Source organism: Plectrocnemia conspersa, unplaced genomic scaffold (genome assembly GCF_051122295.1).
Source record: "Plectrocnemia conspersa isolate PC_06_02 unplaced genomic scaffold, ASM5112229v1 ptg000012l, whole genome shotgun sequence".
In the NCBI taxonomy this organism is placed as follows: domain Eukaryota; kingdom Metazoa; phylum Arthropoda; class Insecta; order Trichoptera; family Polycentropodidae; genus Plectrocnemia; species Plectrocnemia conspersa.
Window position 1 is genome coordinate 15,333,914 of NW_028277176.1, and position 288,358 is coordinate 15,622,271.

The 288,358-nt window shown below is 30.5% G+C and overlaps 11 protein-coding genes across 21 annotated transcripts in view; 4 read left to right on the forward strand and 7 right to left on the reverse strand.

Annotated features, from left to right (window-relative positions):
• The first annotated feature begins 13,991 nt into the window (after positions 1 to 13,991).
• LOC148228361 (larval cuticle protein 65Ag1-like) lies at positions 13,992 to 170,362 on the forward strand. The gene is made up of 2 exons (XM_088200283.1): positions 13,992 to 14,060; positions 170,039 to 170,362. The coding sequence occupies exons 1-2, from the start codon at positions 14,040 to 14,042 to the stop codon at positions 170,360 to 170,362; spliced, it is 345 nt and encodes a 114-aa protein (XP_088056409.1). The 5' UTR covers positions 13,992 to 14,039.
• On the reverse strand, positions 36,622 to 96,694 carry LOC148228362 (uncharacterized). Of its 5 annotated transcripts, none has more exons than XM_088200230.1 (8): positions 96,499 to 96,694; positions 80,398 to 80,566; positions 78,539 to 78,795; positions 67,378 to 67,583; positions 67,154 to 67,289; positions 47,260 to 47,393; positions 39,649 to 40,087; positions 36,622 to 37,055 (listed from the first exon to the last, which is right to left on the reverse strand). In XM_088200230.1, exons 3-8 carry the CDS (start codon positions 78,600 to 78,602, stop codon positions 36,970 to 36,972), a joined length of 1,065 nt encoding a protein of 354 aa, XP_088056356.1. In that variant the 5' UTR covers positions 78,603 to 78,795; positions 80,398 to 80,566; positions 96,499 to 96,694; the 3' UTR covers positions 36,622 to 36,969. The 5 variants fall into 5 exon arrangements, with proteins under 5 accessions (XP_088056356.1, XP_088056357.1, XP_088056355.1 ...); XM_088200231.1 differs by having other exon boundaries at positions 96,490 to 96,694; XM_088200229.1 differs by lacking the exon at positions 80,398 to 80,566.
• LOC148228363 (leucyl-cystinyl aminopeptidase-like) lies at positions 127,991 to 132,580 on the forward strand. Its single transcript, XM_088200154.1, has 7 exons — positions 127,991 to 128,010; positions 128,468 to 128,594; positions 128,670 to 128,947; positions 129,016 to 129,175; positions 129,453 to 129,665; positions 129,733 to 129,946; positions 132,468 to 132,580. The coding sequence occupies exons 1-7, from the start codon at positions 127,991 to 127,993 to the stop codon at positions 132,578 to 132,580; spliced, it is 1,125 nt and encodes a 374-aa protein (XP_088056280.1).
• A 23,762-nt stretch (positions 170,363 to 194,124) lies between the features above and the next one.
• On the forward strand, positions 194,125 to 197,865 carry shams (glucoside xylosyltransferase 1 shams). The gene is made up of 4 exons (XM_088200416.1): positions 194,125 to 194,405; positions 194,474 to 194,780; positions 195,428 to 195,620; positions 195,688 to 197,865. Exons 1-4 carry the CDS (start codon positions 194,230 to 194,232, stop codon positions 196,155 to 196,157), a joined length of 1,146 nt encoding a protein of 381 aa, XP_088056542.1. The 5' UTR covers positions 194,125 to 194,229; the 3' UTR covers positions 196,158 to 197,865.
• On the reverse strand, positions 197,813 to 226,275 carry jumu (Forkhead box protein N4 jumeau). 2 transcript variants are annotated; one of them, XM_088200414.1, is made up of 7 exons: positions 222,230 to 222,388; positions 204,242 to 204,358; positions 203,260 to 204,173; positions 202,939 to 203,063; positions 202,583 to 202,866; positions 202,432 to 202,507; positions 197,813 to 200,689 (listed from the first exon to the last, which is right to left on the reverse strand). In XM_088200414.1, exons 1-7 carry the CDS (start codon positions 222,287 to 222,289, stop codon positions 200,583 to 200,585), a joined length of 1,683 nt encoding a protein of 560 aa, XP_088056540.1. In that variant the 5' UTR covers positions 222,290 to 222,388; the 3' UTR covers positions 197,813 to 200,582. The 2 variants fall into 2 exon arrangements, with proteins under 2 accessions (XP_088056540.1, XP_088056541.1); XM_088200415.1 differs by lacking the exon at positions 222,230 to 222,388 and adding an exon at positions 226,137 to 226,275 and having other exon boundaries at positions 200,559 to 200,689.
• A 408-nt stretch (positions 226,276 to 226,683) lies between these two features.
• Positions 226,684 to 238,797, reverse strand: sle (slender lobes). 2 transcript variants are annotated; one of them, XM_088200412.1, is made up of 7 exons: positions 238,671 to 238,797; positions 231,915 to 232,022; positions 231,396 to 231,662; positions 231,252 to 231,335; positions 227,888 to 231,034; positions 227,734 to 227,807; positions 226,684 to 227,643 (listed from the first exon to the last, which is right to left on the reverse strand). In XM_088200412.1, exons 1-7 carry the CDS (start codon positions 238,693 to 238,695, stop codon positions 227,245 to 227,247), a joined length of 4,104 nt encoding a protein of 1,367 aa, XP_088056538.1. In that variant the 5' UTR covers positions 238,696 to 238,797; the 3' UTR covers positions 226,684 to 227,244. The 2 variants fall into 2 exon arrangements, with proteins under 2 accessions (XP_088056538.1, XP_088056539.1); XM_088200413.1 differs by lacking the exon at positions 231,915 to 232,022.
• Positions 238,798 to 241,466: 2,669 nt separating this feature from the next.
• On the reverse strand, positions 241,467 to 253,196 carry LOC148228367 (folliculin-interacting protein 1). 4 transcript variants are annotated; one of them, XM_088200420.1, is made up of 15 exons: positions 253,000 to 253,196; positions 249,261 to 249,486; positions 248,963 to 249,191; positions 248,603 to 248,715; positions 248,308 to 248,534; positions 246,250 to 246,363; positions 246,037 to 246,182; positions 245,853 to 245,974; positions 245,638 to 245,781; positions 245,414 to 245,566; positions 243,913 to 245,346; positions 243,740 to 243,840; positions 243,403 to 243,514; positions 242,611 to 242,722; positions 241,467 to 242,538 (listed from the first exon to the last, which is right to left on the reverse strand). In XM_088200420.1, exons 2-15 carry the CDS (start codon positions 249,287 to 249,289, stop codon positions 242,332 to 242,334), a joined length of 3,243 nt encoding a protein of 1,080 aa, XP_088056546.1. In that variant the 5' UTR covers positions 249,290 to 249,486; positions 253,000 to 253,196; the 3' UTR covers positions 241,467 to 242,331. The 4 variants fall into 4 exon arrangements, 3 of the variants coding, with proteins under 3 accessions (XP_088056546.1, XP_088056544.1, XP_088056545.1); XR_015811701.1 differs by lacking the exon at positions 249,261 to 249,486 and having other exon boundaries at positions 245,414 to 245,558; positions 253,120 to 253,196; XM_088200418.1 differs by lacking the exon at positions 249,261 to 249,486 and having other exon boundaries at positions 253,120 to 253,196.
• Positions 253,197 to 254,876: 1,680 nt separating this feature from the next.
• On the reverse strand, positions 254,877 to 258,443 carry LOC148228368 (uncharacterized). Its single transcript, XM_088200421.1, has 8 exons — positions 258,359 to 258,443; positions 257,798 to 257,856; positions 257,243 to 257,288; positions 256,428 to 256,489; positions 256,298 to 256,358; positions 255,982 to 256,058; positions 255,866 to 255,926; positions 254,877 to 255,798 (listed from the first exon to the last, which is right to left on the reverse strand). Exons 1-8 carry the CDS (start codon positions 258,384 to 258,386, stop codon positions 254,960 to 254,962), a joined length of 1,233 nt encoding a protein of 410 aa, XP_088056547.1. The 5' UTR covers positions 258,387 to 258,443; the 3' UTR covers positions 254,877 to 254,959.
• Positions 258,444 to 259,331: 888 nt separating this feature from the next.
• Positions 259,332 to 262,122, forward strand: Atac2 (Ada2a-containing complex component 2). The gene is made up of 10 exons (XM_088199683.1): positions 259,332 to 259,665; positions 259,731 to 259,868; positions 259,940 to 260,088; positions 260,148 to 260,255; positions 260,318 to 260,453; positions 260,520 to 260,661; positions 260,727 to 261,203; positions 261,265 to 261,565; positions 261,635 to 261,897; positions 261,967 to 262,122. The coding sequence occupies exons 1-10, from the start codon at positions 259,457 to 259,459 to the stop codon at positions 262,060 to 262,062; spliced, it is 2,019 nt and encodes a 672-aa protein (XP_088055809.1). The 5' UTR covers positions 259,332 to 259,456; the 3' UTR covers positions 262,063 to 262,122.
• Positions 262,074 to 267,257, reverse strand: LOC148228370 (isovaleryl-CoA dehydrogenase, mitochondrial). The gene is made up of 8 exons (XM_088199684.1): positions 266,688 to 267,257; positions 266,383 to 266,509; positions 263,857 to 263,935; positions 263,688 to 263,793; positions 263,316 to 263,630; positions 263,059 to 263,250; positions 262,825 to 262,993; positions 262,074 to 262,266 (listed from the first exon to the last, which is right to left on the reverse strand). Exons 1-8 carry the CDS (start codon positions 266,817 to 266,819, stop codon positions 262,133 to 262,135), a joined length of 1,254 nt encoding a protein of 417 aa, XP_088055810.1. The 5' UTR covers positions 266,820 to 267,257; the 3' UTR covers positions 262,074 to 262,132.
• Positions 267,258 to 270,330: 3,073 nt separating this feature from the next.
• The window catches only part of Papss (3'-phosphoadenosine 5'-phosphosulfate synthase), a 24,882-nt gene continuing 6,854 nt past the window's right edge, over positions 270,331 to 288,358 (reverse strand). Inside the window, exons 1-15 of one of the 2 annotated variants that reach the window (XM_088199800.1) lie at positions 287,559 to 287,721; positions 285,986 to 286,105; positions 278,238 to 278,415; positions 277,997 to 278,169; positions 276,858 to 276,995; positions 276,669 to 276,788; positions 276,454 to 276,594; positions 276,268 to 276,330; positions 272,657 to 272,896; positions 272,440 to 272,595; positions 272,263 to 272,368; positions 271,282 to 271,424; positions 271,049 to 271,210; positions 270,877 to 270,985; positions 270,331 to 270,791 (exon numbers count right to left, since the gene is read on the reverse strand). In XM_088199800.1, coding sequence (XP_088055926.1) covers positions 270,685 to 270,791; positions 270,877 to 270,985; positions 271,049 to 271,210; positions 271,282 to 271,424; positions 272,263 to 272,368; positions 272,440 to 272,595; positions 272,657 to 272,896; positions 276,268 to 276,330; positions 276,454 to 276,594; positions 276,669 to 276,788; positions 276,858 to 276,995; positions 277,997 to 278,169; positions 278,238 to 278,415; positions 285,986 to 286,066 — 1,917 coding nt within the window. In that variant the 5' untranslated portion in view covers positions 286,067 to 286,105; positions 287,559 to 287,721 and the 3' untranslated portion in view covers positions 270,331 to 270,684. Of the gene's footprint in view, positions 270,792 to 270,876; positions 270,986 to 271,048; positions 271,211 to 271,281; positions 271,425 to 272,262; positions 272,369 to 272,439; positions 272,596 to 272,656; positions 272,897 to 276,267; positions 276,331 to 276,453; positions 276,595 to 276,668; positions 276,789 to 276,857; positions 276,996 to 277,996; positions 278,170 to 278,237; positions 278,416 to 285,985; positions 286,106 to 287,558; positions 287,722 to 288,358 lie in introns of those variants that run through there. The other variant, XM_088199801.1, reaches the window with a different exon arrangement.

Here is a 288,358-nt window from a genome sequence, read left to right on the forward strand (position 1 = left end):
TGAGTTCATTATCTGATCTCAAATGTTGGCAATAATTCTTGCTACATTATTCTTGCTAAATACTATCCAAAATAAGGAGGCAGTGCTCTTTATATATGTACCACTATCAGAGGTTCGTTAGGCAATATTTTTTTTTAAAAGGCTTCCTTTATTCTCTGAACCTCGTTTTTGATAAATATGTAAAAAAAATAGTATTTTCCGGAATAATATGAATATAACAAGAAAAAGGTTAGAGTTTTTTTTATATTGTTTGTGTTAATATTTTATTATTGCTTGTCCGTGACACCCCTCTACATGTTTTAGTTTCTTTACTCGTCTGATTTTTCTGAACGTTTTTAGATGCGTGATCTTACTCAGTATAGAAGAACAGAGTCATATATTTTGGTAAATTCTCTCTAGTGTGTGCCACCGTGACAGTTCCAAACATAGGGTCCATGAGACCTGTGGCGACCGTTCATAAAATGAAATAACGCCGTTTCTCAAAACCACATTAATATGGCTTTTCAAGAAAGAAAGCATTGGCTTATCAAAATAAATTTTGTAAATTATATGTTTTAAGAGATTTTAGTTTTAAGAAACATCTGGGCCAAGCTTTAGGAATATCAATGATTTTGAGCTACGTTCTAAAACAATAAATCTTGAGCCATTGACTAGAGTAGACGGCATACTTTTTTAAGACAAGGATCTTGACTGTTAGGCTCTCGTTATTTGAGACTCAATCGCCAGGTTTCGACTTTGCCCGGTCCAGTGCATATTTAAGGCATCCTCTGGATAGGCTGCAGTCTTTCGAATTTCATCCACGAAGCCTTCCTTAGAGAGCCAGTCAGATCGTTATCCTTAGACAATGACGCCATAACACACCTCGCTTAACACAACCCGCAGATGGCGCGTCGCCGAGGGTCTGCGCCCCAAATACAATGTTCGTAAATCGTGTTCCTGAAGCGTAAATCATAATGTTTTATTTAATTATGATTTTTAAAAATGGATTTTATTTTTATCTTTAAATACATAAAGTGTCTGTTTGAAATATAAACAAATCTTTAATTGCGTTTGATCTATCAACATCCTAAGATCCCGCATTAAAGATTCGTATAAAAATTTCAGGTTATCAACTCCATCTAGTTTTCTAAATTGTCATATTTAAAAAAAATATAAATAGGTGTTTATCTAGTACATAAAGTATGCTGGCTTATAAAATATTAAGTTCTTGTTAAAAATAAAAATGGTGCCTAACTTTGTTTGGATGAAAATAAAAATTTGAAAAAAAATTTAATCTATATGTTGGCTTATTTGCCAGATATTTTCTATTCTATGAATGAGATAAATCTCATTATCATTTTTATGCATAGAACATTGTTCGCAATCCAGCAACGCTTTGATAAATTATTTTCGAGTTGTTGTTAAAAATCGTAGGAGATAAAATATAAACATATTACACTCCTATCTATCTTTCGATATCCTATGATCTTTGTTTACTTACTTTTAACTCTTTATTGCTAGTGTAAATTTATACTTATTCAAAGTTCCTTATTGTATATTCCTGAAGCTTTTATTATGTACAGCATTCTCTAAGCTTGAACTTTGTCAAATGGATTTTTAAAGTCGATGATGCAAAAGTAAATATTTACGATAATGTTTTACTTATATCTTAATAATTTAGAATCGACTAAAACTGCTATGTCAAAACCAAAAATGAACCTAATATTATATTTGAGTTTTGACCAAAGCAAGATCACTGTAAAAACGATTCACAACAAAATAATTTAATTTATCAAATATTATTATACATGAGCTTAATTTTGCTAATTAGTACACATTATTTAAAAGGCTTTAATTTTGTCTAATTAAGGTTTACCAGAAAGCACCACATGCGTCACACATATTTACATGACTTCAGCTAAATATAAATTTTAGGGAGGCGTATAAACCTCCCTTGATACAAATAACAAAATATAACCTGAGAGGTTAATGGTCCTATATTCAAATTTCCCGAGAATATATTATAGCACAATTTTATATCTAATCAAAGGATAAACACGTAATATTTTAAGTAAAAAGTACAATTTTAATTTTTTTACATAAAAAAAATACCATATTTTTATTAGTCTACTGAATACACCACTGACTGGGTCAAATGCTTATGTTATTGCCAAACGGACTTTTTCTTTCAGATGCTATGGAATGTGAGTTATCGCCCACTCCTTTTTTACCCCTCATCTCGTTCGGATATCCATCTGTCATTTTGACAGGCGCAAGAAATCTCAGATCTAAGTTAATTTAATTAAGATAAATCACGTATTTCTCCAGCATATTGCAAAAAAATCGTATCAATCGGATCACTTTTAGTTTTTTAGACCAATTATAACGATTGCGTTTCATATTGAATGTAATATGATATACTGAAATTAGCGGGTGAATTGAAAACAAGGTAGCCACAGGTGGATTAGACAAAGCCGCTCTTGCGCCAAAGCCTTTGGCTGAAAGCATGATTTAGATAAATGATGGATTGGAATGAACAAACACCATCCATCATGATTATTGTGCGCTGGCTAATACGTTATTCTGCTATTTGGCGAACAATGGATTCTAGAATGTTATGTCCGACAGATAAGCGCAATATAAAACGCAAGATTTGTACTAGATTATATTATGTATGTGACTTGACATATCGCTTGGATATAAACTTGCTGTAACGGAAGTTTGACTAGAGGACTTATTAAGTTCATAAATTAATAGAGAACCGAATGCTGATAAAGTTATCGTTTTCATAACCACAGTTTGACATATAATAGTGTACATATATGTGTAATAGCATGTACAGTCTAACTAAAAATAAGTTTACATTAAAAATAAAATTTTATTGACATAAATATTTATGAAATTAAAGAATAATTTTAACAAACGGTTTTTATTACATAAACAAGCGACTTACCTAACAAATATATTTTTTTACATACATTTTACAAATATTATGTCAATAAAATAATTTTAAAAAACTTTTTAATAAATCACCCTATACATAATATCATATGTTTTGAATATACAAGAGCATGTTAAGAGTTCAAGTAATAAATTATTATAATAATTTATGTGGTCATAAAAGTCTATTGACTTAAATTATTTTGAATTGGTAAACGTGCATGGTTTTTATGATAATAGTATTGTATATGATATTATGTACATATTTTAGACGAGTTGAACATAAAATGAGAGGTAATAAACTTAAAGTTTACGTTCGACTTGACAATTAAGTAAACGGAAGCTGCAATAATACTTCATATTGAGTTTTCGAATCACATTCAATCACATTACTTAAAGCATCTCTTAGGAAAGTTAACAAAGGAGACTTAATATATACGTTCCTGCTGTATATTTGGTTTTTAGTTAATTAAAACGATACGCTCAACATAAACCTTTGTGTCTATCGCTAAAATAACTATACTTTGATCTGAAAAGCTTTTGAAAATCGTTAAAAATAAATAATCTTCTTAATATGTATTTCTAACAATTTCTTTTGGAATTAATCGAGGATAACCGGTTTTTAATATTTTTTCAATGTAACCAAATACATAAAAATAAGGGCGAAATACGAAATTTTAATATTTTTTCAATAAATAAAATATGTTATTACAGATACAGCTTGTACATTTTTGCCTTTATTCTTGGAATCTCTGAATATTTGATGTAAATACATAATATTATTCCTTTATGACTATATCTGTTATTAAAAGTCAGTTTGACGTATTTTTTTCATATAGCTAGATTGTTGATTATGCCTTAATTTTTTAAGGTCTATTAGATTTTAAAATACCGGAAAAAAAATAAATAATTAAAGCTGTAGATCCAACTACATATATATCAAAACGTTTTTTAATTTTTATTCTTATTTTAATGCATTGATTTATGTGACTAATATATTTATTCTAATTAAGCGAAACATGTCTTATAAGTTACGTACAATTAATAGCTGTTTTCCATACAATAACGTGCACAAAGCGATCATTTTAAATGTGTATAGGTCCTTAAGTTTTTATATAAATAGTAGCACTAAAGAATAAATCAAAACATATGTACATATATTGTTTTTTGTAAGTTTTCCATCAACAAACAAAACTAGAACTCTTACTAATGAATACATTTTTGTTTCTTTGATAAACTGTAACATTTTCTGTGGCTCTCTCTAAGGAATACTCCATTTCCATTCTAGAGGTTCCTAATTATGGCCCAAAAGAAAAAAAAAGTGTTTTTCCAAACGCATAACACGAGATAAATTGCCATTTTGAAACACACGAGATTTTAAAGACTGACTTAACTAACAATAACAATACAGACGTTAGTTTACTACTTATCTACATTTTTATTTGTGTATGATATTAAAAACACACTCTTGGAAAAATACACACTGTCTAGACTCTAGAGCACCGAATTGTATTAGTATACATAGCTTATTGTCATTTTTAAAATCGACCATAATGGTTTTACTTATAAAGAGTCACCCAGAAGAAATTATTTTGCTTCATTAGACGAGTTGTACGTTGTACATAGGGTTTGTAGAGGAGGTTTAACAATTTGGTCATTGATTTAAACCATCCTTTTCTCTAATTTGTTCAAGTCGAGTCCAAGGAAATCTATAAAATATTTGCTTAGCAAAATTTCAGCACAAAGTTATTAATTATTTATATTTTTATGTGACTTTTAAATATATCAATTTAATTTTAACGGTTTTATTAATTATTATCATTTAATGTTTAATTATTTAAAGTATAAGTCTTATTAAACAAAATTAACCACATGCACAATTTATTTAGAAGTCACTCTAACCACCATTTAAATAAACGAAAAGAGAGATCAATCCGTCTCGAAAATCGGGGTATTAAGTAGTATATTGACAATAATTAAAAAAAGATCTCGTGGCTAAATACCTGCGTTTTTAATTAGAAATTTCCTACATACAATCTGAAACATTAATACTCATTGTTTGGAATGGACGCGCGTTAGACAAAATATTTCACTCTGCTCACTATTGTTCTTTGATTCTTTAGTTACCGATTGCCTGTATGGCCATCTGGACCGTTTACATTTTGTGAATGTGTCAAAAAACGATGAAATTGTCCCACAAGTCACACCCAAAAGTATAAAATTTATATTTACATTTTTAAATGTAAGCATACAGATTTATACTTTCGGTTTTTTATGTGTTTTTTATATGTTTTTTATTTCGCTATAAAAAAACATAATTTGAATCATAGTACTGTGAGGTCTTATTCTTAAAACTTGCGTTAATGTACTGTGACCAAAAAATAAACAAGACAATAGCGTAATGGATGGGATCACACAAAAGCCCTCGTTACGACCTGAACTAAAGCGTTCTTTTGAAGCAATTTTAGCAAGTTCAGTATACTCTGCATCGACATGTATCCAAAAAGAAGCTGATAATGTCGTGATTTTTTTAATTATTTGTGAGCATCTTCAATCTAACATCTTACCTTGTATTTATTTTGAGAAGCACTGTCTAAGAGAGTGAGGAGAGTGATTACTCCTAGCCGGCGCCATGAGCCGACCAAATAGCATTTCGAGAGCCACTAACAAGGACTTCTCTACATTATTTTGATGATATATTTTAAGTCGCGGAAATGTTATTTCCAATAAATCTTATGTTATGCTTTTAGTTAACGTAGATAAATTGCTAGTTCAGTTTTTAAATTGAGCAAAATACCAGTATACTGAAATTTAAACTTATAGCTCTTCTGTGTGCTTACTATGACTTTACATTAAACGAAAGCTATTGTGCTCTAGTATAACCACCAATAGTTAAAATAATAATACAAGAGAACATGTTATGTGTTAGATGTTGTAGTATTCAATCATTTACAGACAATCTCGTGTATGTCGCTGTCATCACAACGACAATACTCCACACTTTTAACATTCTCAAAACGTTGAATGCCCCGTTAACTACGGCTTATTCAACACAGCAAAGCCCCGCTATGGCAAATACGTTTAGCTTCGCATTTAGTGGATGCCATGAACCGCTTCGATTACAATGACGATGTTGATGAGGATGCAAGTTAACGAGTCCCATAGTCCGCCGGTCGAGTGCCCACTCGAACAGTCACGAGTCGGAGTTTAGCAAAATTTAAGCTTCGCCATGGGTACAAGGGTCCGTAAGTCGGGGGCAAAGTGCACGTTGCCATTGTGAGTTTATCCCAGGGTTGGCCGGAGCCAAGAATCCTCAGTCACAGCCACCCCTCACCCCATCGGCCGTTACGCAGTGGAAAAACGAAGATTTATGTACCACTCAGGGTTGCAAAAAAAAGAAGAAAAACGTCGCCCGTACCCGTATTAAGGTTGCTTTTTCATTGTGAAGCTCCGCTGTTAAAAATACCTATATAAATATCGCCATTCTCCACACGTAACGTTCCGCCGAGAATTTCGTCCCGAAACTTACCAAAAAGATCGTTCCGTCTTTATTACAGCACTTGAGCATGCGAATATATTGTACGGAGCGAGCAACGAGTGAACCGCGCCCGTTACAATCATGGGAGATAATTTTGCGAGAGAAATTACACTCTGTACATACACATATAATTGCTCGTATTGCGCTCTCTACGTTCCAGATAAAAAAGTGTCGTAAAAGTATACTGTGGGTGGTTGAAACCGAATCTACAGGTTGAAACCTAGGTAGCTTCAATATGACTACGTAAAATTTATCAACTTTAGAAAATAGTATGAAATAGTACAAAAAATTGATACCGTACCGGTATGTTTTTTTTTATATAAATTATAATTAAAATAAAAAAATCTTAATTTAAAATATTAATAGGGAACATAAATTATTAGTTACAACTAAATTTGTATGAACAATTTTTAATTATAACACATACTGTAAATTAAAAACTTATTTAAAAAAACTTTAATTAAATGTATGACTTTGAATGAGCTTAACATTTTAGATAAATTTCTATATGTAGCAGGCGCGTACGATGAGATACATTCCCTTTCACTCGTTCGCGTGCTAAGTGACGAGAGCGAGTGAGATAAGGGCGTGTATTACATGTGTTCTGCACGCCCACTTCTTCTCTCTCACTCTCGTCACTTAACACGCGAGCGAGCGAAAGGGAATGTATCTCGCCGTACACTCATTTAAAGTATTTATTACTAAGTAGCGGACCCGGCAAATCTTCGCTATTCCTAAATTTGAATATATGTGTGTATGAATTAAATAAATACAATTGAAGTTCGATATCCATTAATTTATTTAATTAAAATAACACGAGTTGAATTGTGCGAAATGTTTTATTTTTTTCTGTTTCATTGCTGTTTTGTTTTTAATAATGTTTTTCTTCTTCTTCAGCTTTAGTGCCATCCGGATATTTTATGAAAACAGTAAAATGTTCAATATAAATTTTATTTTAATTAAATAAATTTAAATTAATGAATCACTTACCTTTAAAAATGCTCTGGGATATAGGATGTTTTTGGTGATTCTATTTGATGCATATACAAATAAATCGCTTGGTTTGACTACACGGGAGGCTTCATAAGATTCTCATGTCATCTGGACGAAGTACCGTTACACGAAATTGCATGCTTTATCTCTTTCTTCGTTGCATGTGAAACCACTCCCACTTTTATTTCTAGGGGATCGGCGTCAGTCCTGGATTGTTAAATGAATAAATTTGATTAACCTACAATACCACTAACTCATTCCATAATTTTGCTATTTATGTATCTGATTTTTTTAATTTTGCGCACAATTTTAACGATCTCTTAAATAAATATAATTATTATAGTCATTATTAAATGTGTTCCTACTATTGTTGTTTCCAAAATCAAATAAATATTTATATTTATTATAAGAAAAGAGCATTTGTATATAATAAAAATGAAATGGTAAATATTTCTTTAGAAGCGCAGGGCTACACCCCCACAGTGTATGGCTGAGAGGCAAATAGTAGTGGATTCTATTTAGAATGTAACGGTAAACCGTCGAGCTCGATAGGGAATTTTATGATGCACACGGGAGCATGCAACATATAATTAGCAATGAGAAAAACATGGATTCTGTAAATTCAATTCACATACTTGCAACAATTAACCTTGTGATTTGTTTATCGTGATTACAAAAACCAGTTTTAAACTTAAAAAAGAAACAATGTATTTCTTTAAAAAAGTTTTGAACAAAAAAATAAGAAAGAATTTATTTCTTTAGTATTAGTGATATAAATAATACATATATGTACTGATATAAATATTTTTTTAGATATTTCAGTTTTAAAAAAACATACATATTTTTACATAATTGTGGTAAATTAAAATAAATACAAAAGCAGTAACAAGTAAAATATTTTTTTTATTTAGAAAAAAATAGCAATTAATTATCATCATATTCCAAAATTATGATTTCGGTACCTTTACCCTCGCCCTCTATTTCTAGTTCAGTTTTAGTTAAAATAATACAGTATTATACTTTTATTGGACGAAATTTTTTTTCTGACGAAATCCAATTTATTTAATCACATAAAATAGGCTTCTTATTCATTATTTATATATTATTTATTTAGGGCATACCTTTTACTCGTTTCAGATGTTGGGACCACTACCTGAAAAAAATACCTAAGAGTGCAATGACAAAAGGACGAATGTTTCGCTAGATCCATGTAAATAGTATTTAGTTAATTGTTTTTTTTTTGTCCTTTCATGCAAATATTTTGAAATTGTTATTTGTTCATTTATATGTTAAAACTTCTCTTTTGCTTGTGTTAGACCTACACTCTATTTGCTTTAACACAGTCAGTTCGAGAGCTGTGTGCTGCTAGAGTCCGATTTATTTTCTGTAGCGGAGTATTGACTTTTATTCACAAAGTTTTTTTCGTCGAGAAACTGAAACTTCTCGGCAAATCGCATTAGTTTAATATATATAATAACGTCGATGCATATTGCTTTGTAGTTAAAAGATTTTGACGCGGTCTTTGAGCGTCATAAAAAGTTTCATAATCCAGTATTTCAAATGCGTTGTTATTATATGAGCTATGCGTCAAAGTTTTAGTTATCCTTGTTGTAAAATTTAATGCTTTAATATAAAAATAAATCTAGCTTATGTAATGCGCATTCTTGCAGTATTACTACATTTAGCTATGTATGTACACTGGTTCCGAAAGCGGCGGCTAATTAAAAGGCGCACCCGGGGGACGCTGCAACAGTGCAAAAACAACAACCTCACACTCATAAAGGTATGTACCAAAGTACCGTGTTGGTATGGTACACGTCCGCGGCAGACAATTATCCTTTGGGCCCCGGGCAAACGAAATAGAATTCAATATGGCCGCGGGTCGGCTGGCCAATTTTGACGGGCGCGCAGGTTTATGGCGCGCTCTCTGCCCGCGGGCCCGCGATTTACGACCACTGACGAATGGGATCATTTTTGCATTCGCCACTCGGGGGAAATATGAAGCGCGTAAAAATATTTATCGCGGTAATTGCCCGACCCCAGGGAACAAGTAGCGCGCACGTGAGTTTGACGCGGCCGACGCCAATTTTTGACCAATTTGCGCCAAATTTACATTCGCTACAGCTGATAAAGTTAAAACGTATTTTTGAATGTGCGTTTTATAAAATCAAGAACGTCAACGTCAATCACTGGCATTGTCAGTGGAGAGAGACACAAAAATCAATTCAGAAAAACAACTCATTTTAGAATAGCGTTTTTGTTTGAGTGATCAAATTAAATTAAAAAATATAAATTTTAATATAATGTAATTGTAAATAGTTACTACAATAAACTATAATACAACATTTAAATATGTGCCTACTATTTGGAATATCTTATAGCGTAGAATCCATTCGATCTTTTTATTACGGAAAAACGAATCAAAGTTCAATTATTATGGGAAAACACTATTGTGCGACATATAATATTGAAATATAACTCAACAGTAAATTGGCCTTTATGCTTCTGACAATTAAATAAAATACAGTAAAATGTTTACCTTGTCTTTTTGTATTAAAAAATTAATAACAACAACCAGTCGTAGGTCATAAATATTGTGAAATCTCGAAGCGTAGCGTTAAAAAGTACTGCCACATATTTTGAATGGATATGAGGTGAGAGTAAAAGGAAAAGGGTTTCATAGCCGCCGGAATTTAATAACTTGAAATCTGTAAGGTCCATTTTCCACATCCAAACGGAGCAAAATGGAATATGTGACCATCCAGAACGTGTTCCTATTACAAACGGGGAACATTTTCCGTTTGCCACTAATACGATTTTTCCAACAAAAATAAAGTATAAATATTAAAAAATGTTTTATACAAGGTATTGATATAAACTAAATATTCAAACAATTATATTATATATAAAATATACTTCAAAGTCTTGATAATTGTTCAATTTTCCCCATAGTTAGCATAAGTTGGTTGCTTATCCAAGAACACATACATTAAACTCGTGCCTCAGCAAAGATATTCAGAACGTGAAACGTTCGACCGGATTCAAACTGTGGCCATTTTCCGACGTTGGAATTTTTGTTATAAATCGTAAGGATTATTTCGAGACCGTTATCCTCACTCGTGTCTTCCCTAATGTCCCATTCGGACGAGCGAAAGGTTACCATAATTCTTCCGGACTCGATCGCGCTCACCTTCTGTAAAATGTGAGCTTTTTTATTTTATAAAAAAATATAGAGCGAACTATTTCTACCATTATTTTAATAAAAAAATATCTTAATTATTAAAAATAAATAATGCGAAATGAAAACCTGAAAGACAAGGTTTATTTAACAATAAATATTTATTATTTAATAATTGTAAATATCTTGTCGTAATATAACATGGTAAACGCAATCAACAACTACTAAGTAAGTTGTGAGACACCAGACTGAAGTCAAAGTTTGTTAAACAGTGACATAATTGTATAATAATTACAGCTTACAATCAATATATATAGCACTATATTCATTCATGAGATTAAGATAATTTATAAAAACTTAATTTGTGATAATCGTTCGAAATATTAGCATGTTTTGTTAGAACAACAGCAAGGGTTTCGTCTAGGGCATCCAAATACCCGGTTCTAGGATATTTCTTCTTAAATTAACCAGGTACATGGTTCTCTTTTATGTATTGATACAGAGTTATAATTTATATTATAAACTAAAATATTTGATTTTCGTATTTTGTTCAAATAATATTTAATTATAAAAATTTAAGAATATATTTAAATATAAATTTAAAAAAATTGTTAATATTTTATTAAATCGAAATATTGATTTTTCAGCTATTTCCAGGGGGATGGGGGAGAGCAAAATTTGGCCAGTCAGTGGTCATTTTTGTAATATTTCCATTTTATCAGAATTCATACTATTTCATTAAACGACGTGCATTTCCCCCTATTTACGTCACAGACTAGTAACTCAGAGGTTGCAGGCTCGAACCCGCAACCTCAGAATTATTAGTCTGAGACGTTACAGACTACGCTATTCCGCATTATATATATTACTTAGTTCAAATCAAATAATTTTACTATTACGTTTGGTCGTTTTTTATTATTTCGATTTAAATAACATAGTATTTTATTGAATGGCATGCATTTTTCTTGTCAAATTCGAGGGGGGTGGAAAACCCCCTCCCCTTCCTCTAGAAAATAACGCCCCTGTACAAACATATTGTTCACATAAACAATAGATAATGATAGTTTATAAAACAAGAACATTATACATTTATATTTTTAAGACTTTATATATTTTTTTAAATTTCAAAATAAAATTCATTAAAATGTTAAGTTATCATTGCTGTTATTTTATTATAAAAAATAATATTTTAAAAATAGCAATGTATCTAGTGGTTTATATTTTATAGAACTTTGATATTTGCTACAAAATTGTTAGCTACAAAAACATTATAATTAAATTTAATATATAATGAATAATAATTACCTAATCAGATAGCTATTTTTGTGTAATGTTAACAACGGGAACGTCACAAATGAGCGCGGACAAATGGGCGTGCGTCAAAAGAGCGCTGCATTATAAGCGCTGCGTCATAAGAGCGTTTACCAAAGTAGCGCTGTAACAAAATAGCGTGCGTCAAATGCGCAGACAGCCATATGAGCGTTTGCCAAAGAGAGCACGTCATAAAAGCGCAAAAATACTTTGAGAAAATCAAGTAATGAATATTTTAGGAATTAGGTATACAAAATATATTTAAATTGTGAGAAATTTCAAAAAATAAGAATTCACGGGATATAGGTGGTAAAATTAGTATTTTGTGTGCCAGAGCGTAATGACGATTAAAATAATTAGTCAATGAAAACATTATTATTTATTAATTATTACATACATACGAAAGTATGGCTCCCCATCCCCATACGTACGATATACATATATTTTTACTAAAATGAAACGCTGATTTTGAATTTATCATTACATTTCGAGTGGCGTAATCGAGTGGCCCTCCGCATCGCAAGAGGAGGTGGTGTCTACGAACACAATGTCATTAGTCAAAGGCAGAGAATGAGCTCTTTTTATCATTGGCATTACAATAACAAAAGCAAACGGTGATTCATAATATTTAATTAAATGTCCTGTATATTGGTATCTTCTCATTTGTTTCTATGAATAATAATGCAATTGATAAATGCATTATTATTCATAGAAACAACATTGCAAACATATTCATCTTCAATATAAATTACCTGGAGACCGTCGTTACGTGGACCTAAAGTATAATCTCTCCATTTTTCCCTTAATGAAGAACAGTATGCATTTTTGGGTTAATTGATGTATCTGCCATTTTTATGCTACAATTATCATATTGTAATGTAATAGCAGATGAACTTCGTGATATCTCATAGCCTCGCCAACCTTTAATCCCATATCAAAATAGTCATAGAACTTATTTTTGATATGTTCAGATGGAGGCAAACAAGATAACGTCTCTGCGTTTATTATAGGGTGACTATGTTTGATATCCGTCCTTAAAATTTAAACAGAATTATTGTACATATTGAAATTACCTTCATATATTTATCACGCCTCATTGTGTCACAAGTCACCATTTTTACAAGAACGTCTATTTCAGCTTTGCAATACAAATTTTTTTGATTTACCATGCGTTCTTTTCGAAGGGTCAAGTTATATACAATAATTATTTATAATATTATTAGTTTAATTAGAGTACTTACTGTGAAATATATCGTGTGGGTTTTTTTTTCATACTCTTGCAATTCCAACTTGTTCTGGATTACGCACTGTATTATTTTATCCAGTGCTCCGCTTCCTCGTTCGTCTTTGTATTACATCGAAAAGTTTCAGTGTTAACCTCGACGTAGTTAAAAGATATAGGAAAATGTTTATCAAGCAAATGACGCCCACGCGTAAACGACCGTTACAAGCAAACGACAATGCACTCGATTGACACTTGGGGGCAGCACCGTCGCCGCGCCGAGCCGTACGCACGCATACAACTACACTCAAAATTTGCATTTAAAAAATCGTAGGTAATAATAATATTTTTCATATAAATAAAGTTGAAATCATCGACATTATACTTTAAGTAGGTCAACAACAACAGCAAAGGTGACCTTCGTGTCACTCTCGCATTAAAATAAACAAACAACTTGCATTAAAATAATTCGAATTAGAGATAAATATTTTAAAAATAGACAAAGAGGTGAATGACATTTGCTATTTTTAATGAAGCATAACCTTGAATTGTCTGGATGCATCTAGAAATATTTAAAAAAAATACCAGTAACTATGCGACAGCGGTCGTAAACGGTCGAATAAATTGTTTTGTTACATTTTTCTCGAATAAGTGTTCTCGATATTTTTAATTAGCAGTGCATTATAAAGTGATAGTGTAATTTAGTGTATGTGTTGGAATTAAGCAGTGTATAGTTCAAATTAGTGTTTATAGTTAAATTTTGTGTATGCAAGACCGTTGCACCACGTGTTTTTCCACGGCGTCCCTTCTAGCGCGGGCCTCGCGGGGGGCGGGGGGTGTGACGCCGCGCTGTGGCCCGTCAGGATATTTACAATTCTATGCATCGTCCGCTTGAAAAGGTAAAGTCTTTCTAATTTTCTGTGTCCTTCGAATATAGTTAGCCCTTTGTGCTAGAAAGTCGACAATTGGTCGACATCGAATTCCAACCGTTGCACTCATACGTCGACGAAACTTTCAATGCATTTATTGGCTTTGTGTTGGAGCTAATTTTGCCAATTTAAATTTATTAATAGTAAAAACACTTGTGGTAAACACATTTTAGTAATATTCAATTTTTAACTTATGCGAATCACTCAATAATAAGTTTATTGTAAAATATTTCATCGTAACATGGCCGTTTCGCGTGGTGTTAAGACCAATAATTGACACCGATAATTTACGGTGTCAATTAAACTCATTTTTTCCTTCGAAGGGTATCTATATTTTTATCATATGGGATTATATGCTTTAATTGTGTATAATTCTTACTTAATATTGTGTGTCTGTTATCAAATAAAAACGATTAGAAAAAAGAGCGAGATGCAAGCAGAGCTCGCTATTTCGCTCGCATTATTCAAATCAGCGATTGACAACTATCGACATTTTTAGCGGCAACTCAAATAATAACATTAGTCTTTTCGAGCTAGTAAATTACTAACAATTAGTAACCTGTGTTTTAATTATTTATAAATACATATATTGATTTATTTTTAAAAATTATACATATAATTTCGAATGACGATTTAATAATGGATGTTTAAGAAAGTGACGATCAATTTGATATTAACCGTGTTATTACTACTGTGACAGTAATAGTAGTAGGAATGATATCTAACCACTTAAAAGAAGATGGATTATGCCAATATTTGATGCAAATAATGAATACGAATCTTATTATAATCTTAAATGTCGTATGGTGCGCCAAGTAAAAATTGTTAATCTAATATAATACCTCTGCACCAAGGGATCCATTTACTGTCCAGATACCCAGAGACCCGAAACTATAGAATAATATATCAATTTATAAAAACACTAATCAATTTACTAAGAGAGATTAGCATAATAGTTTATTATTATTATTTTTAACCTTATAAAAATATTGTTTCTGAAATAAGTTTAAATTTATATGGTCCCCTTTTAAAATTGTAAATTCTACAATTTTTTTTATATAATTTTCATTTTAATTTTTAATTTCATTTATTTTATACACTTTCTGGATTGACAGTGCAGCAAGAGCATTTAGTATGATAAGACTATTTCTACCAATTTTAAATCTTATACAAGTTTCAAGTTTTAGAATAATCTTTAAATGTAATCATTTTTTATGATAAATTTAATTATTTTTTTAAAAACTGTTTTATTAAATTCCTAAATATTTTGGTATGTCCAAATATGGTTTTAATTTGAAATATCATTAGGGAATAACAGTATTTTCATATTTCCAAGGTATCGGGTTTTGTAATAAGAAATTACATTTTTTTCTTCCACTGAAATTAATGTATAATTGTCAATTGGAGTTTGGTAAGTCTTTTTAGGAGATTTGATCTTTTCATTGAGCATTGTTTCAAAATGTTGTAGTGCTTGTTTTGCAAAAAAATTAATTATTCGATTTTAGTGATTATTTTTAATATTTTTTCTTAAAAACCACAAGATTTTATGTCTATTTTTATCTTCCAAATTATAATATCTAAAAATATTGGGGCGATATTCAAAGCTAGTTATGGATAAAAAGGGTATTTTGTCAAATATTGTAAATATTACAGTATTATTTATAGTAATCCTAATCTCCCTGATGTATATCATATGTATGGAGATGGGGAGCCATACTTTCGTATGTACGTAATGATTAATAAATAATAATGTTTTCATTTACTAATCATTTTAATCGTCATTATGCTCTGGCACATAAAATACTAATTTTACCGCCTATATTTCGTGAATTTTAATTCTTTGTAAATTTCCCACAATTTACTTATATTTTATATTTCTAATTCCTAAAATATTCATTACTTGATATTCTCTAAGTATTTTTGCGCTCTTATGACGTGCTCTCTTTTTTAAGCGCTCATATATCTCTGCGCATTTGACGCACGCTATTTTGTTACAACGCTACTTTGGTAAACGCTCTTATGACGCAGCGCTTATATGACCGCGCTCATTTGACGCACGCTCTTTTGACCGGCTGCCGTTAACAACAATGTATGTATTTATATATTTTATATACACACATGATTTATTCATAACAACATTAATGTATACATTCTATGAAATTGAATAATGGCTGTCGACACTGAAAATTTTATTAATATGATTTTATGATTTAAGTTAAACTCTACTAAATATTTTTTCTTTAAATAATAGATTTTGAAGCTTAAAAAAGTATTTAAATATATATTTAAACCTAAAAAAGTATATTACATTAAAAAATATGTATAATTATGAATTTTGTTTTTCGCATTTGGAAAACAAAAAGCGGAGCTTCAATAAAAAAATATAAGTAAGAAGAGGGGCAAGGGTCCCTAAACTTTAACCGTGGGATTAAAATTTTGATTAAAATTAGTACTTCAATATTAATTATTGTCTGTTACAAAACTATTATGGTTGATGCAATTATCTGTTTTAAAATATTTGTACAATATCGGATAAATAATTTAAGATTATTATAAGTTAGGATTATTTTTTTACATAAGATAGAAAAAATGGCGAAGAAATATTTCAGAACCACTTTTGTTTTGCCTTTTGTTAGTGAGCGTGGGACAATTTTAATATATAAATTAGCTTATCGTAAAAACACGTAAAACGAATCACCCGTTCCAATATATTGTTGATAACAAGATTGTGTTTCTACTATGAGTCAAAGGATTAACAAACTCAAACCATTGGCAACTCTCGCGGATTAAAAACTTCATTCTTCTCAGCTCATTAATTACCTAATTAAATAATTTATTCTGTGTAATTGGTATCAAAGTTGCATTGGAGTATTTAAAAAATCTGTACACATCTCTTGCTAGAGACCCAACCATTAACCGATGGATAATCATAAACCATTGACGGTAATTAATAACAATAGACTTAAATGCTGTTTTTTGGTATACGACTGTGTGTATTTTAGCAAATACTCCCATTTTATTTTTTATTAAATGGCAAATGTTTCTGTCTCTATTCAGGATGCCGAAACGAAATGTGTCATAAAATCTTACTGACTGTTAAATAGGGATTTCTTGTCCCTTTTCGAATCACCGCTCTCACTACTAACTAACCTTTTCTCTTTTACTAAAACTATGGTTAAATTCTTTCAATACGGGAATTCAAATAGACATAGTATTATTTTCAGACACGATATACATTGAAAAACATTAAGGTTCACACAAGATTCAAACCCATGTCTTTGGGTATTAGTCAACATTTATACTACTTGTATATCGTGTAAGTACATAAAACAAATTAACTATTGGAAAGAGTGGCGTTTGTGAGTCTGTTTCTATTTTGTTTTAAACCAATTTCTTAGTGGAAAACAAAACTCGCATAACAACATGGGATTTATCCCAGACAATTATTGAATTCGAAACATCTAGTAAACTAATCGCCATCAAATTATTATTTATTAATTAATTATTATTCAAGTGACACAAATTAAAAGATATAGACGGCAACAATAATTATGGCATAAAATTTTCTTACAGCACTCGGCAAATCTTCCGATCAGGCCCGAACCCGTCAGGATCGCAAGGAAATGAAACGTTCTGTTTGCTCTTCCGTTTAATATCGTCTCTGTCGGCAGGATTAAGAGGGCGAAACCCCAACAGGACGAAAATCGAACGTTCCAATATGCCGATAACGTCAATACCCAAGTATTTGTGTCTAAGTTATTCTAATGGGATTCCGCATCAGGGGGGTGTTTAGATTGGGGAGATGTTAATTGGTTAAAGCTCGGTATTTAAATCTAATTCTCAAATCCCATTTGTGTGCATAGTCTTTGTGCAAATTTGCATTGGAATTCCTTTTAATCGCGCTATTGCGCCGGATGCTGCTTCGACGATTCCAAATTGTATTTCATCATACCAATTGAGAAATATGTATTTAAAAATGGCATTTTTAAAGTTTAATTAATATATTTTGACAGTCATTGAAGTCAGCTTTATCACACTGAACGATTGAGCATCCCATAACCTTTAAATCATGGGTCAGTAAAAATTTTTATGCATTACTCAAAATATACATAAATAATATTTTTTTCTCTTGTAATATTCGATTTCAGTCGCTAAAGATCAGAATATTAAATAGTTCCAAGTATTCTTCCTAGTCCTTTGATACACAAAACACTTTTTCAGCTGTCATCCCAGTTCATAAGTGTATGTTTCGCAACTAAAACATCTTGTTTCTTCAGATCTATTTTTTTCTTCTATTATTGAGGTATAAAGAAGCTCATATTTTACATCTTGTTTCTCTGATCGATAATTAAAAGAAATTCTCGATCGTGTTCAATCATGAAAATACTTTTAGCTTTCGCCTATAAAACCACAGTTCAAAAGCTTTCAGTCTATTAATTGTAATAAATTGTAAAATATATATCACGTATCCATACAATAGCACTGACCAGACATAGCATTTAACGAATCTAATTTTTGCCTAAAGATGTAAGTGCTTGTTTGTGAGACTAACCCTAAATTGTAAAAACTAGCTTTTGGCAATATCGATACTGCACCTAAACATGTTATTGTTATTACTTGCCAAATGCTTTCTCCTAATCTATAAGCAGATGTATACAGGTTTACGAAAGAGTGCTTTTCGTGTATCTTTCCTGAATACAAATTGTTTCCTGCTAATAATTTATTCGCAACGTATATGATTTTTTAACAAAATTTTCAGTTGTGACTTATTTAGCTGATAAGTCTCAAGTTGTTACAGATTCAAAATATTATTTGTGTTTGTGTTTTATATTACTGTTTTTTTGGTTTCCAGAAACCAAGCGCGCGTTGAGTGCCGATAAAGAAAGCAAGCAACGTAGCTATATAACGTAGAAAGCAAAAAACTTGTTTTAAGTATCACTAAATGTGCTCTAAATGTAATATAAGCAAATCATAGAAGTGAATTCTTCAAACATATTTTTTAGACGTTGTATCTATACTTTCTTTTTCCTCGTAGATACCAAAATATATTTCCTGTTTATTAGCTTTATCTTAGGTTTCTGTAAATATATCAACGGCTACTAGTAAAATTAATGCGTGAAATTGTAACACGAGTCTAAGATTTATTACACGATTAATAGACGCTGTCCTTGATCGCGTTGGCGTCGGAAAATCAATGCGAATTCGCGACGGAGGGAAATCCATCAAGTCGGTTGTATCGCGCGACGAAGTTTTCCGCCGGGAGTGCCATTAATCACATCGGAATTGCCAGTCGTTAAAACATGGGGAATTTCCCGGGCACTTTGTTCCGAGACAAAAGAATGCAATGAACATTCGCAAGACACATTGTTGTTTGGGCACAAGCGATTTTCCTCGGCTTTTCCTAGTCGGTACATAGTTTTCCAGCTGTCTGGCCCGCTCTTTCTCTCCCTCTCTCTCGCTGTGTATCGACTCGCCGGTGACAAATTGTTTTTAATTCAATTTAAAGCGGCCGGATTGCTGCAGGGGGTGCAACCCCTTCCGAACACCAGCTACCCCATCCGCGTCTAAGGCTGTTTAGGCGGATGAAAGCCTGATATATGTATGCGATTGCTGCCCGACCGGAACGCTTTTTACTACTTTCGGCACCGATACTGTGCTCAAACAGCGAAACCTATACGGTACGTGTTGACCTAAAGCAATTTACTCGATTCATGGATGGGTGATGAAATTTAAGGGGAAATATTAGAATAAAGAAAACGTTTATTTAACCCTCACTCTTCTTATGGTGTCATGTCCGATTCCAAATGTTCGCCTCCACCTCGTCAATAACGGTATTCATTGTGTTTGCTTCCACATCTTGCACTGCACAAAATAGGTCATCAGCTATATATACTAGCAAATATTGTATGATCCTGATTTCTCCTAATAATTTTTTTAAGATCGTATTATACATTTTAGATTTTGTATCTCAAATATTTAAGTATCTTATGATTATTTATTAAAAAAGATTTAGACTATTTATCATCGTGTGCTATTTTTGCATACTAATTATTAAATTTAATCGCTAATACTATTTTGTGTTTAAATGATAATTTCACTAGCAATAATCAGTTTTTAAATAGCATTATTCTTTTGACACATATAAAGTAAAAATGATTGCCTAAGTCAAAAATAAAATAATTGGGTAATTGTATTCAAAGTTAATTTAACTATTTTATGCGTATGAAATAATAAATAAAATATCAAATGAAATCATAATATTGATAGATAATTTAAAAATCGAATATAAAAAGCGTTAACCTTAAGAACAAATGAAAGTTAAAAAATATTATTCTACTGTTACGACCATGGTAAATGGAAGGAGATTACTAACCTCAATAAAGAAACCCAGATTACGATACGAAGAAGCTTTTGCTTGAATAACGCTATCAGTAATAATCTAGTCTGGGTAGATAAACCAAAAACCAAAATCATCAGTAATTGTCACATTAGTTATATGAAAATTACTACAAGAATAATTCTAGACTGAGTCAAAAAAATTTAATTTTAATTAATAAAAATATGAAAGATTCTCACATATGTGCTACTATTGTATGATATATAAAAAACGAAAAAATACTTCAATAAATTCTTAAATTAAAATATTACCTGAGTGTTATATTATTTTATGTACAACAAAGTTTATTTGTAGACTTAAATCTGTCTGATGAATCAAATCGTTTCTGAAGATTGGGTTTAACTCTAGATTTCTCTAGAAAAGGGAATCGGCTGCTTTCTCGTTCCACTCCGTCTCTGTCTTAGGTCGGCGTAACTCCATTTAATTAATGAGAGTTCTGGTGATCTTTCTCGTGTCTCAAATTGAGGTTGTGTATGTTTATGATTAAGTGCTGAAGCAATTCCGAATGCAAGTGGCAGTATATGGGATATATATACGCTTTTATACGCTTGGTCAGTCTAGAAGGAGGTATTTTGATCGCCCACTTTAGCCGCAATGACCAATTCTGAATATTTAAGGATGAGTGAAGATTTGACAGTCTTACACTTCAATATAGGACATTTTTGTGATCTGACGTTTAACGATGCTTTTAGTTAATCTCTCTACTGCCACATATGGTATGCGCTGGTAGCTGTATATAGTAAGTTTTTTTTATCTTAAAACTTAAAACCCAGGGTTCAAAATTAATGAAAAGTCACATACTTTTCATTAATTAAAGAAAAAAACGCCGTCACAGTGGGAACGTTTGGTAACGAGCGTTCCCAATGCGACGGCGACGGCACGATTTTATTGCTTTTGACGTGGATTTATGACTTCTGAGAAGTGATGATTGTTTTTTGCGCTTTTCTATTGATTCAAATTTTTGTTTGTAGTGCTATATTCGATTCTCACTCGTAATATTGTAATAAAAAGTCTTAACATAAATTTTTAGGGGGCGTAGCCTTAGGTGTGGTTGACCTCGCGGCCAATGAGACTCTTCGGTTAATCCTATTAGATTGTTTTTTAAGTTATAATTACAATTTTGACTATGGACGATTACGGCGTGACGTTTCTCGCGATGAAAGTGTGCAGGTGATGATGTCTCAGGGCTTTGAGGATGCGCGCGGAGAGTGTTAGGTGTGATCTTAGGGCACTTGGCTGGTTCTTCCGGATGGCTGCTGGTAGATCTTGGCTCTCTGGTCGTCTGCGTTGCTGGCTCTGCTGTCTAGTGATGTCTCTTGTCTCGTGCCTCAGCCGTCTCTTGTAGTGCCGTGGACCGTCTGCCCTCTCCTCGTCGGAGTCCGGGCTTATATCCTTTAGGTAGATGCACGCTAGCTGGCCAATCACGATTGTGCATCAACCTCCTAGCCAATCGCTGCAGTGCCTTCTTAGAATTCGAGAAATCGGATGTGTATTTCGAAAGCCAGTTTTTTGTTTGGCTCCAGACTTTCAAATTCTAAGGAAAAGGTTTGCATTGTGTTGATTGATTGCGTCCGTACCGTTTTTTCACAAAAGATATTCTCTTAACGACCCGTGTTGAGTGGTCAAAAGAAGTCCCTCTTGTGCCATGATGTTTGTCTCATTGTTAATGAATGAACGTTTTTGGTCACGGTCATTAAATTTAAATGTGCCTAAATGTGTGGTCGCCACAAATTTATTGATAATTGACGTTTTCACCGCGGTGGCACGATTTTATTGCTTTTGATCTGGACTAGAAATTCACTATATGGCAACACTAAGCAGCAAAGAAAACACGACTACTTATCAAGTTAATATTATGTGTAAATATTTTCAATAATTTTTAATGCCTAATTAAAATATTTCGCATAAAATATAATTTTAGAAAATAAGTCGCAACGGTGGCCAAGTCTTATATTTATTTATAGCATAGGATGGATTAAATCGAACCTATTATTATTTATTCAAGAAATTATATTACTATGTTAAAAATTATATAAAATGCCATTTTTGTCATCAGGACCAGGACCCAGATTCGCTCTCGGCGGCCCTGGTCTTTTTACATTTTCGCGTTTTTGTTAAAAAATTATATCCTTACTTCATCTATTTCCCTACACCCATTGCCATAGCTTCGAGACAATTATTAAAAGTATCGAAAATCTCTATTTTAGTCATTTTTTAGAGATATTAATCGTGTATAGCTTTTCGGGACCCTTTATTGGCACTCTTATCAAAATCACTTGCATCAGTTTTTTGCTTACGAATCCCAAGATTTTTTTTAAAAAGGAATCCTTTTATTTGGATAAAAATGAAACATACATAATTTATTTCTGAAAACACAAATAAATGATTTTTTAAAGACTAAAAATATTTCAACGGTGTATACATGTATTATTTTTTAATACATAAATGTTAATTAATATAACATGTTCTAGATAGACATTACAATTATTATATATTTATATACCTAGTTGAAATGAATTATGTAACCACTCGTAGGTGTGAGCCAAAACACGTATTCCTGTCAGAGTCATCACTGTTTATAAAGATTTCGGTCATGTGTGTGGTGGTAGCTTTTTGTCCCAGTGGCCCACATGTGCGACTGCCATGTGTCAGCGGCCCACCCTCAGCAACCAGCCACCCACCCACCCCAGCCGCGTGCACAAATGGATTGGGTTTTTTAATTTCTAGCTTTATCTGTGTGAGTGTGTGTTGGGGAATTTGCGCCATTAGCCGGTCGCCGGAAGTGGCCCGCTGATTTACGGCTTACCCCAGAAATACACGGGACCTTTTGTCCGGCGATAGTGTGTGACTTTTTGTTCCGGCACTTCCGCCGGAACCGACGAGCACTTCCCGCCATCGCCATCGGTGAGAAAATATATCCCAAAACACCGCCAAAAACTTCTTGCGGCGACCTTTGCTCGCTATGACGATTACTGTGCGAATTCGTCTATAATTTTTGATTTATCACATTTTAAAAGATATATAGAATCGCATGTAAAAGCTCATATTGATAATTTATAATTAAACTTTTCAATCCAATCTTAGGATCCTGTAAATGCCGATATTAGTCCAAATAATATTGAGATTAAAACGCGCTCTATTTAAATAATTTATTTTTAAAACAACAGCTGTTTTTGTTTTAATGATTATATAACCTTTATAAACTAATTCAATGGAAAGCATGTTTTCACAGTTTTAGAAATACCACTGTGTGACGTGAGAGAGTATATTATGATAGTTTATTAGTAAAATTATTATGTCCATTCCTAACCCCGTCAAAGGATCGGAATAGAATAGTCCGCAAGGTCTCAAATTGGTTTCCCAAAAACCGGCCCCAGCTTTAAAGTGACATCTATTAATTATACATATTAATTCATAATTAACTATACATATTAATTCATAATTAACTTTCTGTCTGGTAGTTAATATTTCTATTTATTTTATATATTTATTTATTTATTTGTCTGATTGTCTAAACCAGTTGGTACAGATCTACCTTGTTGTAACGCATTGGGTTTACGCCTGTCAGATTATATTGGAAGGTTTGGTAATCCGTTTTTTCTATGCAAAAGAAGAAAATGCTGTAGAGCTTTGTTTCGTTTGTAATTATATCGTGCTTAAAAATATTATATGTTGTCACTAGATTTTGACTATACGTAATTTTCAATATTAAAATATTAAATGGTAAATGATAAAGTTACAAATATTTATATAAAAAAAAATAATTGTTAAAAGACTTTTTCATAAACACTATTGCATTAAATGTATAGATTTTTTCTCATAATTCGAATTAGAGTTTGAGTCACTTCTTATGTGGAATTTTTTCATTGAATGTTTGGCATATAGGTTTTATTATAATTGATATATTTAATCTTAGCATATAAATATATCGATTAGAAAAAAAATAAAAAATAAATATTATTTTAAACACAAAAATGTCTAGTGGCGTTAATTGCATCATCACAAAAAATGCATCATAACATCATAAGATTTCGAAACTGAACCTTACGGTCATATAGAAAGCACTTAAGAGACGTGGGCCAAGCTAATGGCTTTTAACGACAAAGGATATACCTCTCTAAAATACTAGTGCAAATTTTGCATAACCACAAGATGCATCACAGAGATAAAAAACCCAGATATATACAGTACCTGGCCATATTATTAGACCCAAACGAAATACATAGTGTTTTATGTAAAGCAGCTCAATTGTGTTTCAATTGGATATTTATTATCTATGATTTTGTTGTTTATTTTTACTAAGAAGTTTGCATACTTGCAGTCCTACTACATATGTCATTTGCTGTCCTTTTTCAGGTGTTGAATTTTTCGGAAAAAAATTATCATTAATTTTTTTTGGACTCTTTATAATACGCATATTATTTTTTAACTTTTTTCTCTCTATTTGTTAAATATTTAATAAATTATCTTCAAACTACTTCAATTATACCTATAATCTCTAATTTCTTCAACATTATTTTTCTCTGTATTGTTTCGTAAGCTCTCTTGAAAAATCTTGAGTTTCGAAATACAATTTTTATTGCTATAGAGGTCAATCGAATAAGCACAAAAAAAAATTGTTCTGTATATTCGTTTGAGCGATGCTCGTATGAGCAATCGTATTATGAGCAGTTGCCTTGTGATCAATGATCACCAAATCATAACGATTAAATTTTTTAGAAAACTTGAATTTTTGGATAAAAAATGTAGGTCAAAAATTTGCCAAAATTTGAGCTTTCGACTAAAAATAACGGGAAAAAATAAAAAAATATTTTAGATGGAAAATAACGGATAAAAAAATTATTTTGGAAAGAATAACGGGCAATGTAATCTGATTTTTTTACAAAAAAAAACAGTCAAAATCTTAATGTCAACAAAAAATGTTTTTATTAGGTGGACCAAAAAGTAAAACATTTATTTACAAGATTATATTAAATACTAATTTTAAAAAAAATCCATCATTATTAATGACCTTTTGACAACGTGTAGGCAAATTTTCAATTCCCTTTTTGGAGTAAAACTTCTAACTCAACCTCCCTTATTTTTTCTTGAGTCAATTTTGCAGCATGAGGCCTCGCGTTGTCGTTATGCAAAATTCTTGGCTAATTATTGACCAAAACAGAGTGTTTCTTTTAAATGTCATGTTTCAATCGTTCGATTTGTTTACAATACACAATCGCTGTAACGGTTTCTCCAGGTCGAAGCAACTCATAGTGTATCACTCCAGAGAAATTCCATCATACACAAAAAAATACTTTCTTTATTGTTAGGGGTGCTCGAGGGGTTTGGAACAGGTACTTTCTCGGAAGAAAGCCATTGTTTTTTCATACAGGATTATTGTATAGCACCCACTTCTCATCTCCAGTTACAAATACGTAGTTAAAATGGGTCAACTTCAAAACGGGATAAGGAATGCACAGATGCACACACATGCGGGACCCAAATTCCTTGTTTATGATCCTTTCTCAAACGGCGTAGATGATCCTGGACTGTAGACATTCTTTGTCGATAACTCTTTTATGGTCTGACGAGGATCTGACTCCACCATTGATTTCAGGACATCATCGTCTAATTTTGAGGTCGTCCTTTTCGAGCAATGTCCTTGAGGTCCTTATTTCCATTTTTATTTTATTTTTAATAATGATGACACTTGTTAAGTTTTAAAACATCACCATAAGTATTTTTGTTAACTTCTGCTGCTTCGTTAGCCTTCTTTCATTGATCGAACAAAAACAGTATATAATGGCGCAAATGCATCTCATCAATTATTGGCCTCGACATCCCTCTACCTAAGGGTAAAATTTTTTTCCAAAGAAACCATAAATTTACGGTTTTTACTACAATGATAAAAACTTATGTGATTACTAGACCAGATTTGAAAAAAATGTTTAAAAAAATTTTGATTACTTTTCGGTCCTCTTATATTTTATTATTATTCTATTTATTTTTATGTTTTTCTTTATTTTGAGTTGGTGTCCGTTGATTTTATTTATCTGGCAAAGAGAAAAGTTAAAAATAAAAATAAACATCCACAAATTAACCAGGATCAACGAACAAGAACGTGCTACGATTTATTCAGAATCAGCTTCTATTGTCAGATATCTTAAAATAAATATGGTATTGATTTTTCCTTCACGATATTTATATAATAAACTGTGTTTTTCCTTCAGATTATATGGCATTAAAAATGTCTTTAGTCACACTATTTTCGTCATCTCTACTATTTTATTAAAATAGTTCATTATTATTATGCAGCAATCAAATCTGATTAAATTGATTAAAGGATCTCCCACATTTTTAAAATAAGAAACATTGCTAATTATATATTATACATCAAATTCAGTCGAATTTACAAACAACACAAAATTAAAGGAGATGAAGATCATCAATCTTTAAAGAGATTTGCGCAGTTTATTTGCAATTTATCTTTACTGCAACGAATGATTTTGATAGAAAAAATTTGGTAATAAAAAAATAGACAAAATACTGAAATATCGGTACATCTATTCAAGCAATACTTAACAAGATTATTACGCGTTAAAATCGTTTCTGAAAAGATTGAGTTTAATTATAAATGAAATTCAGCTATGCAGTGATTTGTGGTTTTATAATAAAGAACTACAAAGAGCATGAAATCGAGACGTTTGCAAAATTTACAAGAAAATAAGTGTTTACTATTTTAAAATGAATTTGTAAAATGATAATTCTAACTTATTTGATTAAATAGCTGCGAATTGGTTTGTGAAGTTGCAAAAGCGAAACTTTTTATTACTTGAGCATCTTTTATGGATGTTGGTATTTGTTTATATATATATATATGTATATATATATATATATATATATATATTACTTTATTTCAAATAACAAGAGATACATTGTTGAAGCATCGCCGTTTATAACAATAGACGATCGGAAGAGGTAAAACTCGAGCGTGCGAGCACACAGCAAAACAAATAGTTAAAGCATAACAAGTTTACCATAATACATCCATAATAATTGTAGATAAAGCGAATTATTCCGTGGTAAATTCTCAGTTGTTCCGGCAAGTTTGTAACATCGCCCGAGGAGAATTTCCACGCCGGCATTATCCTGCAGCTCCAGGGTGGGATTTAGGCGACGAGAATTCCTTGCAACGGCTCTGCACAATCCCAACTTTGTTGCGAGCGCTCAACCAGACGCGTATTGAATTCTAATCGTGACGTCATGGAGACACTCGACGTCATGAGGCGAGACAACGCAATGCAGGACCGAAACTACCGTATTAACAACGCCCAGGGCGGTTTTGTTGAGTGTCTGGATAAACGTAGGTATATCGGCACTACATAGGATGACATAAATAATTTTTTACAAGTGAATTTTTGTCAAAAAATGAAACTAATGAGCAAATACTTGATTTAAAACAATGTCTACATTTACCTTCTTGTGATATCAAATAACAAATTATAATATCGATTTTTGTATTCAATTTATAAAATATAATATATTTTATAATTTAAGAATATTTAATTGTCCTTAAAATGGTATGGGTTAAATGTAACAATTAATTAAAAATATCATGTTTCGAAAGGATTTTAAGCGTTGATAAAGTGTAAATATAACAATAAATTTTATATAGTATATAGAATGTTTTTATCAGGCTGCTGCGTTGACGTCGTTATAATTTGATATCCCTTCCACGAAAAGTCCCTTTATCGGTCGTTTTATTTTTCAAAGCATGATAAAAATCGAAGGAACTCTTTGACCATTCACGGGTCCAATTCAGTTAAATGAACTTCAGTCAATTCGGACGAGCAAGATAGCGGGAACAATGGACACCGGGCGAGAAATGACCGGGTAACGGGAGAAAGAAATAAAAGGTGGAATGGCCGCCATTGTTACACTTATTTTGAGATCTTCCGGATAAAATTTACGACCATCGTGAAAACTGCCGAAATTGATTCGAAAATAAGAAAAAAAATCGTAAAATTAAATCTCAGCACATTATGACCGCTGTTAACCGAATGAGCAAAGATTTAAAGGTTGTACAAAACAAGCATATAAACACTTCTATAAAAAAAATAGTAAAGTTTTTGAAAATAAAGCATTAATACATTGAAAAACTCTGGATTTGATATATTTTACCAATTGTTATTGTAGATAACAATTGGTAAAATAATAAAAGAGTTTTCAATATTTCTTTATAGATATAAAATGTAATGAAAAATGACCAAAATATTGATATAATTTTGCTGTTTATTACATACATTTATTACAATGTAAAAGGGTTTATAATAATATAAAATATGTTTTAATACAGTCAGAACATTGACGGTTATCCTTATAACTAATATATTCTATTTGTTTGTGTTTAAACATACTTTTCAAGTCTTTTAAGTCCTCGGTTATCGACAAAGGGGTTAAAATATAAAGGCAAAACTTGAAATGTACAACGGTAAAGGTTTATTTAATAGGATTGACGTTGAATATTTAACTAGTTATTTCGCTACATTAATAATTTATTTACATATTTTTTTTATAGAATAACACTGGGTTTCAATGACAGTATTATCACTTATACAACCAGTTAGACACCGAAAGATCAGTTTAATAGTTAGATCAGTTGAACGTATCGTTATTAGAAAGGTCCGAAATATAATCTTTTGTATGGTATATTATGCAAAAAATAATAGAAAAAAATCATATAAGCTTTTGATTCGCAAACGATTACCTTCAGCATCCTTTGATGATTTCATAAAAACGTTTTTTTAATTATCCAGCTATTAGATTTAACGTCCACTGCATATAAACCTTTTTAACCTTGTAGTTGTCATTTGAAAAAAATGCATTATACTCAATATGTGCGTTACACATATTTCTTTTGAATTAAAAAGAACGTGCTATATGTGTTGAATACACGATTATTAAATTAACGTTTACAATATACGAGTCGTACATTTTTGTGCATTAATAAATTAATTTATGATTTATTATGTCGTAGCTCTACTAAATTTATAGACCCAAAAATAGTAATAAAATCGTCTTTCAGCACTTTATCCATGTTTGCATTTATTGTAATTTAAATAAAAAACACACTTAGCGTTATCTGGCATTTTTTAGCAAACTGCTTCGTTTTACGTGTAGCACAATTTTAAGTGCGTCATTGTTCTTTATTATATGCCGACATATTATGAGCGCCGTACCATAAAAATCTATTTTAATATAACGGCTTTAATTTGAACTTGCATTTATAGTGTGCTCGAGATCAGTATTTAAAACATCTTACGTTTTTATGCCAATCTGTATTATTTCATCTAAAAAGACATTACGACAGTAATCCATTAATCGATCGCTAAAACCCTGAAATGACATTTTCGAACAAAGCCATTGAACCGAAATCATTAATCAAATTATTTCAAGTAAAATATAAAAATAATAAAAAATAACTCTTGAATATTATCATTTTTTATGAATGAAAATTAGCTCTGATCGCATGATTGAGCGTTCGGTTCCGAAATGAATAATTGATTTCGGTTGACGTGCACGTTTCACTCTTGCAAAATTTATTTCTGATGCCCTCTTAGGTGGATAGGGAAAAAAATGAACAATTGTCAAAGTGAAAAAGAACACGGAGTAATTTTCCCTAACGGAGAAAGAGGCGAAAGCGTGTACGTTTGTTCGCGATCTGTGAGACGTATAGCTTATTTGGAAAAACACGTACCATATTCGCGATCTCTCTATTTCAATATTCAACATTTTCAGCGTGTTTACGCAGGAAGAGCCCAGGTGAAAGATAATAAATAGCTCTCAGCAAAGCAAACGTAAAAATATACCACCGGGGATATATTTTTAGAAGTAAATAAAAACAAAAACATTGTGAAACAGGTTCGTATATTGTTGAATAATAAACAGAAATTTGAATAAATAGTAGAATTAAATGTTTGGATGGCAACCTTCTATGAATTTCGGTCAGATTTAATTACATATTTATTATTTTATCTTCTAGGAATAACTCTTTCACTCTAATACATATTATTTTAGCCGAAATTTTTATTTTATTTATTATTAAAAATGTATTTTAATAAATAATTTGATTTATAAATATATATTCATTTTTTTTCTCCGTTTTATATATTCATTTTGTCTCGTCATTTTTATTTATACTTACTTATTATTTTTAATTGATTAATTGTCATGTCTGTCAGATATTTCAGATAGTATAAATTGTTCAAATCGCCATGTGTCGTCAAATTTACATTCAGGTAGTTCGGTTGCAGTTTGCGGTTCATTTTGTTTGGGTCGATTTTACGTCAGTAAGCATATACCAGGGAGAATCAGCTATCATTCGCAAAACCTTGTTTGGGAATCTCGAGATGATGACGATAGTGCAAGTTTCGGGTGTGGTAGCCCTAAGGGGCGTGTGAGTTTGCAGCCAGTAAGACGCAGGTGGAAACTAGTTAGAGTTTTATTAGATTATATTTACATATGTTGCGATACCCTATTTTGACCGACTACGTTATTCTCCAAGCGGTGGCGGAGAAGCTGGCGGCGGGATGTGTGCGTCCATGATCGTATGGTTTTAAAGCAGAAATTGGCTTTCGATACTACCGATATTTCAAAATATAATATCGGTAATAGTGGTAGATTTGTAGAAATAGTTTTGTTTAATTATGATTTTTTTTATTTAAAATAAATCTTATTGAATAAATAATCTCTGAACATTGCTTACATTTGAAAAAAGGTCAATGATCAGTTAGGGATAGCTCATTGCGATTATTAAAAAAAAATGTTATAAAGACTGTGAATATTGGAAAAAAAACATGTCCCCACAATCAAGAAATATATCACAGTTGCGATTTATAAATATTTAATAGCTATTATTTTAACGTTAAATCTGATTTGTAGAAATCAAATATTGTGAAAATAATATATAATTATTTAGAGCTTCATACAAAAAGTGACATTCAAATTGAATTCATCGAAATCAAATATGGTGCTAAAATAAAAGTATAATAATTTTGGTATTCTGGGTTTTAATTTGTACGTAACATTTTATTGATATGCGTAAGTTTGCAGAAAATATATTATCACAGTAGATTCCAACATTAAAATATAAATGTCACTATTCATAGTTCTCCTGCTGCTGTGTCCCACCCCTGCTGTTGCCATGCAACCCGAGACCATAACGCTTCCGCCATTATATTTGACTTTGGGTACTACGCAATCAGCTAGATATTATTCTCCTACTCCTTGACGCACATGTACCAAACCAATGTACGCAAGAAATTTAAAAAAGTATGATAATTTATAAAAAATATTGCTTAAGAAATTTTTGAATAAATAAAGTTTTTAATATTTTTTTTAAATTAAACAATTTTAATTAAAATTAATTTTAAAGTTAGATCGATCGGATCAAATAATTTTTGCCTAATATTCAGTTATCTAATCTCGATGTTTTTCAGCCCACTCTAACCTTGAAAAACTAGAGATTGATTCATTTGTTTATTTGGATTATTACTACTAATCAAAAATATATTTGAATATTGTGTTGCATCTATCGTAAATTTTGAAAGATTGGTGACAACAAGAAAGCCATATCTAATTAAATAGAATAATTGTATCTCCTATGTGAATAAGAGTCACTTGTACATATTTCCATACATTTAGAATACAAAAAAAAGACTCAGCAAAAATTTTTTCTGGAGCTTCAATTTTATATCATATAACTTGATATTAATTGACTTTATCTACATTTTATATCATGGATTTTCATATATAATTGAAAATCAAGATAATTCGAATATTAGATACAGATTTGAAGTAGCAGGGAATCGTTGGTTTTGTGACTTAAAATCACAGATAATAATGCATTATGAAATATTCTATAGCATTAAAGATCGTCTATCAATGTAGCATCTGTATCATCATCCGTTATTATCATTGATGCATCAATCGCTCTGTGGACTCTTGTCTCTGAGAGGATTAGTTGCGCGAATGTATATGTGTATTTGTGTTAAATTTTGCATGAAACGATTCCGCATAAGCCGAATTCCCAGCTCTGCACATGTTTACCAAACTGTGATTACAGGCATGTCACCTGGACCGGGAAATCCCCCCGCGGGGCTGTTCCGGGAACGTATTTCCGGTATACGACTCGAATAACTTCCGCGACATAATTCTTTATGATGCTACCTTCCGATTTAGAGTGCGCGTTGGGCCTGCTGCTGCGGTAATAACGGTCGTTAAATATTCATGATCGATTTGTTTCACGGTTTTTTCCCTTCGTCCCTTTCGAATGCGTAAATGCGTCGTTTTGGAGGGTAAAAAGTCGGATTGGATCATTACGTTGCGTAAACGCTTTTATGCGCGTGCATGTAAATATAATATAAAAAAGAACGGTGCATTATGATCGTTGTTAAAGATTGGGGTAAATGATCATCGTAAATATTGAATGGAATACTATTCTTTCAAATTTTGGATAAAACATATGTTTTCACATAAAGCACTAGAGATTTGCAATTTCAAATTTTTTTATGGTTTTTTCACAACAAACCTATTAGAGATTCTGATTCTTTGCTGTTTAAATCTAAATAAATGATTCTCTATTTTTATGTATCAATTCTACACTTTATATTTTAAAGTACAATTCATTGCAAAACATATTTGTAATACTTTTCTAATAATTTGTGGCGATTAGCCATAATCTTCGCGTGCAATAAATTTAAAGATTTAAAAAATTAAGTAAATTTTTAAGAGCTTAAACAAGCAAAAAATTGTTGCTAAATTTTGATTACAGACATGCCAGAAAGATAAAAATAATAAGGAAACACCAAGGAAATGACGGATGTACACATTATCATAATGTTTTAGAATTTAGATGAACTCTCTTGAGTTACTCTCTTGATAAGTTTAGAATATAATCCTGCATTTCTGTACTAGATCCACTTTAAACTAATTCAATAAGAAGAGTTTCTGCGTACAATTCTTTTGCAATTTTTTTTTATATCGATATGACATTATTGAACTGTTAATAAAAAGATTGACGTGCAACTTATTGATGAATTTTTGCACTTACATATATATGTATTAAAAAGCCATAGACCTACATAGCGAATTCTCTGTCTCATATAAACCTTTATCAAATTATATACAAGGAAAAAATCAGATGGCCTTCCCTAATGGTGAAGCAACCTTGCGGCTGTTTATCAGCCTAATGGCTACTAACTATTCAGGAGAAAGGTATTTTTCAAGTCTAAAAATGAATTAAAAAGCACAATGTCTCAGGAGAGATTGTCTGCACTAAGAAGTTTGTTTAATTAAAGTGATTAAAGTGTCAAACTGAAACAAACAAATTCTTAGATGATATTGCTTTAAAAAATCTAAAATATTTTTCAGATTTTTTTAATCTACTCTACCTACATTTGACATTTAAAGCTTTATTTATTTCTTAATATGTATTTTTATTGTGTATGACGCAATCTTATTAATAAACCCCAGAAAAATAAATTTGTAATATGTGATTGTTTTAACCCTTTATGTGCCATGGTAACTATCGTAGCACACGATCACAGTGACAGCTATTTTTAGAATAAAAAATAAAATATATGTTAAGTGTTAAACGACTTGTTAATGACACTTATAACCACAAATGAGCTTTTGGGTGCCGTTTCCGGTGTATTTTGACACTATTTGCAGCCGTTACAAATCTATAAACTGATTTCTTTTGTTATATTAGCAAACCAACATTTTTAAGCAACATAAAAATTCTCTAATAATAAGCTACTTTAGTTTATAGAAAATATTTTTGTATTAAAAAAAGAATAAAAATAACTTTTAAAATAGATTTTGTAATAAATAACTTAATTTTTTCACCATTTTTCTTAAAGAACAACGGAGTAAATCTGTTCCTTTTTGGATAGGTCAATTTTACGTTATAAATACCTACAAAGAAGTATTAACCACTCAAAATCGGTAGCATCTACATAATTTATTATGTGAATTTAATTTATTATTAATAAATGTCACTTTGCAACTAGAGATGGTTCTAAATAATAGAGCATTTTTTATAAATACAAATTTGAGGCTGCTGCCGTGGATCGAACCAGCGACCTCTGGGTTACCAGTCTATATCTTACGGATTACGCTACTTATATTAAAATATACTATTATCTATATCATAACATATATTTATCTTTATTATTCTACGGTTGTATTTAAAATGTTATTTTCTTTAAATAAATTATATACCTTTGGCATTTTAACTATAAATAAACGCTTAAGAAAAGTATGTTTACCTGGAAATTTTCTTATCTTAATTGTTTTCTATTTTTTAAATTAAATAATTCTCTGTAATTGTTTTCTGTGTTTATATACAATTTTTTCGACGACTAACATTTAAGGCGCTTTAAATCTATTGTTATTTTGTGCGCTATCATAATTTTACAAATTTTTTCTTTGATTCAATCTGTGTGACAAATACATGAGTCCCTATATTTGTCTTAATAAAATATATATTACTGGCCTTAAACCATTTTTATGTTTATAATTGTGTTAATCAAAAAATAAAACAAAATTTTAAATAAAATTAAAAAAACAAATATTATTTTTTATTAAATTTTATTTTAAGTTTGTTTTTTATTTTTTTCTAATAGCACTCTAAGCAGCTCCCTGACTCTGTAAATGCATCTATGGAAATTTCGGTCACCGGAATTTGAGCCCGACTGGTTAAAGTCGAAAGCTCGGCATCGGGTCACATGCGGGTGGAGTGGTAAATGGAAGCAACAGGCCAAAGACTCCAAAGACTTCAGCGTTGCTGGTTATTGGTTCAAGATCCACTGTATGGGAGCGTTGCTCAAACACATTGATATCTCTATTATTTTTTATTGCAGCTTAAAAAATGCTTTTCTAAGTACATTCGTCGACGCATTGCGAGAAAAGCATATCTCGGGATACTTTTTAGGAATTTTCAAAAAAATATAGTTGAATAATATTTACATTACTCTTTTTTTGCCTTTTTCTATTAAAAGCAACCAAACCAGAGAAGTATACTCTATAATAGTGCACATTTGATGAATATACAAGTCACACAGTGCCCTTGAGAACTTTAATTAAATGACAAATATCAACATTTTGAAGGCTCTATTCCGCTCAACATAGTTCACTCAAATCTTTTAATTACATCTGAACACGTTATAATATATTTCATAAATAAAATTAAGTATATAATATTAATCGGATATGGTAATCTATTATATTAACGGATGACCACGCACAAAGATTTTAAATATTAAATTAAATTTTTCTACAATCCTCAATTTTAATAAATAAATACTTTAAAGCCATCGGCGCAAAGTCATAATTAAAATTATTATTTGCTATATTATTTTTATTAATGTAATAAATAACATCATTATTATTTATTGGTGTATTATCATTACCTGTAATTGCATAAAAAATTAGTACACGTCGAATGTATGTACATATGTATCTTTTACCAAAACAAATATTCAAAAATGTAAGCCATCTTATAAGACTTAATGATCATCGGAATTAACTGACCTAATAATATTAACTGTAGCTTAATTATGCAACCTGCACTGTAATTAATATCTGCATGTTGTAATAATTACCTTGTCAATAAATCAATCACGATTGTCTCGGAATGCGTCCATAAATTACACCAATCAGAGCCATTGCTATTATTACATAATTATTATTTGCAAATCAAACTTAATATTACCATATATAGATAGCTTATATTTAAAAAACATATTCTGTACTTATTTATCTACAGTTAAACACTTATTTGCATATGAATCCGAGTAGGATTTTTACGTATGCGAAACCATGCCATATCCAGTGCAAGTCATTGAAATCGATTTTGGTAAACCGGTATGTAATGTTACGTATGGATATGTGGCAACAAATTTCTAGTGCTGTCACAAGATTTATTTGCCAGTTTTCAACATTGACAGGAATCCCATTGTATCCGAATGTGTGCGCATTTTGTCGGATCGTTTCATATAATTCATCCAATCTTGGTACTATGTAGTGTTCGTTTCGCTTCATGGATAAATGCATTTTGGCAAGTTCACAAAAGTACATACACACATGACGATTTATAAAAACAACTTTATTAATAAAAATACTACAATGTATGTCTGCTATGTCAATATAATATATATATAAATAAAATTCATGTTTTTTGCCATACACATTTAATAATATGTAAAAACAATATCTCCTTACATTTTTTCTACAAAAATCATTCCATACACAATAATATTTATAATATGAATATTACATTATTATATAATATATATTTATTTAATCGTATTTAAAAACAATAACAAATTGATTGATGATCTAAACTTACTAAACATATTATATATATTTTTTTAAATTCATTATTAACTAGCAATATGCATATTTACATAGTATAAAATATTTTTATTTTACATAACAATGTTACCGTAACATTACAATTAATAGGAAAATGTAATTTATTATTTTCACAGCGTTGCTGAAAGTCATATTTCTCGAAGCAGTAGAACCTGTGAAAGACATAATATTTACTATTAAAAAATGATTGTGTAGTTATTAAAACTTTCATATTTTCATACGTTTTCTTCCATGTTAAAGGTAACAATGGTATGAATGTATATAAGAACAGGAATTGGAAAAGTTTCTCAATATAACCCAACAACGCCTTTATAGCATATTCATACATATACAGTACTTTGAAGAGGAACAAAAATCGTGATGTCGCGCTTATAATAAAAAAAGATGAAAATAATTTTAAGAAACAACGGCAAAAAAACCTTTATTGTAATTATAAGGGATTCAGTCTACAAAGTATTATATTATAGTAATAGCTAAAATAGTCTTATATTAATAATGAACAACAAGATTCTTACCACAAAAATGTAATTATTTGATTAATATGTAAAATTAAATTATTATACTTATCATTATCATTACTTTTTATATTAAAAATTATAATAGAATGGTCGTTGTTAAATTTAACGGAGAGTGCGTAAAAGTAGTAAGCACTTATATTTCTTAACACATGAAAAATAATATGTTTGTTCTTAATTGAACTTATAAAATAATAATCTAGATTTAAATATTCAAGAAACTGCTAATAAATATTGTGGATTTTATTAAAACAGCAAATAATATATATTATTATTTATTCTTTATCAGCTGGATTATGCATAGCTCAATTTGAATTAAAATCAATAAAAATCTAATATGTGATAATTAATTATAATTTATTATAATATCACTATTTCTGATCTTACAGATACGATATATATAAAAACACCGAAAGTTTATATGGAATTATGACCTAGGTGTTTCATGTATATTTCACCGGCTAGATGTTAATATTATAATATATAAAAATATGGAAATATATAAGAATCAATGAATTAAAAATAATATTATAATGGAATCAATTTAGTCAACTCATAAACTATTAGGTAAATATTTGTTATTTGTTATATAATTATTAATATTTTTTTGTAAATGGTCTCAAATAATTTTTTTTATATAAACACTTTTGCTTTGATAAAATACCTAAAACTCATTGCAACAAAATTAAGTAAAAAAGTAATAATAATTAACAGCAATATACTTTGTACCCTTTCTATAACTATTTTATTACTTCTTTGTACCATTATAATTTAGCTCTAAATAAAATATAATCTTTTATAAAAATACAGGATTAAAACTTGTATTATTTTCTCTTTGTGGCAAACAAGTATAAAATTGTAGTTCAATGTTATTTATATAATAATCAAAACTGAGTTATTGAATTAGGAATTTTATAATACACATATAATGGGAAGATTAATTTTTTCAATTTTATTTGAGTACTATTTACGTTAAAATATAAAAATATTATATTATACAATATATTTACATTGTTTGCGTTTACAGAAAAAATAATGTAAATATCTTATCAATCCAGATTTGTAATGTATGTCATATAAAAAATCAGAATGAAACAAATTGTACTTTTGTTTTGTAATAACCTCCGCAAATTTCAATAGAAGATTTCATTATGAGTAAGATGTTTTTATCCACTTATATGCTGTATCAATTTAATGAAAAAAAATCAGCAACCATAGCAACCAAAAACATTTGTGCTGTGTATGGTCAAGTTTTACCTGTTCAACAATTTAAAAATGGTTTAAAAGATCTGGAAATATTTTCTTAGAGACAAGCTTAAAAGTGAGACACCAAAAATTATCAATGATGACCAGATAGCTGCAGAAATTAAAATCAATAAAAATATTTTGCTTCATGAGTTAACATGTAAAACAGGATATTCATGGTCTAGCATTCAATGAAGTTTAAAAAATATTTGGAAGGCGTGAAAACAAGGCGTGTGGGTTTCACACGCACTAAGCGACGAGAACAAGGCGACGCGCCTGCCTCATACTGCGAGAATCGCGTAAGAAAATATTATCTGATTATCGTTTATTTTAATATCTACAAAATAATTTAGATATAAAATACTTTTCCTTATACCAAATACGCCTAACTGGATGCATCCCTTGGTTTAGCCCGGGAAAAAACAAATTTCATTCCTTATTTATAAAAAAGAATATTATTAAGTCTGCTAATTCAAAAATATTTTAATACTTGACTATACATTCATAATATTTTTAGTCTATTGTATGTACGCACGTAAACGGTCATCAGCACGTCATTGTTCAATTACTTAAGCAAATTAATTTGAACGTTTTACAGTATAGCACGTAATTGGTCGCCAAAGTTATAAATAGCACAGATGATCATGGCAGTAAGAATGACATGTGCAAATGTCATGTCGCTATAATTCACATTTGTAAGGACTTCTTTAGATAGTCAGACATGCACATGTATTTTATGTTTTATAGTATAGATTATATATTGTGAAAAGTTTATAAGAAAAAACTATTTTTGAATTAAGATGGACGAAAGTATAGAAAGTGCATTGAAATATTAGTAAAGCAAGTCAATATTAAAACTTTGTTAATAGACTAAACAACGTTCAAATCTGTGTGTTAAGAGAGTTGAAAAAATAATAATAAATTCGGTCAAATAGTCATTTTCACGATCCTCATTCCTCATCAATGCTTACCGCTTACAGCTTACCGCTATGGGTGTGCCCAGTGGCCAGCACTAGCACCGATGCCGTTTGCGGCTTCTCAGCCGCCAGCGTTAGTTCTTGATGAGCACTGTACAGGTGATAGAGAGTAGCTTTGCACATTAGCCTCAAAGTGCCCTGCCTGAGGCTCTCCTGCTTCACAACCATCGTCAGTGTCGATACACTCTTCCTCTTGACCTTTGGCTCCTCCTGTCCCAAATCGTTCCAAATAAACTCGTAACTTGAGTCCCCATCCGGATGGGATCCCTGCGCCAGGACTTCAAAACCATCCTTGTTCATATTGTAAACGCCAATTTCGTGCTCTGAACTCATATTAAGGTTGTTAAGGGTAGGTTTCGTCGATGACCCCTCTATCGTTATTTTTGGACCGCTTTTGTGGAACGAACTCTCCGCCGGGAGCACCTCGTGCGTGGTCCCATTGTTGATCTGTAACAAAGTAAAAAAATAATATCAAAGGACAGGTACTTGTATATATAGATGTAGCTATATTTATAAGCGATTTATGATTTTGTGACTAGGTGTATTGTGTTCGAAAACAAAATATGCTTTTTATAACGAAAAATACACACACACAGATAAAAATTTACTTCGATAAATCCTTTAAAATGATATATTTTAGGTTATAAATAATACATATTATAAGTAAAAAATCAAGTTTATCAAAAAAAGAGATAAAACTTTTAATGATAAGATATGAACCATTTATCATTACGTAACTTTGTTGCCAACAACCTTTATTTATTTTCAGAATTTACGACGTTCATTAAAATTTTAAATTTCGTTTATTTATCTGTATTTTTATATTATCTGGTACTTGATATTTTTATTCTGTGTAAATTTAACATATTTATATTAAAATCATAAATATGTATACAATAAATACATTATTTTCAACTATTTATATATAGTTATTATTGTAAAGAAAATATCTGTGCTTTGACGAGAGTGAGTGAGAAGAAATGGGCGAGCAGAACGCATATAACACATGTCCTTATCTCTCACTCACTCTCGTCACTTAACACGTGAGCGAGTGAGAATGTATCTCCCCGTACGCGCCTGGTGTACAATAATATATATTATGTACACGAGTACCATAAATTCTAAATTATATTACAAATTTATTATTAAAAATGAAATGAGTTAGGCTAGGTTGGGGTACATATCACCGTAACCCAAGCCAGCCTAACCCAAGTGTTCATATGAACAACGGATTTTTTCCTACAAATATTCTCATATATAAAATCAAATATTATATATATGTTGGTGTTAATATTCATAAAATTAGATAGACATGTTCTTTTTTTTTAAATGAAAGTGAAAAATGTATATCTAACTAATTTTTATTTTTTGGGACCCCTTTATAACCTACATAGATCCGCTGCATCGTCTTTTTAAATGCGTCTTTATGTACATGAATTTATGAAATTAAATACACGTGTACAATTTATCATTTATATTACATCTTTATTTATATAAATATTAGTTACTTAGACTAAGTTGGTTATCATAAGTTTTTATATGAACACATTCTTGTACATCCAATTATTTTATATATTACATTATTTTTTGGAGAAAATGTGATTATGTAAGCACTTAAGTTAGGGTAAGTTAGACTACGGTATTACGTACCCCAAGTTAGCCTAACTCATAATATTTTATTATTAAATATGTAGCATAATTTACAGTTTTTGGTACACGTCTACTTTTTATATATTCATATACACAAAGGAACGATTACAAGGGTAGTGTAGCGAGGGAAAGGTACCATGGCTTAGGGTTATACTCGTATAAGGAGTCCAAAAAAATGTTAGATTTATATTATTTACACATAATTTCATAATCATAAAACATAACTATTTGATATACCATATTAATTTAAAAAGAAAATTTACACACTTAAATACTTGGGTTATGATAAGATATTAAACACATCAAAAAGATCACCAAAATAAATAAAAATATTTTTTATTAAAAACACATTATTAAGTAGTACGACATATGCACATATAATTTATATTCTTACCACTTACAAACCGTCGGTATAATATAAGGTAATTTTGCCCAAACATCATTTTGTATTGCAAAAAGCATTGAAAAGGTTTAATATTATTTTTAAACGGTATGTATTATTATATAATATATACATATAATTAATCAATTAAAAGCGCTTTAGTGTTTAATTTTGACCGACCTATTTGTCGCTTCTTTTCAAGGGGTATTTTATCTGGCGTGGAGGGAGGCTTTACATATTTTAAAGGTAAAGCTAATTCAAATGTATGTTTTAATTTTTTTTAAACCTTGGACAAGGCCACGTTTTTATATTCCATTATTATTATTTTTAATATGTATATTGTGACCTTTCATTTATATTTTTAAGATGTAGTTTATTTATTAGTTTTTATTTTAGCTACTTTTCACTGTTCTGACACATGTCCTTAATATTATATTCAGACCATAAATATCACTGTGTTAGCTGTCTCAATAACAATATAATAATATTTTAGAAAAAAATATCAGAATTAAAAGTATTATATTTTATGGTAACTTGTACATATAATCTATTTTATATCCGATTTTACTATGTTTTATTATGTTAATATTTGTATTATGTTATTTAATGCAATGTTGTCAATTGATAATCGATCCTAACATTCTAATGCAAGAAAAAATTAAAACGTATTTAAAATCACAACACAACAAATAAATAAATCTTACTAAAAAAAATAATGTTATGAAGATTGTAAAAAAATTTAAAAATAATTATAAATTGACTATAAAAAACACAAAATATATAAATATTAATAATCTAGCAGAAGCTAGTAAAATTAAATGACTTTAACTTTTCTATATGAAGTATTTACATACTATGTATAAATGTTACAATGAATGTGTATTTCATAGTAAAGCTATATTTTCACTAGTGAAGTACAAATACATTTTCACCAAATTTATTTTTAAATATAATGAACGACTTATCTTAACGCGGTAAAAGTAAAAAGATATTTGAAATTTAAAAGCATACATCTACTTTAACATTAAAATATGTCTGATCTGATATAAAATATGTATTGAATAAAAATCAGATACAGCAAATCAATCTTCTCACTCGATACCTTTATTCTTGAAGTCAACCGGTAATGCATGAAGAAGCAAATGAAGAATAATATATCTTAAATAATTATATGTATACATATTATAAAAGATATATGTCGGAATATATTTACATTCGAATTTTTGATACTCCCGTAAAGCTATTAAGCATTAAGAATAAGAGAGAGCAACAAAGCCTCGCATTTCTTATCTAAGACAGCAATTCAAGACACAATGGCAGTCATGGCGAGAGCATGTATATATATAAGATTTTGATCAGCCATTGAGAGAGGGAGACCACCATCGAAATTGCAAATGGCAGCCGGGGCCGTGGTGCAACAATGGCAGCATTGTGAGCTTTTGGTGCATTTCGGCAAATGCGAGGCCACAAGGGTGGGCGTGTAATTGAAAACGATTTCGTTTATGACAACTTATTATTGGGAAGTCCTCGAATAGTACTTCGATAACGAAATACTTATACGGTATTGTCAACTGTAGGGAGACCAGAGACCAGTAAATCTTGCCCTAATAGAGTGGGGTTGACATCGATGGGGTGACTGACAAATTTAGTCCATCGAAAAAATAAAAAGTAAAAAACCATTGATTATAAGTACAATAGTAAAAGCGACATAGACAAACAGTAGTGAATTTACAAGCAAAATCATTAAAAGTTCAGCACTATGTAACTTCTCTTGCACTAAAATGCAAATATTTCGGCGGTTAAAAAATCTTTTGCTGTTGGGGTATATAAAAAAGATCATTTCGGATATTTTTGTTTGTATACCCCATACCTGAGTAAAGAAACAAAATTTTCTGTGATGACCTTTTTTAAGATCATGAATTGGTTTGCGGGCCGCAAAAATAAGTTTGCAGGCCGCCAGTTAGACAGCGCTAGCTTCAATAATACAAATTACTGAAAATTTATAAATTCATCTTACTTATAATTTAACGCGTGTTTTGTGGATATCAATTAAATTTATAAATTTAATAAAGAAGCTATTTTACAAAAAATGATCGCCTTTTTGTTTATAATTACAACTGAATAAAATATTTTTAAAAAACACGTGATTAAGTCATTAAGGGCTTACATATGTAAACATTCATTTCGTTAAAATATATATAAACATACATATATAGGATGTATACTAATTACTGAGGTAATGAGAATATGATTCCATATTTTAATTATCTATTCAGTTTTAGAATTACTTAACGATACTACAACTTATTAGTTAAAGAAGCATATTTTTTCTTATATTCTTGCAAAAAACGGGATTTTGATCTATTGTATATATAAAAAAAACTTTCGACGTAGTGTGATATATCGAATCTATACCTGAGAGGTAGAATAATGATGTTTCTTTAAATAATGCACACTTGATACCCCATTTATTATCATTGAGGCATTTAGTCTTTATTGTATATACCACACATCAAAAAAATAAAAATAATATATACGCTAGCAGCACAGCCATATTAACAATCGCGAATAAATTACTCCATAAAAATGTGGAAAATAAATATAAAGCTAAATGAATCAGTTAATTATGTTTTCTAAACGTACGAAAGTTTTGTTTTATATCCAAGTATATTGTTGGAATTCAGGCGCGTACGGTGAGATACATTCCCTTTCGCTCGCTCGCGTGCTAAGTGGCGAAAGTAAATGAGAGATAAGGGCGTCATTCTCGTCACTTAACACGCGAGCGAGCAAAAGGGAAAGTATTTCACCTTTCACTTTTTTTATGAAAATAAAATTATTATTATATATTATTAATACCAAGCAAATGGATAAAATAAAATAACCGATATTCTAAGCCAACATGTTAAATACGGAACAAATTCGTAAGCGTATTTGTTCCGTCTACGCACGCCGATTAAATAGCATAAAAAATGTTAGAGCTTTGTAAACATCCCTCGTAATACAAATTTACAATCATGTTGACACGAACAAATATATATTCACGTTGCCTCTCCATGTCCTTATCGTCCTCGTATTTCATGCGACGATACGCCATGTTCTAACCACATTGTAGGACATGAGGCGATGCAATAATGGCCGTATTTCGTTGCATTCCAGTAATATGTCGGTAATTGAAAACGATTTCGGCTTATGTCAAGTTATATCATCGGGAAGTCCTGGCAATAGTTGGTCGACAAAGGATGTTCGAGTGTATTAGTTGCTTTTGTCGGCGCTTAATCTATAAAGTTTATAACGACGCTCGCAGTTATGACGAACACTACCCATTCACTACCTGAACCGAGCTCAGTTATTCGAGATTTGCAATTTTCGGGCTTTTCGGGCAACCCAAATGCCCTGGGATTCGGTAATGATGGCCTAGGGGGCGAAAAAGAGTGATGAAAATTGGGAAACGGGAATTATTACCGCTGCCAAGCGGGCCCGGTTTCCCACTTTGCGCTTTTATATTAAAGTTGAGATTTACATATTTGGGCTTTGTTGTGAATTTTTAATAAATATACATTTGCATAAATAATCGCTTTATTTTTTGTATTATAATATGAATTTAAATATTCAAAACCTGCTTTACATCAAACGCTTCTAGCTAAAGCAAAACATAGGTATATTAGTATAAATCAAGTTAAAATCACATTGTTGTAGAAGTTTGCTTTTATAGTGTCGTAGATAGTGTTTTTGCTTGAAATTGTATTTTTGAAAAAAAAAGACACGTGCTTAGCATCTTACATTCAAGAAATAGCTCATTGAAAAAATATATTTAATAAGAAAAGCCGAATATCTTTTTTAAATATATATGAGACGCATTTTTTTATTTGACACAATTTATTTTATGACAAAAAAATAGTATTAATAATATTTTTTTGTCATAAAATCGTTAAAACAAATCTAATAAAATATCCAGGCAATTTGCAGAAACTTATTTAACACCCGAGTTCCAAATATCTAGAAATACCTTTTATATATTTTTAATTTAGTTTTATATAAAAGTAACGGTTTTTCGATTTAATGAAATTGATTAATATACTTTTCTATAAGAAACCACTACAAAAATATATTTATTTGTTGTTATAGTATCTAATCATTTTTGTCATAAATAGTACCACATATTTTGCAAGATAAATTTATTACAAAAAGATTAATTTATATATTTACATACATAATTTTACTTCTCTATTCACGTTATAAGTAGTATAGTTTTGTTGAACTTTCCGTGAGTCAAAAGATGCGTAATTGTCAAGTTGGAGATTGTTATCGGAAAGTTATGGGCGACGCTCTTTTATTGTGTAAATGCGAAGCTATTGTTGAATGCTGTCTAAATATATATTAGGTTAAAATACAGTTCAAATAATACTTTCAAAGCTAATAAATAACTTCTATCTTGTCTTGATGTTAAAAGTTTTGCAAAACATTTGTAATACGCTTATTTTCCTAGCTAAACCTGTCTATCTTATTGTGAATATTTTAAAAACAATACTAAAGAATCTACTATATCTATTATTTTTAATATTCTCAATAAAATTTAATACTATAATATTATATTACACTGCAATCAATAATTAGATCGAAACACATTTGACCTTTGCTTGTAATGTTTTCAAATACAAATCATAAATGTAATATTGATGATATTACATTCATACATATTTTATAAAAAGCAATATTTTTAATGTATATTCATTAATGAGTTTAACATTTTTATTTTAATAATTTTAATGTATTATTGCGTAAACTCTTTCAGAATATAGCTAGAATAAAGAGCTAGTTTATCATGTGGTAATGCATTCCCGCTGTATCCCCACCACGTACGTTTGTAGGAGTCACAAACACGTACGAAATTTTAGTTAGGTTTCAGTGGAACAGAAATAGAAACTTCCACCATAGATTATGTAATAAAAAATTCTGTTCAGTAAACTTTTTATTAAGAATAAATTCCTTTTCCTCCGAACATTCACAAATTCATAAAATTGCATGTTATTTATAATTTCGTATATAATTTTAAACCCGTATTTTATTATTTGACTTCTTTTTAATTTTTCCGTATGAATATTTTTAAGTGAATCTGAATTTTCAATACGATTTCCGGCGGCCAGCAGCCGTCGGGGAAAAACGAGCAAAAGTGCCGAAAAGTTCTCTTGCCGTTAACGTTTGGAAAAACAAATTCGCCGGAGGTCCGCCAGAAGGTTTTTCCGATTTTCTCCGGTCGGTTAGAGAGAAAAATGCGGGATTATTTCCCAAATTAGATCACGACCAGCTTCGCCCCGGCGAAACCCATTATTGCTCCCCTTGATTTAGTATCAACGACAACCGCAAGGGGTACTCCACCACCACCATCGCCACCACCGCCGTTCAAATCAAATAAACAATACGCTATTATTTTTTCGATCCAAATACATAAACGGCCCGGGCGTGATGGGAATAAGGGCACCAAATGGCTGGCCCTTCGGGAGGTCCGCGGCCGTTAAACAACCGTGCTTCCTTTATCATTATTTTATTTTATATCCCGACCGAATATTAAATTTCATGAATGACGTACCAAATTTCCATTCAGGTACCACGTGAGGTTTGTGGGCGGTTGAGAAGGAGGCGATGTGCATTTCGCTGTTAAAGTATCTCCCGCTGCGACTCTAGTTCTTTCTGCTTCAACCACAGGAGAACCCATCGGTAATTCTGTAAAATAAAAAAAAAGTGAAAATTAAAGCATTATTAAAGTATTATTTTTTTTATCAGACCGATTAATGGACATTTTCTGTTTTAATTTTTTTTACTGCTATTTTTATTGCATCAAGCTAAGATCATCCAAAAGAGTATTGAATAAAGAAATACGTGCAATCACATATTTATGAGTACATATAAAGCAAATTAATTTATTAATTAATAATAAAAAAATAAAAAAAGCATTCGAATGAATCTTATATCGATATCAATCATATAATTAAAATGTAGAATAAGGGCCTTAAAAAAGCCACGTCACATTCTATAGATTTATTTTATTTAACGTGTATTCGAATCCTAATAAATACAACTACAAACTCAATTCATATATCAAACAATACAGTGTTTGAAATGTGAATTAAGCCATGTCTGATTTTATACTAAGGATTGGTTTTAATTGAAAGAAAGAGAAAGCAAATTTAATTAGCTAATGGATGAAGTGCTAAAAATAGAAACCTGATAAAACTTCAATAGAAAAAAGTATCACGTAATGTATTAGACAAAAAATTCGATAATTTAACATTTCGTACTTCTTTTGTAATTTCTCCCATTCATACATCTTTCTTTAACCATAAAGAATAGCAGAGGCGCCCGCTAAAACCCGACAAGGATCGCGAGCGTTACACATAAAGAAAACAATATTGTAATTTAATAAATATTTATGTTACGCTGCGCGAGTAATTTGTTTTATATCTTTCGTATCGTTTGTCAGAACGCAAACGAAAAAAAAATACATAATATGAGGGAAAAGCAGTTCCTACACTTGGCATTAGATATTCCGTTGATCTATGAGTTCCGTAACGTTTCGGGACATGCGGATCAAATTTTGACCGTCGGCCTTTTGTTAGCGATAAAATTGATATCCCCTTTGTGTCGGAAGGGATGCTGAAAATTATGCGATAGAAAATTCTGAAACCAGCGCCCTTTGCCATGTTTGAACAATACCTCAAAATTTTGCGTCTGACGCCCAACATTCAAATCTAAATATTATATCGATCGTGTTGTTTCAATATTCAGTGAGATATTTCGAACACTAGTAAATTCATTGTTCATAAATGTGACTAATATTTGTTTAGTGACAATTAAACTCACATTATTTTTAATGCACTTTTTTAGATGGAAAAAATGTAGTAAAATACATAATAGAAAAATATATGAATGCCAAAAAGACGGCAAAATGATTAAAGAGCTGCCGGTGATAGTCATCAGATTAATGACCATCCTATTCAATCTTATTCAACTCGTAATTAGATTAAGCTACCTTTCAACTAAACAGTAAGAGGTTGCTTAAATAATATATGATAGATACTGAAATCAAGAAAAGAACCAGATGATATAGTCTTCTGCAGATCGACAAGTATCTTACCATTATGTTAAAAATATTATAAAAAATACTATAAAAAAATCCTCAAGAGTTTTTCATTATTTATTAAGTGACTGCAACTGTGTTAATGTAAAAGAAACAACTAACGATATTTTTACAGATTAAAAACTGACAAGTAAGCTGCTAAAAGACAATGTTGTAACTATACGTAAATCTAATCGTGTAAATATAGATTTAATTAACATAAACCAACTAACCTATAATAATATACTATAAGTTTATGTTAATAATTTGAAGTAAGCCTCCAGTTATAGAATTATTTATCCTACACATTATTTTTATTTTTCCTTCCCCAAATGCCCAGTTGTTCAGGGAAAGATTTTTAAACTTTAAATAGCCGTTATATTTTCTTTATTGTTTTTTTAATAAACTAATATACATTTAATTTCTGTATGCATCAGAATAACTACAAATTTAATAAAATTAGTTTAAGTATATTAAACATGTATTTCAATATAATAAATAAGATAAGATGCTTTTTACGATTTATTTTAATCCACCTTTCAAAATATTAAAAAATACTTATGCTTTAATTAAGCACTATAAAATATGATTAAATTGATTATTGGTATTTGTTAACCAATATTACTTTTCCTATCGTATTGAAGATCAATTCCGGATTGTTGCGTATATATTTCGTTGTGATTGAGCACTCTAAGCTATTAACAAATTGGTACAGATTCATTGGAATGAAGTGTATTGGAACACTGACCGAATTGGATTTGTGTTTTATTTTAAAGTGATTTTAATAACACGTTTATTTATTATGAGTTTTATATCATATTGAGCTATTATATATTATGTTCATGTAAATGAGATCTTTATAAGCATTTAACATATTAACAGTATTGATAACTTGAGTAGGATCAATAAACCGACATAAAACTTTTCCTCGTTAACGCAGAAGTTAAAGCTTCGTATAAACATTTTAATATACTGAAAGCTTTAAAACGGATAAATATTATACGTTTTGTTCTAAAACCAAAGTCATAATAACATTTCGTTTTTGGATAACTTTTAACGAATTCAACATATAAAATTAACAAAAATATAAGATTTATCATATTATCATGGCATGTACATACATAGCGATAAAATATACATTACTTATGCAGTGCGCATTATCGTTAAACTATTTAGCCATAATATTATTTTATGTTCTTTTAAAATAATTAAATAATTTTATAAATGCTTTTTACATATTTTTGAACTTTTTAAATATATACAATATATTTTGGATTATTTAAAATTAAATGGACACTTTTCTTAATGGTGCAATTGATTTCTATGTTTTACTAAAAATGTTAAAAAAAAATATTTATATAGAAATATTCATATTTATATATAAATAAATTTAAAATTGTTTAAATAACAGAGCTTAATTAAAACATTATAAATCAATGTGAATAAAAGCTGATATCCAGTCACTTTTATTAGAAGCTGATCTCAATATCTAGGAGCTTTCCGCTCGTCGTCTTCAAATATTTTCAAGATGGGTTATTATAATAAAGAAAATTAATTATTAAACGGAACAGACGGCTTTTACGTGTCTTCCCATCTGGTCGAAGGCGTCACGTTTTAGTGTTCGCGTAAAGTTTCATCCGCTCAAAGCACAAGGGCGTAGTTTCACGGCGCGAGCTTTATAAATACTGCATCGTTATGACGCGAAATAATTGATAATAATCACTAAATTTCTCACTTATACATTTTGCTTAAAATATTCATCACTAGTTTGAAATAAGAAAATCAAAAAAAGTATGGTGATGAGTTTTCTTTCGAATTATATTTACAATTTTATGAAGCCTAAATATAAATAAAAAAAGAGCTTATTATATATCATAAAAAAATCATCATAATATTCATCTTTTATAATTTCTATTACTACGTGTAAGCCGTAGATATTTTTATTATTAGTCTGGTATAGATATTTTACGTGTAACCCAGATATTTTAGATGCTACTCACTTACCTAAAGGTATAGGTAAGTGAGTAGCATCTAAAATATCTGGGTTAGCCTATAGTTAGGTATACCTAATATTTTTGTAATAATTTCTGGGAGATCGGGTAATACATAATTTTGATTGGTAATGTTGATTATAAAGATCTGAAGAAAAATATTACTTAAATAGTTTTTCAGAAAAATATGTTAAAACAATACCTTAAAAAAATTAAATTATCGATAACTTATTGTTTTTTATTTGTAAATCTTATCTTTTCACATTTACTTAGATCAATTAAATCAAATTTTATATTTATTTAAGACATATTTTTTTTAAATACATACAATGAATTCTTTATGAGCTAAAGTATCTCATTATTAATGAACTTTTAATATCACATATGTACAAATTAACTAGATTTTAATTAATCATCACGATATTCATTTGTGAGAAAAGAAAAATTTAGCTAAGCCTAATCTGTGATGATGGATCATAATTATCATTATATAATAATCAATAATTCCGATCTCCTTGACACTATAGAAATTAAGTCTTTCAAGTCAATTGTTAGAGATTTATATACTACTCATCTATCGGGATGGTTAATATTATTATAATTAAATATGACGTATTGTTTTACATAAAAAAATAATATCGCTTTTGTTTTTTTTTTAAATAAATCATAATAAAAATCATACTATAATAAATATTTTCTTATTTAATTCCTACTAGTAATGTTGTAATTTAGGGCAAATTGTTTAAAATTTTGCTCCGCCTAGTTTTAAAATTAATCGGACTTTTACTGCAATAATATGCTTAATGTTCTTGAATGAAGATATACCATCTATCTAAGATCACGCTCCGTTAAATCCTTTAAAGGTACGTTTCTCCTGATTTCCTATTTTCTCGGTTGAGTATGATCTTCGATGTAAAAGCTTTTAAACCGCAATGGAGTAATTTTCCCACCGCACTTCTTTATGGCGCAAAATAATTGATAATAATTACAAAATTTCCTACTACGTCTCTGAAAGATTTATCTTACGGACAGGGACGAATCCATCAATTCTACGTGTTTACCGGCGGGGAAAACTTTTTTCCATTGCGGCCCCTACCAGCACCGTTGTCCGCTTAAATTATGTTACACTTTTTCCTCTCCATTATCCGCATTATGTTCCTTTCTTTTCCTGTTTTTTTTTGTTCGTTGTAGAACGAAATTTATTACGCAGAATTCTAATGTGCGTCTATATATCAAGATTAAGTAATTAAACAGCGCTTTGTTTTCGCTGCGTCTCGAGATTTCTCTCGCGTTTGGCGTGATGTAGTATAATTGATTTGAGGATATATGACATTGGAGAAGTTTGCGTGTTTGTGTTTTAATAAAGTTTTCTGCTCTTATTCATATATTAAATTAAGATTGTTTAATATGCGTACCAAGTTAAACTATTTTTTCTCCATTTTCGCGTTGAAATAATAAACAAGCTCAAATAATACTTGTAATTTCTATAATATCTACCATTTATTGACGTCAATGGGTCAGGTTGATAAATAAATCCTTTTGCCAATTTTTCACCTTTCATTCACCAATAATAAATCATAGGGAACATATGATTTATTATTTTGCTATATTGGAACAAGTCTGAAGGTTGTTCGTGGAGCGTGTATATATCGGAAGCTTATAAATTATTGACAAGTTTGAATTATATGATAATAATATTTATAAAGTGAATAAATATTTTAGAAATAGAAATCTAGTCGCAAATGCTATATAATTTGATAATAAATATAATAAAAACCATGAACCCGAAACACAATAGAACTTACAAAATTAACCGTGAGAGAAGAATCTAAATATTTGTTATGGTCTTAAGAATTTTATTAGAAAAATAAAGATACAAGTTATTTTACTTTTAAAAGCAAGTAGCAACAAGCTTATGCTTAAATCTGTATTTAAAATACATTAGTTTTAGTTCAATAATTCAAGATATTCATCCATTGATTAATTTCTTCTTTGGACATAAAATCATAAGAAACTTCTGAAAAAATGTAATACTATTTTGTTTATGGCAATAGGCAAACTGTATAAAGACAGTGTCGTAAATTTATTGCTATAAAATATGACATGTTATTATTATATAAAATAATCAACCGTAATCCTTAATTATTTATAAACTAAAAGAAAAGTTACGATAGCTATTAAACTTTATAAGGAATGTAAAAAAGTTTTTAAAACCAGTTTTAATAAAACGGGTAGTAAAAGAATATTCTGTCTTGAACTCTACGCGCAATGGGTGTCGAAAAAAAAGGAGGTTCATTAAAAATATGTTTTATAAATTTTGTGTAATATTGTGGTTGTGCAAAGAGTTTTAGATTACGAAAATAATGGCAAGGCTTTTAATAATAAAATATAAACCTTGAAAATGACAAAGATTTGGCGTCAATTATGAATACCTAAAACGTGCAGCACATCCAGTATTGCACAATAGCCACTCAAACTTTTAAAAAACATCACCGTACCATAAAAACTAATATCATATATGTTTCGCATTGTGAATCGAGTAGCATTATTGTTATTTTCAGTTAATTAAAAATGGTATTCTTACAAGTTCAGAAATATTTTTGAGGAACATTTATACGGAAAAAATTGCTTATCATCCGTCTTTTTTTTATGAGTGATGGAATATAATTTGCTGAGTTATTGCAAAAAGTTGTATGTCACTAAGCATTTCTTTAAGCTACTGAAGGGTGCTCTCGACAAATAAACTATTCTCAAAGAATTCTGACATTTTAATAAAAATTCTGACCTCAAAATTTGACCCTAAAATTAATAACAGAACTAATCAAACTAGTGAATGTCAATAAAATATCAGGAGAGAAAATATGTAAAATTGATTTTAATCTCATTTATAATTTACCATGTTGAGAATAACGGCAATTTAAAAGTGTAATTTAACCACAGAACAGAGAATATATAGAAGAGGCGTAAAAATTCATATGCGTTTATTTGACGAAATCTGCAAATACAAATTAATAAAAAATAAAAATCAACTATATACCGGATTTATTACCACCTTAAAAATTAATTATATTAAAAATATTGAATCATATCTTTTTTTGCGAATCGCATTTTTTTAAATATTATTGTTTTAATTTAAAATATTCTTAGGATATATAAAAGACTGTCATTGATAGGCCCTTTTGGAACCCTAACGATAGACGCACAATTTTTTTTGAAACATTTTTCATTAGATTTATTTTACACTACTAAAAATGGTTTTCGAAAAATTAAGAAACATGCAGTAACTTTAATTAATTTAACATCGAATAATACAAATAAAGATTTTACATCCTCGGTAATGGGCTTAGATGCTGTTTAAGAACCTTGGGAAATAAGATACCTCAATAAAAAGACGTTTATGCGCGAAAATTAAATATTCACACTCTCTTTCAGAAAATCGGCTTAAAAAGCTCAGATGCCTTCAACATATAAAATATGGAATAAGAAAAATTACTGCGCTTAAAAATCAATAGTTATAATAATATAATGTTAAACTTGCTGTGATAATTTATTTTGTAAAAACAATAGTTACATTCATTTATTTGTATTTTAAAATTATATTAATGACAAAATTCTTATTTAAAATATGTTATACAAAAAAATGTATTTGTATGATGGATACGAGTACGGCCCTTTCGGGTAATAGTTCAGACTTTCGACGCACAATGCAAAGGGCTTCAATGTTTATATTCGTATTTGTACGCAACAATTTATTCATTTAATATGAAAATACAAACCTATGTATTACAATATTTTTAAATTTTGCCAAAAGTGTCTTTCCCTCTTTATCAAAGTATGAATTTGAATTCCGGGAGACTCTTTATAAACGAAACCATTGCGGTCGTAGATTTATAATGACAAACATATTAAAAATGAATTGTGACTGAGCAAACTATTCATATTGTACACACTTATTGCTGATTTAAATAATTTACGTTACGGTAATTATGTAGTTTCTGAGTGTCTTTCGCGATTATAAAAAATTCAAGCATTTTTTGAATTTCTCCGTATTTTAAACGTGTAGCTAAAAATGGCAAATAATACTGGTTTGCCACCCACGAATTTGCTATTTCTGCTCTAAGGCCTAACGTACGGCTCAGTAACGATAATGTACTATAGTTTTTAATCACACTGTACAATGTTTATTATACATATTTCGAATCGCTCGCCATCCGTCGCTTCGCACGGTGCTTACTACGGTCACGTGACGTGACAAGACTTTGCACTTGCGCCGGTAATTGCACGATCGTTTCCGAAAACCGTCTCGCAATATCGGGAAACCGGCACATCTGCCCAATCGCGTTATTGCGTGCCCCACTAATCAGATTGATGTATTAAAATCCCTTTTCCATTATGGAGTCTCAAATCCCAGAGCCGCGGCGGGGGTGTTGATTTAGAAATCCCCGCTCATGAAAAATGCAAGGCTCTAATGCTCCGTCGTCCGGGGTCAGTCCCGATCCGAACAATGACACTTATTAAAGCCGCCACCGCCGTCGGAAAATCCCCAAGAATTTTTATTGCGAATTTCGCCTCTCGCGGTGATGTTGGACGGTCGTAAAACGGTTTCACGGCGTGGGCGATTTTCGCCGGATCGTTACATTGTATCCATTATTGATGGGTATGGTTAACTCGACTACGCCGACTTGTTTATTTTCATCTCGTTCGGGTTTGTGAAGCAAAATTTTTCCAGCTTAAAAAATATAATCAGCTGTAACATTATATAAGACAGCGCGGTGGATTAGGTCAATGCTTCCCAGCGCCACGGAACATCACCAAGGAAATTGTGTAATTTTAAGAAAACGCTGACAGCATTTTCGTTTGCACTATTAAAAAAATATATTTTAAAAGCATATACAATGCGTAAATAGCATGCTACAAAAAGTAATACAGTTTTGTCATCAGCAAAAATAAATGTAAACATATTATTATCTACATAATGATATGTATACATTAATGTATTTATGTGACTTTATTTATATATGTACTAACCTTCCAAATAAGGTAACATTAAACCAGGATTTATTATTTTTAATTTACTCAAAATTATAATAAGGCTTAATAAGCATACAAATAAAATTAAATTATTCGAACTGATTACACTTGAGTGGAATATTTTTTTTAACTTTGCTACAGCAGTATAAGACGCGTTATTATTAGTGAAAAATTGTGGATCTGTATTTTTGTTTGCAAAATCTCTAAAAGCTTTCAAAATTAAATATAAAAAAACGAATAAAATACTGCTGTCGTTTGAAATAAAATATGCTACTTTTATGTACTCTAACACGTTAAAAATGCACCGTTAACTTTAAGGTCATATAAACGACTATTTTCAATATTATGAAAAAGAAATAAGCAACTCGTTTTGACAAAAGGTCCAATAACAACACAAAATATCTTATATGGTACTACATAAAGAATGGGAATATAGGCTTTAGTACCTGTTTAAGTTATATTTGGAAGCCGATTCTATCTTTCGTTCACGGATTTTCTTCAGTAGCTTTAAATACTCAGGATGCCATTAAATTTATGTTTTGCAAGGTTTTCTAATCTTAATATTGAAATTTATTTATTTTTTAATAACGTATACACATTTTAAAAGAAATCATTTGATATTTAAAAAAAAAAAAATAGTTTCTGCGTGATAGTTTATAAGGATGCGCATTTAAATACATAATAACATCATAATTATGATGTGAAACAGACATCTCTTTCTTTTACAAGTAATTCATCTACTTACGCAACTTAAATTGCAAAGAATAATTTTATGAAGACCAAAAATTTCGTTTGTCTATATAATTTAAAAAAGGTGCTTAGATATTTAAATAATTAATAAAACGATTAGGAATTTTAGACGTACTGTTTTATACGCTTAACTTAGGCAATTGCTAACCATTACAAAGTGTTTTCAACAATAGTAACAATGAAAACAAAATAAGGAACTAATTTAAAATACAATAAAAATTGAATCAATGTTATTTTTTAAATTGAATTTTAAAAATAATGTGCAGTTAAAAATACTCATCAATGATTTTTTCATACTTGAAATAATATTTTAATATATCAATGTCTCTTGCGAATCACATTTGCAGATGTGGTAGGCCAATTGCATCGCTTGATTATTCGACCAACGAAATATATTCACGCATTGAATAAGTAAAACCATAAAATGGAACGTTCGAAGTTCGTTAATGCAAGGAGTAGATTACGATAGCGATTTTTACCCTAGATAGACGCATTGTCTTTTGCATTCATTACCTATAAAAGGGTAGTTTTGATGGTGCTTAATGCGTGATTAACGGTCGGACTTGCTAACAGAGTTTATGTTAGCACATTTGTTGCAATTGTGATATTGAGTATTTTCCAATTGTTATTAGGTCTTTTGTCGAAACGCGTAGCTATTTGCTTTTTATAAGTTTGAAATTGACATTTGAATGATTTAAGCGTTAAAAGCTCAGCTGCGTATACCTCTGACAGCTCTAAAAGCTTTGCCCTGTTATTAAATAGAAAAATCGAGCATACTACAAAAAAGTAATATTTTATTAAATTAAAAATTATGTTCAATCAGTAAGGATTAAACATAATAATAATAAAAAAATATTCAAGTCTAATACCTAATTTATCTTAGCCTAGCTAACAATTATTGCTTTCTTTCTATTTTCATTATTTTAATAAAAATAATACATTTAAAACTAGTGTCATCTATTTTTTTAACCGTACGTTTGCCAATATATTTTTTATATTACAATAAACCGATTTTATAAAATATATAATTCATTATATCACTTTTTTTTAGTTATTTTCTAATTTTTTCAGAATTGTAAATAATAATGGTTAGAAACAAATACTGTGTATTTATTAAAGTTACTTATTCAAAATTACTTATTATAGTAAAATTAACATTTTATAGACTAATTATCATATTTTTATTAATCATGCTATATTTATTTACTCGTTCTACTTAAACTACGCTACAATGTATGTATGTAAATGAAACAAGAATGGTTCTTTCTAACTAATTGCAGGTTTATTTGCGTTAAATCTTAATCCCGGGCGCTTTAAGTATGGACCGCTAGTCATTAATAAGAATAAGTTATATTAACGGGCTGAGATTAGGTCTTTGAAGAATCGGCAAAATCCTTGAATATTTTTTTTATTATTAAACTTCTGGAAATTTACCGCTTTATCGTAAAAATATTTAATACAAGTAATCAATTCATGATAATTAGATGTATTTTTTTATAAATCATTATTTATATTGCCAAATGTTCCATATACTTAATATGCTAAAAAAATCTATAAATAATACATCATCGTTTGTACACAATTCAGAAATTTCATCTCACATTTTTTAAATCTCTCCCTAAGATGAATGCGACTGCGAATAAGGGCCCAAAGCAAAATTGTTACTGGAGTCCATTTATTTATACTATTAGATTTATCGAGTTTTCGTTCGACATAACGGTATTTACATCGAAAATGCAACGATATAAATATACGGCGGCCAATTCTCGCACAGAATTGCCTTACGCGCCTCGGCCGGAAAATATGTGCCAAGTTATTCTCATAGTGCTCCTTTCGCTTCATTTAACGCGTTAGGCGGCTTGTTCTTTTCTTTTTTACGGTAGTATATATTTTTTATTTTTTTCCTCCGTGGGACAAAACAAATCTGCAGGTTTTCGGCAATCAGGCGCCAAAAGGCCGCCTTCCCGTGGGACAGGGGTGGTAAAACGAACAGGGGGTGAGATATAGAGACACGTGGGTGGTCTGAGATCCGACTCCGAGAGACTTGAGAGCCTTTTTTGTTGATTAAAATGAGATGTTCTCGCTAAAAAGGACTTTTTTTCTATGACGTCGCTTTCCTATCACAAACGCCACGGTTATATTATTAAATTATTTATACATACACACCTTTGTGTATATGTATCATATATAATACACGTGCAAGTGTTTGTGTTCGTAGCATAATTCTAAATTCCGTACGTGAACGCCGAAAAATGAAAAAACTAATACTCCTTTGATGGTATTATATTGTTAAGAATTCTTTTCTTCTTAACAACTTATAAATAATATTCAAAGTTACTTTAGCTTTTTAGCATTCAAAGCGCTTTTTAGTTAAAAAATTGAATTCTAACAATTAAGCTATCTTATCGTATAGAAAGGTTGATCTCAAAATGGTCTATTAACGTTATTCAGAATTGATTCAAAGTGGTGTGACTTTTGCAGCCAGTAAGGCGCCATAAAATCTAATTACAGTTGATTTTATCAAATATGTACAATACATACAAATGTATGTCAGTAGGGGCGGTGAAGATAAAGTGGGAACTCCAAGTAATTATAAATCCGAGAGTCTGCGCTGTAATTGTCGTTGGTTGCCGGTAATTTTTTGAGTGATTGCGGTTCATCGTGTGCTTGACAAGTGCTAGCCAGTAATTAGTGGTGTTAAGGTGGCCATTTAAGGAAGTTTTAACAAATAGAAAACAATTTAAAACATTATTATTCAAATACAAAGTCAAATGTATTATTTCTAGGCGTGAGAAACATGAAAATTTGTTTTTTTCGTTGTGATAATTTATATTTTTTATTTGTTTTTAAAATTTTAAATAACCTTTGTGCAACTTTTTGCCGATTTTTTAACGCAAAACAACTGTCGTTAACATAAATTATAAATCCCATTGATAATATCTGTGAATTTTATTTATATGCATTACTTTCTACTATTAAATTTATTTCGTAAATTGACCTAACTATTCCTGTTGTATAAACTGTTTGGTATAATTTTATATGACGGTAAAAAATTAGTTTATAGATATATAAATTGTCACTGATTTTCAAAAACCAGTGCTACCTAAAAGTCATGGGTGTAAATACTATACAAAATAATATGTTTTTATAATTAGTAAAATTATTATAATTATAAATCAAAATAATTTATATGTATAAAAAATGGTGGTAATAGGTCAAATTTTCCCTTCATTGATTGGGGCTATCTTAAAACATGGTTACAAAAAAATTTGTATCATTGTGAAGGCTATTCAAAAATAAAATAAAAAATTTAACTTCGTTCAAAAAATCATGCAGAAAAATTATAGGACAGAAATGTTCTATAAAATATTTATTTGTATAGAATATTTAAAAATTCTAATTGTTTTACACCCAATCATTAAAAAATATTCGATCAAAGTATTAAAAAAAAAGTGGAGATTTTAGCTATAAAATGGTCAAGTTTTAGTATACTGAAACTTTTATATAACGCAGCTGGTTTTTAAAGTTTAAAAATCATGTAAATAAAGTAAATCTGGACATTTGGTCAAAAAAATTTTTTTTTTCGAAACATTTAAAAAGCTAATGAAAATAAGGTGTTTTTATTTTATTTTTATTTTTTTAATATCTAATTAGGAAATATCTTCAAAATCAACTTGCGCATCTTTGATCATGAACATTTTTTTATAGATCAGCACTAACTTCACGATAGTTTCGTTTCATTTTCGGTCGTGTAACAACTCACCAATTTAACATTTACACCAATTTAAAAAATAAGTAAGGTAATTACAGCGAATAGAAATATCAATGTTTGTTATCTGGTGAAGGTCCTTTTTGAGCCATAGTTCAGGCAAAAAAACACTTGTTCTCAAAAGTTCATAAAGAAAGATATAATATTAATTATTTTAACTCTATATTTTTAAACTGAAAAAAGTAGAATTTAATAAAAACTACAGTTGCGAATCGTAGCTAGCCAAATAAAACCTCATAATTATTTTTCACCACAATTATACTAAAACATATCACAAAAATATGATTAACACAAATTGAGAGCTAGCAATATAATCTATACATATATTATTTATTTTAAACATAGTAAAATCATTTGTACTGAATAGAAAAACTCAATGCGTTTCAGTTGCAAAAAATGTTTTGATTAAAATATTGAAACTATGTGTATATTTGTGCTTTTGCTTTATTAATAAATTATTCATAAATTCCTAAATATAATATTATGTTTTATTAATCTACGGTACGAATAAATTAAAATTTAATAAATAATCTCACAGCTTCAGTCAGATTAATTAGCCACCGCGACGTTTAACTTTAATATTCACTATTTAATATAAGTGCTAGTGGAAATCTCAAGTTTATCAATATCCGAGAAACTTGGACCGTGTTGATAAAATGTAATAGTGTTTTACATTATTAAATGCGCGGTCGAGATTTATTACTGGACCGACTGCTTCATTAATGAGAGGAGCGACCTAGGGATGCGAACCCCACCCTTGAGAAGTTTCCAAAACTGAAACTTTCCTTTCGAGACCGAGATGAAATATTTCAATCCAATTAACTAATTCAAATGTTTATCTTCGAGCCGTTTTCTGCAATTTAAACTGTATAAAAATATTTAGCGATATTTGTGCGAAAAATTTGCCAAAATCCTATATACAATAAAGCTCCTTTTGAGCGAGGATAACGCAAGGATGTAAACACGATATTATAACATTGTAATACTTTGTTTTTATTCACAGGAAACAAAGGCCCCGAGAGCCCTTGGGGTGAAAGCGCACTGATATAGTATTAGCCATTTTGCCTTAACACAAAATAAAATGTATTCTATGTTCAGACTACGCATAAACAAGGCATAATATTGTTTCGTGCGATTTATTTGAAATTTTACTTGTATAATACCGTTAAAATTTAAAACGGATTATTTATGTTAAAATAAAAAATAATTTGTATGAGATCAAAGAAAGCAACTTTTTTTCCAAGAAATATTATATATAAAAGCAAAGTTAGAGATATTAAATTTAAAAAGGAGTGCACAAAGGAGATGCTTTGTCACCGACTCTGTAAATTTTTGGGGGTGAATAATTATGCAATATAATACCAATAAAAAAATCCACCGTCACTTATAACATAAAAAATATCGAAATATGATAATGCTGCTATAAAAATATCAAATATAAGATAACTTATATACATAGTATAAAATTACAATGTTAAGAACATATATATGCCTAATGTTACATATAAATTAGATCTTTGAATAATAATGAAAATAGATACTTGTCACATGATACATATACCAGTATTAAGTACTTTTACTCAATGATAAATATCTAAAAACCTTGAGCTTTAAATGGACCTTGGTATTTTAAAATTTGTATCGTGTCTGAAGAATCATAGATTTTTTAATTTCGTAATATATAATTAAATTAAAATCGATCTAGGTCATCATTAGTGACTATTGATTGGAAGCTGTATGGCATAAAAGAAGCTACTAATAAATCATCTTTTTTCATGCCATACAAACACGATTATTTGCGATGATAAATTTATTCTCTACTGTATTTACAAGTGAATCATTAGCGAATAATTGATCGTCAACACTTGATTGGGAACCACACACTTCAAAGATCATATGATATTATTCACCAAAGTTTCTCGACTAGAATCTATCTTATGAAAATGAAACATGTAAATAATGCGTTACTTTAAAAACAGCCAGGACTATTTAATCGAGAGAAAGTTTTATTCTGCATGCAAGACACACCTGGGAAAAAGTTTGTGCATTAGGGTGGGAAATCCTACCTCACTCTTCATATTCTCCAACTGACTATTACCTTTTTTGGTGCTAAATAATTACATAAGAAATAAACAATTATAAAATAAAGAATATACTAGTATAATTTTCGTTTGATATTTACCAGAGCTAGTACACTTAAAATAAAAATCAGTTCAAACAGACCGTTCAAAAGACTTGTATGATAGGAGAATAGACTTAGCCTATAATAACGAAGTTCAGAATCAACGGATATGTATATAAGTAAAAATATCAAATTGATTGATTTTTTATTTGATCAAAATTTATATGCATATGTGTTTTGTATATTATTTATTAAATAACAACTATAAAAATTCTGTTCCGTAAATGTAACTAAGCAATCTGTTGGAGTGGCGGAAATGAACGTTCCGAGACAAGGGACGACAGAGGGAATAAGGAAATGGGAAAAGGAAACTTCATAGTGGACATATGCCATGAAAATGAGCAACCGGAGGAAGTCATTAAGTTTAATATCTCAATTATGGCAATTCCACGCTTCCTGCCGAAGCACTTATTATCGCAAAGTCTTGAGTTTACTATCGTATCACATTTTCTCCCGTTGCTTATTTATTATTGTGAAGTTTCCGCAGTCAGAGTTAATTTCGTCGCTCGATAAAATTTAAAACTAACGAAGTTAGTTATTACAGCAGCTGTGTGTGGATGAAAACAACATTTCAACCTACACGTACAAAATAATAGTGTATGGTACGGCGAGCGAGATCGACTAACTTTGGACGTTCATGTTGACTGACAAGATTCAGCAAATTTCAACGTTAACTTTCAAAAGTATATAAACACGTTTAATCGCACGTAAAATATCGTTAAGTGAGCCTTGTCTTGAAATAGCCTTATTATTTTGCTAATCAGTCATCTTATTTTCAAGTTTAATTTTAATTTCAATCAAGAGAGCGGCTAGAAATATCAGATAATCAAAACAGTCATATTTAAAAGGTTAATAAAGGGTTAAATTATAATATTCGGAGAAGAGTGAATCACAGATAAATTGCGTAGCAACAATCAACTCCTTTCTTAGTCGTATTGAGGACAAACCTTACAAACCCGCATCACCAAGGTTTGTAAGCCCTTATGTATCACCTAGCCTAATATAAATAATTATTTAATAATATAATAAACTTCAGGAAACAAATAAAGTAACTACTGTTAGTCTTTTATGTTATTAAAAATGCGAAGCAATTAAAATAATAAGTAATGAAATGCATTAAATTTATTGCACTATTACTACATCATCATTATATAGTAAAAAAGAATATGTTTTTGATAATATAGCAATGATGTACTACAAAATGTGTATGTATATATATATATATATATATATATATATATATATATATATATATATATATATATATATATATATATATATATATATATATATATATATATAATATGTGCATAGAATTTGTTTTTTAGATAGCTTATCAAAGGAGAAAGAATTTTTTTATCTATTTTTAATCCGAGGAAACATCTGAGGAAACACTTCTATGATTACCAACAATGAAAACGCGTAATGGTAGTGTATATAATTTTATTGCCGCATAAAATTATATTTGATCCAAGTATAAAATAATTGCCAACCATAAAATCAGCTGGTGCTCATTATTATTTCTCGTATTGGCATTGTCTGCGTAAACTTAAAAGTTACTGTGAAGCCTTAGAGGTAGGTCAAAACCTTTGTGGTGTCCTTTATCGTTCTAAGGACGAACTGTTCTGTGTTGTTGTAAGTTGCAGGACCCTCAAGCTAGGAGTGTCCATTGGTAAGCAGTATATGTCAGCTAAAAAAATATTCTTCGAGGGTATGTGGCCAAGCGGAAACCATTACTTCAAATGAATCATCCTCAGAGACGATTTTTTGACGACCACGAAGGAGAGAAAATGGTTCTCTGGACAGTTGAGTGAACTAATCACCTTTAATTCGTTCGCAGACGTTCTGAAGAACAATATAAAGACCAGTATTTGACTGCAACAGTTGAGTACGGGAGAGGCTCTATAATGCTTTGAGGGTGTTAGATTGACAGAATTCACGAGAGACTGAAGGCAGATGGCTACATGAAAATATTAAGGCAGTATACTATTTCATCTAGACGTTATTTAATTGTGAATTACTTCATCTTACAGTAAGACAACGAGCCCAAGCACACAGAAAAAAATATAAAAAAATTGGAGCAAAAATTGTGCTGGGGGTAACATCAGAAGTAATGATAAAAACAAGACTAGTACATAAAACTGGTCAAAATCGCTCTAAATTTCAGAGTCAGTACACTGACATTAAATATTCAGAGTTCAGCATTTGACATTTAACACTTGAATCTCCACAACTGGTCAGTTGGCGTGGGAATTATAGTCTGCTGGCTGATCCAGAGAGCTACAATTCGGATCCGGGTACTGAACCGAAAATCAGTAATACTGCTAAGATATTATAAATAGCTGACTTCAGAGATCTTCGAGCTGAGAATATGTTGATACATCGGCGCTAATGGACTATATACCTTAATCTTTGTTGTTACTGCAACTTGACGTCCACATGAGTGAAGCCATCGTCATATATAACGACCAGTTACAACTGATTTCGCGATTGATCATTAATTCGTGCTTTAGTCAAATAAATATTATTTTACAGACAGTGGTTCTTTTTGGAAAACTTTATATATTAATAATCATTATTAGAAGATAATTATCTAAACCCTAATTTTAAACTTCAAAAAATAAATCTTAAAAGCTTGGCACAAAACATTATAGCATGAGTCACTATTAGGGATTCCAATCCCGGGATCCCGAATCCCGGGATCCCGGGATCCCGAACGATTTTCAATACCCGATGAGTCCCGGGATTATAAAACATAATCCCGAATTTTTCGGATTGGTTGATTTATCAAGCACAATCGAATTATTATTGACAACATCGTTATATTTCGTGTACAAACTTGCGCGAGTTGCACGTGTCATCTGTGAATCTTTGAGGCTGTGAGTCTGAACGTGCTTTTTCAGCAGCAGGCTGCTTAGGAACCAAAATCAGATCAAGGCTAAATGATAAAACACTTGATGCTTTGATGTTACTTCGTGAGTTTTATTCAAAATAATGTTTTTAATTAATTGTGTCTATGAATGTACATACCTATGTACATACATTGTCAAAAGTTAATTTTTTTCTTCTCAAATAAATATATAAGACCTTTTATTTTTTATTTTTATTTTATTATTTTCTATTTTAAGTCCAAGACTAAAATTATACGTACTTTATACATTGTACGTTATAAAAAACAGATGTAAAAATATATTGTATTATTCATTTTAAATTATTTTTATCGATAAAATAACATGAAAATTATCCCGGGACTGGTCCCGGGATCCCGGGATCGACTAATTGCAATACCGAAATCCCGGGATCAAAATTTTGGCCCGGGATTGGAATCCCTAGTCACTATGAATAAAACTAAAAAATAGCCAATAAAACAGTTTTTAGTAAGAAATACTGTGCGATACGTCTTAAGTCTAGACATAGAAAATAATAATTGTGCAGCGCATTAGATACCAAATGCCACATTATAATTTTGTTATTATATTTTATAAAATAATAAATTCTATTACTTTGTAAATTTACTTTCATTATTCCATTTTAAATCGTCTGCTTTCTTAGCCATACCCATTATTTTAATTATGATTAAGTACGTAAGATTAAATTTTATTACTGAGAACTCAATTCACTCTTTTTGCTTTATTATTAAAATACATTTTAAAAAGCAAAATTGTACTTGATGCTTTTAATGAATTAGTTCTGCTAAGAATGATGTTTTAACAATTTTAATTATTATTTTTATTTTTCTCAATCGTCTCACTGTAAAACATATTTTTGTATAAATGTAATTAATTCAGCAGCAATTTTTAGTGAATATATCATGTATAATAAATATATCTATTACTTTCATTAAAGATTAATGTGTTCAATAAATACTTTGAACATACAAAGAGCACGATTTTATTTATCAAATTATGCAATTAACAATAATATTAGAATTATATTCCCAACATTTTTTAAATTATAAAACTATTCTCTTGGTGCTTTTGTATTATAGAACTTTTAGGTCTTAATTGGACAATATCATAATCGCACTACATTAGTTAAAGATTCGCGGTTTTAATTAACACTTTTAAATGTTATTGTTACGGAGTTATTTTTCTATGTTAAATAAGAATTATAGTTACTTGTGTAAAAATGGATTAAGAATCACAAAAAAAACTATTTATGAAATAACTTTTTTTTTTTTTTTTAAAATATTTTAGATGTAAAACAAACCATAGAAATAGCATTTATCTATTTGACATAATAAATCCGATAAAATATATGTTGACTAAATTTGTGTAAATAAATATACACTTGACACAAAAAATACATTTAAATTTATATTGAACACCAACTGTGATTTTTGTTTACATAATATATCGGTAGTATAATACTTTTTGCTAACTATTTTCAATTATATTTATAAATTCAACATAAATCAATACCATGTAAATTTCACACCAAAAGAAAGTAAAGTGGATAACAACTCTTTTCATTAATTCGATTCAACTCGGTAGTGAAATCGAAATAATATAAGTTTGGTAGCGACAAAGGAGATTAATTGTAATAATAAAAATTATTTACTTCGTATAATATATAACAATAAAACTAGATTTTCAATTCACAGTGAATAAGGGAAATAATTATTAGGAATATGGGATTACTCACCGACAACTTCCATGTAGCTTGTTTTCATTGCTGTGTGAAAAGATGGCGCATCAGCCGAAACTTCGCAGCGATATCTTCCTGATAGGGATGGAGTAACCGATCGCAAAACCAAAGAAGCAGGTCCCGATCTTCCAACCTGAAAGTGTATATTACCCAATATATGTAAAACATTACAGCATAAACGACACGGCGAGCATATTAAGATTCGTTCAAAAAACGCTTACGTCTACGTCGACCCCCTGCATCGGGAACACCCTGGTGTGCGGAAGCTCTTTGGGGATGTACCGGAAGAACTCCCTTCTACCCTTGTACCATTTGACGCTATAGAGGGCGTCCGTTTCGAGGTCGTATCTGCAGTGCAAGGTCACCGTGGCTCCAGAGGCCACAGCTTCCGGCACTGTGACCCTCACATCTTTCAGACCACCGGCACCTGAAAAATAAATAACATACATTTAACCCATAAAAATCACACCAAAGCACGTTGAGCTTACAATATGCAATTGTATTGTAGTCAACAAACATAAAATTCAAAAATAATAATAACTTAACACGAAATAAAACAAAGTTAACTACAGTAAAAAAGTCCATATTTACACAGTCACAGAAACGATAATATTGATTTTAACATTATATGAATGTGGCACAGACTTTTCTTCAGTCAACGTTCAACCATTTTATAAATACAAGTTTTGGACACTTTTTTATTATATATTCCATAATTTTCATAAATGACGATGTATTTGAGCAATATTATTACTTATAACTATAGGAATTGACATAATATAAGCACAACGTTAGTGCTACTGAGACAAATCGGTACGCAAATAAAAATGATTACAATGTTGCTTTCTTGTTTGTCAGCATAATAAAAAGCTCACGTATAATAATATGCATTTGTATATGCAACTTCAAGTTTTAAAAATGTAAATTACAATATATGCATTATATATAAAAATACTTTTAAATGTAGTAGTAGCACAATGCATTAAATAAATTAATTTACTTCATTAGCTAATTAATCATTTTGTTTACTTTATATAAACATACACAAAGATAAAGCACGAATATAGCTACAAAAATAAATTTTAACACCTATAGTATTTTATTTTCTAAATAATATTGAAAAAAATATTAGCTCATAAATTATTAGAACAAATTTGAGGTACCATGGAAAAGTGAAAGAAATCGCAACGTAGCTTATAAAAGATACATGATTAGTAAAAATGATTAAAGCAATTGCCCCAAAAACCAACATTCAACAGAAAATACTGCAGTTGTCAATATTGACAATAAGAAAACATGCACCTGTTTTTACCTTAATGCTACAATAACTTAATTTATAAAAAAATACAACAACTTAATTATATAAATAATTACTTTTAGATTTATAAATTTCGTTTGCAGAAAAAAATGGTAAAATTTTTTTCAAGTTTTTCTTTACTAATATACAAATCTCATTTACAAATATATTTGACTATCCTACATACCCTATTTATTTTAAGGTACGTAGCTTATTTATTTTAAGCTGGACTTTAGAACTATATTTTTTATTTTGTTTAAGGTAAAAAGCTTAGCTTTTGGATAAAAGAAGCTTTTTAAAATATATAGTTTTTATTTTCGTTCTAACATATATAAAATATTACTGTAATTAGTTCATGTTTTTTTAGTTTAATGTACTAAATGTCTATCTTGTTATTTTTCCCCTAAGGTAATTTATATTTAATAATAATATATTATTATTTATTTTAAACAAAATTATTATTTGTACATTGATATACTATGTATCATTTACAACGGATTTTTTTATATAAGTTCATTAATGTTATATTAACTATTATTATTGTTGTTTTTATAGTTCTATTTTGCCACAAAGATAAACTAATTATTTTATAAACTTCCGCATTACTTTGAAATTTGAGAAAATTAACGAAAAAATAACATGCTAGGAAAATAAAAAAAATAAAAATAATGCTGTAGCTGCAATCAATTTACTATTTTTAATCATTCTACAATTCATTGTCATATATCTGCTTTAAAATTAGACTTTTTTTTATTAACAACAATATTATGTAAGAAAATCATTAATATTATACATTACACATTAACATTAAAAAATATTCAACATCAGTTTTAAAACACATACATTAAAAATCAGGTAATTAAATATTTTATGACGGAAAATTTTAGTAAAATACATATAGATGGATCTCCATTACATTTATTTATAAAAATAATATAAAAAAATGCATACAATAACAGAGCTAACAAGAAAGTACTTAGCCAGTTTTTGTATTAAGTTTTATATAAAAAATCACTTTAAACATTAAAAATAATGTAGAATAACATAAAAAATGTTTAAATAACAATGAATGTTACATACATATATCTCAAATAAAATTGTACTTTTTAAAACCAAAAATAATGCTTCAGCTGAAGTCAATAGGTAATTTTACTGAATTTTGTAAATTATATAATTTAGTTCAATGGGTAAATAATTCTGATTCACATAAATTTCAATAAAATATATATTTAGTATATGGACTTAATATTTAGTAAATAAGCCATTTGAATATAGTAAATCATTAAATGAATTTTCCTAAAAATTTTGATTATCCTAAAAATAGAGTAATAAATATATATCCATAATGACATGTGCAAATGGCATGTCGCTACTCTTCACTCTTTGTTTTTTCTGTTTTATAGTATTATATATATACATATGTATATATATATATACAAGCCTAATTTTTCAAAAAAATAAATATTCCAACCTTAAATATGGATTTATAGACAAACTAGGTCAGATATTAATTTGAAATACATATAAAATTAAGTGATTCTAAAAACACATTTTTACTAAATATTTCTTGATTAAAACATTTTTAAACATAAAAAAATAATATTTACTATTTTTTTTATAAAATTTGTATGCACATTGATCTACATCTACATTGATCTACTATCTACATTGTATTGTTATAGTATACAAAATAAATAGATAATCATATTTTTTTTGGTGTTTAAAGAGGTATTTAAAGTGCTGCATCAGCCTAATTTATATTTAAATTTCCGACTGCCATAAATTATTTGTACAAAACCTGAGCATAATTTGTTCCTTGTCCTCATGTAAAATTCATGCGGAAATTCACAAACGCGGAAAAAATGCTGTCGCGACGCTGTGTGGCTTAGAAAAATATACATTTAATCGTATTCGATCCGAAATTATCATACGAATCCGTAACGCTTTTGTGTATCTCCAATATATATGATAGAACTGTTGTAAGGTGACGCACATGTCTTAGTACAGAAAAAAAACAGTAAATTTATAATAAGCTTTATAAAGCTAATGTTTATATAATATAAATCGGAAAAAAGTTTTAAAAATAAGTAGAAATAATAAAACGTTTTGAAATTCGAAGTTCATGATAGAAATTTTTAAGTGGAACCTCATTTGCAATCTCAGCCCTAGCATCATCTTAGTTTTCCAATTCCCAGGACTACATGTTCAGAGAATAAATTAAAACACATATAAATACAAAAATAATAATCTATTTATATACATACGAATTTTATTATATATAAAAATACATTACAGTATTTAAATGAATCTAAATTCGCGAGAGATAAAATTATCAGACAAAGGAAAGGGTTTGTAATTAAAACGTCAATTAACCTTTGAACGCAGGACGCTCAACAATTAAAAGCTAAAACGTTTTCAAATGTCCCATAACCTTTACGGTAGAATATCCGTGAATAGAAAACTAGATTCATTCACATACTATATGTATCTGCATGCGTGTGTAAGTAAGTGTTTATGTATGTAGTGTGTACATAAGTATAACTTTTTAGTGAAACGGAAATTCTCGGCTGATTCTGCTAACTTCGCTATAAATTGCTTTCTTCAATTAAAGTCAGTAGCGTTCCAAGTTTTCAAAGGTAAACTCATTGCCTTAAGTAGTCTCGCGAGAGTCTCTTTTATTAGTTGTTGAAATTAAAATTAATTTAACGTATCAAGCGACCGTTTCGTAATGTAAAGCAACGTGTGTATTTTTATTACGAAACTTCATAAAAGTATGTTTTAGAAAAATGTGAGATTTTCGCACATTTGCATTAATAGAGTACTTAAACAGAATTAAATACACCAAGTGAAATAAATTATATGTTAATATATAGCTAGACTTTATTTATGATATAATTATATCTCCAGTGGCTTTGTGTTTAGAATCGAATAACGCAAAAAGTTATAGTACTACTTATTTTGCATGAATTAAATATAAAAAAAACATACGGTAAATCTAGCAGAATCTTAAAGTATTACCGTTAGTTAATAACGAAATAATTAAAACTTAAATTAAATAAATAGATTATTTATTTAATAGGTAAAGACTTAATTAACTCCTACGTAGATTAAGTTAAAAATAATCTAACCAAAATTTAGTTTGAAGATTTTACGTTGGGTTAGGCGAGGCTAGGTTTTTTGTTATAATTATTATTAATTGTATTACACATTTATGAAAATTGTTCCCAAACAATTACTTTTTAAATTACAAATCATAATAATTACCTATTAAATAAAATATAAATCACATGCATTTATAAAAAAAAAAGTTTTACTTATAGACAACATATTATTTTAGTAATATTTTCAATGAATTTAATTATAAACGTAGTTTTTTTAACTACAATATTTTAGATCAACTTACTTAATAATATATTATTTAATTCAAATTTTGTATATTTAATTAAAAAAACAGGACTGGGCATAATTTATACAGCCTATTTAATTATATTAAAAAAATTAATTACAATTTTAAAATTATTATATAATTACGCTTTAATCCTATTTTTAACATTCAGTGTATTTTTACATATAAAAAATATATTTTATAAAAAAGTGCAAGTTGGGGAGAGCTAATTTAGGTGAGGTTGTCATTTTTTACTCAAATTTATAAATACATGTGTACCTAATTTTATAAAATTAAATACAATCATATTTGTAAGTTAAAATTTAATTAATGTAAAACAAACTTTTAACAAAGCATAATTAAACGGCACTTCAGAGAAGTACCTTTTTAAGTGTTGCAATATATAAACAACATATAGTCGACGATTATTTAAATAGTCACGAAAAAACTTTGTTAGGTTTTAGAAAAACAGAAAAATTTATTACTTTATATCATTTATTTTGGCTGTATATATTTTATCTGATAAATTATTTAGTTATTTATGAAGAAATTCTAACGTATGATAACTGACGTAAAAAGATAAAATGGTTACAGTTATTAAAATAAACGTAAAACATTTTAGCTGATTCTATGGATTTTTTATAATATTACCTTTTTGTGAACAATGTTTAATTTAAACAATAAAGACTTACTGATTTTTTATAATAAAATCAAGATAAAAGCATGAACCTTAAAAGGAACTTAACTAACAATTAAACGTATTGAATTAACATAATTCTAGAATTGTTACAGATAATTGATAGAAAAAAATATTAAATACAAAAAGGATGTATATAATTTAAAATTTTCCTGTGTTGCTTATAACTTAAAAACTCTGAGCTATATATTTTTACCAAGGACTCCCTTGCACGCCTTTGTGTGTATTCTACTTACATTGTTCACTACATGGTCGATAATATATTATATACGGTAGGTTATATAGAGCGTAACGTCGTAAAATTGAACTCATAAATGTGAATGATGCAGGATGAATTTTCACATTCTCCCGCAGGACTCGCGTCCCAACCAGGAAGATGTCACGCAGAAAATTTACTCCCTCACGGCGACCGTGCCGAGTGTGCTCCCCGAGAATAGATAAAACAACAATAAACTTCCGGAAAAATCGGGCTCAGACCCTACCCTTCCCCCACCTCTTCCCATTCCCGAAACCAGTCCCTTTCTTTCAAAATTTCTTCGGGCGCCATTTCGTGCACTGACAAAAATTACTCTTTGTATCAAATACCCATTTATTTCGCTACTTAAAACATGGTCTCTATTTTGACAACCGGTCTATTCCTATATTTTAAAAATAAGCATCGTATATTTATTTTCAATAAAATTATACTACTTATTTAATATATCAATTTTAATAAATGTTTTAAGTCATAACTTAATAGCTATTAATTTAATACTGTATATATTAAAGTATTCAAGTGTTTCAATAGAAAACTGACTCTATATATTCATATAATTAATAACTAATAACGAAAATGAATAGTGTAAAACGGGCCTAATATTTCATCTCTTGCGTTCCTTTTCAATAAAACTTTGGACGAAAAATTCACGTGAATTTTTATACACCGTCTTTTCTTTCGCGATTTTCTTACGATGCCGACGATTTTTCATCGCGACGAACGTAATTTGTCAAAATCTGATTTTTATTAAATTTATAGCGTCTGAAAATATCATATTTTTACTGCGAAAAATGTTGAAAATCTATTCGTGAAAATGCGTAGGTATATATTTAAAATGATCCGAGAATACTTCAAATGACAATGTTTTCAATCAGTCACTATGAATATGTCCATATATTTTCAAAATAAGCTATGGACATACTTGGTGACGTATAGACTGATTGAATACATTGTCTGTCATTGTAGACATTCATCTAAAATAAAGTTTAAATATTATATTTTATAAATATATATATAATATTTTATATTATTTCCAATTACTTTAAATAAAAAAATATTCTATATTTTTTTATCTAATATTTTTAACGAATGCGTAACAACCTGATATAATAACATTAAAATATTTTTAGCAATTCACCCTTAACAAAACTATCCGCAGCTTTTATATCACAAAAAGAATAAAGCTTCAAAAGTCTCGCCCATTCAAAATATATAAATCAGTAATATTTCGTTGTCTATCTAATATGTATTGAATCATATTTACAATAAGCTAAATATACAATATTATGATATAACCATAACGATGATTTGAATACACCAAATGATTGATTGCAAATATTATAAATACATATGTATATAATAGCAATGAACCGTTATTATATTTCATATGTATGTACATCTACAATACATATACTAATAACGTAAAATTAGTTCAAAGAATTTCCTCTCAATATAACACAACATAAGCAGATCATTTTGAACAAACAAAAGCGGATTACGAGCTATTACCCATCCACGAACGTCCCCGGTTACCGTTTCCCAGTAAATACGTCGTCCATGAAAATTTTATATAATAACTTCACCGTAGATCTTCTTTTGTATGTATGTACATAATTAACTAAAATTCCAAATTTCATCAATGGTCGTACACATTTCGAAAGCTTCCCTTTGTACGGTATTTTTTTATACGAAACGTTGTTTTAACCGTCGAAATAATAACAATGGGAATTTAACGGAGGTGAAAGATCATATCAAAGTTTAATTTTAAATAATAGCATTTGAAAAAAAATGTAGGTATCATAATTAACTTAACATTAAAAAATGTATGAACTTTCCATAATATTTTAACTTACTAAAAAAAAAATGTATAACATCAAAGTAAATTATTTATATTTAAGATAATATTAAGATTACTTATTAAGCTTATGAAAACAAAAAAAATATTTGTAAAATATGATTAAAATAATTTATAGTTGAATTATCTATGATTAAAACTCTTAAATTGACAAATATGGTTGTACATATTGTACAAAAAATCTGGTTAATGCAATAATTGGCAAATTAAATCATTATTTGTATTATCTGCTGTAAACTAATAAAACTTATGTTCATTATACCAGCACTGAATACAACTGTATTGTACAATCTACGGCCCGAGAGCCGCATGCGGCTTAAATTACCCGTTTCTGTACTCAGTTATTTTGAGGCTACAAATAATTCAAAGGTTACTGTGCCTAATGAGTTGTTTCGTTTTTTTACAATCAGCTTTGTTTTATGCCTCTGATACATTAGTATATTTTTTTGTTATATTCGTTTTAGTGCACATCTGGGCTCCAAATTTCAATATTTAAAAAAAAATTGGGTTCAAAAATTTACGATGCCAGAATTTCTATCAAGTGAACAATTTATATGAAATTGCTTGTTACATATAATAAAACAAATCCCAACTAGAACCACTAAAAACGTTGGTAATGTAATAGATATCCACAAATAGCTAAGATAGTTTAAAAAATTTTGAACGCAAAATTACAATATCAAGTCTAGTGTTTATTTTTTAAATAATTAAATATTTTTTAGGTGACACTGTACAATGTTGGCTAACCAAACCAGTTGTTTTTAAAAGCGAAATGAAACGAGACAAAAAATTCGCGTTCCATCTTCTCTTTTGTGATTGGTATGAGCAATGGATCGATATTTCTCGTTAACTAATTACAACTATTACTACGCCTTAACTGAGCAAACAGAAACACTGAATAATATTAAAACAATTATTTCTAATTCCATATTCTTACTTTTCGTCGCTGATTCTAATGTATTTCTTTAAATAGATTTTATTAAGGATTGTGGAAAATTTAAATTTGACGTTGAAAATTTAGATTAACGTTTAATATGAAAAATGGCAATCCATGACCTTTTCCAAAACAAGAACACTATTTAATAGCAATTATATAATAAATAGCATTGTTGACAGCTATCTGACTATATGACCATCTGTCAAATATTACTGATTTGTTCTAATCCAGGAACTCGCAGTTAATAAATGCATTGCAATTTAACTATTTTCATGTAACATACATTGTTTTTTTTCTATGAAAGGTATAAAGCCTAACAACAATATTTTATAATTATAATAATATATTATAAAAATACATTACCATTAGCTCAAGATGAAACTATAGATATCAAAGATACTGCTCAGTTATTTTTTATTAAAGGTGTTTACACTCAAATTAATATGAATAAAGAACTGAGTTTGAAAGAAATAACAACCAGAAAAAAATATTTAAGAAGCTGCCCTAAATTTTATGCGAGTTCATCAGCTACAATATACTTGGCTAAAAAATCTAATTGTAATCTTGACGTATAATGGAAAAAATATGAGCTTTTTATTTTCCATTGCTCTACTTTGAATACAGATATTGAATATGTCTTATGTAATGTCAGTTGTTGTTAAGACAGTTAATTTATTTATGAATAATTCATTATAGTAATAAATAGATCTTGAATAGAATTTGACGACCAAATTAATCGTAGCATCGTAGCAAATTCTTAAAAAAAAATTAGAGCCTAGTTTTATGAAATACAACTGACATCAAATAAAGTAAAAATCTCTGCTATTAAGTGACTTTAAAAATAATTTTACAAAAAATTCATAAATATGAAAACTCTGGAAATAATTCGCAGTATTCGAAGATAGATTCAGAAGTATTATTAAACATTATATTTAATGTTGATAAGAAATCACAACCAAAAAACTTACAAATATAATTATTAGACCTGAAATTAAGTATGTATTTGAAATATGTATATTTTTAAAGCTAAAGGCAATTTGGATCACAGCTGTAATTGGAACAAATAATCGAAACTATCTGAAGATAACAATAAAAATTAAGTATGCTTCATCCAGATTACATATTGATATAAAAAAAATCAAGAGCAAGCTTTGTACTATTTTTTTAATAATATATAATTTAAATTTATTCATATTATTATTATTTAAGGGTATCTATAATATAACATAGAAATCTTTCTGTTTTATACTAGGATGTCATAATGAATATTATATTAAATTATATTATATTAAAAATAATTGAAATCACAATACGACGGTTAATTTATTTATAACTTTGCGATTAAAATTATTCGATCAAACATCAAAGCGTCGCGTTATATTATATAAATAAAATTTACAAACATTAACAAAACTCAGCAATTTGCTGTCAGGGTTTTGTTTTAATCGATTCGTTTTGTGTTATTTATAACTTTGACATGATCGCAAGTAAGGAAAATTTGGTCAAAGTCGAGAGCCGTTAACATAATAAACAAAAAACGAAACGAGAGTGGGGTGTTTTTTTGGGGCTTGGGTTTGTTTTGGTGGGTCTAATCAATTTTCAAAGGGGTCCAAATCCAATTCAGCAAAAGCTTGTAGGTACATAGCTCATTGGTAAATACGTTGGTTAGTAAGCCATATGTTATATTTTGATACAATATTTATCAAAAGTTGTCGCAATTCATGTTAAAAAAATTTTCTATGAAGATTAAATTTATTATCAAATACGATTATATTAATCTATTGATAAAATCTAATAAAACAATAAGCTGTACTAAAGTGATTTTTCATATTTTTGATTGAAGCTAACCAACATACCACAATATAGTATGTTATCTATATATTGAGGTATATATCAGTAATTGTAAACTAAATATGTATATCCTTAATCGTTATATTTACAGGAAAAAAACTGCGTGGATTTCTGTATTAAAATGAGGTAGTAGTATGATCTTTTAAATGCATCTAGTATATTTTATGTATTGTTCTATTATTTATTTTAATAAAAATTAAGTGCTAAATTTTATTAATAAGTTTCAAGAAATCTTAACTTGCTGATTGTCGATAGCACTCTTAAGTAGTTTAGATAATTACTTAACCACATACAATTTTGTGCAAAAACTCAAAGAATCGTATCAAACGCAAGACATATTTGTTAGATCACTATGAATATATGCATAATAAATGTTTAATCTAGTTTTATACGATAGTATATTTTGAAACCTGTATAATTTTTTTGCCATTGGTAATACTTTTTATTATACAATTAGCAGAAGCTGACTACAACGCGTTCTATACATAGTTCTTAAACATAATTTGTCATTCTTTTTAAAAATATGAATGCCTTTTGTATATTTTCAAAGATCAAGAAATGATAATGTCTTCAGAATCAGATCAAAAATACCTTTTTAAAAAGTAGCAAAACTGACTTCAAAATAAAATCTGGAGGCCAATCAGATCTGAGCGCTCAGATTTCTTGATGGTTATTACTAAAGAACAAATATAAGAAAAAGGAAGCGCATGAGGTCAAAAAAATCCCTAAAAACAGAACAAAAATATTGCGCAAAACCGTCATCAATATTTTTCGAACAGTCCAAAGTTTTTCTATCGCAGTTCCACATAAATATTATTACTTCAATGTTAATACACATTTACTGTTACACATATAATCTATCCAGGCTAACTAAATGCATTGATGTATATTGTTATATGATAAATAAAGGAGTGTTCCTAAGTAAATACTAAAATAAAATACCTAAAAAATATTTAATGAATCTTTACATTCCAATTATCGCTCGTGCGAATCACATTATCTTTGTATTACATAATATTTTTTGCCCTGTGTAATGAAAAGTAAAAATGAATTCTGGTGGATGGTTGTGTAGCTAATAACTTTTTAAAAAGTTGGGAAACTCACTGACGGCCAGCAGAATCAAAAGGACCGTTTGCTGTTGTGGCCCCCGGGCTCTCGTCGCTGTCATTGCGGCCCTGTTTTACGTGATTATTTTATTTTGTCACATAACAGCAGAGCTCGATTTGCAGCTTCTGGTCGCTCTGGCCTTTGCCACTTTATACAATTCACTTTTTCACTGTCACCGGTTCACATTGACGCACTCTAGTTTATTTAACGACACTTTTTTATTTCATCGAGTCTTTCTTTGAGCCATTATCGACCTGAAACAATAATAAAATATTTTTATTAATTACGCAATAGTGGGAGGTTTAATTTAAAAGTTTAATTTGGGCTCTATGGCTAAATTTTGGCAATAACGGCGCTCGCCTTGACGTTTGTCGGTGAATTAATAGCTAACTTTTGAACGTTTACGAAACTTGTGTTTGTTATTTATAATTATAGTTTGGAATTAATTTCAATAATAATTTATATTTAAAGCTCTTGTTGTTTTGATTTTTCAATATACTACACAATATTAATAGCAAATTATAAATCTATTATACACATACTATACAGATACTTAAAAAATCTTATAAGAAAAAAAATATTTATATGATTTTAAGCTCTACAAAATCGAGTCAGATTTATGATACTACATATTTAGTTTATAATAAGTATTATTCATAATGTATCAATAATATTTAATATTAGTAACCATTTAATACAACCATTTGCTATTTATATGACATACAGTACTACTTAATATATGTATATGTATAAATAAAAATATTACGATTAAAAAAAAATAACGTCGGTATATCAAATCGAATTGATGTTTTTATGTCGTTTATTAGATATTTTTAATTATGCGTTTTTTTTAACATTTTTAGTTGCTCTTTGTGCCACTTTACATTAAGTAAATGAGCAAAAAATAATATAAGGGCACTACAAGGTACTCATATGTAACATATAATAAATATAATAGCGCCACATTTTTATTACAGAACCATTTAATATTTTTAAAATAATACCAATTTTGGTTATATTAATGATTGCAATACGGTAACATTTCTAAAGTTTCCTAGTGTTATACTTGACGCAAATTATAAAAAATACATAGATTTGTGCGGACCAACCAGCTAGGTAGAAAGTACTTGTACAAATATAGATTTATTATAAAAAATCATTTGTCGCATAAAAGCGTTAAAAGCGCAATAAACAAAAATGTTATTAATCACTCGCCGACAAGTGAATTAGTACGTGCTAATTGGAGATTCGAAAACAAACTTATGATCACTCATGCTCATAAAGCTGTTTGCCAGATTCTTATCTTCAAAAAATACCTTAATTTCTCCAAAGCACTCAAAAAATCATTTAAGTACTTCCCTTTCGCTCATACAGCTCACAGTATTAAATATCAGCAGTTCACTGCAGATTGAATCAACTTATTGCTTGTAATGGTCTCAAGTGGCTAGCAAATCAACTATTTAGCTTACAACTAATATTAAAATCCTGCCATGGAACACAATATCTTCTGGTGGATAATGCAATGACAAATATCAAGTGGATATTCAATAGTATTCATAAACAATTTCACAAATCCCACATATTTTTTCACCATATTAAAATCATTAGGTGGCAACTTTTCGAGATATTAATGCTTGGGTTTCGGAATGTTTTTATAACAACTGATTCTAACTTTATCAACTCTTCTTTCATTGTGAGATGATCAGAATATATATTAATAATGGCCAACCGAGCATTCAACAATACTGATAAGTCTCCTTTTAATTGATTCTGTCTCATTATTCTGTCATTGATGATATTTCTACTGAGTTGTAACTCAGAAATTCGCTCAATAATAGCATATTTAATTTGCGTACCTGGTCCACATCTTAGAAGAGTTTCTTTAATAAATGTTCCTTCACTAAGGGTTTTTTCATGTCAAGTGATTAAATACGTAGAGCTCTTACAAATGTGACTGTTCTTAGGCGAAGACTGTCCGTAAACTATGCGTGTCACCCAAAATGTCATTGATACGCCATCACTGATCTAAAATCATTTAATAATAAGTTAATATAATAAAAACACTCACAGCGAACCATTTAAATAACTTTTGCATCACTAACTACTATGCGATTCAAACTTCGGTGGGTAAAGTTGGGTAAAACTGGACAAAATTTTCGTTTCTCAATTCCCGACCGTATCGACTCTTGGCCGGCGGGTATCGTTAATTAATTTTCAGACGGACCCGCCATTATTGTTAATTTACGCTGGCGCCATTTTCTATGTGCTGATACTTTACCAAACTTCACAGCGTATACTTGTGAAGCAGAGGCTTTCAACCTTTATCAATTGCAACAAATATATCCATTACTACGACAAGATTGACTTCACTTTTGAGTTATTTTATCGTCACACTGAATATTTTGTATAGTATAGCTTATAACTAAGATCCAAGGTTTTGATCCGAAAATGTTGCTTTTAATCAAACAAATGCAAAGTTCGTTAAAACAGTAGCGACTTTCGTTTGACTTCCGATTGGTTAAGCAAAACTTTTGAATGAATTATGTATATCCATATTCTATAATAAAGTTATATTTCAATATTCAGAAGAGCAAAGTTGAGCATCAATATATTATCTTACGGATACTGATAAATTAAATTAAATTAGACCTAAACGATTTATTTGTATACATATTTTACGGTTATATTAACAATATATTTGTTGTAAAACATGTTTTTAAAACAGTTATTATTAAATTCTGAAACATATAATAAGGAACACGCTTGTGTGTTTTTTGTGCTTTATCAAAAACCTAATTTATATGAAATCATTGCTGTATTTTTAAAGCTATTAGTTGGTTCTATAGCCCCGTGGCGGTTTTTAAAATCAAAATTGGTGATCCGACATAATTAATTTTTGAGTTTATTAAATTGATACCTATAGAAACAACACCCTAGTTATCTTTGTGCTATACATAACTTATATATTTATTATTTAATCTTCAGTTAAACTATCTTTCAAGGCTTCATTTTAATTAAAAACTACAGTGCTTATTTACCTAATCTAACACATGTTACTATCCTATCTCAAAAACGTTTTTTTTTTTAGGAATATTATTCTACAAAAATTTATTAGTTATCATTTGAGAGGTTTTGCTTTTTTTATATATTTTTATTAAAAATAGTATTTAAATACGTGTATTGAATTATGCATTAGAGTTCTAACAGTATAGTTTTATAAAGTTTATATTACTCGCAATATTTACATTTGTAATGGAGATTTTAAGGCATATAACATTAGAGGTTTTAATGGATCAAAATATTTGTTGTATTATTTTTCCGTGGCTTCAAAAATACAGAAAAAAGTTAGTTTGATTTTATATTTTTTTGTGTCATCCTGTAAATTTTTCGCCAAAGAAATAATGTTTCCTAAACATTGTTTGAATAATACGAGACAAAGGCAAGTTTTAGCAGCTCGAAAATTGGGTATTTATAGAATTTGCTGCGATTAAGCCAACTTTGCATATAAGATCCTTTTAGGTTCAACTTTCGACATTTAATTATGCGGAATAAATTATTTGCAATTCGACCTAATGATAAAAATAATTTAAACAACGTTTTTAGATCCACTTTGTGTTATTAATGCTCAGAATCTTTTCTCGAATGTATTTACTAATTAATTTAATTTATAAACGTTCAAAGGAAAACTCAAGTTAATTATATTGTGGTCCGCATATTTATCTTTAATAAAGCTGATTTGAAAAGAAACTTTTCTGAGTAGCAAATTAATTAGTTCATTATATTTGTATTATTTCTCTCTATATGGCTCACTTATTTATTTATAGCAATTTTTTAAGAAACGCTCCATTTTACACGTGAAATACCGTATATGAAAATGTTTTGTCAATGGCTACCTCAAATTGGCGTAAATCGTACAATTTAACCCATTTAAGCGTACAATTATTCCGGAGCAATATTATTATGTATATTTTACACAATTACACCCTTGCCTAACAGCTGCCATTTTAACACCCAATTAAGCACAATTAGGGCAGCGGTTCCTGTTACCAAACATCGTTAGATCACTGTATGATAATTATTTTATCCAAAGCGTAAATGACCGAGGATGTTAATTTATATTTAAAACGGTGTTATGAAATAGTAACTATTATATTATATTATACACACAACATATATGAATTTATATAAAATATACATATATGTATATTTCAAAAGCTATTAAAATTGAACCATGATTATTAGATCCTAATATTATATAAATATATATTCCTATTTTATGGTAAATTTGTTTATACAGTTCAAAAAAACTAGCACTTAAATTACCATTCATCAAATTCCGATATATCTTTTAGATTAAACGCAAGCAATTCCCTATTCGATAACCTTTTTCCATTAGAGATCAATAAGTCACAAACTTCGACTTTTTTGAAAATTTGTTTTGACGTATCGAAACGCAGGTCTCTTGGGTGACATCATTTAAGTACTTTATATATCAGATAGATACATATATTATTATTTTTTTATAAAACTAACATATAAAAAATAAAAACAGCATTACTAAATATATCTAGCTCAAGAACAGAAATATTAAATCACTCTGGATCGAAAATACACACAAATGTATCTTAATAAATTTAATATTTATTAGTGCCTTTTTTATTGTAGCATATAAAAAGTGTTTTAGACGAAGGTCTTGAACATCAGAGAAAAATCTACTAAACGCAACCGGTGCGTATTCACTCGCGTAAATAATAAAATGTGCATCGACGCGCGAAAAGATCAAAGGAATAATTCGCGCACTGTGAAAAATGAACCAAACCAAATATAAATACGTTGTATGGCTGTAGGGTCAAAAAGTTCATAGACTCAGTTTCAATTATAATAATTGACAACGCCATATTAGAAGAAAAAACATAGATAAATGCAATACGTACAAAATTAATTTGTTTGTGTGACGATTTGACGAAAGAGATGATGCTACCGAAAAATAAATTAAAATACTAAAACAAAATAATGTATAATATAATCTTTTCATAATTATTTTTAAATTCAAATCTATAAAGAATCATTTGAAAGTTACATTTTATATTACAATTGTTCAGACAATGTTTTACATATATTTGTGCATGGCCGAATAAAATTGTGTTACGGCCGTGCGTTGACGGCGTGTGGTCGTGCGTCAGCGTAAGGAGCCCGAGAATGTAAACTGATAATAAATGGCGTTTAATTCCGTCGAGAGACGGTGGTCCTACGAGAAGAAAAGACGGCCATCTCCAAAGGGGAGAGGTCGCAACAACAATGCAATGGAAAATATCAATAGTGCTATTGTATATATGGCGCAAAATAATGGCAATGGCCGAAACTGTTTCATATAATATGTATGTGCATAATTCATATTACTTTAACGTTCCGATGCAAACCATTAAAAATAATTTAATTAAAAACTGTTTCATAATCTTTTATATAAAGTTTAAAAGTGCTAAAATAATTAAGAACGTAGATTTTTACTACTATTTTTAAATCTAATTTTAATTAATATAATAAATCATATGTTTTGTAGCATTTTATGACATATTAACTTTTCTTGTTTCGTGTATTTATATACTTCTAAGATTATTGTTATAAATTTATGCACTTCTAAAATATTTTTTTAGTTGAATTAAAATTTATAAAAATATTTTTTCAATACTAAAAAAATCCAGCACGCAAAACTGCTCTCATCATAAAACATATATCAATAACTTTAAGTTTAAATTTGCTGACTTGACTTTTAGGTTAAAAAACTACTTAATAATACTATAAAAACCTCATATCGTATAAAAAAGTCACATTAAGAAAATTAAGCAATACATTTTTTACTAAAAACACCATTAAATTTTTCTCGCATATTTGTATTAGACATGTTAATTTACTTATTGTAAATTTTCTTTTGTAACTCGTGCTTCTTTTTAAGAATTATTTTTCGAGAACTTTTCGAGAAAATATCATAATCAAAAATTTTCATTTCTTTGCACATTTTACTGTCAAGCTATTTATAAATATAAAAGTGTTCCTAAGAATATGTTAGCTAATTATTTCATGCAACTGGTTTAGTGAACTTCTTTTCAGAATATACATGCTTTACAGGAAAAGCTATCATAGAGACATAGCATCCTGACAACACAACATAAAAATATGGCTAAACGTCAAAGATGCTTGAGCTCTCGCGCGACTCGCGCAATAAAACGAAATATACTGCAAATTGGTATCCAGCCTCCGACAGGCGAACGGCCGCGCGTCGACGCGAGAGAAAGTATTCTCGTAAAAGATCAGTCCCGAAACTTTTTTGACGCACCGCGTAGGTGTACACCGTGGGGAAGAGTTAGAGAGAAACACGCGTCGGGGGTGTAACGAAAAACATATGTAAAAGTCGTCTTTTTTCGCATGAATGTTTTTCTTTCGCCGACATAAATCAATTTGATACGCGGAAGGAAGGAACGGGTAGTAGGGGAATGGGAGGATAGGGAAGTTTCTGGGACGGGTGTGGGTCAGGAATGTAATTCGAATATGGCCCGCCGGAAGGAGGAACCGGAAGCTGTAGCAAGAAAACAAACCAGATGCCGGGGAGATTGAAAGCCAACCCGGCCTTGGCGAATATCACCTATAAAAATGATCCCGCAGGCATTCATTTTTTTCTTCTTCTTCTCCGGAACTTCGCGGCTGGCATTTTACGAGTTACGCCGCCGGAACTCAAAAATTTCACCGGTAACCATTTCGTATCGAACGATGTATTTTTTTGAGAATGTATATTTTTTAGAAGCGCATAAACATCGTATGGATGTATAAGACGGGCAGGTGTTTTACGTATCGTTTTACGGGGAGCGGTAAATTTTTATTGTGAATGAAACTATTGTTGGAGCCTAAAGCAAGATGGTTGAGATGAAAGTGAATGTTAAAGATTGATAAGAAAACGCTCCGAAATCTTCCGCTCGTTTTAAATTAATAAAATATAACATAAGTTTATATAAATCAATGATTAATAAAGTACATAAAAAATGTAATATTTATTTTTTATTTAATTTAAAAACAAGTAATCGTAGTAATTATTTATCTAATTATTTTATAAAAAAAATTATTTTTAATGTAAAGCATAAATGATAACTTTTTAGGTCATGACAATTGTATTTGCATTTAAATGTTCACACTACTAACATATTTTTATTTGACATATACTACAATTTAATGCTACTTAAATTTCTGTTCAATGTCTTTATCCAATATAATTTTGTATGTATAAAAAATGTATCGTAAGACAATATATACGAATAAAAATCTTACAACAATTCAAACATATTGTTTACAATTAAGAACCTTTATCAGTATTGCTTATTCATTTTATACCCAATGTATATATTTAAATAAGTTCATGAAATCTTAAAACATTTCAATCATATATTTGAGTTAGCATACTCAATGCCTTTCATTTTAGTAACAACCACAAATAAATATATGTATTCTTAAAATGTTTTATTTGAAAATCTGATTAAACCTCAATTAATTTGTCTTTGCATTCAGCTTTTTCAGTACTATTTATCTAAGTTGTTATGTAGTATGACTAGTAACTTAATATATGTAATAGTGCCATATTATATTTTGATATTTATATCATCTGTGCTGTTTCTATTTTTAATATGAAATAATGTTTTATTAATTTATTTATTATAGATAAATAAATTTAAAATTTTCGCTTTATATATTTTAAAAGCTAGTGGTGTCAAATTCTCAAAGAAATACTTAAATATAGTTTAATTTTTAAATATAAAAAGCAAGCGTTAATTAAAATATCGCTTAAGGAAAACGGCTTCGGGCTCAAATCAAAGCAAATTTCAGCTGCTGGAGTTGGAGTCAGGCCCTGAACCTAAATTTGAAAACACATATTTAGGGCCTTCTATTAAGAAGGGTCAAGTGGAAGCAATTATTTTTCTTAAAGCAAGTAGCTTGTATATGTTTTTATTTTATTTATGTTTACATTTTCTTCTTAAATATATTATAAATAAATTTAAGTTTTTGAATTTATTTAACAAAATTAAGCTCAGTTAGGAGAGACATTTCAGTGTAACATTTTTTAATATATATCTATTTATCACAAAGCTGAGCATCAAGTCTTGACAGGTTTCTCTAATGCATCATGCATAATCTCAAACGTGCACACATATATATGTAAAACACCTAAAGTCATATAAATTGTTTCGGCTATAGACGAAAACATCATTGTGTTTGCCAAGCCCATTAATATATCGTTAATGAAAAGCGTTTTCAAGCGCAAACGTCTTAGCCACGACAGTGAAGATTAAGAGATGCGATCGCAACTCACTTGGGACGATTTTTACCACCTCTTAGCAACGTAAAAACGTGCTACATTGAATACATATATGCTACGTTAATATAATATATAAAAAAAAATCTTTGAATTCTCTCTAAAAACATGGAGTACTACGCTTTGCTAGAATTCCAAACAATGCAGCAAACGAGGACGCTATGAACTAACGTATCGTACAGAACGCAATCCTGAATAAAATGTTAAAGTGACACGCGCTCCACATCATGAAGCCGAGCATCATCGACCCTTTATTGGAAACTTTTGAGATGTGTATTCAAAATCTCCGTTCCTTGATTGATGGATTTCTGTTTAAAACATTTAAGCACTTTCTTTTGAAAAAGTTTCAAAATAAAGTGCTACGAAAGTAAGACATACATCCATGATCTAGGTGTTGAAGACGTCGCCAGTGCTATAAAACGTTTCGCTGCTAAACAGCACGTCAACATCGAGGCAACAAACTCCTCAATGTACAATAGATAAGAAGACTAAGCCCTTCGAACTGGTCTTGTTACCATTAATAAAACTCATTTACTATTAGTGATTGTGTAGTGAACAGTTTTTTATAGCTCCTCAAATTTAAATCTAATTTAAAAAAATATATAGCAATAATTAAATTTCTCTATATTAATATACAATAGAATTGACTTATCTAAATATTTTTTTTAAGTGCTTCTAAAAAACTAGGCGCCAGGGATATCAGAAGTTTTGAGCCACGCTGGACAGTGGAGTTTGGGTTGTTAACCAGAACAAAGAGCAACGCAGTTTTTTGTTTTAGCCTGACGTCGAAATTTCTTTAGTCCTTGACTTGTCGGGCCACTATTTACTAAGCTTTTGTCCTTAGCCGGCTGACCCCACCTATCTAGACTCCCAGAGACAGTAGCCTTATCACTGCACTACACGTGGGTAAGCCATAAGTCTGCGCTATATGTATTTTTCGCTATAAAATAAATTATCTTTAGACCAGCTGATTTATAGCAATTTAAAACAAACTAATTTTATTAGGTAATGCATGAAATTAGTCATGAAAGAAATAGTAGATTTTTTCTTAATGGTTTTTTAACCCGATTTTATCAAATAAATACAACAATATTATTTTCACGTGTCAATCAATTAACTGGATTTAAAATTTTAGCAATTTATAAATGCTATATTTATTTTGTATTTTTACATTCAGTAAAATTTAGTTACATAGTTCTAGAGAAATATATTGAAAACTTTTTGTAAAGCTTATTTTAAACACTCTTTGTTGTTTTTATAGCTGTTACGAGATATTTTAGTTATTTTGCTAAAAATTGTAAAGCAGTAAAGTAATAATTTTAAATCGATATCTATGTTACTGTATCTATTACATTGTCAAAAGTTTTTTTAGCTCCTAATTAACATCAGAATGATAGACATAAGTGATATGTATAGCTCATTATTGACCCGAAAAATCTCGGTTCAAATTCCACATAGACCATAGTGTTTTTTCATTTTAATTGTGTCTGGGAGATATGAATTACTGATTATTAAATATTTATAATTTCGAGTAATAAGCACAGATTATGTTTAGCTTAATTTTTATAATCTCACAGATGATTAAATAAAATCAAGCTAGGTCAAATATTAGGCATTCTCTAATAATGAATTACTTTACCTTATATGTATGTATTCAACAAATAAAATAACTAATTTTAAGTGAATGACAAAAAACTGTATGGTATATTAAAATTATAATAATATATTTTATATGTATCTATTCTTTGTCTGTCCCTTGTTATATTTACATGCAATTTTTATTTTCTGAATGTCTGCATACAAAGTGGTTGGAGACATTTTGCAGTGTTATTTTTGGTAATAATGGAGTTGTCCATTTTTTATGACTACAAGCTATTTTTGAGATGTAAGATTCTTATAGTATTCTTGCGTATTTTTTACCTTGAATTAAAGCTAACTAATACACTCAAGTCTACCTATTATATATTCATAAAATCGTAATAGACCAACATGTCGATTCGTGCATTGGATACATTCGACCTAATGATGATCAAGAAACCTCACGCAGTCGGAATTATAATCGCTTGTATAATACACTTCTGCTCATATTAACTTATGTATAACGCAATAAATTGCTATTTAGTGTGTTATTACCGCTCCTAGAGGTCTCAAATTATACACCAGTTAACTGAACATAATTCAGCAGTTTGGCGAATAAAGTTGGCAGGAAAATCTGACAGCGTTGAAAGCTTGAAAGATTGACGCTCCTTTTCTCTTTGATTAAAATTATCAAGCTCGCATCTGGCCTCCAAGCACATCCAGATAATATAACAGGTTTCATTTGTAAACAATTGCCAGAACAGTCGGTATGTCTGGTTTTATCATTGATCCCGACCGTAGATACGGAGATGGTGATTGAACGCTACGCAATTTTCGACTCTATCTTAATGGAAGCATCAGTTTCGGGAAACTTATGTAAGTGACCGTTTTCGTTCACGACGCTATTCGCATTTACGATCTCGCCAATGATGAAAATGCTACGACAAGGGATATTCAGTTTTTTTTCTTGTTGTTGAAGACTGAACACGTCAAGGTTCTCGCGCGCTTCCGGCGATATAAGAAAACATCGCGTCACAAATTCATTTCTGTCTATCTATCTCTCTCTCACTTTCTAACTTTCTCTTTCTCTCCCCCGCTCATAATGACTGAGCGTGAATGGTAAATTAAATGTAGCAGAAAAAATATATTTATCACGTTCTTTTTCCTGCCGTGAGACGAAGCTACGACCGGTGCTATTAAGCATTAAGATAATTAGACAGCAAAATGTTGCTGAAAAACAACACATTAGATTGATATGTCTCGAGTAATTTACTGTAAGTATTTCAAAAGATCGTTATTTTCATTTTTAGCACATTTATTAAAAATAATTCATTGTTTAAGAACACATGTTTCTATACATTATATTTTAATTAAGAAAATGGAGAAAAAATATTAATTTTATTATTAATACAAAATTAATAATATGTATTTTCATTAAAAATACACTTTACATTTAAGATCCACATAACGACTTAACTGTGTATTTTGTAGTTAAAAGTCAAGCAATCTATTTAATTTTTGAAAAATTAAATTAACAGCAAGTAATATAATCGCGTAGAATTGGCAGGGTGACCAAAATCGAGTTTCATATGTTGGCAGCACTAAATCAGACAGCTGTCAATAATTACGCGTGTTCAAAGTGTCAAATGCAGGGATGTCGTTTTAACTTTTCCCAAGGGGGGGGGGGCAAAAATTAGCCAGTGAGTAATCGTTTTTTGAATATTTCGATTTCATGAAGCTTCATAGAGTTTTTCATTAAGTGAGATGCATTTTTCTGGCCTGTTTAGAATCTATGTTAAAGGCAATAAAATCATGCCGTAGCATTCATATTAACAATAAGTGAGAAACCAATAATACTGAATTTTGACCAATAAGAGAGCATAAAAAACAATTATCCCTTCTTAGAAGTCAAAAATGCATTATTTTTATTGATTTCAATTACATTTAAATCAATACAAATAATAAATAAATTTTAAATCCGTCTAAATTATGCAATATTGTAATATGTTTTAATATCAGGTTTTAATTGTTACAACCCTTTACTGACAATAAAACTCACATAAACATCAACTAAGTGCGTCTTTTCGGCAGCAGAAGTAATTAAAATTAACTTTGTACATATTTAAAGCCCAGAAAATTTATGTTATATAAATTTAAAAATTAAAATAAATAGTTCACTTACTTTTTAACATAAAAATATGTATTTATAATAATATTTTTTATATAATCTGTATTTTTACTGTCAATTTACATATCATATAGTTTGTTTTTAAATCTTGTAATCCAAATTAAAAGGAAAAAATCTTGATTGAATCTCAAGGGTGGCAATCGCAATAAAATAAATATTAGATATACCAATATATTTTATATTAAGAAATAGAGCATACAAATGCAATGATATTTATTAATAAAAAATCGTAGTTAGCGAACCAAACTTTTAGGTAAAGAACACAATATTTTTTAATTAAAAAAATAATCAAACAATAATTTTGACACAACAAAATAAAAGTAACCACGAAAAAGTAATGTGCAACTTGAAACTTGCTTACAAGTTTTAAACTAACCTAAATGATTTAATATACACATTCACTAACAAAAACTAGCTGAAGCTAATGCACATGTAGTTTGTTTAACAGTTAAAACAAGTAATAAAATATAGTCAAAATCCACGCATCTAAAAATCTGCGTTGGCAAAGATAAGCTTAAGACTACAACAAAGATAATGACCCAAACATCGGCAAAAGATATGAGAGAGAGAAAAGGAATAGGCGCGATACGGAAGCAACGCACCTATTATATATACAGAAATGTAAATTTTTATGTTGTTTTGAAGGTATGCGTTTTCGTGAAAATTTTGCAAAAAAATAAACAAAAGAAACGTCTAAATCTTATAAATAACACACGTCTCAGAAAATATGCCGTGTCATCAGCGTCACGAATATTGTCAATTGCTTATTGTCAATTTTTGTCCCTTGAGTGCTTCTTTGATCTGCTTTAGGAGTATAATTGATTAGGAGAAAGAACACACCCGTCTGACACCTTTCTGTATTGAAATATTTTTGATTTAATCCTTATTACTGCTGATTTATTGTAAAACATATTTTTTATCTAGCCCGATTAAACTTAGATTTTAAAATACTATAAAAATATAGTAATGAAATATTAAAAGTTTTATTTTATACCATTATTATATAATTAAAGCATTAAATTAAAAATATTATATATGTGCTAATAAAGTGTAAAAAATATTATTTTATGTCTTGTTTACAGTGGTTCATAACGACATTGTCCATTAAAACGGTTACCACTTAAGAAGGCCATTAGTAGGCACACCTCTAATAGCGGCATAAACTGCTAATGTTTCAAATGGCAACCCTACTAATATAGTTATAAACATACCACATCATAACATGGTCAATAATATTTTTTCTTTCATTTTACAATACTGTAGCTAAAAATGGACTACCTCACTTACAATAAATATGTGTTGTATATTATACCCAAATCGGCGTATATTATACATGCACAAAAAATACAATTTACATAAATATACCAGCGTTCCCCTCGATAGCCATACACGTTTCCCCCAAAAGGGTGATATCGTAATAATTTCTTTATGGGACACGGGAGTCAATTGAAAAAGCGTATGAACGCACCAAAGCACCCCGTAGCTGGGCCAGGCACATGATTTAAGTGTGTGCGTATTATTATATTATATATGTATAATATGGCGTGTTGTGTGTGGAGAAAATATAATAATACGTTTCGTACAGGTGTGTGAGGGAAAATCTCATATTTCAAATTCGTAATAGGGCAAAATAAAATTATACGTGTCCACGCAGCGTACGTTCCGTGTAAAACATCGCACTAAACGTTATTTATGGTGTGTTAGAATTATGCTCGGGAGAATACGCCAGATATTTAGTGTCTTAATTTATGGTACCGTAGCGCCGGAATAACGTTAAAATATCAGAAATTTCATTTATTCAGCAAAACAGTTTTTCGAACCTATTTTACAAAATAGCATTTATTTTGATTTTTTTACATAAATCTTATCAATGTATGATTTTTTTCGTATGCATCAGGATCACCCGTAACCGTTGCGGCACAATTAGTTGTAAAGTACTCACTATAACAATATCATAAAACTAATTGATTAATTTGTGTCTTTCCGATCAGCTTTATGATGTTTTTTCTCGTTGGCGTTATACAAACTATTTTGCGTATCTTTTAAATGATATCCATTTCAAAATCACTTTCATAAAAGCCATGGATAAAGCATAGGATCAGTGCCCAAATATCTTTGAAAAAATACAAAGCCATGAATATACATTCAATAAAATAACGACGTTGCCAAATTTTACGGATTTAGAATCACCATTACGAATAATACAGTCCAATAAGATATGTATAATATAACAAAGAGTATTGTTTCTCTCTAAAGCTCTTATTAGTCAGATGATTGAGAGCTGAAGAGAATGTTGAATTTTTCTCATTCTGCAGACTAAATAAACAATGACATGACTGTACTTAATTCATTTTACTTCAGCCAGAAACTTATTCCTTAACTACCACTTCGCTTTCAACTTAAGCCAAATTCACACTAAACGGAACTACGCCGAATCCTAAAAAATCAGCATACTTCGATTGTCTAAACAAATTCCCAACCCTATACCTACATACATACTATGTATATAAATTCACTACTACAAAAACTATACACGTTTCAACTACTGTTAATTTGAGAGCGATCATTCTAATAAGAAGCAGATATATAGTAGGTATATTAGGAAAATAAAAATATGTTATGATTTTATTTTACTTTATAGAGTTTGCGTGACGTGAAAGAGCTCACAAGACCTCGTGGAATTATTGTGTTTGAAGTGTGGTTCAAAGGGCTATGTCAATACTAAATCCTTCCAAGTGTAAGAATATGTAGTTCATAGATTAATTTTACTTGTACAAAATGCAAACTGATAATAACTAAATTAAATTAAGAGCATCTTGATTTAACAGGTTATCTCTAATGCGCCACGATGCTCAAAAAAACAATACAAAAAAAATACATGAAAAGAAAAAAAATTATAAAATATGAGAAGCGATATGAGCTGGACTAGCTCCTTATTGCTAGTATATGCAGATTAATATAATTTCAGCGTATTAAGGAGCCAGATGGCGACAGCCATAGGCAAGTCTGCTATTGCGGACATCCTAGCCTTAACGGACATTAAAAGAGGATGTGATCGTGATTATCGAAGCTGGAATTGATCAAGAATAATCTGATTTTTGACAATTAGCAACATAGAACTCTCTGCGACAACTCAGCGAATCGTAACCCAACGCTTTAAAAAAAAGGCAATGGGATAAAAAGTCAAGCTACCAAAAAAATATTATATCGGAAAATGCGTTGGGTGTCGAAAATAAATAATGCGCGAGACTTATATTTTATTATAATTTAATATTATGTTATAACCTGTCAGGTGTATATCCAATGCGTTACAGCGGAATAAATTTGTCTAAATACCTGGACATCTATATTATGAATTAAAAACTATTATGTGTATTATAATTTAAAATCAATATATGTCACTTTTTTTAAAATAGCGCATTTTTAAATATGCTGCAGTAGCTCGAGCCCGCAGACTCTGAATTACCAGTCTAGACCTTACAGACTACGCTATCTAACCCTATATACTTATATATTATAATTCAAACTTATATGATGTTATAATCAAGAATTGAAGTAAAGTTTATATGTGTCATCAAATCAAATTATTACATTTTGAATAATATCTTTAATTTTCAATTTATATTTAGATTATTTTAAAACTAGCTGGTTCCAATTAAAATTATCAGATTAAGACAACAAAATATAGCGATAGGTTACGTATTTATAAATAGGTTTTATTAAAATATTACTATAATATATTTGCGTTAACACAGTCAGTTTCAGAGCTATTCATTCCAGCATTATTTATAATTAAGAAAGAGATTTGGGTTTACGCCCCTACTATTAGCTGTAAAGCACACGACACGAATATATTTATCGTTACTCTGATTGATTGATAAATATAAAAAATATAGTAATGATTTTAATTTCTATAGATTTGTTCAAAATATAAACAAGAGTAATGATTAGTATATCGGACGTATATCCGTTTCGTGTGCTTTAGAGCTAATAGTAGAGGCGTAAACCAAACTTGTCATCTCTTTCTCGATTATGAATAATAATGAAATGGATAGCTCTCAAACTGACTGTGTTAACGCAAATAGAGTATAGTAAATCTACTTTTATTGTAAGACTTTTTGCATTTTATTCGAAAATATGGTTAATGGGACATGTCTAATATTAATTTTACCCCTTTGGTTCTATTAAAGTTAGTCAAACATATTATGCATCACATCTCCAAAATTATTTTAAATTATATAATGTACATAAAAACATTATATAAATTTTGTTCCATGTTATCGTTCTCATTAAAAGCAAAAATAAGTAATTGTGACATCTCTGATATTGATTATATACATCACATATAATGAAAGTTCAATGTCGGTCTGTAACAGTAAGTAAGATTTGTAAATGTCTGTAGCGCTCTGATTCCAAATTGCGAGCTTATTTCTTGAGGCCGCCTCGCTTTTAATTAATTTATATTTTGATTATATATAAACCCCCGTCTCTTTTAACAAAAATATTTAAAGGGAAAAAAGTTAATTTAAAAACTTTTATGTGAGCACATCTACGTGACATAACTATAATAGAATTAAAAATACAATAATAAATTATATTACAGATATATACACTCAGATGAAATTATTATATGCGACGTATTTTTTATTAAATTAAAACAATCTCAGAGTTGTGTAAATTGTAACAAAAATTTAATGGGTCATATGCCATATGCTAATATGGATACAAGAGTTTCAGTCGTTTGATTATTATGATGCCTAATAAGAAACATGAAATAAAAATATAATAATGCCATGGTAACTGTTCCTAAATATAGACATTTCTATCTATTAATAACCTGTGCATGGTAATGTATAACCTTACGGTAAAATACACCTAACCTATATATGAAAATTTTAAAAAATTCAGCCTGAAATTTGTATTTAAAGATCGTCCTTTAGGATTGTATTGTGATTATTATTTTGTCATTAAATAATTTAAAAAAAAAGTGTGAGGCGAATGTGAAATCGAAGTATGTAAATGTAAATCATTCAGTGCCTAAAAAATAAGTTTCCATACTCGGTGCGTAATTAACCTTAATATTTTAACAAAAAGATAAATGTTTATACATATAAACAAGTTATTTCAGATATTAAAAAAATTTCTAACTCTCATTTATTTTACAATTCAACGTCAAACTTAATTATTTAAATTTTCGTTTACAATACATATTTTGGTTATATTAATTGTTTATTTACGCAGTCAAATTACTGAGATTACAAAATTTTTAATTAAACTGTAATAATTTTGTCAAATTTATTAATTGGATATTATTAAATAAGTGTCGAGCTCATTTTATATTTTTTTAAATAATTATTAAATAATTTTTATAAAATATTTAGTTTAATCAGAATTTTATTTAGACGCGAGATAAATTTCATATTTATCTTTTAAGTATAGTTTGTTTTATATAATCTAAATCAGTAGTCGGAATTCTTTAAAAGTTGTTCTAGATTATATATTTTAGGTGCACTATTTTCAATAAAATTGCATTCACTGCATAAAATACAACGGTACACTTTAGAAAAAATAACAGATTATAAGTAAAAGTCAGTTTAGTGTATTGGCAAATTAACTACGTTATTAAAAAAAAACTTAAAATTTAACTATGTATAATACCAACAACAAAAAAATTCTGATCATTGCTTAAAGCTATTAAAAATATTTTGAGTAGCCCGCCATATAATTTTAATCTATAAAATTTGAAGACGCTTCAGATATTATAAATGAAAGTCTAATTTTAATACCCCATAATTAAACTAATTATCTAACCTATATACTACTCACGTTATTTACCTTGATATTTTAACTGGCACATTTCACAAGTTTTTTTTTCTTGTCTTTGACTAAGTCAACAACGCAAATTGATAGTACCGGTGAAAAGTTTTTAAACTTCACCGCTGCCGTTACGTCACTGTCCAAACAAAACTGTTGAGAAACGCTGGCCCGGGGCGTCCGTGCATTCGCAGCCGAAAAACTAGAGCTACTGAGTACAGAACTGTGAGATTCGTCTCCTCCCTCCACAATTTCACCCCCACCGCGTCGACTCGTCAACCAATCGCGAACCGTTTTGACATGTTTAAAGCAAGTATTGTAGATCGCTTCCTTAGTTTTTTAATGAGAAAAATTTCGATAATCTTTACTGTACAAAGATACAATATCTACTAGAGAGAAATCTGATATATTTAACCAAAATAAATACAACAGTTTAACTTGAGTTAAAAATATTCTAACTATTGAAATTATATCTTAAAAAAAACAATGGATTTTATTAAAAAATTGTCACTGCGATTTAATTCATTATGCAATTATTTAAAATAAATTAGTAGTTTTAAACAAAATGGTATACTTGTATGAAAAAAACCGTGGATAGAGTAAATAAGTAAAAATAATTATGTTTTGTGGCCTTGTGGCCAAAATAGACGATGAAAAAATCTGGTAGCAGTTTATTAATATTAAGTAAAATATGCCACAGAGAAATAGTGTCGACTTGTATTTCTCAAATACTGATGGAGAAGTAATATTCTCTGGATGTTCCATCGAGGTCTCTTCTGTTTGTTGTTGTTGTTTGCTCTCGGTCTCGATATGATTGTCTGCCAGCTCGAATCGCGTGATGTAACAAAGTATTGTTTATTCTATACTATTGATTCAAGGCGTCTCTGGTGTATCACGTGTGCGGATGTTGATGTGCCAATTGCATCGCTTGATTATTTGACCGACGATAATTGTTCACACTTTGGATAAGAATAACTGCAATGTGAATTTTTCAAATGTCCTTAATTCAAATGGTGTATTCAAATAGCTGTTTTATCACATTGTCCATTGCACTATTTACGCACAAAATGGAGTTTTTTCTGGTGATTATGAGCGGTTAACGGGTGTGCACAATTGTTACAATTGTAGTATTGAGTATTTTCGTATTGTTTTAAACCTTTTGTCAAAACGAATTGTTATTCCCTGTTCATAAATAAAAATCTTGGTTTTAATAACCTTAGCGATAATTTAGCGAGTTAAGTAAAATTCTACCTTCTAATTAGGTTTTTTAAACTATGTCATCTGAATGCATGTTCAAATTAATCTTTATTTGACCAGGTTTTTTTAATATCAATATCCTTTTTTGTAAAATTGACATATTAAAACGTGAGCTATTTAAAACATGAGGAAAACAAAAATTAATGCTTTTTAGATGTTTGGATGGAGAATATTTATCTAAATATATTGAATATTGAAGATGATTAAATCAATAAGCATTAATGAGCATCGCATCAAAGACAAACTGTCATAAATATGCTCGAAAAAGATTTTTTGCGAGACAGCTGATAGTAGAGTGTTTTAGCAGCAATTTTTAGTCGGAAACTAGTGATACAGAGGAAGAGGCAAGGTGTGGGGAGAAATAAAGGACCCACAAAGATAAGCTATGCAAAAGACCTAAATGTGCAAATAATAAAGCATTTTTTGTCCTTCTTTTCTTCTAGATTCATTGATGTTTTTTCCATAATATTTTCTTTTTCTTCGTAAGCAATATATATATATATATATAAATAATTGTAGAGCTTATGTCAAGCAAGCGACAGTCTATATTTTTAATGTTACTTTATTCCAAGATATGGTGGTTACTTGCATGTAAGAATTTCTTCCACATTACTGCTAGTCAGATATAGTATTTCTCATTTCCTGATATTTTCCATTTCTCAAGACATCTCTTTTTAATCTATGAGCATATCATTATAGATGCATTAAAAACACTATAATCCTGTGTTACTATTTTATAAACAAACCCAGCTAGTTAGTTTGATATTTGTGAGTCAATAAAATACTTCAAGCGTTAGTGGAAGATGTGAAGCATTATCATGTTTACATGTGAAATAAATAAAGTTGTTTTATAGTTCTCGCAACTTCCGTTAGATTCTTTTTCGTGAGAAGATATTATCTTAGCTTGTAACACATGCTTAGTATAACATTTGAAAAATCGATTATATCACTTTTCCGGACACACAATTGTATTCAAATGTGCACTAGTGAAAAATGTTGAAAATGCAAACTCGCGCGCGTCGCGCAGCATTATGGAATAAGACACGAGTGCATCATTGAGATATGTACACGTCGAGATTCTCTTTTGCCGGCGAATACGGAGGCTGTGTTCGAATGCTTTCAGGGCCCCATACTCTCTGTCTATGCTCTGCACTGGTATACACCGCACTTTTATGTCTCGGTCGCGTTTGTTCGCCGCCGTTTTGGAACGTCCACATTTTTCAACCACAAAAGCAAAACCATCCTCCGTGCGCAAATGGGGAACCAACCGCGAAAATAATTCACCGCCAAAACAATATTTCTTAGAACCGAGTTCTTGCTTTCGTCAACTGTAATTGGCAACGATTTAAAACGCGAAAAATGTCGTTATCTCATCTTAACGTCGACCATTTCGGCCGTTATGGGAGGCGTAAAACGATAATAAACAAAGAGAGACATTAAGGTGTTATTATGTTCGCGAAGAGATATTAAAGTAAATCATCGAGAAGGTGGGTAAATTTTTAAGTAGTCGATTTGCTGACCCTGTGATGAAATAACGTGTACCTAAGGCACTTTAGCATTTTTTATAACATCATGTTTAAATAATACTAAGGACATATACAATTTTTTTTGCATTGTTAGAAAAGTGGAGCACTTTAAACTTTCGTAAAAGAGACAATTTTATGAATAAATCCTTATCAGGACTTTTATATTTACTAATATGTAAACAAAGTGTTATTCTTCGATTATTTAATCGAATTCCTTAACAGTTTTTTGAATTGTTTTTAATTAAGTTAAGAATTCTGTCGCGTGATCGTTTTGTGGATGAACGTTTTAAACGATCGGTCGTGTGAAAATTTTGTGGTGTGAACATTTTGTTTGTGAACGTTCTGTCGTGTACATTCAGTGACACCGTTTATTTGTCATGTACATATATTGTTAAATTAAAATATCATTTCATTTTTAAGCAAGCACAAAACTAAGACTTTTCTTATTAAGTGGGAAACATGGTGAGAATTTCAAACGAATTTTGTTTTATTTTAACAATGACTTTTACTTTTATTTTCTGTCGCTTTGGCGTTGAGAAAAGTTATGTATTTATTCTAAATAACTGCTATACTATGTATGTAAATAGTATAGGGACTAGAAAGAAAACATTATTTTTACAAACGTTTTTTGGGCTCCGTTTCTGCTAGTACATGGGAAAGTAAGCAATGTATATTTTTTATTATAATACAAGTAATAAGCGCCATTGTTTCAGCAATAAATTTGATTTTATGTTTAAGGAAAACATGTCACATTTTTCATTGTATGCTATGTGCGTGCGTACGTTAATTTATATAATTACAAAGTTCCTGTATATTTTTTTTCAAATTACAACAGTGTAAAATATGATTGTAAAATTTGTGCAATAATAATATACATGCGTCTCTTTTTTGACGTAGTACTGGGACACGTGTTTTCAAAGTTGTATCGATGATCGGGTTAAGCTCTTTGGAATTTGGGTGACTACTTTAGCTAAGCCTGGTCAGATGCTTGCAAGAAATCTGATGCTTTTCACGGTTTTCTGAGAGTCGTTTCGGTCAATTCAACGTAGCTCTGCTTAGTGCGAAGTTAGTGATCTGACGTTTTTAAGAATTTAAGAGAAGTTTAACTTGCATACCAGGTTTCGATTTTTTAGCTAATGCTGAAAATTTAGAGTGAAAACAGACTTTTTGTTATTTTCTAATAAAAATATTATTGATGTGAAACTGCATTTTTTAATTGAATATCAGTAAAATTAGCAACGTCGTCATTCAACTTAATGCATAATCCTGTGCTTCTGTGCCAGTTCAGCGAAAATAATCACCAATACTTGTATTTTTTGTCGTTTATTTGTGCTTTAGAACTATTTAATAATTGACGTCTGATTGGATTTGGAACATTGTTTCGTACACCAACGAAAAAATCTTTACAAATTAATTATTTTTATAACTCAATGATTATAAATGCTCGAAAGTTTTATTTACCAGCACATAAGAACAGTGTTAACAGTAAGCAAATGCCAATGTTAATTCATAAAGTGAAATTTAAAATTTAATTGAATCAGAACCTTGTCAAAACATGCGTCATAATGAGCAAAACCAAATTGAAATATTGAATAAAAAATAGAACATTAACTTTTTGAGTGTTAAGACGGAAAGGATACTACTTTGCAGGATCTGCCAAAATAGCCGCCATAAAATATGATAAAAGTTTATTTTATAAATATATATATATATATATATATATATATATATATATATATATATATATATATATATATATATATATATATATATATATATCATTCAGAGAGCATCGCGAGAAAAAAACGCTCTACTGAAATCACAGACGACAATAATACAACTCGACACGTCAGCCATTTTGCAGATGTATATCATTTTGATGCCGTTTATTCTACGTCTAATGTTAGTTCGAGATAACGAGCTAATTACATTGCTTCTTGGATCATCCACAAGATGTGTCACCTTAAAATAAAAAGGCTCTAGATCGGTAACCAAGGGTAAAAGAACGATAGTAATATGCACAAAGTAGATTTTTTGTCTAATTAATACGCATTTTCTCGGCTGTACAGCTGTGAATCAGTGCACTATTGCCAATTATTAACACAATTGTTTAGTCACGAGTTGTGTCTGCCTTACTTATGAGACGTGTTTTCGTTTGTTTGAAATGAAAGATAAATTATAATAAATTTTACAGGTAGTTAAAGCCCCCATAAATTATCAAATATAAATAAAACGAAATAAATCCGACCAGCTCCTCATACAAGCCACAAGCGTAATCAGAAACTAAAAAGCTACTCACTGTTATAGGCAAGTTGACAAGTGCGAATTTTCTCTTCGAAATCGCTATGCAAAATCACAACGCTCAAAAATGTGCCAATCTGAAATCATTAAAAATATAATAAGTATAATTATCTCATTTTGTAGGTTAAAAAAATATACATCTTTCTACAGGAACACAGAAAATTATAAACCAAAACTCATAATAAGAAAGGCATTACAATATAGGAAAAGATATTAACCAAAATGAGGATACTTCAGATTCTTTTTTCGGATTTTCTGAATAAGAAGAGAATATTTGGATGTGCAGGGTTTTTAAAATAATGATCTTTTATCGATATTGCCATATTAGAAGACTTGGCACAATTATTATTAAAATATAGAGATCGAAATCTTTCTATTTAGTTCCAGATGTATTGAATAACCTTGCATTACTGTGATAGTATAATATTTAGACACCGCATAAATTATGCTTAAGTACATTATTTAATTATATCTAATATACATACATGAAGTAGGATAGTTTTTACAAATTAAAAACACAAGCTTATTTTTGGAATTTTAAAAAACTATGTAAAACGAATAATGCATAGACTAAAGTGTACAGAGTTGAAATAAAAAGTTTTACCATGTTCTTTAAATTTGCCAGCTACCAAACTATTGAATTTTTATTTTGAATGTTCAGATCTATGAAGTTCATATTCTTTTCTCAAAATACGCATTTTCGTGTAAAAGAGATCTGAAAAATACCATAAGAAAACCATAGTCATGTATGTATATTTAAAGTTTTATGTAAGATCGAAATATAAATAATTGACATGAAAAAAAGAGCAAACTTGTTTTTAGTTCATTTATCGAACGTACGACACACACGATGGTCAAACGGCTTCAATCCTTGTACGAACTGGATCTTAAACTAAGCTCGTAAACCAAAATATTATATAAAGTAGATGGACGCAGCTCCAATTGCTGGGCACGATCTCAAATCGACTCATTCGGGTCTTCCACAGTAGAAACAACATATTCGGTGCGCACTGTACGACGTCTCTGCGGATGCGTATTATTAACTGTGGTGCAAAAAAGATGCATGATTATTCAAATTACTTGCGCGAGTGGACGTTTGTCGACTATAAAATGTACGTAACGCACGCTAAGTTCCACTAACTGAACCACGATTTTCAAAATAAATTTGCACAATTTTCAAGCGTTGTTCTGGCGTAAGTCTATTGATGGTGAAATGGCAAACCAAACAGGACAAATCATCTGTCAGCTGTCGAATTGGCTGTCACCAGAAAAAGTGTCGGCAATTTAAAAAAAAACACCCTTTACATTATGAGAATGTCTCTCTCGAACAAATCACAAGTTTATTGGCGATACATTTTAAATCAAAGCAACGGCAAATAGTAAGAAATATAAATACTGAGTAATAGCAATATTACTCATATATTATAAAATAAATGTTAATAATGTTTAAACACTACTGAAGTGAACATGTACTTTCGCCCACGTCAAATCGGTACATATGCTCGCAGACCAAATTTTGCCCAGGGCTGATCTACATAGGTGTACATACACATACAGGGATAAACGCATGCAAAGTTATGAAAATTGAAATAATTGTAATTTTAATTTATGTTGATTGGTGGGCGATCGCGCGAAAGGGTCCCGGGACTAATTAGTGCGCGGGTGTAAAGGGTCGGAATTGGGTAATGCGACGCCGATGCCACCTGGCGAGCACGTGCCGCGGCGCCTAAACGACACAACCCAAATTATCTTGTTTAGGTGAAAACCGGTGATAAAACGACACGCGGCCAAACCGACTACTAATACCGAGGGTCCAGCCTAGGCCGTTTGTCACATCTGCCGGCCGCTCGTTATTGGCGGACGCAACCAGCCACCCGTTTATGCGATATGCCTACTATATGCTCAGTGCTATATAATAATCTTTGCACTAGTACAAAAACGTGATCTACCTTAGATACGAGATGACATTTCTAGTTGAATATAAAAAAAACATTGAAAAATAACAAAAGAATAAAATTATGCACAAAGTAAAAAAAAACGAAAATACGAACATAACATCGAAATAAAATATATTAACTAAATTGATTTATTTTAAAATTGTACATAATATAATAACTAAAGTATTAATTTTGAAATTGTACATATTAAAAAAATAGTTGTTATTAATTTTTACATACATACGTATTTTGTACTACTATAAAATATAGCAAAAAAATTTACAATATTCACCAACGACCCAATTATTTTTTTCAATTCAAAAGATTATTTTTTTAATGCAAAATTTTTTTTCAAGATTCAACTATTTTTTCAACTTGTACTACCCTTTGACTACCCTTTAAAATAACATAAATTTAATTAAAATATCGAACATTATCTAATGATTACCTACAGTAAGTAATAACCACCACATTGAAAGTCTGGGAAATGTGACTATCTATATAATTAATTATGTGCTTCACAATTTATAATCAATTGATGTCACTGCAGCTGGGGGCTGGTTTTTTTTGTTATTAATAGCTATAAAAATTTGAGTTCCGCTGCCGGGAATCGAACCCGCAACCTCAGAGTTACTGGTCTGAGACGTTACGGACTACACTATTCCGTCCTATTTGAATTGTTGAGCAAGAGAACAAACTTTTTTACCACCGATTTTTTTATCCCGATCCCACTTTAGATGGTATGTGCTTTTTAAATAGCTATTTTAATAATAATATGTAGTAATTTACCTACTAATATGTGTATAATTATTTATTATTAATAATGATTTATATTATTAAATATTGGTACAATTAAAAGCGCTAAAGATACATATCTAAATATATTCACATTAATATAATATATTATTATAATCACATACAGTAGACCCCCCAATAACACGATAAATTGAGGACGTGCTATTTGGGTGCGTGTAATTGCGGGAATAAAAAATTCTCATACTTTTTTTCAATACGTACGTAAGAATCAGGGGCTTGTGGTGAGATTTCCTCCCTTTGGCTCGATCATACATAAAGTAACGGGCACCCAAATAGCACGTTCCCAATTTACCGTGCTATTGGGGGTCTACTGTATATTTTTTTATTTAAAAAAAACTTCTCGAAGATTCTCGAGAAAATCGAGAAGTGCAATTGAAAACTCTCTGTACTGTACTGTTTTAACAATTTTTTTAACAATTTAGAGATCAAGATTCGCTTAGCAAAAACGGTAAAATTACACCTAAAATTGCGCAATAGCTACGCAAACTTTTAAAAGCCTTTAAATAACACAAAAATCATTTTTCATAAGCTTAGAAATTGTTCTAGAAAATAATACGCCTCGCATCGAATAAGCTTTGTAATTATCAGACAAACTCCTTATGTGGAGTCCTAAAACCAACTTGATTTTTTTTTGTGTATTTAGACCCTAATACGACTTTCGATCACTTGACACAACTGATTTTGACGTTAACTTTTTTCTAGATGTTGTAAAAAGTAGTTGATTACTGATACTAGTAAAAAATATAATGCAGGTACTATCACAAAATTAATTTTGAAGCAAATTATAGTATAATATAATTCTGTATTTAGAACAAAACAAATATCACTAGACCTACCTGTAGTTATCGCACAAAAGTTTAAAATTAATTTCACGAATTTTCTTATCGTGTGTGCAACATTGGAAAATTTCCCGCAGAAAATCGCAGATTGTCAGCGGCGGAAGCTTTGATGGAGTGCAGGATAACCGACCGAGATCTCGCAGTAATCCTCGACAGGATCCGTGGGGTGGGCCCCGCTCATCTCCGCACATCCATCAATGACAATCCTCTCCAGCAGATGGCAACGGCTCCGCTTGCAAATTAGGCGAGGGAAATGGATACCCATTATAGGGCTGTGCTGTGACTCCGCGATCTGCATACAGCATGCTCGACCGCTGCCGGCCGATTTCGTGTATTGAATTATGGACCGAACCCGCCCAACGTTGACATTTTGCTAAATTAGGATTATTTCTACTTTAAAGATATTTTAATTATTCTTTAAACCACTGCAAGGTAATCGGAATCACGAGACGTGTAGAATTTTTTTCCAGACTGCTACATTACGAGAAGGTAGATAAATAAATTCGCGGAATTGAGGTTATGGTGAATTTTGTAATGATTGTCTAAGATATTTTTTAATAATTAGCAAGAAAACATATTTATTTTATGACAATCATTACCCTGAAAATATTATCTAAGCCACCACAACACACAGAAATGAAAAAGTAGAAAAATGTATATGAAAATCTATTGGACTGAGGAAGAAACATCAACAAGAACAATTATAGAATAATCATATTTTACTTTCTCTAAAATTTTCAAGAACTTCATGGCAATAAAAGTTAAAAATGAATACTAGATATACTGGTAATAAGTTTGAGAGCATGATGATCTTTAACCAAAACATATTATTGCTGATTATACATCAATGAAAGGCAATACATAACACCAGACGCGTACTGTGAGATACTTTAAGAGCGATAAGAGCGTGCGTAACGCATGTAACGCATGCCATTATCTTTCACTCACTCAAAGGGAAAGTATCTCACCATACGCGCCTGCATATAAATAAATTTGGGTTACAGTTTCGACCAAGATCTTGCTTATAAAAGGATGTCAATTTAATCTGGGGAATACTATGCTTATAATTACGTAGATGTAAGTCTTAAAAAAAATTTTACAGATTAAAAAAAAAATTTAGAGAATTCAAGAGGACGAAAATTCCACTAATTAATAAAATAGTTTAAAGTTTTGTCGGGATTTAAGTAACAATCAAAAAATAAATCCAGCTAAACTGTAATTGACTTACGATCCATGTAAGTGCATACATATAAATAAATACACCTAAATGTGTATTTAAATATATATATATTTGTAATAAAAAAATTAACTATTATCAATATTAATGATTTAAATATATATATCATATATATATATATATATATATATATATATATATATATATATATATATATATATATATATATATATATATATATATATATATATATATATATATATATATATATATATATATATATATATATATATATATATATATATATATATATATATATATATATAATTACAAAGGCAATGCGACATTTCTTTTTGACGCAAAGCATCGAGTATGTTGCAATGTTTGCGCAAGTATCTTTCGCAAAGGGCTTAGTAGCAGCTGTCGCATTTGGAAGTTGTACGCTCATTACAGGCTGTCTGTGAAGGAGATTAACTTAGACGAGCTGCTCTGGTTTATTCAGCCAACTCGTCGAAGACATCTCTCTGATTATCAGCGTGAATTAATTTATTTCCAGTAATCACGCGATGGAAGTGTACTATGCACACGGGCGCCGTAATGGTAAGTCAAACCGAAGTTATCTAATATTAAAGTTGTCTGTGTCGATCTTTTGTTTAAATTATATATATCACAAAATACAGTATAATGTATTATTTGTCTTTAGCAACGAAATTTACTGTTTAAGATCAAATAAGTTATTATAGAGGCTATTTTGTTTAATACAAAACCTCCTTAGTTCAATTTCAGGCAATCGTCATAATATTGTATTTTTACCTCAATAATATTATGATTGTGTGTAGAAAGCATGTCAAACTCAGAGGTATAAAAATACGAGCCAAATAATCAAAATTTATGTACATAGTATAACAAGAACATATATGCTGAGCTAAAAGTATTCGCAAAAATTTTAATTCTATCTGTAGCGACCACACACAGTTTGAGAGGGTCTTTGTCTCAAAAATTGTGTTAATTAGCTGGGATCAACAAGGAAACAAGCGTAAAGGATTTGGACCAAACACAAAATCCCTCGTTATGACCAAAAGAAATCACATAAATATCACGAGTCGTTCTGTAAATATTATCCGTCATTGAGAAAATATTTATTTGTAGCGAAACGGTCACGGATGTAATAAATCATGTAATGTAATACGACCTTGGACAATGCTCATCAACCAAAATCATCGCTTCCTAAAGGCGTATACCTATTTCACCGTTTTGAGAAGCGGCTGGATGATCACTGCATAATTGCAAATGGTCAGCAAGCTATGCAGCCTAGAAACTTAAGCTTGGACTCCAATGCGGAGAAGGAAGACCAGCAGATTCCCCCGCTTGGCAGACGCGCCCCCACTAACAGACGCGATAATACGACCTGAAAACCCCGAACACAATCATCGCAGCAAGAGGAACTGCCTACAGACACTCTCCCTTCAGGCACCTACAAGACATGTGAGCACCTCTCACGGATGTCATCCCTGCGCCAGCTTCTCCACCACCGCTCGAAGAAAGCATCTCGTCATTCGTCTGTCGCAACATATGTAAATATAAAATAATAAAACTCTAACTATATTCCACCCTGGGTCTTACTAGCTACGAAGTCATACCCCTAGGATTCTCAAATCCCTAAAACTCTCTTTACAGAGACCTGAGTCGCTGTTGTGGTGGTCGATTAACAATCGATCACGTTTTAGCATTTTCAAATCTCCTTATCTATGTATCCTAGTATGTATCATAGTATTTTTTGCTGGGAGAGTTGGTATACAATTCAATGGCGTCTACTCAATAAAATATTTTTTAAGTTACTAAGGGGCGATGTTGACAACTCATCAACTCGTCAATTCTCGTCGACTTTTGGCTGCGAGTTTTAGAATGCCCTATAGTCTCTTATTTTTTATGTCAGCATTTGGGAACGCTCCTCATAAGTTACTTAACACATCATAATAAACAAACTGTCTGAGAAGTTTAATGATCTGAACCCATGTATTACTGCTGCGACACCTGTAAATCACCAAAGAAAGTGTCGTTGGCAACGACTTTTTTTAATATACATATATATATGTAAACCATCTCTTTGAGAATATAAAAATTGTGTTAATTAGTTGCATATTTTTATGATGACTCACCTAAGCTTACTATGAAAGAGATTTTACTTAACATTTAAAATCATTATACAATATAACAATAAATTAATAGAAAAATACATCACTATAATTTTTACTAACCTGTTATGAATAAATAAAACTCGAAAACATTGAAAATCTAAATTAAAATTATATAAATAGACTATCTGCTTTTTAAAAATATATGTGTAAATATATTTTTATCAGTATTATACTAATATCACTAAAATAACAAACAGTGCATACGCTTTTATTAAATAAAACCTTATTAAAAATAAATTTATGTATATAGTATACATATTTTAATATTGCCTGCTTCAATTATGTTATATTATTATTATTATTTATTAATAAAACCGGTTCAATGTCCTGCTCCTTAATTTTAAATAGTAGTCACGATAATTAACCGTGAGATTAGAAAAATCTAGAAAAACCTAAGCTGTGATGATCGATAGTAATTATAAGTATATAATAAGCACTTATTCTGATCTCTTAGACATGACAGAAATTGAAAAGCACATAATTGAATATGGGATTTGAACCCAGGACTTTCGGGTGTTAGTCACCGACTATACCACTATTATATCGTACTGGCTTTTAAGAATACCAAGTTCAAAATATAATAATATAAATATGTACTCGTAATTTAACCATTTTAAAAATTGGTTATTGACATAAACAACAAGCAGAGCTGCAGGAGTCATTTATTTATTGTACTTACAATAATAAATAATTTACAATCAATGAAAACACATTTCTATTAATATTATTATACAACACTATAAACGTCTGTTATGTTAAAGCGATAAACGTATATATGTATATAAATACATATATGACAGAAATAAACTGCATGTATCGCTATTATATTTTTCTTAAAAATACGATGAAAGAATCACAAGACTGGATTCTCAAAGTCCAAGCTGAAGTTTCCACGTATTATTTTATTATTAAACCAACATATATTTATATTTACAAAGTAACAAAAAGGATGGTTGCAATAATATTTTTAACAGAAAAAATAAACGGTGATACAATAATATTTTATAACTAATTATTTGATGTAATAGCAACACGTTAGTTTATTAATATATTATTATACACACTTGTGTGTATGTGTACACAATATTTTAAAATTTTCTATCGACTGTGCACTGACTTAACTTAATAAAAATATACGCATCGTTTGTTGCTCATGGTGGATGAAAAAGATATATTGTAGCAATAGATTCTTATACACTGTTTTTATTTGGTCACCAACCATGTTGCTTCTTATGTTATATATGAATTTTCATTAAATTGACTTTCATGTATAAAAATATAAATATTGTAAAAATGTACTGGAAAAACTCATTGCTCGACAAAATTAAACATACAAAGGAAAATGCTATACAAAAAAGCGGCTATTTTTATTAACACGTATTGAAATGTGTCAGACCAGTAAATATTTTTTGGAAAACGTCGATTTATTTTATTAAAATATATAAACGAACGACAGTCATTTCCTTTTTACAAAAGCTGCCAAAAACGTAAACTCGCTCAATATTTTCGTTTAAACAGTGCGCCGAGCACACGGGGGGTAATTTAATAACACCAAAATGCCTTTGGACACTAAGTGGGTTTTTGATATTATTAAATTACCCCTGCGGCAGTAGCCGACGATATTATTTATCGACAATGCTGATTTATATTTTCGCCCCCTCCCGATATTAACTTAAAGCGCTCGATAAATTATTTGCATAAAATTGGCGCTTGCGAAATTAGTTAATCTGAGCCGGGGCTGAGCTGCTTTCAAACCTTTCGCTTCGGGTTTGGGAAAGTTTCGCATGTGGGGCTTTGCCGATTAATCGCGTCGGTAATTTCGTATGCGTATTTATCCAAAAGCTACGAGAAAAAATTCCACTGTGTTTAAGTTTAAAACAGCATATGGTATGTTTACCTGACATGATTTATGTAGCACAACATCCATGTATATTGTATCGAATCTTTATAAATAATAAATAATTTACTTTTGATTTAATTCTTTAAATAGTTAATAATTGTATTGTATATATGTAAAATATAGATTAATTGGTATACATATATGTTTCAGTGAATGTATATTTATCTGTAAAGTTACATTTTCACTAAAACAATAATAGACAATCTGTTTTACACAACAGATAAATCGATCAAGACTTCAAAAGCGTAGCGCAACAATGGAGATAGAAATCGTGCACTACACCCAGTATCGCACAATAACCACAAAATTTAAATAACCATTAATAATCACCTATATAATAAACAGCCATAAAAATAAACACACGCGCAGAAGATCATACATTCGACCTCGCATCAATTTATATTATTCTTTGGACCCCTTGGTACACGATCGTCATACTAGTCACATTTGACTACTTTCTCTAATACGTGTCAACATTTTAAATGTGCTTATGAAGATAGCGGGACTGGTTCTTAATTATCATAGTCAGAGATTCGCTTAAGTTTCCTTGAACGACTGATATAAAAGATGAATAGTTAAAACAAAACTGAGAATTACAATAGTAAATAAATTAAGAATTGACGCAAGCAACGAAAAAACACCAAGTCGGACTTCCAAGACCTGCGATTTCAACTCCACCGTCAGACACCAACATCTACATTTCACTTTATATGTCAAAGTCTGTGAATTAGTGACATTAATTATATTAATAATAAACTATTATTATAGCTTACAATCAATTGACGTCACATACACCACTTAGCTCAATTTTGTTTTAAATATCAATTCGTGAGATTAGATACATCTATGAAAACCTGATCTGTAATAATCGAACAAAATAATTTTACAGCCACATAAAATTTGTCACCAAATATACCACTAGTCTAGCATGCTAGTCACATTCTAGATTATGCCAATTTTACTGATTTTGTTTTAAGCGTTACACACCTAAAAGCCTGGTAATATATGTTTTCGACAAAAACAATGAGTCTGGTTCCACCCTGAATTATCGGTACTGGTTAAAAAATCTAGAGCAGGAAGGGACGTTGAACGTTCCACCGTTTTCCACTGTTTAAAAAAATAGAACACTATTGTACTAAATCATTTCATTAATCTTAGAAAATGATTAAAAAAAATTAAAAATGTTAAAATTAACTAATCCGATATATTACCATTCAAAAATTTTTGTGCCACACTGCATGTTTTTTTCGAGGAATTTTGTAGAATTATGCGTAGCACACATACATAGATATATAAATATATGTAATCCCCTACTCTAAAATGCACATAAAAGTAGTCAGTTTATCATATATTACTGTAAAGATATGGGGGTAAATACAATATGTCCTTTAAATCAGTACAAACTGTACCTTTTATGCCTATTGTTTTTCAGTAATGCGAACACAAATTTTGAGTGAATAGTAAAAATCTTTATTTTTGAAAAAAACATTGATTCTTAAAATAAAAAGTTGTATAAGAAAATCTTTATCTAATTTTTGTTTGAGAACAAATATTGTTATTTCAAGAAATATTTATTAAGTTCTGAAATTTTTTTATTACTTCAAGAAATATTCTGTAAATATGTAGAGATGTAACAATATTTATTTATTGAGACTAAATTAAAACCATCGTGGCCTAACAGCTTACCCCAATGCGTCACGATAGTCGAAAACAATGCATTGTATTATTTTATTACACGAAAAATATATAATTAAAATAATACATAGAAAGAAGCAAACAAAAAAAAATATAAAATATTACAATTATATGATACGTAGCGGACCAGCTCCTCGTAGCTGACAATAAACAGATCAATGTGCAATGCTAACGTATTAAGAAACTGAATGGCGACAGCCATATGCTTGTCGGGTAGTGCCCTAACGGCCAGCAAAAGAGGACGTGATCATGATTTTCGAAGACGTTCCGAAACCCAAAACTAGAATTTATCGAAAATAATTCAGTAATTTAAAATGCAACTTATAACTTTCTGTGAGAACTTAGCGAATAGTATCTAAACGCTCCTAAAAGAAAGGCGCTGGGATATAATATAATAATACAATTTATATTGTCAAATCCTTGGATATTTACAGATTTAATTTATTTTAAGAGCAATAAATAAATGTACTTAAATTAAATAAAAATCTCATACCTATACTACTATACACATTTAAGATATCAGGATTTTAATACAAATCATATTTAATTTCCAGTGAAAAAAAAAACTGATGTTACATTATTTCCTAACAAATAATTTAATACTATTATAATAATTCAGCTCTAATTAAAAATATTATAAGATAAGAATTAAATTTAGGAAAGACTTTTACATAAATAAATTACATAAAAGCTTTACATTTATATTTATATAAATACAAAATAAGCAAAAAATCTATTTTTAAACAACAATAATTAGAATCTCTATTCGCAGGATTTCAAAAAGGACAAATAATTATAATTTAATATTATATATAATTATTATAAATAAATAATATAATTTATTAAATACGATTTACAAATTAAAACATGTATTCTTTAGAATTCATTCATACCATATACAAAAGAAACATTCAAGTGTATATATTTAACCTTAACCCTTTGAAATTTATTTTGGTCACCATTATTTACGTTGTCTGCGAGTTCGTATAGTCACCATCGTAAATTCAAAAGATTTTTCAAAATACCCTAAGCAAACTTTCTCTCATAAGCAATAAATCATCTCCTAAGCGTGTAAATGTTATTGTCCATTAACTCAAACGCTCCGGGTCTTTTAGAAACAGTGCATCTATTTTTTTAATATTATATACATACAACATGTCAATATAAGTATTATACATATACATATTGTAGTATTAAAAGTATGAGTTTATTTAAATTGAGCACAAATAGTCATCGTAAATAAACATTTCGTATATCTTACATACGCCGCGTAAAAATAAAAAAACAAGCTTACAAAATATTACTACACTTTTGATAAGTCTCTTACGAACTAGTCTGTGAAAGATTTTAAAATAAAAAAATGTTTAACACGAAGACTTTTTAATCAAATAGATTCAATTAAAATACATGTTTTAAGCAGATAATGGATATGTATAGAATTGAACTTTGGTTATTCAGCTGGATTGACTTAATGTGTATTAGTAACATAATATTATTTTAACAGGCAATAAGGCTCACATTTTATTATTTTGCATCGAATATAAAGAATCGTTAAAAATGCAAATTGACACGTCACCAACAGGCTTATCGTAGTCGGAATATTTGTTATAGATTATTGATATCGTAAATAATCGACTCTGCTCCAGCGAATATTGACCAATGATTGCATATAAACCGCCAATATCGCAATCACCGTACTAAAATTGCTAAACGTTCCGAAAACTTGATGACTGATAACCGCAAAGCGATTGCCAACACGGGGGATATTAACATTAAAAACTAGTTGAATTATTTTTGATCTGTTAAACACAAAGCACATATTTAACAGTTGTTATCTAATAAAAGTACAGTAGATAGAGCAAACAGTCCAAAAATAGGTTTTTAGTATACACAAATAAAACAAACATTCAAAGTAGCATATCTGCCCTTCCCCAATACTCATCGGTTAATTACAATACATTAATAATTTTTTTCTGAACTCAAAAATCAAATTGCAAATCAAGGATAAGTTAAAATATATTTAATTTAATTGTTGTATTTTTTCAGTATATAAACACAATATTTATATAATATAAACATATATGTATTTGAAAAACAAAATTGATAAACTTATAAGGCTATCATGTATTAACCTTGATATGCCACACGTATTTATCTTATCATTAAACTATTTATTATTTGTTTTTATGCTGTTTTTTTGGAAATAAAAATAATATTTAATCACACCACTGTGACATATTTGTCTCAAATTATTTCTAGTATTTTTATAAAATCTCTTTCATCAAACATTATGATCTATTATTTTAGAGTATTACTAAATCCTTTGATAAAAAATAACTATGTTAGTCGTCCTTATAAACCATATAATGCATTTGTTAAAGTTTTAGAGAACAGAAATATGATAATGGTATTCGTAACAAAATAACTTTTAAGTGGAATTGAACATTCATAAGTCATCTAATAAAAAAATTTGCTGAATAGTTACTGATTGACATGCTTTGCGCTTTGAAATTGTGCCAACTATTGGTCAGGTATAAATCCAATATTAAAATTGACTCATTGACCGTGAGAAAAAACTTGTCGCAATAAGTGTTAAAAGCGCAATAAACAAAATACCATAGTCTATGCAGAATGCAATGTCATTCTGACAAGCGCATACGTGACTATTAACCCAGGAACGCTTTTTTGCATTAAATTAAAAAGTTAAGTAATTTAATAGTTATTGGTGAAAGTTTCAATAAATAAGATATGATTGTTAGTGAGTTTTGGAGTTCAATTATCATGTAAATATAAATATGCCGGAAAAAATAGTAATAGAACAAGAAAGAAGTCCATACAAATAAACATAATAAAAACCTTAATTTCTTGTTAAAATTAAAGCTTAGAATTATAAAACAACAGCATTCTGCACTAAGATAAAATAATAAAATATAAGATTTATACTATATAAAAATATGTAAACTTGGGATTTATCAAAGCGATAAATCAAAGTGATAGTCTACTGTCTATATTGTATATATACGCACATTATTATTTACGACCGCCATATGGCAAATATAGTATAATATTATTATTAGAAAATCGCAAATAATTTATATATCAGATCACGTTCAACCTTTGACATATGGGGTCGGCTGCCGAATATAAAATAAAAAAATCCGCGATACCCTCGGTATAATCAGGACGACAAGTGTTTTTCGAGTCGTCGTCGATCAATCATGTCGTGTTGCGAATTTTCGTCGAATATGATAGATATCCGGCGATATCGGAGGCTGCCATCCATTTTCCGCTAAAAGGTTTTCCCTCGCGCCCCTGGGACGGGACGTTTCCGTTCGACCCGCGGGAAAATTCCACACACGGATACGTGTCCCGTCCCGGCTGCGATATATATCCACGCTTTCGCGCTCACCATCCCTCTATCCTAATTCAACTTTATAGCCTAAACATGCTGTAATTTAGATAATTTATATAGGACGCGGCCTGCCTGTGTGTTTTCTGTAAATACATATGAAACGCCAATTAGTGAGCGGATTGTGAATTAAAAGGGTGAGGGTTTGTATTATATAATATTATACAAGGATCTGTTTAAATGCAAATATATATTTTTATTTTTAACTTATGCTTCTGTCAGTATGATTTCTACAACCAATGAGAAACCATTTTCAAGTGAGTCTAACTATGAAATATTAGCAGTACAGTAAATATCCATCATATGCAATGTGCACTGTTTGAAATCGGATATGTGAGCACGCAGTATTGCAATGGTTAAGTACTGATCCAAGTTCACATTAGCCCTACGATATGACCTGACGTCCATTAGATTGGACATATATCTTGTGTCAATGAGGATGGGATCAAATTGGCTTACGTTTCTACCATCAAGAGTTTTTCATGTGTCTTTGTGGAAAAATAATAATATAATTTTTTTGTGATATAAAAAATCGCAAAAAATAAAATAAATCTCGTTTTACTATTTTCTATAAATCATAATTTCAACTAAGAAGTAAATTAATAACCATTTAAATATTTACTTAATTTTTTTTTTAATATAAATAGACTAGAAAAATAGTACTTTAAATAGCAATTCCGAGGTAATATAAAATTAGATTGAACCATATTTTTATATATATATATTAATTAATAAACCTTATTTTGAATGCTCCTTATTTTTTTCTCTTTCAATTCGAATGGGTAATATTGATCTATTCTAATATATTTTAAGCTAAAAGCTATTAAATGTTTCCTGATCCTTCCATTTGACTCTTAACCCAAAAAATCTATAAAATGTCATTAGTTTTTTTAGTCGAAATTTTAAATTTAAATCACACATGTGTTAACGTTTTATTTATATATAATTATCATACAATAATAATCGTATATCCTTTGAAAAATCAAAGAACACAATAATATTATAAATTATCAGAAAATTATGTACATTTTAATCCATGAAAATTATAAATAATACATTAATGATCATTAAATTTTTAAATATGTATGCTGACTGAATTTGGTTGTAATTTCATATACAGATATACATATGTATATATTATTTTTATATTAATAATCCCAACAAAATGAAACCCTTAAAAAACTATACAACATAAAATAATTGTGGCAAAAACTAATTATAACACTAGTCTCTAAAATATACTAAATATATTTTAGCTGCAAAAACTTTGCTGTAGTGTTGTCGAGTGCTATCGTGTACGATTAAGGAATTGTGAGAGATGCGGTTTTATCAAAGCCCAAAGTTTTAAAACATCATCCGAAGCTTGTGTAATAATGCATTTATCACGATTAAAACATTTGTACCGCCCGACCGCAAATTCATTTCGATAGCGCTTCGGACAAATTGTGCCTTGAGCTGGCTTAGTGCTTCCAATGACGATGCACGAATAATATCTGTACGTTGCTGCAAATGCCGAACTGACCGCACAAAGTTGGACGCGGTCTGGGGGATTTCCACTTTTGGATTATATTGGATTTTCCGACGAGCAACGGTCGTACAATTACCTTTGTCACGTGCTTTCGCAGACTACATTCAGGTGAATCAGTGACGAGTGACGAGAGCAACTGGAGTCCACAACGGGACCAGCTTCAAAGGATCTTTCGTCGTCTCAATTTTGTGAGCACTTTATGACATCGTTCGCCTTGTTGCATATGCACCAATCATTAAAACGAGACCTAAAATTTAATAATGAAATACTTTAAAAACATATTTGTATATCTCACGCTAAAAAAAATAAACTTACGGTACATAAATACAGTTTTAACTAATTTAAAAATTATTTTATGTATGAATTATTCACAAAACATATATTCAACTGTCTGGTTTTAACGGTTGTCAATGAAATTCTAATAAACAAAATATATTATTTTATTCAAAAGTAATATATAACTATTTTCTACAAAATATTTTTTTAAACAATGTTCAAATGAGCGCCAAGAATAGAAAAATTGTATATAAATGAGTAAACATACTGAACGCATTTATATCTAATACATTCAATATGCTGCATAATTTAATTTATGTAATATTTAATTAATCTTTTCCTTACTGTGCCAAATAAATCCGCCATATAATATATACACATGCAAAAATAAATTATTTTAAATCGAATTATTAATAAATATCGCTCTAATTATTTATAGTTGAGGTCTACTAATAAATGTAATTATTATTCAATTGCTGAAAATAAAAATAAAATCATAGGTGAAACGTCACAAATAGCCGAATAGATAGCTTTAAATGGAGGCCCGAGTTCTACACCCGCGCCAGACCCGGTCGCTTCATATGATTCCCATGTCATTTGGACGAAGTACCGTTACACGAAATAGCATGCTTTATCTCTTTCTTCGTTGCATGCGACACCACCCCCCCTTTTATTTCTAGGGGATCGGCGTCATTCCTGGATTGTTAAATGAATAAATTTGATTAACCTACAATACCACTAACTTCATTCCATAATTTTTGTATAAATTTTTTTTTAATTTTGCGCAGAATTTTAACGATCTTTTAAATAAATATAATTATTATAGTCAATAATAAATTTATTCCTATTATTGTTGTTTGCAAAAGCAATAAAATATTGATATTTATTATAAGAAAATATTTATTATATATTAAAAAAAAAATGGTGGATATTTCTTTAGAAGCGCAGGGTAACAACCCACGGTATATGGCTGAGAGGCAAATAGTAGTGGATTCTAATTAAAATGTAACGGTAAATGTCGGGAATCTTATGATGCGGCCCGGTCGGTGAGCTATTTTCCCTTTCGTTCGCTCGCGTGTTAAGTGACGAGAGTGAGTGAGAGATAAGAGCGTCGTCCAGCACGCGTGACATTTCTGAGGGTTCTAAATCATATAATTATTTACTTGGCATTAGAGGCAAAAGTTAGCCAGTCAGTGGACATTTTTTTAATATTTCGATTTTATTAAGATGCATATTATTTCACTTAATGACATGCCTTTATCTGGACAAATTTAAGAAGAGGAGGTGTGCCCACACATCCCCCTGTGACGATGTCCCTCTTTAGAATTCTCATAAAAATCAATAAAATCATGCTGTATCCGTCGCAGTGTAAACGTTTGGCTATCTAGCGTTCACACTAAAACTTTTTATAACAATATTACGATTTAAAATAAGTGAGACTCAAATGGTATCTAAACCAAATTTTGCTCAATAGGAGAGCTCAAAAAACAATTATCTCTTCTCAGAAGTAGAAAAATCCGCGTCGAAAGCAATAAAATCATGCTGTATCTATCGAAATGGAAACGCTTGGTTATATAGCGTACACACTAAGACTTTTTATAATAGTATTTCGACTTACAATAAGTGAGAATTGTACGAAAAATATATAAACCAAATTTTGACCAATAGGAGAGCGCAAAAAACAATTATCCCTTCTCAGAAGTCAAAAATCCACGTCAAAAGCAATAAAATCGTACCGTCGCCGTCACAGTGGGAACGCTCGTTACCGAGCGTTCCCACTGCGACGGCACCGATACGATTTTATTGCTTTTGACGTGAATTTTTGCCTTCTGAGAAGTGATAATTGTTTTTTCGCTCTCCTATTGACCAAAATCCGGTTTGAAAATATTTTGATCAACCCTCCTATATTAGGAGTGCATAGTAATATCGGTAAGGATAGCTATCATATTTTTAAAATATAGTGTAATATCTAAATGCAGATAAACTGTGAAGTAATATGTGGGATGCAATGTCTGTCTGTATTTATTATTCCGCTTATTATCCTCTTACAGATGAGTTGGCTTAGTTTGTATTTTGGACTTAACCTAATGAAAGTTCTAAAACTTTTAAGTTTTAGAACTTTCATTAGGTTAGGTTTGGGTTTGAACAGCAAATAAAAGTTTCGTGACTGTCAAATTGAGTTTCATAGACATTTTAGGGCAGCATATTAGCGGCTATCAGTTTTTCTAGCATTAGTATAGTAGTTATATTTTTGCTAGTAGAAATACATATTTACTGATGAAAATGTATTTGGACTTCTGGTAAAAAAAGGACCAAGACATTGTTCCCGTATAAAATAAACTTAAGCCTAAGGTAACTAACTTGATGTAAAGCAGTGGTGTCAAACGCAGTGTTAAGACATTGCGTTTATTACTGCTAAACGATTTACTAAAGCTGAAATACAGCAATTAATAAGATGAATAATCAATATTTATAAATCGCTTGCTGCCTTAAATAGTCCGAGTAAACAATTTCTGTGTCAATTATAAACAGAAGTTAGAGCAGTGGTTCAAGTTTTAATCCTTGTGGTGTTTCAAAGAATATAAAGTACTCTTTGGAATATAACAGTAACGATGATTTTTCAAGAAGTTACGAAAGAATCTAGTTAGGTGGTCAGATATCCCGAGATAGCGCAATTTTTTTATTAAGATTAAATGGTTCGAATTATAGAAAGCTATCTTAAAATATATTTTATTTATTTTTTCTTATTTCTGTAAAGAGCAAAAAATTGACTACAAGTAAAACGTATAAATCTAAATATGTTTTGTTAATAAAAAAAAGTTATAATAATAATAAATATGTCTATATAAAATAATTAAGAACAACTTTATTAATGCTGACAATGTCTTTAATTTATATCTATACAGTTTATTTATATGTTCTATGGTTTCCGGTGTTTGGATATGCACAAAAGTGACTCACATTAACAAAAAATAATTATTTTTTGTAATATAAAATGTAATATTATAAAAAAAAATTAATACCCTTTATAACAATATCATGTATAAAATTTAGACCAGATAATAAACATAGTTTTATTTTACTAAGCACATATTGCATATCAAAGAGTAAAATAAAAACGACCAGTTCCATAAGCATCCGCAGCACGCCGCTAGTGTGAACGCTCACACATAGACAAAAGTAATTCAAAGAGCGTCGTCTGAATACGACTTTGCGACTGCCGAAAGTGCATTTAATTAAAACGAATCACGCCCCGCTTTTCCTTTTCTATTTCCCCACGGGCTTAAGTCGCATGACAGCAGCGCCCGGGAGTTTCGCCAACAAAGGGGGCCCTTTTATATTTTTATAACGACATACATTTTTTTCACGTAGAGCACTACAAATTACATAATGCTCCGCAAACTAGACCGCGTGCACGGGCGCGTCGACTACGTACAAAGTTAGCTACAAAGAAGAGAAGACTATATCTACGCGGTGTTTAACAAGCGAGCGCAGGGCCGTATTCAGAGCGCACTTGTAAATGCTGCAGATTCAACTTTCGCCTAATTAAAATCCTAATTACATAAAAAAACATACATTTTTTGTTTTGTTTCATTCCTACCACATTAAATTAATACTGCTTATTAAGTGTGGACTGCCTTCGAGTTAATCCTTAATGAGGTCGATTTTTTTTAATATTAAAAACATACAATAATAATTAATTATATTATCCGTCGTTTATAGACAGACGATGGCGATATGCAGTATGCATATGAATTCATCGGTATTTTTAAAGAAAACATTGTAGCGATTTAAATAACACATGATACACGCGCATCCTTACCAACGTACTTGGTAAGAATACGGCGAGCTCGCAAGACTGTATATAATGTGGTACTAAAACCAGACCCTCAGATCACTACTTTGCTCTAAGGACTTTTTCGGCTACGAACTTCTGTCTAGCTTTCCAATACACAATTGCGACCCCAAGTACCAATGACTTCAAGAAAGATACCTACTGACGCAACCGAAGACCTACTATCGAAGCGGTTATAATCTATATGCTTCAATAACATAGATATTGTGAGATCTAGTCACGGTGCAGCTTCTGACAATCATCAGATAATGTTATTTTCGAGATGTCTAAAAAACTTATCTTACTTTTCAGCGCCATGTGATTAATTTAAGATATATTCAGATCTCAGACCACTTTCATGTCAAATATCAGTTTCACATGATCTTAAATGCTGCCATATTAATAATATTCATTGGCTTTAATAACCAGTAAGTTAAAATTTTAAAAACGTAAAATATTTTATGAAGCCTAAAATAATAATCAAATTTTTATTTTTGTTTAAAATACAATACTTTTTACAATTCTTTAAAATAAAACATTATCTGACATTCCAACTTGGCACACGGAGGTAGACGTAATAATAAATAGACGCTCGTGCAATATTGTATAATGGAAAGTTCAACACGTTCGACCCATTTCTCATTGTCTCGTAGTTGACACACGATTACGGTCCACAGATTCAAAATTGTAATTCGATTCAAATCGCTCGATTTCGAATGCAGGGCAAAGAGAGAAGAAGAGCGGCAGAGACTGGGAAAGAAAGGAAGACGCCAGGGGGAGCCCGAGAAGGTGAAAGAGGAAGACGGGACGAAGAGATACCATCGGAGACGATATCGCCGAGGGTGGCAGCCCCGTCAGGAGACAGCGACTTCCTAGATAAAGCCAATTTTCCCGTTGATCGATTATCTTCCATGTCATTAGTCCCGGATCAATTAACCTACATCCCGGGCATCCGTCAAGCGATCCGGACAAAAAAAATGACGTGCGTCGTCACGTGACTTTCCCTACGTCTAGGAGGAGTGTCTTGAAAGTTATTATAAATAAAATTAATTGTTAGACTAACATTTAAAACATAAGTTTTGTCTCTAGGATTAATCTAATCGTGCATCAAAGTAGGATCTCAATGCAATAAATTTTTATATGTTATGATCAATAAATGTAAGTACAAAACGTGATTCTTCAAAAAAAATATCATATAAATATATTTAAATTTGCTTCATTTTAATCAGAATATAATCACTCTTATGCAAATTATAATTCATTAAAAAAATATTTTTAAGACTTCAAAGGTTGCGCACTTTTCATACAACCATGTGTCATATCTCTATCTACCATCGACCTAACCCTTCGCTTTTTTCGTCGAACAAAAAAAACATGCTAACCTTGGCCTGCTTGGATTGGATAAACTGGATAAAATTAAATGAACGAAAAAAGTAATGCCATCAATAATAATGAAGCATAATGTACGAGCATACCAAAATGAATATGAATGTAATATTTTTTTTAAATAGTTAATAATATTAATACAAATGTTTATGTGTGTTGTTCATACAAAATTAACTCAATCAACAGATTGATCTTAAATAAATTATAATACAATATGTATAAAATCTCAAAATTGCTCAAAAAACAATTAATTTTATTTTTCAATAAAATGTGTTTTTTAATAAATTTTTAGGAACGTAAAAAATATTTATAAAATATTTTAAATATATATAATTATTAATGAAAACTAATTTTGATGACATTATTATTTAGTTACTTTCACAAAATTTAAGGGCACTCTTATTACAATTTTATATTTATGTTTTTTATGCATTTAGTCAATATAAATTAACTTTAAAAAAACATTTAATCATCATTGATGTAAACATCGATTTAGATTAAAAATTAAAAAACAACTACTATGCAATTAAAACAAAAACTATACTTATTTTCTATGTAATGCAAAATAATGATAGAAGAATGTAAGAATAAATATAATAATAATAATAAACTCATGAACAGTATTTTTTACGTATATATTTTCTCTATGAGTAGCTCATTATCTGAAAAGTTTGTACGACTTAGCTATTATTAATCATGAAATTAATCCGTAAGATTAGGAAAATCTAGAAAACCCGAATAATATGATGATCGATCAGAATCATTACAAAATAATAATATATCTGAAAACATTAAGGTACATATGAGATTCGAATCTTTGTCTTTTGGGTATTTGATCTACTTCATCTCATATTAATATAAATTATTAAGAATTAATTGAAAAAGTAAATGAATTAAAGGCTCTTTGTTTCTGCACATGTTAGTTTTTTATTTTTAAAGCAGGATCAAATAATTATTTTTTCAGGTGATGAAAAAATTTAATAATATAAATTTATTATAACTTATTGCTTTAAAATATTACCTTTAAGACGCAGATATGTACAATATTTGCGTTAAGCCAATCTTCAAGTGATCCAGTAAAACATATTTAAAACAAGTCAATCAAAAGTAACTAAAATTTAAGCAAATTAAAATATATATACTATATTTATTAACTTGAAAATCAAACTAATAAATAATTTACATTTCATTATGTATATTCGATTTAAAAGGAGTGATAAAGATTTTAATTTATACACACATATGTATATATGATTACTAATATCGATTAACATAAATACTAAAATATTATAATATAGATATTTTGACAGAAGTAACGCCCTTATTTATACAGAATTAATAAATTAACAAATATTTTTATAATACATTACAAAAAATTTATACTATAACAATTATTCACTGATTGAATACGACAAAAATTTCATGAGGTTTTTCTGTTCTGACTGTCTGCCGGTATCTGCCCTTTCCTCATTAGAGACCAGGTCTAAGAATTCAGGACTGCATAGCTTGCTAACCAATCACAATCATGCAACGATCATCTAGCTAATCGTTGCACTCGCTTCTTAGAACAACCAAATATATATACACCTTTAAAAAGTGACATTTTCTTGATGGATATCTCTGAGATCGAATTGTACAATAGGAATATTGTGACCTTATGGTGCTATTTGTCCGGTGATATATTGTTTTGCGTGACCGTTTCGTATAAAGAAACATTTATTCGTAGCACCGGAGAATCCCTACGTGTTATTCATGGAAAAATTTATTTTTTCTAGTCGTAACGAGGACTCTTGTGTGTGATCCCACTATTTAGTTTATTCTTGTGTGATCCTTATTTTTGGTCACAGCTTTTAACGCGAATTTCAAGAATAGGATCTTTAAAATTTTTTTGTCAGATATGAAAGCATAAGTCACTCTCTATATTTGATTCTGCCGTTATTAGGCGCATTATTCAAACATTTAATTTGCAACCGACTGCACGAATTGATCGCGGGTTGAGTTTGCGCGAATTTCTTCGCAGATTTCGTAATTGAATCTTATTTATTATCCCTTTGTTATCGTCGCGCTTAAGACAATTTCCTTTTCTGAGAATCATTCGTGGATTATTAGTATTCCGACGGGCCGATCGGTGAGCAGGGCCGCGCCGAATTATGTAAATGCCGTTCGGATGTTCAATAACAGGCGTTAGGGATAGGATAGGAGGGGCGAAATCGGAATATTGAAACAATAAATCCGGCCCTGCTCGAGTTATGAATTTACCTTTATTTCGACCCGGTAATCATCTGTCCGATTGCGATGTTGAATGGAGGGTGAGGGGGGAGGCGTGATTGAATTTCGATTTAGCCGATTTGCTTGAATTTTTCCTGGATGCGGCCCTGGACGGCTAAATTGAATTGGAACAGGCGAACCGTGCTAGCGTTAAAATATTGACAGTGTCGATCGGGTGCGAGAGATGTTTCTGAAATGTCTGCACTATGCGAATAATGACTAGACGCTCCTTTGTATGACGTATTACGCAAAATGGTGTGAATTAGGTTAGCTATTTTTATTAAAAAATATCCTTAAATTGCTTTATTACTCATAGACGTTTTTATATTAGATAACAATCACTTAAAATAAGGGTTTTGATAATAAATCTAATTTGCATAACCGATATTTTTAATATTTAAAATATAAATCTATATATAAGCTTTACTTTAAAATTAAAATAATATGAGAATTACAAAATATAAAAAATACATACGTACACGAAAACATAAGTCTGCATCAAAAAATATATGTTTCTAAATTATTATTGAGGAATTCGATTACACGGAAAGTAGAATATAAATGAGTGCATATACTGAAAGAAAATACATTTGCTTACTTACTAACTTAGTAAAGATAACTTGATCATATGTACTTAAGATAATAAAAAAAGTATGCCTTTGCCTAAAAATCTAAGTTATTGTTAAATACCTACGTATAAGAGACCCGAAGTATCAATTAAGGTAATATCAGTTATATATCATAATAATTATACCAAAACAATGATTCCGCGCCTCATTACAAAAATGGCATTTTATATATTTTTACCACCGAAATATATATTTCTTGTATAAATAATAATAGGTAGGAGCTAACTCTTTCTACGCTATAAATAAAAATAAAAATTAGCCACACATTTTGGAATTTTGAGATTTAATTGTAACTAAAAATAGTACGAATCTAAATATATTTATTTAAGATATACCTCTTTACAAATCCAATACAGATAAATTTGAATTGCTTTCAAAAATATGTATTAAAAATGTTTATATTTTTTAATTGTGTTGCCTATTGGCATCTGTCTAAATTAAGAAATCCAACATTGCCTGTAAAAGCACGGTATTTAAATGACTAATAATATATATTATTCATTTTGTAAAAAAAGGTACAAAAGTCATGGTACACATTGGAAAATATATCATGCAGAACACCAATTATGCATTGCTCATGAAGTTTGCTTCGCCAATTCTAACTTTCGGAAATAATATTTAAAATGATGTTTACCTACAAAAATATGTTAGAAGTTAGAAACCAGCACAAAAATAAATTATAATATATTAGATAATAAAACTAGAATGCTAATTAAATTCTGTAAATATGATTTTTTTTTCAAACTTGTTGCTCTATTCTTATAGAATTACTATTTTCGTTTCAACTCCAAGAGTTCCAACTTTTTATCAGGGCGATTGAAGTTGAATACTTTTAAAATAAGTGCGTTTTATGGCAAAAAGAACTGAATAGATAAACCACCTTTTTATTCAATTAAAGAAAAAATCTTATAAACTATAGTATGCATATAACAATTTATTTTAACTTATGCTTATCTTTGTAATGTTTTTTTTATTATTGTATTTTTATTAATAATGAATATACTTATCTGGTTTATAATTTAAAGGCAAATTAATTTTATTGTTTTATATATACCTATATATGTATATGATTAATAATAATATATCAGCGTAAACCACATATACATTGTCCAGTTTCTTTACTAAAACATACATACATGTACAATAGACCCACAAAATAACACGGTAAATTGGGAACGTGCTATTTGGGTGCGTGTAGTTGGGGACTAAAAATACTAACACAATTTTTTGCAATACGTACGTACGAATCAGGCGCGTGTGGTGAGATATTCTCCCTTTGGCTCGCTCGCACATAAAGTAACGTGAACCCAAATAGCACGTGTTATCGGGGGGTCATGTATGTATTTGTAAACTAGACAATAGATCTGTGCATTACCATGAATTTTTTTTAAAAATCAAATATATAAAACAATAAATTTTTTAGTGTTATTGGGGGGTCTACTATATTAATTAGACAATAAAAACAAAATATATTAAAGATATAAAAGCCAAACCACTGCCGCTCTAATCTGTAATATGTATTAGATAAAATCAAAGGTTCCAGATTTACCCTAAACTATTTATATTGATCAATGAATCGTAAAAAAGTAGGAACATTGATCTCCTCCCATTTTCCCGATCGTATATAAGCCACAATATAAAATCACTTCACACATATCTTAATTTAGCACTTTATTTAGAACTCACTTTGTTTCGGACTTGCAAAAAATAGGGAATTCAGTGGAACTGCTTAAAAGCTCAAATTATAATATTCTAATTAAATCATGCACTTTTTATTATTTATGTAATAATAAATGCATATATAAATAAAATAAAGACTTTTGAAATAGTTGTAAGATTAAATTGAAGCAAAGATGTTTTTAATCACTTTCCTATACATTTGTTCATTCAAATAAATAATATTAGTATATCAAAGAGAGATGTTTACAAGAAATAGAATATATTGTACTAATCAATAAATTAATAGCAAAACATCATCTAAAGTGATTTATGTTTCACCGCTAGTAAGAGATATGTTTTGGCGAGAAAACTATAAATAATATGGAGCTATTAATTATAATCTTTGGTCGTCGCGACGCAGATTAATTTTACACTATATATAAATAAATGCAATTTTCAACAAAATAATAAGACGCTGATAAATACTTGAAATATCACACCGTCAGCAATTTGTTTTCCATAATTGTATCGCATATATTTCACATCTCAAAACATTCACAGCGTGAAGATTAACAATAATAAATTAAACATGCCAACATATTTTACTGAGTAATTAGTTTTAGCACTGTATTTAAAAATAGCATATAATATAAATTATAAACGGATGTTTATTATATTACAAGCACGATATACCAGTGTTATAAGCACTGACTAATATATATAATATATAAAACACTAAGGTGCAAATATCATTTGAAACTTAGTGTTTTACAACTGAGAAATCGAAATAATATTTTAGATCGATCATCATCGATTAGGTTTTCCTAGATTTTCCTTATCTCACTATTGAATAATCAATATAGGAATGAGCTAGACCATGCATAATGATATCAAACTGTAATATTAGTTTAAATTTAATAAAATAGACGACATCAATTAATAAACTGATTTCAGTTACATGACTCATAACTGCTTCTTGCAACATGCTCATGTTACAATAAAAGTTTTACTATAAATATTTTTTTTTTACATATGTAGTTGAATTGGATCAAAGTGTGTTATTTATACATATAATAATTATTATATTATTTTAATTTATTAAATATTTTATGTTACATAGCCTTGAATATTAAATATTTTATTAGCTTAAAATTATATATGCTTTTACGCCAAATTAACATATAGTTCTTAATGCTTTTTAATTTATACTTAAAACACTTGAGCACTATACTGTTGTTAATCAGTGTTTTTAGAATACAATAGTTAAAGTATGTCTTTTCATTAATTAAAGTTAAACAATAGCTTTTAAAATGGCAAATCTTCTTTTTATAACAACTTTTATTACTGTTTTAAGTTACTGTCCTTTAATTCAAGATTTTAGATTGCCTAGTGCAGTTAAACCTACACATTATGATATAGAAATACTAACAAATTTAAATGACGATGAAAATTTTGAGTACGAAGGAACAGTTTCAATTACGGTTAGTAAAAATAAATATTTTTATTTAATATTATGTATTATATGTATATGTATTTAATAAATAATATTTTCACAGTTAGCAGTAATTAAAGTTACACAATCTATAACACTGCATTCGAAAGACTTACTTATAAAAGAAAATCAGATACAATTATTAAACGACAATGAAAAAAAAACACAATCTGTGAGCAGCGTAACATATAATATTGAAAACGATTTTCTCAAAATTAACCTAAATACCAACCTACAATTAAACACTACTTATAAAATTAAAATACCTTTCGCTGGAAACATCTCAGATGACCTTTTTGGATTTTACCGTGGCAAATATTTAAATGAACAAGGACAAAAAGAGTATTTTTTTATTTTGATAAATATATACATATAAGTTGGTTTATTAATTTATCTTTTAATTTCAATAGATGGTTCTTAGTTACACAATTTGAACCAAATTATGCTCGCTGTGCGTTTCCGTGTTTTGATGAACCAAATTTCAAAGCTACTTTCTCCATTAAGATCGGCAGACACCACAGTTATACTTCCGCTAGTAATATGCTATTAAAACAATCAGAACCAATGTACGTATTTCTGCTTCGACTAAAATAAAATATATTTAAAATTCTTAATCATTACAGAAGCGGCAAAAAATTTTGGTTATGGGATATATATGAAAAATCTCCAATAATGTCAACATATCTAGTGGCTTTTTTGGTATCAAAATTTGCTTATCGAAGCGTTCCTCACAAAAATATTACAATCGGTGTTTGGGCAAAGAATAGTTCCATGAACGATGTAAATATACCATTTTTTTAATGAGATACGATTTTCATTTAAATAAAAAATAATTCAATTTTTTAAGGTGGACTATGCCCTTTACACGACTCCTAAAATTTTGTCGTTTTATGAAAATTACTTTGGTATATCATATCCTTTACTTAAATTAGATTTAGTGAGCGTTCCTCATTTTTACTATGGTGCTATGGAAAATTGGGGTTTGATCACGTTTGATGAGGCTACAATATTGTACAATCCTTTTGAATCTTCTCCACTTTCTAAGCTCATAATTACCAACGTATACTTAAAAAAAACATTTTATAAAACTATATGCATATGTTTAATTTTTGAATTATGTATTTTAGACAATTTCTCATGAAATATCACATCAATGGTTCGGTAACCTTGTCACTATGAATTGGTGGACAGAACTGTGGTTAAACGAAGGTTTCGCAACATATTTTGCGAATTACGGCGTAGACATAATTACGCCAGAATTTGACCCTTTTTACCAACAATATATTAAAGTTATATTGCATAATTTTAATATAGATGCGTTGAAAACTTCTCATTCGGCAAGTATATGTGTATAAAATACTAATATCGTACCCAAAAATCAACAGAGTATAAATTAACCTATTGAAAGTATTATTTTAATCCAAAACTGATATTAACTCAAAGAAACTAATTCATATTTTTGTCACCTGCGATTTAATTTATTCGTAAAAAAATTGATTCAAAATTACCTAAAAAAGATCGATTACATTTTATGATTTTACTGCACTTCTATGATACGTAGAGAACCAACGTTTTAGAATTCTTTCAGAACAAAGATCTATCGATAAAGTTCGATATTTAAAAGCTCTCACTTTCAATGGACTACTTAAAAATCCGCATGTGGGAAAACTATTATAAATTACCTAAAAAAAATCGCTTACATTTTTTTATATATCTGAATTTTTATGCTGAGTAGAGCAACAACGTTTTAAAATTCTAGATTTTTCAAAAAATTGTGTTAAAATAAATTACAATTTTTTTATCGACTATTAAAAAATTCCGGTAAAAATTACCAAAAAAATGTTTTTCACATAAATTATATATTTAATTTAATAGCTATCAAGCACAATCAAAATTCAAAGTGATATCAAGCAAAGATTTGATCAGACAACATACGAAAAAGGTTCGATCATTGTACGAATGCTTCATAAGCTCCTAGGTGATATTGTTTTCAGAAATAGCTTAAAGAGGTAGCTTTTTTAATACTGGCATAATAAATTATATACTCTTATGCTTTAATATATTTTTTATCTCTAGATATTTAATTAAGCACAAATATAAAAACACTGATCAAGATGATTTATGGGCATCGTTTTCAGAAATAGCTCGTGCTGAAAAAGTGCTTACATCTGAATATAACTTAAAAGAAATAATGGATACTTGGACAAAACAAAGTGGATATCCACTTATTTCTATAAATCGCGATTATTCTACAACCACAGTTACAGCATCACAAGTATTTAAATGTACCATTAAACCCTTACATATCAAAAATATAGCACACATTATTTTAGCAACCATTTGTAAAAATACTTGACTCAAGTGATCAATTAAATAAAAAATGGTGGGTTCCACTAATTTACACTACTGAAAATGATATTAAATTAGGAAATTCAATCAAAACTCAATGGCTCAATATGACGACTTCAAAAAATTTAACAATTTCAATACCAAATAATAAATGGATATTATTTAACGTCGATATGGCAGGCATATATATAAATCAAATTAAATTAAGTTATTTTAATTAGATATGTATAATTTAAAATTATTATTTAATTAGGATATTATAGAATAAATTATGACGATAGAAACTGGAATCTGCTTATAAATGCACTTTCAAAAACAAATTTTGATGGTATTTCTAAGCTAAATAGATATCAATTGGTAATCGATTCTCTAGATCTTGCTTGGACTGGAAAAATAAGCTATAACGTTACATTAAGGTAAATATTTATACATATATTGAAGCTTATGCTTGAATAATAAATTTATTAAAATATATTCTCTTTTTTAGATTATTGAAATATTTAGTTAATGAAAATGAAATTAATCCATGGCTTGGAATGTTCTCATCAATGAATGCCATCGATTCCATAATTTACAAAATGGCATCATATGATATATTTTTAAAATATATTGATAATTTACTATCTGGTATTAAACTCACGTCTTTTATTGCATTTCAGGTTTATACATTTAATAAATTATCGTTGCTTAAATAAAGCTTTAAATTAAAAGATCCATATATTATTTTCAGCCAATAGTATTGGAATGGCATTGTAAAGTTAATTCATCTCGATGTGAAAAACAATCCTCACAAAACTTATTTCACAATTTCATGGAAATTAGTAACAAGAGCAAATCGTTCGAAAAAAATCCGTAATTAAACTTTGAAAATTTTTACTCAATATACACAATAAGATAATATATAAATATTTACATAGAATATCAGCTGATATAAGACAAATTACATACTGTGATGCATTAAAAGATGGAGGAGAAAGGGAATGGGATTTCTTATGGAAATACTTGTTGCATGTTACAGTACCAAGTGAGAAATTAGATATTATTGGAGCCCTCGGATGTACTAAAATTGAATCATTGCTAAAAATGTAATTAAGCTGGAACTATACAATTATATATATTTGTATATTTTACTGTTGAATTTAATATTATAGAAATCTAGAGCGGTCGTTTAAACCAGAACTTGGAATCAAATTACAAAATGCAAATATGATGTTTTCGAGTGTAGCATTAACTAGTGATGTTGGTTATAATGTAGCAAAGCAATTTTTCAAGGATCACATTAAGGAGATCATAGAATAGTATTAAAAATTATTTAAATAATTTTGTTTATATAAATATTTGTAATATATATGTTTTTGCAGTAACGAAGATATACCAAATAGCTTGGCTAATTACTTTAAATGTATGTTCGAGAAAGTTGTTTATGAAGAAGAATTTTTACAAGTAACATTTTTAATTTATTTTACACTACAATTATTCAAACATTTTATCATTCATATTTAAAATATTACAGATAATGAATCTTGTAAATACTTACAAGAAAAATCTGCTAAGCTCAATCCACAGCATAAACTTAGCAATCGAAACTGCAAAAGTGAGATTGTATTGGATCAAAACACAATATAACAATTTTATACAAAATCTAAAGATTCAAACTAATGCTTGAAAAATTTATATACAAGAATTTGTTTATATGTACATAAACAAAAAAATATATCTATGTTTAATGTTTTGAATTGACTTAGCCTTAGAAACATAATAAATAAATTATTATTTAAAACCACAAATATTTTTTATTGAACTATACGTCACAAATAGTGAACAGATAGCACAAAAAAATCAAACGATATTTAAAAAAAATGAACTTGAATGAGTTTTTGAAGTATACATTTTATAAATAATTTACATAAAATGTATAATATAAAAAAAAAACGAAAGATTAACGATGCGCTAAAATAACATGCACGTACGGTGAGATACGTTCCATTTCGCTCGCTCACGTCTTAAGTGACGAGAGTGAATGAGAGATAAAGGCGTGCGCTAGATGCGTTCCGCATGCCCACTTCTTCTCACTCACTCTCGTCACTTAATACGCGAGCGAGCGAAAGGGAATACAACTCACCATAAGCGCTTAGTTACCTACATGCGAAGCGTTCAAAGTATGCTGTAGTAAAAATCGAACAGCTGCGTAAACGAATAGAAATACCGCAGTGCATGCACTACAAAGTAATAGAAATACCGCAATGCAGGGACTTATTGCTACTACCGGTATTACAAAATGAAATACCGGTAGAACCATTTCTTTATTTTTTTTAAATCCGTTCTTCTTATATGTTGAAAACGATATCTCCATAGCTAGAACTACAAAATCAATGACCATATTGCTTGAAAGCAAAAGCATAGAATAAAATTATGTTCATTGTGGAGGATTATCGTGAAGGATATCAAAGTAAAATAATAATATCACTTTTTGGCAACATTTTGTATTTTTATATATGCGCGACATTATAACCCAATTCCCAAGCAAATTGAACGGTATTTAACAGTTCCCAGTAATTATGCAATGTAACATAAAAATAACCGCGCTCTTTTTTTATAATAGGGATGGCTGGCGAAGTGTAAACAAAATCATGTATTGCCTACACGAAATTATTTTTATTATTTTTTCATTTTTGTCTCCATCCAGACATATCTTAACCAAATTTTCAAAAAAAAAATTTCCAAATTTAAAAAATAGCTTTACTGAAAACTACATATTTACTGTAACAGTTGCGATACGTCGATTTGCTATTCAAACCCAAATCTAATTTAAACAAATTAACCAAACCAAAATTGCCCGATTATAACTCTCATTAGATCAAGTTGGGTTTGCTTATTTTGTTTAAGTTAGTTAAATTGTCATAGACATTTTAGTGCTGCGTATTAGTTTAACTATCGCCAATCAATATTTTTGCCTAAATATAACTTACCAGTACAAAAAATATTAGATATCATTTTACTAAAATAGTTTTATCTTAAGATATAGTACATTCACTGTACCATATACAATGTCTGTTCGTGGCATTAACCCGTCCAGATCTCCGATCGTCACTTGCGTTTGTAAATATAACGTATACCGTCTTACTACGCTTTTAACAAATGATCGCAACAAATTTTACTCACATTCGATGGATAGCTTCGAAAATTAATTGACAAGGTAGTTGTGATATGCTGTTTAAATCAAATGCACAAATCGTTATATTTTACAAATTCGCTACAAATGTGCCAGTGTCCTCAATCACATACGTATATGCAATGCTTTCACAACCAACCACTTTTCATTGTACAATAGCATTTTCTTCTGTGGTAATCCACATTGAGAACACTTAAAAACTAAACTTGATAATAGCTTTATACTTTTCCTTTATCTTGTTAATAAAATAATTTAACCATGACTTGACAGAAAAATTGCTTTCACTTTGCTTTTCTATTTCTTACGTTGATTGAATTAAGCATTGTTAGATTTCAATTTAATTTGTTCTAAGCACTTTGCTCATAAAAAATACTAAAAAAAGAATATACTATCAAGTGCATATCTACATATTTATTATTGGTTTAGAAATTCCCAACAAATCACCCTATAAGTGGGATTCGAGTGGGATTAAAAACAGTAAAAAAAATTTAATCATTTAAATGTCCATATTATATTCATAAAAATTAATCAAAGTGCTATTTGCTTAACTATTGAGTGTAAAATTTTGTATTCAAACATATGTCATATTTTCTCATAGTATTAAAAAGTAAAATGATATTTACCATGCATGGCTCATTTTCGTTTTTTATGGACATAGATGTTTTTGTTTTCAAGCCGCTCATATATTGCATTTTTTATATTTTTGTTAAAAATGTCTTCGCAGCTTTTCCGCAGCATAATGCTGAAGCATTAGGCTTTATGAGAAAAAACGACCGTTTTCGAGTGCACGTACTTCGCATGGAAGACATCCAAATGTATTACGAAACTTTTCCTTATTTTTCCACAGGACTTGTCATGTTACTCCATATGCGGACTCAGCTTTCCACGGCGCAAATCTCACGCCTTAGTCGTAAACAGTGTCATAACACGATTTTCACTTTAAAAAATAATATAAATTTGTTATATAATATAATAATAAATTTTACGCCGCACACCCACTTCGATAGCTGAGACGGTGGATTTTCGCTCAAACTATGGATGTTTACGAACTTTTTTTCCATTAGCGTACTTTTGTTGGAGCTGTAAACAGAGGGGTGCATTAACTCATTCTGCGGGCGGAAAACTTTGCCAGGGACGAAGACCCACGGCGACAAGGGTGGGTTTTCGCAAAAAATGCACGAAAGGCGCGAATCAGGCTTTTGGGAATTAATTTCATAATATATCTTACTCCTAGTGAGCTCGAGGCTAATAACTAAAAAGGAACGCATCGTTTGTATTATTTGGCGTAATTAAAAGTTTGAGAAGCTTTGGCTAGCACGCCATCCTTCTTCGGTTGTCAAGGTGTCAACTCGTTTTGGGCCAAAGTTCTTTAAGGTGCTGGAAACTCGTTCGAACAAGTCTAATGAAATTAAGGAAAGCGTCAGTTTAATAGACTAGCATAATCAATAATGCTAACGCAAAAACTACGTAGCTTTTACAGTGGCTCAGAGATGCAGACAAGTTAAAAATATTCATAATTTTATTAAAACGTTTGTTGGTGTTAATTACTGCTATTTTGCTACCAAGATAAAAATATGTTTACTGTAAATTTTCACACAAGAAATAAACGCGATCTTTTCATATCTATTTAAATAGTTTAGGAAATATATATAAATATAAAACTCTTGGCATTGCCCTAATTTAGTGTATTTTATATTAATATTGTATACGTATATCATAAGATATCAGATTTGATTACACTATTAAATCTGATACAAGAAATCAGACAACTACATATAATCTAAAGTAAGTGTTCCGTCTCTACGTAATAAAAATGCATCTCTTCTTATTGAAAATATCTGCATGTACTGGCGTACGTTAAATGGAAATAAAAAATATATGCATAAAGGAACGCAAGGACATTTGATTAATGAAATGTGTCATAAAAATTTCTCTAGACGAGATTGAATAAAATTTATGACCGACCATTGAGCGTGCATAGAATTTTTGATGCGTAATCATGATTTTTGACCATATAGTTAAGTAAAAAGTTTCACGAGACCACTATTGGCAGACTTAAGGAAAAACTATCAAAACGAATTACCAATCCCATCGAAACGAAATGGCAATTTCACTGCAATATATCATTGTCTTTTTATAGCTTTTTAACTACAATATTGTATTTTATAAATCTGTATTGAATATAGTCAATTGAAAATAATAATAAATAGAAAATCATATTTTTAAATAATACAGGAAATAAACTTTAAAATCCGGATTTATATTATACAAAAATGACGCCTTTATAAGTTAAGACTTAACCGAACAGTCAAAACGACCGTAGGGATATACAGGACAATTACGTTACTTTGCATATGAATGATAATAAAACTGTTCTTTTTTATGAATTGCACATAGGGGTGGAAAAACGTAAACTATGTAAAATATCATGTACCTTTAACAAAGGAAACCGTATAGTGTTATAATATAGTACTTGTATTATAAATTTAAATAATAATAATAAAATATATAAATACTAGCAGATAGAAGATATATAATATTTGCGTATATATATATATATACATATGTATGTATAGTAAAATAAATAATTTTAAAAAATATTTTATAATTCTATACAAGCTATACAAAAATAGAGTTACCTTTGAATTATAAATAAAATTATTTATAATAATACTAGATATAAAACATATATTTCTAACTCTATTTTTTTTATTTTTGCCAGTTTCTTTACTATACTTGCATAAATTTAAAGCAAATGAGTATAGATAAAAAATATTAAAATCATAAAACCAAAAATGAGTAAAATATTAATCTGGGTGTCAGTGTGTTCATTTTTATATAATACAAACTTATTTGTTGAACAATTTTCAAGTCATATATATTTTTTGTAAATATTATAAATATTCGATGATCTCATAGTCTTGTCAGTGACTAAAATTTAATCGTCTCCGAAAAACGGTTTTAAATCTGGAGTTCAGACTTTCATACGTGAAGAGGGAAGCAGCTCCTTACTCGATCTTTTTAATCTCGTACTTATATCACGTAGTGTGATATAAAATCTTGTAAATATAATGAATGCTCCTATCGTAAATTTCGAATGGAAGTGAATTCTAAATGTAAATTAATGTTATGAGCTTAAATAATTTTGATCCACAATCGACGCGACGATTAATTACAAAGTAGTAGTTTTTCAAATAAAAATCGTATCATGACTGTTAAAATACGAACAGGCGGAGATTTAGCAACACTGTCAGAACTTGTCCTTAGCACTGTGATCGTAATGAATTAATATTTCATCAGCTTAGAACTCGAGCTTCCATTGGGAACTCTCTCAAAATCTCTGATCATCGCGTACGAAAACACTTGCAAAGTTGCGTTTTAACAAGTTTATGTGACAAGTTCTTTTCTCTCGTTTAATGCAGTAAGTACTATCTATACCTGGCCAGGTGACTCCTACAGTTTAAAATTCAAATATAACTTTTTTATTAAGCCTTGACAATAATAACAACTAATCTGAACCCAGTACAATTTTCTCAAATTACGTTAGATTAAAATTTAAAAATACATACTTCGAAGATTTGGATAACATAAAAAAATGTTGATGAAACATTAAAAGAGAGAACGACTTTTGTCACGAAGTGAAACTCTGCGACGATGAAGTGAGTCAGAAATAATTAAAAAGCAAGTTTAAATCATGTTTACTAATATGACATTGGTAACATAGCGTAGATGTTCAAACAGGAGACGAGGCGTATTGCGTGTAAACTGTATACATACTCCCAACATTAGAGAAGGGTCGTAAGAATGCAGCGTGCTTCTCAATGGCTGCTAGGTTTGTGGATACGATTCGCGGGATTTCGGACGCGCGTGTGCCGTGTCTCTTAACTGGTGTAAAATTAAAACATAATATATCAAATAAATATATTAAATGCTGCCTTTAAAGAAAATATATTCCACTAATTATCAGTTATACACACAGTATTACAAAAGCTGCTTAGAGGAAATAAATATATAAATATTATTTATTTATAAGCAATTAAAAATTATAGTATTCAATTAGCCTTTAATATTAGATAAAATTGTATATTTACGCCGGTTTCAGCTAGTGGAATGAAAATTTTGATAATTATCAAAACGTATAACGATGTGAAAACACGCAAATTAATTTTCATATTAGTATTACATATTATTTTGCGCTTCACGATATAAACATTCAATTTAGTCGCGTATTAGGCCTATCTGCACATTATTTTCACTCAAAACGGCTAATTAAAACTCTTTAAACAGCCTTTTTAGTCTCTCAGCGCCGAAAGCACTTATTAATTTACGTTTACAGCAACATTATTCATAGTAAACCGACGACAGAAAGTGGCTTTCGGAAACAAAATTAAAGACGATCTCGAGTAACGTCCGACAAAAACAAGTCTGAAGTATTTTTTGTATTACGTTGCAAATATATCAAGATAATTTGCTAACAGACATAAAATAAATATTTTTTAACAAATCAAAATTATAATTTTTAAGCGTGGTTCACGTTGTAAATAAATCACATAATAATATAATAAGAATTATGTGTTATTTCAAGGAAATGTTTTATATAAAATATTTAATAACATTATTTCTATACCCTATAAAATTAGTGTGAAGGGTTTTTTCTAATATATAAATAGGTTGTTTTTAATTAAGAGATATTATTCCATAAATAATAATGTAATATATAACTAAAAAAGCAAAATATAAAACCATAGTGTTATCTCACTCTCATGCACTAGAAAGGTTAAAAATAATAAAGCTTTGTGAAAAGAAACGATATAAACGAAGCTACTAAGGAATAGAAGACATGAATAATAAATTAACAGATATATTAATAAATTATTCTCCAAAATATAAAACGATGAAGTGACTCCCGAAAAATGTAAGATACGAGTAATTACACTAAAAAAATGTAAGAGGAAAATTATGATTCTAAATATGTTTTTAAAATCTTTTTAACCGTACTAATATATTATATATAACCGACAAGGCGAATATAGTGAACAATTTTAAGTGAGTGTCAATGCGGTTTCAGGCTAAACAGATCCACAATATATCACATGCATCTCATGAGACAAACCATAGAGAAAGAATGTGAATATAATATATAACTCTACCACCCATGTATAGACTTCAAGCAAGCTATATAAAATATGCTATTGGGAGTTCCAGTAATATATGTAAGACTAATTGATACCATACTATTATAATCAATAGCAGTGGTAAACATAGAAAATAAGCTCTGTGAGTGTAAGGTGAGTTAGGCAAGGAGATGCTAATGATATTTATTATAGTGCTGAAGGCAATAATTCACAAATTGAATGGCAAAAAAGGTGTAAGATTTTCTCAACTACTCTAATTGCCCATATCTTTGCTAGGCTTATTTATGCACTACGTATTTAATTACAAAAAAATGATCTGCGTGGAATGCAACAGATTGCAAAAATGTATGGATGCTTTCTACAGAGTAACGCTATAAAATTTTCCTGTTGGCGAATTTTATGCCGTTTTTTTTAATGTTTGAAATATCAAAAATGTAAAAAAAATGTGCCCAAAATTTCATTGTAGCTCAATGCTCTGTAATCAATCAATCAGAGTAGATCGATCCGTTCTGACCCTATGATTATTCGCGTCCATTATAAAAATCATCATCATATTACAGTTTGTTTTTTTTTATCACACTTTTTTTTATTAATCAAAATTCCCCAATAATTAAAATGATAATTCTGATAATGAAAATATGAAAATCTTAAATCTTTAAACCAAAATTAGAGAAGAGAATAGAGCGCTTGCTAACTGGTAAATAAAAATAAAATAAAAATATAGTCGAAGTTGGAAAAAAAATAATGAATGAAATGACCATCACTAGATTCTATAGGCCCTAAGTAGGGCATTCGAACCGGGTAGAACCGGAACCGGGTACCCGGTTACTCGCCATGTTTTTCATGGAACCGAAAAACGGGTAATTTTTGACGGGTATCCGGTTAATTTAATTTAAATAATTTTTTCCATTATTTCAAATTAAATGGAAGAGCCGAATCGGCGTTCTTAAGCGAGTAACGTCTTTGAACGACAAAAAAAGGGACAGCACTTAGCGACATATAGATTTCGAGATAAGCGAATGCGTAGATAAGGATTATTTTGAAAGGATGCAGTTGTATATAAAAATAAATTTTAATGCGTTGTAGGGTGAAAATATAACACATTAGATTCGTTAGTGTTTTTAAAATATAACTTTTTACAAAAAGAACATCACTAAAACTTTGTTTCTCTACCTACATATAATCCATATAATAAATACAATCATCTAATTTCTTTTATAATTTTAATAAAATTTATTTCCTTAGTATTTTTCACGTGCAATTTGTATTATTATTGCCAAATATGTGTTAAAATAAAAATTTCGGTTTTGTACTGTTACACATGTATGTAGTATGTAAGTATATGTATATATGTACCTACCGATGGAATGTAAAAATATTTCGATTGAGTAAAGTATTAATAATTACATAATATATTGATTTTATTGCAATACCTTATTTTTAAAAAAATGATATTAATTATTAAAGTAAAATTAATATTTATTCATATTTAATCAAAGATTCAAATATAATAAAAATTATACTCTTAACGGCTTACAAAAAATACCCGGAACCGAACCGGGTACCCGGTTCTTTCCCGGGAAATATCCGTAGAACCGGCTAATGAATTTGTCCGAGTATTTGGATGCCCTAGCCCTAAGACTATGATGCGTAGGTTATCTCAAAAGGATGGACGAAAATTGTCACCAGAAACTAGCTACAAAATATATCCTGCAATAAAAGAGAGAATAGAAAAAAGTAGACAAATCATTTTGCTGATGACTATCGAGATAGAACAAGCTAATGATTGAATACGTCTACTTAAAAACAGGACCGAGTGAAAATCTCTTTTGAAAGAGGCGTAGTATAAGATGAAGCACATATTTTCCAATTAATTTCATATCCCTATATTAAACGTAGCAATGGCTCGGTTTTTTTACAGCTTTGAAACATCTGAAATATTTATAAAATCAATAGTAATAGAAATCATAATTTAAATTTATAAACTAATTAAAAAAAACTATTATATACAATTGAAGTACTTCTGATTAAATATAAGATAAAATACATAATATATGCTTGCGTAACAAATAATATTCTAAAACATTCTATCTTTTTCCTACTTATGATTGCTTACATGTAATAGAAAGCTGACAAAGCTTAAGTAAATCCAGTACATCACAACTTTATATGGACGTACACAAAATGCAAAAGTACGTCATAGTATTTTGCATTTTCGCTGAAATCAAGCGTCAAATTGCAGGGATTTGGAACGAAACGCAAGCGGCAAAAGAAAAAAACAATCGTGGCGCTAATGTGCTTTTATAAAACGGGAAAAAGTTTCTACGTCGCGATAAAGAGTGACACAAAAGAGTGAAAAGTCCCCGAAACAAAGGACCGACCGCGAGATTTTTTCCCCAAATGGCAATAAGCAAAACAGGGAAAAACTCGGGACATAATAACTCACGCCGGCACTGGCAACACTTAATCCATAACCCTAATAGAATACGTATACATATCTCTATCATCGTATCATACAAAAAATATTAAATTTAATAATATTTAATCTACATCAGCGCTTACCAAACTTTTTTCGGTTCTCAAATTTTTACATCATATGATAACAAAATCAGTTTTTTATGTTATGCGTCTTAGCATGTACAATTGTACGCTAATTTCCCTCCTAGATATCTTAAGATTTCAATTATATTCTCGAAAAATTAACCCTCTTTTTTAATTTTTGCAATTTTTAAATTCACTTTATTTAAAATAATGTAGATATAAGCTTAAAGCACAAAAATGTGTATTAGAGTTAAAATCATAATTTATAATATAAAAATCACTACAAAATTGTCGCAAAATATTATTTAAATAATTTAAATTTAAACACAAAATGAAAGCTTGTTCCTGTATTGTAAAATGTTTCTAATTACGCTTGTTAAAATCAACTAATATATTAAATATAAACAGTAACTTTAACTCAGATAATTAAATAACCTAAATTACTTTAAAACACTGCGAGCAAAGCCACGTAAAGCGCAAAAAATATGCAGCATTATTTTATATGTTTTCGCAGATCTTACTAACTGAAATTATATTTTATTATATGATAAAACGCCATTCAGTCAACTTACAAATACAAAGTAAATAGTTAAAATCAAAATTTCAACTTGAATATATATTTATTCAAGTACTTTTATTGGACTTGTGACTTGTATAAGTTGTACCCGCGTAAAGAAAAATATGTTGCACTTTACGAACATGTTCTGTTTGTGACGTCTCTTTTAAGTACTACGTACATTTGCAAGCAAATTTTCCCGTTAGAAGAAAATAAAATATAAATTAGAACAAAAATTTCAGATCTTGAAAATTCAATTTGCATAGCTACTATTACTATCAAATCAAATATGGATCAAAGATGACGTAATATTTGGATCATATATTTTTTTTTAATATGTTTGTCTCCCCGTTAATTAATTTATTTTATGCGTTAGTTTTATTACTCACTGAAATTATTCTTCATCGTGCTATGTTTTTTTTCTAGAGGTCAGTTCGTGCGCCAATGCCGTAATCTGAGGGTCCCGTCGACTGTGAAAAATACTCGACGGACCCCAGCCAAACTTTGGACGCGAATTGATTCGAGCCGGGGGAAACTTTTCCGCTTTATTACGATCCTAAGTTGGTACCACCTTATCGGGCGCTGGTCAACCCGGCTGCCGTGGCCCAGTTTTCCCCCTGCTTTCCCATTTTCTTTTCGACCTGGAGCCGTTTCGGCAAACATGCAATATCGCGCCGCAACGACAATAACTTTTCATAATCTATACCAAATCTGCATTTGAAAATTCAATCTGCCACTGCGCAAACTTTATTACGGACCGAAATCAAAAAGTTTCGCGTGCTTTTTCGAATATCTTTGAATGGTACATCCCATATCTGAGAAACATGTCGAGCGTAATATGAGATGAGTTTTAGAAGAAGAGAGACATTTAATTTTATTGATTCACTGTTCCTTATATACATACACATATGTGATGTAAATGTATTTATTTTTCAAGCGTACATGTATAGTCTAATATACCTTCGCCGATTGACCCCACACAAAAAATAAATTGAAATAACAATCATGTACAAAAATTAATAATAATAAAATTGATCTGAATAGAAGAAAAAATGTAATGCATTTACATACATAATATGTACAATATACTACTATCGTATTCATCCTATATTTTTAAGAAAGATTCTGACATTTCTCAATAAAACGTCAATAAAACAATTCTGAAAAAGAGTTTATTGCAACTATTATTGTGAGAAGAGATGATACAGTAGTTTTGTAACAAATTTTAGCAAGAAGTCGATATTGATTTTTTCTTTAGTTACCTGCTTTTATACTAATCACTGCTATACTTTCTTCAGTCAATTTATTAAACGGTGCTTCAAGTGCTCTCTAAGTAACATAACTATAGGCAGAAGACCTTTCAGCTATAATGTTTGTCTAGTACTATAGTACGTCTTTATAAAGAATTAATATAAACTATATAGCAATAAAAAAAACATTAAAAAATCAATATATGCTGAATATGTTTTTCCACCACATAAAAAAATGTTTATAAATAAACTGCTAACGTAAAAATACGTGAAAATAAATCTTAGACCCAAAAAGAAAATTAATTAGCAGAAGAAGTTGTAGTACAATTAGTTTGTGAATTTATGCAATTAAAATATTCAAGGATTTAAATCGAAAAATTTGATTGATTTAAATCCTTGAATCAATCGGTTAAATCAATATTATTTTATTATTATTTAATCTCTATATGTATATAAAAACATTTTAACCCCACTGTCCCCTACAAATTGTATACAGTATAGGTTTCAAGCGTGATACTTTGATCACTGTCTGACACACGACTGCAGCTTTGATCCGTGACATGTGACATGACATTGACGTTAATTTTGACAGTCGTCTGTCACTTACTTACACTGTATTAGGTTTTGTCTCGTATATACGACTTCCCTTGAAAATTGTCTATAATATCGTTTCCTATTATTTTTTATATTAACAATATATCTACAATATGTACGTAAAACGATAAATGTATAACTTTTTAACGCTTTAAATTTAATTTTACTGATCTTTTAAAACTAATTTCTTAAAAATCTACTACCGCTTAATAATAATTTTAAGTGAGAGGGAATCAAAAATGAATAAGTGTACTGGTTTAATAAATGAATTTCTAAATACCGTTTAATAATATAAGCATTACCTTAACTACACCCGTAGGACCTATCTATGGAAAATTGAATTACCAGATCATGTCCAATATTTTAATAAGCGCTCAAGTTGGAAGCTAGAAATGTATTCACTGTTTTTACGGTTTTCTATTACCGTCGGTTCCTGCCAGTGCTGGGTTCCAGGGGTTCCGGGGTTATGATCGTCGTCGTATGGTAGCATGTAGGACTCGCAGCTCAGATTATCCCATCAGCTTGATCGCATTGTACGCTTCAAAAGCAAAAAGTTTCTATTGAGCTGGTAAATGTGTGTGTTTTACAACGCTTGTTTGACTTTAAGCCAAACTTCCTCGTTTTTCAACTCGTCAGTTAACAAGAGCGTTAAAATCAATTTATGGGAAGCCGTGGTTTTTAACGTGCACTTGTAACAACCCCACTTTATAACAGTTCGACGAGTTGATAAGTGTAAATGTTTATTGGAATTTATGAAATCGATACGCTCTAGTAATTTTTTTAATAATTATTATTATTTAATATATTAAATATTTATTTTTTTAAATTTAAGACGTTTTATAATTAATATATAAAATACCATAATAATTTTACAAATTCACAATTTTACAATTGACAAAAAAATGATATACTTATTTTTTGTCAATTGACACATTTCATTTATCATCACATAAAGTTTGTCGTGAGTAAAATTTTAAATATTTTTTTTATTCATAGATGTAAAAATAATAATACTTTTTATTCGTCCAAATCTTAATAACATGTATAACAATTGGATTTTTAAAACTTTACCGACTGAACCATCAAACTACTGTATGATAGAGTGTTCAGCTTTTATTTTTAATAAAAAAACAGTAACGGAACTGATGACGGTTAAATTCACGAGAGCGAATAAATTTCACCGCTGACACAACAGGTTCAATAACACATGATAGATTGAGATGTTTCCCACACAGTACGTGTTAGTAAATAATACACTAAATAATCAGAAGCTTTGAACACCTTGCACTTTCACATGCGTCATATTTTTTCCAATAAAACATTAAATGTTTTGGTAAACTACCTTCGGATGTGACACGTTTAAATCGATTTTACTGCATCGTAACTTTTTTTTAAATATTTTCATCTATAGTTAAGCTCATTCTTCAATCATTTCAAACATATCACTTACTTCTCGAATAAACAGTGTGGTTTAAACCAGTATAGTCCGGGACAAGCAAGAAGGTGAAATGCGTCTGTATTAGTCACAGGGTGTATATCGAGTGTTTAACAGTTTTTTATTAATTTATTTTATATTATTTTTTACCTACTAATACTTAGAGAAAAGCGTTTAATAAATAATTTTAGATTATTGTTGTTTTTACAAAATCGTAAAATAAACTTAAAAATTAGAATATAAAAAAAGATATTTCGCTTTTCATTGAAAATTTAAATATTTCTGTTAATTTTTATTTATGTTATTTTTTAATTTAAATTCTTTTATTTATTGTGAATACATCTTCTTATCACTGATTTATTAAAACTATTTGGTTTTCGTTAGTTTTGTAATTCTGAACAATTTTGTAAGCTGGGTTGATCCCCAGTTTTGTCACGGCGACTACCTGCTGCATAACTGTTATGCGTATTTTAGGCACTACCTTAAAATACGCTTCTTATTGTATTTCGCCATATCTACATACTTTCTAAACACTCTGTATTTTCTTTACAAAACAATTGACCGCCTCGTCCTAAGTTAAGTTTCGCCCAAACGACAACTCGTCAACCAATACAATGCATTTTACGACAATAAATCATTATTTTCGTTGCAAATACATGTATACAAACCAATCAAGAAGGACTAGTACGGATATCCTCACAGATTCACCAACACTAACACGTTTCACCTTCTTGTTTGTCCCGAACTATAACTCGCTTTGTAACAAACTGTTTGCGAAAGACTTTACTGTTACTATCTTAAAGCTAATTTAAATTATAGAAAACATTCGCTATTTCGTAAAATGTACGTGTTCTAAAGCGCTTGGAAACCATAGAGTGAAGCCTACAAATACACTCAAAATCATATTTTTTGTCATTTAATTGCCTATTGATGTTATTCACAATGTCCTCAACTTTTCTAGCCTCACCGAAAAATTAATTGCTTGCATTAAATCTATTTTCCCGGTCAAATTTCTTCGGCTGCAATAATCAAACATTACTAATTAATTCACTATCAGTAAATGGCTCTTTTTTAATAATTAACAAATGAGCTACACACGTAAACTGACTTAAGTTAATTATTTTTTAAACTTTTAAAATCATCACGCATAATAATTAATCACTACATTTAAAGTATACTAATCTCTTTTTTCTGGCTTTGAAAGTGACATGATGAATATCCACGGATTATACAATAAAAACAAAATATTACAAAATACGTTACACGGTGCGCTAAAGACGCAGCGTAAGGTCACAATGGAATGTGAAGCAATAGGAGCACCACAAACTATCATATCTCGCAATTTTTCGTTCCATTATAGCGCATGAGCTATAGATATAATTTATATAAATTAAATCAATAAGCTATTAATAATAAACTATATGAATAAAACATAGAGAAATTAAATCAATACTTTAAAATAAGTAATAAGTTCATGAATTTGCTTAAATAAATCAGTCTGTTTTTTATATAATACAACGTTATTCGAATATTTATGAAAAACAATACTACTGTTTTTTTTATTTATTTATATATTTATTTAATAAATTATGTATTAAATTATATAATAAATAAGAAGTGGGTATTGAAGGCGCTTCTTATGTGTAGTGTAGTATATTTTTATGTTTCATTTGAAGCACTGTCCACTCAACCTTCGTCAACTTAAAAAATATAACTACAAATCACTCGTCTATGCAATATTAATTAAAGTTAGCCTGAATATTTTTCCACGCTCGGTTGAGCCCGACTGAACTTAAAAGCTTAGCGGAATAAAATAAAAAAGCTTCCGCGAACGCCACAAAAATTACATCTTACGGCTACGTTTTTTACTAGAGCGATATATAAAACCGAAAGGACACCGCCGCTTTTTCCACGCAGAGATATTTTATAATTTACCCGATTATTATGTAAGTGCAGCCTTTTGCCCGGCGGACGCATAAACATTCATTACAGAATGCTTTATTTAATATCCCTCATCAGCATCTCAGCGAGACTCTCAACGAAATTCTCTTTTATGGGTGAAAAAATTTGGATAAACCTTCTGTTAAAGGTTGCCCGGTAATTGTTATTTATTCCACCTTGTTTTTTTTTATTTTTGGCTTTTCTAGGATTGCATAGCTGCCGACGAATTTCTAGCTTTAATTGTTTGATTCCTCAGTAAATCGAGCTTTGCCGTACCCGAAATCCGTATAATCGAGGCTTAACCGTTGGCTGCACAACTTTGAATTTGTAACTAACTTGATTTAACCTGGTTGTATAAATCCAGTGTACAAAGTTACACTATCGCATAATTTTAATTAAATAAATGCGATATTAATTGATTGAATACACAAGGCATTGCATTGAAAAGTAATGCTTAGAAATTATATTTAAATACCATAATAGCAGGCGGGCAACTCTCGTTCCTTTAGCTCATTTATAAATAATGCATTCAACGCCATAAAAAAATTATAAACGACTTTAACAAAAAATGCATATCTTTGCAAAAATACATTTACATTTATGTTTTTTACTGTGATTTAAATTCCAAATATTTTCCTTTTTCTACTTATAAGAAAAAATAAGCATAATAAGCACTAGCATATTATTATTTATTTTAAGTTAAATTAACAATTATTTCTAGAGGGCTTGAAGCGACGGTTTAGACACCCAAATCCATTCAACAAAATAACACTACAAATAATGCAAGCACATATTAATTCGAATCCTCGAGGAGCCAAAAGCTTTTCTTGGCTGTTACATTTTTTTTATTTTTCACGTACAACACTGCAAAGCATTATCAAATTACTTTTTTTTCGACAAACTCAACGTAGGGGCAGATTTGCTTGTGGGATGAGGCTCCAAGCTATTTTGCACGGTTCCCTCGAACTCGAATAATTTGTTTACGCGATAAAATAATCTCTTATAAATTACTTAACAGAAATTTATTCATTACGGACGATTCAATTAATTGTACAAAGTGCCAGGGCCGCAGGTAAGCGGGCGATAAAATGGAAACTTTTTCATTGAAATGCTATAAATTAATTAATAATCCCCTGGAAGCGGGCCTTTGTTTTGTTCAAAGAGTTGTTTGCTTCGACGGATCTCTCTCTCTCTCTCTATCTATCGTCTAGTCGTCTCTTTTCGCACAGCCACTACCTGCGAAACAAACAACGTCTTGGCGGAAACATTTAATTGAAAAAGCCAACGGGCGAAAGCTACAACTTAACTCTTGATAAGTTTTTTTAATTATATGTACGATTCTGCTGCTTTTTTAAATTTCATTCTCTCGTGCCTTTTTAGAAACAGATTTTCTTTTGTGGCTGTCTACGACGATTTAATAACGAATTCCATTCTTGCGAATACGCGCAAGATTTAATACAACGAAAAAAAAAACTTTTCCTAAAAATTGTTTTCTTAATAATTTTGAAAAGCTTAGATTGTTTGATCTAAATAATGTGCAGATAAGCTTAATAAATTAATATTATCATTTAATAATGACATTTTATTTATTGTAATTTTTAGGGGTGGATTGGCAGTCTATGGACGACCCAAAAAATGTTCAAGTTAATAGAAAATTTCATTCAAAAATATAGGTCAAATTTTTAAGAAAATATCTGCGTGCCAGAAATTTTTAATAAAAAATAAAATATAAATTGCTTTCTACATAATCTATTGTTAATATTATTAAAATAATACAATATTTTTATTAAGTTTTTTTTTGTCTAATTATGGAATTGTAATATTTGACTCGCTAAAGCAGACGCAATTTAAGCAATTTTAAATTTATAAAAGACGCTTTATTTAATTACAAAATAACAATAAAAAATATTTATAAAGAGCGAACACTAATTAACAATAATAATACACGTTACCTATAACACAGTTTATGGAGCACATAATCTTAATCAGAGTAAGTTTTAAAAAAAGAATCAGATTAATGGAAGTAACAAATAAAGTGTAACTAAGTTTTGGCTTAAATACCATCAAGGAAAAAAAAGAACCCAACGTCTGTACTATTTCTCGATCTATTGACAAACACAGATGATTCAAGAAAGAACTCTTTGTTTTTTCTAATACATATTATATAAGATTTATTGGCCCATTGGGATATTTTAATTTGAAATTTGAAAGCTAAACTTTAATTTTAGGAATTCATTGAGGTTTTTCACTACCTGATCTGTTGCAATATACAGGGCTGACCATTTTTTGTTCATTTTTTTGGACACGTTCTTTTGCATCATCACATCTGCTTTTATTAATTGTTAGTAGGTCTTGCATATCTAGTCCCAACAAAATTTAATATTAAATTTAATTTAACTTGTTTCTATATAGTTTTATCTAAAATAATATATTAAAAATAATAAATATATTCATACACGAGTCATTTAACTAATCAACACTATTTATTTGGAAATTGTACTAACCTAACTACTATATTTATTTTAATTTTTTACGCAGTTTGAGTTTTTACTTTTGTCATTTTTTTTTAATTTAATTTTTTTTTTTTAATTAAAAACATGAGTGAGAAACGGAAAAACTTCAGTGTCGATACGAACAAAAAGAAATCAAGGATTCGAGACAAAGATGGAAATTATTAGATGTTCTGACCAACATCAAAAAGATGTCCCTCTGAGTATTTCAATTATTCAAGCAAAAGCTCTTAGTTTGCACAAAGATTGGAAGGATAGATTAAAAAAAAGATTTTATTACGGTTTTTCAAGCAAGTAACGGTTGGTTTTACAATTTTAAAATGAGGTATTATTTTCATAATATTAAATTTACTGGAGAATCGGCTGATGCGGATAAAGATGCTGCAAAAGAATTTACTTCCTAATTATCCAAAATTATTGAAGATGGAGTATATTCCTTTAGCCAAATATTTAATGTACATGAGACAGGTTTATTTTGGAAAACTCTTTAACAATGAAAAATATGAATGAAGCCTTCACGCACCTTGACAAATTTTTAAATATTATGGAAGATTGTGATCCCAATGGAGAACGCATATCTGAAGTGCGTGGGGCGATCAATAAAAATATAGCATGTTATAAAATACTATATGAAGAAAAGAAAAAGAATAGTGGAAAACAGTTAACTCTTGATAACTTTTTAAATGTAACACCCGCAAACCCCACTTACGCCTCTTATACATTTTATATTTACTTGATCAATAAATATTATAAAATACACAAAATTTTTATTTTTTTTTACTTCCCTCTTCTTTCGTACATTCAACATTCGCACACATTTTCAGGAACCAATTATGTGCGAATGTTGAGCACGCCCTTATCTCTCACTCATTTTCATCACTTAACAAGCGAGCGAGCGAAAAGAAAAGTATCTTACGATACGCGCCTGACAGCACATAATTGCGTCCTTAAGCTTTTGTCCTACAATTTTTCGCATGATTTGAATGTTGAGCTTCGTCAGTAATTCTTTTTATACATATGATAAAGAAACTCTTAAGATGTCTGTTTCAACAAAATATTAAATGACCACTCTGAATGATCTTAACAAAATCATTTTTGTTAGTACAAGACATTTACAATACGTCTTTAATTAACTATTATATTTTTTATTGAATAATTATAATAAAACTATTTTATTATCATTTCATCTTTACCTTGCGTAAATATTTTAATGTAACATAGAACTAAAAAGCACGTTTTCAGATAATTTTATTATATGCTAATGAGTATTAATAGATGAAAAACAATCAAGAGTTTTTATTTAAATTATAAAAAAAGTACTTCGTACGAAAGTATTATATTATTCAAGGTATTAAGCACATATTTATTTTTATAGTAATTTGATAGTTAATAAATATATTATAATGTGTATATTAAACTCTGAAAAAGCCCTCCCGTTCAATTAATCCGTATAAGGAAAGGTCAAACGCCCCTATAGATCTACATATGTGTAATAATATAAATCTGTATTAGGTTACATAAGGTGTATAATATTATATATGTATGTATATATACAAGGGTATTAAAGCCTCGGACGTAACACAATATCACTTCGGAAATACACCTCAATTTGAACAAATAGTTATTGGAGGCAACAAAAAGCATTTGCTCACCTTTGTGATCCTCGGCCAATCCCGGTAGGCTTTCGCACAGAAATTGGACGATTTAAAGGATTTGCAGTTTCTATCTGTGAAATGAACACACTACCAATCTATTATATTTTTCTAGCTAAATTCACTTTGCGGATAAATCTTCATATGGAATATGCCCGAGCGCGAAAAGACTTCCGATAAAATAACACATTTATGTAGATATAAAGCAAACAGTTTTATGGCTATATTATTTTAATATTTTTCAAATATATATATATATATATAATATAATATATACATACTTTTGTTTTGCTCCTTCACGATGACGTAATATAAGCACGTTATAATTAAAAATATAAATATATTTCTACCTAACTTGAACCTTAACCTTAAAATAATTATTTTCATAAATATTATATTTAAATTAAAGATTTACCTTTTTTTAAATAAATATGTTAGCAATTATGTAATTATTAACTCAAGTATTCACAAATGTATTTATAAAACATTTCGAATAAATAAAAACATCGTTTCGACCGAACCTTATGTTCAAAACTCCCCGGCCGTTTAAATCTGAAAATCCATAACGAAAACAATTTAAAAATTCCATTAACCGTAGCGGTCAAAGTTTGACTGGGGTTTTAATTGAATGCGCGAATTGGAAACTGAATGAAAAATTCGTTTATGCTACAAAATTCTTGCTGTGTTTGTAATTTTAAAATACATACTTATTTTAAATTGTAATGTATGTATTTATATGCCTTAAATATTTATAAATTATATGAATGTAAGATTAGATTTATATAAAATCTAGACATCAATAAAACATTATAATCAAACTTTACTTTACAGAATAAGTCAAAAGTACTTAAAAACTCAAGTGAATAATATTGATTTGATTTAATATATGCAGAGAATCCAATATATCTATGGAAAATTAATAGCGAAATAAGTATGAAAAATCCATGGAGATTCTTTAACAATTTTTATTTACTTGCGGTATTTTTATTCTGATTTATAAAACTTGAACTGTTCAAAAGCTTTAAGATTCATTCGATCTTAAAGAATAATTTAACATAACACTACTATTTACTTTGTAATATACAGTACATTATTAACCTTTAACCCTTAAATGCATAGTGTTGCAAATCTGCAACAATTTATTTGAGCGCTTATAACTCTATGTTCAATAAAGGAATTCTATTGTATAGTGTTACATAGGTGTAACAAACGCCGAGCAAACGTGCTTTCAAATTATTCCGATAGATGTCTCTGTACGCGTGATAATGCCATTTTTTAAAAATTCGTTGGGTGCAGATGTGTCACATTTGGGAATTTAAAAATTTGTTTTCATTGGTGCTAGTGGATAAAAAACGAAATAAAATGAATTTATATACTCCAAAAAGGTTTTTTTTGTAATAGTTGCATAAAATAAACAAAACATGCAGTTGTAGACACTGGCCCGTATTGACCAAGAGGAACATATGCAAAATGCAGAAATGCAATGGAATTTCACAAACAATGTGTGTAAAATGTGTTGTGGTCTTATGTTTTAATAACAAGAAAAATACCTTTAGAATTTCCACTTGTAAATATTTTTGTATGTTTTTAATTTTAATATATTTTGTTCGCGTTCTACATGATGTTGCATATTTACAACAAGCATTTTTTTTCATCAATATAATCCACTAATTTAGTATAAAAATATTTTTATTTTTGAATTTGGAAAAATCATGCGTTTAAGGGTAAAAGGCTCGGTCAGCTGTTATACTTTTTGTATATTTGGTGTGTCGGCACGGTATTTATCTCTTCTCAGTAGCTTCCGAAATGAATTCAAACCCGCCTAGAGCGACAAAAATTTATATTAAGACTTTTTATAACAATGAGTGAGAATCAAATAAAGCATATCTAAATCAAATTTTGACCAATAGGAGAGTGCAAAAAACAATTATCCCTACTTAGAAGTCAAAAATTCACGTCAAAAGCAATAAAATCGTACCGTCGCCGTCGCAGTGGGAACGCTCGTTACCGAGCGTTCCCACTGCGACGGCACCGACACGATTTTATTGCTTTTGACGTGAATTTTAGCCTTCTGAGAAGTGATAATTGTTTTTGCGCTCTCCTATTGTCTAAAATTCTTTTTGAAAATGTTTTGATCAACCCTCTTATATTAGAAGTTCATAGTAATATCGGTAAGAATAGCTATCATATCTTAAAAACATATTGTAATATCTAAATGCAGACAAACTGTGGAGTAATATGTGGGATGCAATGTCTGTCTCTATTTATTGTTCTGTTTATTTTCCCTTTAAAGATGAGTCTGCTTAGTTTGTATTTTGGACTTGACCTAATGAAAGTTCTAAAACTATACTTAGTTTTAGAGCTTTCATTAGGTTAGGTTTGGGTTTGAACAGCAAATGAACGTTTCGCGACTGTCAAATTGATTTTCATAGACATTTTAGAGCAGCATATTAGCGGCTATCAGTTAAATTATATTTACGCTAGTAGAAATACATATTTACTGATGAAAATGTATTTGGACTTCTGGTAAAAAAGGACCAAGACATTGTCCAAGTATAAAATAAACCTAAGCCTAAGGTAACTAGCAAAAAATAAATGTATAAAAGTACTATAACTTATTTTTTATTTCAGCCGACACGATTTTATTGCATTTGCCGTATTTTTTTTACTTCTGAGAAGTTTAGAGCAGCATATTAGCGGCTATCAGTAAAATTATATTTTCGCTAGTATAAATACATATCTACTGATGAAAATGTATTTGGACTTCACTACTGTCACCATCTATATGTGTGTGTGGTAGTATCTGCCCAACAAATCAACGTTCTGGTAAAAAAGAGCCGAGACATTGTCCCCATTTAAAATAAACATAAATCTAAGGTAACTAGCAAAAAATTAATGTATAAATATAATAAATAATATAAATATATTTTTTATTTCCTAATTTGCCAAAGATGTGTCGGGATCACCTATGATCGTTGTGACAAAATTAATTTTAAAGAACTTGCTTAAGCTAATAAAACTAATTGCTATATTTGTGTTCTCTAAATCTTCTAAAAAACACAAAAAATGATCCATTAACAATTTTAAAACACTGTATATTCATTCAAGGATGGAGCCGGTGCATATCTTAACCGAGCAAGTGAACTAAATCAGACAGCAAAACCGCATTATACGTTCCATAAATTGACAACGTTGCACAAGATTACAGTCTAACACGATTTTCATTAAACAATATTTTATGGTGTGATTCCGTTTCAAAATATTTAAATCGGCCTGACGATAGCGAGTTTAAAGGGACAATGAGCTTACACCAATTTTAAACGGTATCTGAAAGGCTGTACTAAATCACTTATTTTATAAACATCTTTCAAACACTACTTAACCCAAAAACTACCATTTCGCTTCAGATTTAGTACAAGCAAGAGTTAATCAAAACTTGTTTAGAATTCCGAGAAAGTAACTGCTTTTTATTTTGATGCAGTCCAGCAAAAAGCAAACACTTAAATCGCAAGAATTGCAAGAATCAAGACTGTGTGAAGCAGTATTACTGCAAGAATAGATACGAATACATAAGTTATTATAGCACAAATTTTACATACTAAAAACTGTTGTTGTGATAAAAAAAAATGTACTGCTAAATTATATGCAATGCTGACTTCACTGCAATGGGTTGTGTGTCACATGCGTGTTACTGTTTTCATTCAAGAGAACTGCAGGTACTTTCAAATGCAATAACAAGAAAATATATATTTATTCAAATCCCAGGATACCAACGCTTTAACAATGCATTCACTAAAAAGAAAAATATAAACACCATGGATTTTTTCCTACATCCTATTTAAAAAAATATTGATGTAAATTTCGAGTCAACATGATTAAAAACATCTGCCATAAATATGTGTATAACATTGCATATTAACATCACATATCACAATAATCTAGAATGATTTTTTAACATAGAATATTATATAAACCAAGTGCTGTAAACGAATCTTGTTGCAATACTATTACAAAAATATTATCTTCTACTATGAAAATTAAGTTGTATTATTTATAATAGTTCAGGCAAATGTATACAACAACTTGACGTATGATGAGATAATACATGCGGCTTCGAATCGGGAGCGTCCTAAATCAGCTGTTTACACAAAGGATGAAGTTTTCAGGACTGTAACCAAAGTGGATGATAAAACAACGGTTCGCCTTGCTTTAATGTTTGCCCGATTTTTATTGCGAGCTTTTACTGCCGGCCGTACAAAGAGGAAGTCGCGGGATTACACTTAAGTTCTCTCAACCCGAAAGCTCTGATAAAAATTCCTCTTTTTCCAGCAGCTGCATCTTGGCATTCCAACTCAAACAAGCTCCCGGAAAACTCCCAGGGAGTTGATGCCCCTTAAAAGCCTCTTCCTGTTGATATACTTTTGTGCATATCTTCGATTCAATGGTGCGCCCACGTTGTCGAAGGAAATCCGAATCGGAAACGTGAGCAACAAGAACTGAACTCAGAAATAACTTTTCTGCGAGATTAAATGTATTTTTTCTAAAATTGAGATACATCCGTTTATACCGCAGTATAATAGATATACAATTTCCGAAGCAGAAAATAAACTGATTTATATTATATTAATTCTACAACAATATGAGATGTTTGATCTATCTATTTACATCTTGTATACTTAAAATTTTAAATTAAGAAAAAAACTCGGGGTATGTAATATAACGACTATATTTTTTCATTAATCCCAGCGGCATATTTGCAGCAAACTTTCAATTACATTTTCACACAATTATTTGCAAACAGCGGATTGTTTCATTTGCGTTTCGTAGCAATTCTCGAATTTCTTACCGAGAACGGAAAACGTTTTCATCGGGTCGTGTTATATTACAGTTGCACCGACAAAGAAAACTTCACTCTCAATATAGAAAATTACTTTGTTTCTCACAGACTGGTCACGGTTTATATTAGATGCTTGAAACTTTTGCACTGCATAACGTTGCTATCCTGTTACGCTTATTAAATTAAGAAAATTAAATTAAAGTATTATCAATCATTTTAATCTCTCTAGCAGCCTCATTGATTTTGCCACTTACGAACTATAATGACACTGTCTCGCAAATAACAAATCAAATATAGTTTTAGCTATGCTATTCAGACAATTGATATACTTTTTTTATTTATGTAGTCTCGAATAAAAATCTACGTGACGAATTGATTATTTTTTTGAAGCAGACATCTTAAAGGTTTTTTTATCACATGTAGAAAAAGTGTAACTGACGAAGCTCAACATTCAAATCATGCGAAAAATTGTAGGGCAAGAGCTTAAGGACGCAATTATGTGCTCAGTCCTTTGGTGGATATCAGGCACGTATCTTGAGATACTTTTCCTTTCGCTTGCTCGCGTGTTAAGTGACGAGAGTGAGGGAGATATAAGGGCGTGCGGAACACATGTAACGCAATAATAAATATATTTTACGCAATTTGTTTTAAGCAAAAAACAAAAAACTTTATTCGTAAAAACTAATGACATAATTTTAAATTAATTTATTTATACCTGAATTTATCATCAATTGTTTTTATAGCGTTATTCTGAGTGATGAAACTCATTTTAAATTAAATGGTTATGTAGTCTATAATTTGTTATAATTTAGAGGGTATTCTAACAACCATTTTGAACAAAGCATACAGTATTTTTCACATAATGGAAGAGAGATAGCATATCCGTTCCGAAATGTTAATCACCCATAAGTACCGCCGAAAAAAACTACACTTTGTTTGGAAAGGCTGGGTTCTAGACAATACATTCTACCGTGCGCATAATACTATTGTTTTACGGATCGCCAGAGTGACCATCTGCACCACTTCTGTGTTAAGGAATGAATACATTTCGTGAGTGTGTTCAAGAAGGAATGGATTTGGCTCGTATAAATTTATCATAGATGTCCTGAACAAGCATCATAAAATATGTGAGCAGGAGACGCGGTGAGACTCGAACAAAATCACAGCAGACAATAATATATCTCGACACGTCAACAAAGTCTCTCCAACTTTCAAGATCTGGTTTTTCAACTACTCCGCTTGAAATTTACATTACTCTATATATATGGTCATTTATATATGTTTATAATATAAACTCACCTTCAAAAACCAAAAAGTTAAAAAAGCTAAATTGTCGAATTAGACTTACTTTATATCGCATTAGACATATTTAATTAAATTGATTTGTTTTAATAGGGACTATCCCATTAATAAGCAGATGTAGTCTTCTAAACATAAATTTTAATTTTATATGTTGTAAATAAATATATCACGAAAATTAAATTATCTTTGGAGACATCTCTTGTACACATTTAATATTATTTTTATCAATTTATATGATAATTTCTAAATTAATATATTAAGCAATTAGACTGTGCACTGTTCTAGTTATTAATAAACTAAGGTACTACTGCTACAAAAATCATTCAACATTTGTGGGTTAGAGTACGCTCGGGATAAGGATTCCGGTTTGTTATTGTGTGCGTGAACTGTGTGGTTCAAAACAATTTCGCTCAGAATATTTATTTTTTTTATTTAAAAAAAATATATGTTTATTTAACATCTGAGCTAAGTTGGAAATTTCAACGGACAATTAAAAATATATAATATAATCGAAGAAACCAGGCATTGATGTCATTAATTAAATATTTGCAAAATTCAAAATCTTTCACTAGTCAAAAAAATAATGAAGTCTTTAGCTATTCTTCAAAAGCAAAAAGATATAAAATGGGGAAAGAAATTATTCGCAGATTGTTTAATGGCTCGACGACTCTATTAAATCATTAGAATCCATTGAATTAATTAAAAAATTATCATTGGCGCAACGATAAGAATAATAACTTTGTTAAGCCTTACAGAGAATAGTGTAAAAAACCAACAACGTACGGATTAATGGAAAAATAATTAAAATATTTTAATCCACGGGTAAGAGAACGAATTACTTACAGTGTATATTTGAAGCCTTGATATTAATTAACCCAGATATACCCAAAAAATTTTGTTCTCTTAAAATTTCATTTATAAATAAAAAACAGTGGCACGAGTTTAGTGACAGTGGGCATATCTGGGTTAAACCAATATCAACACAAAAGTATTTAAAATAAATCACTAGAGAAGATCGAACTTCTGTGCCACACTGCACTTTAATGACGAATACCAGCGTTGACGAATCAGCGACTGTCCTTAAAAGAGAAAGCGAGACAACGAAGTACACGCTACATCGCTTCTCCCTCTCATATACATGTACACGCACACAATAACAAACCGGCATCCTTATCCCGAGCGTACTCTACTCGTGTATTCCAAATTATAGATCACGATTTCAGAATGATACGAATTAAAATGTCGCGTTCCTCATAACAAAACTAAGCATCTTAAAATATTTATAGCAAAAATCATTTACGTGTACAAAGAACCTATACTTGTTTTTAAAAGGGATTTACGATCTTTAGTGGATGTTCTATAACTAAAACGTGATTGTAAGGATGTTTGAATGATGAATGAGATCAGCTAAATAACATAATATGGCATTTTCGTTGACGGAAGCCAAGCTCCACGAAGAATCATAATCTTGAGAGATAAAGAGTACACAAAAGATTTAAACAATTTTTGATCATTGGCATACAACATATAATTGTAATTTATCATAAATTTTTTTAATGCAAATCTGACTATTATGACTTTTACAATAAAAATAAAGGCTATATTAATAAAAATGTGAATAACCACTATTTTGCATTATTGATTTAAGAGCAAATATTTAAATGTTTTTTTTTAGATTTAACAAAACTCTCTTTACATTTATTTTAAGCTAACATTAACTGGAATTTGTTAATAATGAACCTTGATATACAAAGTTAGATGTTAAAAATACATGCAGACGCAGAAGATGCCGATGTACATGTTTGTCATAACCGTGAATCGTGACTCCTTTTACCTTACGCTTTACTCCATCTCATTCCGTAATTTAAGCAAGGTGAGGCAAACAACATTTTGCTTGTTGTTGAATTTTAAATTTATGCTTTTCATATCGTTCTATCTAGATACCTCAGATTGCAGATACCAACGAAGTGGTCAGCCTTGCTGGCTTGGGGCATTAATGACCTCGCGATAGCACTAACGACACATTGATGACATCGATTCGCATTTTTGATTCGTCCGGCCATTAGCCGGAGGGAGATTTGGTAAATTTGTTGCGTTTGCCAGCAATTACTTACTTTGAACGCCATAATGAGCGTTGGCCTAATGAACCCTTACAGTAGCTGGCCAACAAACGCGAAACAAAGTGTTTTCGCCAAAAACCACGCCGCACAAATCCGACCGCGCTAACGAGCGACGTCTAATTGCGATTTTCGTTTTAATCAACGCAAACACAATTTTACACAATTATTGGGCACGCGAGAGCGTCAGGGGTGACAAATCAACATCAAAAAAGTCGCATTAAAATAACATAATTTGGGGACAAATGTCTACAACTAGGGCGATCTAATTGTAGATTTCGTTTTGAATTTCGCTCTCAAATATTTTTAAATTATATGTTATATAAATAGAATCATTAGTCTATTTAAACCCTGTGCATTTTTTGTATTTATAAAAATATAAATAATAATAATAAAACCCATTTAAATAGTCGATAATAAGTCAAAACAGATTCAGTTAAAGCTGTATATAAACAATTTAGACAAAAATATAATGTTATGACTTTTTGAAGTTTTGCATTCTGCCGATTCCCATGCGTAATTTATTTTTATCGGAGCGGGTTCTTAGATCACCAAAGCAAAGATATAACCGCCGGCCGGTTAGAGTAATAGAAATTCGCAAAAAAATGTTTCGAGAAAGTATACATATTTTCAAACATCTGACACGAACACCTTCAGAAAGGTTTATTATCTAAGTGTCTTATTTTATTACCTAAGCAAAAATAAAGCAAGTTCGAGTGTTAAAAATTTGTAAACAATTTTTATCATTCCCAGACCCCTAAAAAAAACCTTTAAAAAATATGCATTTTAGACATGAACCCGCTAGTACTTATGTAGCATAATAAAAATAGCAGTGATATTAAACCTTTCAAAAATATTCGTACAAATTTAATTTTATAAAGCATAAAAAAAAATTTTATTCCATTTATATATAAACCAAATATTAATAACCTTTTTTAACTGTAAATATTAATATTTTAAAGCCCAATATAATTTTTCTCAATTATATTTTGTATTGGTAAATATAACAAGCAGCTGAAGAGCGAGATAAAAAATCCTATTTCTATTATTAAAAAATCTTTTTCTAATTAAAATATTGTTCGCTTTCTCTACTTTGTTAAAGAGGCGATATAAATCTCTTAATCTAAACTAAGAAGCATATGTCTCAAAAATTCACATTTTTGATACTAGATAAAAAAAACATATTACTAATTTAAGAACCTGGATAAATTAATAAATTCTAATCTTAAAAATATTTAGGACAGGAGATAAAATTAGGTTACACGTATTTGTATGTACATTTTCGGTAAAAGGAATCGCCGAAGATTGCATCCTAAGCGCCTCCTATTTATTTCATTTCAGCGATGTAACACAATAATGGAAAAACAAGAGGCATCTCCCTTGGAATTTATTCCCTTGCAGAGCACAGAAGACTCGCTCGAAAATAATGGGTCTCTCTCTATTGTGTTGCGGATTGTACCGAGTCCCGGGATCAGTTTATCTCGGGCGAACACCAACAAGAGAAGGTCCTCGTGATAGATATTCCATTGACAAAGACCCTCAGATGAAACTAGACGCTCCGGTCCGCTGAAACCTCCAAACCTTTCCCTTGTGTATTTATTGAAATATCATATTTATTTTGGAAACGTTTTACAGTAGCAAAAAACGAATGAACAGCCGACATTGCTTTGCATGTTTTATCTTTACCGGTGCATCTCGTTTGTACTGGATGCTGCGTTAAAGTCAGATTCAGAAGCTTTTCCCGAGGCTAAACAAGGGTAACTCAAGTGTGAAAAGTCACTTTGAATGCATTTTCCTATCCGACTCAAAATTGTTTTCGCTCGACACTTGTTCATATTTATATGTTAAATTTATTTTCTGTCTGAGCATTTGACTGAAAAATCTGTATCTCAACATCTACACCTATTTGTGATATATTATTTTATATAGAATTCAATAAAAATAATGTATGTACCAAGAAAAAAATCTTATTAACTTGACAACAATAACAAACTATCATTTGTCTCACAATTGTCGAATCGTCGTTTCATTGATTCGGAACACATCTACAATCATTCAAATGTGCATCCCTTTGCGATTGAGTTTGGATTGTTAATAATCAATAGATAATCGCAACCTTAAACATCATCAAACACACCAATATAAATTCAAAAGTTATCACTGTATAGCTTTCAGGGACGTCCCGTAAGTATAAGCAAGTAGGAAGTTGCCTAGAAGCGAAAAATTATCACAGAACACATTTTAAAATGTAAATATATTCCTAGCACATGAACTTAGTTTACAATTTATTACATAAAATTCAAGGAGAGAATAAAATACACTCCACCTGCCCCTTCCTTTTAAATTAATGATGTCCCTGTTTCACGGCATTTACGGCAAAAGCAAGAAAATTTTGCTGTCGCAGTGGCAACCTTCATATTAAGACTTCTAATGACAATATTATGACTTATGAGACTCAAATGAAGCACATCTAACCCGAATTTCGACCAATAATAGAGCGCAAAAATCATTTCTCAGAAGTCAAAAATTCACGTCAAAAGCTGGTGAGGATCTTTGTCAACAATTTACACATATAATATGGAACGTAATTTTTTTAAATATTACTTTGAAAAATAGTAAAACGCTATTTTTAACTCACATAGCCTTGGGACGTCACTGATAGCTTTCAACTGTTTGTTGAAAACTACTTCAGCACACCCTGTTTTATACGACATATATACATACATATGTACGAAATTTGTCAAACTTTTTCAACCGCTCACCTACGCACTTAATTAAAACTTAACATCTGATCAAACGTCGGTGAGACAATGGTATAAATGAAGCCCCCGAGTACTGTTTTCGGTCCCAAAACAATCAAGGAACATCGTCCTGTCATTAGTGGAACCGCATTCCACAGGTAATCTTTGCGAACCCACCTTACTCGGGTACTTGTACAACACCGGTTGAATCTTAATTCGGCCAAAGTTCAAAGGCCCGCACTAGAAAGAATTAGACTCTTAGTGAACTCGAAATAAAGCTGTTACATTTATTTATGTGTTACGTATGTGTAATACAAATGAAACGTGTGGCGAATTTAAAAAAAATACCAAAAAGAACCCTACATTTTAAGAATGGGTTGTGCCACTTTTTCTTAATAAATTGTAATAAAAGTGGTTGTTTTACTCATCTCTGGTGTAATCATATTTATTGTAAAAAATATCCTTAAAAATATGGGTGAAATTTTTGCCAATCTTTTATTTTACTAAAAGCTTCAACCGTAGACGTAAATGCTTTTACTTTTTATAGTGTGGCACATATTTTATCAACTGCGAAAGCTCTCGCCAACGCACCATATAGACGTTGCTTAAACATACATAGTTTCTTTTTTAAGACCATTCTCAGCACTCGTGTTTATGATCTTGGATGTGTTGTCCCATTTTTCCTTTTGACCCGCACAAAGCAACAAAAGAAAACTTTTGTTTAGTGTATTACCAGCGGGAGCGTTGATAACCTTAGGGCAATTTCTCTCGCCCGCCGATGGACCATGGCGGATGGTTGAATGGTCTTCGGAGGGTGGCAGCAGAACCCTCCCCCTCCCCAACAAGGGGGTGGAATCTGACCCCATCTTTTGGAAGGCAAGAAAACAACACCACTGCGTCGTTAGACCGCAAATTAACTACATTCCACAAGTTATCTTGGTCTTTCATCTTGAATAGGGATGCTAGAAGAAATAGTTTTGATCTCGGCCTCGGTCGTTTTCATTGTGCCAAACAAATTGCTAAATCCCGTATAGATTTTCCGTTTGTTTGCTTGATACGATTTTCTTCACACAATAAAATCATGTAATTAAACTATTCGTGCTTAGGACAACATAAATACAATTATAACTTTACTATAAAAAATAATATATCACCCTTTCATATCGTCCTTAAAATAAAAAGTGAAAGTGGAGGATATATAAAATAAAATAAATAACTACTTTTCCCAATTGTAATGTACTCAATTTATCTGGAGCTTAGAATCAATATGATTATATCTAAAACAAAGTTTTAAATAATGACACTAAATACAAAAGCTGTCAATTTAACTATAACGTCTACCTAAAATTCAAACTACTTTCGTGTTTTAAGAGATTTGTCAGACAAATAAGACGCTTAAGAAATCTGCATTGTAAGAAAGAATATCTAAAGTCTAATGCCAAATTATGAAATAGTCCTGCTCAATGTTCTCGCCCTGAAATTTTTCTCGAAGATCTGGCATTGACTCTTGTTAAAATTAGGTCTTAATCTATTAACGCCTAAAATGGATATATTTCGATCCATTAGAATGAAAATATTATCAACTAATTAAGATGAAAAAGAGTTTTTATTTTAGTTACCCTAAGTGGTCATTTCGATAATAAATAATCACATTGCTTCGTTGTGATTAACCAATCGTTTGTCACCACTGAACAATACATTGGTACTAATTTAAACGCATGGTTAAGAGATTATATATCATTGTTATGCTACAAACAAAGATGTCGCTCTCATTTATTCGCATAATAGACTCATTTAAGGATGAAATACAGAGATGATTATTGAAAATCAAGATTGCTCATAATGCCTAATTAGTCAAAATAAACTTATTTAAATTCCCGATTTCTCAATGCCTCTCATTTGAAACATATAGAAGAGTCAGGTTACATAATATCTAACCATTATAACTTAACAGGTTTTCCTAATGCGCCATGATTGCTATTATACAAACAATTAAAATACTTTATATATTCTTTATTTAAAAAAAAAACAATTATGGTGCACAACTAAAATTGATGAGCACCATTACATTTTTTTTTCAGTCCTTCATAACCATCGCCAAAGCTTGTTTATAAAATATATGGCACATGCAAGAGAAGCGCTTTCAAGCCCTGACGTCTTAGCTGCAATGGTTAAGAATAAGGGACGTGATCGCGATTCCAAAGCATTGACGAATTAGCAACTTCAAATAGTGGTTCAATGACTTTACGCCGAGAATACCAATGAATTGTATCGCAACTAGGGATTGCAATAATACAGGAATGTTCAATACCAATATTACCGAACGAGTAAAACAGTCAATACCAGTATTATCGATTAAACAAAACTTAATTATTAATAAAAATGACTGAAAAAATAATCCGAATACCACTCAAAAAAATTTTTTTTTTATAAAAGTTCTTAATGGTTTCAAAAGAAACACATTTATTTATTGGATTTCATCAATTAAACACAATTTTCAAAATTTTCATTAGAAATTAGTTATATTTTGAGTGAAAAATCAAATTTAATATTTTACAAAGAATTTATAAATGTGTTTAAATTAGCTTTTAAAAAACACAATTCATCTAAACTTGTATCTCCTACTCTCGATCTTATATTAGTGTAAATAAAATGCTTTTATATACTTCGAAGGAATGAGATCTAGATCGCAAATAACTCCATTTGGTTTATGTTGTAAGCCTTACAACATAATACAAATTCATTAAAACATATGCCTTACAATGTAAGGCATATGTTTTAATGAATTTGTAAACAATATATAAAACGGAAATGATGGGTATATCATAAAATTGAAAAAAAATTGTTAATTAAAATAATACATAAAATTACAACTATGCCTAATTTTCATAATTTATATAATATTTAGTCGGATAATCTGTTAGATGTCCGTTCATTTAATGGGGAAAAATCCAAGCATTTAAAGGTCGAAACATTTTTTTTTTTTTGAAGATGTTGGAAATATCACCGTCTTCGTATTTTTTTTTTAATTAATAAACAATCAGATCGATTTTGACTTAAGTTGTCGACATTAACATATGACCAATTATTCGTCTGACTATTAATGTATTTTTTGCGTTAGTTTTAAAAAATAAGAAGCGGTAAAACAATCTTCCTTACATTCAGGTACTTCTAAAAATACTTTTTACGCTGTGCTTTGGTGTGTTATCTATGAGTATCAATAAAAATCAATTAGACGACTGTGAACAAAAACTTTTTTGTCACATTTATTATTTCATGTTCATTCATTCTTTACATCGTAACGAAAAAAATACTTTTTAAAATGCGTGTGCCAAGGAAAGTCTAGGAAAATCATTCATCGAGCGCTACACAATGCCATCAAAATTTTTATACCAGGGGCCAGAGAACCACTCGCTAATTTATTCTAATCAAATATATTCCTATATTACTAATTATTTTTTATCGTATACGATTATTGGAAAGAACAATTTGAGAAAGAAATTCGTAGAAAATTGCAAATCTGTTTTTTCTAAAAATAGATTTATGTGTTATTTTAATTTTTTTGCACATCTATTGCACATTTAATATTTATTTTAGAATATCTCAATAATATTTATTTTCGTAAAATTGATCTCTCGTATATTTATTTATTTCTATTCATGTTATAAATAACATAAATGAAATTTATAAATGCTTATGTGATAAATATAAAAAATATAGTAATGATTTTAATTTCTATAAATTTGTTCAAAATATAAGCAGGAGTAATGATAAATATATCGAACGTATGTTTTAGCACTAATAATAGCACCCAAATTTGCAATCTCTTTCTCAATTATAAATAATGATGAAATAGACTGTGTTAACGCAAATAGAGTATAGGTCAATCCCCTACAGCATGAGCATCATTTTATTCTCCGCTTCTGCTTTTAAACAATTTTATAATAATGGTAGTACCAAAAGTCGATTTTTGCCTTAATACCGATACTACCGGTATTGCAATTCCTAATCCCAACGCTCCTAGCAAAAAGACTTTTCTCACGCTTCTACACATTTTTCGTTTTATTTATTTATTTGCTGATAGCTGCAATTGATAAAACAATCGAGATAACACGACGACATGAAAACAACCAAACCCAAACAATAAAGTAATGGTTCATCACCCCCCACTAAGCACTGACCTGAATTAGTGATTTTTATTTTTTTAGTTTAATATTAACTATTTCTTGATATAAAACTATATTGAATATAGCCTACATCTTAGAAATAATTTAATAAAATACAAGTTGTTAAATTTGTCTGATTTTCTAGAAGCTTACTTAGTAACAAAGAACTCAACAGTTATAGTGTTTGCTTCGTACATAACAATATAACAATAAATTTAAATCAAATCCTGTCAAATAACAGTGGGAAATAATATGTAATATTTATATATGTACAAAAATAAAACAAATATATGAACAAACCATGTAAATATGTAAAACATCTCACATGTCTACAAAACATGTTTCTGAGAACGTAATATATCAAGGGTTAACAAAAAGGTTTTAAATGTCAAGGGACACTTACGCTTCTAGCATAGCGTTCTTTATTTATCCTTGTTGATGTATATTTTTTTATCTAATTATAGAATATATATTTAGCATATATTTAATAAACTTTTTATTCGCCAAAACTGTATACATTTTATTCACCCTATGTACTGGATAAAATTATTAAAACCTAAAATGATATTTAATTTTACGTTAAATGGTGACTGAAGCTATTTACTTAATAAATATCAACATTTAAAATATTAATAAATATCGAGCCTTCCTGTAAAAACAACATTGTATAAAATTTAAATTACCTCAGAGACGTTCTATTTTAATTTCCAATTAACATCAAAACAATAGCTGTATTGTTTACTGTGGTTATTAAACGAGAATTTAGGATAAATTTTTTAATAAAATTTGCAAAAATAATATTATAAATTATATTAATAATATTTATAATGGTAACATAGCAGATAGAGATACGTTCTATGTAAAAAGGGCAATTATAAAGAATGTATATTATAAATTTAAATAGGTAAGGGTTAAGCCGGCTTTAATTTTAATTTATGTCACCCGGTGCTTTTGATTAAAGAAGGTGTATACAATTCTGCGAATAAAAGGGTTTATTAAATTTCCTTTCGCGTTTTTACGATGATTAAAAGAGATACGACTTTTGACCATGGAATAATCAAAACGTTAAACGCAGCGACCCATAAAAACTACATAAGCAGCTAAACCTCACAAAGCAAATAATAAGCTTTATGGAGAAAAAAAATATGGTATGTTCATAGGTGTACAAACAGACTCATAATTTTAAAAATCTTATAAATCTAGTTTCATTCCATCACACGCATATTACAGAAACATTTCGATTGTTAAGATTTTAAACTAGAATGTTGCTGGCTCATGTGTATAACTTATGTTCATAGAATTCCTCCTACGAAAATTAGTTAACTTAGTTTATATTATCTATAATATATCATTTGTTATGGATTATAATACAAATTAAATATGCATTACAGCATCATCACTCTTTATCACAAAAAATAATTTCACTTTTTCAGTTATTAATGATATTTTATGTTTTTTAAATATAAAAATATTCTATTGTATTCTTTTTACATTTTTCACTAATTTTTATTTGAAGAATATGCAATTTAATAATTTAATCAAATATATGTAAATATAGAATAGAAAATTTTTAAATATTTAAAGTGCGCGTCTGTTTATATCACTTGACAAAATTAGACTGAAATCTGAACCAGTATTCATTTAACACTTAATCGACGGGTCGTTTTTTGCCGCGTGATTTTCACGCAACACAGAGTACTATAAATTTATTTTCTCAGTGGCTTACTTCTTACATGAAAAATTAATTTAAATATTAAATTTCAGTTATCTGCGGTTTAAATCAGAAGAGACGAGTGTAAAGCCAGTTTAAGATATGTTTTATTGCTTTGCTTCGCACCTAAATGATATTTCCAGTGATATTCTACGATCTTTATGTATAAATTATACAAAGAAATAATTATATTTTCATACCAGCAATAATACATTATACTCCGTTACTAATCGGTTGTAATCGCCAAATATCAGAATGAGAATTTCCTAGATTTTCTATGCATTTAAATATGAAAAGATTTCCTAAGCTTATAAACTAATTAAATATACTTCATTTTAAACTAAAGAATCGATATAGCACTGTAAAAAATATATACTGCCTTCGATGATCAATTTGTAGCATAAAAAATAATATCTGTGCAAAACAGTTAATTTTATAGCATACATATTTTCTTATATTGTGAATTGAATAGTTCATATAATATTCTATCCATACGGCAGTTAAATAATTTATTGATCATACAATGCTTTCTTATTTCCGTATTCCATTTTTGAAATATTTCTTTATGCAAAAAAAAATACTAAAGATAAATAAAAGTATATCGGGGCAGAACAAAATAAATTACAATATCGAATTTCAGATAATATGAAACAACAAAGATAATGGCTCATCATTGTATCTACGAATCTGAAACAAAAAATACAGAGTGTACCAAAATATTTTTTTCTATAATTATTTTCGCAATTTAACTTGTGAATTTGATTACCAATATTATAATAAAAATCACATGCAAATTCCAAATCAAGACTATTAATTTTTTTATTATATTTTTTGTCATTGATATGTTAAGAATTAAATGTATGTTAAGAAAGAAAATTAGAGCAGCTGTAAAAATATGAGAAATTCAAGATATACCTTATTCTCAAATAAATAATCACCCTTCGTAGTAAAAATTGATAAACGCGTTTGTAAATCCCAGATTTTAAATTACCGTAAATTGGTTAGTACAAGATTTTAATAATATATAAATAGAGGTTTGTAAATATTTATTTCAAAACAGCTATCATTAGTGAAGCTCCTAAAAATGCATTATGCGTTAATTATCACTAAATTGCAATCACACATTTTATATTTAGCAATAGTGAACATTCTCTAAGAAATCAATTTGTATAAATACTCATTCATACCTTTGACTATCACTCACTCTTCTTCAATCTTCAGAGAACGATCATCTCCAACCAAAACCATCAAAATGAAAATCGTAAGTAATAAATTAAATTTCAATGCATATATAATATGTACAATTAAATGTGTATTTTCAATGGCACTCTTGCTCAACACTATCCATAATACGATTTTTTATTGGTTAATTAAGGCATTGAATCTCTTTATATTCTGATAAAATATATTTATTTCTCTTACAGGCCATTGTTTTCGCTCTCTGCGCCCTTGTGGCCATTTCTGCTGCCCCAGTAGATGAGGTAAAGATCATTCCAGTGTTGGAGAGGACAGAGAAGCACGACGAAAGAGGCCAATTCGCCCTGAGATACTTGAGCGCCGATGGAACATCAGTCAGCGAAACTGGTGCTTTAACACCTACTGCTAATGGCAAAGACTACGTGCTCGTCAAGGAAGGAGAATACACCTTCACTGCTCCCGATGGACAAGTTTTCCGCACCAAATACGTAGCTGACATCAATGGATTCCATGTCACCGGTGACCATTTGCCCAAATCTGTCGTTGCCTAAATGAACTTGCTCTATATACGAAAAATGGATTATGTCAAGCAAATTAAACGGAATTGTTCAAAAAGATATTTAAAAAAATAAAAGCATTTTAAAATAAAATATATTTTTACTACCTATAATCATTACAGAATAGAAATATCTTTAATTTCACTAGTATTTACTCATTTGAGTTGTAATTTGAACTGTTGTAGTTTGTACATTATGCTTTAAGGTTTAGTAACCCTAAGGGGCTTGACTTTGCAGCTAGAAAGACGCAGGTGGAAACTGGTTATAATTTATCCGTTAAAATTACATATGTCGTGAGTTACTATGATGGAGAAACTGGCGGAGGGATAATGTCAGTGAAAGATTTTCAGAGGCTTTGTAGGTGAAGTAGCGACGGTGGTCCCTCTACTGCAGTAGTGTCTGGTGGAGTCCCTCTCTGATGATGACGGTCCATGATCTTATAGTTCTCGTCTACGGGTCGTATCTCAGCATATCTCCTATCGGGCCATGTCTGCCGTGTCTTCGCGTCTCTCCGCTCTCCTCGTTGGAGACCAGTCTTGAGTATTAAAGGTTGCGAAATTCGCTGACGAATCACAATCTTGCGTCCAGCCAATTGTTGCACTCATTTCTTAGAACAAAGAAATATGTATAGGCATTTAAAAAGTGACATTTGCTTGATGGACATCTTTTCTAGGTCAAATTGTGCAACGGAAATATTGTAGCCTAACTGTGATTTTTGTCTTCTGGTGATATATTGTTTCCCGTGACCGTTTCGCAACAAAAAAATATTCTTTCTATGCATCGGAGAACACCTTGCATATTATTTATGTGAAACCCTTTTTTCTAGTCGTAACGAGGGCTTTTGTGTGGTTCCATCCTTTACATTATATTGTCTTGTTTCTCTCAATTGTTGATGAATGATCATTTTTGGTCACGGCAATTTACTGCGTTAGTTTCAAGAATGAGATCCCCACAATGCTTTTTTGATGAAACCCACCAATGTGACAAATTCAGGTTTGCAATACTATTTTCGTAAAACAATATCAATATACCATAGAGTCTATAGCTTAGAACTACGAAATCAGCGGTGTTCATATTGCTTTTTTATTCTCAAATGATTTTTATTTTGTAATATTTACCTAAGCATTTAAAACTGAAATTGAATTAATGCTATTTTTAACATGGGTAGAAATAAAAAAAAAGTATACGAGAGATGAATCTTACGGTAATAAATCTTATTGAGATATTTTAAAATAAATATGAAATGTACAATAATTAAAATTAAAATAAATAAATAAATCACATATTAATAACTTATTTTCAACCAGCGTGACGCATTGGGGTAACCTGATAGGTCACGATGTTCTTAATTTAATTTAAATATATAATTTATTAAAAAAATCACATCAGGTTTTAGAAAAATATATGTCGCATTTTGAAAAAACAGATTTACAATTTTGTATGCAATTTTTTTAAATATTTTTTTCGACTATCTACTGAATTAATAAAAGTGGATAAATAAATATGATAAAAAGCTTTTTGTTCACAGCCGTCTTAGTATTTTTTATTGGTATTCGTAGACAGCACAATAAAGGATCAGCGTATAAAGTATTTTTAGAAGTACCTGAATGTAAGGAATATTGTTTAAGCGATTCTTATTATTTGAAACACGAAATATTTATAAATAATTGGTCATAAATGTCGGCAACTTAAGTCGAAATTTGACCTTGTGACGCAAAATTCGCAAGAATGTAGTAACATTTAACAATATTTCACAGCATAAACTTAGTAAAAATTCATTACCCGTGCTGGATGTAAACATAATAAACATTAAAAGGGATAATAATATAATTAAAATATTTAATATATAGAAACAATAATTTCCGGGGTATCGAATGCTTTGGTTTTGTTAATCAATAAACATAGTGAAGCATCCAAGTGGTACTTGGATTTCTTTTTATTTTCCTATTACCAATTAATTACGACGAGTGGTATAAGTCTCCGACTATTGACCTAAAATACCTGCGTTCGAATCCCATACGGATCTAAGTGATTTTAAATTTCTATCGTGTCTGTGAGGTCGGAATTAGTGATTATTATATAATGATAATTTCGATCGATCATCACAGATTAGGTTTACCTAGATTTTCTTAATCTCACGGTTTTTTAATATCGAGATGATTAATTATAATCGAGCTAGGTCGTACATATCTAATATTGAAAATTCTCTAATGATGAGCTATTTTAAGCTCAAGATAATATCTTATATGTATTAAAATATTTTTATTTATTTTGTAAAATAATAATTATAGTGACAATACCGGTAATACCGGTATTGGGTGTTTTTCTCTCGGTAATACCGGTATAATTTCAATCCCTAGTGACAATGTTACTGATGATACTATTCTACAAAGATAAATATGTGTAGGGAGCTACACTGGTACACACGATCAGTTGAAACTGACAGTTTTGATTGAACAGCTTAAAACGATAGTTCCATCAGCTCAGTTAAAAAAATATAAAATTTAACTATTCCATCAGTTCTAACTGACAGTTTTCAAGCTACATGCGCTTAGTTTTAACTCTCAGCTTTAACTGGCCGACTGTAGCTCTCTATAAGAATATCACTTTTCTCACAAATATGGTTCCTGATTTATTATTTGAAAATCTTAGTCCTAATAAAGTATTTTTGTTATGTTTTGCAGAAATATCTGGATGTATTAAGTGTGTAGTATACATTGACAATCTTCCAAAAAGCTGGAATAATTTTCCAATGCAATAATTTAATAATTTCAAGTATATTTTAAAGAAGAATTTGAGGATTTTTGAGTACGTTTGAGTACGTTTGCCCCCACCCCAGCAAATTGTTTAACATTAAAAAAAATTAATTCTCAATAGACCATCCTATTATCTGCCCACCCTGTACATTCATGAATAGGGTAGAGAGAAAAGAGGCAGTATCGAATCTCGATCGAGGTCGAACACCGCCACTGCCAATCAATCATTTGTGCGGCCGACGAGAACGCGCATACATATTACGTCTATAATAAATGTACGATATATAAAGAGACCGTTTTGATAAATAATCCGCATATGTTAGTCGGCGCATTAAATGGATATGTCGGACGATCCATTATGGAGACATCAAAACGATATTTGCGTCGTCACACAAAGGGGCGGTCATAAATTAGCGCTCACGGTCAAAGGTCGCGCGTGTCAAACGAAATTATTAGCTCCCGACGCAGTGTTTCTGGCAACCCCGAGATATAAGAGGCTTTTTGCCCGTGACCCCGAGTGTCATAAGCCGACAAGACACTACGTTACGTCTCCGAAATAGTTAAACGCTCGCATAATGTTTAGCCGACTGGGTAATGAAAGTGCGGGCTTTCACAAACACACTGGCCTCAACTCTAATCTGCCGTTTAAAATATGGCCGTTCGACCAATAAAAGCACTCGCCCCTGCCATTTAGCAAATCACTGGCAACACTCGCTTGTTAGGCCTCGATTTTAATCAACGTGCGCTCAAAACTTTATTTGATACTAAACCTCGCATCAGCTTATAACTATTAAACGGGTGGTGTATATATATAATATAATAAATAACAGCAACTTGAAAATGAAATACCGGTAGTAGCAAAAAAAATTTTTTGAAATCCGTGCATTTTATTTACTGAAAATGATATAACTTATAACTATAAAAACAATGATGCCCATATTGCTTAAAAGCAAAAGCGTAGAATAAATGTTGATCATTGAATGTGATTAACCTAAGTAGTTTTGTCGGAGTAGGATATCAAAGTAGAATAATATTATCTCTTTTAGTTCAATAGGGCCGAAATATTGGCCCATCCTATGCAAAAAATCCTATCGGCCGATATTGCGGCGTAAATTTTTAAATTTTAATTTAACATGCTCGATATTTTTATATTTTTACTTAATCTAAGACAAATCTAACGGTGTCGAACAGTTCCCATTAATTATGTAGCAGAGAAATAACCGCGCCTTTTTTCTAATAAGGATAGCTGGCAAAGTAAAAACAAATGCAGGTATTGCATACACGAAATTCTTTCTAGTGTTTGTACATTTTTATCTTAATACGGACATATGCTTTACTAACCATTAAATATTATCAATAAGTAAGTCTCAATAATTATATTAAAATAAAAATTGCGTGAAATATGTTTTTTTTTTAAAAAAATTTATCGGAAAATAATGCAATGTTATTTTAATGTTGACTGGTGTTTTTTTAATTCAAACTTGGTTTATATTATATTTTTTAAGTAAATAAAAATAAAAAAAATATTTTTTTATTTTTGTAACAACTAAGTATTATTGATTTTTAATACCTCACGTCGTTATGAGTAGACAAAAAGTTTTAAATTTTTAAAACACATATGTATAACATAATTCATTTAAAAATGCAATTATATGATTTTTTCAAAAAAAAATTTTGCCACTACTAAACCAAATTGTCTGAGACTTAAAAAGCTATGCAGTATTTACATATTTTTTATTCAATATTATTGACATAAACATTTATAACTCAAATTTAATTAATGTTACTTTTAACATGAGTAGAATTAAATAAATATACGAGAGATAAATTATTCGAAATTAAATATTGTAATGTAAAAATAATTTATAAACTTTTGTAATTTAAACTTAAAATAAATGCTTATAAAGTACCGATATTGTACAAAATAATTAAAATCTATTTTTTTCGTTAAAACAATATGATTAATAAATATTTATTTACTTAAAAATTGTATGGCTTTTATTCTTTTTTATAAAAACCCTGTCAATTGTTAGATCTTATGCGTATACAAGCTAAAAAATATAAGATTTTTGCAATATTTCCCAATACGGAAGACAATGTGAAAAATCTGTTCCCAATTTACCTCTAAAAGAAACAATTTTCACTAATTCTGATCTTGCAAACATGAAAGAAATAACACAAAAAAGAAAAAACCCTAGTGTTCATATGGAATTTGAACCCATGTATTAGTCATTGACTTAAACCACTGATTTTTCGTGCTTGCCTTAAAATATTTGTTTGCTTGCTTGCCGATGGCAAAATGATCATTAATCTTAAATTTTTAAGCAAACATATCAGAGCTTCTGTATCAAATAAGGTTCTTGAATAGATACCGAAATTTTATAATTAAATTGTAAATTAACACGCAATCCTATACAATGCTACGATGAAGTGTTTCATATCAAGTGGCCAATTTTAGTCGGAAACAAACAGATGTTCATAATAAATACCTATATTTTTTAATTTATTTCACGAAGGGTGATCGAGTTCTAAATTTATATATTTTATTTTATTGGGCTCTTATGCATTATGGGGTCTACAAAAAATCAACGCATTCTTTTTTGTACGAACACAATGCAGCGCAGGTTAAAATAAATATCGATTTTGGATTTGGTGTGGGTATTGTTAGTCAGAGCACTGTAAGATGTTGATTCGAGATTTTTTTTACTGAAGATATAAATTTTTAAAATGAGTCTCGTGGAAAACATACAACTCCTGTTGATCAAAAACTTTACATGCAACTGTTATATTTAGACAATACTAAAGAATTCTTTGCCGACTACATGATTTTTAACAACAATGAAATAATTCATTATTAAATCGTTGGCAAATGACTATTTATCTAAATTGAACATATTTTGATAAAAAAATATACAACGTTTTATATTTTACAAAAAATCGATAAATTCATACAAAAATATCGATTATAATAAAGTGCATTAAATTATAGGTCACTTTAAAGAAAGTGATCCAACAAATATATATTTATCCAAGTGTCAAGATAAACGTTTACCACTAATTTCTAATTCAATATATAGAAAAGCGAGATGAACACCATGCTAGAACGTTTGCCTGAAAAAATAATGCTATATATATCTCGACAGCGTCAAAAGAGCTGGATAGAACCGCCAATTAATCTAAAGTAAGGTTCAGTAAGGCACAAAGTTTTTATTGAACAACATATATATATATATATATATATATATGTCAATACAGCGTGTACTTCAGTAATCATTTTGCTGTCTGAAATGTTAGGCAAATAATATACAATTGAATAATTAAAGATTTTTTAATGAAAACTACAATATAATTTTAAAAAATGGCTATTTTCGATACATGGTTTAATAGTAGTTAAATGCCGATTATATTAAAACTGGAGAAATAAATATACGATTTTTTTCCAAAATTTCCTCAGATCATTCATGTCATTAAAAATCATTTATGACTAATAAAATGATTTGAGTCTCTTAAAACCGTCTAAGAATTCAATCAATGTTTATGGCATTATCATGATACAAAAATATCTAATGCATGCTTTTATGAAAGCAGATGCCTCCAACTTATTTATATTTTTTACGAACAACTTTGTTTAAAAAGTTTAAATTATATAATAAAATTGTATAAATAAGTACATATAGATATTATACTATGTATTTTAAGTTAAACATGATTTCCTAACAAAAACACTGATAGAAAACTGCAACTTTAATCAATTCCGAAGTTATATTTTAAATATAAATAATTTGAGATATGCAAATCTGTTAAATAGAGTATCTGCACTCATCATTAAAGGTAGTTTAAATTAAAACAAAGCACCATAAAATGCAATTTTATATACATTAAAAATACATTATTATTGCTTGATATTTAACTCGATTCAGGAGTTAAAAAGTAATTTACAGGTACTAATAAAGATAATTTACACAAAAGCATGTCGTCTAAAAAACTTATTAAGACCCACAAAAAATATAGCTAAATTTTCAATGCTATAAAAAGATAAAATAATATGAAAAGTTATAATAACTCTCACGGATACATTCTTAAAAATTTATATCATAATTAAAAATGAAATCTGCAGCGACTGGAGACGTTTTGCATATAACGTCGGGATTTTTCGCGACTTCTGAATATCCTTTGTGATCGCTTATTGTCTTGGTAATACTTTCCTAACATCCCTTTCCCGATCTCCATGCGCGCATAGGTCGCTTTTGTCTCCCTTCCCCGTCGTTTTTTTCCCACTCATTTTTATTTATTTTTAACAATTTTCCAACTGTCAAAAGCAAAGCACTTTGCAACGGTGTTTGCAATTCAAATGAAATAATATCTTTATTCCATTTCTTGCTAGCCCCCTTCGCCCATCTCGAGACGCTGAGGGAAAATCTTCGTCTGATACAGTCAATTTGCATTTAACCCCCTCGCTTCCGCTAACGCGAAATGCTCCGTTAACCCTCTTCCAACCCGTTCCTTCTTAGAATCGTCGCCATTTTGTAAATAACCGTAAATAAACATCTACATTTTTGGAAAGCCGGAAGCTCTCAATCTACTTAATAATTCAGATACATCTAAAACACGCGTCTAAACGCGCTTTTGACCGACAAAATACCAAAAATCGATTCTAGCTTATCATAAAACCAGAACAATAGGTCAACTTTATAAGACATTGCTTACAAATTGAAAACTCGAGTCCCACACGAACCATGACAACCTATAAATTAATTGTTCGTAGATATCTGATATATCGGAATTCATTGTTTTTATATGGAGATATGTGCATTGAACAAGTTTTCTTATAAACAGATTTTTTTTTTGCTATAATATATAGAAATAAATTATATAAATAATCGTAAATTTAAATTATTATGTATTTAAAATAATACATAGAATATACACAATTGCAATAATTATTTTAATTCTTTAATATTTGTTGAATTATTATCAAATAATAATCATTTAGTTGCTGCAATTCATGAACTATTCAATTTTCGGGGACTTGTGTTTTCGGTTCCAAATTGTATGCAATTCAAGCCTTTAGAATTTAATAAAGTATCATTCAATACATTTTTAGAATACAGGTACTCCTCAACAAGCATGTACTTCTACGACCTTCCTGTTTAATAACCGTATTAGACTTATGATCAGATCTCCATTGCGAAGATGTATTGAACTGGTATTTTAAGCATAAAGCGTAAACGTCAATTCACTAATTAATTATAATTGATTCGATAATCAGCTGAGTTCCAACTAGTAATACATGGGAATCCCTCATTCTTGCAGTTGGCCACTATTCACTACACAAAGCGTTCGCAATATTCAAGAGTGTGTAGTTTATTTGTATGTACTTTATAATACTAGATGTCAGCGAAAAAAAGAGCATGACTTCACTTGGAACAAGCGCAAAGAATCGAAGGAAAGCTACCGATCTTGAGATGAAAATTAAGATCACAAACGATCTATGACACACTCCGGCAGACACTCGAAGAGACTAGCAGGTGCTCACATCCTGAGAGGGACTCCAGCATACGAGCACCGTAGCAGAGAGAGATCAACCTCCGCTATATTGTCGCTGCCACGCCACCTACAAGACCTCTGAGGATCTTCCACCGACATCATCCCTGCGCCACCTTTCCACCACTGTTCGGAGAAAACGTTTCGCTATTCATAATCGCTCGCAATATGTATTATAATCTAATAAAATTCTCACTAGTTTCCACCAGCGTCTTACTGACTTCGGCGTACACACCCCAAGTTTCAAAGGTTTCGGCGGATATTCAACCTGCATAATTGGAGTATCAGCAGTGAGGCGGTAAATGAAAGTAACTACAGCGAAAAAATTGTTGACCGATTTAATGAAATTTTTGATAAATGCAGCTTCCGCCCGGAAAAAATCTTCAATGTATCCACATTGAAACCAGATTTTGCTGAAAAAATTCCTATGGGTCCAACTGCTTCATACTCTGGTATGTTTATTAACGCAATTATTTTATTTAATAAAAACCTATATAATACTACAATGTAACAGAAATAGCTGATTATTAAAAAAAACGTTTCAAACCATTTCCATGGGGTATAAATCGTGATACGTAATATAAAAGGAAATGGAAATTCACTTCCTATTTTTTATACTTGGTAAAGCTATTCAATGTAAAATAATTTAAAAGCTCTCGAGGAAATAAATTTTTAAATTACACTAATAATGCGTTTTACAAAACTAAAATAATTTTCTAACTATTTTCTAATATAATTATTATTTTTAATTGTTTTTTGTACAAACCAGCATTTTTTTACTAATGACCAGGTTCTGGTCTGTGAATTTCAGTAAAGAAAAATGCTGATGGATATTAATTTAAAATTGAAATGAATTTATTAATCGATTTTATAATGGCGCTAGCTCGGAGAAACGTGCATTTTATATTATTATGTATTAGCGAAAAAAATCTAATTAAAGTTTTGCGCTGACAATTTCCATAATGGAAACACAGAAGAATTTTTTTCGACGAGAGATGAGATAAAACAATTTTAATTGCTCTTTTTTTCTGCATTACATTTTTTAATAGTGCCGAGCGCAACTTTCATTAAGTCCTTGTTTCACATTTATTATATATTCAATAATGACTTGTTTTGTATATTTTTACCTTCCACTGATTATTTAAAACAAGATTGAGCTATGAAATGAAAAAAAATTGCTATTTGCTAAATTAAATTTAAAAAAAATTATAATAAATGAAAATAAAGCTACGGCTTTTAACTGTGTTATTATTTTCCAATCGATCTAAATAATGCTACCCTTATTTAAAACAGTATTTACAAACGTAATTTAATTCCGAAATAACGAAATCCACATACTACATACATTATTATCTTGTTTATCTACAATTTAAATGTATCAATCTAGATATCTTTCCTTTGTGATAAGATAATCTCCCTTATAACTACTGAGATTTTTATAAGATCGACTTACCAAACTTTGAGACTTTGCCCTTTATTGTAATAGGATACTTAATATATATATATTGAATAATATATAATATATGTATGTATATTAAAATAATTTCATTATTTTTCGATAGTTGTTAATTGAACTTTAAATTTTGGTGCATCCTAAAATGATAGCAATTAAAAATTTCTCTTCCTAAAATATGCTTGTTGGAACATATTTTCAATGTTGATATTTTGATATTTTGATATTAAATACCGAAATAGCATTTAATTTTAAAAGAATGACAATATAAATTAATAAATATATTGTAACTTTACTATAAATATTGAGATATAGGAAGAATATAAAATATAAAATTGTAATCTATAAACAATTAATTAGACCCATTTTAACATATGTCTATCCGGTGTGGAGTAACACTAGTAATACTATTTTTATACTAATATTAAAAATATGCATATTAACCTTCAAATACCTACAATTAAAAAAGTAATTTTAAAACCAGAAAATATTATAAAAATATATCGCGAAACCACACCCACTAATCTTATGTATCGGTAATTACGATAAAAAAAATAGATTTAAATGCCAAAGCACATATTTCTTTAGAGCAGTGAACGTCACAGCTTCCACTTTTTATCCAAAACACACGCACGCAATTCCATGCATCCACTGCACTATTGCCAGGATCAGACGCGAGAAAAATAAATAATAGATAATTTGCCCTCTTTTCGAATCTAATACAAAGTATTGTCCTTTAAAGAATAACTAATCATATGTTTAGCTAAGCTTTTTATAGTGTGTTGGCTATTGTGTTACTTTTTCAGTAGCGTAATCTAAACATGGAATCACAGTAGAGTGATAATGGAGTGTGCGTTTTTGTATATTGTCTTAATAAATGGACGAGTGACGCGTTTTTTGGTTCGGATCCAAAACACCATGGGCGTCGCCCGCCACACGCGAAGCGGCGGACAATACATTTATCTCGCTTTAATTTTTTGTCACCCACACCCCACAAGCCGCAAAGGCTCACGCAACAAAACGATACAATGGAGACGACGTCGTCTTTTTGTCGCGAGGACAAAGCGGACAAGGCAAACCGCGGTCCGCGGGGACCTCCACCTGCCTTGTTAAGCGAATTTCGCGTTGGGCACATAACATTTTGCGAGAGGTCGACCGCGGATTATATCTATACAATATCTGCAATACACTTTGCATATACATATGTATACTAGAGATACTAAAAAATCAATTTCTAAAAGTAAGACGGCACGACGCGACGTGACGTTTCCGTTATGAACAAACACTTTTCCAACAATCAGAATTCACTTTCGAGTGAAAGAAAATTTGAATTTAGATACACGGAATCAGGATATAAAAAAACTTTTCATATTTCTAAGAACGCTGATTTTTTGATAGTGTCGTATTTCCGGAATAAATTATTACTTCCAATAAATTCAGTTAATTAAGAATTTTAATAGATTAAACCTTAAGGTTTATTTTCTTTATTAAGAAAAATAAATTTAAATATTCTAAATTCATATATGAATAGCTTACTGCTGTTGCAGCTCTAAGACCCATTCATCATAGCAAGTTAGCCCATAAATGCGTATTGATTTATTCTCGCTATAATAATACATTATAAGGGTCTTCAAGATGTCTCAAATATTAAATTCAATTTAACTATTTGACTAAACGGGATACTTTTTTCTAATTTATCTATGCCAGCATTGAGGTTTCTATACGATCTGGGATAGGGTAGGAAAGCAACAACTTTATTATATCGCGCGAAAATGAAATTTGTATCTCTGAATAAGATAAATATCATTGTAGCCTATTTTATATGCTTTTTGTTCTAGGTTGCGTAAGTCCAGCAACAATGGAATTTGTTTTACAGTTAAATTAAAATATAAACATAAATATATTTAGTACCATGGCCGGCGAGGTAAACCCGGACCCTGGGAAATCAGTGATTCCGAGCCACAAGACAAAAATGTCATTTTATATATGTTATATATATATATATATATATATATATATATATATATATATATATATATATCATTAAAAATTATTAAAAATATCTACCCATAATATTAGCTTGATAATTAGTCGTGTTTTCTTTTTTGCTCAGTGTTGCTATATAGTGAACCTCCAGTCCATCTCAAAAACAATAAAACCGTGCCATTGCGGTGAAAACGCTCGATTATCAATCGTTTATATTAAGACTTTTTATAACAATACTACGAGTGATAATCAAATAAAGTATATCTAAACCGAATTTTATCTAATAGAAGAACGCAAAAAACAAATATCCCTTTTCAGAAAGCAAAAATCAACGTCAGAAACAATAAAATCGTGTCGCCACCGTCACAGTGGGAACGCTACCGTTGCCACTGCGACAGCGCCAAATTTACAAGAAGTATAATAAATTTGTATTAAACCATAACAAAGAGTCTGATTCCGCCCCGAATCATCCTATTGGACGACCATATTCGTCGCCTGAATTCCCGAGAATTCCACCTGATCTTTGATACGGCTTCATAACTTCGTAACACAGTATTACGGAAATGTTTACGTACAAATTAAACAGCCACATTTTTAAATTGGTATATGTAAATGTTTAATAAAACTATTTTTATTTTAACAGCTTAACGCCCGAGGGCTCGTATACGAGTCTTTAAAGAACGTTATTTAGTAGACGTGAACTCAGGCTTGAGTCTTGCGTCATGCGTTTTCTTTTATTAAAAAAATACTGAGATACTATCAAGTTTGCCTCATGTAATTTTTACATACTATCAAATGAAAAATAAATTATATTTTACATCATATTTTTGTAAAAAGAGTCGTTTTATCCCATTGAGACACAAAGCAATGAGGCGTCGCCTTTTTGGGGCATATGAATTTTTTACGGAATGTATGAACCATAATTATTTATTTTATTTAAGAAAAAAAATATTTTATGTTACACTCCTTGAACAGAAACAGATTTCAGTGTCAATAAACATAAAACCAATCCAATCAAAAGAAATCGAAACATCCCGGTTGATCGTACATCAAATAACAAAGTTTTTCAACCTAATATTCTGTATGTTATTGCAAAATTAAAAAGTAAAATCGCTACGGTATATGTAGATAAATTAGAGAACGCAGTAATCAAAGAACTCCAAAAAATATCATCCATTAACTTACGAACATTTTAAACGGGTGTTTTTTATTTTGAAATTTCCTCACCATTTGGATAACCGCAATGATTCACAGATAAAGATATCAGGGAGGAAAAGCTACAATTCAGATAAATTATCGCCGAATTAGTTTATTGTAAAATAATTGAAAATAAAATATTATTGCACTTAAAAGAATCTCTAAGGAATAAAATCATGAACGAATACGTATTTTCCATTTCTAATATTTTGTGCAAATTGAAAATAGTTGCAATGGTTACAAACCAATTATTTATAATTAAATAATATGTATATTAAAATGACTCTATATTTTTTGTATAAACAATCTATAAAAAATATCCGCTTATAATATAATAAAATTTGCACTCACCAAATTTTTCGGCGTCCTTTTTCTGCTTACAACTGTCACGGACACATTTATTTTTATCACTACACTTTTAAACCACACTATATCACTATTTATATTTATTTTTATTATTTACACATTTTTTTTTATTTACACTATTCACATTTTTTTATACGTATAAAAACACTCGTCAATATAAAGAAGAATTTCACAGCTTCTGCACATGTATGCTGTATTTATCCTTAATCCATGTGCAGAACAATCACACTTTTTATTTTTATTGACTGATGGTTTTTCAGCTTATCAGAAAGCATTTCTTGTGGATTGACAGCACGGGCACGGCAAGATCTGGTAGAAACTGGTGAAATGTCTTTAGAATCCGATAGATACCTCTGAATTCTGCATCCATCCTTTAGCCTTACTCAAAAGAAAATCTTTGATTTGAATTTTACTGTTACGATTCAAATTTTGATAGACACTGAACGAATAAAACAATGCACATTGAAATAAATAAAAAAAACAACCATTTTTGTTTATTCCATTGTTTTTCGAAATATTAGGTAACTATGTATCGTTACATATACATAGTTACATATATTTATTACAGTTCATTATACATTGAGCCTTATATATTGTAAGACTAGTCGTTGTAGTTTTTGTACCGTGTCTATCATCTGGCTGTTATGAAAAGTAAATATCACTCTGAAATCTCTTTTCTTATTTGTTTCACAAATTTGGATAAGCGTTTTATTTTTTTTGTCATGTTTCATCTGTATGGGGCCTTAATTTTATATTTTTGAGATTCTGGCAGACCCCTATTTTTCCGGATTCTTCCACGATATATTTATGCGAAAAATCATAAGGAAGCTACATAATAAATTTCAATAAAATATCTTAATTGCTTTACAGGTTATAGAGAATTGACTTAAAAATATAATTGTTTGCTATTATTCTGCGGAATCTACCGACCACCAAACAAAGTTCCTCAAAGACACCAGAGCGGTAAGCTTTTAATATCCATTATTATATATTTTTTTCTCTATGGTTTTTTAAGCATAGTTACATTTTTTTAATTAATTTTTATTTCCATTTCTTTAAGATTTTTTATCGTTTTAAAAACCACAATTTTGAAACAATATAACGTATCAGGCTGGCTTACAAACTAAGCCGATATACTCAGTAAAACTATTTTAGAAACGATTTTATGTTGATTAGATAAAACTACGATGGCTAGCATATTAACATAAAATTTGTTTTAAGAAATGCTTTTATAAATATCTCTGCTTAAGGATCATTAGTCATCTATCTTATTTCAAAATTGAAAAGAAAAAAACATTGCAGAGAAAAAAAACGTTTGAAAATATAAATTTATATACATATGTATATATAATAAAAGTTTAAAATAAATATATATATATTTTTAAATACTATATAAAAAATTAAAAATTTTAGGGATAAATTTAAAGACGCCAAAAATGCTTCATAATATATATTAAAATAAAAAGCTTATTTTACACACTTTTATATACTGAAATCAATTTAATTTTTGCAGAATTTTAATATAGTCTATATTTACTGTGATAAAATACTACTAATTTAAAAAAAACTGCTTACAACCAGATATCGAGCCTTAAAATATTGGCATCTGGATGTCTAGCATTATCAATCAAAATAAACCCAAAGCAAGTCTTAAAATAAAGTTTCAGACGTACGCGAGGGAGTATTAAAACTTTTCAACATTAATTGATTTTTCTTTTCACGGACATTGATTGACTAACTTTACTCACTATTATATAGTCAAAAATAACCTTATAGTGTTTGTTTTATTTCCATAGTCATGACATATGTTATTTTTCATCCATTGTAATTTAATTACTAACGATTAAAATGAATTAAAAATAGTTATTACTCATTGACGTTAAAACTCCTCAGGCTACCGGTATTTCGTTGACAAAGACAATCAAAACATCATAACGACATCATATTATAGTAAATGCTATTTGCTTTTATCTTAATTGCTCAACTTTAACACTGAAGCTGTACTGAAATTTTAGAAATAAGTATATCGTAGTATGTGTGCGTACAAAACGCATACATAAATGCGTTTTATTGTCATTTGCCCTAAAAGTTTTATATGTACCACGCTGTAGCTTATTCGGTTACAAAAGGCTCCCTTTGAATATAAATTTATTTATTTTCATTTTCAAAGCGCAATAAAATACCTCCTTTTGTCCTCGTGTATCCAATTTTTGACCCGCGGGCACATTTTCAACTAATATATATATTTGCGAACCTATACAAAAGTAAGATAGGTTACATACATTAGTTACATATTTTTTTAATTAAATTTCACATTTATATAACTAATAAAATATTTAAACATTAATCATTTTCACTAAATATATAATTAAATAAGTTTAAAATATATCTGCAAAAAAGTTACTTTGATATTCTGTAGCTCAATTAACAAAATAAATAAATAGAACAAATAATATAATATGTTTATTACAGTACCTCTCACAAACGATTTATCAGGTGATCTGATATGTGATCTGGTAATAAAATAAATCTGGTACTTAATTTTTAAAAATGTTTAAAGGCACTGTTTAGATTTGAATAAAGCTTTGAGAATTAAACTTCTTAATATGTATCTCTATGTTTAATCAGATGCACTAGATTTCCATTCATTTAAATCGGTAAAGCAGTTTTTGCAGAGCAATTTTCGGTCTGTGCAAAATCTTACTTGACAGAAAAGCTTAATAAACCAAAGCTTTGATTTGACATTTAGTAGAAAATTCATCTCCCAATCTGAAAAAAATGCTGTTAATATTTGTAGCGTTACTCGAATAGCTGATTTCAGTGGTTTATATTGCGAAGCATACACCTTTTAGCTAGCACATTTTTATGCTATTTTAATTTTAAAATATTGTATCTACTTTAAAAAAGCAGAAAAATTTGAGACCACAAATAGTTTGCATAATTATTGTATATTATTTATGTTGTAGCAGCTTTGTTTACGTCTGAAGAATCCAGTCGTCTCTAAAGATCGAATTAAATTCTGTACATCGAACATCATAGCTGAACCAGGATTGACGTGAAGAGAGAATCGGCTGCATTCTTTGTCTTCTCAAGCTCCTTCGATGGTCAGCTGACTACACGTGATGCGAGTTAGTAAGTTAGTAATATCAAATCGAATTATATATGCGCTTATGTATTACGATTACGATTGGTTACAAAAATTTGTTTATTTCCGCTTTCTTATTAAAGTATTTATTTTACATGACCGTTAGAGTTTAAGCAAGTAGATATTTGACAAACCCGCACTTGTCATTACACATTCAACTTATTTGTCAATATAATTGTATTTTTACTGGTTCCTAAAGACGCCTCTTAGAGACGCTAATTTTTCAGAATTTATTATGTTTATGTACAAAAAACTAATCGGCATATTTTTATTGCGCTTTTAACACGTATTGCGACAATTTTTTTCTCACAGTCAATGCATCAATATAAAATAAAATAAAAAGTTTTTATAAATACCACATTTTAATTTTATTTAAAAATATTTGTCATTTAGTCACATCAATTAATTTTTATGACTAAATAATTAGAAATAACTTTCTAATGTAAAATTGATATTTAAAAGCAGTATTTATACATCCTAATAATTACCCTGCATCAACATCAACCATCATTTTTTTATAAGGCTTATTTTAATTTTAATTTTTTTATTTCATAGTATGTTTTTAGCGGAACATATTATGAAATAATGTAATATAGAAATATAATTTGGGTTCAGTTTCGATATCTGTCAAAAATGAAAAAAGAAATTTCGAACGGTCTCTAAAAATTTCTATGCCTCTGCTATTCACGTTATGTAGAATTTCTATGTATGAAATACATTATACATGGTCAGAATATATAAACGAGGCGTTTTACTATCGAACGTAAACACATCAGATTGGAGGAATGCTTCACGTTTACGGTATTGAAATCCTTTCACAATGCTACAATTTAACATTCAACAATTTTGACGGTCCGTTCATAACTATGAATTCAATACATTGTTCTTTCCTGTTATTTCTCCTATTCGATGCTTTTCATATTCGTATAGCTATACGTATCTACATATGTTTATTTAAAATTTATAATAAATAGAATAGTAATTTCTCATATCAGATATATTTCTATATATAAAGTAAGTCACTGTTATATATTATATTTTTATATTATCATTCGTATTCATACAGTAATAACTATGCTCAATTACTCTCAAATGAAAAGCAAATATTATTGCACCACTGTTGAAGCGCTGTCGAAATTAAAAGCCCCTACCAGATGAGAATAAGTCCAAAGTTGAGCTCGATCGCTTAGTTCGTTCTTGAAAATTCCTGAAGAAGACCAGGCGGAGTTTGTCGAGAATAGTTTCAGCAGTTTCCGACATTGCTCATCAATCTTAAACGCACCGAAACAAACTTGCGGTTCTGAACAAAATCGAATATAATCCAGTATTTGACGATACTTTAATATTGCTTTCTATAATATTTAAAAAAATTGCCGAGAATATTTATCTTGTGTATTTTATCGCTACGCTATATATATATATTATGGATACTTCTGATTTTTTTCTTCGAAAAAGGATTCGTTACCGAGAGTTATTCATAAGGTGTTCACTGTTCTAACTGTAATATCGCTACCGTTTGCTCGCACTTAACCAGTCCAACAGTAATGCACAAACAATTCGTTTTATGGAGCAATTATTTTATATATTTCCCATTTAAATTGTCCTCTATGGGAATTTGTTTGGCAACGTTATTTGTTTTAAAACATTTACTAAAAATTCTTCGTTAACTACATTTTATTTTTAACGAATAGACACATACTACAAATTAATTAAATTGTATGTAATTAATATTTTACACGTGTATCATATTAAATATTTAGTATAAATATGGAGCGATTAAAATAAATAAAGGGCATTAATCAGTCATCATCACAATATACTGTCGTATTATTGCTAGAGCATCTACCTCTCACATGTTTCTGGCTTCCGCAAAAGCAGTGCCCTTCTGAAGGGCGGGCCCAAAAGTGGTGATTCCCGACGTGATCTAAAGAAAGACAAGGACGGCGCAATAGCTCTAAAGCAAAATGTTTTAGGAATTTCGTGTTTAGTTTTGCATAGTTCCATTCTTAATAATTCTGGATCAATAAAATAGTCTGGTAGTAATAATAGAATTAGTGATTGGTTCTTCTTTATGCAAATGCTGTGAATAAAAATGAATTTTCTTAAAAAAATATTATCCATTTTTTTTACCACATTTTGTTTTCAATTATTGGATTTCTTTCACATACATGTGTACGTATTATTTAAAGAAACAATACGAGTGTAATTTAATATCCGGTAATCTATTACTTTTTCTCCATCTCGGTTCTCGACACGGACGGAAAATTAATTCGGTGGCAAAAAGCGACTCTGACCCGCTCGAAAAGTGTTCCTGACACGTCTTCCACTTTATTGCCCGAACAAAACATATAATTTAACAACTTGGTCGATCTGCAACGCTGCGGCAAAGTTTGGCAAATTCAGTTAAAATCTCAAGTTTTCTGAAGTAAAAAAATGGGAACACTAATCAACCTGATTCTTATAAATAGAGCGAGAGTTTAACGGAGGAAAAAATAAAAATAAATATTGGGAAGATTGCTTAAATGTTTCAGTTTATCATTAGTTTATGTGGCGATAGTATATCACTAGTTTTGCCGCAGAATTCAACAGAGGTCAGCACGTGCTGGTGCTGCACCGCAGGTGTACAAAACACGGGTTTCGGTTTAAATTTACTACCAAAACCTAGCGACGAAAAAAAGCTACATAAATTTTGTTATATGTTCTGAGTAAACAGTTTTATTAACGTTTTATGTTTCCATTACTTCGAATATTAAAAAAATATACGTTGAAGGAATACCTTTCCTGGCTAATTTAATTTATTTATTTTTTTAACAAATTAAAACAACCCTTGATTAGCAAAAGCTCAAATTCCATTACGTATTACAGAATCGATTACTTTGACACACCTAAAGTAAATATCGAAAAATTAGAGTAACCTAATTCCACAAAGTGTAATTGAGCATAAGCAAATTATTCAAATAATATTTTTTAACAAAAAAATAATACATGGCTTTTATTTGCTTTAATAATCATGTTTTGATACTAAACAAATATCCTTATTCTTCACGTTTCACTCTTTTATGCTAAAAACTAATTGTAAAACTGTTTATATAACAAATGCTTACATAATAAGACAATTGTCGCGTCCATTGCAAAAGTCATTTACTCTTAACATATTGTATACTATGATGTACACCGAGTGTACATGTCATATTACTATGTAAATATAACTGATAAAATGTTTATATTTTAAGTTTTTCCCCACGATACACCAGTTTTGCCAATCGGATGTTTTGCTTTGCAGAGAGTGAGAGAGTTCGCGTACAGATGTTTTAAACTTGATTTTTCAATTTTATTTATATAAATAAAAATTTGATACGTTTAACTTCTGCATGTATACAAAATAATTGCAATATTCAATGCATTTGCTTGTTTTTTTCACTTATATTACAACAATTGCTACGACCTGTTGAATTGTTTCAACAAGTCGTAGCAATTTCATAATAATATTCGGTTTTTCTAATTTTAAATCAATGTAAAGTATGCGTGAAAAATGGTAAAGATATACTTATTGGATAATTATTGTTATATTATGTATATTAGCATTAACGCCTGACAACATATTAGCGTTTTCTATTTACTTAATTGATATCAATAGTTTGCAATATAATATCAATAAAATCCTAAGCGGTTATGTATGTATATATGCACATATATTTATTTATAATTTTTTACTTACCCCTATCATGATATATACATACATTAAATAACACATAACGGCGATGTTATAAAAGCATTTTTACTTAAACTTAAATGGTAGCATGGCATCCAGGTGCAGCAGCAATAATGGCATTTTAATTATAAAACTGCAACCGCACACGTAGAGCTTTCGCGAACATAAAGCGTACGAATCCGGGTAATTACTAGTGGATGCGCCAGTTTTAAAAGCGTTTTAACTCCATTGATCGGTACTGTCTTTTGAGGGTGAATTTTTAAACACCTTTATGCTTTTTATTTTATTATTTTGTGGCAATTTTAAGGTTGCCAGAGTTATACCGACAAGTCCATTTTGTATGTAACAATCAGATTCGAGGGTTTAGCTGGAAGCATTTCCAACGGACCTGTACAAATCAAATGATATTACATTACACTGAATAGCAAGGACAAGTGCTGGGTTGCCAAATTTCTACCTGTTCAATACTATGATGAGCCAGATCGTTTTTCTCCGAGCGATTATGGAGAAGCTCAATCAATGGAGTTCTGATTAGTGTGGCAGCAACAGTATAGCTGAGGTTAGCCCCTCTGTTTCGGTGCTCGTATGGTGAAGTGATGTGAGCGTCCATGACCGTATGTTAGCGGGCGGACAGTTTCTTTGAATCTGCCGGCGGGGCCGCATCTGCTAGCGTAGCGAAAGTGTCCACTGGTGTCTGCTAGTCTCTCCTAGTGTCTGCCCTCTTCTCATGTATTCAGGACTGCAAAGCTTGCTGACGAATCATGCAACGATCATCCAGTCAATCGATTCACTTGCTTCTTAGAACAACAACTACGCCTTTAAAAAGTGACATTTGCTTGATGGGCATCTCCGAGGTCGAATTGTGCAATGGAAAATTGTGGTTAAATATTCTAAATTTATCTGGAAAAATTTTCATTAGTTCACTAACATATATTTTCTATTTTAAATAGTTTTCTGTGTTTATGTAATTACTTGATGTAAGATTTTTGTAGCATACGTACCTAAAAAGCAATTTTATTTTAGGCGAACTTGAGACCATCGATGTTTTTTTATGTACTATCATGTGTTTTTCTAAGAATTCAAAATACAAGCAAGGAGAGACTGCAGCTCATGATTCACATTCCTGAAAATGAATTCCGCATGGCGGGATTGAAATTAAAATTTCTTGCGTCTAAAGCCGACGTCGGCTTTCAGCGCGGTGTGCCTTAGCGGATTTTTATGCAATTACGACGACAGAAATTTTAATTAAGTCCCGGATTAAAAGAGACATTCTGTGAGGATTCGCGCATGTGTAAAATCAGAATTGCAAATTTCGTCATTCATTGTACACAGTCCGATCTCGCAATACATTTTTTTTATTTTTCATTGTTGCTCTATTATCTAAATATAATATATAAAATGCATTTATAAGAAATGAGTAAGTGTAGTGGTACCTTCTAGGCAGAATTTTTTAATATGTTTTTACTTAGAAACATCTCTCGAACTTTGTTTGCTTGGTAGTGACTGAACTTTTAAATATCATCGCATTTTTTTCGATTATGCTACCGACGGGAATCGAGCAAAGGACATTATTTATCAAGGGCTAATACTGTATTAAAGGGATGAAAAAATAATAACTTGCCTAGCTTACCTACATAATGAAAGACTGCGTTTTGACATTTACCTTTGAATAATAATATGTAACATGTGATGTCGAAAATCAATATTAGACATATCATATACTTTTAAGTAAAATTAAAAAAAAAACATTGTACATTATTGGCCGTTAAATATTCATGTCTTCCATTATTTTTTCATAGATATTACGCCATATAAGATAAACTTCCAATTCTAAAGGAGAATTTCATCTCATATGACTTTACATCTAGCAACAAAATATTACTCAAATGAATAATTTCTTATCGGAAATAAAAAATATAATTTTAAAAGTTTATATTTATGTAGAACAATTCAATTTTCACGCGTTGAGCGGTGTTTAAGTGATCCATTTCGTAAATGTATTGTTTCAAATTAACATTTGACACTTTTAACACGCGTGATTATTGACAGCTGTCTGATTTACAGTGCTACGAACATAAAAAATGTATCATCTTCTAGTTCACTTTGATATCGAGTTGGAGTATATAATGCGTAAAATAGTATAAACCGAATATTGTCTTTATTGAACACAAAATCATTTTGATCACTTTTATAAATTCTAACCAAGAAACGTTACATTTTTTTTTAAATTCAATTACAGTTATTAATAATAAAAGGGTATTTTTAGTATATAAAAATTTGCCTTGCGCGGCCACGTGTAACTTAAGCAAAACGGCATAGAAATTCATGCTGTGCAGACAAACAAGAGTATCAAAAATAATACGCAAGATACACAAGTATCTTGTATGTTGAAATTTAACATATATTTTTAAAATCTGCTGGAAAATTCGTTATTACATTATTGCCATTGTTAAAGCAATTTATATATTTTCCCCATATATTTAGGTTTCTTTCAAATATACATCAATGGCGATGAATATGAAGTTACATTTTTTGTAATAATGTACAAGAAAAGCTTAAGAAAATGTTTATTAGAGTATTTCTAAAATACTTCGTAAACACTTCCGTATATTTCACGAAACAACTTATTGATTTGCGCTTTTTAATAGCATTACTGTTACTGTGTCCACGTAAAAACTAATCATTACTTCAAGGACATTATTTATGTATTATCAATAAATATTTATTTATTTGTTGAATATTTTATTAATACTACATGTGTTAATTATTTTTGAGCACGAAGTTATAATGTAAATATTTATATCAAATATTAATATAATTACGTTAAAAGTACAACGTAATATCCACATTACTAACGCTAATAAGACAAATTGTCGTCTCATGTGAATGATAACATTAAAATTCAATGCTGGTTTTCCGAGACCAAGTAAAGTAACTCGTACCGGGGAGAAAATAAATATCAATATACTCGGTATAGCAACGTTATTCACCGCTCGCTTTCTTTCCCACAATACGATACTACGTTGTATTTTTTTTCATTTACGTGTGCACAGATTCCTTCCTTTATATTTACTTAATGGTACATATATGTAATTCCTTATAAATGTATAATTATACTATTATTAATCATTGCCATATTAAAAACTCTCTAATATGTTGTTGGGGCCTATTTATATATTTCTTCATATTTCATTATGGCCAAAACTTGGCGGCACTCTGGTGACACTGGCGTGACCTCGACGCGTTCGCGCGCGTTATGGGCTCGTGCCTCGTAATTGTATATTCATCATGTAAACAACTTGAAATAATTCAATAAGACACTACTGCAGCGGCTCAATCAGTGTCTAATTGCCATCCATCACCATTCCGTCGCCAAAACAGTAAAAATTATTATTAAATATTATTTATTTAATATACTTAATTAATAATAAATAATCTCACATTTTTGGTAATTTTTTTAATAAAAAATATAATTTTTAATGTATTTAGAATATTTTAAAAATCTTGCACATAAAATTGAATTTTTAATGTTCCATAAATAATTATAAGTAATTAAATTAAATAAATATGTAATTCATGTTCAACATATATGGTGCTAGGACCAAACGCGATGTATTGTGATCGAAATGTCAAAAGAGGCGGTGCACGTTGAAATGTCATGAGCGTCGTTAAAAATCAATTTCACATAAAAATGATCAAAAGATGATATCTCTGAGAAGAAACTGGGTTTTTAAGATCATATTTTGCATATTAATATTGTTTTTATTTTACATAATCAAACATGACGAGTACCGTTTCTTTTACACTTTGGACGACAGCACAGAAATATCGAACAATTATTCAGAATCTCTTGTGTCACACAAAAGATACGATGACAGGTTATATTGCATGCTATACTTTAAGTGTTATATATTCATTTAACTGATGTTTAATTATATGTTTTTAGCAAATTATTCAATCCGAACAATAAACACGAGATGGTTGTCGCTGTCGTGGCATGCGGAGAGAGACTCCAAGAAACGCTGATAATGTTGAAGTCTTGTTTAATGTTTTCATCCAAATCGCCCCTGCGTTTCATCGTAATCGCGGATGAAGGACTCAGAGAAGAGTTTGCGGTGAAGCTATCCGAATGGCAAAAAATACTCAACGGATCGTTTCGTTATGAGATATTAGGATTGGAATTTCCGGAAAAGAATAAAGAGGAATGGAAGAAGTTGTTTAAACCATGTGCTTCGCAAAGACTTTTCCTTCCAGTAATTATAAATTTTTATTTACTTTGTGTGGAAAATTTTAATTTGCAACATTATTTTTAAGCTTATGAAATGATTCTTACCTAATATTTATAGACATTTTTTTTTAATACCGGGTGTAAAAATTCAAATCAGAATGTTCCAAGCCTTCCATAAGTCTTTAAATTGCTTATATATACACCCAACACTTACCTATAAAGCAACTCTCTAACGAGCAGTTATTCAATTAGAATTTACAATTACTTGTGAAAGTTGATTATTATTCAAATAAAAAAAAGTTAAATCAGAACATTGTTCATTTTTTAACATTAGTCAGAGTAAAAAACATTGTTCATGTAAGTAGACGATTGAAAATGTAATCAATTTCATAATTGTCTTTTTAATATTCAGTAAGTCCTCGACTTACGCAATTGATTGGATTTCAAAGGCTTCCGTAGAAATCGAACACAACTTAAATTGGAGTAATTTTTGATATAATAAGTTTCAAAGGATAGGTGAAATAAAATATAATGGTCAAAAAACAAATAATAACGTTAAAGATATTACTTATTTAAATATGTACGTATAAATAGTAAATAAAGTACACCTATTTTAGCTTCAGCATTAACAACACTCGTTCAAAATGACAATTAACTGTATTTATATTTTAGGCTATCCTCACTCACATTGATTCGTTGATTTACGTTGACACGGACACATTATTTTTAAGCTCCGTCGAATCACTATGGAAGCATTTTAACGAATTCAATTCGACTCACATGGCAGCTTTAGCATTAGAACACGAAGACTCTAACTTGTCTTGGTACAGCAGATTTGCCAAACATCCATTTTATGGAAAATTCGGTATTTATCTGGTGTATTTTAGGATATATTTTATATTAAATAATAATTAAATTTCTCTTACTTATAGGTGTCAACTCTGGTGTCATGCTGATGAATCTCACGCGGATGCGAGCGTTCCGTTGGGGCGAATACGTCACCAGCGTTTACAACCGATGGCAGACTCAACTGACGTGGGGCGATCAAGATATAATTAACATTATTTTTCACTATCATTCCGAACGCTTGTTCCTTTTGGACTGCGATGCTAATTACAGGCCAGATCAGTGCGCGTATGGCCCAGCCTGTGCGTCTGCGGTCAAAAACGGAGCTCGTGTCTTGCATGGCAGTAGAGGAGCTTTTCATTCGTCAAAGCATCCTGCTTTCGGAGTCGTTCACAAAGCTGTACGCCATTACCAACTGGGCACCGATCCTACCAAAAATTTCCTCGATTATCTCCTCGTGAATCTTCACAATTCACCGGAGTCTAATTGCGGCAAGCTAGAAGAAGCTCTGACCAAAATACCTATTGAGTATTTCGGTAGAGGTAATGCAGTATAGTTATCATTTGGGTGAGTGTAAAAATGGCGAATGTTTTAATTAAAATGTAAAATATTAAACAAAAAATAATTTTTAAATGTTTATTCTGTACTTTGTAATTAAAGTATTTATAAAATACCTTGACCCAATGTCCAAAATTAGCAAACAATCATACATTTAATAATTGCTAACCATAATTGAATGAGTAATCGCTGAGGCTTTTAGTTTGCCCCACCATGTGACAAACAATCTTACTTTTTTCATCTTCCTTCAAGTCTTCCTCGTGATATTTTGTATGGGGACGAGAATTATACAGCATTCAACCCTTTGACTGCATCTGGTATTTTTGCATGTTATTTCGCACTTGGCTAATATGTGGGGTGCACCTATTTATGCCATTAACTCTTAATATTATATATAATTCAATAAATTAAAGTGATTTTCAATCTTACATTATAAAAATATGGCTCATGTATTCATGGCACCTTTAGTTGCCAAATGCATACTGGCGATTTTCTTAGTGGCATATATATATGCCATCTGCAGTAAAAGGATTTATACACTGCTCTTTTCAACAAAATCATTTTCTAGTTTATATATTAAAAAACATATATACAAGTTTTATTTTATAATACAAATTAGATAGATTTGTGCAGCTTGAAGATACGTGGTAAAAACGTATTTTTCTAATACGTTATGCATATATTTTTGATCTCTTACATGCTCAGTATCGAAGATAAAGCTTGATTTTATAAGCTACTTACGCGTCGCTTTGCTATCCTCCTTTAATGCGTGTGATACCCATACCTCATGTTTCCAAACCTTCCAGATTTTTTTTGATTCTCGAATATTAGAAACCAACCTTTTTAGCTATTTTTTTAATTAATATCTGTGTACTGTTATAAATTTAAGCAGCTTTTCAATCTTCATTGACAACTTTAGGGGTTCCACTTTCCAGATTTTAATTGCTTGAACCCTTTTTGACATCGATTGCCAAATGTTTTTGGTGAAACTCATTAACATACGACTATGCAAAAAATGTTTTTTTAGGATTAAGTCCCTCCATTGTAGAAGCGGTGTATTTTTAATGTTTTATGCATGTAATATATTCCGAAACAACTTAAACAATACTTCCGACAATGAGAGCTAAGTAAACGAACAAAATAATTTTGTACCTTTTTTGGACATTGAGATTTTTGTTCTAAAGACCTACCTTCAGCGCCTTAATTGTTTATTATATTCGATGAGGATCGTATGTATTAAAATATGAACAAGTATTTTATTTTTAGAAATAAGACAATAACCGAAGAATGTATTCATCATAGTCATTAAATATTTTTTATGTGCATATTAGTATTTTATAATTAAGTATTCACAGTAAAACTCGATCTAAAGTTCATTTATTCTGCATTGAATTTAAATGCTAATTTTGCTTGCTCTTTATAATAAGATATATATTTACTTTTGGAAAGTAAAACATCATTGTACAGTATTTATATAAAAGTATTTTTTATGTTTTGTTACCAAATCCCAAAACCTTACCAATGTATTATAAGTATAATTATTTATATTTATGCAAATTATCAAATATTTTTTTCTTTTTATCAAACCACCTATGTACTTAATTAAATAAAGCAATAAAATAATAAGGAATATAAATAAAATAAACGCACAAATCAATTGTATCTATTTTATTATAAAAAATGTTGAAATACAAAAATTAACTTTATACTATTTTTATTTTTAAACCTAAAAGTACCACTTATGATATATGAAATACTGGCAGTGAAAAAATACAAAAATTAGAAAAAATACAAGATCACTGAAGTCATCTACGATTACGAAAATATTAACAATTTTATATCATTTACCACACAAACTATTTTTATAATGTAAGGTATTTTTTAACTTGCCAAACAGTCTATTTGCGGAAAATTAAATTAAAAAATTGTAAACATACATAAATTTCACAATTGTGTACACACACATGTTCACCTTCAAAACACGAGTCACAAAAAAGTAGATTAATAAATGCATTTTCTACTAATTAACTAAGAATTATCAAAAATACTATCACTCTGGAAGTGTCACTAGTCAATGTGAACTAATCGTACCCGAGCCGAGAACATAAAACGACAGTAGAGCGCTTCGCAGCAAGGGGTATTTATTACGTCGAAAAACCTTACCTAACCTTTCTTAGCCCAAATACATATATAAGGATGCTCGAGTAGTTTACATATCACATAATTTGCTTTAGGCTAAACGAGGTACACGATCGTCGCCAATGACTCTTTCGTCGAGGAAGAAATATAACTTATACGTAAACCTTAAAAGTATATATCGGTCAGATCGAAATTGTATTCAAATTATAATTGATATCGAGAACAAACACAACATTCGCTACTTATTATCGAATTAATTAACAAGAGCTGCGACTTATTTAATAAAATTCACACATTACGCCTAATATAAATAGTAAAACATAGATTTGTACATCATTGAGACTTCTAAACTATTTTGTACATGCACTGAATAATACATTACAATATGTATATTAAAAAATCAACATTATCTAAAATTAGCTATAGATCTGTTATTTATGATATCACGATTTAAATTATATTAAACCATATTATCGTTTTTCACTATCACCTGAATAAATACTACTTTATGTATATATAAATATGATTCATACCGTAGGAAACTTGACTCACTGGAATCGCATATATGTATACAAATCAGTTCATAACATTTTACAAAATCACACGAGACTTTCTTTGTATCACACTCGACAATACAATACACATCCTTAAATATTAAGTAGCTACTCAGCGTCGTTGGTATAACTCTTCCGAACCAAACGAACAAAGCTCTTGAGGATATTCAGTGCACATACACAATATTATGGATATTAAGTATCGAAATTGCTTACAATCTATTGTGCCATATTTGAGATACAATATTGACTGCACTGGACGACAATAAAAATCGTTCCTAGTTCCTATTTAATAATACACAAGAAAAGTAGTACTATAATAGATTTAAATTAAAAATAATACTTGTTTTATTTTGCACCTGAAAGATGTATATATATATATTTATATATATATGGCAATATCGGTCATATGTATGTCTAAATTATTAAGTTGATTTTTTACTATTTGTTAATGGCCCCATCTAAAGATTATTAAAAAAGAAGTAGTAAATTAATTGACAATTATCTTTATATAAAAATCACTTTTAGACTAGTCAGCCCTTAAGATGTCACAATAACTCGAAATATTAATTTTAACAATATCTTAATTCACTCTTATATGAATATATTATAATTCTATACTATCATTATCATATACATAATATATGAGGAGACTAAGTTTCTTTTAAGCAAAAGTCTAGGGATTTTCAATTTAATAAAAAAAAAAAATCATCTCAAGTATATTATAAAAATATATCTTCTACTAGAATAAACTACTATTAATCGAGAAAAATCTTAAAATTTACATTATCAAACGTCTTTCATAAACAAATTCATGTCATGCGTCCTCTTACACAAAAATACACAGCCTAAATATTGTATACGTCCTGTCAAAAATTTGTAGATAAACGTGCAAAAGAATGCACTCGATCGAAAGCAATCTTTTCAGGCTTATAACACAAACCATCGTCAAATAAACATTTACTGAAAATAATTGTTTATATTTATATATCACTAACGTATTACTTTGCATGCTGATGTTGAACAACAAACTTATATGTAGAATTATGAAATATAAACTTATTAAAATATTTCCAACTCAATAAAGTTGCAAATATGATAATAATAAATACCCCTTTTGGAAGCAAATGTATTATTTCATATGACAATGTCGAAACTCCATGTTAAAAAAATAATCACAAAAAATACATGAGCATGGTATCGTGTCATAGGAATCGAATAGGACTTTCGTAGCACGTCATATGGTTTCAAAAAAAAAACATAATTTAAGTGTTTCGTACCTTACTTATATAAAATACCAAACACCAGTCGTACGTTTTCAAAACCGTGGAGCGAACAAATTAGGCATAACTTTCAGGTAATCACCGAGAACCGTTATCACATTGATCTCTTCCAGTTTAACAGATAAACCCTATGATAATTGGATATACAACACTATCGGTGGTGAATTTCAAATGTTATTTTCAATTCATTTCGTTCGTTATCAACTAGACAATTGCGTTTTGTACAAAATGGCAATTAGCAATGTACACGTTAAAACTAGACATATTCATTAAAATTCATACAATAATTAACATTAACGTCCGCAACACATTTGCTCTAATTAATATTCTTATATATTGCTTAATTTCAAAGAAAATTTGACAATTGCCATTATTGCAAAGGATCAATTGTATTATTATTATTATTATTATTACATATATATATTTATTCAAACGAAATCTTATAAATTACGCTATTCTATTGACAAGAGGAGCCTTTCTTCTGTTGGCGTGAGATGGTGCCGCGCTCACAGCTTGATATATGTAACTAGTTTTCGCCCGTTTTGCTGGACTATCTGAAAACGATAAAAAACTATTAGTATCACATTCGACAGTTTATAAATAATCAGAATTTTGAGCATAATTATGCAGAAAACAATGAGAACACTTTTAATGACATTAAAATGGATCCAATAACTGAGTTCTTACTGACAAATTTAAATAAGAACATACAGACTTTTTAGTTTCACTCTAATTAATAAACTTTTTATGTTCTAAAACCTTTTAAAAACACCGAAAACTTTTGTATTTTATATCATAGATATGTATTTTTCATATTCCTTTATAAAGTCGAGAGATGAATTATTTTAAAGACAAAAAGCCTTCGTGACATGCTGCTGGAAAAACGTGCTTCGATTACCCTCGACAGTCGAGAACTAGAGTTGAAAATGTCCAAGAATAAGATATTCCTGATTGAGATCCATTTAAATGGAAAAGCAGACAATTAGGAAACGACAATGATTACAGTTGAAAAGAAAGATCTCTGAGATAAGATGAACTGACTAAAATAACAAGCTCAAGCATAGTGTCCGAGCTGAGGTTCTCAATTATTCGTAGTTCAACTATTCGAATATTGAATGAAAAATGGATGAAGTATTCGAAATGTTTTTCTAGATTTTTACCGATTATAATTTATTTAATTAGTTAATTGCCTGTAAAATATTATTTAATTAAAAAATAATTATTGGTTAATAATAATTAATACTTCCATATGCATAACAAAATTCTGATCGAATTACTGATCAGTGATGGCGTTGAAAGGAAAATACTTAATCTATTATTACATACTTTTTGATCAGGAACGTCATTTCAGATTTTTTAAATCACCAAAATTAAGATAAGCTGCAATTGAATTATTTCAGCAAAATTGATGGAACATTTTCGAATTTATTGTATATATGATGCAATAACTAATTTGATATACAGAGATCGGATACATATCAGCGATATTTTGTGCGAATTTTCACATTAATTAATTACTTAAAAATAAATTAACGGCGAGCGAATTATTGAACTGATTGAAATAAAATTTTTGCATTTTGAAACGACAAATACAAAAATATAACTAAAATTTGCGATGCATACTGTTTTTGAGATAGCGTTAAACGATAATAAAGGTGGGCCTTTCCAATATTTTGTTTCGTTTAACGAACGAATTCTGCGAATTTCGATCATAGTAGAGACAATCGATAAACATTCCATTTATAAATGTTTATCGAAGACGTAAAGGCATTTTATTTATTGAGAAACATCTTTGTCTCGCATTTCTAAAAAAATAATGGCGCATACAGGACCATTGATTTTGAAGTGGCACTAGTCACTCGGATATATTGAGAGAGAAATCGACTTCATGTGTTGCTAAAGTATAAGATTTTTTTCAAATTTCATTCAAATAGTACAACTGAATATTCTATTGATTATTAAAATATTCATATATTTGAAAATCGGGAGTATAGTTCGATTAAGAACCCTGGTCTGAGCAACCATCAGTAATGAAGAAGACAAGGAAGAAAAACATTAGTCCTTTTTTTATGAATGTGTATATTTGATGAAGACAATTAAGTATGACAAAGTAACATAGAAAAATCTTACAAGTATGTCTGTAGAAACACTTGTATTAAAAGATCGTTTTAGAGTAATGGCATTCAATACTTTTATGTGGGTTCTATGAAAAGACCAAAATTACCGGCGGGAAAAAAATCGTGTAATCATTAAATTCATAACTATGCCCAAGAATAAATATAAACAGTATTTTTACCTGTGTGAAACTGCGACGACAGTGAAAATTCTAACATTAGAGGCTTGCTCTCCTCTATCTCCATACCTTCCATAACCTGATAACACAAAAATAATTAATCTTTCAATGATCCATGTCAAATAATCTGTAAATATCAAAAACAAACACGAACCTCAACATCGCTAGTTTCGTCGTCATACTGCTGAGTGATAGCAGGTGATCCCGATGGAGATGAAGACACAAGATACGTTTCATCAACGTCCAACTCTTCCTCCTCGGAGCAATAATCGTCACCGTTGCTCTCACTGCAGAATTTCATTTCTCCTCGTTCTAGCGCTTCTAAACTCTCGGGGCGCACCATAGCTTTACGTATGGCCTGAGGATCTTTCCGGGACCACTTTTGCACTTCTTCGTCCATCTTTCCAACTTTCGAAGGGTTCATAGCCCATAAGCATCCTTTTTGAAATAAAACGATATTGTAAATAAACGATTAAATCAAAACTAACAATGTAATCGTTAAAAACGTACCTTTTCTTTGTCCACCATTCGTGGAAGGTTTCTCAATCTTTTCGAAGCATTTATTTAAACTAAGATTATGCCTCACAGAGTTCTTCCAGCCGTTGGGCGCCGTTTTGAAATATGGAAAATGTTGACTGTAACAGAAATAAATATTTATTTAATAAACATATACTCTATCGCTATAATCAGTTACTGGTAACATCATTTCATTAGTCAGTCTTGACATAAAGTTTCACTATATAAATAAGATTTATGTGTCATCTCTTTCCTCTTATTGATGAATATTAACGAAATTAAATAAATAGTATTTTAAAACATAATTTAACTCACCACATAAAATTGTAGATTTCGGCAACTGGTAGGCTGCCTGTCCTGGAGTTTTTGAGTGCCATTGCAATCAGACACGAATATGAATAAGCCGGTTTTGGGAATTCGACACAATAGGGTGCCAGTTTATTATTGGAGATGTATTTGGTGGTTTCATTGTTAGAATTTGAACTATTGATTGTTGTAGATTTAAGTATCTGCCTATTATTATTTAAAGTGCTGTTGTCTATTAGTATTGTCGCCGAATTCTTGTTGGAGCCATTCAATAGCGCTCTGGACTGCTGATGTCCCAGAATCTGTATATTTCCAGATATGATCGTCTGAGGGCCGTTTTGTGTCTTGATGAAGTGCGTACCGTTCACGTTCTGGCTGATGCAAGTGCGTCCGTTGACATGATTCGCCGCTTTGATCTTTAAAGCTTGAATGGTGTGCGCCGGCAAGATCACGTGATCTTCATCGGCAGTGTGATTTTCTTCCTTTACCTCGCTCTCCTTCTTGATGACTATATATTTAGAATTGGGTGTAGATTCCTCTTCGTAACATACGTCGTCATCCGATTCTAGCACTTCCACTTTGATGGTCGTTGCGATGAGCTCTTTCGAATTGACGGGCGACAGCGTTCGCTTCACTTCCGCCGGACTCGGCGACCTGCTTTGCGAATAGTTGCTGCTCGGCGACATCAACAGACTCGGAGAATCGCGCTCTTTTTTGACCGGCGATTCTGAGAATATCGAAGGCATCACAGAGTTCGGATTGACCATAACGGCGTTAGCTTCAGAACCGTACAGATCGAGACTATGTACAAAACTTGAAGAACTATGAGAATTAGAATTGCTGCCTGTTATCCATGTAGTGGCGTTGTCCATGTCTATATCTAATAACGGCGGCAAATCGGAAAAACTGACGCCGAAGGTGTCCTAAAACATTATTATAATTAATGTAATGCAATTTATTATTGAGGTAAGACTTGAAGATTGATACATACAGAAAAATCTGCACTACTGCCTAGATCCGTGGCCATTTCTGATTTTATGTCTATGTCCAGCATGTCCTGGAGGGAATCTGTTATATACAAATCCATGATGCCACATCCAAAACGATCCTAAAAATAAAAATAATAAAATATTACTAATGTAAATTCCAAATAAAATTATTTAAATATTATGTAGATTGGCATGCATTGTTCTTTATTATTTCCTCTCTTCAGTCTATTTAAGTGAAAAATGTTTTTTTTTTCTACATTTTTTTTTAGAAAATAGTTACATCGCGCATACATTTCACGGATCGTCAATTTGAAAGAGTATGTATATTCATGAAAATTACGCATAGACACACGAGAGGCGAAACCATTCCCATTAGCATGTTCGTCCCCAAGAACTGGTATTTTGATGCAGGTCATGCAATCTAACTCGGTCTCGGACACAAAGGAAACGAACGATCGGACGGAAGGGCGGGGCGAGGGGCGGAGGGCACAATGAAATACCTCTGCAAGGAACCAGTTTCCTAACTTCGTAAAGTTGGATGCACATCGACGAGTAAAAGAGACAGGCGCGGGCGAGTTTACGTGGGCATCGAGAACGGTTCGTTTCTGACTCGAGAGATCAAAAGAAGCGACGTTATTTGTGCGTAGTTTGAAACTAAACTAATCGACGGTGACCCGATCGGGAGAGAAAATTTCTCAGAAATCCGTATATGTACATTTAGAGGAGTCACTTGAAATACCAAAATAAAATAAATTGTTGATTGGCACTTGGGCTCATCGAAATATCCACCCTTCGTTTATAAGACAGATGAAATTCCTACAGGGCATCTCTTCTAGAAACCGATAAAATTCTAAAAATACGACGTCATAAAGCGCGAGTTCATCGCACGGCGCTAGTTACGTGAGCGCCTTTATGAATGATGATGATGAATTACATAAGCCCCGACGTGAAAAATAGCACGCGAGAAAGCAGAATGCAAAGCGTTCTGAAAACGGCAAAGTTTACTAACAAACCGGGGCCGAACGAGTTCAAATCTTGACCTGTGTGGCGCTCCAGATCTGACGTTCCGAACGGGATACTTGTTTGGAGTTTCCTTTGTTGTGAACAACATAAGCCACGACACCTGTGTTGTTTACGTCCACGAATAGGCTTCACACACTATAGCACGCAATGCTAATTTTATCGGCATAGTTTCCAATACGAATAAAGAGCATTTCACAGAAATTTGAAATAAAACTAAAACATTTCTCAATGCGCGGCTTGAATCGCGCGCGCGCACAAAGATTCGTCGAAATTTTGACACCATTTTTATATAGAATTTTAATATTTTCACAGAAATTTAAAATAAATTAGCGCGAAAAAATCTCACTGCGCGGCTTAAATCGTGCGTACGCGATTATATTCGTCGGAATTTTGATCCGATTTTTATATACACCTTAAAAAAAATTCAAAAATATATATGCTGTTAAATAGGCCTCAAAACTAAGCTACTTTTATTAGCATTGTTTCCAATACAAACATATTTTTTTAAATAAAAATTAAACATTTTTTTAATGCGCGGCTTGTCGAATCGCACGTTTATTAATAAGTCATTAGATTCGTCGAAAATTAACACCATTTTTATAAGGAATTTAAAATTTTCTTGAAATGTAAATGAAAATTTTTACAGAAATTTAAAATTAAACAACATGAAACACTTCTCACTCCGCGGCTTGGAATCACGCTCAGATTTTTACAAATACGACATATGAAAATTTGTAACACTCAAAATTAACATATGACACGCTTAAAAATGTCTAATAATAGATCAAAAGTAGTACAAAATTTCTCGCGGTGCAGCTATTTGTTCTCAATAATTTTTCATACAAAACCACATTAAACGAAATAACGGTAAAACATTGGAATAACTTAACCCTTACAAGTCCACAGGCATGTATGTCATGCCCAAAATGGTTTTACCATTGCAGTCCAAATGCATCTATGTCATGCACAATATAATTTCTATTTTCTAAAGCCTTTTTGAATGACTTGATGATAAAATTTCCAGTATTTTATTTCATTACTTATTTAAGTTATCTATGATTCTCAATCTAAAATGTTTTATCGTTAAATTTATTATAATTTACTTTTCAAAAACGATATTTAACTAGTACAATTATGTCTAACAGAAGAGGACTTTCATAAGTAAGAAATAAGATGTAACATATACATATATGAACGAATAATAATATTATAGTATTTGCATTGAAGGACAAAAATCGACGTGATGTGTGCAAAAGGCGTGGCTTATCAAATATGTACTATTCCTATATTATGTAAAGAAAAACAAGTTTTTTTTAAAACGTGATCGAAAATCTATCATAAGATGGACCAAACATCAAGTATGTAAATATGTAAGTAGTTGTAATGTAAATATAATATATAAATATATTTAGTGTTTCATATATCAAAATAATAACAAAAACAATAAATTATGTGCGATTAAAAATATGTTATATAACTAAATACTATTTACAAGGATAGAACGAAACGTTATTTCGTGTATTTTTTTCAGGTAGTGTTCCCAACATCTGGAACGGATGCAGGGTATACCCTAAATAAGCTATATATAAATAATAGGTAAGACGTGATTAAATAAATTGGACTGCAGTGGATATAATAATAAAAAATATTGTACTGCAAAGTATAAATATAAATGCATAATGGAATTTCTAACACAAAAAAATTTGCTAGGCGATATAAACATAAATTATAAAAATATGAAGTTATAAATATTCCATTATTATTCTTAAACCCTTACCTGTCATGCCCGATCTAACTCGGAAACTTGTATTTTGTGAATTCTCATTTCAAAAATCAGCAAATTTCTCGAGAAAATTATTAGTTTTTTTTTGTTAAAAATTAAATTTGTACGAATATTTTTAATGTTTTATAACGGCTGCATAGAAAGGATGGGTCCGTGCAAGACGTTTTCGAGTAATTTTTAAAAATCTACTGAGACCGGGAAGTCGTTGAAAATGCTATCAAACATGACATGGATATTTTAAATATATTCAAAAATGATGTAATATATACAAAATAGAGCAATACAATTTTAAATATATTCAAAAATGATGTAATATATACAAAATATAGTACAGTAAAACCTCGATATAACTGACAAAATTTCCGGACAAGTGTGAAAATTATTAAAAACATCCTGTTAATGTTATGCATGTTTAAATCCAAATGTCACCGATTGTAAACAATGTTCTGCGCATGATAACACGTCATACCTCTAACTGTATACTTATATATATAAATAAATTTGATAATAAATGTTTTTGTGAAATAAACGTGAAATAAAGTTTTTTAACTACTTCATCATTGTTTTAAAATGACATAATATTTTCAATCTATTCATGGAAATTTCACTAACAATGTATTGTGCTGTTTATTTTTTTACTAAAAAACACATTTGGAAAACCTATTTTTATACTCACCCGCATTAGTACATTATTTCGGGGTTGTTTTAAAAATATATTTATTGGTTGTAGAAGTATTCTTGATAGATTGGAATGGTTGGATGTTCAAGAAATATTGAAGATTAATGTTTTAGTATTTATATATAACTTTTTTAATAAATATTTAATAAGAAATAAAGCTAAATTTAATACAATAAAAAGAGAAAAATCAGGGATAGTTAGGTATAAGAAAACGAGTACTGCCAGGGGAATAATGTATGAAGGTGTAAATTCGTATAATAATATTCTTAAGACAATCCGCAAATATAAAAATGTAACGGTTTCCCTCAATGGAATAAAGAAACACCTTCCCGCATTAAGAAATAAATTATATTATTAAAGTATTTTTTTTATATTTTATAGTTTTGATAAAATTTGTTTAGTGTATATTAGCTTAACATATAAATAATTTATTATTAATCGATTAATATATTGAAATAAATGAAAACATATATCAGCACAATATACTATTGGTAAATAAGTCAATGACTAACAAGTTCTGGGTTCGATTCCCACGTGTTTTGCAATATTTTGTTAATTCTGACAAAATTTGTGAATTTTATAATTATAATTTCAAACGGTCACAGATTAAGTTTTTCTAGATTTGGTCACTTCGTGCATATATGCTATCAAAAAAGATTAAATAAAGAGTATTTATATGACATATACACTTAAAACCATGCACTCAAATATTACAATATTCACCAAATCCAGTTATAAATTATTGAGAGATGACCATTACAAGCTCTATAATTACATACGGTTGCAAAACCTGAAGCTCGATCCAAAAATAAGATGCCATAAGACATTAATAAAAAAACATGATCTGGAAAGGTTGATCCAATATGAAATAAATATTAGATAGATATAAATGCTGCTGCTTATTCAGTCTTACCGCAGATACACGTCTAACCCTACTGAGGCACAACGAGAAAGTTTTCATATTCTTGTAATATTATCGGAGAAAGTGTGCCAATACTTGCAAAATTAAAGATAAGGGGTAGTACAGTACTTTCGTTGAAATAAACGCAATCATTTTCTAAATTGCCATCTCGTTTTGAAAGCGAGCTCATACGTTTATGCAAGCATATCCAAAAATGCGAAAACACGTCGACTCGCATGTATATGGGTCAAGCGAAAGAAGAGAACAGGTGTCTGAAATTAAATATCCAAGGACCACCTTTCGACAAAACCGGCATGTGCTGCTCTATAGGGGCAGATGTCTTGCGAGAGGTGAAATAAAAAAGAGAATAACCAGCCAACTCTTGTGACGCAACTCTAGAGAAATATTCGCGCACTACTCCTTTTTTATCCATTGCGAAAGTGCTCTCGATCGCATGCTGTAACGAGAGAGGAGTCAAGAAAAGTGCATCTGAGCTGTGCAGTGTTGCAGTGCGAAAACGTAAAACACGAAACCGGCCCTGCGCTCGTATGAATGGAGCGGAGGTTTGTTTTGAAACCGGCTATAATAGTACACATACTCACTACGCGAGTACTTCCGTCGCGTGCGTTAATTCCGTCCGCCGCGAAAGAATTGAATAACATTGTGGAATGGGACACAAAACATTCGAGCAAACAAAGCCGTTCATTTAAAATGCAAAATCGAATAGTAAAACAATAAAAAGTGCATTTATGAAAAACAGAAACGATGCAAAAGAACTTTAAAAAAATCGTGGCTTCAGAATAAATACGCAAAAACTCACTATCTTAAAATATTAAGACATACAGATCAACATGTACCAATTTATTGAAACATGAACAACGAATGATAATGGAATATGAGCAAAATTTGGGAGTTTCGAAATTTAGACAATTCCTAATAATTATCTATTATATGCAATGATTTTCAATCTCAAATATTATTTTTAGATAATTTGTAAGGAAAATTTGATACTAAATCATTCACCCCACTTTCCTATAATTTCATTGAATTACTAATATTTTCGTCACATCAGCGCTTTCCACATATCAATAAACCATATTATTTATATTGTTACCTTTCTCAAATCTTAACAAAAAGTTTGTACCATACGAGTTCACACACTATCCGTATTGGTGTAATGTTGATAACCTTCACCATATTTGGACTTATTGTCAAAAGCCAATTAAAAGAATACTATTTTGTCACGGCCCCCCTAAAACCCATTTAGTTTTATAGTACAGTTGTTTTTGTTGTAGCTCTATAGCTTTGTTTTGATAATATTTTTAAAAAATGTGATTATCGATGAACGACTATATTTTAAAATATTTTTCTGTTTATATATAATTATCATCTAGAAACAGAAAAATTTTTAGCTTCGCGGTTTAATATGATATGATAGAGCAGATAGCCATGATAATTTTTTAATCAATAAAATATTTTAAAATATCGATTCGTTCATCGAAAAATTACACATTTTTAAAAACTAATTTTTAAATTATATAAATATATATATTTATAAATACTCGATCAATTTTATTTTTAATTGATAATAAACAATTACCAACCAAACGCCTTTCAAGCGAAACTTGATACATCAAAGCACTTTCAACCTATAATATCTAGGAATGCGCCATTATGCGGATAATTAACGGACACGTTAGTGACTGAGAGTTGCCAAACTCAAGGTCAAATGACATAAGTTCAATTCTGATTTTCATACTCGAATACATAAAAAGAATATTATTTTTAACTCACGTTTAATAATCAAGATTTATATTATAGATAAAAATAAATAAAAAGAAACTGCATTCTCATAAAATATATACGTTACATTCCACTTCGAATAAATCTTCCCCCTTTCAAATTTCCCCCCACACCTAGGCTAGATTGGTTTATTGATAAATAAGCAATTTACCGCTTAATACGCACGTTTCTATTTTGGACTAAAAATATTTTAAAATAATTTTATTATAAATAAATATATTTTATTATATAAATATGATAGTACGTGCATGTGCCTATTATTTATTTTATCCAAATCTAATAACCTACATATTTTTCACACAACTCTCTTGTGTTATTAATATATAAATATAATAAAAAGCTAGAGTCGAACCGACGATAAAATTATATGCCGAAAGATAAACTGTGGTAGATAACGTGAGGTCGAATCTGGTTATAAAAAGACCACAAAACGCGACAGCTGCAAACTCGAGCAAAAAATAGTTACGTTGAAGTTATGATATGCACATTTTTTCTAAAAGTTTAGCTGCATATTAATAAAGTAATTCTAATAATAATAATTTTAGATATATGAACTATGTAATCAAATAGGGATATAAATACACACTTATTCTTATTTCATTCATGCGAACACTATATAACCTTTTTATTAATTGATACTTGATTTAATATATTAATTGATAACTTTTATATTTAAAATATTATTATTGCTTTTCAACGGTTACATAACTGGTATATATATAATACATATATAAGTACTTATATATATGTGTGTAGTATTATAACATTAAATTTAAGGCAGGCTGCATACAGGCGTTTTACTGCCTAAAAACGAAGGGTGGCCAAATTGAACGAGGGGGAAAGTACGATGAGCTAAAGGGGGGATGAGTTCTGTGTAGAATCGACCCATTCTAGCGCCACAAAACACGGGGTTGAATGTCAGCCTATAACGCCAGTTATAATACAGACAATCGTTTCTATATATTTCTACTATACCAACTACCTATCTATCTATTATACGGTGCATAAGTACGCGTAATATGGATTTGACCCATTTCAAGAACAATGAACCAACTGCACTCGATTCAAAATTCGTGAAACAGAAATTCACGCCGATCGAAGGCAATGCCCTTTCCGGATTCAATGTTATCAGAGTGGGGGCATAAACAACAACAAGCATAGATGATATCGAGTGAAGAGGTATAAAAAATGTTGATAATGAAGGCAAATATAGAAGATTTTTGATCGAAATATCATACATATTTTTCTAAAAAAAGAAAGATCTAGCGTGCTTATTTTCAAAAATATTTTTTTCGACAACATAGTAAATGAGGAAATTAATGGCACAGAAAGGTTTTTGTACACAGTCATCTCGTTGATATTTATTAGTAGGTACATACTTTCGTATTAGGATCAGCGTATAAAGTATTTTTAGAAGTACCTGAATGTAAGGAAAATTGTTTAAAAACATATTCTTTTTTGAAACACGAAATATGCATTAACAGATATATATAATACATGTCGGCAACTTCAGTCGAAAATTGACCTGCTTGTTTATCACATTTCAAAAAAAAATACAAAGACTACAATATTTACTACATATTTATTTGAGATCTTAAAATAAAATTTCCGACTCTGGAATCTTTGAATTTTTTAGCAAAATTCGCAAGCATATTCGCAACATTCAGCAATATATTACAGCATAAATTTAACAATCAAGCACCTCGACTTTGGATGAATAGACATTATGTTTTTAGCCATTTTTATCATCAATTAATAAAAAAAAAAAAAAATAATGACAATACCGGTATTATTGCAATGTGGGTGTATATATATAAAAATATATAATTTAATTTACGTAGTTTTCAGCACGTTTAGATTTTGTTTATTTGTATAATCTTTTTAACTTTTTTTTCGATTTGTAGTCACAATTTTTTTACATGAACACCGAGTGTACACCACCGGAGCGCTTGTATTTTTTTTTTAAAGGAAAGATTGAGTATATACAAAAATGCACATTTTCTTCAACATACTGCAATTTAATTCCCCAATATTTTTATCTGCATACCTCCATTTTTTTATAAATGCAGATTCCATCGATAAAACACATATTTCTTCTTGTTTTGCTGTCTATGAATTCAGAGTGTGCGATTCAATAGCCAGAGTTACTAGTGGAGTACTAATTTTAAAAATGCTGTATCACTAACGCCTTGAAACCACAAAGACTACACTCTGTTTTTTCAACATAGTAACTTTGAGGTCTATCCATTTCGTCATTATTGAAAAAGAGATGAAAACTTTGGGTGTACGTCCCATCAATTTGCTCTAAAATTAGAAATATTACTATATTTTTTTATATTGAAATAGTGAAAGTTATAAGTTATCAATCGTTATCATTTACGTAACTATACATAGCGATAACAATTTGTAGACGTCCGTGCGCTGCGAGTGTCGGAATAACAATGAAGCAGTTGGAGCGTATATGACAACTTTGCTCGGCGCAAGCGGACCAATTAAATACCGTTGTGAAACACGAGATAAGCCTCAAAGTGACTATGTTAAATGAAACGAAGTATGCATACAAACGAAATTCCATATATAATATACTATTTTTATTATCATTGTGCTTTTATCTTCATAATAAAGTTTTTAAGCCATTTTTTAATAATATAATTGTTATTTAAACATAAGGTGCTTCTTAAAATTCACATTTAAAAAATATATTTTTTTAACGACTATTCGGTACATAAAAGATTTCCCTTTTTATGAATTACATCTTTCTTAAAATAAATATCTTCAGTTTTGATGTAAATTTTAAAGATAATTAAAAACGCTAGCACACTTTTAACAGCATTTGATTTGTACAAACTTTTGTCATATGAAAGCACGAAGCGCGTTCATATGACAAAATTTTGATTAAAAATTTATCTGATAAATCTCTGTCCAATTTACTATGACTACACGCGGTATGAGCGCTAAAAAAAAGTAATTATTAAATTAATAATAAAATGGATATTGAAATTTAAACGTTGTTTTATATCGTAAAATATATTTAGAATAGCCGCCGATTAATCATTTAAAATGACAGGGGATAGAGCATTGTCACGTGATGATAAGAACAGGCATTTAGTTTTTACAACCCTCTTTGAAATAAAATCGCCGATTTTGACACAATAAATTTTTAGTAAAAGTATATCTAAAAACTACTCTTCTGTGTATTTTAGGTAAAAGTTGCTAATCCAATAAATCAGCTCGATGCTGTGACAATGTGGTTACAATGACCTCTGCTCGAGGCATTCGCTTCGGATTGGGCGCAAGAGTTAAATGGTTCATTATATTTTAAGCCTGCGTCCAGTTTTGTGGTCGATTAAAGCGCATATTTTCGAAATCAACCGGTTAGCTCCACGATGGATGCAGGCACGTCGTTGGCGTAAACCACAGAGACCACGCTGTGTTTACATTTTAGCAATGAAAGGACTTTCCACGCGACCGATACTGTCTGAGAGAAAGGAGAAAATCGAGCCATCTGAGACATACTCCACCCCCAACCCACGTTAGTGTAGGGTACGTATCACGGAGTTTTTGCTGGTACTTCTGCTGCTGCTATCGATCCGTGGCTAGCCGCCACTGTTATTACTCTCTTTGGTGCACGTGTAAAATTCGCGTCCGAAGACAAAGAGACGATGGGAAGACAAAGAACGGCCAGAGAGTCAACGTACCGCGGAGAGATGCTAGATCGGCGCTGCTCTATGAATAGTAGTACCATAAATGAATAATTCTCGGGCGGCAATGGCATTGAACGAGACTATCCGACGACGGCAAGTTCATGGGCACCGAGCCTGGCCTCGCCAGCACGACCAGTGCCGTACGCGAGCTCTATAATACCACGTTTTTGTACGCATTGTTGTCGTATACGACATTTAGATCGTATTAGCGATTCGCGTTTTTGCAGAGGTATGCAAAGTGACCTATCGTGGTCGAGCGTTATTTTTTCTTCTACTTAAAACTTTTGCGATTGTTTCAGATTTGATACCACGTCCTATTCCAAGAAATCGATCATCAAAACTTGGAAGGACGGGTCATTCTCATGAGTTAGACAAAACTACAATTGCTTTGATCTTTCAATGACAGCTTTAATGTGCAAGTCTTGTCTGATTATTATATTCATATTATCGAATAATTCTCAAGAAAGATTTTACAGTTCAGTTTCAGAATACCGAAGAAATAAAAATTACACAATCAATGTAATTACAGACTCATGCACTTCCGGAACTTCCTATTTAGAAACTGGCATGACATATGCATGCATCACTATATTGTATATTCATAATTTCTGGATTATTTAATAAGTGGCAGTAACGATACTGCCAACTTACAGAATAATATAAAATTCGTATTATAGTTGCAAAAAATGTAGCTCGCTGTCACGAGATACCGCAGCTAGCCGGCGTGCATATTCAGGACTCGAATGAACCAGAGAAAATTCGATCTTTTATTTGGCAAAATAAAAATGTGATTTAGTACTAGGAAACGTTGAAATGTATCGCTCAGGGGCTAAAAGTCAATATATCTGCTATTAGTAAACTTTCGCACGTGTGCATTTGACAGTTGGCACAATGTGTTTGATCTTTAGAGGATATAATTATTAATTTTAAAGTACTACAAGATTGTGACACAAGTTCATCCACAAGATTCAAATTCTCACAGAAAACGATAGACTGCCCTGACCACTTACACGCTCGCTAGTTAATACAATTAACCGCTTAATGGAATACTTTTTCAAGGACGAGCCTTTGGAGTGAGTGCCTTCTACGCTTCCTACAGATCTGCGATAAGAACCTGAACACTTACGGCTCTCGTGAGAAGCTATGAATACGTGGCATTTTTTCCATCGTCTTCTGATCCAAAACTCAAACAGGTGCCCCCCGGAGAGACAACAAACGGCCGATATGGCACGAAAGGGTCCCTCTATCAAGGTCCGCCACTTGTTGCCGCTTTCACTGAAAAACTACGTGTTGAGCGCGCGGAACGACTGAAAGCGACCCGTTCCGCGTAATTTAACAACTCAGAAGTCCTGCCCTAGCTGGGGAAAGAGAAGAAGGGCATCCGCGCGGAAACGACTCCGCCGAGTTTCCACAACAAAAGCTGAATAAAAAGAAACACCTGCCGGCTCGGCGATAACCGACCACTATGCGTGTCTTCGGAAGTCTTTGTTCCTATATGCAAAGCGGGGCAAAGTTTTTAGCGGCCCCGTATTAGGCGTCGTTGTTATCCACTAAAATAACGGTTAAGTACTACTTGCACCGAAATGATTAATCGACGCGACAAATGCGCTTTCAGAGTTGAAAAATCACGCGGTAGAGAAAACTGGGAGGTTCTTTGTTCATCGGCTTCGAAGAGCGAACAGCGAGTACGTGCAGAGCTTCAAGATCTCGGAAATTTCACACGGCTCGAGAGAACGATGCTTGCACGCACTGGTGCATATAACATCGACTCGCAACACACTTACATAACACACAATATGTTTTATAAATAAGTGTATTGAAACGCGGGAAACTCGTGTATTTAACACTACGTTGTACTAAAAGGGATATGATGAAAGCAAAAACTATAAAAAAAAACTGGCTAAAGTCAGCAGTGTCTACCCTGAAGTGTTCTAACATATTTTTTGTTAACTGTCATTAATTTTGATAGTAAGAAAAAAATGTAATTCAGTTCGCCTTATAAAGGGTTATCCAACTTCAATTTCCAAACCAAAAAAAACAATTAAATAGCCGCCTCTAGACCTTTCGCAGCAACCGATCCTTTCGATGACTTTTTCGTACATTTCGGGCGGTGGTATTACGGCTATAACTTTGCGGAACTTGGTTTTTATGTGATCCAATATGTTTCGGGTTTGTCGGCGTAGACGCGACTCTTAGCAAAACCCCACAAAAAAGAATCCAACGGCGTTAAATCACATGATCTTAGTGGCCAGTTGACGTTACCAAAACATGAAATAATGCGACCTGAGAACTTTTTACGCAAAACATCCAACATTGCACCCGATGTATGGCAAGTTGAGCCGTCTTGTTGGAATTTTCCACGTGTCTTCCACATCAATATCTTCGATTTCGTGCCAAAAATAATCGATTATCATGCAGTTATATAGCGCTCACCATTAAATATTACAGTCCAACTTTCATCGTTTTCAAAAAAAGTAAGACCCAATGACGCTGCCTGGCCACAATGGGCACAAAACAGTCACTTTTTGAGCATGTAATGGTTCTCGTGCAACACATGAGGATATTCTTCGCCCCATATGTGGCTATTTTGGTTATTAACATACATAAAATTTTTTAGAGAAAACTTTCTTCAGCATCAACTTTCTGCTGCTCTAACACCCAGTTTGCGTAAATTATTCATTGTCAATAATTTTTTGACTTAAGTACTGTTATCTGAATTTTATACGGGTATAGGTGAAAGTCCAGATGCAAAATGCGCCAAAGGGAGCCATAAGAAAAGCTCAAAATCCGACGAATCGATAATTCCGGGTCTTCGGCCACACTTTTATTTACAGCAGCAATATTCTGGGCTGAATGGGCGCCACGATGATGCATAGGCTGAACCCTATCTCCAACGCTTCAAATGTTTTCACTACGTTGCGAATTTTTTGCTCAGTAGAACAATGAAATTGACCATTATCTTCCTATAAATTTCGATCCACAGTTCGTAAAAAATTATAATTTCTTAGTATCAATTAAGCGGTCCATTTCGTAAATGTGTTGTAAAATAACATTCAACACTTTAAACACGCGTGATTATTGACAACTGTCTGATTTACAGTGTTGCCAACATAGGAAACTCTAATTGGATCACCTGCATCATCATCGCTATTTATTTACTTGCATATATTGAACAAAATAAATGTTTGGTATCTACTACAAGTGGCAAATAAAAAAAATATATTTTTTCTATGAACATAAAATGTTGTATTTATTTATTAACTATCAATTTTTGGTTGTCATTACTATTATAATATGATATTTTACGACGATTTTAGATTTCAATATTACAAAAACATATTTTAAAAACTACTCAATTATGTCACTCTTTTGAGATTCACTGAGGATGGTAATTTATATGCCCACGCATACAATATTCATTAATAAAGATTTGTGTAGATGTTTCTATGCTCTTTTATACTCAGCTAATAATATGAAACATATACCCTATAACTTAATATTACTTAGTTTTAGTTTTGTTTAGCTCTTATTTTACAGGTCGCTTGGCCTTCGCTTTGATATTCACTATATCTCTCGCTCAAAAGTAAATTATGTTGATTAGAACTGTTTTCTTTGGAATTCAAACATACGAAATAATAACAAACGACGTCGAGTGAAACGAAGATATGTTTTAAGAATGCACTGCACATGGCCAGGCAGGGTTACCAGACGTCCTCGATTTGGAGGACGTGTCCCAATTCCACAGTCGTCTGCAATTTATCTCTGGAATATTTCTACATAATCATGTGGCGCGACTTTTAAGTCAAAAATATATCTTAGAACGAAATCATCTACTTTTTTTTTTTTTTAAATTTCGTACTTTTCTAGAACGATTTGACCGCTCTGCGATTGTAACGAATGTCCATTTTCGTCGGAAATTTTCCCACACGTCACCCCGGGTCGAAGAAGAAGACGCGGGGGCCGCAGGTGAAGCCCCTCGAAAAGTTTATCGGCCCCCGAGCCGATCGTTAGTCCAAGACTATTTTCGAGCGCCTACCGATCTGCCAATTTCGGGCGACAAAAATACGTGCGTTTTTATTTTGGAATATTCTAAAATCAGGTAACGCACCGACCGACCGTCCGCTTCTCGGAACAAAGGTGAGCGCACAATTAATACCCTGTGGATTCTCTACCTGTCGGTTATCAGGCGCGGGGAACGCATCGTGAGAACTAACGACCGTTGTTGCGCAACGGAATACTAGAAAAAAAAACTACGGCAATGGGAGAAGTCTTTCCTAAGCGGCAATACGCGAGTAGATTCGGTCGCATGAAATGTAAATATTGTGAAGTAGTGCGTCCAACAAGTTTGACCCAAATTCAGTTACCAGGTTACCTCCTTGGGACCTTCGAGAGAGAAGGTCGAAATGAATTTCGTACACACAGATGCAGGACAAACAAAAATAGCCGTAAGAGCACAGGTCTCAATCAAGATTTTCTGGCGTTTTTCATTCAGCTACCCTTGAGTCATAATTTTACAATAACAATTTAAATAACCACACAAAAATAAAAAAATATGTAAATATACATATAAAAATATACTACTAATATAAAAATTTGAAACCTTCTACGAGCATATGTAGTTTTTTCTTCTTATTTTTAAACTACATTGCTGATTTATATTATTGTGATTATCTACACATTTTCCATTTTATCTAGTACTTTTGAAGTATATTTTGAAAGCGGAAATTTTTATTAATTTAAGGGTGAATAAGTTGTTATTATTATTATCGTTCATTATTTTTTCAGATTTACAACCAAGTTCTTTTAAATACGATAAATAAGATTTTATCGAAATGATGGGTGAATCTATTTTTGATATTTTGGCATTTAGAATAAATTTCTTATATATGTATATATACAAATAGTGACGAGTACGTCAGAGTATAATATCAACTGTCAAATTTAGAGCAAAATCAATACACCACATATAAATGAAAGCACACACCAAAAAAATGAGATTTTATTCACATTATTAATTTTTTTTTTATTTTAAAATAATTTTAACGTTTTTTATGTAGCAATTAATTGATAAAAAAAACACAGCGACAACCAACGAAACAATAATCTATTGGTTTTGTCACTTTATTTCTACATTTTATAACATGGTTATTTGGCCACACAGTGAGATATTCCAGTTTTCCTTTAAAAATACAGTTTTTTTTAATCTTTAATTTAAATAAATATCACAACTCATTTAGCTGCTTAGCGAAAATTTATAGGATTTTTGAATACAATCCAAATTTAATCAGGTAGTACGAAAAATTACATTTATTTGTCTACACTTTTTTACACTTCTCGCTAATCGATCAAAACTAAATCGTTTGTTTTGTATATAATTCGTTAGAGAAAATGTTTGTTCACATATTTATGTGCAGATGAAATTTCTTTAAAATAAGGAAATTTAAATTATCTAAAAGAAATAAAACTCCAGTTTACTTTCATTCGTTGAAGAGATTCATATTTAAAAAAAATAATACTAAATCAAAAGGATATTGAAGCAGACGAGTGTTCATGGAAATATAAAAAGCCTCTCATTTAATGCATTATAAAAATAGATTTTTAGCAACACTAGTATTTTTTCAAACATATACTTACAAAATGGAATTTTATGAATATCTACTCTATGTTGCGTTTTAATAATATGAGTTTCATATTCATTCATAACTTCGAAAAATGAAAAAAAAGATTTACCTTTTAACTTTATATCTTTCACTAGAGATGTGTCTAGCAAAAACGACAATTGAAGAAATCATTCCGAAATTACCAGCTGAATTCGCCTTCAGCCAAAATGCGCAAAAATAGAATGACTTTTGATAAGTTTTGTAAAATTTAACATTTTAGAGCAAGTCTACCTGTAAAGGGTTATAATTATTGATACATTAACATACGATTTGTCTAAACCAGATGAAAATCGACAGTTTTTTTTTACATTTTGTAACAATATTTAGCTAAGTGTCATTTTTAAATGTCATTTTTATTACCATATAATAAAAATGACTTTCAAAAACACGTTAGACGATGATGTTTTTTGCTATTGTTCAAGTTCTATACTTTATATTTAAGGCTGTTATTTTGTTTTAAATAATAATTGCGGTTTTTATTTTCTGTGTGCATTTTTCAGTGTATGTTAGTAACATTTAATTCAGATTTATTGTATGACTATTGAATTAAATATAAAATTGATGCGGAATGGAACATTTTTTGTACGAGTTCTAAACAGTGCTTTTGTCGTATGGTATTGCGCCACGGTGTGCGCCGGTGTCTGGCACGTTTGTTTATACTTACTTAGTGGCATTTAATACCAAACGTGCAACCAGGGAAAATGTAATAAATGTTATATGGTATTTGTTCATTATTATTTTATAATGTATTTAAAAATAAATTATAGAAAAAAACCAGCGATTTTCAACGTTTTAATAAAGCCTTGATTTTATGTACGGCGATAGCGCTCAAAGGGTTAATGAACCACTTCTAAACGACTAATGAAGATGAAGGTCTTTTAAAGTTGACCAATAACGACCAAATCACGTACAACAATACATAAAAAATAGGCATTAGTTGTCCAACAATTCTGAATTACATTTAACAACTAGGAGAATAAATAAAAAAAAACTAGACAAAATGAATGAAAATTAAAAAATACGCTTCTTTTACACAACAAAAAAAATGATTTCTTGATCGTATTGTAACGATGAACAGAAAGCCGTCTGCAAAATATCCAGACAAAATTAAAGCACCAAAGCATGTTATTGCAACACCGAAATTACACTGAAGTTTCGTGATAAGCGTAATTGCCAAGAAGTCGACAAAATGCATTGGTCGATTGGGCTAAGAAATATGTTCCTATCCTCCATACTCACGAAATAACATTTGTATAGATATGTAGACAATTTTTTTTATAATGTAATGTAAAGCATCGGAATTTTACACCACCAAAGTAAATGTTGATTTTTATTGTGCTCATTTGTATATAAAAAAATCCGATGATATCGATAATCTTTTTTTGCTGATATTTAATACATAATCCGAACTTTTAAAAAAACATAAATTTATGTATATCTTCAATTTTTTTTATTGATTGAAGGTCGGAAAATGAAGTTGGATCACCCTACATAATATAATTATTATTTAACGCCCAATTCGGTCCCGTCGGAGGGGAGCTAGGCGGCTGCGCGCCGTAGCGCAACGCGCGCGCGCACCCCTGCGCCGTAAACAAAAAAGCTCGACGAGTGCATCGAGGGACGAAGCGGCCAAAAAGCAAAATATCAAAATTGAACGGGCGAAACGTCAAATACGTAATAAAACGTAAAAGAACGGAGGAAAATGACGTTCGTTTTGAATTTGGACTCCTCTCGGACATGGTGAGGCTCGCCGACGCTCGAGACAGAGTTCATTGACGGCAAAGAAGGCGGCGGGCGAACGAGGAGGCGGAGGAGAAGGCCGAGTACGAGAGAGAGAGAGACGGAGCGATCGTCCCTCTCTCTCTCGCGCTCCACCGCCGAGGGGCGCGTCGCCGTAACCTTGACGAACGAGCGTGGCGCCCAAACTGTGGGAACGATCGATTCCTTAGCTTTCGTCTATCTATGGCCGGCGCGGCGAGTACTACGAATACAAATACAAATACGATATACGCGCACGCCACTATTTCGCGGCAAGCGCGAATAAACAAAAATAATTTAAATTATATTTTTATTATTATTATTATTCGATTCGCTGTTGATGCGATTCGATTGTGCGGCGCGCTGTTAGTAAACATAAACGTAGCACCTGTCGCACGAGACAAAATTCACAACACGATATAATCGAATACGACAAAAGTTTGAGCACCTCGCGCGGAACGTAATCGGCTCGAGCGCGGGAACGCGCATGAGAGGGGTAAAAACATAAAAACAAAATAGCAATTTCGAGGTTAGGATAGAGGCGTGTTTATTCGTGCACGTCAAGAGCACGATAATATGAATATAAATTAATCTCGACGCACAAAAATGCGGGAAAACACTCGATGGCGCCAAATGGATTTTCTTTTTTTATCGTTAAATATGCTGCAGCGTAGCTTACCGAATATTTATCGAAATAAATATCGCGACGTCCCGACGACGGATCCTCGACTTGGCACATCGGAGAGCGAGCGGTATTCGGCGCCGTCAAACTGACAGTTGGGCCGCGCGGACGGCACTCGCAGACAGCGCGCGAAACACCGAGCGGGGCCGTAGCGATAGAGACGGGCAAGCGCGCACACCGGGGAAGCGGCGCGCCGATTGGCCCGCGCCGGTCACGTGGACGCTCGGCTCTCTCGCCATTCGCCACAGAGCCGCACGCACACCGACAACGATCGTCGAATCAATTATTAATCAAAATAAACATCACCACCGGCAAAATATCCGAAGAAGCGAACGAACGTCATATTCGATCGTAGAGAGCCGGCGATGGCCGAACTTCCGCCGGTTTGGGTCCAAACCGTCAAATCGATGAACAAAATTAGGGTTGCCAGATTTTCCAAAAATATGGCGGGACAATGTTTTGTCATTTCGTATGTGTAAAAAAGACTACTTTGTATACGTTAGTATTATGATAACCAAACACAAATAAATGTAAATTTGGCAAAAAATTTAAATGGATGCTAAAAACAAAAATATCAACCAACGTGCATTTTAACTTTAAAATATTGCTATTTCTAACAAGGATCATAAAGTTAATTGAATATTTTTTCGGTACTTGTGAAGTATATCGGCGCCACGCTCAAAAACTAATGGTAATGAACGTTTTCTCTGCGTTTGGTTCTAACGGTTGACAACGCTTAACTATATAAATATGTTTTAAAATTTAAACTGGTTAGGCGTGAAATGAGCGAGTGTTGGTATATAATCTTCCTTTTATTATGTAGTGTTCACTGTTCTGACCAACGCTCGCTCGCATCTAATCTGTTTAAATTTTAAAACGTATATATGTATGTAGCAAAACGTTGTTGGCTGCCTTCGTAATCGTTAAGGCCAAACGCAGCAGAGTGCATAACCATTGGTTTTTAAACTTATTAGTGAGTTAATTTGTTAGTATACACCTCACCTGGAAGTGAGCTAATTTTACGTATTTTTCTATAATAATTTATGGAAATACTAATGTATTATTTTATATTGCATTTTTAGTAAATTATAAAAAAATCAGTGATTCTCAACGTTTTATAGTTTTATTTTACTACTGTAACAATTTTTCGTAAATTTGTTTAACGTATTTTTTTTACATATTATTAGACTTTTGTGAATTTTTTTGTAGCAAATCAGAGGCTCTCAATATTTTTTATAAAATTATATAAAATATTTTTTGTTATGTTCAATAATCTCGTACTCTTTAATGTATTGCTATTTTTACTATAAAAAATACTTACATTAAAGCAAATTTAAAAAAAATATTATATCAATATAATATTTTTCATTAACATCTGGGGTACCGCAAAACAGTAAAAACTTGACCACCGTACATGTAAGGCGATACCGCTGAAAGGTAAAAAACCGTGGTAGGATTTCAAAAGGTCTGCGATTAAATATTTTAAGAAATTACTAAAAATGCAATAATTTTACGCTGTTCGTATACATTTTGCTTCACAAGTAGTCTAGCGAGAACAGTCTTGAAGCGCTTGTTAAAACTAAGGGGATAAACTTTACTTGAAAATTGATTTAAGTCTGGCAGATATTTTTAAGCTTATGAATGAAATAAATCCTTATATAAGAGATACCAAACAGGAAGAAAAGAAGATACTTGTTAATTAACACGACGCACGACGTCAAATTTGACAGTTGCGAAGCGTGCATTTGCTAGTTAAACCAAAACCTAACCTAAACGAACATAATAACGGTATATTTTTTGGATTTGAACAACACGGGAAACGCAGTGGAGGGTAACAACTTGTGGTTTTTGAGCGTAGTTTAAATTCCATATTTTAGTCCATAAATATCTTATAAAACATTTTTACTTCTTTACCTTTTCCCTAGTTTTAACGGAGTTTTTTAATATTTACCATTTTAAAACAAAAATACGGATTTAAAAAATATAAAATAAAAAAAAAATACTACTGTTTTTAAACAATGTCACGGATTAGGCTGACTACGGCCGAAATATGTACAAGTAAATTTTTTATGTCAACTCTAAAACCGCGATATCATATATACATACCTACATATGTATGTACATTGAGAAAAACTTTTTTACCAAAGTTTATTTTGAGGTTTTTTGATGATAGGCGAATAAACAGCACTGATTTTTTAGTACTTGTTAATTATATCGGCACCACGCTCAGAAATCAGATTGTTATGAACATATTTTTTGGTTCAAACGTCTGCGAATGTGGGCAACAATGTTTTGCCACATAAATACGTCAATTTAAAATTTATCACCGTGCATGTGATTATTTCCCAAACATCGGTTAAAAATCGCAAAACCGTGTACCAGTATTGTCGATAACACTGAAAAATACACGAGGACATTTAAATTTTAAAATGTATTTATTTAGCAAAACGTTATTGGCCAAAAGCAGGGCAAAAAGCAGAATAAACGTTGATATCCAATAGTTTCTGAGCGTGGAGTCGATATAATTTACAAGTACCTTTTTTTAAAGTTATCACATGACATGCATTAAAATATATATTTGTGTAGAAACATATTCTTCTAGCACTGATCGCAAGAATCAGGTTTATTTATTTTTATTAAATCTTTGTAACCTGACAGGCGTAAGCCCAATGCGTTACAACGAGCAAATCTGCACCAACTGAGTAAGTCAATCAAACATAATGAATACCTACAAATATTAACCACCAGATCGAAAGTCTGTGGATCGGTGACAACTATATTATTAATTGTAAATTCATATGTACTATATAAAATTATAATCAATAAATGTCATTGCAACTGAGGCCGGTTTTTTTAATAATAGCGTATTTTTTTATAAATAAAAATTCGAATGCCGCTGCCGGGGCTCGGGCCCCAAACCTCAGAGTTACTAGTTTGAAACGTTACGTACTACGCTATTCCATCCTATGTCAGTGCGCAAGAATATTCATTCTTAAACTACCTTTTTTTCCAGAAATTTCATTAATCACTACTTTTAGATGACATACCAGGATAATTATAAATGCATTTATTTTTTTAAATTGCGACATGATATTTATTTAGTATTTCTAAATTTATCTACATAAAGTCAGTCAGGGAAAACTCAGAATAAATAAAATTCTGTTGGATAAAAAGACAAATTAACATAAATTATAGCATACACTAACTAATACGTACTCCGTGTCATACAATTAAAATAAAAACTCGCAGTAAAATTTAAAATCTTGCGAGTGACAACCCTGCAGCCATCTATGAATCCGCAGAGCCGTTGTCGTAAAAGACGCCGGAAAAAACATGGCGGTTTGTTTACACCGGCGCCGGAGCGAAACAAACTATTGTAGTGTTTGATCGTCAAAAGCCGGCAATGGTCAAAACTATAGCAGGCCGAGGCCAAACCTATCAAATCAATGACATTACGACTATCATCAAAATCACATCTTTAGTTAAAATATACAATCGAATCCATCATAAATCGCAGTAATTTTATAATATCCACAAATCCGCAGCGCCTTTGTGGTTTGGGATTAAAGGTAGCCTGTATAATAGATGGCGGTTTGTTTACACCGGCTCCGGGCGTAACAAACGAATGTCATATTTGATCGTCGAAAACCAATGGCCGAACTTCTTTCGGTTGAGGCCAAAGCGACCGAATCGATGAGACTGATGACTATGATTAAAATCGCAGACCCGCACTTTAGTAATGTTTACAATCGAATTCATAGCAAACCGCCGTCTATTTCATACGCTGTGGATTCATAAATCCTCAGCGACATTGTCGGTTTGACGTAAAAAATGCCGGGAAAAACATGGCGGTTTGTTTACACCGGCACCGGAGCGAAACGGCGATATTAAACGAAACACTCACCGTTTATCGCAACCGCGACGTAAAATCGACGACGGAGACGGGGACGAAGTCGTCGCCGAAAGTCGAAAGCCGCGCGGTCGTGTAGAAGAGAGCCAAATACGGCGCCATACAAAATGGACGACCGCGTAAAGATGGCGGGAGGGGAGGGGGGCGCCCACGACCGCGCGGCGGTTTTACGCCGTTCTGCTTCAGCGTGTGTAGCGATCGCTAACCTCTACCATAAATCCTAACTATATTTTTAAATTCCTATGCTACTATCAAAATTCATTTTAAGTCTCGATATAGAAAAGCAAGAATCGGCACACGGCAGACAACCGACTTCCGGTTGCGCCGTCGCCTATGCTCCTAGCTTGCACATTTAAAACTCGCGCCTGGAAATCCCCGCTTTTTCATCCAATTCGCTCGCCGCAAACACCGCTGTAATGAGATGGAGCAACAATAGATCCATCTCGCCGAAACTTCAGCTCCGCGACCGGAAGGCGCCAAATTCAAACCGGCGGGCCCGCAAAACATCGTTCTCGAGCTACGCCGAATAAAAACGCAAAACTACGATATACAAATCATGGAACAAGTTTTATTTTATTAAAAAAATAGCCAACGAACCGAGTTCGAATAAATCGGCCAATGTAAATCTTAAATTTTATAAATACAAGTCAAAACGTAACAAAGACCAACTCGTATAGTCTAAATCCTCTGAAAAACACAAAAGTGACAAACTTTTTAACGGTCCCCAAACGAAACAGCCTCTTAAAACGACACACTCCATTTATTACACATACTTTTCTAAAAAAATATATGCATTTCCCCACTTCGGAGTATTAAAAATAATCAAACATACATTATTAATAACCAAAATTAATCTTTAAATAACATTGGAGTAATCATATAATTGCATTTTCAGAACACCAAGTCCTAACGTTTCAAACAATATCATAATAAATTTCAACAAGGTAAATAGGACTTGATGTTTCAATAATATGGAGTTAATTAATTGCTTTTGTACTGATTTCTGTAAAAGTTACTGAAGACTTTTCATAGAGCACGACCTAATAATAAAATATAAAATGTAGCAAAAATATCCTCTTTAAAACTTGTTAACAACTAACAATTAAAATATTCGACGGGATTTTTGATTCGCATATTTTTTCTGCTGTTTTTTCAACATTTCCTGCGAAGTCTCTCGTCTGATATCCTTTCCGTATAGCATGTCTCTCTTGAAATTCACGAATTCGTTTCCAGCAGCGGCGTCCACTCGCATCGGATTATTTTTCAGAGAAGCAATGGCAAAATTGGTAGTGCTTCCCAAATTTAATTTACACAAGCGCTTCTCTTGTTTGGTTCTCACTACTGAAAATTTGCCAGCCGTCTCAGTGCATTTCACATCGGCGGCCGATTTCAACTCTTCCACGACGAACTGAGATGTCGACGTCGCTTTGTTCTTTAAGGCCGGAGACTTTGGCCGCACTTTGAAATCGAAAATAGAGTTTCCGACCTTCGTCTTGAGCATCTGAAAATGCAAAATTATGCGTTATGATCGAGAATATATGATACAATCTTCATTACGTACTATAATATATCGAAACGTATGTATACTCACTTTACCGAGAACGTCTTTGGTTTGTTTATTTTTCTTTATAAGCTTCGACTGTTCCGACAGTTTATACTTTGAATCTGAAAATCAAAATTACGATAACGTTTCAATGGATCCAAAAGCACTCTCAAAATTCGCTAAAAAGAAAAGTTTCACTCACCGGTTACGTTATTATGTAGGGACTCTTGCGAGTGGCGCAATTTTCCCACCTTTTTGCTTTCTTGCTCGACTGCGATTTTAATTTTCTTCGATTGTTCATTACCAGCATCAGACGTGTCGAGTTTTCTTTTTTCGACCTGTAGAATTCTTGAAGTAGTCACAGTGTCTGCGCTTGCGTTACTTTTTATTGCAGCAGTCGCTGCTTCGAGTTCGGCATTCTTCTGACTTTTTTCCAAAATCAACGATTCGTCGTCAGTTTTATTATTTGTTGCGTCCGGCGCTCCATCGTAGACGGTGTCCTTTAACTTATCTATGTCGTTTACCAAAGATGTGAACACCTTTGACAAAGATTTGTTCAAAGTTAAAAGCCGATCCATCGATTCCTGCATCGATATGGGTTTATCAGTAGCGTCGGAGCCCAAATTGAAAGATTTGCTCAATGTGGACTGAGTTCCTTTGACATTCGTCTTCAAAATGTCACTTTTGTTCAGACCTTTTTTCTGTTTTTTAGATATTTTATTTGATTTTTCGCCGACAAAAGAATCATTTTTGGAACCGTTTAATATTTTTTTATCTACAAACTCAGTTTCATTGTCAGAATTACTATCTTTCGAGATAACGGCTTTGCTCTCTCCGAGTCGTTTTAATACATCTTCATAATTACATTTTAAATTTTGTACATCTTCATCGTCGCTAGAATTGTCAAGGTTTTCGATAAAGGTCATTTTCAATGGATCGTTGGAGAGATTTGCGACGCCTGAAGTGTTCTTGATTGAAATTTCCTTTTCTTCTTCGCCGTCGTCTTCAGAGGAAGATAAGATGAAATTATTTTTTCCGCTATTATTGCGTTTCTTTTCGATCCCGTGTCGCGCTTCGTACATTTCTCTAGAAGCCATTTTTTGCTTTTTCTTCTCCTTCGCATCGTACTTCTCCTTAGACTCTTTCGATTGCGACAATTCTGCCCCCGAAGAGAGATCGTCGCCAGACCCGCTGAGCAATATTACCTCTTCTTCATCGGAGCTGCAAACGAACGAATCTTTCTCGTACGTATCGTTGCTGTCCGCGTCCGTCGAAGTATTTTCCGAATTCAAAGATACACCCTTTTCGACCGCTTGATTCATGGCTATTTCCATTTTCTCAGACTCGGGCATGCTATCTCCGGACTCGTAATCGGATCCAGCATCGCTGGCGGACGAATCCAAGAATGTAATTTTTATATTGTCCTCCGTCGAGTCGCTGTCAAAATTGCTATCTATCGATTCGGAAAGTTTATTCTTAATATCTTCGATTTCATTTTCGGCTATTTGAGACAACTTTGATTTATTTTTATTAACTGATCCAACGCTATCGTTTAATTTGTTCTTCACTAATGGCGTACTAGTAACGGCTGTTGTTTGAGAGTTAGATTTATTCATTGCAAGTTTAGGACTGCAATCAGCGATGGACTTCCTTTTCTTTCCTTCTCGAGATTCGTTCGCATTTTCTTTTTCACTAGACGTATTGTGTATACTTTCTGCAGATATTTTGATAGAAATATCTTTTTCTTCTCTGAGCGATCTTGACTTCTCTTCTACAAAAAATTCACTCGCTTTTTTTCTACTGGAGTTCAAAGAGGTGTTTTTCTTTGAAGTGTTTAGATTATCATCGACGGATGTTTCTAAAAGCAATATCGAGGCTGACTTATCACGTTTCTCTGAAATAGTTCCTAGGGAAGTGTTCATGCTGCCATTTACAATGTTTTTTTTATTTTCTTCTCCAGATAGACTATTTCTTTTATTGGAAATAACGGATATATCATTGAGATTTTCAATTACAGATTTTTCCAGAAGCGATTTAGATGAGTTATTTTGTTTTTCAGAAACATTCATACTGTCATTTCCTGGTTTTAGGGTGGTTTCGACTAGAGTTTTGTCCAGAGGTGTTTCAGATAAACTGTTGATAGAAATGTCTAAATTTTTAGTTATAGATTTATCGTCAACGGAGAGAACACTGCAATCCCCGATGCTATTTCTTTTTTTTCCTTCTCGAGGTAAGCTGTCTCTTCTGCCAGCATTTGAATTATTGCTCTCATCAATGGAAATAGAAGGTGTCTTTTCGCGTTTATTTTTACTTCGAAAATCATCCTCTTTTTCAGATTTATCTTCGATGGATAAACGTTTAATTTTATTCGGAGTTTCACGCAGTGATCTACGCCTACCTCCAATGTTTTCTTTTGAATTATTCAATGATATTGTATTTGCATTAAGGTTTTCAACATTATCTTCAATATCAATCAATGGTTTTTCACTAGTATTAAGATCCTCAATTTTATCTTTACTTGTGTTTAAATCTTCGATGTTCTCTTTACTTGTATTCGTTGATTTTTTACTAATGTTAAGATCTTCAACATTATCTTTACTTTTATTCAATGATTTCTCACTAGTATTAAGAACTTCAACGATATTTAGACTCGAATTCGATGATTTTTTACTAGTGTTGAGATCTTCAACGTTATCTTGACTTTTATTTAATGATTTTTTACTAATGTTAAGTTCTTCAACATTATCTTTACTTCTATTCAATGATTTTTTACTAGTATTAAGATCTTCAACGATATTTTGACTCTCATTCAATGATTTTTTACTAGTATTAAGATCTTCAACATTATCTTTACCTCTATTTAATGATTTTTTACTAGTATCAATATTTTTGCTGTTATTTTGACTCGAATTTAATGATTTTCCACTAGTGTTAATATCTTCAACATTATCTTCACTTCTATTCAACGAATATCTTCGTAACTCATAGCTGCTGTAACTGTCTCGAAGCAGATCTACATCTTTTGCGGGTGATTTATTCACATCTGTAATCGCACATTGTTCACTTTCACAATCATTAATAAGCACTAACTTTTTAATACACACTGTTGGATTATTTCGCAACAGACCCACGTTAGACTGAGAATCTTGACTTTTGCACAATTCGTTGGATGCTTCACTTATGGTTTGTAAATCAGTATATACGATTTTAACATCGATAGTCTCGGCCTCCACTATCGGTTCTTCATTCTCTTCTGGCACTGAAGGTTGAGTCGGTAGCACGCTGAGACGTTTTCCGCGACGTCCTTTCGTGGGCTGCGAGGCAGGCGAAGCCTCAACTTCGGCTTCTTCTGCAAGTAAACACGTATTAAATAGTTTATTTTATGAAGGGTTATGCATACAAGTTGCCACAGTAAAAAAATGTGAATATCTCATCAATGAAAATTTAGATATAATGCGAGATTTCAAAATGTCATTAGAATTTGGTTCAACAGATATTAGCACTTCTCTTTGTAGCAATATTTGTGCATCACCTATGTTCTCACGTTAATTAATATGAATACATACTTATAGGATCTTCTTGGACCACGTTTAATTCTGTACTTAATCGTCTTGACCTTCTCAAATTTGATGTATCCAAAAGGGGAGCATCTGAAAAGATTTTTTTTTATATAAATTTCCACAAAGTTGTAAAATTTGAAATAAAAATACCTAACGATAGACGACCACGGCGTGGTTTTGGCGAATCAAAGGTAATCAGTAAATTGGTTTCGTTCTTCCTCAATCTTTTAGTCGGAGTCATGGTTTTAACTGGAGTGGGTTTATTCTCTGGTGAGACTGCTCGTTTTCGCAAGTTTCTTTTGGGACTCTCTTGTACATTTGTGGTCAGCGAAATTGATCTACGATTTCTAGTAAGTCTCACTGGAGACTCAGGAGCCGCTTCGGCACCTTCAATTTTCGGCGGAGTGGAAGACATAGCTGCAAACAAATGATTAATATTATAATATATGAATAATAGTAATATTTAATAAATTCAAGGAATTCAATTGTAAATGTACATAACGTGCGTGTTTATGAGTTTGTACCAATCTACCAGCTAATGGTACAATTTCATTCAAAGAAAAGTGCTTTATGTATAACATTTTACCCAAGTAAAACCCATAAAATGTTAATAATTAATAATCAAATTTAATGTCAGTAAATAATGATTAATGATATCAATATTTATACTTGTATCCTTTTTCGCTACATTTGGCGATGCCGAAGATGCGCCAGAAGCACTATTTGAACTTTCTTTTTGTGACGATACCCCCAACAAATTACTGCAGGATCTAGTAACTAAAAATAATAATATACATATAATAATAAATATTATCAATATAATAATAAATTAATTAGTAAGCATAAATGTTAGTATGATTTATGATACATTAAAGCTTGTAGTGATATGATAATATTGAAAATATTACAAGCAGTGGCGGCCGTCGAAACGTCAGTCGCACAATCGCAAAACACCGCATCAGCATGATGTTTTTTGATTGTGCAACTGAGACACAATATTTCACCGGCCGCCACTGGTTACAAGAATGATTTTTTTTATGATGAAAATTAAATAATAATATAATATGGTTATTCAAGCTAAAATCTCTCATGCATATACAGAGATACTTTCCTTTTCGCTCGCGTGTTAAGTGACGAGAGCGAGCGAGAGATAAGGGCGTGCGTTACATGCGTTTCGCACACCCTTATCTCTCGCTCACTCTTGTCACTCATCGCACGAGTGAACGAAAGTATCTCACCATACGCGCCTTGTTATATACCCACATACACATTTGACTTTCAAGTTTGTAATTCAAAGTTTATATTTCTATCATAATTACCAACCTCCAATAATCCTATTATTTAAAGAGAACTGACTCATTTTTATGGACATCTAGGGTTATCAAAGCAGACAGAGGACTGAGTTCATATAAGTATAAGGAGATAAAAGTTTATGAAAAATAATCATATATATTTCACATTCTGTTCTCTGCCAAAGAAACTCTTAACATTGTATATTATCTGAAGCGTTTGAATAAAACTTAAATACATATAATCCCTACTATTTTTTTATGAGCAAGAGCATTACGACTGAAAATATTCAAATTCAAAACTACAGAGTACAGATTATAATTCACTTGAACTGAATATAGCTAAAAGAGAGTTGGCGCTATATTAGATTGTTGTTAGAAGTTAGTTGTAGAGAATAATATGAAGGCAGTGCAAATGATTTTGATTTTGACAATGAAAATGACCACGATGAAGTACACGCTAAAATTCTTGTCGATCATAATTCAGTCAGTGAATTTGTATTCAACAACAGCGAAGTTATTAATACAAAAGGAGGCTCAAGCCATATCATATTAAGTTTTGATACTGCTAAGATGGAACAAAATGAGAGTAGTATCCAGCTCACAATATCGTTAGGTTTATAGCTGGCATAAAAGGATCTATAAGACAAATTCCACTTTAAAGAAGCTTAGCATTTCTATACATATTCTAGAAATAATAGTTTTTCACACCAACGAAAGAATAGCACTTATAAGTGCCGTGTATTCAAAAAAGGCATAAGCTATCGTTAAAAATTTGAACCAAATTTTATACATGAAAATAGACCTGATGGTGATAGAAGCTTTAATCGGTTAATTATAATTATACAAAATTTCAGTATGAATATTTGAAATCGTTAACAAGCTACTGATGGAAAAAGAACAGATTTTTTTTCTGATGTACTGTCTCTTGTTCGATTCTTATTTTTAATATTCGATGATCACACAACTAAATAAGACAGAAAAATCACTTTACTACATTTCTGAAATATTTGAAAAATTTATCAAGAATTACATAGACAATTATATCCCTGGTCATAATTTGACCATCAACGAGATTTTGTCACTTTTCTTTGATGTATATTACAAGTGAAGTTATATTTTCACTAGTATAAATATAATTTAACTAACTCAGTCATTTAAAATATATCAGTAAAATTGTATTATATCTCAAATCAGATATTCACAGAATTGTGATGTCACATCGCTTGGCAAAAGTCTAGGATATTTAAAATAAATTAAACCAAACCTAACTTATTGAAAGTTAAAAAAAACCCATAGCTAATTCATAAATTCATTAGGTAAAGATGGGTTTAATAAATTCGTTTAGGTTCGTTTTGAGTTTGAACAGCAAATGGAAGCTTCACACCTATCAAATTGAATTTCGTTTGGCATTTTAGAGCAGCATATAATTTCACTAGCGCCTATTAGTTAAATTATATTTTCGTTAGTAGAAATATATCTACTGCTGAAAATGTATTCGGATATAATTTCACTGAAACGCCAGTGAAAATATAACTTGACTGGTAATACACATTCACTGTAGCACATATACCGAATAAGCCAGCCAAAAAGTAATCTTGATTAATAGTCGATACATTGTAGCGACACATATGCCACATCAGCCAGGAGACACACTAGACACGAATCTGAATTCCCGCAAACTATGCTCATGAACTAAACAGTTAACTAAAATGACGCCGCATTCCTGCTACTCCCTCCAACGACCGGAGTGAATATACATTTTATTTACATGACTGTATATACAACGCAGTACCAAAACATGATTATTCACATTTGACTCCTCTAGAATTTGACGCTCAGACTACATCTTCGCTCCAAGAGCTTCTCAGAATTGCACCTCGCTTCCTATTCAAGCGATTACCACCAAGATTGTTCGGATTTTGGATTCAAGACAAAATATTAACTTGAATTTAAAAAAATCAATTTCAGTTTTCCTTATATCTAACATGCATTATGGCAATTCAGTCGACAAGGAGTTTGAAACCAGAGATAATATAGCAATAGCACAAAGAGGTATTAATATAAAAAAAACAACGATCAGTCCTAGTTAATAATCAACAACGCATCTAACAACACAACAGCGTATGCAGCGAAAATTACACAGGATAAAATAAAGGAACTGGATCTACACTCTATTTTTTTCCAACAGTCAGCGCTTGTAAACAGTGCTCAACGCGTGAAAATCACGTGTTCTTCACAGAAAGCTTCTAATTGGATGTTCACTTGAATGGATCCACCCCCAAATACTATTTCAACAGGGTAGTATTGGTTTGCTGTTCGCGAGATTTTATTTGCGTGTGCATACGGTTGCCGAATTTTTAAATGTCTTCTACTGACACCAATACTAAAATTAACCCCTGTAGTCCTCCAAAAAAAACGGACTAAAAGAAATCACATAAATATTAAAAAAAAAAAACACTATTTTAAATATATATTAAAGTGAAACTTTGGAAAATCCCAACAAAATTATTGAAAGTATCAACAAAGGCAGGAGTGTGTAAAAAATCAATTTATTGAATTATTCAAGTATATAAACATAATAACTTTAAAGTTTCAGAAATATATCAATTATTTTATGGGACTTTGGGACAATAACGCCATAAATATGGAAAAAATGTGTTGAACATGTTAAAAATAAGGTTGAAATTGTGGGAATTAGATAATGTGATAGAATTAAATATTCAGTCATTTTTATTAATGTAAACTAGAATTGACTCCTCAACTCGATTTTATTTCAATAAGTTGTTTTATATTTAGTATTTAAAATATTATTTATTCATAATCCTTGTCTTTAGTATTAGTTTTTACGTGTTTTCTAATTGTAAATGTTTTTAAAATTAATGAAGTGTTTTATTTATTTAAAAAAATTCGTTTATTTGTTCTGATTCAGCCCTGTACTCAGCGATCACGTGAACCCCGCGTGCATTTGTTATTGTCGAGTGACTGTTTTAAAAAAATAGACTATAGAACTTTTACCTTATCCGCTTTATTCTACTGACATAGCACCTTCGGATTATCATTAATTCTGGTCTATGGAACAGTCGCTTCGAAAAGAAAATTTCAATTCAACAGATGAAGTTGTAAAACATTGAGATTCCTTTCTTAAATCAAAACCGCAAGAATTTTTACAAAACAGACATCGAAAAATTACTCGAATTGTGGTAAAATATTAAATAACAATGAAAATTAATTTTCGGAATAAGTATTGTATATTTTTTTGTCACTAAAAAACGACAATTCTTTTTGCTTTATCAAATATTTTAACACTAGATTTACAGGAATGAACCCATCAATTTGACGGGTGTCATTAAAAATAGGTATATAGAGACCATATAGTGCTAATAGATAAAATACAGATCAAATCAGAATAAAAATCAGAAACCCAGAAGTCTCATAAAACTAGTGTTAAAAGTAACTCCACATATTAAAAATGTATTTTTGTGACTCATGCTGTTTTCCTTTCACACACAGAATTAAAATCGAAGAGCTTGCAAGGTTTGCTTAGCATTTATTGGATTTGAACTCAGAACAAGGCAGATTTGTCGTTTTCTTGAGGTCATGTTTCCGGAGATGTGGAAGCCATAAAATTGCTACAGCCGTTTGCAACAACATATAAAATATATTTATAAGCATGAACTATAAAAAGAAAGCATGGTACAACAATTTATGGAAAGTAGCATCCAAACTGTTTTTACATCAACCCTTATTAAGCAATAATAAATTAAAAAAACATATCAAATGAAAATAATAGCTAAATTGTAAGAGCGTTCTAATATGTTTCATGCCCTGCCGCCTCAAACCAATATTTTTTTAGAAAAATATCAGTTTAAGTTTTTTTCTTACTGACTCTGAACCTTCTTTGGTTTCGTAGTGATTTTTTTAACTTGTCGCATTATGACCAACGACACCCAGTGTTCCCAAACGATCACACATCGAAGTACTGACCAGGCCCAATGCTGCTTAACTTCAGATTAAAATACTTTAAAATTCTCTTAACTAAGCATGAGCCTAGTCATCGTAATCTCATTTCATACGCGTGATGCAGTCATCACTGAATTTTAAAAAGTGTTTTCAATGGGAGGGTCGAATTTTGTTGTACCTTATATTATATCATCACAATAGCCATTCTGTGACTGTTTCTTGTCTTTCGCTCTGTGTTCTGTTCATTTTATGACGTGCGAATTTAACTTTTTAAATTTTGCCAGAATCAAGCATTTTTAATCAAGTAATAAGAAACTACCCAGTTAAGATTAAAATACTATAAAATTCTGCATTGGGCGGCAAGATAAACTTATCTTTTCAAGACTTTAGTTAATTATATTTGCAGCCAATGGTGTGTATCGACAAACCGTAAGACAATTCAGCAATTCTGGCAGAACATTGAGGCCGAAATACAAAATTTGGAGCAAGAAACTTTACGTTAAGAAATAAAAAATGCTCTGAAGAGCCAACATTTTTTAGCATGATAATAAAAGTCATCTGAGAAGTGTAATTTTCCATACATAGACATATTTACTTCAAGCGGCATGATTAGATTCAGTTTGAAGCATCAAAGTTTTGTGTGCACTGAAGCAGCTGTGTGATAGTGTAAATGACGATCCACCTGTCTTTATATCGCTATAACGGGTTTTGAAACTAAATCTTAAAATGTTTTCATATAAAATTTGTATGGTGGAGGATCTTCAACAATGCCAGCAATATGCCGTTCATTTTTTACACATGACACTTTTTAAGCAACCTTATAATGAGTGATTAAGCCGCTTTTATTTAATTGAAAATGAGGAACGTCATCCAAAAATGATTATAAGGACTTCATTTAGGACAATGATTGATGACTTTTCACGTCCAGCATTCAGGAATAATTCTAACATATGATTCCAGGAGGATTGAGTTGCAATGCAATGACTCATTTCGAACGCAGACTAATATTTGGGCGCTCTGAATCGTTTGTGGGCCAGAATACCGAAGCAATGGCAATTGGTCATTGTTGCATGATAATGCACCAGCGCACAAAGCAAAAATTGTATGCATATTCTTGGGCAATAAAGGCATCGTAGTACTCAGCCACCCTCCATATTCACCTCATTTGGCTTCCTGTGACTTCTGGCTGTCGTTGAAAGGAAAAAGTTTTGAAACCATTGATGACGTCCAAAAGGATTTGATCAACGCCTTAATGGCACTTCCAGAAAATTTCTACAAAAGATATTTCGAAATTATCTATGATCGTTTCCAGCGCTGTATTGACTTGATTCAGAAGGGGTGTATTTTAAATAAATAAATATAAAATTGCAGTCTTTTGTTCAGCTCTCACAGATTTGGAACAGATAGTGTATAATATACAATTTATATAATTAGCGTCGACATTCTAAGCAAGCACCTGATGTCACTAAATATAAGGTCAGAAGACGTTCTCTTTTGAAGATTATCCTCTTCAAAATTGTTGTCCTTCGTCCCCCTCGAACAAAAGTGTTCGAGGCGACCTTCTTTTAGTTCCCGCAGCATCTCTGAATCAACAAAAATTTCATAAATGACCTTTTTTTTAGTGTCCTTTAGATATTTTCAAAATCTAGCCACCTTACATAGTACATAGATGTCGCTAATTTAATTGTGATACTAAAGTGGCCCCACAAACTTCCCAAAATTGAAACCATTTTCAGTCGATATTTTTGTTAGAATTTGTTTATTTCATCCCGACCTTCGAAACCGTTACTCCGATTGCTGTCTGTTTTATTATTTACTCCTTGTAGGATCGATCATAAAAATAAGCATTCGAAGAGTGGAAGATCATACCTCAAGAGTGCGATAATAGCGCCATGCGGTATCTAAAATGGCATAGTGCGACAAGAGACGCAATAGCGAAGCGTCCTCTTGACCACGTGATCGATCGAACTGACGCCGAACCTTCGATTTTGACTTCGACTACGCGCAACGGTCTCGATAGAACGTCGTGGAACATGCGCTTGTTCAAAAAGCGTGCACAAAGCGGCGTAAAGCGCGTGGGGACCCACGCTCCAGCTGATAGGCGGTGATAAGCAGCGCAAAGGGACGACTCGAGATCGAGTCGAGGCAAGTACGGAGAGACGAAAGGGCTCACCAGGTCTCGAGTCGGCGGCCTGCATGATGTCGATTAGGCGAATTGGCCACTGTGCCGGCGACGCCGTTCCAACCGACGAATGAACGCACGCCGCACGTCGCGACACTTTCTGGTCAGCTGTTCGTGTAACCGAAAAGGGGGATTGTTTTCCCCGTTTAAAAAAAATATATCTACACCTACCCAAATATCGAGACGATGATACTTCACGATCGTGTCAATTTCCTTACTGATTAATAAACGATAATTCGTTTCGTTTTAATTTTTTAAACCGCTTTTTTGAACTTTATATCCTCGATTATATATTTGGGCTACTGTTATCGCGATATATAGAATAAAATTTAGACCTACCCGATTATTTGCAATCGATCTTAATTAGTTCATTCATTAACTAACTAATTATTTAATGATGATCCAATTATTATGTGTTAAGACCTCATCGCCGACCATCGTTTTGTAATGGCCAAATATTTTCTATTAAAAAAATGCTTTATACTTGCTCGTTACAACTTACTTTCTTTTTAATACATAAATGAAGTGACCAGAGGTTCCGGATTGTGCGAAACTGGAAAGTGTCCCGCATTTTGACCTTTGTTACCTCCCGCAGCATCCCTAAATGATTTTTTTCGTGCTTCATTCCAACCTAGCAAATATGGTCACTTTATTACAGGTTAATCCAAATCGAATTTCCTATGTTGGCAGCACTGTAAATCAGACAACTGTCAATAATCATGCGTGTTCAAATATTAGTTCGCAACAGCATGTTTACGAAATGGATTGCTCAACGTGTTCAATATGTTCAATTGTTTTACAAAAATAACAATTCTCGAGCATAAGAAAGTTGATGATGATTTTTTAAAAGAAAATCTTCTTTGCTGAAGCACATTTCCATTTTTAATTAAGGCCTTAACTCGCCTGACCACACTGCGAGTTACCTCATTTGAGGAAAAGGTAGGTGGGAGCATTTGCTCCCCCCCTTGAATTTGTCCAGAAAAATACATATTATTTAATGAAATACTATGAATTTTAATGAATTCAAAATATTAAAAATAAAAAATGATCACTGACTGGCTTTTTTTTAACTTTTGCCCCCCCCCCCCTGGTAAAAGCTAAATTGCCGTCCTGTTTCTTAATACAAAATAACGGGTTGTACCTAAAAAAAAGAGTCTTTAATCTATCCAGAAAATATTTTTTAATATATGTATTTTATATGATACATGTGTATTATTGACAATCACTTATTAATGAGCAACACTTGTAAAATATTAAATAATATGCGTTTATTCGTTGTTGCTATGCAAATTTATGTTATGCAGTTAACTTATTGGTTCCTATAATATGGATATGTTTTTAACAGTAAAAATATAATATTACGTATGCTAGTAAAATGATATGCTGCTCTAAAATGTCTATGAAACTCAATGTGCCAGTTTCGAACTGTATATTTGCTGTTTAAACCCAGACCTAACCTGTATGAATTAACCATACCCATCTTAATTTAATAAAAGTTCTAAAGCTAAAAATAGTTTTAAAACTTTTATTATATCAAGTCACAAATACAAACTAAGTTAATTGAATTTTCAGGGGAAAATAAGCGGAAAAAGAAGTACAAACAGACGACGCATCTTGCATAGTGCTCCATAGTTTGTGTATTCTTCGATATTACACTATGTTTTAAAAATATGATAGCTATCCTTACCGACATTTCTACGGAAACAATTATCATTTTTCATAAGTCAAAAATTCACGTCAAAAGCAATAAAATTGTGCCGTCGCAGTGAAAACGCTCGGTAACAAAATGATATAATTGTTTCAGTAAATGCTAAAGCAATATGATGGAGCTTAAGTTATAACTTTCATTAAATAATTAGTAAAATATTCTAAAACGTTGTATTGCTACGGTTTTTCTTTTTATATAGTCATAAACATATTTCAAATAAATCAATACAATATATATGTTAGCTATAAGCTCTTTTAGATAAAAAAAGATTATGAACAGAACAAACGATTCTTTAAATAATTCTTTTACAGCGATAATTGTAGAGCTCTTGTGAAAATTATTTTAATTTGAATCCTGCTTGAATGACCTGAGATACACCAGTTAAAATTGAGTCAGGATAGTTGTCAGGATGTAAAGATACTGCTGGTCATTTATGAATGCTCTTTTAAGAAAACATTGTGTTTGGTATCAAATCAATCCAAAATAGTTTATTGTAATTTTTATTTTATATCTTCCACTGCGTCTACTTTGTCATCGCTTGGTGCTTTATTTTAACCAGCTTAAACAAGTGATTAAGGAAATGGTGCATCAATGGCTTATGTACATATCCTACATAGCCTGAAAAAAATATAATCTTTACTAAACCCTACTATTATTTGACGTTTTAACAACCATCTTTACATGCTGTCGAGATTTATAGCATAATTTTTTTTAGTAAAGCTTAGGTGACCAGACGTCCTCTTTTGAGGATTGTGTAAAAAATGTCTTCCTCGAACAAAAATATCCCAAAATGGCTTACCATACGTTCTGGTTTGACCAGGATTGTCCCGGTTTCACAAAATTTCCAAGATAACCTTTTTTTAACTGTCAATATGGCAAATCTACACAAAGTGAACCTTTTTTTTAGCTCTCGCAGCATCTTTAAATGAACAAAAATTTCCGAGATGACTTTTTTTAGTGTCCCCTTGATATTTTCAAAATCTGGTCACCTTAGAATATTTTTAATACCTTAAAGTGCAGGTATTAAAAAATGCTCAAAGCATTAAAAAAGCTACATAACTAAATGAATACATTAAGGCTTAATTTTTTAAATGTTTTTTATTTTATCCGATAAAAAATGACCAAACATTACAAGATTAGAATGATTTAAACATATTTACGTTATAGTATACACATATCAACTTAAGCTGCAAAATTTATACAAATAAACATGATAAAGTATTTAAAAATATTGATAAGCACTAAATCATTGTACATATTTATATAATCCTAAAAATATATTTGGCAACAATATTTAAGATATGTAGTACTAGATGTAATGAATTACTCATTCCAATGTCTTCGTATTATGTAAAAAAGTTAAATTGAGAACATATATACTCTTTGAAAATATAGATTTTATTAATCAGCATTTAAGTACATACATACTTGACTTACGAAGAAATACAGCATTATATACACATGCAGGTCATAAATTTCAAGGCTAATATTATTATCACAGCAGCTATATTATTAAAAGATATATATATGTACTTAATATGATACGACTTATACTATAAACTATAACTTTTCTCCAAATCTGAGGATTTCTTTACAATGTTTTATTTCGAAATCGTACATAGTGAAGAAATTAAAATATTACATGAGTATACTATTTCATTGCTATAAAATCCTCAGACTATATTTCGGATACTCTTTTACACTATTTATCTTTAAACACAACAAAACGTTTTGCACAAATTACTCTTATCAACATATGGGAATGAAAGTTCCAAATGTTATAATAATTAAAAGGAATATAACTCATTTGTATAAAAATACAGTCTTTCGTATAATTTAAGCTATAAATTAAATTTAATATAATACGACTATTCTTAGAGCCAAAATGAATGGCTATATTTAATAAGAATTTCTTTCTTGTAATTATAAAAGGACGATTTGTTTTCATTTAAAGCTAATTCCATATTTTGATATGACCTCTGGTGAATGTGTTGAAGCTATTGCCATCAACAGTGGCACATCATTCGTATCCAAGTTAAGCGTTTTTGTCAAGTAATTCATATCACAAAAGTCAGTTTTAAGCAAAAGCTCCGCCAGCGCTTTAGACCTCACGCAAAACTCTCGTAGTTTAGACTCAATAAAAATTAGACACTAAAAATGACATAAGTAACAAATTATTAATTATCAAGTTACTGTATATTATTACGATTTTCACACAAATACCTGTCTAGATGGTATTTTAGCTCGTTGCATTCTCATTAAAGTGTCCAGCATGGCAGCAATAAGAGTTGACATACCTCCGCTGCTGCTTCCGGGCCCCCACACATTAATACTCCTGAAAATAAATTTTCATATAGAATTTAAAAGTCACATACAAGGAATAGCTATAAAAAAACTGGATTGTGCATCAACAGCAAAATGTAATAGATAAAAAAATATATTTTAAATTAATGGGTTGATGACAGAACAGGATAAAAGTAAAACAAAGTATTACAAAAAAATTAACACATAAGATAATTTCCAGTACTAACACTTAATCTGTAGGCAAGTTGCGCATACGCTATTATGCAAAAGCTCGCGATTTTTCAGGTATTTAAAAACACTTTTTCATAAAAATAAACTTATATTTTAACTATAATTTTTTACATATTTCGTTAAGAAAAAAGGTTTTATAAGGGCATAAATGACCTTTAATAGTACATCAACGAAAATTACTTCTCAAAACAGATACCTCTGTGGAGAAGAACGGCACAGGACGCATAAATGTATCAGGTTTAGCTGCGTTTCTTTGTGTGCCGTTCGTATATTTTTTTATATTAAATTTGTTTATAGTATACGTACTCCTTAACATATGTCATTATTGATGTTTAAATTTTGTCGCACTTAATATTCTAGAAGTTGCTGTTAACGCAAACTAAAATAACGAACTTTCCAGGACCAGCAGATAAAGTTAACTACATTTAGTATCCGGTTATATGACTCTTTATAAAACAAGTATTATGTTGATATACGTACCAATCGTCGACATCAGCTAATAAACAAGCTGCACCGCCTGGAGCTGTTCTGCTTTGTAACATTAGATCACGTCTTATATGAGTTTCCCATTTATGAACATCAGTAACCATGCCTAGAACATATAAAAAAATACATTAATCACTTTAGAATGAACAATTTGTCAGAATTGATATAACAAAACTCAGTCTCTCAGTTTAAATAATTGATAAGGACGTACTTAATTTTATAATATTATATTTTTATTTTTCAGATATAATAGTGTGCAAATTTTATAACGTCAGAGCTAGTCGTATAAGAGTTTTTCTGCTTCAGATAAAATTTATATACATAATACTACCTTGTAAGACCATATCTGCTATATAATGATCAGTAACGCCTCCTATCAAAGTGTGGCAATATCCAGAATCTTCAGTGGTTACATTTTCTTTGTAAGTCAATCTAAACGTAAGAATGCATTATTATAATCAAATACAGATATTTCAAAATCAATTAAATAGAAAAACAACGTACGGTGGCATTGGTACTTCTACTAAATCTGTCGACGTTCTATTGCTGTTCGATAATTTATTTCCTAATTGAACAGTCGTACTATTAATAATCAGAGTTTTATCTAGTTTCCTTCGGATGAACACTATTGCATCGTTTTGTTCATCCGCTGATTCTACTTTCACAGACGGTACGACTATTTCTTGTGCATACTCTACACGCGTTAACGGAATATCACTAACAAACTCCAATTCGGAAGCGTTTGAAGGTGTCTGCAGAATCTGAACGTTTTGAGAGCAATTCGAACACCGTTCACTGTCAACGTCCGACCCAAAATTCAAGTTCCGCTCCACTTCGAGACCGTCTATTTTTAAGTTACCCGGTTTTCCCACTACGTGTCTGTCCAAGAGCTCCAGATTCTTACTCTTCATATAATTGGTGACTATCCGGGGATATTTGTCAAACTCAAACTTTTCACGGGAATGTTTTTTTAGATTGGAATGTTTGCACGTCGATTTGTGAGTACAACACGAGTCTGGATGTAGAGAAGATGTGCCATTGTCTTTATGAGATTCTACCAGAGATATTCTTTCGCTTGAAGAACATTCTTCTTTATTGTCTTCTTTGAGCTTTTCTTTCAAACCGATTAAGGTCTCGTTTTCCCCCAAAACGAACACCACATTTTGAGCTTTATCATCGGGCAACTTATTATTCGAACCATTACTTAGATTGTGAGTAGAATTTGTCACTGAATGATCAACTACAATAGAAATATGGTCAAAATTCCAACCATTTGAAGAGTGACCTTTTACTGTACAATTTGGAACTAAAGTTTTAATCGAACTTAAATTAGAATCACTCTCCTTAAATATTTTTTTATTAATAACTTCAGAGTTAATGTTTTGCAATTGATTAGAGCAACTTTTAGTTTTTTTCAGTGTACGTTGTGTAACATTATCACTGTTACTATCCACTTTTAGAGAAAATTCATTCAGGTTTGTAGAACAGTGATTCTGCCTTGTATCCACTGTTGGATGATTAGATGAAAATGTACTCATTTCAATATAATCTCCGTCAACTTCTTGACATTGTAAAGGAGAATTCATAGTTCTTTGGTTATCCATGAGAATGTCGAGCGATTCCCATGATGGATATTTACATTCAACGTCAGTCCTTTTCACTTCACTACATCTGATAAAATACGATAGTACAGTAATGACGCGTTGGATTAAATTCGAGTTTTCTTTGCTATGAATTATGGTTTTGGAGACCCTCGCCGGAGCTCCGATGGCTCCATAGAGTTCACCAAGTTGAGCCCACAGTGGATTGTAAGGATGGTTTCTACCGAGAGAGTCGAGTTCTTTCTGTTGCATTACAAGCGAAGTATTGTAAGGGCTAACTGAATTTACCCAACCTAGGTGATAAGTAAGTACATTCGTTATCAAGGTGCTCATAAAGCTGAAAATAACAGAAACTAATGGTAATTTTTATAAAATTATGGAATTTTTTCTTGAAAAATACTTACAAATAAGTGTTTTTGGTATCTATGTTATTTAAGAGGTAGCAGAAGTCTTGTATAAATCTATCTGCGAGCAAATCAGTCACTGTTTTTTGTGAACCGGCTAATCCAATCCAAAGCGGAACATTTATCCGAGGAGCAGTTAATAAATCTGAAAGCCTTACATATATTTTTTTTTATTTATAACGATATTTATAGAAACAGCTGCAAATTAAATTTAATTATCATACCATTGTGCAGTTTCATCAGTTCCCATTGTCATTTTTGAGATAAACATGTATGGATTTGAATAAGGAAACTGAACTGTTAATCGAAGTCGATCCAATGCATTTTCAATCAATAGAGCATGTTCCATAAGAAATCTGATCATTTGTCTACAAAAATAATATATATCCTATTAATAATCATTACTTTGAGGGATTCATATGAATCTAAATAAACTCACGATTCCATTTTATCTGTAAGAGTGATCAAAAGGGCGATTCCCATTTTACCTCTTCTTATGTGTGACGAACGACTAGAATTACTATTACCCGATATACTTTCATTTGTGTTATTATTTCTCATCTGAAAAGTGATATACATTATAAATAAACATTTATATGCTTTTCATATTTTGAAATATTTACCTGAGAATCACTTCCAGGCGGAATGGATACCTCAGAACAAGATTTTCTCGAAGACTCTGAAGAACAATTGAAGCTTGTGGAAAAATGACGATTTAATCGCCATCGAATGCTACTACTGGAATTAGGACGGGGAGCATTCGATACGCCTAAATTTGTTAACCAACATTATATACTTTGTATATATTAAATGTAAATCATTATGGGATAACTTACGTCCAAAATAATAAAAATTTTCAGATAGTTCTTCACCATCCCATATTGAAGAAAATGAATCAAAATTGCTATAAGATCCGAGACTACTATGCGAAGACACTTCCCCTCCTAGTCCTAAAATTATGTTAGATATAAGTTTAATATGACTAATTACAGGGTAAATAAAAAAATACTTTAATTTATCATTACATCAAATACAATAATATAATAGGTACACAAAAAAGTTTCGCTTATTATCATAATTAAACGAAAATCTTAAAATTTAGATACAAATCCTAAAAACTTAACATTATATTCGGCAATATAATATCTAGGTATATGTAATTATGCATGTAAATATATTAGAAATTTGTGAGTATATGTACATATTTTTGAAAACAAGGTTTTGTCATAATTGAGACTTAGTATTTGACATTTCGGCAGTAATGGATCCAAGGACGTCGTTTTTTTTGGGGGAGAGGGATTTGCCCCCCCCCCTTTGAATTTGGTTAGAAATATGTATTTAATGAAATACTATACATCTAAATATAATAAAAACGACCACTAACTGGTCAACTTTTGCCCCCCCCCCCTAGGAAAAGCTGAAATGACGTACCTGAAAGTCTTATTTTCCTAACCAACCGAGTATTATTTTTTAATTTTAATTTCAAAATATTTATTCTAATAATATATAAATTTAAGAAAATGCGTTATTTTTTTGAATTTAAGAAAAAAATAATTTGCCTTATAAAGGGTTAGTGTTTTGATGTTGTGGTAAATAATAATTTATTGATATCTTTCGAAAGTCAAACTTTTGTTCTTGTAGCTTTCTAGGTTCCCTTATAACTTGATAGGCATAAGCCCAATACGTTACAATGGGGGTAAATCTGTATCATTGGGTAAAGTTGATTAGTCCAAAATACAAAAACTAACCCAACTCATTTCTCAGAGGAAAATTAGCTGAAGAAGTACAGACAGACGTTGCATCTCGCATATTGCTCTATAGTTTTTTTGCACTTCGATATTAAACTATGTTTTAAAAATATTATAGCTATCCTCAGAGCCGATCTTGGCGGGAGGCGAAATACTATTTAGGAAAGAAACAATTTAATCTTATTCAGTGATTGATTATAATTTGAAATAAAAATATAATAGAATAGGGGTAAAGTTATTCTTTAGTTTCACTAATCGGTATTTTTTTAACTAAATTTATATTTTTGTGCGTTCCATACGCCCTTATCTCTCACTCACTCTCGTCACTTAACACGCGAGCGAGCGAAAGGGAAAGTATCTCACCGTACGCGCCTGGTATGGACATAGTGCAGCCTTAGCGCAGCTCAAAAAAACAAAAAATGTTTTTGTGGTTTTAAAACTATCTATTCAAATTATTATTATTTATAATGCTTCTTCATAGATAACTCTATAAGCCCAACATGGTTTATAATATTTTTTCTTAGCATAAATAATAGTTTCTTGTGAGAGAGAAAAGTCTCGCGTGGCACTAGCAAGCAATAAAATGCTGGCACGGCATTAAAAAGGTTAATGAAATCGAAATAATAAAAAATGACCACTAACTGGCCAACTTTTGCCCATCCCTTGAAAAATCTGAAATAAAGTCCCTAGATGGAGCTGCCCTGATTACGAATTTAAAGAAACTGTAACTTAGTTTCTTCATTGGCAGAAAAATGGTGGCGAACGTCATAATATGACAGTTATAGTATAGAAATTGATTGACGAATGGAGGTTCAATACATGCCTATCATTCCAGCAAATAAATAAGTTGAGTAGGAAATTCCATAACGGCGTGAGTTCTGTAACAGACTCGCCTTAACTAGATCAGTGCATCTATTGCAGTGCTTTGAGTGTTATCCACATCTGACGTACTCGGCAGATCATAACCCTTAGAGATTATCACATCCTTAAACCTCGCAAAGTATGGTATCAAAAATACTGTCAATTTACAAAAAATGTTGTGAGACACAGAACATTGCCAATTACTAAATACATATTTTTTATTAAAATTGATGAAAATAAAGGCGGAAACTCATTTGTACACCTAATATGTTCTTAAAAAAATACCTGAATCGTCTCTGCTCAACGTATTACATTTTGATGTGCCTAAAGATGAAGATAAATTACTGTTGTCAAAGTTGGTAGAAGAACGCTTTATGATTTTAGAAGAACTCGATGCTTTTGTAGAGTTCTGATTATAGCAAGTGTTAGAAGATACGTCACAATTCTCAGAAATGGTGTGTGGGCGATATCTTTTATGCGAAGAGACCGGGAAAACTTTGGTATACATTAATCTAAAATACAAACAAACATAAATAAAAGTGCGATAAGTTATAGTATGTGAAAAATAAAGCTTCGCTACCGTTCCGGTGAATCTAAAACATGAACTTTAAGAGACATTCCCTTAAAATTCATAGCAACGGATCCGAACATCATCTCGCTGAGGCTATTTACATCGGCGTTTGGTGGTAAATTCTAAAAAAAGAAAATATCATTTGTCTTTATCATTATGAGTTTATACAATGTTGATGACATTGAAAAAGCAGGGTCATATACCGAAAACAATGCGTACAATAATAAAAAAACGATAAGTTTACATGTGTAGGCGTACATGTATTTCACCTATGTTATTATCACGCGACTCATGTGACCGCTAGTCACATGTCAAACATACCAGTCACCAACTGTACAATAAATATGTTTCGTCGGACAAACAAAATACCTGATATTTGAACTCTTGCGTATCGACAGAGCTCTCGGAGTTTGTTCTGTCCGATTGCGGGTCTTTTTTCCTTTTGCCATTGCATAATCTTTCGAACGAGTAATTCTTTGGTTTTTGAGCATTGGCAACGCGCTGAATGGTTGAAGAGTCGAACAGCAACTTTCGTCCGGTACGCTCGCAGTCTCTGAACAGAAGCACCCGCACTTGATCTTTAGAAAATCTGAAGGATCTGTAATAGAGGAAAAATAATGATAATTTAAGAGTTAAACCAATATGGTGAATGAATTAGATGACGCACGTTTTATTAGAACTGATCCTCTTGTTCATAATATAATAAGGGGAACGGTATAACGCGAGCAGTGCTAACGAATGAGTGGTAGGATTTTCACACTTTTTTATCAATTGAAACAATTTGAACCAACGCAAACAGTGCAGTAATGATATTTACACGTACGTATCAATTCACGCGATTTGTGTTTTTTTTATTAATTAATTGAATTAAACGCTATTTACATACTCAAATTCTAGAAGAAAAGAACCACATTTTTAATACATTAAAGAACCACATTATATATCCGATTGCTACCAAAGAGATATATTTAATTGATTAATATAATTATTATAAAAGTAATAAAATAACAGCAATCACTAAATAAACATTCCCTATCTTTTACATATCAAATGCGGTGTGGAAGGCAACGTGATACAACTATTCTATCCTTTTCCCAAAAAATACCTTGGATCTGTCACCATTTTTAATAAATGAAGGAAAGGATTATCAATAAAAATATAAACGCTGGTTAAAATAATGTGGGATTCAACCACAGCTTTCATTCAATCATAAATGGGTCAAAGTTTATACCCACTATATTTATCATGTGGTAAGTTTTTCTCCATTGTCACTAAGGAAACTCATTGGATGTAGAATATAGTGTCAGATTTAAAATTGCCAAGGCTATAATTAAAATTACATCCCTGTAATTTTAATGGTTGAAATTAATATAACTGTTATTTCTTTTTCTTTTTCTCTAGAATTGTTCAACAATTGACAATCACGTCTATATAAATATGATTTGTATATAAATTGTATTCATCTGTAAATTACACAAGAGTATACAAATTACGATTAAGCTGTTATAAATTAGTTCATCTAGTATCAAATAAAATCAACGAAAACATCATTACAAAAACAAGATTTTAAATTTGACCTGCGAATCAAAGTCGTGGAATATTAGTTGAGTCAGTAGAGATGTACCAATTCTTTTTTTTTTATTTGTTATAAATCTAACATTGTAGCATGATGGGCGCTGGGCAAAGTCTGATTGATGTCTCAAAATAAAATTATTTATAACGAAATAATATCATTTATAATGAACTCATTTTGAACACAAAATTTGATGCAAATTTAGATTTAACTATTTAATAAAAACAAAATGTATTACGTAACAAAAATCTTCATGTATTCATATTATCATATATCTAAAACTGCAATATTAGAGCAAAAATTCAGATTGAGATGTTAATTAGAAGCAAAAAATACATATTAGTCTACTCTGTATATAACCGAATCCAGCAAAAGAATAATATTTATAAATAACATAGATAACATAGAATTAATCATGATATGTTCACACTATATTGGACTACGTGTAACTCAATACGAAAAATGCGATTCATATGCTTCGATAATATTAATGGAATATTTGTCAGTTTATCGGTTTTAAAAATTCAAATGTAAGCCTACTAATCTACAATACTCATTGAGCGAAAAGAAATTTATTATATATACTACAAAAATAATTGATAGGCTAGCATCTATGGACCAGTGTACTGACTTGCCTTACTTGTATTACTATAAAAATTATGTAACAAGTCTGCAATTTCACAATATATTCTCATGTTTTATTTATTTCAGATGGAATTATCAAAATATACATATTACATAAATGTGCAAAATTACTTATATAAAAAGGACATGAAAATATTTAATTTAGCATAGGATTTTTTTAATCATCCAATTAACTCTCAAATGCAAATAGTACGTCCATATAATCCTTATTCCATAAACAAATCAGATTTCCCTTTCTTGAAAAATATGATACCAGATTAGATTTTTTTAGCAATTAAGCCAGGCAAAGTATCCCATTTTGAGAATTATAACTCAGTGGCAGATTATCAAGAAGGGGTGCTAACTGAAGCAGCTGTGGAGGTTGTACGGCAGTTGAAACGACGATCTATGTTTCTATTCATTGTCGTTCTTAACAACATTGTTAGAACGAATTTGAATTACAATCACAGCAATATGCCATTCGTTTTGTACAGATAGTTAGAAAAAATAATAACTTTTTATGAAACCTTATAAGGAGTGATTAAGCTTGTTGTCATTTAATTAAAAATGATGACGGTCATCTAGAAACCATCATTTCTTTATATTATATAAATGAAATAAAAAGGTAATATTGGGAGTTAATGTAGTCATATAAATATAATTGCATTTTTTTTCTGTAATATAAAATCACAATTTTGAAGGGGAATGAAAGCAAAATAAAAATATATCAGGTTGTTACATCTTACATTTGTAAAAATGTATACCTTTTTGTAAATTATCAATAATTTTAGTATTCTTTCGGCGTTTCTCAACAGAAGTCGTATCAATAATGCTATTTAGTAATGAGATATTTTTTGTTTCGATATTTTCAAACCTAAATCAACAATGGCAGTGGAGATAAAATAATTTCAGTTAAGCTATATTATGCTTTATGAGTTTCAACTCGGTCATAATGCGACAATAGCAATTAAAAACACCTGTAATGCAATGGGCAGGGATGCCATTAAATTTAGAAAGTGTCAAATGTGGTTCTAAAAATTTCGTTCCGGGAATTTTGATATTGAATCTACGTAAGAGCGGGTGGTCCTTAGGGGTTGTTAGTGAGTATATTAGGGCTGCCCTCAAATCAGATCCGAGATTAACGGTACGGAAGCTAGCACAAAAACTCAACGTGTACATATCAGTTCAGACATTTAAAAATTAGAAAAAGTATTAATTTGCAGAATATGGGTATCTCATAAATTGTCTAAGGAAAATCTCGCGCTCTATTAATTATATATTTACAATTATTTTATATATTGCTCAATTAAAATGTCCTCCTTTTTACATAATTGAAAATAAGGAGGGTTATCCCGAAATTATTACAGGAACTCCGTTTAGGACCATGATTGATAATTTTTGCGTCCGGTAGTCGAGAATAATCATAACATATGATTCCAGCAGGATGGAGACACAACGCAATGAATCATTTCTCCCCGTTTATCAGATTTGAGGGTGACTGACTTTCCTAGTATCACGTTTTGAGAATTAGTGTTCTGTGTGCCGTCGTTTTCCAGAACATATCTACAAAGGATTTTGAAACTGAATTTTAAAATGTTTCTATATGAAAATCAATGGCACAAGATATAATATTATAATGAGCGATGAAGCTCACATTCATTTAATTGAAAATGGGACGGTCGTTCGAAAACTATTATTGATGACTTTTTACGTCTCGCATTCGAGAATAATTTTAACATATGGCAGGATGGAGTTACAACGCAACGACTCATTTCAAGCAATCCAAGCTCATTTTTTGAGATTTCTTAAAAAGGAGGTGTATGTCAACAAACATCAAACAATTTAGTAATTAAAGCAGAACCTTCAAGCCGTAATATAAAACTTGGAGCCAGAAATGCTCTGCAAGAAAATGAAAGACCTTTGACGGGTATAGTACTTAAAACAAAACTCTAAAAAAATATAAAAAATTGAGAATATTTTTTTAATTGCGGAAAAATGTATTATAATATTAATTGTCTACGTCTCTCACTTGTACGCGGAAATTCCAAAAAGCCAGTAAAAAATAAAAATAAAATTTTTATATTATAATTTTATAAATGAAGCAAAATAAATATATGAGCGAATGAGCACAAAATGAGCAATTGTATAGGAACACTATTTTGCACAACATATTTGATTTAAAACCAACGACGATAACGTAGCATCATACACAAACAAATACGATCGGAGCACTGGAAGGTTGAAAGCGATTCGAGCGATTCGAGCGATTCGAGGGAACGAACAGTGAAACGATAGTGATCGAAGATAAACGGAATGGAATATTTGTTACTTGTTATCGTGGTGCTGATGATTCCTGGCGGGGCGGCCGAGCAGCCGCCCCAGCAGCGGCATATCTCAGCGTCACGTGCCGCCCCCGCTCCCCGCGCACCCGCCAGATCATATGACTCCCCCACCACCGACCGCGACGCACACACGTGCCACGCTACACGCCGCTGGCTACGCTCCTCGCGCACTTCATTCATGATTCGAGTTACGTTTCGCGCGCTGCGCTGTCGACTCCGCTGCGACGCGAGCGAATAATAAACAACGATGCTATCGCGCTAACTCAGTCGTTATCTCGATCTATGTCATTGGATGTGTTTCAACATCAGAATATATTAGATTAAAAATTTGTAATAAAATAATTATAATAAACATTCGCCTCAACTTGTGTTGCCATATCAAAAAAAAACAATTTTGTACAAACATACTTTTATGCATTTAGCTCCAATCGATTAACCTTTTCACCACGTTTGACGTCTCTAGGCGTTATAGCCGTTGTAGTGGGAACGCTCGGTACCTAGCGTTCCCACTACAACGGCGCCAACCCCATTTTATTGCTTTTGACGTGGAATTTTGACTTATGAGAAGTGTAATTGTTTTTGCGCTCTTATATTGATTAAAATTTGGTTTCAATATACTTTGACCAACACTCTTATATCAAGTAAGGATAGTTATTATATTTTAAAAACATAGTGTAATATCGAAACAATAAAGCAATATGCGAAATGCGACGACTTAAAACAGCATATCATTTTACTAGCACTTATCAGTTGAATTTCTCGTTAGTAGAAATATATATCTACTGGTGAAAATGTATTTGGACTTTACTAACGAAAATATAAATTCACCGAAATATACACATTCACTGTAACATTTACACATCGCATGTAAATAAATAATAATAAGTATGGAAATGTATATATTAAATAATATAATTGTAAAAGTTGCAATCATATAATTTTACAAGCATCTGCTAGATAAATTATATTTTCAATGATAAAAATATATATCTACTGGTGATACTGTATTCCGATATGATTTCACTGAAATGACATATATTTTTTAATATTTTTGGTAAAGATTCGAGGCTGTTTTTTATATATTTTTAGGGATAACCCGATAATTTCTGGTTTATAATCAGGGACGTCATTTCAGCATTTTCCAGAAGAGGGCACAAGTGGGCCAGTCAATAGTGATTTTTTTAATATTTCGATTTCATTCAAATTCATAGTTTTTCATTAAATGACATACATTTTTCTGGCCAAATTCAAAGCTGTCCCACTTTAAATGGCGTCCCTGATCTGAGTAAGCTTTACTAAATACAATAAAGAGGCGACGTTTATGATACGGCCTAACTGGGCTAAATAAGACTAGTCGTCTATGCCAGCGTTTCCCAATTTTTAACACCTGTGGACTGGTGAAAATTTTTGCGGACTGGTAACGCAGGAATAAAAACTATCAGTTATGTAGTATTTTCTTTATTAGATTTTAATCTTATGCAATAACAAGTCACGTCAGTGCTACCAAAGAGTCGCCTAGTTTTGGCCATAATAAATAGGCCCTCATGTTACTATGTTCGCAACAAATTACTTTGATACTGAACGGGAACGGATTCCTCAACGTCCTCCTGCAGCGATTTTTTATAATCATCATATAGCAGTTCCCAAAAATAAATATAGAACTTCAGACGAGATAAAATGTATCAATGCATAAAAAATCTTATTTAGATATAAAAAAATTAATATAGAAAGAAAAAATATTAGATTTATGTACATATTTTTTTTATTATTGTTATGGACAATTTCATTATAGTCTATTATTAATAACAGTTTGTACATTAAAAAAAATTACGAACAAGAATTCTTGTGCATATTCATATGAAGTGATAAGTAATTCTGGGTATTAAATGTTTTGTCACACTTAGTACATTTTAAAAAACTATGAACACGCATATGCCTTGAAAGCGACGATCTACACTTGAAGGCTGATACACAGTTGGTGCATTTAAAATTATAAAGATCACTATGAACATTCATATGCCTTAAAAGTACTGACCGAGAATTGAATATTTTTTCACACTTACTGCATTCAAATTTATAAACATTATTATGAACACGCTTATGTCTTGTAAGCGTCGATCTGCATTTAAATGATTTTCCGCATATACTACATTTATATTCGCAAGTATCATTATGAATTTTCATATGCGCTATGAGATATAATTTAATTTTGAATGTTTTACTACAATTATGACATTCAAAGTTTTGAGAAACAGTGTGAATTTTCATATGAAGTGAAAGAGAATTTTTAGTTTTGAATGCTTTTCCACATTTGTTACAGTCAAAATTGTAAATGTCACCATGAATAAACATGTGTCGTGAAAGTTTAGATCTATTCTTGAATACTTTTCCACATTTTTCACAATCAAATTTACATGAATCGTTGCTTCCTTTTACAGAATTCATATGTTGTAAAAGGTGAGAAGGAGTTTTGAATGTTTTTTTACATTTGCAGCATTCCAAATTACTGGAACCGCTATAAACATGTATGTGTTGAGAAAGGTTATATTCATTCAGAACATCATAACGAAACACATTATCATAAGGATTTGTGTTGTTTATGAATCCTTGTTTTATATCGTTTTCACTTAGACTTGCAATAAGTATATCTTTAACATCATGCGTTTCTGAAATGATATATTTATTGTTAATTCATACATTGTAAAACTAGATGAAAATATAATAATATATTACCTGTTTCAAAGATATTGTCTGTGTCGTTTATATTATATTTTTCGACGATATCATGTTCGCTCTAGAAAAAAAAATAATATAGAGTAAATATTTGCTTTTAAAAAAAAAAATTTTACCTTGACTTTAGATTCTATTGGATCAATAAAATGAAGTGTTTCGTCATTGTTTTCATCCAGTTTTTCGAAGCTTGAATCTACAAAGTTAAAAAACATCCAATAAAAATGATAAATCAATTGATAATTCATATTTAAAAATATAATTATCCGTGGCAAAGTATTATCAAACATGACTATTAGGATTAAAATAATAATGCTATCATCTGATAGAATCATCTTTATGTTACTTTAACTATTTAAAAAAATAAGGGAAGTTGTATTCTGTATTTACAATATATGTATCGCCATTAACTTATGTATATAATATATTTCTAACCTGTTTCATTCTTATAGACTACTTTGTTTATATTATACTCTTCAGTGCTAGCAGGTTCATACTGAAAATATAAACAAAAACCTAAGTATTTACCATTGAAACATAAAATTACAGTATTTATTTTGTTTACCTTGATTTTACATTCTTTGCTTTTGACAGAATGAAATGTTTCATTGTATTCAATATCCAGTTCTACGAGGATAAACGTATTTTATTATTATAGAGTTGTTTCATAAATACTTAAAGTTAAAAAATAAAATATTTTGTCTTTAAACCACATTCATACATATACATAGATACATATTATGTGATACACTCTATGAGTTACATTCAGCGCTTTATTAGATATTTTTATAGCATATATGCACAACCCTACTCGATTTTCTTAATCATCGTGATATTTATTCGTGAGATTAAGTAAAGGTAGGAAAACTTAAGCGGTGATGATTAAATTTAACATCATCATTCATATTATGTAAGTTGTATATACAAAAAATAGTTATTAGTATAATATAATGCATAAAAAAATTAATAATACTTTTAAAATATGATGGGTATTTAACGAAAATAAAGAAGTTTAAAATTTCACTACTATATTTTTCGCAATTATTTGTAAAATCAATGTAATTTTTACTTTATTTTTATTTGTAATACATATCATATATTCTTTATGAGAATTTTAAATACCAGATATGTACGACCTAGCTTGATTTTAATTAATCATCACAATATTCATCCATGAGATTAGGAAAATCTAGGTAAATCTAATCTGTGATGATCGATCGGAATTATAATTATAAAGTAATTGCCAATTCCGATTTTCCAAATGCAATAGAAATTTGAAAACATTAAGGGATCTGAACCCAGGTCTTTCAGGTCAACAGTCAGTGCTATACCACTCGTCTACCATATTAATAAAAATATACTAATAATATAATATTCTACCTGTTTCAACCTTATTGTGTTCTTCATCAATGCTATCTTGCTCGATCTAAAAATAAATGTTTTAAGTAAATGAATTTAAATATGTAGTATTTTCGATTAACTTGATATTTAATGAGTTGACAGAATCAAATGTTTCATTGTCATTTTCGGTGACCAGATTATTGCACAAACGATAATTCCACACGGTGAAAATTCTGAACATAGTTGATTGTTTGATTGTCAAATATATTTTACTTTTAATTCTAACTGCTTTATTATATTCGATATTTTTAAGTAAAAAATTGGGTAAAATTAGGATATGTAAGTGTATCATACCAATTTAAATTACTAATATAATTGTAAAATATTTTTAAAACACGGTATTTATAAATTAAAATCATATTGACACCTGTGATATAAAACCAATATTTTTTATATATACATATGTATATTGACGTATTCTTAAATATACATATATGTGTATATTGCTCATCTATGATCGGAATTTTCGCTGTGCGCAATAATCACAGAACCATTTTAAATAAATGAATTTAAAAATGTAGTATTTTCGTTTACCTTGATATTTAATAAGTTGACAGAAACAAATGTTTCATCATCGTTTACAAATCCAGCTTCTGTAATGACAAAATGTTTTTTTATAATTTATGATTGTTTTTGGCTCTAGATTCCCCATTGAAAAAAATTATTGGTCAAATAGAAATGGTTAATAAAATATATATTTAAGAATTGCAATCATGTTAAAGAACTTAGTTTTTATCAACAAATATCATATACTATGTATGTGATTAAATAAATATATTTTTAATTAATTTTTCTTTGTTTGCTCTTTTTACTTTTTACACAAAATCTTAATTATTGATATTCATACCATATAATAATTAAATATGATGACAATGTTGAATTATAACAATTGCTATTAGTTACGTCTATTATATATTTTTGTATATTACTTAATTTAAACTATTTGACAAATTATTATTTTTGCTCTAACGATCTTCATTAAAAAGTATTGCAAGATGTAAATGTAAAATAATATTTTTTTACAAAAACATAAAAACTATTTGCTTTTGTGAAGATACGTAAGTATATAAACAATTAAATCAATACAATTGATACCTGTTTTGAAATGACCCAGAAACGACATTATAACGAACTAGGCCAGCAAGCTGTCATCTGTCACATAGAATTTTTGTTGTTGTCTAAATCAAATTAATTTCGAGCATAATAAAACAATGCAAATTTTTAAAAAGTGCGATTTTAAATATAGAAACTTAAAAAGATTTTAATTAAGATAGTTGTAATTTAAATAATAAATGGTTATTATGTTTCACTTTGGACAATGCTAGACGGGTATAAAGCTACATTTTTCTATAATTATTTATTCAATATTTATTAATTTTAACTTTTTAAATTTGTCATAGCAGTATAAATGAGAAGAGGGGTATATATTTGAGAACAATATTAATATTTGCGGATATGATTTGACTTATTTGTCGATGATCCTAAAGTATTTTTTTAAATATATTCTATTGAGAACTGTGTAAATAATCTAATATTGATAACAGATTACTATTAAGCATCTAAAAGTGTCATTTAATAACTTATTTTAGAGTCAGAAAACTATTTAATTTTTAACTACGAGCTTCGTTGCACAGAAGTAGTAACCTTTTTGTTTATAATTTGAAGCACTACAGATTCCATCTGCATATTGAAAACATATGCAATATAGCCTTTAAGATATTAGGATTTGTCCTGTGATACTCGAGGGCGATGTGCATCTTGTATAATCACCAAACGTATTTAAAAAATAATCTGCCTAAAAGCTGTTATGCCTTATACATGTATTTAAATAAATATATAATTACATTTTAGATCCTTTATTAGTGTCGATAATGAAAACTTTGAATTTTACATTTCGGATTGCATGTATTTATATGTTTGATATACCTAATACAGATGCCTCAATTAAAATAATATCCAATAAAAATAATTAAAGTTGCATTTGAACTTTAAAACAAATTTTGTGAATAAATACTACCTAATACTAATAAAGTTTGAAGCGAATCATAATAACTGTCATAAAGTGCTTGTACCAAAAACCATTTTTCACCTGGCAACATTTTTGCCTTCAGTCGAATTTGAACTGTCAAACGCGTTCGATACTCTAATTCACCGATAAATCTCTCAAAATATCCATATTAAAAAAAAATCACAATGGATAATTGCAAATACTGTCAAACCCTCGAAGACAAACAAAAATCACCATGTTTAGAGTGCGAAGAATGCGAAGAATACGTCCATCTAAAATGTCTCAAATCTAAAAAAACACCGGGAAACTTTATCGGCGATGTATTTTTTCAATACACGTGCACAGAGTGCTCTCCCACGGGAACCGAAACGTTTAAGCGCGAAAAAATGACATGGTAAATGTTTTAATTTTTTTTTTAATTTATATGTTTACCGTTATTATAATATTATTTATTTATAGGTTATTTGTAATAGGCATAGTGCTAAACCAGCTTGCAAAAAAGAGCATGGGTATTAGTAATAATGGATTTTTTCATTGGAAGACACATTTAGGATCCTTTATTGCTAACAATTGGGATACTCTGTTCGATCCTTCTTTGTATGTTAAATACATATAAAAAAATATATGTAAAAAATAGTTATACTTAATATTTTTTGATTTTTTTACAGTAAACGGAAAAGAAGTTATAGTGGAACATTTTCAGGAGTTTTATCACATTGGAGCAATGTATTTTTTGAATCCGGCTCCAATTTCTTAATGGAGTCAGGATGGTGGAAAATAGCTGACGGATTTTCACCTGCGCTAATTAAATATTTGTGTATGTTAAATTATTATTTTTTTATACATTAATAAATTTAATTAATTAAATTTTTACAGATATAGAATTTACTATGTGGAAGCAAAAAGATAAAAAGAACGCAAGCTTAGTTGCATCTGACAAAATTTTGGAATATAATGTCTTTAAAAATATTTTATCACAAATTGGTATATATAATAGATATTATTAATAAATGTTTTTTATTGTTAATAAATTATATATTTAAAAGGTCTCGAACAAATATTGAAAAGTCCGTCTGGTTTAAGAAATCAAATAGATTCTGAAACTCAAAATGATAATGAAGAAATTGGTGCTTCTAGTCCAAAATCAGAAATTCACAGTGAAATTTCAACTAATAGTTACAGGCAACTACACATAAATAATTCAAATATATAAGATAATTGGAATATAATGTATTGATTGATTTACAGGGCAGATATGATTAACAGTGATGCTGAAGATTATTTTTCTAATTACTTGATGGATTGCGATGATTCAATGATGATGAGCAATTTTGATGATATTCTTCTTGATTTTGAAGAGGCTCCTGGGAGTAGTTTTAATGCTATAAAGGTATTTTATTTGTATAAGTTTCTCTTGCCTCAATAACTATAATTTATTTATATATTAAATTACAGCAAAAAGAACTGTTAACTTTACAAATCAATTCTACCAATGATCAATGTTCTGATTTATCTGAATCAAATGGAATCAAAACAGAGACAATGACAAAGAGTAAATCTAAAAGTGCAGATAATTATATAGCACCTCCGGTTAAGAGTTTATTTTCTGAATCGAAACGATCTGATTTGATGCCATGGAAAAACAGTGATTCTAGCAAATCATATTCAAAAGTAGAATCAAACGTCATCAGCGAATATGAAGAGATTCAAATTCTTAACAATCTAAATACAACATGTAGAAAAGCACACTTTATTAATGTCAGTAAAAGAATAATAAGAATGAGGGCTAAATTTGGATTAAGGCGATTGAAAAGAAGTAGACAAATACCGTTGTTTGATCTCGATTCAATCGTTCGTAAACTTGCATATTATCCGACTCAAGATTCTTTGAGAGCATCATCGAACAATACTAGAGTTTTAGATCAATATCAGGTATGAAATAAATATTTATAATCTCAAATTAACAATCATCTGAATCATATAATTTTTTTAGCAAGCGCCAAATTCTATAACTACACATTTGAGTTATGCCATTCGATTAGTGTCCACTAGAGAAGCATCTTCATTTATTTCTCCGTATAGTGGAAAATTACTTAAACCGTACATATGGCGAGATACTGAAACGTATCCATTGTGGTTAAAATTGATGGAAGAATTGCAGTGTAAAGTAAATAAAGATGATGTAAATTGGAAAAAGAAAAATAGAGCGCCTCTAGATTATTGCTATGTGCGACCTCATCACATAGCATCAATAAATAGTATATGCACTCAATTCTTCTGGCCAGGAATTGACTGTAAGTATAAATCTATACACCGATTTAATATAATATCTATGGAATTAATTATTAAATAATATATTTCAGTATCAGACACGCTATTATATCCTGAGTTCAGTTGTGTTGTACTTTATAAGAAAATAATAGTCGGTTTTGCTTTTCTTGTACCTGATCCTAATTTAAATGAAGCGTATATTTCATTCATATTTACTAAACCGGGGTGGCGAAATTGTGGAATAGCAAGTTTTATGCTATATCATTTAACGCAGACTTGTATCGATAAAGATATAACGTTACATGTCTCAGCTTCGAATCCTGCAATATTTTTATATCAAAAATTTGGATTCAAGGTAATTGTTTCCCCAAGTTTAATTATAATATACTTTTAATGCAATATACTAAAAAAAAATATATTTTAGGTGGAACAGTTCCTGCAACAATTTTATGATAAATATTTTCCTCCAGAATCTAAAGAATGCAAACATGCGTTGTTTTTAAGATTGAGTCGAAGTTAATAAAATGTATGTTTATTGTATAAAATATATATTTTTACATCATCAACAATTAATAGAAAATGCTTAAAAATTATTTATATTCTTTATTGAGAGCTCTTCCGATGACCATTCTTCGAATCTCTGACGTTCCAGCTCCGATTTCATATAATTTAGCATCTCTGAGATATCGTCCTGTTGGGTAATCGTTAATGTATCCATTTCCACCTATAAATAAATTTAATATATTCACAGCTAGTTATGAAACACATAATTCCTTATAACCCTTTCCTGGTCACACCGAGTAAATTCGGAAATTTGTATTTTGTAAATTCTCATTTCAAAAATTAGCAAATTTTTCGAAAAAATTATACCCTTTTTTGTTAAAAATATTTTTAATTTTTTGGACGAATATTTTAAAATGTTTTGCAATGACTGCATATTTTTATACCACAGCATAGAAAAGGCGGTTCCATGCAAAAAGTTTTTAAGTCATTTTTAAAAAAGTACTGTGCGGAAAATGGTTAAATATTACTAATACTTTTTTGTTTTAATTTTATAAAATACGTTTGAATAAAATATTTAATTTCCTCCTTGATGCAAATATATTCGGGTGTGAGGGAGTGATAATTTTTTTCATTGTCTTCAATTTTAATATTGTGACATTTATATATCGAGGGGAAGAAAAAGAAAATTCCTAATAAGTAACTATGCAACATTTTAGTTGAATCAGTCGAATGGTTGATATATACATTCAATTTTATTTATATATTACGGATGTTATACCTAAGATCTGTATTGCGTCCAGTGCCATTTGAGTAGCTTTTTCGGCACAATAAAGGATAGCACCAGCACAATCTTTACTGTTCAAGTGTCCGTTATCAGCTGCTCTAGCGACATTATATAAATAGCTCCTACATGCTCCAAGTGTGGTGTACATATCGGCCAGTTTACCCTAATGCATTTCAAATAGTTAATAAAAATTGTAGAATTACACATAAAATTATCCAAAACGCTAACCTGTAACAATTGAAATTCTCCAATTCTTGAACCAAATTGTTTTCTTGTGTGTGCGTATTCAAAAGCGGTATCTACGCACGATTGCATGATTCCAACAGGACCTGCAGCAAGCACTAGCCGTTCCGTATCCAATCCTGACATCAAAACGTAAACACCTTTCCCTATTTTGCCTAGCACATTCGTAGCTGGTATCTGGATAATTACAGAAGTATTTAATACAAATTCTTCGATATTATAACTGAAGTCATTCTTATTACTTTGCAATCTTCAAAAACGAGTTCTCCAGTGTTCGATCCCCGCATACCGAGTTTATCTAATTTTTGAGCTGTAGAAAAACCTTCAGTGCCTTTCTCTATCAAAAATGTAGTAATCCCATGTTGCTTTGCACTTGGATCTGTTTTTGCATACACAACTAACACATCAGCATCTGGTCCGTTTGTAATCCAAAACTTATGACCGTTGAGTATGTAATAATCTCCTTTCTTTTCCGCTTTCAATTTCATTGAGACAACGTCACTGCCTGAACTCGTTTCAGACATAGCCAATGCTCCCATGTGTTCGCCATTACATAACTAAAACAGAAAATGTTTTAAAAAATCCTAACTCTTCGATTAATGCTATTGATTTACCTTAGGAAGATATTTTTGCTTCTGTTCTTCGGTTCCATGTCGATTTATTTGATTTACACATAAGTTTGAATGAGCACCGTATGAAAGACTGATTGCACCAGAAGCTCTAAAATTTAATATAAATTAACCTAATCTGTGCTTTTGAAATATTAATAATTGAATTCTATACCTAGATATTTCTTCATTTATGATGACGTGATCTAAATATTTTCCACCGGAACCACCATAATCTGGATTTGCAGTGATACCTATGAAATTAGATAATTTATAATTTTCAAATATTTTTTTTTGTTATATAATATGTTTTTAAAAACTAGAGTGGTTGTATCACCAGTTTTAAATCTACTGAAGGGGCGGGAAGAAATTATTTTTGCTTTTCTAAAATTGTAAGTAATAAAACGATTTGAGTATTTACATTGGTTAATTTATTATTATTTTTTCATATAAAGATTTTATCCTTTGTCAGTGTTATGGTATATATTACTGACTCAAAGAAACGCTTGCATAGTGTTTATGGAGGCCAAAATAGTTTTGCTCCCATAGCATTTTGAGATATTGTTACTGAATTAGTTGCAATATTTTATTTGAGTAAAAAAGAAATATTTGTAAAAATTGTGATTTTTCGCTGCATGCCCAAATCACATTTTCTTTTTTTAACCTTTTGTTACCGAAATCGAAATACGAAAAAAATCTGAATTCGATATCCTCATTGAAGAAGGAATCAGAAACGTTTTTAATGGGCTGTAGAGTATTTGCTTAATAATTTTTGAAGCTACGAGGCTGATTAATCGGCCCTCCACGAATATGTGAAAAATGGCATGGGCTGGTTTAATTGGACCACATATGTAACTTGCTCCTATTGATAAAATTATTTATTTTTCGTAAAACACAAACTATACATACACTCTTGCTTATAAATATTCTGTCATCAAACGAAGAAAAGATAAAAAGGGAATTTAGAAGGCTACGATAAATAATATTTGTTGGACTCGCATGAACAAAAGCAAAATGCACCAAGTTTGATCTTTATCGATGACATCATGTCATTATAAACATAAGTGTGTGAATTTCCATAGGTTAAAAAGATTTTTCCCGATAATTTTACAATGATGTACATATAACAATTTAAAAAATATTTTTTTAAAATCGTATACATATCTCAAAAAATAACTTAAGACGTTAGAAATATTATTTTATAATCTCGTATAATAAAGAAATTTGACTTGATCAGCTAGCATTGTAAAATAATTCTAGCTGATTATAATAACATTTGTGAGATAACAAAAACTTTGTTTTATCTTGTTATTAAAAGATAAGGAAAAACAATAAACATAACGAATACAAAAAATGGGAAACTCCTGACATGCCCCAAAATTGCCTAATTAATGCATTTATTTTATAGTCTTTTTACCAAAACAATGAATATTATTAATTGAAGATCAGCCATCTTAGGTGATTTAGTGGGATCATATTTTATCACTGGTAGAACTTTCTACAAAAACAGGTCAACCAATTCAACATTTTGCGTCCTTTGTTTATCTATAATATATCTCATAAAAAACTGAAAACGAAATACATGCACTATAGAATTTTAAAAGTTAAATAAAAATTGAAGAAAATAGTGAGACTATAAAAATAGCATCACATTGCTAGGATTGACGAATCGACATGATATTTCATGTCGATTATAGGTACATCTTTATTTATTCCATATAACATAATAAAAATTTAGAGTAATTTTCATCGTATTTGTACCATTTTTTGGTCTAGAAAGGTAATTTAAATCAATAAATAAATCATATTTAAAGAAAATAGTAATATATCGTTTAATATTAAACGAAAATAACATTTTATGAGTGAAACACAATTTTACAGCCTAATTGACCGCTTTTTAATCGAGTTTAAATTTTGTATTTATCCGTTTGATAAAATATACAAAAAATGAACGACGTTTAATAGGATAATGCTACTGAGATGAGTAAAACCCCCGTAACTTGTGTGCATTTGTAATATTTTAGGAAAATTGCACTTTATAAATTTACATGTAATTTTAGTCGGACATATTTTTGTACTGAATCTGCAGTTTAGTTCAAAGTAAAATCTCAAAAATAATCTTTTTGTTCTGTAGCGAACGTGTTGGTCAATTCACACATACAGTCGACCCCCCCCCCCCAATAACACGGTAAATTGGGGACGTGCTATTTGGGTGCGTGTAGTTGGGGACTAGATAATACTAACAGTAATAAGTAACAGGCACCCAAATAGCACGTTCCAAATTTACCGTGTTATTGGGGGGTCTACTGTACGTTGATTTTTTTATAATATTATTTACATAAATAGGTGTGTGTGGGGGGGACGGGGGGGTCTCTCAAAATAAGTAAATCTCATTTAATTAAACATTTGGGTAATATATTTAGTAAAAGCAAATTTTGGTTATATATTTTAAATTTCATATTATTATATGACATGATTTTTAAATACAAAAAATACATGACAGTAAAACGTGAAGGGGAAGTAATTAGTATTGATGTATATCATCATTACTTATGGATTTTACATGTACTACACATATATAATCATTTTAAACACAATTTTTTTTTTAACCTATTTTCCTAATAAATGTTAGCTGAGAGTCTATTCAAAAACTTTTTACTTATTTTAGTTGATGTAGAGCATTTTATAGAATTATAAATACCTAATGCGCCTAAACTTCCCAACTTTTTCCAAAAGGATCTCAATTCTGCGAAATTATTCGTCTTGTCGATTTCATCCGCTTTAGGAGCTAGCTCTTTCTGAGCAAAATCGAAAATGGTTTGGCGCAACTGAAAACGTAAAAAACACATAAACGTCATCGCATATTTTTCTATCAAAAGAGTCCAACAATTCTGACATTGCTTTGTAACTTTCCGCCAAATATTACAGTGTTAAAATTTCCCACCAGGTGGTACGCATTTCTATTTTTAAGGGAAAGTAGCTAATTATGAAAGTATGTATACAAACTTGAACTTGTTCACTACTAAGTCCGAACACGTTTTCGTCGATCGGATAATATTTAGAGACCGATCTGACGATTTGAAGGTTACTTCCATTATTGAACTTGACTGCGTTCGCAAAAATGTTTCTGAGTGCCATTTTGGCCAGTCACTGACGAGATCGTGCGAGAAAGTGTGTTGTCTCAAAACGACTGATATCAGATTAGCTAAACGAGCTACTAGTGTGATAGTAAATTTATTGTGTGCGAACACACAATACTACCACAGTATCTTGCGTGACTACGTGTTGATGTCAAGCAACAGTGGAGTTCGTGGAAAGAAACCTGTTGCGCAACTATATAATTGCTAATTTTTTTACATAATGCTTATGTATTTCTTATTAGATAACATGCTTGTTGTAATATGTACTGATGTATTTTTTTTGTGTAATTCTTTGTTCCGTAACGCACGCGGATGCGTGCATAACTGCACGCCTGGGATTTAACCCTACTGTTATAAATTCGTCGAGCAAAAACTTTAAACTTCCCGTAAGGTCTTTATTTGCCATATGTGCCTGTACAATGTCCGTGTCGGAACTGATCTGAATTATTACCAGTGTGTCGAGGGGCTATTCTTAACTCTGCCCCCCCCCCCTCCATACAATTATTTTATACAAAATACCTTCCAAAAAATCTGTAACTTAATGCATGTCTTCTATATGCCAACTCTTTCCGTGATAGGCGGCCTCTTTTATGCTCTCTCTCTCCAGCTACGCTACATACCGTTCACATATTATATGCAAATAAAAAAATGTGTAAAATAGTTTTCAAGTTTGATGAAAAATGTTATTAGCTATCAGGCATTTCATTATTTTAACACGTGATTGACTCTAATAAACGACGAGAAACATCTGGTGTAACTTCGACGTTTATCGATTCTGAGAAACTGATATATATTTTTAGTACATTTAGCTTAAGAATCACACTACACGAACGGGTCCTTTCATCGTGAAAATGCCGCCCCCAAGCAAGTGCTGCCCGGTGCGGCCTCCCCGGCTACACCACTGCTCATGCGTCATGATAATGGGTTGAAAAATCACGACTAAACTACTTACTTACGACATGTATGAACAATAAGCTAAATAACATGTGATTATGAAATATTAATGACAAATTTATTTTCTGCAAATGAACAGTATTTAGGTTACCACAGGATTCATATATTTTTTAATCTTCCATTGTAACTTGATAGGGTTGAGCTAAATACATTACAACAGGAGTAAACACAGTAAACACCTACAAGTAAGTGGTGAACGACCAGACTTAAAGCAGTCTTATACAACAATTTTAGATTCACAAATATACTGTACGCGAATTTATGAATGCAACAATCTGGACGCAACACTTACCGCTTTATATGACGAAATTTACTGTGTGTTCGATTAATGTTTTCACATGAAACGAGACCACAAAGGCGGTAGGATATACCCAAAATGATTTACTAAGAACGTAATTGCAATCTCAAAGTGTCTTCCACATCGAATCATATATATCGATCGCAATGGAGACAATCCGACCTCACGATCTAGTTGATCATCCGGTTTATCCATAAACAAAGTCGAAATTTTAGAGATTTTGAACTCAAATTGTATTGTTCAAAAAAATCACATTGGATTCGGCCATTGCGAGAAACACTGTTGAGAGCTAAAAAAACCTCAAAAGTCAACTCAAACATTTTTGAACAAAAATTTCCAACATGACCTTTTTTTAGCTACCACCAGACATTTTTGTTCGAAACAAATGAAAATGTCAGGTGACCTTTTTTTAGCAATCCTGGTTTAGAACTTCATTATTATGGTAAGTCTTGTAATAAATCGTGTATTAACTTCAGACTGGTCGCCATTCCATCAGCACCTGCTAAGTTATCAGATATATCCACATTCATTTAAAAGGTTCTAAGCGCTAGAAAACTATAGTATTTTTTAATTTCCACCATGTATGCCAATTTTAGATTTAAAAAATTACATACATACTACATCAAGTTGTAATATTGTTGATATATAAGGCATTTACTACCTTATCTGATATTTTAAATCATACGCTACCATCCTTAATCTTTTATACGTCTTTAATTAGTGAAATGTATTATAACAATAATTTACACTCAGTAAACTCCCGTATCAATAATAAAACGCTGCAATACGACCGCACGTGGTCGTAGCATAATATAATAGTTTATGTTTTCAATTTAGAAGCTTTTTTCTAAGATAGCCTGCTGTAATAGTTCCAAACTGGGTTAAATATTAACTTTGATCTGAAGGTTAAAAATTCTTAGCACCTCAAATATTCCAACTTATGCAAAGTTTATATATATTTTAGTGCTATGTAGTCTAGCTGTCTCTTTAGAAGTTAAGACATTGCTTCTTTTGTTCAATCAAAGTTACGTCAAATTACTTTTGCCTTTCTTTTACTATCGATCATGATCACACATTTACTGTAATGCTCATCAGTTTTGCCAAAACACGATCTTTGATAAATTTCCTTCTTACTATATTTATCAAAGATCGTGTTAATAGTAAGATATCATATTTTTTCATACAATTTATAAATAGTTGATTCTTGATTGTAATAAATAATCCACATACAAATATAAAGACAAATTTTAGTACGCCATTGGTTTATTGCCGTTCAAAGTACAAATATTGAATTGAAAAATACATTAGCATATCAAACACAATCAAATATTTGAAATTCACTCTGGTAATATGTTTGATTGATATATTAACAATGTAGGGAGTTCGATGGTAAATTGTGTCTTAAAAATAAAATAAAAGTCATAATAATAATTTATTCAATTTAATTCTATATTTGGATATAATAAGCAGATGGAATAAATAAAGAATAAAATTCATGTTGGAATGAAGCTCTTACAGAATAATTTCATTACAACAAAATAAGCAGATTTTATTAAAGATAAAGTATTTAGCTTATCGTTCATTAAGTATCCAATAGTAAACTGAAACAATCAAATTTTGTTTAATAGCAATTCCGTATCAACAATCGTAAACATTTTTTATATTTTAACATAAAATATACCATTTTTAAAATTTATAATTGATAACGAAAGTTAACTCATTTCTGATTTTCGTTGTACATTTAATATGGTAGATATGTATTTATGTATATAATATAAATTATAATTTTCTAAATTTTTATATAAGAATAAATATTTATAATAATGATAAAATATAACTAAGTAGATTAATTTTTATATTTTAATTCAATACATGATGGTTATAAGCATTAAGTTTAAATAGGCATATGTAATATTATATAATAGAAAGATTTATAATTAAAAAAAATGTAATATGTATACATTTTTCTACTACATAATAACTTTTCCACATCACAAGTAAAATTACATAATAAACGCATACAAAAATACTGATAAAAGGAATGATATAAGACAGTGGTACACAACTTGTAAGTAAAATGTGACCATAGAAATTCCATAAGATGTGTACGACTGAATGAAAATATTTAAAAAAAATACATAACATCAATATTAGTTTGACTATAATTTTCAATTGCACTAAGTAGAAAAATTATCACAATAAAACATAAAAATAGTATTTTGTGCAAAAAAGACAAAGTAAAATAAAAACTTAATTCTTTTTCTTGTTATAAATCTATATTACTTGGTATTAAGCGTTGAATAACCATATAAAAAATTTTAATAAATTAAACAGCAGTTTTAAAAGATGCTAACTTTAACAATTGATTTCGAAAAAGATAGATTCAATGATAAAAAAACAATAAAAATAATTTATATATAGCATACTGAAGAACATCGTTCAATACAAATCAAAATTTTGACTAATCTCTCTTTAGAAATACGTGCTTGAATTTCAACGAAAGCCTACTAATACGTGAGATTCACTTTCAGAAAGTGACGCGTAGTGTATTAATTAAATTTAAATTAACTATAAGCTTCACCATGCTAAATTTAACACTAAAATGTCATCATCAATTATCTCCGATCGATTTCAGTGATTGATAATACTCTGAGAGCACCCGCCAAGCAGTCGGAGCCATGAATCCGTTCGGCGGTTCTTTCCCAGAACGAGCTAAGGCTGAATTATATAAGAATAAGACAATTAGATTAAGAATACAGAGAATGTTTTTATTATTATTAAATAATGACTTAATCTACTATACCTCTCATTCTAGTACCGGATATAAAGTCAAAATCTTCTTTTCTTGTCGGATCGAAGAAGTCCATTTTACCACTTGCAGTATCATATGCCGCTACTCTAAATGGTACGATCTAAAATCATATATACATTTATTAATTATTTTATTTAGTTTAAATAGAATTATAAAAACAAACCTCCAAGTCTCCCAAACCCGGTGCCATCTTCAGAACTTGGGCTCCGTGACGCGGATCGTATAAATCTCCACCGTGAGTCGGATGAGGCATGCCAGCTGGATCTCTTCCTACAATATATAAATTGGCGCCGGCGTTCATCCTCGCTTTGGCGTGCCATTGTACCTATTCATTAAACATTTTAATTATTCTAGTGAAGAATTGTAATTCTAGAATGAAGAATGAATAAAAATTACTTCTGTCGGTCCAGCGTACATCATCGGTGATGGGAATATAGCTAAGATTGTATTGTGTGGTTGTAAAATGCCTTCCCTCAAAACAGCCAAATGTTGATTGATCCTCACGTGTAATGGTACGTCGTCATCCTTTGTCCAACCACCTTAAATAGAAAATATTTATTTATTTAAATTAAGACCCTTGTGACCTAAAAGATAACTCACGAAAAAATAATAAACATAATAATAAAAACTGTATATAAGAAAGAAAAAAGTCATAAAATATTAAAATGATAAGATACGAATCGGAAGCTCCTTGTAGCTGACAATAAATAGATAAATGCCAGCGTATTAAGAAGCTGAATGGTGAAAGCCATGGGCGAGTCGGCTAGTCCGGACAAACCGGCTCTAATCAGAAGAGGGCACAATTGAGATAATCGAAGACGTTTCGAAACTTAAAACTAAGATTTTTCGAGAATGGTTAGATTGTCAGCAGTACTCTTCAGTAGTTCAAAGAAATATTCAGCGACATATAACTATCTGCGAGAACTCAGCGAATCGTATACCAATGCTCCTAGAATAAAGGCGCTGAGATACAAGAACGGCTAATAACCAAACGATCAACTGACGAATCATCGGAAGTGAAATACGTTCCTCATAACGAAGCCGGGCATCTCAAAAGATTTTTCGTAGATCCCTTATATCGGTTTGGTCGCTTTTGTAATAACTGCGATGAAAAGATTTGATCAAACACTTAACGCAAGCTCTTATTCCTTAACCCTCTATTACTCTGACTTTTTTACATTTAGTTTATTACTTCTTTTAGTCTAGGTTTTAGTTTAGGAGGGAGGAATGTCCCGATCTTTTCCGTAGCATAGTGGCATATCTTTATTGAAGGATACAACTAGAATAAAACATAGGCAAAACCAGACAGTTATAAACTTTTTAAACAGAAATTACTTCTTAGCCACTAAGATAGTAAATAATGAATGTAGCAAATACCTAATGGATGCAGAAGTAAAACAGGTCGTTTGAATCCTCTCTCAATCAGTTGTTTATGTGTGTCGGTCATCAACAAAGCATGGCCATTATGAATTGGATTCCTCAGCTATAAATGAATGAACAACATCACAAAAATTACCAATGAATACAATATATTAATCCTAAATTAAAAATTACTTGAAAAGCGAATACAGCATCAGCTCCCATTTCTTTGAACAATGCCCTCAATTGATTGGGAGTCAGGCGATACTCGTCCAATCCATCGTCCCACTTGATCTGACCCAACACTTCCACATTTCCGCCGACTAACCAATCGCCGCTTTCTTCGACCATCTAAAAGAGTCGATTATGCAATATAACATATAAATGATAAAGGGGAAAATAAAAATTATACCTTTATGTATGGATGCCCGAGATTGCATGTTCCGAATTGCCTGGCACAACGTTCTTCTTTACGATGCGGGAAAAACTCAGGCGATCTCAAGATAGCGACTGGTCTTCCTGCCCTTTCCAGAGTGATGGAGCTGCAGCCTTCCAAGCGACACTTGTTGTTTTCGGTCAGCGCCAAGACAATCGGAACGGACTGATTGACCACTGTGCCATCTGATTGAGTGATCCAATTAAAGTGTAAGGTCTGGAAACAATGAAACAATTCATATTATAATTCATAAAGTGTGCTCACTAAAGGCTAGCAATATAAAATTTTAGAAACGGCAATGTTATTTAAAAATAAATATTGTGTGAATAAGTACTATTATATAAAAAATATTTTGGCTAATCAGTGTAAAAGTCGATGGAAATAATTTTTGGTTTCAAGAAATAATGCCAGTTACCACACGTTTATTTTGCTCAATAGAGGAAGAATTTATTCTATAAATTCTTAAAATATCTGAATTTAAGTGGAATAAGATAGCATTAGAAGGTTTATTATGATGCAGAGTAATTTTGGGTACACGATAATAGACGAGTGGTATAGTGACTAATACCCGGAAGACCTGGGTTCAAATCCCATTTCGATCGATCTTCACAGATTAAGTTTTCCTAATATAACGGATGAATGTTGTGATGATTAATTCAAATCAAACTAGGTCGAATATATTAGGTATAAAAATTATTACTCAAAAATTAATTAATGAGGCAACAATTCTGACTGGCGCATTTATAGACAAAAATAAGTTTATTCCAAGAATCGGTACTCAGATTTTTCCGTACACGAATTTTGCAGACAGGAACTTTAAGGACACTGATTTTTCCAAACAGGATTTTTGCAGACACTGATTATTCCGGACAAAAATATATTTTTAATATTATATTAAAAAAAATTAAGGTAAACATTTGGATTGTTGAATTTTTTTTAATATAATATAATTTTAAATCCAATGAATCAATATTTTTACTTTGTGAAAAAACGTTAAAAAGTTGATGTCTATAAAAACGGACAATTAACTGTTAAATAAAGATTGATTAGGATTTTTTATCAGTGGCCTTTATTGAAATGAATGGCAAATTTCAGACGTGACAAACAAATAAAAATTGCTGTGTGCATAGATTCAATGCGGGCTAAATTTTTACTCTATGCCTTGTTATTCACGGACAGTCATTCCCAAATATGTATGCGCCCAAAGTTTATTTTTATTACATGTATTATGATGTATTGAATATGCAGATAATTACCTGGAGTGCGTCCTAATTATTAAATCTAAATCCCTTTGAAAGGATTGCCATAAAACATAATAGTAGTGGCATGTAATAAAATTAATCTCTTGCGTAACTTTAAACATATTTTTGCCTAAATAACATATTTCCATTACTACATAGTTTTACGTTACTTTTATAATATTATTTTTTTATGAAATTAATCTTTTATTATTTTAAGTTAAATATCATAAGTTTTAAGAACTAATAATTTAGAGATTCGTAGCTAAACAGAATTTGGCTATATGTGGTCACGCCCAAATTAACTGAAAAGAGGTTTTATTAAAATTTAATCCATATGTTGAAAAAATATGATCCATTGTTACCAGAATGTGTTCTGAAAATCAATCTGGGAAAGAATTTTGCAAAATCATACATGAGGAGTTATTAATACAAAGTAGGGATTATATTGATAAGAATACTACTCAATAGTTAAAGGGATTGTCGGGTTCATCAACTAAACCACTAATCTATCTATAATTTGATGGAAGGATTAATTGCATATCATCATAAAAAGGGTTAGTTCCACTCGCGATAAAAATAAAAATACTAATATAATATTATAAATTTGTTACTGGTGTAGTAATTTCCTTCATAATAATTTCATAATTTCATATTTTCATTGATATATTAAAATACATCATAATCCAATAAAATTATTAATTTATAATTATACATTTTTTTTATAGCTAAACTTATATTTTACTTGAAATAATACAATAATAATTTCACAAAAGTAATGTAAAACTGTGTAGTAATTTAGGCAATACAATAGAAAAAAGTTGTTTAAAATTATGCAAGAAATTAATTTTATTACATGTCACTACTATTGTTTTATAAAGATCCTTTTGAACGGCTTTAGACAAAAATACGTTTTCAATAATATAAAAAAGTAATTAAGATGAACTCAAAATTGTTGTTTATTGCATTTTATCACGAAGTAAAAATATTGATTCATTGATTTAATTTCAAGTTGATTGCAACATTGAACTCGGTAAGAGTTTACCGATTCACAATGGCAGAATTTATACCGACCGAAGATTTGGTAAAAAAATTGGATGGGATATGAGAAACAGGTGCTATATGATAACTATAGATGTAAAAAAACAAGAAGCAGGTAGAAAAACCAATTGTAAAACACCGAACTGACTGCAAAAACATACTGTTGTGTATTTGGTGGGATAGTGTAAAAATCATACACTATGAAATTCTTCGACCTGGTCAAACGATTACAGGAATGATGTATTATGAACAGTTAGACCGTCTAAAGGAGCAATTAAGAAGAAAAAGGCTATCGATTATCAATAGAACTCAAGTGGTTTTACAACATGACAATGCGCAACAACATATTTCTAAAGCCATACTCTTCCGATTATCACCTTTATCGGTCCATGCAACATTATTTGGATGGAATTTATTTTTAATGTAAGTGACATGGAATAAAAACTGTTGGACTATTTTAATTCCAAAACCGGAATATTCACAAAGAAGGCATAAAAAAGTTGAAAGAGAGACTTAAAGTTTTATCTAATGAGGCCAATTATTTTTTTGATAATTAATCAAGAATAAAAAAAAGCATTTTATTGTTTCATTTTTAAAACGAATAACCTAATATTAAAAATATTTTTTTGTCCGGAAAGTTCCTGTCGGCAAAAATCTTGTCTGGAAAAATCACCAAAACCCAAGATCATTCATTCCTAAAATTTATCTTTCCGCTACAAGTGGATTCGATTCCCAAATTCGCCATAACAATAAATTCGTTACAATATTCATTAAGAGATGAATGCTTCTCTCATGGTCATTTTTATGTTGCACTTAGTGTTGTAATGGGGCCAGAGCGCCGCTCTGGCTCTTTTTTATAAAGCCGGAGTGCACTCCAGTACTAGTGTTATCATATAATGTTTAACATTAAACCAACAAAAAAGTTCAATAGAATAATTATAAAATTCATAAGATACAAATAATGTCAACTGCTTGCTTAAAAATCGAATTTTGATATTTGATTATATATACATAATATTTTATTTATCATAAAAGGAATTTATCTATAAGCATTGTAACATTTTCAATTTTTGTTATTTTGAAAATCATATGCATAACGAGGGGGAAGAGGAGCTAGGTCAAAATTAACGCTCCGGCACTATTTAATATAACACTACACCATTAGTTGCACTATCAAAATTAACTCATCCGTATGACCTACATACATACAACAAAAACGGTATCTAGGATACAATATAACTAGAACTAATATGTAGAAGAAGCTGGGTACAAAAGAAAGTATTAATATAAAGCTTATTTTTAACTCACCTGCAGATATTCATTCTCCCTCATAAATCCTCTCAAAGGCGCAGCCCATCCTTCGGCCAATACCTGTATGAGATATTATAAATAAAATATTGCATAGTTTAATATTAACTAGTTTACAAAAGAATCTTCAGTTACAATGCATAGTACCTAACTCTTTTATAAATACTGATTCAATTATAAACGTACCTGTAACCATTGAAGATCTACTTGTGTGATTGACAATCTCGGTAGAGTCGCTGCTTCTTCTAACGCATGACTCAATCTATTTCCAGTTAAAAACAATTCAGGTATGATGTCAGCATCTTGAGAATGACGTGGGATGATTCCCTATAACATATTTTTATTTAAAACACTGATTGTAAATCGTTAAACAATGAAAACATACACGTATATCAACTAACCTTCTCTTCTAAGAGTTGGACAACTCTCAATGTCGAGTCTTCGATGGTGCAATTCTCGGTTTTTACGATCAGATCTGGATTTTCTGGCTTTTCGTATTCTTGTGTTATACCAGTGAATCCCTAATGTTTATGACGCAATCGTTAAAAATTATAATGTGATATTTAATTTCAGATAATAGCAATAATCACCTTAATTTGACCGTCGCGCGCCTTCTTATATAAACCTTTAACGTCTCGTGATTCGCATACTGCTAATGGAGTGTCAACGAATACTTCGAGGAATGGTAGATCACACTCTTTGTGGATGCGGCGAGCCATATCACGATCCTAAATAAAAATGGTTACACTTAACTATGCGTTTCTTCTGATTCTTTAAAATGTTATATAAAAATCTGAGCAAAATATTTTTAACTTACTGATTGATTGAAAAATAATTAAAGTCATATTATTCAGTAGGAAAAAAGTGACATAATTTCAGAGGCTTAACTAACCAAAAGAGTCTTTCGTAAATTAAAATAAAAAAGTCTCTATATTGCACACCAAAAAAAGTAGCTTTAGACATTTTTGTTTTTATTTTTTTATTAATGTCTGAGGTGATATTTTTTTTAGCTCCCACCAGCATCCGTAAACGAACAAAAATGTTTAAAAGTGCGAGATCATGCAGTTCATGACAAAAAACGGTTAACAGAAGTAATAATCAGATACCTCAAAGCTCTTCATGAAAAAAGTTAAAAATGATTTGGCTCGGTAACACTGAAACTGTACGCTTGAGCTTAAGCGAAAATAATTATCTCTTTATTAACTACTTTTTTACACATTTAGTGAGTAACCAATGGTTAGTTTGCTTCAACGGGGTTGAAGGTTTTGGTTTAGCTTGTAAACACCAGAAAAATATAAAATAAAAATTGCAGGTCAGCGTTGCATCACGTGACCGATCATTACTTTATGGAGGCAATACTAGTCGTTATCTGGATTGTTTTATTCAAACATATACATAGGCAAGCATCAAGATTCCATGTGCAAAACTAACATTCAATTAAAATTAATTCAAAATACTATTTCATGATTATACATTTAATTTAATATATGTATGTATATGAAGCAATCTACGATATAAAAAAATAATTCGAATAGTCAATTTAATTATTTTTAGCAACATTCTACATGGAGTTGAGCAAATGCTACCTTTGCCTCTTTAATCAGATATTATATAACTTATGTTTCTTAACCTACATTGCTGAAATCGTTTTAATTTATGGGACGTAAAAGCAAGTTTTTGTTTTTGTATCAATTTTGCAATTATCAATGCCAACGAAATTGAATAATACCTCAGCAAAAGGTGAAACGAAGCTGCATAACGCAAGCACTCCGCTATCGGCGAATAGTTTAGCAACTTCAGCGACTCTCCTAATATTTTCCTCTCTTTCCTCTTTGCTGAATCCTAAGTTTTTATTCAGTCCTGTACGAATGTTGTCGCCATCCAGACCGTAAGCGGGAATGCCTAAAGTCATAAAATTGATTACACATATATAACAATTTCAATAAGAAAACATTGATCATTAAACATACCTTTAGACACCAAATAAGCTTCGAGTGCGAAAGCGATGCTAGTTTTACCGGCACCACTGAACCCTGTGAACCAAACGGTCGAGCCTCGGAAGCCGCTGGTCGAACCGATCGCCATCCCTCTCTTGGCTCTGGACACATGGTGCTTCTGTTCTCGAACATTGGTCGCGACTTGTATGCACTGTAATAAAATAGAAAATTTAAGAATCTCTGCATAAGGACACGTTTCAATTCCTAAATATGTTAGAAAGCAGTTGTGCAGGAAGTGAAAGACACCTCAAAAGGGAAAGCTGGCACATAAGTGGCGAAATACACAGAAGTGCAAAAATATATGCCACAATGTTCATTTGCGAAAAATGAAATATTTATATAACCGCGCCGGTGCCATTATTATTATTGCATTCGCATATAAAATTAAAAGTGTTTAATGTATGACTAATGCTAAATTAGTTTCATAATAATTTAAGTAACAGTACTTTCTCAATAAATCAGTTATTTAATATTATATTCTCAATACATTATTTTGCCAGTACATACACCATTCTACGACTATGCATCGCTTTTTATAAAACACAGTAATTCGAAGATGTGTACTTATAGCATCATGAATTTTTGCAATAGTACATTCCATAAGCTAATACATTCCACATTAAGATAGTCGAGTATAATAACCATTGAAAAATCAACAGAGTATATAAAAGTAGTATAAATTAACATAAGTTTTCCATATTTATTAGCCATGGGAATATATAATTAATTCATTATACTGAATTAAATTTAAAAAGTATTATTCTATCAGGAGTAGCCAGACTTTTAGGATATGCAGGCGACTCGCTACTTAAATTAGTGATTGCGGTCTATAAACTTCATATATTTGCTCTTAAATATTATTAAAACTACGGTCATTCGGTCGATTGGTACTGTTTTTTAAAGAAAAATGTCAAGCTACTTATCTACGCAACATGATTAAAAAAACTTATACATAAATTTTAAACTTAAAACTAAGTTGGACTAAATATTTTTCCACATTAAATAATTACGTAGGGATTTCAACGATGACAGAGGTTTAGCTTAACAAAACAATAATCAGTATTTCAAATCACCTAAAAATTGCAATATAACCAAGCAGACTTTCAAAAGCCATCTATTAGCATAACATAAAAAATTCTCTGTAAGCCCTATATTTAGTAATCTTCGAGACACATATAGAAAAAATAGTAACGGCTTAGCATAGAATAAGCATTATTAAAACTATCATTTTGTAGTTCCACCTTGAAAATGAAGACTTTCACAAAATAATGGATCAGAGGTGGAGCTAAACACTAACGTAATTGGCTCTAAATTCATCTTTACTCCCGTAAATGTAGGATAATCAGACGTCCTCCTTTGAGGAGGATAGTCCTCAAGTTATTTGTCTTTCTTTGTTCTCCTTTTGTTGTTTTGTCCTTACCGAACAAAAATGGCAAAAATGAATTGAGTAGGAAATGTGTTTGTGTGCGTGCATAAACAATGACAAAAAGGCATAGCATGGTCCCGTTCTACGCTCGATTAAAAATTTTTTGGTTTCTCGACAATTAAGCTCTCGCAGCATCTCTAAATAAACAAAAAATCCAAGGCGACCCTTTTTCTCTTTTTAGTGTCCTCCTTTGATATTTTCAAAATTTGGTCATCTTAGTAAATGACCAGTATAAAGGATGTGACATATAATCTTTCAAAACGAATCGATTCTCGAACTCGCTCGAAGACTATAGTACCAACGAACACTCTTTAAACTTTCAAAACTCGCCATTTCGACTCGGATGACACTTCTACCGTTCGATTAGGTCTAACTAAACAGTCACTCAAGTCCTCAAGAGTTCAACTCGATCTTCAGTACGACTTCGAGACTACCAAGACGCGGTACTAAAGCGAGTATACGTATTATTATTATCCAAATGGTACGGCCATATCTAAAACAGTTTTCTCTTTAAAAAAAGATGCGACAGACTATAATGGTATGGTAATATTATAATATATACACTATCTCAGCAGTTCACATGTTCTAATAGTGCTTCTAATAGCATAAACGCCATCTGCAGCTATAGTGAAGTGACTGCATCGTTTACGCAATCTCGACAGACGAGATGATTATGAATAATTAAGACAATGTCTCATAAATTCTCTGCAGTGGACTAGAATTAAATGAATTGGCTTAAACAAGCTGTACTTAGAGTCAGTAAAGTATGTACATCGTTAGTTTATTTTATACCCGAATTCACATAAGTCATTTTGTCATAAAAAAAAAAATTGTTTTCTATTCGAATTCCATCTATTGCCTATAAAAGTAAATAAAATTTGATGACAGATTGAGTAGAAGGGGGTCTAAGCCAACGATACGGCGAATACTAATACACTTGTGATATCCGTGGCATTGAATGGTAATGTAAATATTGTAATAATAAATTGACGACCTAGTGTTGAGAGGGCAAAATCGCTTCAGTTTTGTATTGAGTAAGCAAAGGTTAAAAAAATTGACTCGTTAATTTGGTGATTGTTCAGAACACCTGCTTTATTTTTTATAGCAATTAATAAGGGTTGTGAAATTTAATCTGGATAAGTACAGGATGAACTAATTCGAGTACTTTATTGGCAGTATTGTAAATCAGACAGCTGTCAATAATCACGCGTATTCAACTGACAAATGTTAGTTTGCAACAAACATTTATGAAGTGGATCGTTTAACCAACGCTCGACGATTTCAAATTGTTTAATTGTTTTATAAAAATAACAATACTATATGAACTGTGAATCAAAATTTACGGGAAGCTTAAAATCAATTTCATTGTATTACTGAACAAATAATTCGCAACGTAGTGAAAAAAAATTAAGAGACTGAAAGCGTTTAATTTTGGCCGAAGACCCCGAATTGTTAATTCGTCGGCGTTCGCAACATTTAGGCTATTATTATGGCTCCCTTTGGCACATTTTGACATGCACCTACATACGTATAAAATTCAGATAACACAAGAACTAAAGCCAAGAGAACATGGACAGCGAATAATTTACGCAGATTGGGTGTTAGAGCAGCAGAAAATTGATGCTGATTTTTCAAAGAAATTCTTTTTCTCTGATGAGGCACATTTCCACCGCTCTGGGTATGTTAATAATTAAAATTGCCGCATATAGGGCGAGGAAAATCTTCATGTGATTCACGAGAAGCATTAAATGCATAAAACGTGACCGTTTGTGGCCAGGCGGCGTCATTGGGCCTTTTTTTTAAAACGATGAAGGTCGGACTGTAGCAGTCAACGGTGAGCGTTATATACGCATGATAATCGATTATTTTGGCACGAAATCAAAGATATTAATGTATAAAACGCGTGGTTCCAACAAGACGGCGCAACTTGTCACACATTGGGTGCAACGTTGGAAGTTTTGCGTTAAGTGTTATTTCACGTTTTGGTGACGTCAACTGACCACCAAGATCATGCGATTTTTATTGTGGGGTTTCGTGTGTCATGTCTACGCCGAAAGAACCGAATCGTTAGGGCACCTAAAAACCAACATACGCGAAGTTATAGCCGAGATATTTTTTAAGTCCTCAATTTATTCATCTAAAAGCATCTTATAATTTATGTTGAATTATTGCCAACGATTCAAGTATATATTTACTTAAATAATCATTACATTTCCTCTTTGATTGAAGTTTATTCGTGTGTAAATTTACTAAAAATAATATTATTGTAGATTTTAGTAAACGATGGTAGAGTACCAATAATAGCTGAGAAAATTTGCTGACTAAATGAATTTAATCAAAAACATAATATAACATGTATTAAAAATTAAATCAACTTTAATAGTATATATATTTACTAGTTTATTAATATATATTTTAATTAACACGTGTGCCTTATCACACTATTTTGTAATTTATCAATTAGCAATTAAAACACCACAAACTGAAGTAATATTATTAAACAAGCACTTAAATTACACAATGAAGTCATTAAACGGAAATAGGTATATAAAAAAATAAATGTATAATTTATGCTAATGCGCATTTTTACATTAAATATTAAATGCAAATTTCCGGAAAAATAAAATAGTAATATAATTAGTGTTATATCTATCACAATATATATCAAAAAAATATGTACTACATATATATTTAATGGACGTTTTTTGGATTTACTCAAAATTAAATAAATACGACATAGGTGTATAATATTAACTATTCTAAACGCCTCAATTAGATTTTCCAATAAACTTCAAACGTGTAGGCAAATTTGTCTGATCAGCACAATGACTTTTACTATTTTTATGTCGTCGTAAAACCATTGTCGTTATGTTACTTTTTGTTAATACATAAAATATTAGATATACTATACTATTTGTAATAATTTAAAGCATATGCTTTAAAATTCTATAAAAAGTTTTTTATTCCGAAAGAAATTAGCTTTTAAATTAAAGAGAAAATAGATTTGGATAAAGATAAACGTAAATGAGAAAATAAGATACGTGTGAGAATAAGATATTTTAGCAAAATATGTAAAATCCTGCATCGTGATGAATGTGAATCGTGATTTTAAATTGCACAATAAAACGTGGAAAAAAGACATGCATGATATAATAAACCTACTGGATTATCGCAAAAGTCTCGACTTTAATACTAAGCAGAATTATATCTTTTTACCAAGAAAAAAATTGCAAATCATAATTTGTCGCAACAAGTTCGTAATCTCAGATCGGCTTTTGATGAATTTTGAAATTGGTCAAAAGAGCGGCGACATTAAAATTTTCGACATCGTAATGACGGACTTTCACCAATTTCGTTCGTCATAATAATATATCTTCTACCACTATAGATACAGTGGATATAGGCAAAATAATAATTTACGAATTCCTCTTAGCGGACCGTGCACGAGGAACTCCTAGGTAAGGAGGTCAAACGTGAAAATCGAATGAAGTAACCGAGACGGGTACAACGACAGATGAATGGACGGAGGTGGCGAAGAACGTAAGGAAATCCACGTTTGACCTTGGATAATTGCGAAAAAACCACGGTTTTATTTTAAAGCTACATGTGTTATAATGATTAATAACATTGTTCCCAATTTTCAAAACACGACATTTTTAGAACTTCGGATCTTTGCAGGATCTGTGCTAAAAATTGTTAGTTGTTGTGAAGCGTTAAATTAGGAACATACCGCGCTATATTATAAATTCGTGAGTGTGAAATTACATGGGCAAAGTGTAAGATTGTGAGTGTAAAGTGCGAGATTATGAGTGCATCATGCAACATAGCTGTCTATTAGAGCTAAGAAAGAAGTCAAACTATTTAGGTTAAGGGCAACAAAATTAATATTTTATTCAAGCACGATAGTCCAGTGATAGTCGGTGAATAATACATAAAAGGTCTTGATTCGAAACCGTATGAACTTTAGTGTTTTTTAATTTGCATCGTGTCTAAGAGATCGGAATTAGTGAATATTATATAATTATAATTCGAAAAGATCATCACAGATTAGGTTTTCCTAGATTTTCCTAATCTTATGTATGAATCTAGACTTTTAAATACAATGATATTCATAGTGTGCCTATAACTAATCACATTTGTATATTCTGAGTCAAGATCCACAGACAACTTTTTGATTAACTCTTGGACTGATATTATTAACAAATTTAACATGATAATACATGTTGCATGTTTAATATGTTTTATAATTTTGCACAATGCTTGTTGGTGGATAATACAATGAATTATATAGTTGACCGGAACGAAAGTTCCGGTCAACTATATCTATATTATCACATACATTATAGTAATTTTCTCTCTCTTTGTATTTGTCGCAGTTTCTGACAAAAAAAAACAGTTTGAGTTGGATTTATGAAATTGTATTGATTACATTATGATAGGTAGTAGGTTGCTAGATTGTTTAATAATTTTATCAACATAGGTAACGAAAACCATTTCATAACTATTTTTTTAATACTACGTGATATGTCATTGAATCTAATACTATTTAAAAATGTAAAAAAAACACAATGCTCGACATGAGGATCGCACGTCACGCAAAGAGTAATCTGAGCTCGCATCTTGAGGTTACAAACTTTTAGTGTTTATAATTTCTGCGGCGAGAAGCGCATAAAATAAGATGAGATAATGTATAAGTGGAATAATAAAATGTTAGGCTGGTCGAGCGAAAGCGACAAACATATTAATAAGTGAGAAGGGCAAAACAAACATATTTTAACGTTATTACATATTTAATGTGCATATTTTATATTTCTTAAGAGTAAGTAAATTGGAAATTTCGGATATTGATTCTAAACGTCACAAATAGGTTGCTAAAGCCATCTGTCGATACAAATGTAAGCCAAATAAATGACAGTTGTATCATTAGAGAGTATGTATATTCAATAAAGTAGCAAATAACAATTTTTAATTATTTTAAGACTAAAAATAAGAAAAAAAGATTTTTACATATTGTATAAATACAGAGATGTATTAGATGTATTATATTTTATATTCGATATATAGCCTTATATATACTACACACTAGTTCAAACATGCATTCATATAGATACGTATACACAACCATTTTAATATATATATACATATAAATGTTAAAATATAGCAGTAGTTATATATATTAAAATTTGGCGTACGCCAAAAATATGTACTACCTAAATTGTTCTAGCTCCTTGTAGCTGATGTCCGAAAATATTGTTTGGCAATTTTGTTGAGAAGCTGGATAGCTCGTGTAAGGGGAGCATTCTCGAGCGCTGACGCCCTAGCCTCAATGGTTAAGATTAAGGGACGCAATCGTGATAAAAATCGTTAAGCATAGACATATCATCGACACATTAAAAAGTATGTCAAAAATGCAATGAATTGTATCTAGACGTTCCTTGCAAAAAAGTGCTTCGCTGGCATTCCAGACAATGGAAGCCATATTCGAGGACGTTCCTCAAAACTCCGCATTCTACTACTAATATTTTTAATAGTCAGTTTAATAATAATAAATAGTTTAATAAATGGTCAATAAATTTTTAATTGCCGATATACAGACAATAAAAAAACTAATTAATTTTTATTACATTTATACTTTAGTTCATAATATTATTATACAAATATTTTATAGTATTTTTTTACTTGTTAATATTCAGTTAAGATATAATTAAATTACTGATCAAAACCAAACAAAATACTATTCCTATTTATTTCAAGAGTTTATACACATCCAAGTTGCTGATTTTTCACCATTTGTAACAAAAACAATGATCACACCTTACAAAAGTTTTTACTATTTTTAACAAATTGACAATTATTATGATTTGCATTTTATTTTGATACAGTAAATTTAATATAATTTTATTTGCCTTACTTTCCTACAGTAAATGAACTGCTGATATTTACATACCACATTGTATTCGTGGGAACTATTAAAAAAACAAAGCGAATCAAACGAGATAACAAATGCAATCGTTCAACCATAAATAAAGTTTCATTCGACGAGTATTTGAGAGCATCTTTTAACACATCACCGACCGGAAGTTAAATCAAATGTTAATTTACTAAAAAGAAAACTATTTAAATATATACTATATGTATTCTATTTAAATATAATACAAGTAAAACTTTTATTCACCGAATACTTTGAGAATAATTGAGCAGAATACCGTTATGCACGAGCGCTCGAGACGAAGCTTTTTAGCATCGTCAGGTGATCTTTACAATTTGGTCAGTAATATTTTTGTGGAGTACTCACGTTGAATTTGTTTCCCCATTCTTCGATTTTGATCTTTTCGATCGTGTCCAACAGCTTTTGCTGTCTCTTCTGTAGGCTCATCTCGGCGAATTCACAAAAACGAGATGGTTCACTATTTCGCTACAAATGCAACGCAGATTATTTTTATTGTTTACTTTTTTTAGAATATTTATTCTACGGAAACATCACTTTCTACACCGCACGCAAGACGCACTCGTCTCGTTTGCATAACGACACAGCCGACAAGAAGCGGTCAAGAATCTTGTGTGAGAAAAGAAGAAAGTGGCCTTGTTAAACCCCTCACACGCTCTGCTTTGTGGTTGTTGAATAACGCGCCGCCGGATTGCGCAATACGATTCCGTAAGGAATTCTTGTGTAATGCATAAAACTTCTTATAACATACAAACTTATTTTTTTTAATAACAAACAAGATTAACGCTATGTACAATTTAATACTCGATAAAGCCAGATTGGGATTAAGTGTACGAGAAATTTCATTCCGGGTCAGTGCGCCATTGAACTAAACTGGAATCTATGATGGGTCATTGTGTCATCGGATCGGCTCAAGCGACATTCAGTTTTTAACCAGAAAAATCTAAAAAGACCGATACACAGATTCAACGGTAAAAACTGTTATACCAACTACCTTATGCAAAACTTTCATAAATGCAAAACAGTAGGTTTGAATATATTAAATTTTCCTATTAGTGATATCGATAACCTAATGTGTAATTTGCTTTAAATATTAGCTTGGAAAACATGCCACTATATATGCAATAAAAATCACTTCAAATTATATAAAAAGTGTACGCGGAATTTTCTAATTTTCTAGTGTTTTTACTTTCAGTAAAGTTTTTACCCTTACGACTATTGATCGATCAATGCAATCAGTATTAAAGAAAATTAATTAGTCTTTAAGTTTAAGTTGGTGTAGGCGTTTCAAAGAAGATAATTTTTCTATAAGGCCTCAAAAATTCTGAGAAAATAGAAGAGAAACTTAAATAGCATAATTTTGGGTAAAAATAATGTAATTAAAATGTCTAAATATATCTCGTGTAACTGGATTAACTAATAAAATTTGTAACTGTGAAAAGAACATAAGCTAGAAAATAACTTGAAAAATCTATACGATAAATCTTGTCTTCATGTAAGGTTGATAATTAATGAGTTATTTTACACTTAAGGCCATCGAACGATCGTTTGTTATTTTTTAATTGATTAACTTGTCTTATACGAAAACAGAACGTTAAATAATAATTTTCCTTATACGAACAAAGCAGAACGTTAAATAAGAAACTGACTCATCGCTTTCTTCTATTCATATGAATTAATACACAAGAAATTCGTTCGAAGAGGTCAGACTGAACGTGATGATTGCAACGATTGGTGACAAATGTAAATGTATAAAAACTTTCTAATATTATACTCGATCTTCTGGATTATTGCTAAATTAGAGTTAAAGTATGCTTGGGAGTTTAGTTGAAATTCTGGGTGCCGGTTCAAACAAAAACTAAAATTGCGGTGTAAAACCGCGATGTTTCCGTGTTTTAAATTATGTAAACAGAATGCGTACCGTTTGCGAATTGGGTCGTTTTAAACCATTAAAAACATTGATGACACTTTATATTGTGCGGTGCGTGTGTGGACACCTTTATTCGAATTGACAGTAAAATGACTAAACGACGCGCTCGAACGTAAACACACGACTTGAGTGAACAGCTGAACACGCTTCGAACAAATTTAAACTTTCCCGTTCGGCACTGGCGGAAGAAAAGGGAAAATGTGGTGGGGGTACGCGGAAAGAGCAGTGGGGGGTAACAAAGCATTGAGGAGGGGATACTTCGCATGAAAATACATACTATATTATTTTTTTACAATTTTTTATCTAATTTGATTCTAATTGAACTTGAATATTTTTTTAAATGGTAAATTTCATTTGTTTGTTTAACAATAATATCTGTAACTTTTCACATGTCATTTTACATGTAATTTCAAAATAAAAATTCCTATAATCTTTTGACATTTGAAAGGTAAAGTTAGTGCCAATAAAAATTAAAGCGAATATCATAATCAATCGGTAGTTTATTAGGCTTTAGTCACAGCAACGTTGTATTTACGGTGTGAGTTTAAAATAGCCGTGTCATTTGATTATGGCAATGTGAGATAAAACTGTTTTGTGGATTTAAAGTATTAACATTTAATGGCGAAAATAGAAGTGGAAGGCCATCTGTTGTCGCTGGTATACTCGTTCGAAAAATAGTTTAAAATATGCGTTCATTAGTATATATGGATGCTTATTTTCGTAGTCTTGCGTCACGTAGTTCTAGTCATCTAGAAGGTCTGGTGATACTCTTGTATTCCTATGACATCTTA

What these genes read in the sequence shown, in the direction of transcription:
- sle (XM_088200412.1), bottom strand. Translation starts at nt 238,695, where the DNA reads ATGCAGGCCGCCGACTCGAGACCTG. An exon ending in GGCCGCCGACTCGAGACCTG is followed by an intron (nt 232,023 to 238,670) that starts GTGAGCCCTTTC and finishes TATTATTTTTAG; the next exon opens with TTACTAGATCCTGCAGTAAT. An exon ending in TGTAGCGAAAAAGGATACAA is followed by an intron (nt 231,663 to 231,914) that starts GTATAAATATTG and finishes ATTTGTTTGCAG; the next exon opens with CTATGTCTTCCACTCCGCCG.
- LOC148228370 (XM_088199684.1), bottom strand. Translation starts at nt 266,819, where the DNA reads ATGGCACTCAGAAACATTTTTGCGAACGCAGTCAAGTTCAATAATGGA. An exon ending in AGCAAAAATATCTTCCTAAG is followed by an intron (nt 263,631 to 263,687) that starts GTAAATCAATAG and finishes TTTCTGTTTTAG; the next exon opens with TTATGTAATGGCGAACACAT. An exon ending in GGACGCAATACAGATCTTAG is followed by an intron (nt 262,267 to 262,824) that starts GTATAACATCCG and finishes ATTTATTTATAG; the next exon opens with GTGGAAATGGATACATTAAC.
- LOC148228368 (XM_088200421.1), bottom strand. Translation starts at nt 258,386, where the DNA reads ATGTCGTTTCTGGGTCATTTCAAAACAG. An exon ending in TCAACTTATTAAATATCAAG is followed by an intron (nt 257,289 to 257,797) that starts GTAAACGAAAAT and finishes ATTTATTTTTAG; the next exon opens with ATCGAGCAAGATAGCATTGA. An exon ending in AGTCTATAAGAATGAAACAG is followed by an intron (nt 256,059 to 256,297) that starts GTTAGAAATATA and finishes TTAACTTTGTAG; the next exon opens with ATTCAAGCTTCGAAAAACTG.
- LOC148228362 (XM_088200229.1), bottom strand. Translation starts at nt 78,602, where the DNA reads ATGACAGCGACGAGAGCCCGGGGGCCACAACAGCAAACGGTCCTTTTG. An exon ending in AAGCTACATGGAAGTTGTCG is followed by an intron (nt 47,394 to 67,153) that starts GTGAGTAATCCC and finishes TTTATTTTACAG; the next exon opens with AATTACCGATGGGTTCTCCT. An exon ending in GGTACCTGAATGGAAATTTG is followed by an intron (nt 40,088 to 47,259) that starts GTACGTCATTCA and finishes ACTTTGTTACAG; the next exon opens with ATCAACAATGGGACCACGCA.
- Atac2 (XM_088199683.1), top strand. Translation starts at nt 259,457, where the DNA reads ATGGATAATTGCAAATACTGTCAAACCCTCGAAGACAAACAAAAATCA. An exon ending in ACTCTGTTCGATCCTTCTTT is followed by an intron (nt 259,869 to 259,939) that starts GTATGTTAAATA and finishes ATTTTTTTACAG; the next exon opens with TAAACGGAAAAGAAGTTATA. An exon ending in GTAGTTTTAATGCTATAAAG is followed by an intron (nt 260,662 to 260,726) that starts GTATTTTATTTG and finishes ATTAAATTACAG; the next exon opens with CAAAAAGAACTGTTAACTTT.
- LOC148228361 (XM_088200283.1), top strand. Translation starts at nt 14,040, where the DNA reads ATGCATCGTCCGCTTGAAAAG. An exon ending in TGCATCGTCCGCTTGAAAAG is followed by an intron (nt 14,061 to 170,038) that starts GTAAAGTCTTTC and finishes TTTCTCTTACAG; the next exon opens with GCCATTGTTTTCGCTCTCTG.
- LOC148228363 (XM_088200154.1), top strand. Translation starts at nt 127,991, where the DNA reads ATGCATAATGATATCAAACT. An exon ending in CTAAGCTCATAATTACCAAC is followed by an intron (nt 129,666 to 129,732) that starts GTATACTTAAAA and finishes TATGTATTTTAG; the next exon opens with ACAATTTCTCATGAAATATC. An exon ending in GAAAACTTCTCATTCGGCAA is followed by an intron (nt 129,947 to 132,467) that starts GTATATGTGTAT and finishes AAAATATTACAG; the next exon opens with ATAATGAATCTTGTAAATAC.
- shams (XM_088200416.1), top strand. Translation starts at nt 194,230, where the DNA reads ATGATATCTCTGAGAAGAAACTGGGTTTTTAAGATCATATTTTGCATA. An exon ending in CACAAAAGATACGATGACAG is followed by an intron (nt 194,406 to 194,473) that starts GTTATATTGCAT and finishes ATATGTTTTTAG; the next exon opens with CAAATTATTCAATCCGAACA. An exon ending in CGCAAAGACTTTTCCTTCCA is followed by an intron (nt 194,781 to 195,427) that starts GTAATTATAAAT and finishes TTTATATTTTAG; the next exon opens with GCTATCCTCACTCACATTGA.
- LOC148228367 (XM_088200418.1), bottom strand. Translation starts at nt 253,181, where the DNA reads ATGCCGCTGCTGGGGCGGCTGCTCGGCCGCCCCGCCAGGAATCATCAG. An exon ending in CTTACAGATAAAATGGAATC is followed by an intron (nt 245,782 to 245,852) that starts GTGAGTTTATTT and finishes TTATTTTTGTAG; the next exon opens with ACAAATGATCAGATTTCTTA. An exon ending in ACTGATGAAACTGCACAATG is followed by an intron (nt 245,567 to 245,637) that starts GTATGATAATTA and finishes AATATATGTAAG; the next exon opens with GCTTTCAGATTTATTAACTG.
- jumu (XM_088200414.1), bottom strand. Translation starts at nt 222,289, where the DNA reads ATGTGCCAAGTCGAGGATCCGTCGTCGGGACGTCGCGATATTTATTTC. An exon ending in TTTATTTCGATAAATATTCG is followed by an intron (nt 204,359 to 222,229) that starts GTAAGCTACGCT and finishes TTTTATTTTTAG; the next exon opens with GATCGTTTTGGATGTGGCAT. An exon ending in GCAGTAGTGCAGATTTTTCT is followed by an intron (nt 204,174 to 204,241) that starts GTATGTATCAAT and finishes ATAATGTTTTAG; the next exon opens with GACACCTTCGGCGTCAGTTT.